A 264136-nucleotide genomic window follows, 5' to 3' on the forward strand; every position below is an offset into this window, starting at 1 on the left:
TGTCTAACATGCAGATAAAAAGAAAATGTGTTGTCAGTGCACAATCATAACACATAGTGTTAGACACTAAAACAATGGAGCCAAACTGAAATTGTTAACATGATGTGGAGCAGTAGTCTGATGGCTGTATTTGGTGTTACCTTCAGATGGACCAGGAAGTGGGTCAGCCTCCTTGTTCCAGTCACAGACCGGCCCATCACCCCGCAGGTCGACCTCCGGAGGGTCCCGGCACCAGTCCCCCCACGTGGCTGTGACCCTGAGGTGAGTCCCTCTGACCCACCTCCAGCACCAGGTAAGCCTGTGGAAGCCGGCCCCTCTAAAGGACCTGTGGCTCCAGGTAAGCCTAAGTCATTGTCGAAGGGCCCCAAGCCAAGGCGGGTAAAAAATCTTTTCAGAATGAGGAAACAGACTGGCAGCCGCTGGCGGAAGAGGACAGCTGAACCTGAAGATGAGTCTTCAGGTAAGCGCTTCCATCCAGAATGATTTTGATTTCAGGTTTTTCCTCATTCTAATGAACTGAGATGATTTTGTTAATCACATTTTTTTTAGATTTAGTTCAATTTATTTGAATTGCATGCTTTTTATTGAAACCTCCATCAACACCGTCTACCAGCAACCTCCATCTACTGCCTCGAAAGTGTCCTGCTCCACCCTACACCACTAGCTCCTTAGATCCACTTTCAGTTTTAAACTCTGCGTTCCAACTGCAGCAGCCATTTGCTGCCTGACCCTCCACCTGCAGGCAGCAAACAGCTGTAGAGAAATGCTCAAACTATGACCTCCACCGGCAATTTCCATCAGCTCCACCATCTCAAAGTCCTAAAGACCAATGTTCCATCTGCACCTCAATCAATCTCCACCTTCAGCTTCTGCCAGGAATATGTAGCTGTTGCCTCCACCTGCATATGGCAGAAAGCCTGGCCAAACCTCCATCTACAGCCTCTGCCAGCAAACTGCAAGTGCCGCCTCCACCTGCAGATTCTGGTAGACAGCTGTGGCCATGCCTCCAACTACCGCCTCTAAGGTGTCCTGCTCCACCGTACAGCAATAACCTCTCACAAGAATTTTACTTTTTAAACTACATTCAAATGCCAGCAGCCGTCTGAAACGTTACAACCTCCACCAGCAATTTCCATCAGGTCCACCATGTCAGAGTGTTGAAGACCAATGTTCCATTCGCACCTCTGTCAACCTCCATCTAAACCTCTGTCAGCAACCTGCAGATGCCGCCTCCACCTGCAGATTCTGATAGACAGCTTGGTGAAACCTCCAACAACAGCCTCTGCCAGAACCCTGCAGCTGCCGCCTCCACCTGTAGCTTCTGGCAGATAGCTGTTGCCAAACCTCAAACTAAGCCTCTGCTAGCAACATTAAGCTGCCGCCTCCACCTGCATGTTCTGGCAGACAGCTTACCTTCTCCATTTACAGCCTCTGTCAGGAACCTGCAGCCGCCGCCTCCACCTACAGATTCTGGCAGACAGCTCAGCTCCTCCATCTACAGCTGGTCTTCAACCTGCAGCTGCTGCCTCCACCTGAAGATTCTGTTAGACAGCTCAACTCCTCCATTTACAGCCTCTGTCAGGAACCTGCAGCCACCACCTCCACCTGCAGATTCTGACAGAAAAGTTTAGCCAAACCTACATCTGCAGCCTCTGCAAGCAACCGTTTTGCCATGTGAAGACCTCAGCTGACCAGGGACCAGAGATGCACCAGGGACCAGAGATGCACCAGGGACCAAAGAGTAGAGATACACTCATAAATATAACCTTTCAGGTAAGATAGACAATCATAGCTGTGTAATAATAGCATACCTGGGCTGATAAATTAAAGCCACCTTTATGTTACATTCAGTTTACGTCATCTTCTTCTTCCTCTAACAGGTATTTCCACACTGGCAGATTGTGGCAGACAGCTCAGCTCCTCCATCTACAGCCTCTGACAGGAACCTGCAACACTGCCTCCACCTGCAGATTGTGACAGACAGCTTGACAAACCTCCAACTAGAGTCTCTGTCAGTAGTCTGCTGTTTTTGCAGGTTTGGCCAATTCTTCATTTACAACATCATCCAGGAATTTACACCGCCTCATCCTATGTTTTTGCCATGTGAAGACCTCAGCTGACCAGGGACCAGAGATGCACCAGGGACCAAAGAGTAGAGATGCATTCATAAATATAACCTTTCAGGTAAGATAGACAATCATAGCTGTGTAATAATAGCATACCTGGGCTGATAAATTAAAGCCACCTTTCTGTTACATTCAGTTTACATCATCTTCTTCCTCTAACAAGTATTTCCACACTGGCAGATTGTGGCAGACAGCTCAACTCCTCCATCTTCAGCCTATGTCAGGAACCTGTAGCACTGCCACCTCCACCTGCAGATTCTGACAGACAACTTAGCCATACATCCAAATTAAGCCTCTGCCAGCAGAATGCAGCTGCAGCCTCCACCTGCCAATTATGGCAAAAGCTTGGTCAAACATACAACTAAAGCCTCCGCCATCAACCTGCAGCCACCGCCCCACCTGCAGATTATGGCAGAAAGCTCAGTTCTTCCATCTACAGCCTCTGCAGCCTGCATCTACAGCCACTGTCACGATCCTGCAGCCGCCGCCTCCAACTGCAGATTCTGACAGACAGCTTGCCAAAACCTACAACTAAGCCTTGGCCAACAACATGCAGCTGCGGCCTCCGCCTGCATATTCTGGCAGAAAGCTGAGCCAAGCCTCCATCTGCAGCCTCTGCTGAATTTTGTCCCCTTGCCATGTGAAGACCTCAGCTGACCAGGGACCAGAGATGCACCAGGGACCAAAGAGCAGAGATGCACTCATAAATATAACCTTTCAGGTAAGATAGACAATCATAGCTGTGTAATAATAGCATACCTGGGCTGATAAATTAAAGCCACCTCTCTGTTACATTCAGTTTACATCATCTTCTTCTTCCTCTAACAGGTATGTCCACACTGGCAGATTGTGGCAGACAGCTCTGCTCCTCCATCTACAGCCTCTGCCATTAACCTGCAGTCCCCCCACCTCCACCTGCAGATTCAGGCAGACAGCTTGACCAAACCTCAAACTAAGCCTCTGCCAGCAGGATGGAGCTGCAGCCTCCACCTGCAAATCCTTGCAAAAACTTGGTCAAATGTCCAACTAGACCAACTTTTTTTTTTTTTTTTTTGATTTGGCTCTTTATCAGTAAATTTGTCTTGAACTGGTTTGAAAATGAAAATCGAAATGAATGAAAACATGATCTCTGTCCAGACCATTTTCCATGATAAAAAAAAAAACATCTGCTGTTTCCAAGATGCTAGTTACCCAAATTAACACTCTTCTCCATAGAAAACCCTTTTCTTGTCCAAGTAAACACAGAAACACAGAATATAAAAAACTTAATAGCAATCTAAATAACATATAATGAGGTTATGATTAAATATTATGACTTAAACAATAAAATGCAAGCATAATTATGCAGTTCAAATACAACATACACAGATGGACTACTGAACGGGCCTACTGCCCACAGGCCCAGGGGCCCAAAGTATCAGGGGGCCCTCCTTGCCTTACATGCAAAAAGACACTTAAATTTACAAGTACAAACTAGGGAATCAAAAGAGAATCAAAATGACCACAATGAGACACAAAAAGACTACAAAGAGATACAAAGGAAGTGTGAAGAGCCACAAAATAACTACAGTAAAGGAGAACAACAAGTGGTGGGGCCTTTCTGTATGTCAGTAGGTGCCCATTCTCTCATAATCCACCTGTGAAAACATGTTTGTTAATTGATGTGGTTTTAAATGCACTTGACAGTTCAGTATGTTTGACATTTGGCTGAATTATTAATGTGGATATTGTCATTCATTAGGACTTTATACTTTTATTTACTTAGGTTGAACCACATGAATACATTGTATTTGGAAAATGATGGGCAAGGATCCATTAAAATTCTATAACACAAGCTTTGTGATATGTAGATGCAACAGTCTTCATGAAGAGCTGATCCCCTTTTTCCTTCACATTTTCACCTGGCAATTGATCTAGATTAAATTTTTCTTGGTCTTATCTGCACATGATGTTTAATTTCAAAACAAGTTTCCTTACTTTTCTACAAACTACAATTTGGCTTATATTTTGCTGAGACATACTTGACTACTAAATTTAAATGTATTCAATTACTTTCCAACTCTGGATCTGCAAACATGGCAATGAATGACATGGCATTACACAAGTATGGTTTATTTTTTAACTTCTTTCAGTCATTAAAGAGTAAAACAACAACATCATCGACATTGTACAAAAAAACTCCAAGCACCATTCGTTTTTGAAATAGATGATTATTTAATGAGCTGCTCTACCTGGGCTTTTAACACATATTCAAGGTCAATTTAAAAACAGAATATGTATCGGAATTCATGGTGTGTACCATGATTTGCATGATATCATTGCTTGTACTAATGAAAACTCTGGAACCCAACATCGTGGTGTCTCGGCCCATTTCTCTCAGCACCCAGCCAAACAGGAAGTTGTTTTCAAGGCACAAATTTTGCCTGTTGGTTGATTGGTAAGCCCAGTAAGATATTTCCAAAAGCTCCTCTATGTTCACCACCAATGATGAAGGAACCTGTATCCGTTCTCCTAAGTGACTGTGTTCAGCCTTTGCCTCAAACAAGGTACAGTACCAAATATTTGCTTTTCTTGTTTGTTTTGTTTGTCGTTTTGTGTTTGCTCTTTTGGAAGCCATGTGAAGAGTTAAAATATACAGGTGGCGTGGTGGTCCAGTGGTTAGCACTGGGGTTCAATCCTGTCGCTTTACTGGGGCCCTTCTGTTTGAGTACACCTGTTCTTCACATTATATTCCCTGTGTCAGCATGGGTTTTCTGCAGGTTTTATGGTTTCCTCCTACAGTCCAAAGGTGACATTAAACTGCCCACAGGTGTTAGCGTGAGTGGTTGTCTGGCTATGTGTTTCAGCCCTTTGACAGTTTGGTGATCTGTCCAAGGTGTACCCTGCCTCTCACCCAGTGTCAGCTGGGATATCTGGCATTGCCTTTAACAAATTGATTATTTGTAATTTATCATTCACATAGCCACTACAGTAGACTCCCTGAAGCTGTACCCTTCAGGAATATGAATGCTAAGATGATGGCAGCTGCTCTGATCCAGCTCTTTTCTAGAATTGCCTCAGGTTCAGTTTGACCCTGGATCTAATTTAACATCTGGATTGTTTTACAAAATTATGCATAAACTAGGGACCAAAGAGATTATGTCCTTTGCATACCATACTCTGTTTCAAGATGCCATTAAGTGCTGCACAGTACCATCAGACCCTCAAGTTAGTGATTAAAGCCCACATTGTGAGGAGACTGGGATGTAGCGTTGCAGTTCTTGTTATTTGCCATCTGGGATTCTGTCAATGAATCAACTGCGTTCAGCCTGTTTGAACTTATTTTTGTGCTTTAAGGGAGAGGGCCTCTTAAGATGGCAAAGGAAAAACTGTTAGAGCTAAATGAACCAAGTGGGGGTTTGGCAGTATGTGGCCACATTCAAAGATGAAAACTACCTGTGAGGTTTTATTTTTTTTCAGGATGCTGCTCTCTGGTTGGTCATCAACACAGGTTATGAGATCTTTTCAGGACAATTTGATAAACAGAATTTAGAGTGTTAAGCATGCTTTGTTGTTTGCAGGCTGCAGTTTGTTCTGCAGCTTTACATTGAATTTTTCCCTCAGAATTTGCTCTATCTCATCATCTCTTATGTTCCTCATGTCAAAGACATCAACACCTTCCTCAGGTTTGTAGGTGACCTCACTGTAGGTCCAGCCAAGAAGGGCTCTGAATCCTGTTGGTGTCTGCAAAGAGCAGATGGACTTCCTGATGAACAGTGAAGCAGGATCTGTCTGGAGTGTGTGGTTTGTCTCCAAGAAATGATCAACCTCACGAGGCACCAAGGTGAAGTAGTAGATCGGCTTTGTTACCAGCCAGTCCACCAGGCTTGATTTTGCAAAGTCTGGATTGAGAATCTCTGGCTTTCTACCAGTTTTCTCCAGCACCCAGATGTCCCCCTTGTCTATGAGGCGAAAGACACCTGCTGCCTGAGGTTGGTCCTTTGCAGAGACAAGCTCCAGGGGCTCCCACATCTGGGAAGTCATCCCAAAGCTTACATCTGCTATATAAGCTTTTCCATCAATGATGACCTTGTTGATGAGATGAGTTTCAGTGGGGTCAAAAGAATTAAGGACATTGTTGAAAACGGTGGAGCTCAGCGTCATAGTGTCGTAGCCCATTTCCTTCAGTACCCAGCCAAAAAGGAAGTTGTTCTCAAAGCACCAACCGCCACGGCTGCTCCTCACTATCTTGTTGAAAATGACCTCAAGGTCCATGGTGATCCTCTCACCACAGTGAATGCTGAGGTTCTCAAAAGGAATTGACATGACGTGCAGTTTGTGAATCAGCTTCAGTGTTGCAAGATCTGGCTTATCAAAAGAGCTATGGAAACCAATTCTTTCCAAGTATTCCTCCAGATTAATTTTGCCTGTAAAATACAGGACAATACAGTTATAGGACCAGTTTACCAGTTAGAGTTGCACTCACAGTTGCAAAGTCATTTCAACTGTCTCAAAGTTAACAATCAGGGACTGACATTAACTTTTTGCTCACCAGCCTATTATTCATGATGTCATTCATAATAGATTATCTTGAGTTTTCTTGTCAGATTTGCTAAAAGTAGACCAGACACCAAAAACTATCGCTGCAGATTGTGAGCCGACCATAGAGCTCAGATAATTAGGAACTTAAAATTTCTCTTGATCAAGTCTGGCATAGACAAAGCTGGTGTTTTGGCTCATTCAGTGCATATCAATCAAGTACAATTGTATGCTTGTTTTAAATTACTTTAAAATGTCATAATCAGATGTCTGAAATATCAAATTCTACATATATACAGTTTGAGACTGAAATTGTGCAAAAGGAAGATGTGCAGCATACCTTTCATGTCGGCTGATTGTGCGAGCAGTTGAAGTCTTCTGAAGACGAAAGGAAAGGCAACTTCTGTTTGTTTTTTTCTGGAGAACATAGATCATTGTTTACCCAGTAAAACCTGTGTGTTTGATGTGCATTAGCCTAAAGTGTCAATATATGACTAACATACGGATCCACTGTTACTTCACTATATGAAGAGTACACAGGGAACAGACATCTTGTATTATGACTTTGTACTGATGCTATCAGAGTTTAAATGCACTTTATTCCCCTGAAGCATGTCTGACGCAGATTAGGCAAGTGAACCTGATGAATGCCACAAGCTGAAGCATATTGGTCTTACAATAAAGTTGTTTTAAATACTACAAGTGTTGGTGGAGTTTCTACACCTTAGGAGCAGATAAGGCACCATTTTACTAGTGGCCATTACCAGAGTTGTGATCTCTGACAGCATGGCCAGATTAACCCCCGAGCAGGGTGTTATAGATCAGTTGGTTTAGATATTTTCTTTAACCAGTATGTCAGAAATTCACTGGTATAAGCTTCTACAATGTGGATATTTGTTAGTTTGCCCTGCTTTTCTATGATATTAAACATATTTTGGGTTTTTGACTGTTGGACAGAGGGAAAAACATGCAATTTCAATATGTTCACTTGGGCCTGAAATAATGATGGGAATTTTTCTGTATTTTCTGACATTTTATCCATTGACTGTAAAAAGAAAACAATTATCAAAAGTACAGGTAATGAAAATAACTCTTGGTTGTGGCCAAATAGTAAATTTGGGGGTTTTAAGGCTCCTGGGGGTCTGGGGCCACCAGGCAGTTGCGTGGTAAACCCAGTCAGCTCATTCTGGTAGCTCCTCTATGTTCGCCACCAATAATGGAGGTACCAGTTTCCAATGTCCTGACTGACTGCGTTCAGTCTTTTTTTAATTTCAAGAATATGTTTATTTCATTTTTCATATAAAACACAGGACATAACCGCTCAGACTTGACATGACAAATAACATAAGTAGCTTAAAAAAAAAAAAAAAAACAGGAGGCATCATATTTATTCCAACCCTCACCACCCCTATAACAACATAGCGGGAGCATCAAACAAATAAATAGGTTATAAAGACAAATAGTAAGGTTAGAGGAAACGTATAGACCAGCTAAGCTGATTTAGGAAACCCCTGAAATACAGAAGACGACAGCTTAGGCCCAATGTATGCTTAGTAAGGGCCCCAAACTTTATAAAAAGCATCTACTGAGGAGTGAAGCATACAAGAGTTACACCAGCCTTGCAGAAGTCCACAATCATCTCTTTGGTTTAACAAATATTGATGATAAAGTTGTCAGCTTTACACCCTGTTACCAGTTCATCCACTTCCTGCGTATGCACTGAGCCATTGGTGTTTGAGATGAGTCCCACCACTGCTGTGTCGTCAGCAAACTTCCCAATGAGGTTGCTTTAATAAAGAGCAGTGCAGCCGTAGGTAAGCAGTGAGTACAGTAGAGGGCTCAGGATGCATCCTTGTGGGGAAACAGTGTTGAGGATGATACTGTAGGATGCGATGCTGTGGATTCTGACAGCCTGATGAACCACACATTAGATGGCGTCAGCAATGGTGCAGTTCTTCCTGTAAGCGTATTGGTGGGGGTCTACTGTCACATCAACTGTCTTTTTAATGCGTGTCATTACCAGCCCCTTAAAGCATGTCATGATTATTGGGGTGAGTGCAGCTGGGTGGTGATCATTAAGGTATGACACTGCGGGACATTTAGGGAGCAAGATGTTGGTGGTAGTCTTAAGGTATATTGGAACAGTGCCTGGGACAGTGAGGTGTTACATATGTCCTTCAGTACCTCTGAGAACTGGTGTGCACAGTCCTTGATCCCCCTGCATGGGATCTTCTCCGGGCCTGCAGTTTTGCGGGGGTTGACGTTCTGCAGGGACTATCTCACATCTGCTGCTGTCACGCTGAGGGGCAGCTCAACTGGTGGTAGGTTGAGCCTCGAGGAGGGGATGGTGTTAGATACCTCAAAGTAAGGATCACAGGAGTTGAGGGCATTAAGCCAGGGTATCTGGTTATGATAGATGGTGATAGTTCTGGTGGTGGTAACATGATCAACATACTTGCTAATGTAGCCAGTGACAGATGACGCATATTGCAGTCCAGGTCCATGTAGTAAGCAGGGAACAGCATGATGGAGATGTGATCGGAGATGAGCAGAGGGTGGCTCTGTATATGTCCCCCCGTCTGTTTGTGTAAACTCTATCAAGTATGTTCTCTCCTCAAGTGGCAATGGTGATGTGCTGCTTGAACTTTGGAAGTGTATCCTGCAGATGAACATGGTTAATGTCACCTGCAATCACATGGAGAGTGTCTGGGTGCTTGTTTTCAAGTGAGCCAATGCGATTGTGATGATCCTCCCAACATTAGCATTAGCACTTGGGAAGATGTAAACAGCGACTACAAACAGAGCTGTAAACTCATGTAGCAGGTAATGTGGATGGCATTTAATAGTCAGGTGTTCAACAGCCTCGGAGCAATGGGCACCAACCAAGGAACTGTTTGTGCACCAAGTTTTGTTGACATCTAGACATACATAGATGAGACTAAGTCTGGAACACTGGAATAACAGGTTACATTATCACAGCCTATAACTTCATAACACATTATTGGAAGTTTAGCAGATGACACTGAAATAACGAAGTAATAAATGCATATAATAATGGCAAACAACAGTGTTTCAATGTTGATTTTCTTGGATTGAATGATTTTCTTTTGTCAGTAATCATTTACTTAAGAACAGCATGTCTGCTCCTTGCAGTTACTCAAGATACTTAACTCTTAGACATATACAAAAAACATAAATTCAAAACATGTTGTCCATTGTTACTTTTCTCAGTCCCAACAATTGCATGATTTTCATTGCAGGAACAATGTAATTCAAAACATTGTTATCATTGTTTTAATCAAGCTGCTCTCTCTGGTTAGTCATGAAATCAGCACAGGTTGTGAGATCTTTACAGGACAATTATAAAAAGAATATGTGCAAGATTTCAGAGCGTGTACCATGCTTTATGGTTAACAGGCTGCAGCTTGTTCTGCAGCTTTACATTGAATTTTTCCCTCAGAATTTGCTCTATCTCATCATCTCTTATGTTCCTCATGTCAAAGACATCAACACCTTCCTCAGGTTTGTAGGTGACCTCACTGTAGGTCCAGCCAAGAAGGGCTCTGAATCCTGTTGGTGTCTGCAAAGAGCAGATGGACTTCCTGATGAACAGTGAAGCAGGATCTGTCTGGAGTGTGTGGTTTGTCTCCAAGAAATGATCAACCTCACGAGGCACCAAGGTGAAGCCATAGATCTGCTTTGTTACCTTCCAGTCCACCAGGCTTGATTTTGCAAAGTCTGGATTGAGAATCTCTGGCTTTCTACCAGTTTTCTCCAGCACCCAGATGTCCCCCTTGTCTATGAGGCGAAAGACACCTGCTGCCTGAGGTTGGTCCTTTGCAGAGACAAGCTCCAGGGGCTCCCACACTTGAGAAGACACCCCAAAGCTTACATCTGCTATATAAGCCTTTCCATCAATGATGATCTTGTTGATTAGATGAGTTTCAGTGGGTAAAAAATCATTGCTGGTACTAGAGAAAATTCTGGAGCCCAGCATTGTGGTGTCGTAGCCCATTTCTCTCAGCACCCAGCCAAACAGGAAGTTGTTCTCAAAGCACCAACCGCCACGGCTGCTCCTCACTATCTTGTTGAAAATGACCTCAAGGTCCATGGTGATCCTCTCACCACAGTGAATGCTGAGGTTCTCAAAAGGAATTGACATGACGTGCAGTTTGTGAATCAGCTTCAGTGTTGCAAGATCCAGCTTATCAAAAGAGCTATGGAAACCAATTCTTTCCAAGTATTCCTCCAAATTCATCTTGCCTGTAAAACATGACATTACATGAATTAATGTCACTTTCTAATAAGCCATACTTAAGACATACATAAAGCCATTAGTTGAAGTATTAAATCCTTAATTAAGTCAAGGCAAAGTCATCTCTATTGTTTTACAGTTTAAAGTGGTTCATAAATGCATCTCAAAAATGCACAGGGTGAAGTCTGGTGATGTGGGCCAGCAGGTAGGCTCTGGGCTTAGGGTCTTTAAATATTAGGAGCAAATCCCCAAACAGTCATTTTGATTGGTCAGGGGTAACAAGGGTGGGCGAAGACTTGAAAGAAAAAACATCAGTTGTTCCTAAACTTGTGAGGTAAGCCATGTGGCATGTTGATTTTCTTTCAAAATGTCTTCACAATATACTTCAGTTTGTATTGAAAAGGTTTTTGAGTTAGTAGCTTACTTAATGCATTCAGGTACAATGGGACAAAAAATGAGCTACAATGGGACATTTTTCTGAAGTGAAACCAGCATGTTTTAGGCTACCAGGTGTCATAAAAACATGACTCATGCTATTGTGTGCCACCCTGTAATATTACAGACATTTATTGTATTTTTGTTACTAAAAAACTTTTTGAAGATGATACAGTGAGTCCATGTCAGTCACAATGGTCCAGAATTAGCAATTATTGTCACACACACACACACACACACACACACACACACACACACAGGCATGCCCATTGTTGACAGTATGGCACCAAGGAAACAGGCACCAAAAGGACAGAGAAAGCACAGCAGAAAAGTAGGCCATTTTTTTTAATGAATAGTTAGGTTACATTGATGATTTAATGACTAAATGACTGATATAATAAATGAATTTAACCATTTGAAAATCAAACAAATAAACAAACACGACTGTCCCATTTTACATGAACATATCATGGAAGGGAGGGAGGGAATGAGGGAGGGGTACTCGATATGTTTCAAAGTCCAAAGTTTCCTAAGTATTTTACCTGGCAACATGTTTTCTTTAAATAAGTGTAGCAGATATGCATAACAAGTTATAAAAGTAGTATCACTTAAGGTAGTCTTCATCATTTTGGTAATATACCAAAATTTGTCTCAGTTCCCTGACTGCTTTCCATTATTGATAGGTTACTAGCAGTAATTAAATAAGTAGAAGCAGTGGGCCGACTTACCTTTCGATGTGTTGGTTGTTCGTGCAAGTATTTGAGCAAAACAATTCAAAGGAAGTGCAACTGTTATCTTGAGACCTGCAAGTCGAATGACTATTTGTTTCCGGAATAGGCTCTTATCGCACATTAAAAAATAAAACTGCAACCTATGCCTTGCCCAGACTGCTTTTGCAGCATTTCATTCAATACTTTACTGTACCTCTTAATTCACTGATCCTACGCTGATCACATATAGAAAGGCGTTTTTGAAAAACTCAGGGTGGGTTTTTGTAATTGCTACTGCAGTAAGACCCTTCGTTGCAGTTGTTAGACTCGCTTATCGCCGCTAGAGGCAACACTTCAGAGTTTATTTACAATATTGTGTTGAAACGTCACTTTTCTTACAGATAACATGTAAATAAAGTACAGCTCAGCGAGTGTGCTTAAACATGTAATGTATGCATTCACATGAGCTGTACAGTGCCTAATGAAATAAAGGTACTGTTGATGGAATATAGTCTTTGCAGTTAAACAAACGACGCATATGATTGTATTTACATTATTTTTCTTTAACTAATTAGCATTAAGAATTAAGTTTGGGGAGTACGTCAATTGAATGCAAATGTTTACAACATTATCTCATTAAAAAAAATCTCGGCTTTTATTCTGAAGGCAGGATGGGCATACCGGAAATGTTACCGTTGCCAGCAAAACGCGTCAAGCTTGCATTTAAGATCTCAACATCCTGTTACAACTTTCAAAATAAAAGCGTCATTGGCGAAAATATCGAGACGACATAATTGATACAATAGGAATTGAAAAACAAAAGGACAAAATCACACGCTTATGTGACAGTTCTATCACTGCATATACAGATTATGATTTTGATATTTGTGGATATTTTGCTAATGAAACCAGCTGCTAATCACTTTATCACTGTGAATGTCACCTTACTTCCTGTGTTATTCTCCCTCTCTGTTTGCACACTTGACGAAGCCTGTCGAGCTCATAGGTCGAGCTCTGCATGGCGGGGCTGTTTTATGGATTGTGCCAAGTTACTGAGAGGTTTTTACGTAACTTAGTCTACGTAACAAAAACATGCACAGTACCGACCAAAGAAGTGCACAACGGTGTTCTCTAACCAGTGCTGTAAGTTAGTAGAGTTTTGGATGTCTGATAGATACTTCCCTCGTGTTTTACCCGTCTTATGTTGAGGTTGGTACCGACAGGGAATCCAAATAGTTCAAGTAGAGGCTGTGGATTGATCATGACTACTGTCTGTGCATGTGACTGCACTGTAACACTACTCTGTAGCATAGTTTGAGGCATGGCAGTCTGAATGAGCTCTTAGAGAAAGTAAGTGTGGTAGATGATGTCAGTGCATTCAGCTTGTTGCATAAAAGGTGTAATTGCTCAAGTGCAAGGTCGGTGAACCAGCCTGCAGACTGCAGGTTAGGTAACGTCAAGTCAGCAGACTTTTCTCATTTATGAGGTTTCATCTGTGTTTACTATTTCTTTATAATGTGCCTAATACTGTATTTTTTTTAACTGACAGATTCACCCTCCTGCAATGGAAAATACACCTACAGACACATTTTTGATAACTGGAGGATGTGGCTATTTTGGTTACCGGTAAGAACAATTTCACTTTGTGTGTTAATCAAGAATATGAAGCACACATTCACAGTCAGTAAACCTTCAGTCATGACTTCAGAGTTGCTCTGTGCTGTCTCACTGCTATACCACAACAAGGTGGCGCTATCGCACCAGTTATGTAAGTTGAGTTGGCTCTGTGACTGCCACAGGAGATTCAAAAGTAGATATACATGCCATCAGATTTACAATTTGAGAACCTCTAGTGAGTTTCATGCAGAGATTAATTCACATTTAATATCTTGTTTTCCTCTGCAGCCTGGCATGCTCCCTGCATAACAAAGGAGCAAAGCTCATTCTGTTCGACACAGTCCCTCCAAAGCAAGAAGTGCCAGAGGACATTGTATTTGTTCAGGGAGATATATGTGAATATGCACAAGTTGAGAAGGCCATCGCTGGTGTGGACTGTGTATTCCACATCGCCTCCTACGGCATGTCTGGCAGGGAGCAGCTGAACCGGCATCTGATCGAGGCGGTGAATGTTCAAGGCACACAGAATGTCCTGAAGGCTTGTGTTGAGCACGGAGTGTCCAGGCTGGTTTACACCAGCACCTTCAATGTGGTGTTCGGAGGCCAAGTGATAGAGAACGGGGATGAAAGCCTACCTTATCTACCTCTCCATCTTCACCCCGATCACTACTCCAGAACCAAGTCGCTGGCTGAGATGGCTGTGCTACAAGCAAACGGTACAGCACTGATGGACGGCTCAGGGGTGCTGAGAAGCTGTGCGCTGCGTCCAGCAGGAATCTACGGGCCTGGTGAGCAGAGGCACCTGCCAAGGATAGTTGGCTACATAGAAAATGGGATCTTCAGGTTTGTTTATGGTAAACCCAGCAGCCTGGTGGAGTTTGTCCATGTGGACAACCTGGTGTCAGCACATGAGCTTGCCGCCAAGGCTCTGACCTCAGAGAAGCAGCACCGCTCTGCTGGCCAGGCCTACTTTATCTCAGATGGCAGGCCTGTCAACAATTTTGAATTCTTCAGACCTTTGGTAGAGGGCTTGGGCTATCCTTTCCCCAAACTGCGCCTTCCTATCTCTCTCATCTACTTTGTTGCCTTTCTCACGGAAATGATTCACCATCTTATCGGGCCCTTCTACAACTTCCAGCCGCTGCTGACACGTACAGAGGTCTATAAGACTGGCGTGACACATTACTTCAGCATGGCAAAAGCTAAGGCAGAGCTCAGCTATGAGCCTCAGGAGCACAACCTGGATGAGGTTGTACAATGGTTCAGAAGCAGAGGCCATGGGAAAAAATCTCACAGCTCTTTCCTCAGTCGATTGCTGCTAGACATCCTGTTTGTTTCTGCCTTTGTTGCTGTGGTTCTCTCTTTTCTTCCATTTGTTGGCAGTTGATGAGCAGCCAAAGCAAAAAATATCAGTCTGACAATTTCCAGAATGCTGTATCAAGACTGGGTTGTTTACATGTCTCAAAATGACGAGGTCTATCAGCACATTTTATTACAAAATCAGTCAGTACTGACAGGTGCTTCACATTCAAAAACACTGTTTTATACTGTAACACCCGTCACATGTGAAAAGAAGCATATCTCTGCTCTTCAGTGTCTTAATTTTACATCCCGGGGCTGTTGTCACTGTTAGAAACTATAAGTCAAATACTAACTCTTTTTTTCATGTTACCTTTTTGAAAGAACATCTCTGGGAGCAAAGATTGATAATCACCTTATACAGACGTGTTTTTAATGCTGTTTTTTTGGAACTGTAATCTGATGAAATGCTGTCATGAATAAATCCTGACATGGAAAATTTGGTTTGCTTGATTTTTTAACATGGATTAAAGGTTTAATGTTAAGGTTATGTTTGTGTTTTACAAAGGTAAACAGTGTTCATGTTTGAAGACCTTGGATAAACAAAGATTTGGTAGCCTTGTCTATAATGACTACAGTATATCTACTCTGGCCTGTTGGCATATCTATATATCACAGTCACACAGTCATAATATACAAAATATGGAGTTATAAAATATAGAGTGGTGTCCATTTGTGATCAACATATAGAAAACCTTTTTTGTTAATTTTTTTTAAATGATTCATACACTTTGCATTCAGTTTATTTCACTTAAAATGAAATATAATATTTTTGTGCAGTCTAATAAAAACTCAGAACAATCATTTAATTTATTTAACCATGTCTTTGAGACTGGATGTATCTTTTTAAATCCTCCTTTGTTGCCATCATCTTAATATCCCTCATATTCCCACAAGAGCATATAGTTAACTATGGTAATTGGACATTATTATCTTAAAAATGAATCATATAAATCTAAGTTAGGAAGACCTGGGACTATCTTCATCTTTATAACATCAGTCTGGAAAAAGGTGAATAAACTTGAGTTGCAAATAGCTTTGCCCTACATAGTACCAACTTACTGCAGCTTATTCCCGGTGTAAAAGGAGTCGGACCAGGTGAGGCGTGCTTTGTGTGGTATTTTAGTCTGCCTGGGATGAATGCAGACGTCCCCTTCTCTCTAAACTATTCTCTTTTCAGAGCCGGCAGCCCCTTGCTGAGTTGGTCGCAATCATTGTTTCTCTGCAGCATTAACCACATTCCAGAGAGGCGCAGCGCATCCCGTCTTCATCCCCGCATTCCTTTTACGCAAACGAGTCCCCTGTGTAAAACGGTGTTTTATGCAGGTTTAACTCCGCTCGGTGAGCTCAGACTTATACACGACGGATATTTATGGCGTATCCGATTATCCAGCCTAGTTTGATTTTTGCACGGTGACCGTAAGCGAAACTAGAGGAAAAACCAACAAGGGGAAATTCCTCCGCGCAGCGCGCCATTGACTGTAAAGACCTTTCAACTTAACAAAAACTGAAGTTGACAAACGTATCCCTGTCGGCTGAAACTGTGAGAAAGAGTTTGTGTTTTCGGCGAAGGGGGCAAAGCAGAAGAAGACGATGCGGCACACGGTGGAGGTTTCTCAGTACGTCGGTGGTTTTCTGTAAATGAGCGACGGCTGTAACGCGGCGTTTTGTTTTGATTTCCATGTGAAATGCAATTAGTGCTCCGCGGTGCTCGCTAGTTTGGCTCGCGGAGCGGAGCACACTCTGAACTTGTTTCTCGCCTCGGGAGCACAACATGGAGCACTACCAGGAAGATTTGGGACTCCGGGCCAGTAAATTGATGGAGGACCTTTCCTTGTATGATGCGTATAAGGACGGGATGTACAACGCGAGGAGAGACTTGGTGATTAACCCTGATTTGGACTTTTCGGCTCCGGCTGTAGCAGAACATAAAAGTAAGCCAATGAATGGTACCTCTGTGCTTCACCAGCAGCATCACACAGTGGAGAATTTCACGACTGGGAATAAAGTGTACAACGCGGCTCCGGTGCGCCCTGTAAACTGCACCCGGACCGTGCCTGTGGATTTTTGTGCCCCTCAAAGAGACGCAGTTTATACCGAGAAGGGCTGTTGCACCAAATCCGAAGTGGCTTTGCCGTGCTACACGGGCGCTTCCGACAGGCACCGGAGATACTCTCTGGAGGTGCAGGGCCACAGGTACAGCACCGGCTCCGCCTTCGATGGCGTGCCCCTGAACAAGCCGGTGGCAGTGCCCGGCAACAGGTGCAACAGTGTCTGCATCACCAGCAGCCACGACGGGAGATATAACGCCACTAGCCCCCGGTCCAGCTTAGCATCTTCCCTGTCCTCTCAGGAGCAGAGCAAGCATGCCAGCCCGAGGTCGAGCATCAGCAGCCCGCGCACTAGTTTAGTGGTACCGGGTCAGGACAGGTACACGAGCCCCAGGTCTAGTTTAGTTCACTGTGAGGGCAACAATGTCCTCAGTCCCAGATCCAGCTATGCAAGCACTGCCAGCGACACGAGTAAACACTCCAGCCCCCGGGCCAGCCTCAACAGCTGTGACTGCTGCAGCAAACCCAGCAGCAACCGCACCAGCGGCATCAGCATGGGCTACGACCAGAGGCACACTAGCCCCAGGTCGAGCACGGCGAGCCAGTACTCCTTCACCACCAGCCCGAGATCCAGTTACTCTGACTCACGGTACGGGCCCGTGGTCAACCATGATCTGGAGGGGGCGATTTTACACGCAGCGCCGCTGGCGAGTCCTCGCTCGAGCATCTGCAGCCAGGACGGGAGCGCGAGACCGGGGACCACCGCAAACTGCGTGGTCAGTCCCCGGTCCAGCATCTCCAGTCACAGCTCCAGAAGTTCCCGCAGCTCCAGGGGGTCTATGAGCACCTACCCGGATCTGCAGCTGCCTTCACCCAGGTCATCGATGCTGGGCAGCAGTTTACACGAGGATACGCTGCTGCAGGAGTTTGGAGACTCCAACGGGATTCCAAATCGCATCCATCTCCAGGGACTCTCGGCTGTGCCAGAGCCCCAGCAGCAGTCAGCCCAGACGGGAGGGTCTGTGGAGATGACCGCGGGGTCGCCATCATCATTTAGTTATGGGATGTCCTCCAAAGCAGTCTCCTCGAGCCAGAGGTTTAAGCTACCTTACCAGGTGACCCCTAACCGGGAGAGTGGACCCAGCCAGGCGGAGAGGCGGCTGGAGGCGCTCACTTTGGAGCTGGAAAAGGAGTTAGAGATGCATATGAAAAAGGAATACTTTGGTAGGTAACATTAATTGGAGTTGTTTTTTTCCCAAAACTTTGCAAGTAGATGGGGGTGGGGAAAAAACAAAAGAGTATGTTTCATATGTTAACATATAAACCACTGGGACTTTTACATACACAACTTTGACCCAATATTAACTCTCTAGAACACAAGCCTACCTTTATCAACACTGCATTTTGTGTAGGAAGAGGTTTTGGTTCTGTGGCCCTTAGTGCACACCTGAGAGTTAGGAAAAACAAAGGTGCATTGAGCATTTTTCCAATGTATTGAACATATGGATAAGGTCTTGCATCAACTAATAAGTGATTTAGGAAAATGGGTGTTTAAACAGTCATTTGAATTGCATTTCTTGTGAACTGTGATTGCTGATTGATGTAGCACATTAGGCCATAAAAGCTCTCCTCAGATGCCATGTATAAGGCACTGAAGCTCTGAACCTGGCTCCTCTCCTATACTGTCCTTGCAGACTGCACACCTCACAGGTATCTGTCAGATCTTTACAGTGTTGCATTCAATGAGAAAAGCTGCTGTAGGTTTTGGTCGTGCAGATAGAGTAAGTTTAAAATCCCAAACAATGGCCCAAAATTAAGGTTTTCAGCCAACAATAGCAGTGTTTTCAGTATTGGTTTGTTTTAATCCACTGCACAGAAAGAAAGATTTCTCCATGGCAACAATTGAACAAACATGTAATAGCACTAGCGTGAAACTTGCTTTGTATTTCAACAAAGATGACTGCCTACTGAAATTTGAATTCAAATAAATAGTGAAGCATTTTTCTGGAGTTTTTCAGTGCAGGAACTTAGGGGTTATTTATAAGTTTGTCATCTTTTCAGAGTATATTTGCAACCTGCTAATGCTACATTACCACCAACAGGTCCGTCTGTGGCAGATAAGAGTGGCATTGAAGGGCAATACTAATTTCTGTCTTGGCAGAGCTAACATTTGCACAGCACTGCACCTCGCTGAATGGAACCTTCTGTTCTGCCAGAGCAGACACCCATCGGTCATTCAGAGCAGTGTGGTCTGGATTTGTTAAAAGTGCAGTCATCCTTTGGAGGATAGATTGTGGTCAATGATTTGGTTTTTGGCTGATTTCAGCAACTGAATATTATGGCGCGTTTTTTGTGATAAGGGACTGTGAGACCAGATACATTTTGTTCGCCAGCACTAACACAGGCACAGAGAGCCTGCTGAGGAAGTTGCTGTCTACCTTTGAATTAGCAGCCAGACAAATGGCTGCAGCCAGAGAACAGTGGCTTGTTTTATGGCCAGTGCACTTGCTCAGAGTGAGGCTGAGACAGCTGTGGATTTGTTCCAGAGAAGCAGGTGAGAGCAGGAGGATGGGAGGCAGAAATGAGGAAGATAGCGAGGGAGAAGAGCAGGAGCGATAATGGAGAAAGAAGAGAGAAAGGAAAAGGAGGGAGAGAGAAGAATGCAGTCAGACACTCCGAGCCCAATAGAGACAGCTCTGTTTCCGTAGCGACAGTGGAGAAATTGATCGTCGCTGGGGCTTTTTTTTGGGGGGGGGGGGGGGCAGCAGTGCCTGCCAGTGTCCCACACTGGCTGGCCCTTGTGTGGCCTGTGTTTGTTGTGGTGGCGAAGGAGCTGTGAATCAACAGCTGGCCCGATACAGGCCTGCAATTGAGGCAGCAGAGGGAGGCCCACCCCACCCCTCATCCCCCACCTCCTCTCCACCACCACCACCACCACCCCGCCCTGACTCCCCCGCGAAGCCCTTCATTAACCAGTCAGTGGGGAGTCAGGCAACACCAGACACTTGGCACACGATCTTGGCTGGCGGGCCAGACATAGTTGGTGGGGGTCAAGTCTGATCACCTGCCCAGAATTATAATGGCAGTAGTCATGCACATGCCTGACACACACACACAGACACACATACATGCTGACTTGTGGGCAACAGCACACTGGACTGCCCTCTGTATGTGCTATATACATGCACAAATTGCAGCTGACACAAGATTAGATGTTTTCCTTTTAAGTCTTACTTTAAGTTTTAAGCCTACATGATCCTCTGATGTGTCAAATGCTCTCAGATTACAAGCGAAGACCTCTTACCTAAAATTATGCTGTATCTCGAGGCTTTGATGCTATAAAGGCTATCTGCTTCCCCTTTTTTCACCGTTCCTTTCATAGATTCACATAGCAGTGTCAGTATTATTTCAGTAAAGGGGTGTGCAACATATCCAATCGTACACCAGCTGTAGAATTCACCAAAAAGTGTCTAGTGTCTAAATTTCAGATGTCATACTGTCTTTTTTTAAAATTTGTGGCCACAGTGAGGTTTCACAGATCCTGGTGCTATTAATTTCATGTTGTGCGCGCTGAGTGTACTGTGATTTATCATACAGGACCGTAATTATGTTGTACAGGGAAGATACATGAGCCTGCTCCATGTGCAGTAACTGAATCACTCCTGTAAGACGTGCAGAGGTTTTAAAGCATTTGGCAGCATTCGGTTCCACAAACTTAAAATCTGCAATTCTTCCCTCTATGAATTCAGCTGCAGTTGTTTGATTGACACTTCACATGTAACCTGCTCATACCTTCGGAGATCAGTTTGATACTTTGCTGTAAGACGTCAAACCACACTGAGCAGTCGTTAAAGTTTCATGAATCAGGCTGTGCTAGCCTTCTTACAACTCGCAGCACGTTCTGTGTTGGTTTCAGTGATGGTAGAATATGAAGTCAAGTGAAACAGTTGCTCAAATGAATTATTATCATCATTATTATATTCCAATTACTTCATATATCACATGTAATGTCACTGTTACATCAGAAAATCTCATTTTTTCCTTTGCTTGGTCCTCCACATTACGTTTTCTTGATGTTCATCAGAAATAACATTAAACATATTTTATAATACACATACTTTACCCATCCCTTGCTTTTATTTTATCAGACTCATCAGTCTTAGTTTTCTCACAAGCATAATAACACACCCACATTGAGCAGCGTGCTACTGCTCTATTTAACAACATTACAGCGTGATCTTAACAACAGTGTTTAGCTCAAAAATGCAGGGATGTATGATGATTTATTTTTAACCCCAGTGAATGCACAACATCCTGTCCTTGCCACATGAACATGTTATGAAATGGGCACATGAGGGATCCAGCATCCTGTTTTAAATGAATAACAAGAGTGCTTCGGAGATTTCCCTACTGCCCTGTAAAACGATAGCCACATCCTCGCTCATAAGACACTTCAAGATTTTTGGCATGTGTGGTAATGAGAACAAATCACATGTTGATTTTTATGACAGATGTTTGCCCAGTGATTTTGTCATGACAAAGAATGTTTCAAATGTCCCCTGTATGTTAACAAATGTTGACAAAAGAAATCTCGACAGTCTTGCCAGCACATGATGTATAGTTTTTAAGAAACTGCAGTGTAGTAGCACCCAGACAGATAAAATAATGAAGGTAAATCGATACTGCTTCATAAATAAATCATACTTTTTTGGTGGGTAGAGAAAATCAAAGTTAAAATGCTGTGTCTGTAATTGCGTTGGCTATAGATTAATTCTGTGGAAAAGACATAAAAATGTAGCCTCTCGAAACAGAGCAGACACATGGTGACATGAGATTTAGGGGTTAAAGAGCACACACACACACGCACACACACACACACACACACACACACACACACACACACACACACACACACACACACACACACACCTGCTGTCTTCGTACAGATGTGTAGTGAGTCAGCTGTGCCTGTTTGGTCCATGGAGGCAACCTTTGTGTTGAGGCTACATTGTGATGCTAGTGTACAAGTGGGACAGGCGGCAGAATAACAGTACATACAGTAGAGAAATCAATACACATACAATACACTATGTTTCACTCCACCCACGCGCAGTTACCGGTAACATAAATAATCTGCTGAGTATTACTTCATCAAAAGAAGCTTGTCATTGTCATCCATTGTTATTGCAAATAAGCGGTAAAGGAAGTACGCTGTCCTGATGCAGTAACAGAAGAGGAACAAACACCCTGGGTGAGCACAGAGGAAGGGGTTGTATCATGATCTGGCCTGTGATCTTTGGGTCCTCACTAGATGTAACACTCACTCAGTTAATTCTGCACGCTTACACAAAAGAGGTAGCATTCATAATTACGAGCCAATCACATGCAACACTACAAAATTAAGAGGGTTTAAAAGTGTGTAAGATAGGGTGAAATTAGGTCATTGCAGTGGCAGAATGAGATTAGCAAAGTACAAGATGAATATATTCACATGGGAGTAGAATGAGAAGCAATAGAAATAGTAGAAATAAAGCAGTGACCAAATACCACAGTATCAGACCATGGATAAGTAGTAGGCTAATTATAAATGGGCTGTCTAGTGTGATTATGGGAAAGAAATGGATAACTGTCATATTGCCCCTGTGTTTCATGCAATACAGAGAACATTATACCTTTTAAAAGTTTGTGCTGTAGAAGTCAAGAAGAAATATAAATTTTATGTAATCAGTTTGGCGGCACGGTGGTGCAGCGTTTAGAGATGTCGCCTCACAGCAGAAGGGTTTCTGTTTCGAACTTGAGGTGGGGTGTTCGAACCCCGGGATGGGGGAGCCCCTCTGTGCGGAGTTTGCATGTTCTCCCCGTGTCAGCGTGGGTTTTCTCCAGGTACTCCAGCTTCCTCCCACAGTCCAAAAACATGCAGGTTAATTGCTGACTAAATTGACCGTAGGTGTGAATGTGAGTGAGAATAGTTGTCTCTCTCTATGTGTCAGCCCTGCGATAGTCTAGCAAGCTGTCAAGGTGTACCTCGCCTCTCGCCCAATGTCTGCTGGGATAGGCTCCAGCCCCCCCCGCGACCCCTAACAGGATAAGTGGTTACAGAAGATAAATGAATATAATATATCTGATCGAAATGCAGCGTGTGTCATTTACTGGGAGCAAATGTGAGTGCGTGGATGCTTTTCTAATTAAGAGGCTACAAGAGGGCGTTTTTATTTACAGTCATGGTCTCCTTGAGTCTATAAAAAGATAGTCTGTTCACAAAGTTGCTTCAAGTTCCTTTGAGCTCCAGTGATGAATAAGAAACCTAAGCTGAACCAAACACAGGAATCAAATCAGAATTTCAAAGAAACAATTTGCAGCAGTAAATGCTTCAACTTCTACCATCTTTGGCTGATAATTCCTATGGGTTTATCAGGATGACCATTTTTAATTTTACCTGCTGTGAGATTTCACTGAGTGGGTTTTTAGTCTTAAAAGAAGAATGCACGGAGGAAAAAAAAGGTTCTAGCACATGCAGGTTCCTGTGTTTTCTCCCACTTTGTTTGGCATCGTGGACTTTTATTTTGGAGATGTTGTTCAACCAATTAAGCTCATTTGAAGTTTGCTTGTTCACTCTTGTTGCCACATTACGTTTGGTTATGTTTGTTGAGTGCAAGAGAGAAGTCACGAGTTCAGGTTGCACCAGGAAATGCCAATATTTGACTTTGATTCCGATTAACTCATTTGTGTAAACACTTAAGGTTTAATAGGAAGACATGTACGCAACCTTTGGGTGCTTTTCTCGTACCCTTGTCCTTTATCTGTTTCTTACAATGTCACAGACAGAGCTGTTATGAAAGAGAAATCATTGCTTCAGATGGCCAGGGAATTCTACGATTACGTCACAGAAAGTGCGTCCTTGCTCTGAATCCTTCTGGACATGTGAATTTATTTTAAAGATAATTCAGTGTAATAATTTGTCAGTGGGAGGAGGGGAGTGGTGTCCAGCTCCCTGTTGGGATCTTGTGTCCTGTAGGCACTGTGACCCTGGACTCACCCCACCGAGGCTCTGACCCTGCACTCCCTGAGGAATGTGACCCCAGTGGAGGTCGTCTTGTGCGTGAGAGTTTGAAGATCGTTAGTCTGCTGCTGATGCGGCCAAATAGTTTTAAGCCACTGTTTCCACCCTCCTATCTCATTTCTTCGCTAAAGGTCATCATGCTCTTTGTACTTGGTTTGTTCAGGCTGATGTGTAGTGCCCATGTACCTGTGGACAGCCGACATTCCCTCCCAGGGCTGGTTTTATGCATCCCAAGGAGGACATCATTTACACACAAATCGCACATGGTGAACTTTTAAAGGCCCCAAAAATCTATTTTCTCAATAAGCTTCTTACAGTTAGCATTGGGAGTCATTCAAGAACACAAAAGTTTTTGCAGAAGTTTGAACAGTTGTGGTTAATTTACATGACGGATTTCTGTACATTTGTCTGTCCTCCCTCATTGCATTGAAATGGGACTGTCCGTCAAATCTGATCAAACACCCACACAGTCCTGATGATGATTTTGAGTGATGGGTTCATGATGAATAATAACATTTTCTGAACTTTAAGGCTACGCTGAGCGCAGGCAAATCAGATTTGTTCCTTAAATCAGATCGTGAAGACATCCTGTCCGCACTGTTACTCGCAAGTGATCAGATCAGATTTGTCTGTCCAGACGTCACCTGACTATCTGCGTGGGTTGCAGTGGAAAAGATGTAGGCATCAGTTACTATGTAGCAAGACTGGTAACACGGCTTTCCAACACAGAAGCCTCAGGAATGGAGGTCCATCATTTTGCCCTCCAAACAATTGTGCTGTCAAGCTGTGTTTAATCATTTCAGTTCATTTTAGTGTTTGTCCACAGACTGCTGTTCCTCATGCTGCCCTCCACAGTGCTCTGCTAGTAGCAGCATGGATTCTGCTCAGCACCTCCATCACTCTGGTTTTGCCGTTGTTGTGTGTCATGTTCAAAGGCACTTTGAAATTCGACAAGAGCGTTCAGTGTGAGTTGCAGTGTAGAAATCTGATTGGAATCGCATTTCAAACAGACTCCAAATGTGGTTTGGATCAGATTTGCAAAAGTTTTTGCTCTGTAGACCTTCTTCAATCAATGTGGATAAAATCAAGATTTGGGTTGGCAGTCTGAACAAGGCCTGACTTGTCTCCCACATAGAAATACTTAAGATAGAAGTTCTCAGTGGGTGAAGGGGATGTGCTAAGGGAATTTGTACTCATGATCACAATATTTCTAAAATCCTGTTAACAACCCAAAACATAATTGCAGAGTAGGGAACAGCACCATCCTCATCTCTGAAGCATCTAAAACAGAGTCTAGTTGTACATGTTGAGTATTGATTTATATACTGTACAGATGTTCTATACTGTAGCTCATTTAAAATGGACTCTCAGACTGCAAACGTACCCCTAAAAGTCAGTTCAGGGGTGCAAAGGTTTCTTACTCTGGTATGATTGATTAGCAGCACATCGTATCAAAAGCTCTAAGTTGTTGGCACACCTTGTTTCTGGCCTGCCCTTCCTGACAATCCCCTCACATCCACTGCATTTCCTGTCAGCATACTTTGAAATAATCATCAGTAGTGTGCCTTCAGACGGTATGATGTAATCCATGGAAATGACAGAAGTTTAGGTGAGACTGATGCTACTGGAATATAAATCATTTTGAGAAATATTATACTTGTAATCACAAACTGAAATTTGGAATGCTCTCATGCGTCTTTAGCCCTCAGTTAAAAGCACAGCTCTGCTCCTGTCAGAGTCTGTTTACTGTTTGGTGTTTGGCACAGTGTGGTTTCAGAGCTTGACATGCTTTGACACCTCAGATTTTCATTGTGATGCTGGTCTTCAAACGCTATCAAAAGCTCCAGAGCCTCTGGAATATAGCAGAGATGACATTTGAAGCAGATTTATCATTTTCTTTTTTTTTTTTTTTAACTGTTGCACACACGGTTTGGCAGAGGTGTTTTTTTGATCAGCTTTCCAGCAAAGCTCCGACAAAGCTGGCAGCATGTCCAGAAATTGTTTGATTCTGATGCGGCACATCGGTGGCAAACACTATCATTATTGAACAGAGCAAGCTTGTTAGCATAGCATTAGCCATAAAGAAGAAGTAAATCAGTGTTCACATGGTGCTTTGCCTTAAGGCCACTCAATGATGTGCATTTCTAACAATGTTAAAAATCTCATGAAGACAAAATGCTTTAAATGATTCACCAGGAGATTTTCTTCCCACTCTGGATGCAGGATGCTCTTATTCTGCCTCTGCATACACAGTAGTTTGCTCAGCCAGGATACATGGCATCTGCTAACTGACCACATGTCTCTAACAGGTATCTGTGTCAAATGTGGGAAAGGTGTGTATGGAGCCAGCCAAGCCTGCCAGGCCATGGGGAATCTGTATCACACAAACTGCTTCACCTGCTGCTCCTGTGGTAAGTAAAAGTGAAATAATAGTAAAAACTGGTTCATCATCCAGCTGAAAATGTGAACGTTACCTTGCCTTAATGTGTCCTTATGTGAGCCTAGCCATGGATATATGGATGACTATCACTGGATTACTTTGATACCGAAGAAAACTTAAAAACGTAATAATTCTCAGGCAATTTCTGGAGTTATAAGGAGCATCTTTTCTCAATGAATTTTAAGTGGATTTATGGACAGTTATTCTGGATGGTGTGTAAGTCTCACTGACTCTAAATATGTGTATCATGTTTTTATGGTCAGATTTGACTGAGATACGACACAGAGGAGTGTTTTGGAGTTTTGACGCAATAATTTGGCGCTAAGTGTTTTAAAGCACCTCAATCGTCTACATGAGCTGTGTGTCATAACAGCTGCTGCAATTTCCCTGACTGTGTGCACAAGCAGGCCGCAAGCTTTCAGAACACCGGCATGCACCTGCCTGTTTCATCTCACACAGTGTCCTTGCCTCAGATCTTTTCCTCCATGCAACCCCCTGCAACTCTCCTGCTCCCCCTGGGGAAGGCTCCCCTCACAGTTTGAAAACCTGTGATTAACACAGAGGCTGTGGAAGCCGTCGCTTTGACCAGATGACTTTTTTTCACCGTGTGAGGAAATATGTTGACTTGGGTCAACTCATGACAGCCTGTATAGCTGTGTCAGTCTCATCCCTGCTCATTGCCCTTTCTGAGGCCATTTTTCTGTCACTACTTCTCTGGTCCCAGGAAAATTATGCCCGCATCCTTGATCTCACCTCCAAAGCTCTGATTGGTTGATTGCTTCAGCCAGGGAAAACAGCACCACACATTATCTGAATCGCTGGAAAACTTCAGAGATGTGGGCAGTGATTGAAGGCCTGGAACCAGGCTAATCAGTTGGTCTAAAGCCAAGCAAAGTTTGCCACTTTATGCTTTAGGACTCTTTAGGTGATTAAAGACAAGTGATGTGTTTAAAATCAATCATTCTGGTGCCTCAAATGTATTTATGCTGTCAAAATATCCCACATCTTACAGACAGCATCAGTGGAAAACAGAAAACTGTGGGGAAAATGTATGCTGATGCTTCTGCTTCCGCTTCCGGGATCCTCACCTTTCTCTCTCTGCAGATTTCTGAATTCTTTCGTACAACCTTGCTATGAGCTTCAGCTGCTGCTGTCTCTGCTGAAGAATCATCATTAGTATCACCAGCTTCCTGTCAGAGGTGGTGTTGTGGTCGGAAATCAAAACATCTGCTGCTTAAAAAAAAGTCCTCAGGCCTGAAGTCGGCTCAGTGGAATAACAGGGCAGCTCAGTTCTCTCTGCTAATAATGCCACAAAGAAATAAAATGCTGACATTATTTGTTCTTCAAGACTGTAATTAAATCTGTTCTCGAGCTCACAGTATAGATCGTGTGTGTGTGTGTGTGTGTGTGTGTGTGTGGATTTTTATTAGACGCCCCTGTCACCCGACTCGAGCCCTCCTCTCCTGTTTCCTGGAGAAACAAGAGGAAGATGTCGGTAGAGAGCTTTTTAGCCAGGTTGCTTCCATTCATATGTGTACTATACATGGATACTGATCCTCCACCCCACCCCCTCCGGCTCTGGAAGAACTGCCTATAATTTACATGTAACCAAAGCCACATACTTTCCAATTTATTGTGTGTGTGAAGAAAGAGGGGCCAGATGCTGAGTGTCCAGTTGCTGGAGTTGTGGGGTTTGCTGTGGAAATGTAGCCTCTGACCTGGTTAAGTGCTGTTTTAATAGTCCTGATTATGATTTGGGGTTTATTTAGGAGTCATTGGCTCCACTCAGAAAGCTGCTTTCAGGGATGCCATGAAGCAAAGACACAGGTCTTTCAAACAAACTTATTTGCGAGACAAGCAGATTATTTCCTCTGAAGGCTAAAAATACTCTCAGAGAATGACTGGATTACTTTTTGGAGGGGGTAATTACATCATAAAACAGCTATGTGGGACCTTACTGCTGTTAGATGAAAACCACAGACAGCTCCTGTGAGAATTATTGTTGAGTTTATTGGAGAAATCACGTCCAGGATGAGTTAACAGGTCGTTTTCTGTGCTCAGCGCAGGTTGTTGTTGATAGCTTCACGGGCCATACCGCCTCTCGAGATGGTTTATTGGTAACGTAAACTCGGTGATGTATCATTTGACCTCATGTGAATGGGAATGTTTTCTTTTAAGCAGTGTTTTGAAGGCCTCTGAGAAGTTTAGTTTCAAAGTGCCTGCTCTTGTCATAACACAATCCAGTGATTTATCAGGAGCTATGTTCTTATGTCCCTGTTTGTTTTGTGGTTCCTGTTTTTTTTTTTTTTTTTTTTTTTCTTCAAGTATGGTCCTCCTGGAGTCTGGAGCTCCAGAGTGAGGCAGAGTTTGCTGAGACATTGCTCGCTGGTAGCCTTGGGCTTTGTTTAACCATGCATAATTGAGCCCTCCTCTTGGCTTACTCCCATGGTTGCACCCTTTTTTTTTCATGAAATGGCCAAGAATGCAAACTACCCCCCTCTACTTCAGCCGGCCTTCCCTGGAGGACCTCAATCAGACATTCACAAAGTGTACCAGACCTGCTTATCAGAGGGGGCAGGCCTGGCACGGTCTCACATTAAACTGCGTGATACATGTGCAGACAAACACACACACACACATAAGTGGACATGGTTTTAGGATTCTTGGGTGAATTCAGTTTGGATTTTCTCCCTTAAGAATTGCATTAAATAGCTTTATTTCTCTTGCACACCAGCCACATTCATCTCAGAGTTAAATAAGTACATCTGCTGGGGTACTTTATATACATAATGATAAAGATTAGCGCTCTCTTCTCTCACAGCTGCTATTTAAGTGCCATTAAACAAGGCATTTGTGCCCATCTGCGGCTTTAATTGTAGCGGGAGGAGTTGCACTTTCCTCAGTTTGCCACCAAATATATTTTCCCTCAGAAATCTGCTTGAACTGGAGTGAATATATGTTTCCATGTGAGTGTGAGGCAGGGTGTTGTTGAAAATAAGCACGCCTTCTCCAGATAAAATAAAAAAAATAAACATGCCATTTTGGGCTGGATGAGCAGACTGTCAGCCGCAAGGCTGATGAGTCATCTCTGTGTTACAGTAATCCAAACGGCCTCTGAAAGCACTGGCAGGAGAAGAGAGCTCAGGGGCTTGGATTTCTCAAATCATTCACCGCCACCAGTTGCACCTGCCAGGCAGCGGAAAGCAGAAAAATAGGGAACGTTCAGTTCTCTGTCTCTTGTTCCTGAAGTCATACTGTATGTTTACCTGCACACCTACTATAGCAGTGTTATTAGAAACACTTTGGCAGTACTCTGACTGTAGAAGCTCTCATGTAAATAAGTACATCTTCAAGATTCAAATATGATTTATAGGTGTAGAATAAATTGATACTAGATACCAGTCTATATATAAAATATATAGTTATACAAGTCAGTAGTTCGTTAGATGCTAACAAGTGTTCTCATTAGCAGGCGGTCAGAGAGCTGACAGCTAACAAGCCTGCAGCAGTGTTGTATTTCTGACACCCTCGATTTAACCTTTGTGGTTTGGTCGAGCTTGTAGCAGTGCAGTTGAGTTCCTCCTCTTCTTTTAATGACTAACAGACGGACTGGATGCTGTGAGACATGTTGCACCAAAGATGTGTGTTGTAATATCGATTTGAGCTGCAGCTAAATATTATTTTCAGTATTAATTAAAAGCAAGAGATTGATTCCCAATTCAATAAAATATCAAATATGAAATCGTGACATTTATTTATCCCTTACCTCCTAACAACAAAACGATCAGAAGTCTCTCTCTGTTGTCTCTTCGTAGAGATGCGTGGGTTGAAGTCAGCCGCAGTGCCTCAGGTCTTTATTCTTGGCATGACAAGTTGACTGTAGATGAACTCGTGCAGCAGTATATCACTCAGCTGTATTTACATTTCAGCTGCTGTATATTTGCACATTCTCACTGTAAACCTCATCATTATACCCATTAGCAGTCTGTGCTATCAGCTACATTACCAGACTATCAGTACATTGTACCATTCAACATAATATGGACACATTTACTAGTTTTAAGGGTTGTCAATTGTTCAAATATTGAAACACATAAAAATACATCAGCAGAATTTTCATAGCTGCTCTGCCTCCAAAGCCCAGAAGCACTATGATCACAGTATGAGAAAATAATGGTGCATCACAGACTAGAGGATATTATGAACTTATAAATAAATGATTTATCCAGCTGAGCTGTGAGAAAAAGCATTTTGTCTCACATACACACTCTCATCCCTCTCCTCTATACCTCTTCTCATATCTGTCTCTTTATGGGTCCACTTCGGTCCATTTTTAAAACATTGTGATGTCACCAATCATGTCTGAAAGTTTGGAAAGTGAAAATCTTTCCTGTAAACCCTTCAGCTGTCCAGATGTTCTGGAACACTGGTATGGACCAAGAGGGCAGAGCACACACTGTCTCTGTGTTGTGGCAAATTAGGGGCAAATCTGCACAGATATCTTGTATTAATGAGAGCATGATATGAGTCAGTGCTGGAATGTCTGTGTGTGTTGGTTTCTGTATTATTTTGGCTGGCTCAAGGGGTGTGGCAGCAATTACTGGTCAAAACAAAGTGAGATGATTCTGATACTAGTGGAGACCTGCATCATTCACGGTGGATAATATGCTCACTGCTGCCTGTGCTGTACCTTCCACGGCTGGTTTCTCACCAAAATTGCTCAAAATCTTGTTGAGACTGCAGGCCTACACACGCTCGCCATGACATGGTATAAAAAATCCTTTTGAAGCTCCTTTTGTGAGCAAATCACCACAGTTACATGTCCTTCTAGCCTGGCCAAAGCTCCTGTTTCTCTGCTAGAGACGGAGAATAGAGAGACTGAGTGATGCATCCAACCAGCAAGAGCAAGAGCAAAACCTCATCTTAGGTTTATTGTTGGTGACAAAATGACGCAGCAATGGAATAAAAAATATTGAGGTGATAAAATACAAATGACAGAGGACATCCTGTTGTTTTTGTCTGCTGATACTCATTTTCCACCTAAATCAGCGCCTGCATGCAGGTTTTTTAAACAAAGGAAAGCTTGCTAAAAATAGGCGACACACTCCTTTCCCATTCACAGTAGACGAGAGCTGTGTATATGGCTTTGCAGCAGATGAGCATTTTTTTACTGGTGTGTCACGTTCGACGTCATGGGCAGGCTGGAAAACAGGTTAGTAAACAGTAGAAAGCAGCTTGTAGGACAGTGAAAATGTTATAATGGTTAATTCTTACTAGACTACTTTGGAATGATGTTTTAGCGCTGCTTTTACAGATGTTATGTTGTGATGGCACGTCATTGCATCTGTTGCTGGCAAAGGGGCTAAAAGGATTTGCACCAGGGTGTTGTATTCACCAGGGTGTTGTATTTCCATCAATGTCAATCTGAGCTGGAGCTGATAAATACCTGTGACTACTGCAGAGTCATTTGATCCAGGTGTGAATGCCAACTGTAACATTTCCCTTTACATACAAAAGCGAGATGTTAGCAGGTGTTAGTTGTTGTTTTTTGTGCAGTGGGAAAGGGGCCTTAGTGTGGAAGCCATAGTTGTAGGAAAAACATGTAAAAACACCCCAACTCAACAATACCTTTTGTTGCAAAGGGAGTCCATGCCCTAAGAGGGATGAAACCTGATGTTGACACGCCTCCATGAGTTCCTTCAGTGAACGCAGCCAGGTCCGGGCTGTGAGTGGAAACATTCTGACTCATAAACCTGATTGAAGAGATCAAAACTCCAGCAACACTTGTGGCATACACATAACTTTATTGTCAGACCAATCAACCTGATTACACAGCCAGAATCAGAGATGTGGTTACATTGAGGTTTTCAGCTGTGGCCAGCGTCTACTGTAAGCCCCTTGTTCGGTCAATCAGGCAGTGCCAGAAATATCATACTTGAATTTTGTTGTGTCCTAACTTCACTTGCAGAGATTCAGTGAGCCTGCCTGCTTTATTTCTCTGTGTTCAGCTCAGGTTTGCTCTGCCAGAGATTACAGTTCTTATAATTAGTTACGAAAACTGTGAAATAATTTCATGACAAGATGAGCACTATTGAAAGTAATTTAACCATGCCATGACAAACACAGGAAAACAGCCGTCACAAAAAGGAATGGTTATCACATGTTTAAGCACAACAGGCATATGACCAACAGGAAGTTGACAAATACTGACCCACTCTTTAAGTAGCATTTGCAGTGTTAGATATTTCAAAGGTAAACACTTATATGCTTGATTAGACTATTTTTGTTGCACGTGTTGTTACACCTTAATCAACTTCACTTTTTAAAAAAGTTCAAACAAATTTGAACTGACGCATCCCGCATGGTGTCATACGATTGTGGTGCCTCTTTTATATTGTGTCTCCAGTTCTATCTTTTTCCTTAGAGCCTTCTACCAGAACAGCAACAGTGTCCTTGCATATAAACTTTGCTTTCTTTTGGTTCTTTTCACAAACTTCTGACAAGGTCCCTAAGGCCTTGTGAGGTGGAAAGTGGGCAGTCAGATGAGGTTGTCCAGTTAGCATTGCTCCTCACATTTCTGCTGCATCATTTGTACGGGTGGGGGGAAAATCGATACAGCATAGTATTGCAATATTTTTGTGTGGCAATATTGTATCATCACACAGACACCAATTATTGATTTTTTTATTTTATGAATTATTAATGTTAACAATACAGATTAAACATTCGGTAACCCACTAGAATAATATAATCAGTTGCTTTTTCAGTTTACTAGATGCATTTTGCTGCAATAAAAATGACTATAGTGAGATGAATCTGCTTATTTTATTTGATAAAACTGTTAAAGGCGCTGTATGTAAGAATGTGACCAAAACGGTTACTGCACTCAAATTCAAAATACTGCCGTGAGTCGTCCCCCCCCCTCCCCTACAGATTCAAGGTTGCTTGACAGCGGCACGCTGGAGACTGATTTGTTTGCCCATGGGCGGCTGCCGTGGCAGGGCCGCGTCGCAGCTTCCTTGATCTTTGGTTTTCCAGCGGACCGTTCGAGCAAGTCTGGCTTCTCTGCTGCTAATGCTGCTGCCGGGATACAGCTGAGGAGGAGCCGGCTGCTAATGCTATGTACCGGGACACTGCTAATGCTGCTTGCCGTGCTGCTGTAGCTCAGTCATAACTGTAACTGATGCTGAGACTCTATTGACTGCGTGACTGGTAGACGGCGGTGGGTGGCGCAACAGGCCAAAACAAAAATTCGAAGCATAAACTTGATTTGCGGACTGTAAAATTTTTTTTAAATGCGAATATTCTGGCTGTACTATTGTTGTCAGTGAGATCAGTATGTTATATGAACATTATTCCTTAGTCTCTGTGACATATTAGGAGGATTTTATGACTATTTGCTTTAGATTTCTTACATATAGCTCCTTTAATATTGAAAAAGTTTTCCTTTTTGAGGGCATAATGTGCCACTGAAAAAAGGTAATGAATCACATTATATTTTATCACAATACTCAGCATATTGCAACACATTTAAAATCGCAATAGTATTGGGTATCGTGATATATGTATTGTGATAATATCATATTGTGGGGCCTCTGGTGATTCCCACCCCTACTCATTTGGGTTACATGTGAGGCAACCCATAGAAGAAGAGGTTTAAACCTTCATCTCAGGTGTCATATAAAGAAATCCTGTCATCTTCACTTAGATTAACAGACTTGAACCCCAACATTGACCCTTACCTTAACATATTTGTATATGTGTATGTAGCCTTAAAGGACAACTTCAGTATTTTTCAACCTGGGCTCTATTTCCCCATGTGTATGTGTGCGTATGATTCATGGGTACAACTCGTTCTAAAATTGGTTCAGTATTGAGGGAGCCAGCAGCCGCGAGGTAGATATGGGGGCAAATGCGTCCCGTATAAGTTTGCGCATTAAAAGTGCTTTTTTTCGCCACTGACCAGTTCAGATCGCCAGTGCTATCTCTGTAAATAGCATACTAGCGTTTCCCTGACCCTTCGCCTCTTTCTGGCCGTGACGTCATTTCGCGAGAGCTTTGCTTGTTGATGGATGTTGACGATATATACGAGGGCAAAGTATGCAACAGTAAATGTGCGTCTTGGAGACAATTCTAGGTATCAGTATTACATGCATAAAGACATATTAGTTATACTTACTCGATGGATAGTTGACCATTTGGTCCCTGTGGTTTTGGCCGCCTCCTCCAATTTATTTTGGGCACATGAAAAAGGTATCTAGCGCTGCCCTGTTGATCACAGGGGGAAATCCTCTAACATAGTTACACAGCGTTTGGTAGTTTCTGTATCATCCCAGGACACATTGAGACCATGAATATTGGGCAACAGGTCCCACTTGTTGCAACACAGACATTCTTCCTCTGTGGGCATGGAGTCACAGCAAGGAGCACCACCAGTCCTCAGAGATTCGCGTTTGTGCAGCCGCTGCTTCACCCTCGTCTGCTCGTTGGCCCTCTCTCTCTATCCTCATCTGCTCTTCAGTTTGTAGGAGCTCGTCGTCCGTATACTCGGGCTCAAATAAGTACGGGCGGCCATCGAAATAAAAGGGCTCATCCTCATTCTCGAAATCGGGTAAATATGCAGCCATGATACAGATGCAGTAAAACTCTCAACTGTACTCCGGGACAACCAGTGCCACTCTCAGCGGCGCTCAGCATGGCTCCTCTGTTTTCTTCCAGCAACAAGCAAAGCTTTCGCAAGATGACGTCACAGCCAGGAGGAGGCGAAGGGTCAGAGAAACGCTTAGTATGCTATTTACAGAGATAACACCGGCAATCTGAACCAGTCAGTGGCGAAAAAAGCACTTTTAATGCGCAAACTTATACGGGACGCATTTGCCCCCGTTACCGTTGTAGCTCGTTTCGCGGCTGCCGGCTGCATCCGCCTCCCTCAATACTGAATCAATTTTAATACGAGTTGTACCTATGAATCATACGCACACATGCACATGGGCCCAGGTTGAAAAATACTGAAGTTATCCTTTAAACATTTGATTGGGAAAACTTGTAGGTGGCAGCTTGGGATGAAGTGATTCCGGGAGCCCTTTGGTCAGGGCAAGTAAGTCCCAGGTTTCTTAATGAATCATGTATGGGAGATGATCATACATTGGTATCTTAGCATCAGGTACAACATGAAAGTCTAATCTAGGCTAAAAGGTATAGAAGAAAAAATATGTACAGTCTTCCATGGCTACTTGTAAATGTTGCTGGGGTTTTTTTTCGTGGAAACAAGTGCATTCCACAAGGAAATTTAGCCGAATAACACCACTGCCATGGTGACACATCAGACCTTTTTCACTGGACAATGCTTATTTCCATGGCAACAGCATTACTCAAAATTAGTGCATTAGTAGAGTGAGCTCTTATTCCCAGATAAACAAAAATCACTAGCAACCAGCTTTAAAAAAGTGCGAAGGTCCGGGTGGTAAAGCCTCAACAGTAGCACTGTGGGCAAAGAGCAAGTGCAGAATGTCAGTCATCAGTACGTCATTAATAATAATGTTGCAGTCAAGTTTACATTTGTAGGGTAAATTACGCTTTTAAATATTGCTTTTACTGTAGTTTTTCTAGAAATAGTGTGTTTTTCAACACAGTTATTCTTGGCCATATAAAACTTGACATAATTTTCTGTTTTTCAAGCAGTTGTAATTCAACATATGCCTTTTTTTTTAATAGTAATATAAGACTCTGATCTGATGTTTATGAGGTTTACACTTGGATCTTATTGTGCAGTAAAGTTTGTATCACATCCAATTCCATTTCATGTTAAAAAGATCTTAAATTTAGAAGTAGCTTGTAAACGGAGCTGCTGCTTCTATCACTTGTAGTGCTGTGAGGAGGTTCGGACTCTCTGCAGCGCTGTCTGGTGACAAAAGGCCAGAGGAGAGAGGGGCAGGCATGGAGCCCTCCCCCTCTTTTTCTCGACGAGGGAAGCGGGCAGAGAGCGGGTGTTGGAGAGGTGTGGGGGGTTGAATGGGACCAGCTAGTGACCTCAGGCAGAAAGAATGTCCCCGTTTGCTCAGTCGGCCCGCTCCCCTAGCAGCGCTCCACACAGTCATCAGCGCTGGGGCCTTTGTGTTCACCTTCCAGACCCCAAACTCCAGAGCAGAGGCCACAGACGAGCACACAGCAACACCTCGCAGCCCCTGCTGCTGCACTGTTCGCTATAATCTCACTGTTTCTACAAGTTTAGCCTCTCCAAAGTCTCAGTTTTGAAGACAGTGTCTCTGAAGAGTTGCTTCACATGGAGTTCTTCCTCAATCCTGCTTTTCTCTTTGCTCCACACTACCAAAATGCTAATTGCTCCTCAGTCTCAAAGTCTTAAAAGTCTCACCTATTGTGTGGACAGCATTCCTCGGCTGCTCCAGCCATTTATGTGGGTGTTAATGTATTGCCATCTCCCAGCATTGTGACACTGTGTTTGTGTGTGAAATACAACGATTGCATAAATTTCAGTGTTAAAAAGAGAGAGGGGTGTGGGTGTGGGTGTGTGTGTGTGTGTGTGTGTGTGTGTGTGGGGGGGGGCATGTCTTTCCCATGCTGGGACACCCATAAAATCAATGGTGGCTCGGGACGACAATTAAATCTGACTAATCCAGCAGATTTATGAGATCCGTGTGCTTCGTCTGCCAGGCTCGGGTGAAGTCATCGCGCTGCCAGAGAGACACCGCTGCTGTTAAATGAATTTGAATGGGCGAGCTGTGAGGGGTGCATGGCAGGGGGCTGCAGAAGCCAGCCCGCAGCAGAATTTCCTTTTAGATTGGATTCAGACTTGGATTCTGATGAATGAAGACTCACCCAGAGGAATTCAGCCTTCACACTTGGAGCTGGAAGCTCAGTATGCTGAACCTGGGCCCGCCATGGTGTGGACATGTTTCTGTGGATGTGTTTTTTCAGGGAGTAGGACTGCAACTATTGATTGTTTTCATGATATTTCAGACAACCAGAGTGATGTCTAAAAGTTGCTTCATCATTCTAACCAGCAGCCAAGAATATCTCACTGTTTATTTGATACTGATGTGGAACACTGAGTGAAGCCAACAGTAGCAGCAAAAGTTTGGTCTTGTATCTTTATGACTGAGCAAAAGTTGTAATGGATAATCAGACTGTTGCGTTTCAATAATGCTGATTGATTAATCATTTCAGCTCTGGTGTTAATACATGTGTCAAAGTTAGGGACATCCTCTGTCCAGCCTGCTGTTGTTGGTCTGTCTGTGAACAGTGCACAATGGCAGGGAAGGGAAGAGGAGAGATTTTGGGGGGAGGTTTGGAAAGCAGCATGCTGTATTGATTGTGTATGGGTTGTGAATGGAATCCTGGTGGGATCAATGGTCGAAGTAATTAAACTGAGGCGCATATGTCCGGCCAGCCATCTGCTCTACACTGACCTGCTGTTGTGGGCATAAAGTAAAGATACAGGAAGAGGTATACAGTATGATGTATTTTTCTTTTTAAGACATTTTTGGGGCTTTTTAGCCTTTAATGTATAGGACAGACAAGCGTAAAGGGGGGAGAGAGAGAGAGGAAGTGACATGCAGCAAAGGGCCACAGGCTGGAGTCGAACCCGGGCCGCTGCGGCAACAGCCCTGCACATGGGGCGCCCGCTCCACCACTAAGCCACCAGCGCCCCCAGTATGATGTATTTTGACTGAGAGTGTCAGAAGTTATTCAAAATTGTGTGCACGTTATTTGGTGAGCTATGTCTGATATCTGTTCATTAATTGGCTGAGTGTGCTTTTAGCATGCTGCTATAACAACCTCTTCGCTTTTGGGAAGGCTGCCTGGCTGTAAGGATTTAGTCTCAATAGGATCCCAAGAGCATTTTAAGATCCGCTCGCACCAAAAACTGGTGAAGGGCAATGAATCTACACGTCTCTGCAAATTGTTTGTGTCTAGAAGCTTGGTGACGGAGCAATTATACTTGCAAGTGAACTGCTGTAGTTGGTGAGCTGACTGCTAACTTGGTAGCTGGTCAGTCACAGTTGCTTCAAGAGCTTCTCTCTTTTATCTCTGTAGTGTTCTCTTTACACCCACATGGCGTTTGGTTTAGCTTTGTACACTATTTCTTGTAATGAAAGTTTTTTGAAGAGGGAAAATAAGCTCTCTGAGCTAGCAAGCCTGCTAAAGATAGGCCAGCCTGGTCGCTAACAAAACAGTAACTTCACTGAGTTTATTCAAAAGATGTGTTTGTACCACTGACTCCTGTCTCATAACTGTCAACTTTGCCATTGCTCTCTTGTGGCACTGTTCCATCTTCACAGAGGAGGTTGTAACATAGCTAATGAAGCTATGATAGCTTCCCTTATTTTGGACCCTCCAACTTTCCATCCCCTCCAAAGTAAGCACCGTCCAGATGGCTTGCTATTGGTCAACAGAACATGATTCTGCAGGTCAAAGTTCATCAAAGCTGAACGCAATGCAAAAAACATTTGCACTGATTATGATTTTAAATGCTGGCTTGACCCAGATGCACATGGGAGAAATTTACCTTCCTGGCAGAAATCTATTCATTTTACCCAAACCATATTTTTTCCTTAACCAAAAACAGACTTTCTGGCAGAGAGCCCTTAAACCTGACAGCAACTGGGATTTGGTGCGTTTGGGCACTCAGGGTGGGTGTTAAGGCCTGGCTCACATTTATCACTCCAGAGCTTTGTGCAGGCCAGTGAAGTTCATTCACACCAAACTGAGAGGACATTTTCTTGATGGACCTGACTTTGTACATTATGGTATTATCAAGTTCAAATAGGGAAGTGCAGCACACAGTTGCCTAAACTATTGCATGCTGCAGCATTAAAACTTGCTTTAAATGGAACCAAGATGTAAAAAATAGCCCTAAACCAAAAATGAATAAAAGGGGCGTCCACATATTTTAGGTCATGTAGTGTATCTGCAGCGGCACATTGACTAAACTCTTCTTCAGTATGGTGATTTCATTGGTTGCCTCTCTTTTCAGGACGGAGGCTGCGAGGGAAGGCGTTCTACAATGTCAACGGGAAGGTCTACTGTGAGGAGGATTTTCTGGTAGGTCACCTGAATGTTCATGATTATGCATTTTGTTCTGTGATGAGCAGATCAGTAGGTAGCACCATATCATCCCCTCACGGTGGGGTGACAGAGGGCTGGGGCGGAGCAGAGAGCGAGGGATTAGGATCTCAGGCTACATTCTGCAGCCCTCCAGAGAAAATGGACATGGCAGCTATAATTAGGAGTTTAGCACCACCCCTCCAATTCACGCTAATTTCCCCCAAATTTCCCCAAGGAGCTCAATTACCCTGACGAGCTGCTCCTCAGCACTTACAATTTAGACCAGGAGGATGGCAGCTGTAGCTTTCAGGTTCCTGGTCCATCTGCTTCAGGTTAAGAAGGCAGACATAGGGCCTGCTCTCACGATGCCTTCGTGCCTTTGATGATATTGTAGACGAAGATGTTAATTGTGCAAATTTAAAGAATTCAATTTCTGATCATTATTGTTTTGTGTACTGTAGCTGATGAAGAACATTTGAATAAAATGTGACAGCCAATTTCCAAACATTGAGGAAGGAGCTCACAAAAGGTTCCTGTAATATAACTGTTGAAAACTGCTTTGTGATCCAAACAACTTCACAATGCATGGCCTCATCTGCTGTCAACACTTCCTGTTTAAAAGCAGCTTCCCCCCCAGGGTTCAACTTGTTGATCTGTTGGGAAATATTTAAATTCCTGTTTCGCACTTCACAATCACTGCCACTTTGTGCTAAACTGATGCTGGAGGTCAGGTGACAGGATGAGACTAATCTTCTTCCGTGTCTCTGATACAGCTAAGACTTGATTAGTCTGGCTTGCCACCCCAGGGGTGTCCCCAGGGTCAGGGGAGGTAGTGGCAGATGGTAGATCTGGAGTGGAGATGTCAGGGCAAGGGACAGCCTGCCCATCACCACCTCCCACCTCCACCTGGTAGCCGTGTCTCCTCTACCAGCACCCCCCACCCCGAGTCATCAGTTCACGACCCTGAGGGGATTGTGAGCTGCAGATGGTCACCTTCATTATCTTCCTACACTCTAGGTTAAAGGGAAAGGAGCTACTGATGTGACACAAGGTGTTTTGTTTCCTGTAAGACACTTCACACCCTGTTGGCCCTGTGGAGATGCTCATCAGCCAGCAGTCACACGGCAAATCCCGAATGTGGGTAGATTTAAGTGTATAAATATGATGGACCTTGCAGAAAAACAGCAGTAAAATAAATATTAAAAACAGCATTAGATTAGGCACCACAGGCTGAAGCTGCCCGATGAGCTTGTCAGCTGAGATTCTGTAAGAAAACATTTTCATGTTCATTTAAAGAGCGCAGCAGCACCCTCTATAGATGAGTCTTGGACTGAAAGAAGTTCATGCATCAGGTGTGAAGCTGCACATGTTCTACTGATTGCATTGCTACTAGAAAATTCATTGCTGAAGATAATAAATCCTGTGTCTTGTTTTTCAGTACTCTGGTTTCCAGCAGACGGCAGAGAAGTGTTTCGTGTGTGGTCACCTCATCATGGAGATGGTAAGAGCTTTATCAAATACAACATGTAAAGCAAAGAATAAACAGATGTGCAATATATCAAATCTTCCATATTCTTGAGACAGTATTTTGTTTATGGTACGTAAAGCAAAGTAACTACTCTCACATTCTTGGGCATTATTTACTCCTGCGCCCTGAATAATAACAACATTGCCAGTGCAGTAGGTACATGTTTCGCATCACACTCACATCGCTCCCAAGTCTTACCGTTATCTTGTGTCTGTTTTTCCTTTTGTGTGTGGGCGTCTAGATTCTCCAGGCACTAGGCAAGTCCTACCATCCTGGCTGTTTCCGCTGTGCGGTGTGTAAAGAAGGTCTAGATGGAGTGCCTTTCACTGTGGACGTTGAAAACAACATATACTGTGTCAAAGATTATCACACGTAAGGAGAACAGCTCTCTGCACACTAATAAAATGTGTTCACTGCATGACAGGATATGGTCTGGGATTTGCAAACAAGCTGTTCAGCACCAAAAGGATAGTTTATCACAAAATGTACGGTACTCACTCTACTCCTGAAACTGCATTTTTTCGGGTTGTCGGAAAACAGTGTCTCAGGAATGCCTAAAGGGAATTTCTTCAAATTTGGCACAAATGTCCACTTTGACTCAACAATGAACTGATTAGTTTTTGGTGGTCAAAGGTCAAGTCTGTGTGACCTCATCTGTCTCATTCATGTGAACGTGATATCTCATCAATACCTTGAGGGAATTTCTTCAATTTTGGCGCAAATGTTCACTTGGACTCGAGAATTAACTGAATAGATGTTGGTGGTCAAAGGTCAAGGTCACTGTGACCATGTCTGTCTCATTTTTGTGAACGTGTTATCTCAAAAACACATTGATGGAATTTCTTTAAATTTGGCACAAATGTCCACTTAGACTCTGTTTTAGACTCTGATTGGATTTCAGTAGTCAGAGGTCAAGGTCAGTGTGACCTTGCATCCGTCTCATTGTCGTGAACACGATATCTTAAGAACACTGAGAGAATTTCCTAAAATTTTACGCAAACGTCAGCTTGGTCTGAAGAATAAACTGATTAGAATCTTGTGGTCAAAGGTCAAGGTCAGTGTGACCTCACAAAATATGTTTTAGGCCATAACTCGAGAATTTATATGCTAATTATGACAAAACTTCACACAAATATCTAATAGGATAAAATAATGAAGTGATGACATTTTGTATCCAAAAGGTCAAAGGTCAGCTTTGACCTTGACATCATAATGTTCTGCATTAAACACTTTTCTGGCCATTATTCAATGTCATATCGTAGGAACAAACGATACTGAATTGGTGACACTCATCTAGGGTGCCCACCTTGAAACTGTGCTGATTGTTTAGATCTTCTGTGTTGTCCGGGGGACAGTGGATGTGAAGCATCCATGTTTCCACAGACATGGATGTAAATTGTAAGAGAAACTTGACCTTTGCGCAGAGGCATACAACCACGGGGCGATAATTCTAGTTTAAACTAGTACTAGTCCTGCTATTTAGTGTGGAGTAAGATGTCAACTGATGAACACCACACAGAGACTCCCTACATTTTCATGTATTTAATTTTTGTTATGTTTTAATTGACAGGGTTTTTGCTCCCAAGTGTGCCTCCTGCAACCAGCCCATTCTCCCAGCCCAGGTAAGGACCTTACCTAATTGCATATCATATCTAACATATCTTACTTATCAGTAAAGTTTGTCATTTCCAAGAAATATACTACTGAATTAACCAACTAAACAGCCAACCCTGCCTAGAAAGAAGCACGATGGTGCTTGATTAACAGGGCTAAAAACTCATAAATCTTAAGTTTAATGACATCATGAAACTAAAATAGATATTAAAGTTTTTATTTATCACGTATGTCTTGCATTGATCCTCACCTGTACATCAGTATCTGGCCCAACAATGACAATCATTCTTAATAGCTTTTTAGAGTTTGCCTACTACATTTCTATTGGCTACCGTGACAAGTCCCTCCCTAGCTTCCTGTTGTTACAGGAAACAAGTAAATATATGGAATCACATCCACTAGCCATTTGAACAGGACTTAAATGACACATTTAATATCACTTTTGCAGACAAGATTGTATAGGTTCAAAGATAAACATTGGATGAGATATTTTTCAAAATGAATGTATAGCATTTTAAAATTTAGACGGCCATCTGAGACAAATGTGCATCAGGTCTTTGATTGTCTTGGTTTCTATTCATGTGTCATGGAGCAAACAAAGAACTAATCCCTGTTTTAATAGCCACTTTTATCGGCGTGCAGCAATGTTATCATAAGATCAAAAAAACATCCCAAACTTTCTCCTTCTGTTAGCCATAAAACCATGTGTATGAATAGAGCAGCCCCGGTCTATCACTCTGTACAGAGAGTGTGGAGCAAGTTGTGTGTGTGTTGCTTCAGGACACATGGCAGCTGCGGGGATCAAACCTGAGACCTGCTGGTTATTGGACCATCACTTTAATGAGACACTAGACTGATGTAATGTGAAGGTCTGAATGTGCGTTTGTCCCACCAGGGCTCTGAGGAAACCATCCGGGTCGTTTCTATGGACAAGGACTACCATGTGGAGTGTTACCACTGTGAGGTGAGATGCGCCTGCTGCCTGTACTCTATCCACACACACAGTCAGACACACGTGGTATGAGTAAGAGCAGTTTACCGTGCATGTGATTTGACTCGAGTCAATTCAGCACCACTCTGTATGATTCAACATTTTCAGGCTGTTGTAAAACACAGAAAATATTTACACACACAGCTCACACTGTTGAACCACACACATACCTGTGCGTGCACAGACGCATTCATGTGCACATGCACTCAGGCCCACAAATACAATGAACCAGGGTAAGAGCTGCAAATCGTGGGACGAAACCAGACTCTGAGCGTGAATCACCACTGCAGTCTGCTGCTGAATGAATGACACACACACACACACACACAGAAAACACACACAGACGGATACCAACTCAAGGTTATAGCTCAACATTGTGACTCATTGACAAACACATTCCAGTGTTGAGCTCTGAACTCAGCTGGGGACTTGTTGCTCAAACCAGACTTGTGAAATCCCAGTCATCCTGCCACTCAGCTCCGTCAGATGGTCTGCAGTTCATGTGTGACAGAAAGGTTAAATGAACAAATCGCACCATCCTGTAGTGATTCAGCATTTTTTTTATCAATTGGAAATACTTAAATGTGAGATATTTCTACTGTCCTCATGAACAGAATAAAACAGTCTAATTTCTATGAATGGCTGACATCCCACTTCACAGAAATGGATCAGATCATTATGTAAGCAGCGGGTAATGATTCAGCTGATGTGTGGAGAGGGGGGCTTGTGGACAGAGGAAGGGTAAAGTCCAGAGCTGAATCATCCGGGAGACTGTAAATTCATTACATATTGAAAAAGAAAAAAAACGTGTTTTTCAGATTCTGTAACACATTTTTTCAAGGAGATGCAACAATACTAAGCTGAAGATGCAGTGTGATTCACACGCACATTCATTTATAATGCAAGAATTTTCAGCCGCTTTATCCAGGTATGAATCGTGATAGCTGCAGAGTGGTTGAGAACCAGTTTATGTAATTCTACTCCCCATGGGGTCTCACCCCTGTCGGATGTGCAGAGAACTCCTCCGCAGCTTCAAGGTTCAATGTATTCATTCATAAATGCATGGAATTTGCAGTGTCAGCCAACACAGATATGTAAAAGAAATACACAAAAAATGCACAAGATAAGACAGGGACCTGTCTGTGAGGCACACAGAACTGGCTCCTTTCATACTCAGAATTCCTTCTGGACATCTGAACTCAGCACCCTTTCACCCTAGGGTCCAGTAAAACAGCCGCATGACTGAAGTAACTATTGCCACATTTCCACTGCATGGTTTACCTCGGCTTGACTCAACTCACTTTTGGTACCAGGTCCTTCTCTCCATTTCATTTTATATTTTTATTGTCAGCTGATGGCAATAGTGACACCCCATGAAACTGCCACAATGTCATCTTCAATGCAGCACTCACTGAACCCTTTCATTGGCGACAAACCTGAGGAACATCTGAGTCGAGTGAATTCGGAAATTGCAGCCGCTCTTGATGGTAGCTTGGCTATTTTAAAATGGCAGGTTTGTGCAGGATGTCTTGTGTTGTACTGGTGATGGTTCTCTCTGACTCACCAGTGGTCTGCAGTGTTTAAACTCCATCTTTTAACCTAACCTAAGCCCAAAGTTGTACCAAAAAAGTACCTTTTAACAGGTAGTATCCAAAATTTATGCTAATAGAAAACCGAAAAAGAGCGAGTTTTGTTGAGTAGAGCCGTGCCAGTGGAAATGCAGTGGAAATGCTGCGTATGTTAGTGCATTAAGTCCACCCTGCCCCTCATTGAGCGCTCACTCACCACCAAAACCCAACAACTCACTCTCAGTGATTACAGTTTTCTTTTAAATACTTATCGTATGAGATGACAATAAAAGTGATAATTCAGCAGATGTGAGCTTAAAAGAATAGTTCAGTTCACTCACATCTGGGTTTAGTTATTGATTGTCTTTGTGGTTTGTTCATGTTTCTGTCTTTATGCCACTCTCTCAGGACTGTTGTCTCCAGCTAAATGACGAAGAGGGCCACCGTTGTTATCCACTGGAAGGCCACCTGCTCTGCCATGGCTGCCACATCCACCGGCTCCAGTCGCAGGTCCCTGCCCACCTGCCCCCCAGCTACCCCCTCCATGTCACTGAGCTGTGAGGGGGAGAGGAGGGTGGGCAGCAACCATGCCCTGCCTCCCAGGTGATCCGAGACACCAGCAGTGGGGGAAAGAAGGCCTGCACCCCCTCCAGCAGTTCCAGGGAAGCCTCTGTGTGGCCATCTGAGCTACTGCCCCTGTCCTCAACTGGACGGCCAGGCTGTGGACTAACACACTCAGCTCCCACCACAAGCCCTGCTGTCATATGACAGGGCTGGGAAAAAGGGTCCCCCTCCTCCTCCATCTGTGGTCCTTTCCTCCCCTTTCCCCTCGGGTGCCTATCCCTGAAAGCCAACACGCCGGCTCACCCAGAGGCCCCCGGTGACGTCACACAGCCTGACCCCTGCACATTCATCAAAGAGAGGGTTTTCGGATTGGAGGGGAGGACGCACACTCGTCTCTCTCCTAGCTTCCCTCTCTTCCTTTCCATGTTTTTCATTCCTGTGCTCTGACTGAAGCGGTTTACCGCAGTGAATTCACCAGTGCTGTCACGTCTGAGAACGCCACTGATGTCGGCGTCAGGGAGGCCAGGGAACGAGCCACTACATTCCAGTGCTGGTTGGACGGGACAGACCCCAGGGTGGGCATGCTGTGCCTTCAGAGCGGGCTCTCTCCATGCAGCTTCTAAACACTGAAATGGAGTCCTGCTAAAGGCTATGCAAAGGACACCCAGCATCATGACACAGGGCTGTGAGAAAAACTCTTAACTCAAGCTCATCGCCCTGCACCAACCCCGAAATAACAGATGCACCGTAGCACCACAAGCCCAGAGGACCGACTGACATTCCACTTAGAAGTCTTAGACGAGACCTCGAGAGATTCACAAGCAGTGTCTTAATTAATGATTATATTATGACAGAAAAAGAAAATTTTAGATGCACATAGAATGTCTTTTATATATGAATATATATTTTGCAGATGTTTTCCACATAAGATCATAGATGTAGATTCTCATTTATTTGTTTTTGCTGCGCTTGCGATAGATTCAGAGGTGAAACACGTTGTCTGTCTTGAAGCCTCTGAAGATTTCAGGTCTGTTGTATCATTTCTCCTCCAGGATGCAGAGCCTCTACATGTCTGTCAGTGGGTCACAGATCCACTGGCTCAAATGGTATTTGCCTTCAGTTATCTTTTCCCACTTTGAGTACCAAATGTTTAGCGCCAAAAGCTTGTTGAAGGCACCAGTCTGTTCCTTTTAACCTACATATCCCAGCTCTCTCTGCTAATAGACATTTCTGCATACCTTAAATTCACCATCTTTGGTTAAACCTAAATCAGTGTATTTATTGTAAATGCAAGTTACTAAAAAAGTAATAGTAAATTGAAAAACTTGACAGATTTTGATCACTGTGTATTTGTGTCACAACTGATGCCAGCACTATCTGTGTTTGAAACATACAAGCTGATCTCGTTAGCCTCTGGCTCTAAACAAGCAGTTAATTTGAAGTTCTGTGTGATTCCTTGTATTTTCATCGTACCTAATTCTCACAAAAATGTAACAAAGCATTTAGGTCCCTTATCTTTAGACTTTTCAGAATTGCACATTCTGACCTTCTGTCAAGGGTGCTACTATTTTGCCAAGTTATCACACAGAGCTTCGAGATTAAGATTAAAGCTTAATCTTAAAATCTAAGAGCTTAGCTAGAAATTGGTCTTTAAATACGGAGATTTAGGCCCCGTGGTTGAGCAGCAAAAGACTGTTGACTAAAAGACATTCAGCAGTGGTCATCACAGAACCAAATGCAAACTGTTGAAGTATATAAGCTAAATAAGTATTAATGAGCTCTGTGGTTTAAACTATGAAAAGGCATTAAGAGACAGAAGAACTCTGATTGGAAAAGATTTGGTTGAACATCTGTATGTTAAATAAACAGAGTGCTTGTAGTCGTGAGACAAATAGACAACATGTTGCATGCAGCTCATCAGAGGGACTGATCTGGACTAAAAATCATTTCATCAATCAACAACATATACCTATTCCACATTTATGCTTATATATCATTTTCCAGTGCTCACAAGCATTTGTTAATGACACAAGTCATCTGGTGACTGTAATGGTTTTCTGAGCACCCATAGCTACGTTCCCCCAGAGAGGAGCCTAATGTCAAAGGTCCCAGGTCATTTGAAAGTAATTTTCTGCCACCGACACCTGTCAGTGTCATCATGCGGCATCTGGCCCATCTGGTACTCAAGAGAAAAAGAAACAGATTAATTTATTTATTTGCAAATACCTTTTTGCCCCAGGTGTGTTCAAGGCACTGTTTCCTGGTATGTTTTTTTCCAGACACTGGTTTTATGTCATATGAGCACTGAGAACACAGTGCGTTTCTACGAGGAACCTCCTCTTGTCCGCATGCCTTAAAGACAGAACAGGTATGTTTGTGTGTCTCGCTCTGGTTTGCCATGCAGTCTGCTGTCATGTCGTGGGGGGACGTCCCTGAAAATGCGGAGCTGCTGGTCTCACCCGTGTTTTTAGGGAGTCCGCTCATGTTTCCCATGCTGGTTGTGTGTGTCTGTTTGTGTGAATGCAAAAACAAAAACTACATGAGACAAAAACACTTGAAACTCTGAGCTGTAGTGGTGCTGGGAAAAAAAGTCTCACCCCTCTGCACTTGGTTACTGTCATCTTTTTTCCCCTCAGATTGGCACTCAGTAGATCATTCCCTGTACATGTCAGATCTTAAGGTATTTTAGGAACCTTCTGTTATTGAGGAAAATTCTGCCTTGCTCTTGCATTGAGCAAAAATCTGGTGTAGCTCGACGGTAACTATGCCTGCTTATTTCAAAGACGAGCAAATTGTGAATGTGTTTGTGTGTGTGTGTGTGTGTGTGTGTGTGTGTACTAGTGGCAGGGCCATGGCACATGCACCTCACTGTGTTTGCAGGGCAGTGCAGCATCCAACACAGTGACCCCTGCTCTCTCTGTTGTAACCCAGTGATGATTTTGATGACTGCGTCCACCCCAACTTCTTCTAGATGTTTGTGTCTAAATCTTAGTGTTTGTTTGAACTTTGGTGTGGTAGCATCATATTGACGGTGTGTTCAAGTAACTAATATATCATCCTCTGACTACCACCTATCTGGTATTCAAACTAGAACAAAACAAGCACCAAGTATTACAGGCAAACACTGGCTCCTATTCATATATTACTGTACACGCAGGTCAGAACAAATACTACTGAATGTGTGATGAAAACAGAGACTGAAGCAGAGACTGAAGGCAGGGGTCACCACAGGCAGGAAGTGCTTTCTAATGTAACCTGATGTGATGAGATTCACTCGAATGTAATGATGGTTAGTGTTGTATATTTGTAAAAGCAGAAAAGGACAGCATATGTGAGACATTCCCCTTGTTATTTGATCAACCTCAATTTTGTATAAGGGTTCTGGTCAAGTAATGTGTGCTATACTTGAAGAAAGAGGCATTTTTTGAACTGCACCATATCAACCCCCCCCCCCCCCAAGAAAAACTTAACAAGATCAGAGTGCTCCCCCTTTAAAGATGTCTTAATTCACCATTTTAAAAGTACTACTTCAGTTTCTATTGCATAGCACACAGCTAGTTACCCTGTACATAAAGAGGATAGTTTTTGTTATTTTATTTTTCTGTCAAAAATCACTTGGAAAGAGAAGACTTCTTCTCCTACTGGTAGTTCCAACAAGCACATCTGTCACACATCTTTTGTAACGCTAAGTGTTTTGATTACCTAGATGGTTCATAAAAAAAGGAAACTAGATCTATTTATCTAAACATGAAAAAAGTCTAAAGTTATTTAATGTATTAAAAATCGGGACGTATCATTTAACTGTAGATGACATAATCTGCTTTTTCAATAAAGTGGTTTTGTAGCTAACTGCAAAAAAGTCTGGTTGTTCCTTATGTGCTGTTTTTGTTTTTCTTTCTGTCATGTTGTATAAATCAAGAACCCCTTCTTTATCACTCTAAAACTGAAATTCCACATATTTTGGGTAAGCAGATATTAAGCTATATGTAGAATAACAACAATTACTCATAATGTACTAAAATGTTTGCGCTTGGCAGGCTGTAATTATCAATGACAGATTATGACACTGAATGAAATTTGTCCTAAATAATACTCTTTAAAAAGAAATGTTTGCAGTCAGATGTATAAATCATAAGAAACTATCTTTCAATGGTCTCTGAGGACAGAATGCAGTAAAATTACAGCTGTGTCATTCAAAGCAGCATTGACATGTCACAGTTGTGACAACATGAACAGTTTTGGACGTGTGTGTTCTCTAAGGCTGCTGTGAGTGACAGGCTCTGTTACAGTAGTTTACATTTGATTTGTCTCAATTTTCACAACGGAGTTTCACTTAGCAAAATGCTTGTTCCATTTTCAGCTCTGGATGCTAAACATGAAGCTGCAAACTGTAACTAGACTGATTCTCATCAAAATAGAGTAAGCAGTGGTCATTTCCTCACAACTTTACAAATAGAAATGAGAAAAAAATGCAATTATTTATCTATTATTTAAGTCTTTACGCTACAGTATGACCAAGATTCATACAAGGCAAAATGATGATTGCAATTGTACTTCAGTGCCTTCATTCATTTGCATCAGTCTATTTTTGCTTTTCTGTATCTGTATGTAATTTACAGTAAGCTATGGTTTTGACTAATCGATTGATTTTATTCATGGATTATCAGACACAGAAACAAAAATCTTAAGGAAAAAGAAAACACTTATTTTTAACATGGTCCTGAGATGTTAGGAGTCAAAAGAAAACACACACACAATTTCTTGTAATTCCATCTTTGTGAGGACCCTCACTGACATAATGCATTCTCTAGCCCCTTACCCTAACCTTAACTATCGCAACTACATGCCTAACCCTAACCTAAACCTAATTCCAACCTGAACCCTAAAACCAGGTCTTAACCTTCAAAAGGCCTTTGAAAATGTGAGGACCAGCCAAAATGTCCTCCCTCTGCAAAAACGTCCTCTCTCTGCTGCTAAAATATGTATTTTGGTCTTCTCTATGTAGCATGTACAAGTTCACAGACACACACGCAAAGAAAACTAAACAAACATATTTCTGAAATCTGAAATCTCATCCCCACAGTTTAAGAAAAGAAAAAATATCCCCTACATCACAAAACAAGAACAGCTGAAATGTCATTGCAAATTTCATTGTAAATATGTTACCTTGTTCCATGGCGAAGCTCAAACCTGACTTCTATTAGCCCCTCTCATATTTAAAGAAGGATGTTTCACAACATGGCACCATTTTAAAAAAGGAACTTCTGGCTACATTATTCAGAAGAGCCATTTCAGCCACATGAATACACGCTGGCCCTGGTTCATAGTCATGCTGAGTATGGACCATTGTTGTCTGAGAGCACAAATACTGAGAAGCATACCCATTGACAGTCTATTGTAATGTTGAAAAGCATTCATTAAACCACAATTTATACCACTGTAACAGATAATTCATTGCAGTGTTTTTACAGTAATTAAAAAAAAGATTGTTGCATTTGTTTTTCTATTATTTTTCCCACTACAGCTATTCATTTAAAATTGATGGTACTGAATCAGTGATCTGGACTCTAGTAGTAATAAGAACTGAAACTTCTTTTACAGAATGAAACTGAGCCAAAGCAATTGCAAAATAATGTCAGAGTTTAGGGAACGGACAGGAACATGTGGAGACGAGTCAAAAATGGTTTGGAGTTGACCATTTACAGTAAGTGGTTTTCCCACGGCCGGGATGGTTTCTAAGTGTTTGGGATGGAGATGAGACTCAGATGTTGTTGCCCAGTGTTTCTACTGGACTGTTAACTCTCTGTTAAAGTCATATTCCCTCTCCTCTCCTCACCCTAATAGCACCCTTCTGTGTCTCTGTCTTAATGTCTTGTGCTGACAAGTGTCTCTAATATGATCATCCAGGGATTACTTGATTATGGTTGGATCACTCAGGCTGTTTTCACTGTGCTCTTTTAATATTGCTCGCCTCTAATGCTGCTGTTTTACGCATTGTATTTTACTCTAGTCAAGATTTTTTTTTATATAGCAGTAAATGACAACTGACAGTCTAAAAAGGCTTCACAACATCCACATTATGAAACTATGAATAAAACTACAGTTACAACTTCACACCCCAAAAAGGAACAACACAAATTCCCACAAAGTGTCATTAGCTACACTGAATATGTGCTGGGGACACTGTTGTCTGCGGTTAGTAAAATACTGCTGTGTAATTACATCCCTGCACGCAACCTTCCAGCCTGTCATGTGGTGGGCTCTCCCTCCTGGGACGCCACTCAGCACTCTGATGGTCAGATAATTTGAAGCCTGGAAAAGCACGCCCACAAATAATCCTTCACCCAGAATGGTTTATAAACTAAGGGAAAAATAGATGAACATGAATTTAAACAGTATGAGAAGAGAGATAAGAAAAACTAACTTTCAAGTTACATTATAAACAATTTATGCTGACAAAACCCCTGATTTTGAGGTGCATAAATGATCAGAAAGAGAATATTTTTTGGAAAAGCCTTCAGATTTGTGCAACTATAACTCAGTTCAGTATTAAGATTGCATCATTAAAACTGCTCTTTACTTGAATAAAGCTGTGCTGTTGAGATGAATGAGGAGACTGCACCCCTGTGGTGTTGTATTGTACAACATTTGGGCTAATTGGAGCATAAAGTAGGTTGATTACAGAAATGTCAAATACGAAAGTGTGAATCTTCCTCTGAACCTTCAAACTACATCACATTCCTACAAAATGTCCTCACATTAGGATTAAGGTTGATAGAGGGGAAAAGCTCCATCAACTTTTTCCTTTACTGTGCATATGTTTTGCTTTATCCATTAGCAGTACTGTAAATAATTGTGATTGCATCTCCATTAGACACCTTTGGTCGTTATGTAACCAGGCAAGTTAATTCAGATCACACTGTGACAGGCAGTAAAACACAGAGATGATAGAAATGCTTCATAAAGCATTTTGGACCTCTGATTTGAAATGAATAAATAACAAGAAGAAAAGAAAAATTTCAACAGAAGAAACCATAACAGGTGGAAAAAGTACCCACCTGTTGAATGTTTAGTTAAAGCATGTCTTGGTTTCTGGACATGGTAATGCATTGCAGTGGCTATAAACCCTCAGGAGGGTTGTACCCCAGTACAGTAGGTCAACAATAAAGAGGCCTGAGGAGCAATGAAAGAAACAGTTACTGTTTTTAACCCCTGCACTCCAACATTTCCACACTGATGTTGGATTTAAACCACCAATAGCCTTTTCTATAGGATTTTATGGCTGCTTTGCATGCACCAAAGTTCTCTTAGACCGTTGGCTTTGCATGTAGACTGTAGTTAAATAGTGTAGTTGAACCTTGGATCTGCATTCATTGATTTTTTTGGCCATTTGGATGAAGTGCAACAAGGTCTAAATCAGGCGGCAACTACCACAACCTAAGGCTGAAGCCAACGCAGTTACCTTAAGATGCAATACCACTGCTGGCCGCTAGATGCTGCCTCCAAAACAACCCCGGCTCCAACTGACCTCTCTTCCAAAAAGATCAGCTTGTATCGAGAAATAATAAGTCAGTTTGTTTTTCCATGAACCATAATGGTCTCACTTGCTGAATTCAGACCTTTGAATAAAGAAATTATTGCTCCATTAATACAGTTTTAAGGCTTAATGCTTTAACGCCCACACTGTCTTGTGGCAACACGCCGTCCCCATCTCCAGGACATATCATCACCTTAAACAGCTGCTATGGCTAAAGTCTTAGCTAGTGGCTTAGTTACACATCCAGCAGATACGGAGAATACCATTCATTAGGAGTTGAGTTTCTGTCCACCTGACGAATGTATGTCCAAAATCACTCTCTTGTTAGCTCTATTTTTAGTCTCCACTAACTCCCACAGTGCATCATTATCTGCATTAAATATGTGTGTGGTTATGTTCTCCACAGTCAGAGAAATACTGATGCATAGCGGTAATATCCTAAAATCAGGACATGAGTTAGCATTTTTGCACTTTAGGTTCCCTTGTCTCAGAGTCAGTGGGTTTTTTAATGGGTTTTTAGTTACATGCAGTGTGCGGACTATACCATGGCTTTCTGGGGAGCTCACTTTTTTTTCCCTGCCTTAAAGAGAGGACCGACCATATAAACCTCCACACCAGTACATAGCATACCTGCATGCCTGCATCTTTATTAAAGTGATTTATCACATGCATGAACCATTCATCAATAAGAGTCTGATATAATGCATGATTGTTGATGATTAAGATACAAAAATTATAATTACATGGTAAAAATAGCATATTGTCAGTATGCTAGACCCCCCCAAAAATGTCATGTTTTTAGGAGAGCTCATGCCTTATGAAAAGAGCTCTGCTCCCCCTGGTTAGATACCTTGAATAAAGTCAGTGGTTAACACAAGCTTAAGAGATTTTCACGTTTTGTTCTGTGACATAAAATATGTAAATTAATACACTACAGGTGAATTTTGAAACTTTTACATGTCTTAAAAAGGCGGTTGCTATCAAGTGGCTATATGGGGCTTCAGAGGATGCCCGGGATATTGAAAGCCATCTAGTCACTCGTCCACCTTTAGTTGTGGTGATGTCGAAATCACCTGACCTTGATGTAGTTGGTTATAGCCTGCCTAACATTAACTTTTTGGTTCTGGTGATTGCATTTATGCTTAAAAATCATAAAAGCGGTGTTTGTGAACATTATCTTGATGAACAAAAAATGAAAGTATCATCAACTTTTGTTTGCCACAGAGCTTATTTTCTGCAGTAATCCAAAATACAATGGGAAAAATCCCATTGGCTGTTTGTGGAGGGATTCAGCGCGATGCTAATTTCCAGGTTGGCTTACATAAAAGTGTAATCCCTGCACCACAATATAGCCTAATAACATCCTGTCTGCAGAATGTCATGTGTTAAACTCTCCCCCCTGGGACACAGCCTGACACTCTGATGGTGCACTTAATATTACTCATGTGAAGCTTTTTTTAACATAAAAAAAAGATAATAACATCTTTAAAAGTTATAAATGATGCCCCTGTGTGAGGTTGGTTGTAATGATATAGGAACATGGCACAAACAGTGTTGCTGTCATCTCTGGAGATCCTGCAGGTGAGTGGGTGGGTTTCAGCAGAAGTCCCATTTTTACTGCTCGCTTGCTAAATTACTTCTGCCTGGCTCAGTCCCCAAAAGGGTGAGAATGAATTCAAGTCATCTTCTCTTTTCAGTTATAGAAAATACTTGGTTGAGAGACAGGCTCACGGATGACTGCATATCTTTTAAAAAGAAAGGAAAAAGGAGAAATGAGGAAAGGGGACCTTCACAGTTCCTGCACCTGCACTGGGGATAAAACTTGAAAAAGAAAATTCAAAACATGCACAACCCCTTCACCCTTTGAGTCTTACATTTCAATTACAGTAGGTACAGCTGTATTTATAAGCCACTGAAACACAGATAGTGTGAGATGTAGCTACATTTTGTGTGGGTGTACATTAAAGCGCAGTCTGCCCTCTGACTGAGCTCTCCTGTTAGCTAAACAGTGGTGTTCAGTGTGAGGAGCTCTCTGGTGTTGGTTGTCAGCTCCATGAGTTGGGGCACAAAGCACCCTTTATGTGTGTGAGGGTTCCACCCTGTGACTCAGGGAGAAGTGTATGTGTGTGTGTGTGTGTGTGTGTGTGTAGAGAGGTAGCGGAGCCCCAGGGGATCCGCTGTGAGGTGAGCTCTGTTACACCGCACAAAAGAACACCTTCCCTCTGGAGCACACAGGTCCCTCCACTGCCAGGAAATGAGTGAAAATATGCTCGCCACAGGATTACCTCATACACTCCGAATCTTTGGTTACTAACACTTTGTCCCCATCCTGTTACCAAAAAAAAATTTCGGCCTCCTGTTTGCTACCTTTTGTCTGATTTTTCCCTCACTATACAGCAGCTGGATGTTTGTTGGTGAGTCAGTCATTTTTAATGGAAAGTTTGCTCTCTTCCACAGAAAGATACGTGATTCAGTGATTGAGTTGATGGAAGCTTTCACACTTGATGCTCCAAACGTACAGTCAGCTCTCTCAGGGAAAAATCCTGAAATAAGGTGATATGATTTATGTGTCAAACTGCAGCAACAGTAGCAATGAACGAATACTTACAGAATCAAACACAGAAAATACACAGAAAAAATTGGATTTGTAGTGAGTCACAAATATTTCATTTCAAATTAATCAAACTGTGTTTAGGATATATTCTTTACAATTGAAATCAAGCAGCTCACCTAAACATATTTTTTCACTTAATCCTTGTGGTATCAAGCCATTCTTGAAAATTGGGGTTGTCTGTGCTATGGTGAGGAGAAATTCAACTATGAACTGTTATCTCAATGTAATGGATACACATTTTTGCTGCTCAAAGTATTAAAAAAATAAATCTGAAAAACTCAACAGCCAATCAGTGAAGAGCGGAACCAAACATGTTGTTTTATATTTCATTTCATGACCCAACCTGGTGCCTATATTGCCCACAATGCAACTTAACCTCCAGCAGTTGGAGATGGGCCTTTCTCACGGCAGGCATTTGGACATGGCATCGTAGTAAAAGCGCATGTGTAGATGATTAAATTGATGATGATTGCATTCTGTTTAGCTGCTTTTATTTCAGGTTTCTGGGGAGCAGTCTAATAGTCTTTTCTGCTAAGTAAGGTACCTAATTGAGTGAAATGACCCAGACATATCTAAGTGGCAGCCATGATGACAGCTGGTCGAATTCTCTGAATGCTAATGAAAGGTGCTTCAGTGCTTCCTTTCGTATCTCTTTCAGCATAGGGTACACTAGACCATCTTTCATCAAAGGAATGGAGATAATGCCGTCCTACAATTCCTTTCAACAGCAACATTTGTTTTTATTCACATGTGGTATTGCCATTAGAAGTGCTACTAGGCAATAGAGCGGGAAGAGAAATGTGATCACCTGTGTCATTTAGTGTCATTACCGGACACTAATAAGGTAGAGTCATCTGTGTAAAGCATCATTTTAGATGTCACTGTTGATGGCGTAGATTAATATAGTAAAATACAAACAACTATGATCCCAAAATGGAGCCCTGTGGTACCCCACATGCAACCTCCATGACTGTGGACAGGGCCTCACCAATCAATCTCACAACTTTATGGAAGTACAATATTAAGTTTCTTGAGTACACAAAGATGCATTTCCTGGGGCGTCGGTGGCTTAGTGGATAGAGCAGGCGCCCCATATACAAGGCTGTTGCAGCAGCGGCCCGGGTTCGACTCCAGCCTGTGGCCCTTTGCTGCATGTCACTCCCCCTCTCTCTCCCCCCTTCACACTTAACTGTCCTATCAATTAAAGGCTAAATGGCCCAAACAAATATCTTAAAAAAAATACAAAAAGATGCATTTCCTTTCATGATTGAAATGCAGCATTGTGTGGTTTGGTTGCTGTATTAATATTAAATTGTTGAATTAAAACCGTGTCTTTAACCCATAGCAAACCATACATGTGTAAGGACTACACCATTTGTCCATTTTGTGTCAAAAGAAACAGTGCTGGTTGCATCACTGAGACAGAGGACTGAATACATTTCTATCGCCCTTGGAGAAAAAAAAACAACTTTTATTTTTTTTAATTAATGCTGAGCTGAGTCACTTGCATAAACAACCTTAAACCACTGTGAAGGTTAAAAGGCTTGATCCTACCTTCACTGCTGGCGACAAAAGAACCAACAGTCATGCCTGCTTTGCACCACATGTGTCATCACCATCAGGAATAGCCTTGGTCTAAAAATGTGAGATACCAAGTGTCACTGTCATTGTGAACATTATGACATACTGTATCTCCAGCAGATCTATAGAGGCTGAAATCAGTGTGGGAGTATTTCTTTTTTCTTTTTTTTCAGTCCCCTCACATTGTGATGCTGAATAAAAGCCAGATGTTGGCCAGTATATGTGTCTGTGGATTCAGGACAGGCAGTGAAGACAAAAAAAACTTACAGTGGATGCACATTATTCATAAGCCTACAAACATAACCAGATAAGCCATCCCAGGAGAGCACATGAGCCCAGTTGTCTGATGGTTTGGCAGAGATGAACCACAAAAAGAAATCTCTGACTGCCCTGTGAGGTCAGATACATCCAAAAGAAATTATTCAGATATGGGGAATGAAAATATTTCCATGCAATATTTATACCAAAATATTACAACACAGTGATTTTCTCACTTGAGAATATTTTGAAAGTAATTTCTCAGAGAGGTGAGAGCTGCACTGCTTCATTTTTTCCTTCACCTTATGGTCACATAGATGTGCGATAACATGAAAACTATAATCTGAGATGATATTGTTCTTGTGCTTTCAAAGGCATAGGGCTCGGCGTATAGTGTTTTCCATGTGGACCCCAACAACAATGCATTTAAAGATGAATCCAGCTAATGGGGATCTGAGGAAACTTATTTAAGGGGGGAGAACATGGAGCCTGAGCAACAAGGGGTCAGCTGGAGCCCCCTGCAGCCTCATGGGACTGCTGCTGGCTTCCTATGCTGCAGCATGACGAGCTCTGCCCACGTACTTAAGTTAATCTTTATATAACTCCAGTAGTCGTGGGAAAAATGAAGCTGGGCTTGACTTGATGGCTATTTCGTTTTGCAGCCTGCAGGGTTTCTGTGTCACTGCTGTCACTGGCAGCCTCAAACTGCAGACTGGGAACAGGATTGGGAGCATTTACTGGGTCGATATTGGAAAATGTAATGTGTGAGTGTGTTCTGTGTTGGGTGGGTGTGCGGGGGGTTAATATGTTTGAATATGTTCCCTGAAGGCCCTCCCTGGGAGGGAGGATGGTCATGCACATGAAAAGCATTCCAGTGAAGTTCAAGTGAGAATTAAAACTGACTGCGGATCTGCAAGCTGCTCTTCTCCCCTGAGGCCAAGTTTCCAAGCTTGTTTACATGCAAGGATGCTGACCCTCTGACTGCTTCCAGCACTGTGGCCCATGATGAATACAAATGATATGAATGCGGGGAGAACATACTTCTCGGAAGACGTTTCAATGAGCTGTATCATTAGTCAGTTCAGAGGAATCCCAAACTCTGCTCCCATCATTCGTCTGTCACCACCATGAACTTGGGACTGCACAGTCGAAAGTGGCAGGGGGTGACGTCCCCATGGCAACCACCGCACTGGGGCAGGTTGGGACCCTGCTCAAGCCAGGGGAGCAGCTCTTTAATGGGCCAGAGAGAAAAAAAAAATGACTGACAGGGCCAACCAATAAAGCATGAAGTGGAATGTGAGGGTATGAAGCGCCATTGTTCAACAAACATCTCAGGAACGCACACAGAACCTTTTTCATGCTTTCATGCTGCTGTTTGATTCTGCTCTCCGATGAACTAAGCCTGAGCCTAATCACTTATTTCCTCATGTTGACTTGCTGCTTGTTTATTTTAACCTATTGCACCTGGCTTCAATAGATTATAATAACTCAGCAGTGGGTTGCAGTTCTTATGAGGAGCTGTAAGTGTGTATCCACCATGAAAGAGCTGACAGCCCTCTATAAATGAGTTGCAAAAATGTGACAAGTTCTCTGCAATACTCAAAGACTGATTAAAAATGCTCGTTTTTTGGACATTAGAAACTGAAAAGTGTTCTATTAACAATTTGCAACATCTTAAAATGACAGTAAGGAGGGTCTTCTATCCCCAGTAAACTCACTTTCTTCTGTATCCTGTTTCAGAGCTGGAGATAAAAAGGACAAGTTAGATTTGAAGTAAAGTATTGTTGCCTGGCAACAGCATTGAAAACCCACTAGTGTCTGGGGGTCTAGGATTTTTTTTTTACTTTCTGTTTGTCCTCATGCACACTCAGTAATTGTACCCAGCAGTGAGTATGAGGAGAAGAAAACGGTGAAATATACTTTATCTTTTTTTAGTGCATTGTGGTTAATAGCACGATCACATGATGTGCTGTGAGAGCTGCTCTCTGTTATAAATACATTATATGTGGTTTGATGCTTATAGGAGAAATTCACCTGCAAATTGTGTGCAGGCTTTTGACTGAAACATTAAGCAAATCGAGTTTAATGATGTTTAAGTGAGGTGCCAGTGAGGAGTGGCTTTCAGTCCAGATGCTGTTTAGTCCAGCTGTTTGTTTTTCTCTCTAAATGGATGCTGTGTCGTCAGGGGATTTGTGGGGAGGAACAGTGCAGATGGACTGACCTTTGACCCTTTGTTCCACTGAATAAATGGTAGATTGCTGGGTGTCTGATATGCGCCCAGTAATATAATCTGGCACTCTGATGCCATCTAGTGACGTGCATGACTTTTCTCACAGCGCTTTGATGCACATTATAACAGTGCTTTGTACACAGGAACAGGATGAACAGCTGTTGAGTTAGTGTGTGTTTATTTTTTACATTAGACCAGGTGTGACTGACACTGAAACTGACATTGTGCAAAGATGTTTATTCCAGAAATTACACTTCTTGGAGAGACAGTGAGAGCACTTCTCACAGTGCCTTCCAGACCTCTAATACAAAAAGCTTTTCCCCTTCACAGTGATGAACGAACGAACATAGAAAAGACAGCACTGTAGACAGTCACGATATTCATAATGAGAGAAAAAACATACAGGGTGCTGCGTGGGAGTGACCAGCTGCCTCTGCAAGTCTCCTGTCCATGCAGCTCATTAAACTCACGCATAATGATGTGGAGTAAAGTGGAAGTTGTCAGGCAGGGATCTGACTCAGGCAAAGTTCTTCTTAAGGAAGTTGATGAGTCCGTTGGTGGAGGAGTCGTGGGAGTGGACCTCTGTGGTGTCCTTGAGCTCAGCCTCGATCTTCTTGGCAAGCTGTTTGCCCAGTTCAACTCTAATAATGTGGAGGGGAGGGAGAGTGGACACAAACAGAGGAGAGATGATGGGTTCAGTGATGTGAAGAAGAACATATGAAGGCTTTTTAGAGATGAGGTCCAAGCTGAGCAGCAGGGGGGGAGTTAGGGTTAGGGTTAGGGGTTGGCGCGGTGAGCACCACAAGCCAAGTGCCATCCATCCAATGCCATTTTATTTGAGAGAAGGTAGACATCTCTACTGCTGATATTTCTAACACTCACAAAAAAACCAACAACAAACATACATGATATACTGTATGTATTTTTCTATTTGGGGGTAAAGTGTCCCTTTAAAATCATCCGATTGCGCATTTTCTGACAATATCACATATATTCTGTCTGTATTTGTTATCTTCATTGAAGCTCTATGATGCTTATACACTGGGTGAAATATTCAAACAGAATTTTTTCACTCTGTCAGAGTCAGGACATATTTTGGTGGCCAGTGGATCATTTAACACACATTTCCCCCAAAAAATAGCCTGACATGTTTAATATTTTTAGAAACTTTGGAAACCATACCAGAACTTTTAAGAGCTCTGTAAGGTTTAACAGATGTTTGCTGAACGGCATGAGTTTGCAATGATGACAGGCCGCTGCTTGTTAACAGGTTACAAAATAAGAGCTGCCCAATACAATCAGTAGTTTATCAACTGCATGTGTATAATGTGTGTGAATAATAAAAACTGTCTCACCCCCACTGGTCAAAACTGTTGATCTCCCACATGACACCCTGGATAAAGATCTTGTGCTCATACATGGCTGTAAAACAAGAAGAAGAGAGAGATGTAACACATGTAAAAGATGTAATTTCAGAGGTAACACAAGGAGCTGTCCATAATATAATATAATATAATATAATATAATATAATATAATATAATATAATATAATATAATATAATATAATAATAACATGTTTTCTATTCAAATACTTTGTAATATTGCACTGTCAGTATGTGTGTATTACTTTAGATTACATGTACATGTACGATTACAGGGCAATCGTTTAAACATATGATGTGTAGGCATGTGCTGTTTAGTAATTCTGACTTTCATGTGGATTCCTAGGAGGCTAGCCTTGAGCTGAAATAGTTTCAAATAAACAAAATAAACAAACAAAACTACCTGTACAACCAGTAGCAACAACAGTACTGCACCATTTCAGTGACAGGCTTCATTTTAGTATTATCAGTGGCTGTAAGTCAGGAGACAATGTTTTGCTCTCACCTATAAGTGCTCCAAGTGTGTATGGGCTCAGTTTCTTGAAGATGATTGAGCTGGTTGGCCTGTTTCCTTGGAATACCTGCGTAAAAAATGAGAAACATTTAATTATACAGACCACTTTTTTATAGCTATGTTTATTTATGGTCACTGGGGGGCACTAGAATGATTTCTTTTGTGTAAGTAACATGATATGACTGCCCCTCTGCTCAAATCTAGGTTTCATGTTTTATTGTCATATTACGAGAGCTGTTGAGCAAATGTTCTATATGAAGTCATTTTCTCTTGATTTGATTTCTCTTACTTTGTGTGGCAGGATTTTCTCCAGAGCTTCCCCACTCAGGCCGCTGGCCTCCAGCTCCTTCTTGGCCTCCTCTGTGGTCTTACCCCTCATCAGTGCTTCTGTCTGCGCCAGGAAGTTAGCCACTAGGATCTAAACCCACATCAAACACACACAACCTCAGATACAGTGTAGTACAATGTGTGTTATACAGTGAGTTGTATTCTGTCAATATTCTGACATATTGACTTTCAGACCTGCCATGGACCGGCTACTATGATACATAGTTTTGGTTGCAAAAACATTTTTATGACCTTTCTAGAGTATTATAAAATGAATTTCCTCATTATTGAGTTCTTCTTGAATCTGTCTAAGAGTATATATTCAGTTACACTGGTATTTGGTTACAGCTCCGGGGAAGTCTGACCTTTAAGGATGATCTCTCAAAAGTATGTATTCATTAGTTTTTCCAGGTAATTAATACACACACAGATTGCACACCACTGCAGTTGTGGCTTAGATCACGATATTGGGTTCAAAATTCCGAAGCGGTCACAAGAAGATAATTTGCCGTCCGTGACATCATTTAGGGAATGTGAAAAACTATATCTTGTCTTATCTTATCTTGTCATAAAACTGTAAAATAAAACATTTGCAGCATCTATAGTTCAGTCTATACTTGATTACACAAACTTCCAAAGGAAACAAAAATCATAATTTCAATGGGTATAATCTAAGGTGAGGAACTTCATCATATCAGCATACATACTCTTGACCGCATTACAGGTCTCTATCCATTCAATGCGCTGCTATAGACAACAATTCCTCTAACACAAGTAATACCTTGTGGTGCAGATTGTCTCTGATGGGATGCTGTGACTGAGCTGGGATCAGGAAGTCACAAGGCACCATGCGTGTTCCTGAGTTGGACACAGTTGGACTGCATTAGTGACAAATAACCCATGGACAAATGGCATGAGGCTAACCAACTAGCAATGTTAGCAGTAAAAAGACAGATGGGCAGGATACTTGGTTGGTGAAATCTGCTCTGACTGGCTGAATCACTCACATGTTGCGGTGACTAAGTGATGATCTCTGGTGTTGTTACCTTGATGGATGAGCTGGTAGAAGGCATGCTGTCCATTGGTTCCTGGCTCCCCCCACACTATTGGCCCAGTGTGGTAGTTTACACGTGCTCCCTGGTTAGTGATGTACTTTCCATTGGACTCCATGTCACCCTAGATAACAAAGACTGGTCAAAATTGTTCTCTTTCTGTGAATTATTAACACAGACAAAGTGTTGCTGTGTCAGTCCGGTGGCAATATCAGTATGCTCACTATCAAAGTCATCTTTGAAATAACTTACATAACAATACAAAATAATACTCAAACTTCTTTTTAACGTTCTTGCAGAAACCTGTGAGGCCTGCGGCATTGTGGGGGCAGACCTGTTGGAAGTAGGCAGTGAAGCGGTGCATGTACTGGTCATAGGGCAGCATGGCGTGGGTCTCAGCATGGAAGAAATTGATGTACCAGATGCCCAGCAAGGCCAGCAGGACAGGAGCGTTCTTATCCAGAGGAGCGGTGCGGAAGTGGTTGTCCTGCAGGAAAGGAAGGGCTGCAAATTTACATCCCTGTGTTCTGTATCTTTTCTCCTGGAAGGCTCATATGAATAGTTTCTCTATAGGTGGAGAAATGAAGGTGTTGGAGAAGTACCTACCATCCAATGAGCTCCTGAAAGAAGCTTTTCATAGTTTTCAAAGCCTGATGGGGAGAGGAGATGTGACAGAAAGGTTTACTGCAGAAACTGTTGATCAAACAGTTGACCTGAGGATGGGCATTACGCTTCCACAATGACACTGTCCCGATATCAGCGATAGCATTTAGCTATCAAGGGGAAACACACTGAGGCGACCATCGCTAATGCCTTTGGTGATCCTTGTGCTTCTGCATTAACATCACCATGAGGCTGACATTTATGGGTTTGTGTTGATTGGCTTGGATGGACTGCCATGAAATTTGGTGCACTCATTTACATCTCTCTCGGGATGAAATGCAGTGACTTTGGTGACCCCTTGTCTTTTTTATCCAGCATCCATTTGGTCCAGTAATGTGATTTACGGCTAAATACCTGCAAATCTAATGGCATTCCCATCACCCTCAGCTCAGCTTACTTTGTGTTTAGTGCTAATTAGCAAATGTTAGCATGCTTACACATTACTAAGATGGTTAACACAGCAGACATTATGACTGGTAAACATTAGCATTTTTGTGAGCATGTTAGAATTCAGATGTTAGCATGTGGCTCAAGAAAATCTCACAGAGCTACTAGCATGACTGTAGATGCTCATTATGTCACAGTAGCATCTTTGAAATTAGAGGGACAATGTGAGCATTATTGCTGCCACTGAGTTTTTTTTCTTGATAATACAAGTCAGAAAATTTTAAAGGTAAACAACACAAATTAAAAAAAAAAAGTTTTTCACTGTACATACCAATGTGCAGGGCAATGGACATTCCAATTGCAGACCACAAGGAGAAACGACCACCAACCCACTAAAAGACAAAAGAAAAACTAAGATATATCCATGCCTTATACAAAAGTCCTTTGCAAAATGTGTATTCTTAATGATAAAGAAATGCTTTGCACACAACAGATGTTGCTGGAAACTGCAAGACAGGCTTTAATGTAATTAATCTTAAGCTACCTGTGCACTAATCAAAAATAATATGTATATATTTAATAAACATTGATATGAGCAGCACAGTTGACTCAGCACTTCATCATTTAGCCTGTGATCTTTTATATAAAGTCCCATTCCACTGGAAAAGTTTTTCTCTCCCTTAGGGACATATACTGTATACTCTGTACACGTAATGAGTGTAAAACCCTGGCAGACATCTTCTATGACATAAAGGCCATATTAAAGCTGTTACCCATTAAATACCAACAATGTAACTAAATGTAGCTACCTGACCTTTGATGCAACCCAGCCTTTACAGTAACCTCTGCAGAGAGAAGGTCGCTACCAATAATAACTGAGTTTGAAGAGAGAAGCTTCTGATTACCCAGCAGCTGCTGGCCAGTGCGCCTATCCCACCTACTTCACAGGTCAAAAGCCCAGCTTATTTATAGCTGCTGCCTACGGCCCCCTTCGCAGTCTGTGGATGAAGACAGGACCTGCTGTACACTGCCTGCTTTATGGCTTAAAAAGAGCACTCACATCCCAGAACTCAAACATGTTCTCTGTGTCGATGCCGAAGTCCTTCACTTTGGGCTGAGGGGGAGAAAAGGAAGAACAGTTAGGATCAGATATCTAGACACAGAGAGAAGGTGTAACCTGTAAAATGGTGTTATTGTGACTTACTCCATTTGTGGAAAGGGCCACAAAGTGCTTGGCAACAGCAGCTTTCTGTTGAAACATAAAGTGGATATGATTGTAGGATATCAGTCGGCCAGCTAACAAAATGCTGCTGTCCGTCTGAGGTCTGTCTGCATACTCACATCTTTGGCATGTTCAAGGAACCATTCTTTGGCCGACTCAGCGTTGGTTATGGTCTCTTGAGTGGTGAATGTCTATAAATGGAGAATTAGATAAACAAAATACATAGATAAGTATTCATATATAATGCATCTAAACATATGGTATAGATCTGCCAGCAAAAGATAAACTAGAGGGTCTCAGGAAAAAATAACACATCAACAGACACAAGAAAAATTAAGAATATCATTTTCTGTACTTTAACATATTTAATTATTACTAAATATACAATAAAATCAACTTCTCAGAATGGATGTGGAGTATTTTGGAATAATTGTAACTTTTAGCTGTTGCTGTTTCTAAAATGAGCAACTCATGGTGTGCAGTACAACCAGACTTATCTGCCAGAGTGGAAACTTAAAGGTCCAGTGTGAGGGATTTAGGGCCATATATTGGCAGCAATGGTATGTAATATTCATAACAATGTTTTCATTATTTCATCATCACCTGAATATATGAATCATTGTGTTTTTGGTACCTTAGAATTAGCTGTTTATATCTACATATGGAGGGAGGCCTCTCCCATGGAGTTGGCCATGTTGTTCTGTAGTAGCCCAGACCAGACAGAGCAAACACTGGCTCTAGACAGTCAGTCATGTTTTATGACAACCATTGTAGTTCTCCATATTCTTGGTACACGAGAAAAGTTTCAGTTTTGCAACCTCACCCCTAGATGCCACTAAATCCCACACCGGACCTTTAAATCACAACTGGTCGATGAAATATTTTGCAGAAGCTATCATGTAAACATGAATATGAATTAGAAGGCTTTTTTCCCTTCTGATATGAGTCCGCTCTGTGTAAACCAGCTACCTTGGATGCAATGATGAAGAGGGTTGTCTCAGCATTCAGATGTGCCAGGGTTTTGGCGATGTGTGTTCCATCAATATTGGACACAAACCACACACGTGGTCCACCCTTGGAGTAAGGTTTCAGAGCCTCAGTCACCATCAGGGGGCCCTGCAAGTCAAATTGATTCAAGTTCATACTCAGATAAGACTGTGGCTGTACGGGGCAGGTTACAGGAGTGTATGTGTGTGACCTTTAAAGTATGGAACAGTAAAAGCCGTCAATCATAGGATGTCTGGTTGACATTTTGCAACAAAACATATGCAAATCTTTCCAGCAATTGCACTCACAAGGTCGGATCCTCCAATGCCGACATTGACAACATCTGTGATGGCCTTTCCTGAGTAGCCCTTCCATTCACCGCTGCGAACTTTCTGCAACAGACAAACACAGTCATCCTAAGCATTAACCAGATTTCTCTACATCAAACAGTCATGAGCAGGATTGCTGAACTCACACTGTGAAATGTGTCAAGTCTGTTGCAAAAAAGCTTTGTGATTTTGCATCTCCTTATTGGTACATTTCACTCACATGACAGAAGCCCTTCATCTTCTCCAGAACCTTGTTCACATCTGGCATCACATCCTTGCCATCAACCATGATGGGAGTGTTGGAACGATTCCTCAGAGCCACATGGAGCACAGCGCGGCCCTTTATATGCACAGCACCAGGAAACAAAACGCTCAGTATTGTGGCTGCTTATACTGTTAGTAATAAAGGAGTTAGAGACTACTGAGCTGTTGCAATCACTGTATTCAATGTTCATTTTCAAATAATCCCAAAACTTATGTGCAGGAGTTGTTGTATCACACAGTGTAAATGCTACATCAGTGGCTGTTTCACCCCACCAGGATAAATGTCAAGAGGTAACTCTGCCATAAGCCAAGTTACAGCTGACATGTGATCAACAATGTGCACCTCAGTGAAGTTTATCTTCTCTCCAGTGAACATCTTCTCTCTGACAGCTTCAATGCCTCTGGACTTGGCCTGAAAAAGACAGTAAATGTTGGTTCATTACTGGGGGGGAGCCATACTGATGTAAACCAACGTAATATAAGGAGCTGAAAAGTCCCTATAGGACAGGTTGGAGGGGTAGTGGATGGGTACAACAAACCATGGGCTTTCGCTTGGGAGCCTGGTGTTAGCTTCCGGTATGAATGTCAAGCCAAACCATGATGTTTTTATTTCTAAACCTAACAGCATGCTTTTTTTGCCTGAACCTAGCCGTGTGCTTTTGGTGACATCCCGGCCATGGTAGCAGTGTCCTGGAATGTCAACAGCAGACGCAGAAGAATACTTACTGCTTTATATATAGATGTCAAAGGCCACTGACAAAGTAGCGATATATGAGGACTTGGGGTGAGAAGGTGTTGGATAAACACCATGTGCATATATTATTATCTGAACGACACAAAGTTGAAATTATTTTTAAAAACTTAAAAGATCTGGGGGGTTTTGAAAAAAATATCTGTAGCTGGGGCCTCAGAAGCCATCCTGCACTCCACCTCTGTTTATTATAGAAGCAGACTAATATCCAAAATGTATGGGATGGCACAATGTGGCTATGATTCAAATTGATGACCAATCATTCCAATCAATTCATATGACATGTGCATAAGAAGACTTTTGTCTCAGGAAGCCTGTATCAGCTAAATGATCCCCGACTTGTAGCTTGCTGCAACCACTGATTGGATTTGCACTTTACAGCCGCCGATACAGTATCAGGCCCTGATCCAGTTGTATCATTAGGAAGCTATTGAGCATAGTTTTAGCATTAAAAAAGAGTCAGATAACTAAGACGGAAACTAATTTACCAGATCAACCAACATCCTCATGACTTCATCAGTGATGAGATTCTTGGAGTAATCCAGAAGAATGTCTCCATCCTCAGTTTTCAAGTTTAGGCTGTCCAAACACAGAAACACAACAGTGACTGGAACAGCAAAAACTGTGACTGAAAAGAAATACAACACTCAAAACCAAACAATGTGGCTCTGTGGTCGAGTGGTGCTTTGACAGCCAGCTTTCAGTATTATGTAATGAAGCTGCACAGTTGTGTTGCAGGAATGCATCAGAGCACTATCATGTGAACTTGACTGCCAACACATTATAGAATGTCATAGTCACACTAATAAAACAGCTTTATTACTTAGATACAAAATCTCTACATTCTGATCACAGGAACGTAGGATGTAGGATGTTCAATAGGATGCATACCTGAGCTTGTTGAATCTCTCCTTGTCAGTCTCAAACATATGCCTCAAGTTGAGGTTCAGGGCATGGGCTGTGTACCAGTCCTGCAGCTTGTGGAAGTTGGGGTCCTGTGTGAGTCCCATGATGTCCGGAGGGGCTTGCTGTGCTCCGCTGTGCTCAACTGGCCTGGCTGAGTGGGACCGAACAGGTCAGAGGGAAAGCTTTTTGAAGGGCGTCTAGACCAGATCCACACATGCCCCTCCTACAAGAGACACTCTATATTCAGGGCTGTACATGCCACACCTCCACACTCTCTTGCAGAGTTACAGTGCATGTGTAGGGGAGTGTCACCAGGACAGCAGCTCAGTGGCATGAATTTCATTTGACAGTATAGACAATATTGCAGTTCATTCTGTTGCACTCATTGTAAAATCATTCTGAAATGCATGCATTAGCTGTCTACATTAAATATAGCCATTGCACAGCAGATTATCACTCACATTACAGACAGCAGTGTATCAAAGTTGCCAAATACTGTGTGACATATGGATACATTTGTCCAAAAGTCATGATGTCAACACCAAGACAAGAAGTAGAGCTGTGCAACTGTATTCATTGACTTGTCCAAAGCTTTTGATACTGTTGACCATCTTATGATGGCCTTATTATCTTATGATCACCTGATACAGAGGTTGACTAGTATTGGTATATCAGATCAGGCAGCGGACTGGTTTGTGAATTACCTCTCAGAAAGGTCTCAGTTTGTTCAGTTTGATTGCCTCACTTCTAACTGGCTCAAAACTTGTAATGGTGTACCCCAGGGTTCTGTGTTAGGTCCCCTGTTGTCTTTGATTTATATTAAAAGTCTGTGTGGTATATTGTACTGGCTCATTCATCACAAAGGCTGTGGCCAAATTGCAGGTTGTCTTCAGTGTTATCCAGATTCAGCTTTCACAACTGAAGCTGGTTTTAAATGCTGATAAAATTAAGGTAATGCATTTCTCAAATGCTAGGGAGAAGCCTGTGAACACTCCTGATGTTATTACTGTTCAGGAAAATAAATTTTATGTAAACCTCAGGCTGAAAATCTTCCTTAAAGGGTGAGGCTGAAGTTAAGGTTTTATTTCAGAAACAAGTCCTTCTTCTCCTTTACGGCCAGAAAAAGATTGGTTGCTGCTATGTCTTTACCAGTTCTGGATAATAGTGATTTGTTGTACATGAATGCATCTACACATTGTTTGCACATGTTAGATACTGCATATCATAGTTCTCTGAGATTTTTTTTTTTTTTTTTTACGAATTATAAAGCCTGTACAATTTATTCCAGGGCTAGTTGGCCATTTTGACCTCTCATAGGCTCAGTCACTGGTATCTGGTAATTTATAAAGCCATACTGGGTAAACTCCCTTCATACATTTGTATTTTGATTGAACAGAGATCTGACTGTAGCTATAGTCTGAGATCTCAAGACTTAGTTTTGTTGTCTGTTCCTAGTGGACAGACTGAAAAAAAAAGATTCCATTCAAATACCCTTTTTGCAGTAAGCACATAGCCGACTGGCACATTTATAGTTATTTATTTATATAGTTACAAATCTATAATTTAAGGAACAGAAGATTGACATCCTGTCTCCTTTTTTTATCTTCAAACTTGTGCTTTTTCCTCATTTATTTAAAAATCCATGTGCTCTTATTTAATGTGTTTGTATGGACCCAAGTTCCTATGTTGTATATAATTCTACTGCACAATGTAATGTCTGTTATGGTTTTGTACTTAATATTGTATCACCATGGAGACCATGGCACATTTTTAGCAAAGAACAAGCCACAGTAACATTAAATTCTCACTTCTGTCACATACCACTAAAAACTCTCAACTGTTTTTTTTTTTTTTTTTTTTTCTTGTATTTACCTAAAGAGTTCAAGCCTTTAATCTGTTGTCTTTGGTTCAGAAAAAAAGTGGTATTTAGTAATTTGGGTTTGCGTTTCATCATAACCTATAGAAAGTTAATCAACATTCATACCATAACGTCTTTTTTCCCCCAATGACTATTATCACCAACCAGTTAGTCTATCACAGTGATCTGGTCAAACACACAAAAAGGAAGAAGAACAATATAGATTCGATTTTTTATGTATGATGCTTTAATACCATATGGACGCCAGTGAAAACAATTAGGCCTACTGTTGTATCCAGCAGTAATTTGTGAACCTCAACGCCTCCAAGTGACCTTTTTGAAAAGTACAGGATGCAGGATGTAATGTTCCTTATCAAACACTAGAGGGAGAGAAAAGCTTAGTCTCTAGCAATTTATTGTCCTTTTAGGCCAGAGTGATAAATTTAAACGACAAGAACAGCAGCAAATTGTTTAATTGATTTGACCATTGATGGACATCACAAAGACATTATCAGGATGGATAATTAAAAATATATTCGTATTTAGACATATGTTGCTAACGTTGGCAGCTGGTCAACATGGGAGGATTTGCAATGAGTGCAATAGTGTAATTCACTTACATTTCAACATCACCTGTTTCCAAATCACCAGTGTGACAAGCAAGATCCAGTAGATACTGTCTGATGACATTATTGAAACATGAAAAGTAGTAGACTTCTAATGACTCATAATTATATTTGGTGACCCACTTTCCTTTGAGTCTTTGTGATTTTTGGAGAGAAGCGTTTGTTCCTGGGGGAAAACTGTGAATAATTCTCACAGCACTTCATAGTGTTTAGATTTGTGTGTGGCGAGGGTGTTATAACCATTTTAATTTCGGGAATGGCTTTTTGATTTCAAAATAAGTATGAAGTGGAAGCATTTAACAAACGCAATTTCCTTAGAAAACATACATTTTGATTGGTTAGGGTGAACGTGATGACAATACCACAAAATGTCTTTATAACACTAAACATTTGGATTGGTGCATCGTTCTGTTACTTGTTAGTTGAAAAAAAATCAGTATTTTGATAAAGACTTAAAATATGTACAGACTGTTTTACCTATGCATTGTATAGTTTTACTTTAGCATTCTTCCTGCCACTTCGCTTTACTGCTTCTACACCAAAGTACACCAAAAATGAAATACAAATACAAGGTTTAATATACTCATGGTTCCACTTCCACTTAAATAAGCATGTTGTTCTGCTTTTGTTAATCCTAAACAAATCTTATTATGGTATATTAGGTCATATTTTGTCGACTCTTAAATAAAATTAAAGGTACATACACCTTAAATCTTGTTTTTCATTGCCTGTAGGCCTTAATTTGGTAATTATATAAAACAAGATGGAAAATGATATTTAGATAGATACAACATAAATTAAAAATAAAAATCCAAATATAAAACCAGGTTTAAAACCCCACCAGATTTGTTCCGGTGGATTTATTCAAACGTATTGGTAATGCTGCACATATTTATCTGTAATGGTTTTATTGTGAAGGTTTGACCGGAAGTGTTCGTTTTCATTGATGTGGTCTTAACGGTGGTCACACAGACAGGGGATTCGCTGTCAAGAGGGTGGATGCCTAGAGCTGGTAAGCGATGTGGTGATTAACTTAACATGTACTAACATTTTCCTTGTGTTTTACTGAAGGTGTTTGGTTTCCTCTTGGTTACGGTGGTGCTGGCTGTTGTTGGCATGTACTGGAGTACCACTGGGCCGCTTACAGTTGCTGGTGCTTTCCACCAGCGCTTACAATCGTGTCGCAGAGAGCTAGCTGGGTAGCTAGCGTTAGCTCGCTTAGCTATGTAGCTAGCCTGCTTCGAACCGATGAAACACTGCTGCGTCCATTATCGGACATGCCTCACTCTAGCGTGCATATTTCTATTTTTTCACCATAATTGAAATCGTTGACCCCCATAAACGTTGGACAGATATTTTGAGAGAGGGCTGCAAATGTATGTGACATTTTTTGTGCGACTATACAGTCATATTTTGGTATACAAACCCAGTTTGATGTCTGCTGGTGTAGCGCATCCGCCTAGGCTAGCGAAGGAGGAGCGATTGGCGGTATCGTGTATTTCTGTTTTCATTGCCACTGGTTTGTGTCTGGGGGCGATGCTTCAGATTTGATCCACGTCTTGACAACGGGTAGCCATAGCGATGACGGTAAGATAGACGAGTAAGTTAATGAGCTTTAGCGTCAGCAGCGACCTGGTTTGACTGCATGTCCGATAACGGACCTGGGCGTTCTTGTATGCAAGTTATGTGCTGCAGTCGGTAATCGCCCTCCGCACAGCACGTAATGTAGGTTAACATCAGACGGAGGGACGACAAAGCCGTGATTTGCAGCTCGTGTGACAATGTAACTTATGTCTGTGGCCGTCGTTAGACTGACAGTATTCATAGGCTTCAGGGAAAGTGCACTAGCTTGCTAGCTAACAAGCGAGTGTTTGGTTCTGTGTAGCCAGTGGGCGAGTGTCAAAGTCGGGACTGCAGCGGACCCGGGGTACCGGGTATCTAACCTGTGTGTTCGCTGTGGCGTTTTCGTGTCACCCGCTTTTCTAACGTTTGGTGTGTTGATGCACTGATGCCGCGGAAGCCTTTCCGGCGACTCCGCATTTAGGGCGTTAAAAGGCCGTATTAATAGCTGCGACATAGTGTTCCCATGACTTGGGCCATATCATCCCGGAGAGTTTCGATGAAACCGGCTAACTGCGCTTGCGGGGATTCTGTTACACCTTCCTGCTAAATAGTGACTTGGGTTTAAAATAATCCCTCAGCAAGTACAAAACCAACCAACTAGTTACTTCTCTGTCTCTGTGGAATGCAATGTTAGGTAGCTAACACTGTTTCACTGTTGCATTAATATCTAATCACCGAGTGTATCCGTGCTGTGCTTGATACCGTGTAAAGAGCAGCTTTAACCACCACAGTGGTGTTGTAATCTTATCAATGCATTTCTCGTAAAAAAAAAAAAAAAAGTGCAGCAATTGTGTTTGAAAGCTTGTGTCATTCAACAGAATATCTAGGAACTAGTTCTTCAGTTGTATAGACTTATTGTGGAGATTATGTGAACACAAGAGCTCTGACAAAACCACAGGGATGTTGGTAGCAGGCTTTATATAGTCTCTGAAGTACAGAAGAGATATCTGGAATTGCATTAATATGTAACGTTGCCCCACTTAGGCATTTACAGTCTAGCAAAGGATCTGTGTTTTGACATCATGTGGAAAGAGTTTCCTGTTTTGGTCATTGGAGTGTAGAAATTAAAGTAGAAGTAACCAGTTGCCCAGATAATTTGATCATAGAACAAGGATTGAATATTATTATTATTATTATTGTTGTTGTTATTATCTAGGGCTGCAAGGGTTGTCAGAAGATGCCAGTCTGCTTGCTGGTGTAATCTGAAAGTCAGCTTCTATTGTCATTATAGGAAAATGCCTGTTATGAATAGAATTGGGAAACCAAATGTTGACAGTGATTGTGTTTGCCTTAATACGCAATTGGATTCTAATATGGTGGAAGAGATGGACTTGTTTTTATAGCCTTTTAAAGCAAATGTTGAGAAATATGATTGCAAAAAGTCATGACATTTTAAACTCTGAATGATATAGAAAGTTGTTTGTGTGGTTTTCAGTCATAAGATCGTACGGATGTTGATGATGTTGAATGTGGGCCCAGTGCAGTTTGTTTGACATTAAAAATTCTAATAAAGTGTCATTTCAGAAGGCGTTCATGTTAAGGTCATTTCCTCCCTTTTGTTGAATTTCACAGGCTCATACAGCTCTCATTGAAACAACCCTGAACCTACATGTTGACATCTGCCACAGCTGTGTCACTACAGAAATACGTGCTTTGCTCTGCAAAATTCCTGTCTGTGTTTAAACTTTTCAATAGCTTATTCAACTGTGTGCCTGAATGGCCATCACAGTTAGTGGACGAGTACTAACGCTCCAGTTGTTTTCTTTCCCTTTTTTTTGTTGTCAGTATTTGTCAACATGTGACATGACTAGGAGTGACACTTTTCCTTAGTCTAACATTGAATCCGGATGCATGTGTGAGGAAGTCGGCATACAGTCACAAGATTACTGTTTGCGCTTGCTGCGGGTGGAGTACAGGCCTGGCTTGTGGTTTATTGGCACTGTCTCCACGGACTTGAATGATATTTCCTTCAACATAGGAGCTTTCTAGTAATTCTCTTGCTGTATAGCTTTAAATTATACAGCTGAGTGTTACAGAGGAGTCTCTGCTGGGGGAAGGGGTGAGTTAACCCAGGACATGGTCTTATTAGGACTTGGGAATTCAAACATTTGTGTATTGATTTTTACTTTCTTCTCTCAGATTGTACCAGATAAATTAATTGAGTTTTTGTTCTTTTTAAAGTATATGTCTTTGGTCCCTGGCTATTTTATCTCAAACGTTTGAGATTTTGACCACGCTGTCTTCCTCCAGATGAAATAAAAGGAACAACAGGTGGCACAAGAAGGAAGCTAAATGTTACTTTTGGTTTGAAGCTTCCTCATGGCACCATCTTACAGAAATATTCTCAGTTATTTGTGGCGTAGTTATGCTAACATTAGTGTAAGTCAGGGATATTTCAACATGTTCATGCTTTGGTACAAACTTTTATGGCAGTGCTTAAACATATCAAGAGTGGTGGTAACTGAAACAAGTGTTTTTTATGGCACTGATGTTTTTTTGCTAAAAGATTTTTGCACTGTGACATTTTAGAACTCACTGGCTTTGAGCCTCTTAAGTCTATGTTATGTGACAACAGTGATAGTCCTGTATACTGATGTTGATAGCCCACAAAGGTATTGTCTATTACAGTACAGTAATTATAAAAAACAAACATATTATTGCCATAAAATTAATTATGAAAATGTAAAGAAGACTAAGTGAAGAAGCATATCAAATAAAAGCAGCAGTGTAGGAGTTTGTTGTACAAAATGGACATCAAACTAGACACCATCCTGCCAGTGGTAATATTTTCTGGAAAATCCAGATACTGTCCATCAGAAATTACAATAATAATGTTCTGTGAAAGTTATGCCATGTTCTTCACCTCTGGCCTAAGAGTTAGAAGCAAAGGGTGGTTTGGACACAGTTCCATCATCGTGTTAGATAATATCCACCTACAACAAGTTTAGCCGGCCCATGCATTAGGGAGATGCAGGCTTGTTTGACTTTGTATTGTGTGACAGGATTTTCATGTGGATGCACAATACTAACAGCACTATTTGCACTGGTGTGTGCAGGGGGTGGGGGTCTGCTTCTTCTTTAACAGAGGATGTTTCAGCTCCACATCTAGTCCACTGCTGTTTCATCTGCTGCTTGGTTTAGCACAGTTTATTGTTTACACTTGGGCCAAATAAGCTATTTTCTTGGCAGAATTGAAGAAGATGCCAATCCTCATCCAGAGGAGAGCAGCTAGCGGCCTTACAGATAAGGGGACAGGGCTTGCAGCATGGGAAATCTCACCCTGGTCTCCTGGGAAACCAGTTTAGACTTAGTTTGCGGTCAGCTATTTGCCCCTCATTCAAATGTTCCCAGTGAGATGCATGAATGCTCATGCACTAGAGATGATCAAATAAAACAAGAACCAAGGCTCTCGTGTAATGTGATACGTATCTTTATTAATCCCTACAGGAAATATTTTGCTTGTGCTTTTCCACGAGGAGGTCGGAAGTCAGGATCAGCTACCAGGCAGCAAATAGTGGAGCTGATAGAGATTTGATATGTTGTTCAAGGGCACTTCAGCAGTGGCTTGAACCAGGGTCCACGGTCTAAAAATGATGGTTCCTTGTTCCACCACTCTGCTATATCCTGTTGTTATCATACCACATTCACACATACGCTGTGTAGGTACTTTTTTCCTCCTCTGTGCAGAGGGTGGTTGGTTTCTGTGACTTATAATTACCTGGAAGTTTTTGCACTTTATTTGGCTTGAATTTTCCGTTGTTAAAATACAGAAACAGTTTTACTGTTTGTGTGACTAAGACTGAATTTCTGACTTATGTGGGACCTCCATATCCTGTCTCATTGTGCCTAAAGTGGAAGAATAAATTCTTATCCTCGTCCTGGCTAAAAATACAGCACCCTGGTGGCTGGCATGCAGCACAACCTGTAACCTCAGTATATAGTCTGCCCAATATAGGCTGAGGGAAGCATTTTCATCCCCACAGGTTGCCACCAGCCTTTCGTGAATGGAACTGACGTCAGGGCCTTTCATCACAGCTCTCACTTGTTGAAACCCACTGGCTAGGCACACTAAACACACTCTATTGTGCTGTTCTGCAGAAGATATCTGAGCTAATTCTGCTGGCTATCAGTCAAACACTGAGAGGCATTCATATTTTGTGCAAAGGCTTGATCAGATCAAATCAGATGGGACTTATTATAATAATTGCTTAATTTATCCATTTAAAAGTCCATTATCTTGAGTCCCCCTGGTGACACTTAAATTAATTAGTAAATGAATAGTTTTTTCCTCAGGGTGTCAGAATTTATTATTATTTGATTAAGGCAAAGGCAAATATTGAAATGTGTGTTTGCGTAGTGGACACAGACCTGTGGGGCCCTCATGTATGTCCTCTGTTAGACTGGCAAGTCTGCTATTTTTATTGGAGCCATAAGCTACTTACAGTGTCTGTTATGACAGTACAGGTTAACCTAATATCATCCAGCCCATTCACCAACTCTATCAGCCCCTTGACTAGTATGAGTCTTAGGTTTTGTCCTAACTTACTCAACAGTAGTTTGCTCTAACAGTAGGAAAAGTTTCACTGCTGCTTTAGAAAGTGTAGAATCAGCCAAAAAACACAATTGGCTATGATTTCACAAAAAAAGTGTATATGCACAGCTTTCTAAGATAATTGAGTATCAGGGAAGATGTATTTTTAGTTCCAAACCCTCAAAACAAAAATGGGACCAAAACAGGATTAGTTGTGGGAACAAAACCAAACATTACCCTCAAACCACTGAAACCTGCAGCTGCCTACAAAATAATTCCAGGAGAAACACTATATTGATGGCAGAAAATCTATTCCTGCAGTTAATATTAAATCATAGCCAAGGCCTTTATTTTTCTCTTCCTCTCACAAAGTCATGCAGCTGCATGTGCAAGAGTGTGTGTTTTTTCTGTGTGCTGGTATGAGGAGACCAGGGCCTGCCACAATACTCTCCTTGTGTTCTGTGGGCAAGAGGAGCCTGGCTCAGCTCCTGTCACACAGTTGCCCACGGCACTTGTCCTGTCATTTGGACTGACCTCTGCGACCTGTCTGCTGATTCTCAGACTTGACTGTAGCTTATCTGCTCCGTGGAATGTCTTCAGTGACGCTCTCCTATCAAATGAACAGTCCTCTTTCCCAAAACTCAGTTCTTATCTATCTATCTATCTATCTATCTATCTATCTATACACATATATGTAGATATGTTAATTTGCTACACAGTGACATGATGTTTTGCAGTGTACTGACGATTTTACTGACCTGCTTTTTTGTGCTCGTTTGAACCCACATTAAGAGGGTTCTCGGGAAATACATTCCTTTGCTTCATTGGCAACAGATGTAGGGGAGAACATTTTTTTCTTTGAGCTGAACCTTTTGGAGTGTCTAAAAACAGTGTGGTGTGGACCGTAGGGCAGCTGTTTTGCCCATGGAGGCTGAAATAGACTTCATGAGAGAGCTAATGTCGGGCCTGTGGCTGGAGCGTCAGAGGGCCCTTGTTTGCCTCACAGTGGCAGATGGATAAGGAGCTGTCAGCATGGGTAACAGCTGCCCCATCCACAGCTATTAAACTACCTAGCCGTGATGTGACAGTCCCACAAATATGGCCGCTGATCCAAAAGTAACTGCTGTTGGTGTAATGAGTAGCAGTATCCCGAAGGTTACCGAAGTGAGCTTGTGACCAGAGGGTTTATTTAGTCAAATCTGTTGGGAAATCTGTGTTTGGGGGAAAGTGGTAAAACGAAAGGCAAATGCTTCTCAACAACTGGTGTGAAGGTGCCTTTGAGCATTGGCACTTGTATGCTCTAGTGGAGCTGCTCAGTGGCCAGTAGTCGAAGGGTGCAGATGCACTGGGCACCATCCCAGGTATAAATACATGTCCCATAATAAAAGCAAGGTAGATTGTTGCAGAAAATGAATGAAGAATGAACACTCACAGCAAAATACCAGTGAGATAACAAATAAAACAGTGAAATAACAAAAAGCAGTTTGGAGCTTGTTGCTAGAATGCTGCCACCGTAAAAATGCCCCGTAGTTGTTGATAGCTGCAGTTGTTTCCTGAGGGGTTTGCACAGACAGGTAAATCATACTTGTGCTGTGATTTACTACATACCCCTACCCAGTGGCATACTTGTTTTGACGTTTTTGTTGCTGGCGACAAGGAGCTCGCTCCAGGAAACCTTAACCCCCTTCCTGTTGAAGCTGAGCAGCTGACATGTACGGTGAGTGGGGAAGTAGAGCTAACATTAGCCCCAAGCAGCCCCTGCTGGAGGAAGGACATTAAAGTGGGCTGGCACAACTCCAGTGCATCCGGAGGGACTCTCCTATCACATGTGTTTGTTTGGGTGCGACTCTAATACAGTGTGCGCTGCAACAGGAGGCTGGCAGCCAATAGAGCTACTCCGAGAAGCCAGCAGGCCTCATTAATATTGATGCCATGTCTGCCCCTCTTGGGATAACCTCTGCTTACGAAGCTTTATAGCCAGGAAGGAAATGTAGACCACTAACACTCTCTAATAACATTACATAGATAAATTATATCCACCTCAAACAACTATGTAACAAAGCAAATAGCCCACAATTTTGTTTTCCCCCAAAAAATCTGACTTTATTGTTCAGGCCGAATGAACTGTGACTCACTGCACTTAATCAGTTCCTACTTTTGTTATTCACTCTGAGGAGTGTGGAGTCATAAACTGCATCAAACCAAGATGAGGTTTTCACTCTCAGAAAAGTCAGAATCCACAGAACTAGCTGAAGCCACATGTTGTAACCCAATACCATACTGCATACCAGTGTGACAGTGTTTGCAGGTCTTCACAGTGTAATGTTTTTACATTCAATATACAAAAAAAATCTAAGTGATTTAGCGCGGTTTGAATGAGATGTAAGTCAGTGGATGTCAAACCGTGACTTTGAAATACTACTGCTAATTAAACCCAACAAAATAGCTAAATGTTTTCTCAAACATTTAGTATTTCACTTTTTGTTTTCCAAATCACTTCCCTAAAACTGTCTCACCACTGTCTCACCACTGTCCACACATTTAGGTTAGTTTTAATTACTCCCAGCTGTGAGCAGGTCGTTCTACGTTGCATGTGAACATAGTGTTTCAAAAACATTCTAAAAAGACAATTGAATAAGTAACTAAATAAATATAGTGCTAATAAATGAATGGAAATAATGATGCAAGTTTGTCTGCTGGTCCGCTGTGACAAATTAAATGATGGATATATGAAATGCACAAATTGAATAAAGGTTGCCTAGTGTGCTTCACTGTGGTGGCCTCACTGGCACGTTTAGTCTTCTTCCAGACAGCTTGATTCTCAGACTGTATTTTTCTGCTTGTCCTTATTATTCAGCCCAACATTGTGAAAGTGTGAGAACTGGAGTGGTTAGCCGCAGGCTAGCTAAGCTCAGGTTCCCTGTTTACCCCGCAGAAACTAATATCCTATTAACTGTGTCAACCAGCAGACATTGTGGGGCACCTGACAGGTTCTCACTGTGGCTATAATCCCTGGGATTTAGAGGTCTGCACCGTCGCACTAGTTAGCTGCTCTCAAACTGCTACCGAGTAAAAAGGTAGATTTGCATGTACAGTTCACCCGGCAGATACCTCTTAATCCTTAAAGAGTTGGCAGTGTACTGTACCTTTTATTTATCTGCTCAGTTTGTAGGTTGATTGTGTATTTCTGTGCAGAACCCCCTTTACTTTTCTTTACTCCTGATTGTAGCCAAAGGGCTGAGAGGCGATGGTGGATTCTGTTTTGGGATATTCTGAGGAGAAATGTACAGCACAGCTATGAGGTTTGGTAGCTTATTAAGTCAGTTGGTAATTGCTCACGTAGGAAAACACACAAGGGGATGGATGAGAGCAATCTGCTGTGACTGAATGTACGTAAGCGATTTCATAATTCTAATTTGATTTGAGACAAAGAACTGTATTTTACGTGGATCTGTCATGTCATGGCTGGTACCTAATCCATTTATCAAGGTCTGTGTCGGTGGTGATACTGATCTGGCATATTGGCCATATATAAAGATCTTGGAAAAGTGTTTACCGCTGTAAGCTGACAGTCAGCTCTGAGGTTATTTATAATTGAAGTAGTTAACACAGCACCTTCTGTTTTGTGAAAATCACCAAGCTTTGTTTAGCGAAACACTGGGGTAAACATAGCCTAGGAACGCTTTGGAAGATGTTAACAGATAACACTGATGGAGTAAGTGTTGTTGCAATATAAAATCCCACTGGCTCTGGTGTAAGTGTGCATGTACGTGTGTTTGTGTGCAACAAATAATAACTTCAATGTTAACAGCTTTCCAATCATGTAAGGGTTAACTAATGCGAAGCACATCTCTGCTGTCCCTGCACGAGGAGGTCACTAGTTTCCCTTGGCTCTGTCTCTTCCCTTTACGGCCAGGGACAGACGAGGATGGGCTGATTGTTGCCGGGCGTCCCCCTCTGTTTGTAAAAGGAAGTGAGGTTTGAAGGTCAGGAGACTGTCGGTGGGGAGGCATAATGGAAGCTATGCATGTAAGGCCATTACGTTGCTGCTTGACAGCAGGCTAGATGTTGTTATCTAGTCGGGGATGGTATTTTTTTTTTCCACAAGTTGCTCTTCCTGACTCATCCCAAAACAGAAGCTTTCAGCATGGTGCTACAAGATAACAGCTAGTCTGAATGTTCCACAGAATGATAGCCCTGCTGTGTAGGGAGCTGTGTATCTCACAGATTAATCTGTCATGTTGATGTTTGGTGTCCCAATTTAATGTAATATCATCAGGAGAGTGTCTGTATCAACTTCAGCGCCACAAGTGCTTTATGTAGCAACGGAATAGGTTTAGTGATGGACTGTTTTCTTTGGAAGCTACACCCACTAGTCTACAGTATAACACATCACAAAAACCAGTGTCCAAAAATGCTTTTCTATAACCTTAGATAATATTTATTACAGTTATTTACAGACTGATGTTTCACCGTTTCTAATATAAGTTTCTTCTGAATGGATGAAAATGGGAAGAAGACAAACAATTAAGCTTTATTGACACAGGCAGGTTTTCTTTAGAGTTTGCTTGTTGTATTTTAGATGAGTGCAGATCAGTACCGGTATTTTTTCCTTGTCAGAAATGTCGCTCATTGTGTTCAGTCTTTAGTAGGTCTCTCTGAAATCTACAGTCACCAGCTGACCTTTGCCTTTCTTTGGGTAAGATTACCCATAGTTAAAAATGTGAGGCCAAATTCCCCTTGATCTTTACAATGTAAAATATTATATTCATAATCAAGCAAAAAGGCCAAAGGGAGAAAGACAAGTCATATAATGCTTGGATATTGAATGAGAGTATTGTGACTCCTACTATGCGCAGCTCAACAGACCCCGCAGTGTCTTCCAACAATGGCTTCTTGCAGGAATTTCTCTCTGCAGCTGTGTTCAGCTAAACCAGACACTGCCAGAGATTCTTTTTCAGAGACGCTCTCTGTGAGGTATGGTGTTAGTAATCGTCTAGAAATGTCCAACTTTAAACCACAGCTTTTTACCAAACTGTAATACAATATTACCACCAAGTTTAGAGAAATGTGGCTAAATGTCATCCTCTTCCAATCAGAGCAGGAAAATAACAGTTTTTAACTGTCACTACATGAGTTGATACATCCCAAAATATTGTGGATGTCATGGTTTATAGTCGGGGTTTGATATTATAACTGTATTAATGTGTTTAAAACAGAACAAAACAAAGTTGTTGTGTAGATTGCACTTTGTAACCAAAGTATGTGTTCACAACAACTGCAGAATGATTAATGTGAACTTTATCACTTATGCTTTCAGTGTGATCAGACAATTAGGTTTTATACTAGAATTGAAATTATTGGTAGTCAAGTAAAATAGCAGTGTAGCTATTGGCCATGTTTTGAGTTGTAAAGGGCAGTCTTATTTTAGGGTGTAACAGTAAAACAGTTGATACGAAACTCATCCTTCCTCTTTGACACGATGTTAACCCCTCTTCTGTGTCTCTGCCCTTTCCTCCCTTAGGAAATGACCTAGAGGCCTTACAGATACATTTGTGCTTTTGTCGCTCTAATCTGCATCCGCGGAGAGCAGCGAGATCTGGAAGCACACTTGTTTCCGCGGTGAGTAATATCTACCTCAGCCAGAATACAGGGGAGAAACCAGGAAGCTGCTGGAGACTTCAGACAGGCAGACGGAGCTATCAGCTGGCCACTCGCTCACTGCCTGCTGAGTCCTGCTTTGTGGAGAGGATTTGAGACGGACTGGATCTGTCTGCCCTTCGCCTCCCACAGCTCCTCTACCAGCTAGTGTACAAGAAACCACATCCTCCGATTCCAGTGCTCACTTACGTGTTTTTTTTTGTTGTTTTTTTTTTTTTATTACTGTCATTTTTCCTCTGTGCTGTTGACCAGTGTCTGATTTTCCTTGGATTCACTTTTCATTTTTGCTTTCAGCTTTTAAAAGGATTTTCTACTTTTATTAGTGCAGACTGGTAAAGGTTATATATATGTACATACATATGTGTGTATACTCTGTATACTGTATGAAGAAGGATTTTTTTTCCCATTCTGAAGGAAAGTTAACGCACTTTAAAACTTGGCTGTAGTATCACTTTAAGTAAGTTAGGTGTTTTTGTCTTTTCCTCCCCTATTATGATAATTTTGTTTGAAGCTGGAAACAGAAAATCTGGAGGTGTGTCTGTGACGGGCCTGACGTATCTGCAGCAGGGCTGCATGTAAGCATTTCACTCAGCCTGCCAGTCTGTCTGATCGCCCTCCGACCTCACCCAAGTCTGTGCTGCCTCTCTACAAAGCACACTGAGATGAGCCTCTGGCAGGTGGAATCCTTGAGCTGTCTTTTTACGTAACTTGAACAGTTTCAGGACTGTGGACTGGGTTTGGTGTTTTTGTAAAGAGGACAAGAGCACGTTGCGGGGGAAAATAAAGTAAAAACAGCAGCTTCCGGTGCTGTTGCACCACTTATGTATTGTTGTAGTGCGCAGGAAAGTAAAATGGACTACAAGCGTCGCTTTTTGCTCGGCGGGTCCAAGCAGAAAGTGCAACAGCACCAGCAGTACCAGATGCCTGAGCTGAGCCGGACCTTGAGCGCCTCCCTGGCCTCCTCTTGCTCGGCTTCTACGCCCATGGGCACTGGGGTGGGCATGCCTGGCAGCTGCCACCCACCTCCTTCTAGCGCCACCACCGCAGTTGCAGACATCCAGCAAGGCATCTCCAAATACTTGGATGCCCTCAACGTGTTCTGCCGGGCCAGCGCCTTCCTCACAGACCTGTTCAGTAGTGTGTTCAGGAACTCTCACTATTCCAAAGCAGCTATGCAACTGAAGGACGTGCAGGAACACGTCATGGAGGCGGCCAGCAGGCTGACTGCAGCAATAAAGCCCGAGATCGCCAAGATGTTGATGGAGCTGAGCGCCGGGGCCGCCAACTTCAAAGACCAGAACGACTTCAGCCTGCAGGATGTTGAGGTAGGCGATCACACAGAAACGCACACCATCTCCACTTGTTAAACTCATTTGTATACTGGAGTATGTCACATTGTGTTGACTTAAGTAGAATGACTCTGTCTCGTGTCTGCAAACTAAACAAAAAAATTACTGACATTCAAGTGTACTGTTTGCTCTCCTGGAATGAATTAGTTAAGCTCACAACCTTAGGCGCCATAGTTAAGCACCACATACTTTATCATTTTCATTTACTCATGACTCGTCTTCAAGCGGTGGTGCTAAGATGCTTAGCCGCACTCTGTCAGAGAGCTAGCTTCATGAATCAGTGTTTCCTGGCTCAAATAGGATTCTCACGCCCAGTGTTAAGCTGGTGTCAAGATCTGAGGGTGAGGTGTGAAAAACACTGAGGATGTGAGAAGGAAAGTCATCTTTTGTCACTGTGAATACCACACAATCTTTCCACGACACTGAATTTGCTGATGTGAAACACTGTAGCTCAGTTGTTTTTCATGGGAGGATTTGGAGAGTGGTGCACTAAATAACCAAAAGGCTCAGCTGTGATATGTGAATCAATTTCTCTCTCTGTCTTGAATTCCTTTCGCGTGTCTGTCTACTTTACGCCCTTGTTTTTCTTCATTTGTCTCTTGTCACACCTGATTAATTGAGATTTTTAGCTTTCCCTTAAAGTCACACAGCGATAAACACACACGCACCTGTGTGTGACCATTAGTGCCAGACCGGTTAATCTGTGGTTGTGGTCGTTCACACAAGAACTGCATCTGTATTGTGTCACATCTTGTATAAATATATTCGCTCAACAGAGTTTAACCTGAACATTATTAAGAGCAGATCTTATGGCTGAGAGAACACAAGTCACTTGAAATAATAGCAGTGTAATAATCCTATAGTTGTTGTAGAATCCCTGCTCACCTTTTTCTGCCAAATCTAGACTGTGTCAGAGCCACTTTAAACTAGGGTCAGGAGGTGCTTGAGGCCTGGTTGGATAATGCATGTCGATGCTGTCAGACCTCAAACGGGTTCATTTCAGGTTACAGTGTCAGTCTGAGATGGGCACCTGCAGAAGATCTGGACAAAATTATTCTAAAATGAAGAGACTCTCTGGTTGACTGCTCTGGCTTTGAGAAGTAACAATAATGAATTGTTAACTGTGATGGAAGATTTAGTTGTAATTGTGCTGCCCGAAGAGACACACTCTCATGTTGTTCCATCAGCACTGAGTAGCTGTATTTTCAGCTGTACACCACACCCAAGCAGCCCCCAGCCTAAACCCCATCTTTCCATATGATTACGACATCTGCTTATTTACCCTTCATTTAATACCCAGTTGTGAGCTTGTGGAACTCCCTGTGTGGCTGATCACCCCTATCCCAGAGATTTGGAGAAGATGTCCTTAACCGTTTTCTTGTGGCAGCATATTGAGACGTGCAGTTAATGAGAATAATCACATTGTGACTTGAGTTCAGTGGTTTCTGGGATTTTAAAGGTATGCTAAACAGGAATTGTCTGTTACTGTTTGTAAACACAACATTCAAGCCTGGCCCTCCTCCCTACACTGCTTGTGTGTAAACAGCAAGGTGCTGTGCCATTGTAGGAACGTCACATTTAACCCAAAGATAATCAGAAAGTATTCACATTTAAAAACCTGGAATCAGAGAATTTTAACTCTTTTTTCCCCCCATTTTTCCATTGGATTTTGGATTATTGCCAAATATATGCTCTGTGGCAAACAAATATTTATGATACTTATGAATTTTGTGCAGCCAGATCCAATCTTATCTACAAAAAAGAAGACTACATGATTATTGAAGCCTAAACGTAATCACCAGAAGTACAAAGCTATAGTAAGGCTGTTTGCTATAAACGAACTACACTACAGTCACATGACCTAACTTAACCACCATAACAAGACTGTAAAGCAGTGTTTGGCGTGGCTTGGCATTAGGGTGTTCTTTAGTTTTCATTTAGCCAATTGATGCAACCCTCTTTTTTTAAGACACACTGACGCTTCTAGGTTCACAAATGACTGATGTGTTTTATGTTGTAGAGCAAAACATTAAAAGTCTCTGAAGCTTGTGTTAAACCACAGACCTTAATTTCAGGCATCTAACAACAAAAAAAACATTAAAAAACCCTGACTTTGAGACAAGAGAACTGTGAGTGGTAAAATGCTAACTCATTTCCTGCTTTTAATACTCATTCTTGGCTCACTCTGTTCCTCTTTGCTATTTCTTTATTTCAAATATATCTCCTAATATTTGCGACATAGAGCAGAAAAGACTTTAGACCAAAAAAGTTCCCTGTTATCTCTGATTCTGTGGCATATGTGGCAAATCTTTACTGAGGCAATGTGCCACTGGTGGCTCTGTATAAGTGAAACACTCCTGTATAAAACAAAAAATAATGGGGGTTATCAGTGTTTCCATAATCCTGTAGCATGGAGTGGGTACATGGCTGCGGCCAAGACACTGGAGGAGTAGCAGGACCTCAGTGGATGTGGCTGAGCCCAAAACAGGAAACACTTTTGCACCGCAGTCAGTAAATCTGACTCTCTGTGGTCTTGGATATGCACAGATGAATATTAGAGGAAGCCCAAGTCTGTGAAAGTTTAGACCGCATTGCTTGGCACTCACACTTGCTGTCTGGCCCTGGGCATAAAGGGTACATTTGTTGAAGCAGAGAAGGAAATGTATTAATACTTCTCTTTATAGTGGCCATATTCGAATATGTTAGTTGTGTTAACCTCTGGGAAAACACTGCAGATACACAGTAGTATCATGTTGGTAGAGTGAAGTATAATGTGCTGGTAATATGTGAATAAAGCAATTTGCATTGAGTTATCTGTGGCGTAGGTTTGTGTTCACTCATGTAGAAGATTGCTTTTGAAAACATATCTGCACTGCTATCTCCATGTTTTGTTTTGGTAAAGTTCTGTGCACGCACAGATTGATCTTGTTTAGACTTAGCTTGGAGTAATTGCTGCTAATTTAGTCTGTCCTTTACGATGTGATGTATTTGTGACTGTAAAAGGGATTTTCCTTTGTCTGCATGAGTCGAGGAATGCTGTTTGGCAGCTAGATGTATTATGAGGTCTTCAAAAAGAAGCAAATGCATTTTTGAGTTTGGGGAGTTGTGGTATGTGAAGCTTTTCCCCCTGTGTTCCCGAGCTCACATCTCCTTCTCCTCTTTCTTTCTTTTGACCCTCTTTTCCTTTTTCCTTCTTTCTTTTTTTTTTTTTTGTTTTACCAAGAACCCCCTAAAAGTTCAGGTCAGTGCAGTCTGCAAAACAAACCACTTTTTTTCCATATCAGAGCCTGGCTCCCTGGCTGCTCAGAGTGACTCCACTGCCAAATATGCATGAAAATGTCACGGTTTGTTTAGAGGCCGTTTGCCGAGCTTGTAAGTTTAAACCACAGAGTGAAGACCAGAGGCAAACAGAGAGGTCCCCACAACCAGAGAGACCTTCATGGCCGCTCTCGTTAGACAACTGCATATGCTCTCCCAGCCATTTCCAGTGCACACTGGAAAAACAACCTTTTAGTCTTCAGCTGTTAAAAACATTTTATTTTTGAATACTGTTGCTGTTTGCTTGATGAAATGTGGTCATATGAGGGCTTCATCTAATTACAGTGAAACATATGATGTATTTATTGTAGGGGTTTTTTTTTTGGCTGTTTTTACTTGTGTGTTGTGAAGGGAGACAAACTTAGGTAGGAAAAAACTGAATAGTTGGATTTAAACTTATGAGGTTTCTACCTGTCTGCTGCTGACCGACATCATGAGCATCTGTATGGCAGCCAGGAAAACATTAAGCAAAGATGAGCTCAAAAATATCTGTACTACATAATGTTAGTTGGAGAAAGGCTAAAACACAAGTGTGATTTGTAATGAAACATAGCGTACCCTGCTGCTCACAGGTTGATGTAACAACATTTCTGGGTGTGCTTCTGTTTTCAGTTCAAATCAAAACAAGTTTAAAAGTACCCCCTGTAGTTTTTGCCAACTCGTAGTGCTTTGGAGCAATGTGATACACATTCCTGCTGATGCTTTAATGCTATTTAAAGGTTTGATGTACCTCGGAAAAACCAAAAAAGTAAGAAATATAGATGGTAATTGGCTGTAACGTGTTCACAAATGCCCAAAAAGGACACTGTAAGCTAGCAAACATGGCTGTAAACAGTGCATAAATTAAAATTTTAAAGTAAGCAACTGCTTTTAACACATTTGTTAGACCTCAAGGATATACACAATGTGTTTGGATAAGAAACAATGAATGTAAACATAACTTGTGTTTGTTCACAAGAAACCCCCGCAGGGCACCTTTTAAAATATGTGTTTTAGCTCAATCATTATGTTCTTTAAAAAATGTCAGAAATGTACACTTGCTCATCAGGCTGATGAGATCATATCTAGGATGACTTTAGAGACCTGCAGTAAAACCAGTTCTAGTTTGTAGAGTACCAACCAACAGATAAGACATTCAGAGGTCAAGACAGTTGTGACCTTCCTGTTTCTCTGGAGTGAATGTGTAAAAGGAGACCCAGAAAAAGACAAAGGTTTGCCACTGACATTAACCAACGTAGGTAGGCTGCTTGTTTTGTTTTTCACATATCAGATAGCATAACAACATGAACATCTGGTTATTATAACAGCCTTGTACTCCCTTTCCCTAGAAGAGGTTTAGATCTCAGGGACACCATTCTTCTAGATTGGATGGACTTATAGTGAAGGTGTTCTCAGAAAATAGAAGTATAAATGTTGATTGGTTCATGATTCGCCTTGTTTGGACCTGAGAGGGGCCCAACATCGGCTTGGCTCTGCTGCACTCTTATTTCTCATATTTTCCATGAGTGTGTAGGATACAGCACAGCCAATCACATGTGTTATCCATTATCTTGTGCTGTAGCCATGGCCTCATTTTTTTCCCTCGCTCGGTGATTGTGGACGACTCTGTAACACTTTAAGTTGCATTTGATCTCATTGTCAGCTTGTGCACATGGTATTTTGTGATATTCCTAAGGATACACTGCAGGTGGTATCAGTTTGCATTATTTTGCTGTGTGTAGTGTCCAAGCGTCATTATCAGGCTATACAGTATATCTCTTGTTATCTGTTATTTGTCGTCTTTGCATACACACTAAATCCCAGCTGACTGATTGAGTTGCTTAATGTCAACAGCAGGAGCAGGAATTTCCCATCTTGTGCACACTGGATCTGGGCCTGTGTTTATTAAGCCTCCCAGAGTCAGCCCGGAGTAGGCGGAGGGATAGGCAGTATGTCGTCTATTTTATACATGGTATGATGGGTTTGAATTTAAGGACACAGACTTGTATTTTACAGCTCTTGTTTTTATTGGCCATGCTAGCCGCACAGCTCTAGTGATGGTAATGTTGGTCGGCCGGCCTGTTTGTCAGGTGGTCAGTCGGTCAGTCAATCACTTTGGTCCAGAATGAAGTATCTTAACTACTTGATGGTTTTCCATGAAATTTTGTATAAACAGTCATGCTCTCTAGAGCAGACGTCTTACTGACTTAGGTGATCCAATGTCTTTACCTATAGCACCACCAGCAGGTTAACATTTTTGGTTTTTATTTAAACATCACATCTATTATTGGATGGATTGCAATGAAATCTGGCACAGACATTAGACATATTTTTTTTAAATTTAGATTTTGATAAATGTGACTAAGTGCAATGGAAAGAGATTCTGGGAATAAAAGATGACATACAGTCATGATGCATAGGCCACTGTGTCACCTCTGGATTTCTTTTAACATGCATATGTATGCACACAGGACTTTTTATCAGAACTCTTTCAAGAGCACATAGTTGCAGTATGAGTCGTTCAAAACTCTCTATTTCCATTGTTCAGTTTGCTCACTGTTTTTATATATCCATTGTTTTCATTCGTTTCAGGCTTGACTGGTGCTCTATTTATCACGTCATCTTGTTGCTCCCTCTGCTGCTGGGGCACCTGACTGGAGAACTATTCACTGCTTACCTCAGTGAACTAACTTCCATTCTCATAACAGCACTAGGTGAAAAAGCACATACATTTGCTTTTGTATTTTGGGATCCCTCAGAATGCATTGTGCTCTCATACAAGGACCATTGTAACTAAAGAAATTCTCAATACCTACAGTAAGTAAAGCAGGCCACAAACCCAACAATTGCTTTTGTGATAGCATTTTTAATCTTTTTATTCGGCATATGAGTCAACAGTAGAGTGGCGACAGGAAATAAATGGAAAAGGAGGGAGAATGACATGCAACAAAGGTCCCTAGCCAAATCAAATCGGGCATGTTGCGATAACAGTATATGGTGCGTGTCTTAATCCTGTGCAGTAGGTCCACCTCACGAAATGACAAAACGGTAAAGCAGCTGTTGAAGCTCCAAAGTCCTGGCTCAGATATTCCAAAAAGGGCAGTGGATTAGCCATCACGCACTGGTTTATAGTTGTGATGAAAACAATAAAGCTTCCAACAAGTGAAGATTTCATGCCTTTTAGGCATTTACACAGTTTAGTTTTGGTCTCCATGTTGAAGAATGAAAGTAGCTGCGTCCTGTTGTTCCTGTCTGCCATCAGAAAGCAGCAGCATATTTCTGTCTTTACAACGTAGCCTCCCCCTTGAGATATTTTCAGCAGGTACCTGAAAGAGAAAACCCTGTGAGCATGGTTAACCCTGTGGTGTCCTGTTTCTCTTATTTTGCTTACTGAACAACAAACAGCCTCTAAGCCCAGACTATTCTCTCACCAAACATGCAATGATTTATGTCACCCCAAAATACTTATTATGCTTGTGTGAATATTTCAGCAGTGTTCTGATAATTGTAATTAAATATTTTCTTTTGTGTGTAATTTTCCTATTTTCCTTGACTAACAAATTACCACTCAATTTAAAGAAAGTTAAGGAATAAACATAGATACTGCGATACGGTAGATAAATGTATGTATGTGGCCCAGTGAGGAATAAAGTTTTCAAGCTGACAAAAAATTAAAATAGGCTAAAACTGCATGACAGTTGTTTTTGCTTTTATGATGATGTTATTTACTTATAACTTAAATCGTATTCTCAAACAATGTAATTTAAGAGTTTTAATTGAAAATCATTTGACAAAACAAAAAAAGTCATGCGGCATAACACTACAGAATTCTCAAAATATTGTAATTTCAAAACATTTTAAATCAATAATACTTAAAAAATATATAGTGAGACAGTTACCAATATTTAGAGCTCCAGAAAATAAAACTTGCACAATCATTTATCTCATTATAATGTGTTTGCTTTAGACATGAAGATATATGTTGAGGTTCTTTACACACACATTTTAATGTTGCACTGTTTGTAAGCTTCAAAATGTCTGAAAATCTTTAACAGCACTTGACATCATGTTGCTATTGTTTATCCCACCTGACTGAAATTGTTACTCTGTACGACACCTTAAGGAGTTTCCACGTGAATCATCATTTAAAAACAACTTAACCATAATTGATGTTCATAAATAATACATGTTTATGTATGCAAAGAGTATGCAAAGAGAATCGCAATGAAAGTTGATTTTTCAAGAAAATCAATTAGGCTACTCTGTGAAGAAATCAACACAGACCCAAAAAATCATTCAGTATTGTTTCTTTCCCGGATTTCGTGTAACAAAATTTTTAACATTTCCCAATATTTTTTATCATTTATATTCCTAAAGGTTCTCTTTACAATATTCAAAGCATTATTGTGGCAGCAAACCACTATTTGCTTTGTAAAGATACAGTGGTAATAGTGTCCTGAGCAGAGTGAAGTCAGAATAAAATGCCTCATGAAATTGCTTCCAAAGGCTTTTTAGTCTAGATGACATTGGCCGACTACCAATTTTGGGACAAAATGCTTCAATGCATAACAATCAACTGGATGTCATTTTTTTGTAATATTTGAATACATTGTTGGCAACATTTATATAATAATACATGCGGCAGAGGTTTTAGGTGTTATTTGATTTTTAACTTTTTTTTTTGTACCTTTTTTGTATTTCACCATGAGGTGTGGACAGTTATCCAGTATGACATTTTGTAAATATAATATCAAATAATTCTTAAAATTTGTAACATCATCAGCACATTTTCATATAAAATAGTAAACATAGATGAATAGAGTCAATAAATGTGTTTTTAGGAACATTTTCCTTATTTTTACTTCATAAAAGGCTTCAAAATTGTGTCGTATACAGAGAAAACTGTGTAAATAGTAGATACAAAAGAAAAAGTGGTGCCAGGGTGAGCATTAAATATTGCTATCCTGGCTGCAATTTTTTAATCTTTAAGCATAAATAGACAAATGTTCCCTCTCACAGAGACAAACACACTGCCATATTCAATATGTTCTCCATCTTTCTTTTGTTTGCAAATACAAATACACATTGTGCTCATTGTCAGATGTTTGGTATCTGTTTACAGCACATGATTTACCACAAATGCAAACACATGCACACATTAAGTTAGATGAAATCTGCCCTGGAAAAGATGTTGTACTTTAAAAGATGTATTCTCTGATGTCTGCTGTATGACACAGCCTTATGGTATTTGTTGTGGCAAATGGTTGGGAAAAGCGGTGGACAAAAAAACCAAACCACATTGTGTTCTAGCAGAGCATTGGTTGGAGCATGACACTCTTCCAGGTGCCCTCATTTTCTTTTTTAAGTTAGTTTTTTATGATTCATTTTAGTGTCGGGACTTTTAGAGTCAGACTTTTAATGGTGGGACATTATTTTATGGAAATATACTGTGTTGTTAAAAAAAGTGTAACATATTTCACCTTATTCCTAAGGAAATATCTTTGCTTAAGCTACACAGTGTACATTTCAATTAGGGCTGGGCGATTAATTTAATCTCAATTACGATTTTGGCTTCCCACAATTACGTAAACAGGATAATTGAAATGAAATGATTATTGTGCTGCATGCCGTGGTGGCGTGTTGCGCTTTGTCTTGTATTGTAAAAGCAGCGTATCATTCCTTCCCCGGCAGCTGTGTGTCTAAACAGTTTCTGTTTCAGCTCATGTTGAGAGGGAATAGGGAGTCACGCGGCACGTTTCTCCAGTGTTTTGAATTTGAAACTACTTGAAGAAGATGACAGAGAAGTAAGGTAAAACTAAGGCGACATGGCGGGATGCTGTTAAGTAACATGTTCGCTGCTGTTTGTGTTAAATTGCGAACTTATTCCACAAATTTGTCAGCGGTTTTGAGCTGGGAGAGCTTTTTACAGCGGTGACGCAGAGCTGCATGCACAAAGCAGACACGCACACACACAGGCAGAAGGAGTAAAATCATCCCACAGAGCATCGCACGAGTCAATCTTTTTAACTTATGTGTAGCAGAAGAAGCAACGGCCCATTTAACCAGGAACACATGAAAAGCTTTGTGCTATAAATCCATGAGGTTATCGGCTCTGTGTGTGATTATAAACAAGCAGAATCACCTGGTGACAGGTGTGCTGTTGTGTTGTGTCACGCCACTTTTAATTCTGCAATGCCAGCACGCGGTGTATAAGGACAAACTGGGACGACTTTGATCAGTGAATAATTGTGTTTAATAATCGTGATTTCAATGCCAGTCAAAATAATCATGATTATTATTTTTGCCATAATCGCCCAGCCCTAATTTCAATAAAACATTTTTAATGTGCATGAAAAAATCTGTGATGTTTCTTACACATTTACAGCTAGGCCTATACCAAACCAACTGCACTTTTCCTGTTAAGTCAATGTTCTCTGTTCTCCAAAGTGTGAAAAAGAAAACAGTAACAAGCTCAAGGTAGTTTTGGAGATTGTAATTTTGTGTTTTCTTTTGGGTTTCATAGTTGCCGAATGTTTTTGGCAGAACAGGCCTGAAAATGTACAAAATATCAGAGCTAGGGAGACCTTGTGGGTGAGGCAGTCAGTATTAGTAAACAGTATTTTGTTGGTAAAGTAGCACAAAAAGTGGGTTATTCAGAGTGATAATTAACCACCGAGGTATGTGGTCATACATGTTAGTTTCCTAGCCTGCAGGCACTCGTGTAGTTTGGTGTCTCATACATCATGATTTAAGCACTCTAACATGTTAATGATGGATGTTCGTCAAAATGAAAGTATGTATGATGTAACAGTACTCTATGTCATCTGTTTCCAGGTGCTGGGTCGGTGCTTCCTCACGGTGATGCAGGTCCATTTCCAGTTTCTATCACAGGCGCTGCAGAAGGTGCAGCCCGTGGCTCAGTCCTGCCTGGCAGAGGCTCTTGCCCAGGCCCAGGAGCGTTGCGCCAATGCCCGCTCCCAAAACTCTGACCTGGGGCCCCTCACAGAGCTGGAGGAAGCCTCACGCTCGTGGAAAGGTGCAGCTCAGGTATGTAGCCACAGGGCGCCCCAGGACTCTTCACAGTCTGAGTCGTGGAAATATGGGGTTTGACTGCGTGAGGTGAAAAGCTGACTTGTTAAACATTCCTGAGAAATGCCAACCGTTCATGATTTCCAACTTCAATTTCCTATTTCCTCTTTTTCGGGCTGCAGTTTGACTGTGAACCTGCAGTGTTATGTTCTGTACCCCTCAACACTCCAACCCATGTAAGGGAGGCAGCTTTGTAAGAGGGACTAACTAATCCCCAGGCTAATCAGTCCCGCTGGCCCATTTTGAGCTTTGTTGTATAAAGTAAGGCAGAGGGGAGAATAGTGGGTTGATTGATCTGTTAAGCCCTGGCATGCAGATTGTAAGCCCTGGAGGGGAATAGGCCTGGATAGACCCTGGTAGAATGTGCTGGGCGGGCATTTTGACAGAGGGAGGCCGCCAGCACTCTTTTTCAGAAGCTGTACACATGCTTTTATCATAAAAAAAAATGAACCTCTCAGTGCTCAACATCTGTTTTGTCAAAAGTGTTATAATTTTTTAAGTTTTGGATTATTCAAAGAAATTTCTCTCTGTCCTTTTTAAAAACACCATTTATTTAAATTTTATTTTAGAAGTCCTTAACACCAATCACATTTTTAAAATGCTGGTCATCTAATTTTGCAATACGATCTCATTCTCAAGTATCGCTTGCATTTCTCTGTGAGAATGTGCCGTAGTGGTGTAGATGTTCTGCTGTCACTCTGACCCAGTACTCTGCTGTGCCCTCAGGCCATGGCGAGGCTGAGAGAGAGGGGCCGGGACGGCTGCCTGGCAGGCATCCAGGTTCAGCAGCTCTTCTGCTCCAACAACACCACCATCCCTGAGCACCAACTGAAGGAGCTCAACATGAAGATTGACAATGCTTTACAGGTATCACCCCAAAGACCAGGGCAGGGAACCACAGCTACTGTTAGTCCAGTAGTTTGTGGCTCTAGAAAGGTCTGGATAAATGTTTAAGAATGACAAAGGCATCCATTTATGCAAGTTATGTTTGTAATGAATATAAATTGATGTAATTGCAATTTTGGTGTAATAAATGGCATCATTGATAAAAAATAATAGACCCTCATGTTTTCTCTCCATATTTAGGCATATAAAGCAGCACTAGAGAGCCTGGGTCATAGCGAGTACGCACTGAAGGCCGGCTTTCATCTGAACCCCAAAGCGGTGGAGGCAGCCTTACAGGTGGGTTCACTCTCAAGAAGTCTGTAAAACTCTTGAATGCTTGATAGAATGATAAGTATTGAGGGATAACCTACAACCATGTAATTGGACAATATAAACTAAGATTTATTGAGTCTTTAAATTTGACTTATGGAAGATGGAAAATGTTGGTTTTCCTTTACTATTTTTTCTTCTTTAATTATAATGTGAAAAAGCAACAATTATTCTTTCATTGCTGTGTCACTGTCATGTGTCAATGTTTTTGTGTGTTTGTTTACATGCTGGTGTGTGTGTGCAGAGCTGCTGCAGTGAGGCGGAGGCCCAGCAGGCGGGCAGGATGCAGACCACCTCCCAGCCCATCCAGTGCGAGCTGCCCACCATCCCTGTACAGATAGGCTCGCATTTCCTCAAAGGAGTGTCCTTTAACGAGTCAGCGGCTGAAAACCTCAAGCTGAAAACGGTACAGTCCCCTGTTCGACTTGCCAGCCTCATAAAACATCTATCGGTTACCCACCTTATTCTCCCAAAAGGTTAAAATAACAAAAAAAAAAGGAGTGAAGTGTGAACCACTTTTCTTTAATGATTGTGTTTTATGTTGCGCTCAAAGTCACCCATGTTGTCAACATCAGCCGACAGTGATGGCGGACTGCTTTGATGATAGCCCATTGTGTTTTGTCTCCTTAGCACACGATGCTGCAGCTCATTAAGGAGGCGCTGGGCCAGAATGGAGTGACCCCCAGGGACGACTCTCCTGTCACTGAGGTCCTCAACCAAGTCTGCCCATCCAGTTGGAGAGGAGCCTGCAAGACAGCTGTCCAGCTGCTGTTTGCCCAGGCTGGTCTGGTGAGTACAAATGTTAAAGACCAGGGTTGCTACTGTAAACCTTTTTGTCTTGATTATTCCTTATAATTAATCAGAGATAGAAACAGTGGTCACGTAACCTGCAATCTCATGATAATGGGGCATTCTCCAGTTTTAGTTCTTATAGAATTACATTTATCTTAAAGGAGCAGTATGTAGGATTTAGTGGCATCCAGGAGCGAGGTTGCAGATTGCAACCAACTGAATACCACTTTGCTCTCCCCTCTCCCCTCCCATTTTCCGAGCGTGTTGTAGGACCTAAGGTGGCCTTCAGGTAAGGTAAAACAGGAATGGCCCCCTCTAGAGCCGATGTTTGGTTCATCCATTATGCGCAACCGTAGCAAGATGGTGGACCTCATGGAAGAGGACATATGTAGATATGAAGGGCTCTTTCTAAGCTAACACAAACACAACTATTCTTAGTTTCAGTTGATTATATTCTGCCAATAAATCCTACACACTGGACCTTTAACTACAGTGCAACACTTTAATAATAGCTGGATATAAATGGATGTTTATATTCATGAAGTACAGTTTACATTTTGGGCATTTAACTAATGCTCTTGACCAGAACAATTTAAGGTGAACCTAACAGTGACATAAGAAACAAACACAAATGGAATCTATTTTTTGTGTGTGTGAACAGTCTCTCCTAAGAGAGTAGTTTTGTGTTCCACGGGTGTGTGGAAATTTCTCTGTTGGATCCTCATTCAGTATTTTGTTCTTGTTAACATCCGTCACCACAGTGTAGTTGATACTACAGAGCAGTGGAAAGTAGGTGACGTGTTGACGTGAACAGGCCTGTTGTACCTCACTGACACCTCTGCTTAAGTTTCTGAATTCTCTCCTTTTGTGTGTCTGTGGGTTTGGCAACTTGCATCCCATTGTTTGTCAGATTTGTAATGGAGATGAGGAGATCTGTCCGCTTGCTTTGAGGCAGCCGAGAGGTGTAAACAAACACCACAGAGACACAAAAGGAACGAAACATTCCTGCAGCATCTGGGTGAAGGATGGGCTCGCCTGGGCGGGTTCGCAAACAAACTCCCCCCGCTCCTACTGAAAAGGAGAGTCATGGGGAGGGAGGGTCAGCGGCAGGACTTTCCACAGAGTAACACCGGTGTGTTTATGCTCCGGTGTTTATTTCCTCTGTGTGGTCTGCCCTGTTTTGTGCGTAAAGCTGAGGGAGTGTTCCCATCCAGCCGTGCCAGCCCCGTGCTGACTGTAAAACAATCCCTGGATGATAGATGAGCGCTTTGCATTAGCTCCTTATCTGATCCTATAGCCACTCAACCCAGAATAGATCACACAGCAGCGTGAACGGACACACACACCGTCCATCACACGCTGTCTTCCCCACACTTTTTAAAACACTTGTATATTGATACTCATACACTCACTGTCGTGCTAGTCATACCTCGCCACACACAGTCTTTCTCATCCCTAAAGCCTTTTACACTCACTCAATACTCACAATCACCAGTTCTGCTCTGCTGTCGCTCCCGGCAACATTATTCACCAGCGACTCCCTTTTTCCTAACAGTCATGGCATTCCGAGTCCAGCAAAGAAGTTGACCTCGTCTGTTTTGCTGCATTTCCTCCTCCTTCCTGCCCCCAATGACCTTGTCATATGTGTTTCAACACCGCTGACAGACTGTTTGCGTGTATGCGTGGCTCTCTCACTTGGGCAGCCCTGGGTTTCCAAGGATACACCTGCCTTTTTAATAACAATAGAAGAACTTCCTGCAATACAGGAAATAGACTCCTCCTACCTTCCCTCCCTCCCTCTTTGTGACCCAGCTGAGTTGGTCTCGAGGAGCCAAGGCCACTTTCAAAGAACTTTCAAATAAATTTGAGTAGCAGCAGGCAGGAAGGCTAGCCTGTTTGTTGCCACTGGCTGATTGAATGCATCGGGCTTCCTTACCTTGAACTGTGTCTCTGCTCGGTGCCAGATGCCATTGAAAAGCCTTTGACTTGCGGCCATGTTTTTCCATGTTACCATGGCTGGTAAAACTGCAAAGTCTGACTGGTTTACATACTGTAGAGGGTAAATTTTTATTTTTAAGACTGTCTGTTTTGTTAAGTTGTATTACACTGGAAAATTAGTCAACAGTATGATATAAACATTTGTGGATTTCTTGCACAAGCAGTACTCACATTAAGAAAATATATGGTTGTGAATGAAGCTTACCTGTCAGGAGATACTGATGTAGGTGTGTTTGTGTGTCCTAACAGGTGGTTGTTGATACAGCTCAGATTGAGAACAAAGAGGCCTATGCTCCCCAGATCACTCTTGAGGGTTCCAAAGTGGTGGTCCAAGTTCCCTCTACATGGTAAGTTCATCAAGGCACTTTGTAAAGATGTTGATGTCAAACTATGAAACATCTTGATTGTTATCAGTCCTAGTTACAAGCACCAATATCCGATTATGTGGTTTTGTGCACACAGCAGAATGTAAGTGTAGAAAAGTAAACGGACAAGTTATACATGTAAATCATATGTATACAGACTAGGGCTGGGTATTGATACTCAATAATACCTTTTAAGGTATTGAAACTTCTCCAGTCAAACAATACCTGCATTCAATCTTTTTTGTACCATGGTTGAGAAGAAAAATGACTATTTGTATGGTTTTGCTTGCAGTCAATCACTCCAAGCATTCTTTAATTCAGTGCGATGTGTGATTGGCCCACTACCTCAGCAGCTATAACCCATACGGGAAGTTGAGCACATTGTATTTGACGGTGTTGGCAGTTAAGTGTGTTGAGATGCCACCAAAACTTTCAACAGTATGGCTGTACTACACGCCTGTGGTACCTGGTGGCATTTTACGCAACTGAATGCGTCTGTTCACATGATTGGTACCAAATGAAGTAGGGAAAAAATGTTTCAAATGAAGTCCTATCCTGGTATCAGTATCACTTTAAGGGTACTGGTATTGGTACTGATAACGTCATTTTTTAGGTGGTACCCAGCCCTAATACAGACAGAGATGTGAGGTAAGAGAGAGCAGACGCTGTCATGATCTAATGTTCATAACACAATGAAGAGGAATGGAGATTCTGGTTAATACACTGGATATACTGGACTGAGTACATAAAGCTGTTCAGCACCCTTTGAAATATTTTGTTAACATATTTGCATTAATCATACGTTGGTAGTATATTTTTAAACCGCAGTGCTGACATTATCACATCTTCACATCAAAATTGTAATGTTTGTAATGTTTTTTCATGTAGTTGTAGCATCGTTCTATATGCTCTGTGCTGAATTTTACAGTCACTGCTCATCAAGACTGTCTGGCAGCTGCAGCAGGAGTGTAAACATCTTGGAATTTAACACTAGAAAATCCAGATGCCTTTGTGGTTTACAATGGTTCTGGAAAATTTAAATTCATCCAGACCTACATTTAGATCTACAGATCATTCACAAATAATACAATACAAATCAGTATAAATACAGTTATGATGTGTTCGTGCCTTAATTATTGCCATATTTATATATAGTTTTATACACACATTCATAGCCGGGCTGGCTACAGTAACTATCTTGGAGCAGTTCTGACAGCAGATCCTGGCAAATCTAACACCAGGGAAAGTCATGTGTTATTTGAGAAAAGTGAAAGCATTTCAACCTCATTCAAGTCATTTGTGGTTTGACAGTGTGAGAAGTTTGAATTAGCATCCAGGTAAAGAGATGTGTTTCTAAGTTGTGGAGATGCAACAGGCCATGATAAATACACTACACCAGTCTGAGCTGAAAGAGGAGCCTGTCGGGGTTTTATTTTACCCTTCTTTTCTTGTTTATGAATGTACAATGTCAAGTGTTCATCTCTTTAGCAAATGCACCTGGGCTTTTGTACGCAAGACATTGTGTGGATTTGTAGGTTCCTGTCTCATCATGTTGTGTGTGTGTGTGTGTGTGTGTGTGTGTGTGTGTTCAGGTGTCTGAAGGAGGACCCAGCCACTATGTCCTTGCTCCAGCGGAGCTTGGATCCGGAGAAGACTCTTGGTCTAGTAGACGTGCTCTACACAGCGGTGTTTGACATCAACAGGTGGAAGGAGAGAAAGTGAGTGAATGCTGAATCGTAATAAATAACCACTTAGTTTTCTAACAAGTAGCTTCATATACAGGTGATGTCTGGTGTGTATACTATCTGATGAGATTTAGAACGCTGTTGCGTTTGTCCAGTCAGTATGGTTCATTTGGGCTAGTGTGAAAGCTGTCAATCAGACCCTGGTGCACACCAAACAACCGGAGAAATGTGTCTTGAAAAGGAGGGTTCCGCCGCTGCTTCCAGGCGGAACTCATGGTGTGGCTTGTTTGGGTTGTGAAAACAAACCAACTACAGTTTTTAGCATGATTTCAAAAGCTTAACCAAATCCATCCGCTGATAGTGAACTGTTCCAGAAGCAATCTTATAAATGATCTGTAAAAGCCATGTATTTATTTATATATATATATATATATATATTTATATATATATATATATATATGTATATATATATATATATATGTGTGTGTGTGTGTATATATATATATATATATATATATATATATATATATATATATATACATATATATATATATATATATATGTATAAAATCTTTGGTAACCATGGTGACATGTATTTGTGTCAGCATGGGAGCGCAAGGAATTCTCCCTGATTAATCTGTCAAAAGCTGTTAAAACTGCTGTGCTGGTATCTTACTCTTTGTGCTTTGACAGCTCATTAAGTCTATTAAAAAGTGTGTGTGACATGTAAGTCCCACATTATTACTGTACAAGATGCCTCTTTCTCATCATGTCTCAACAGCTGGTTGATTTGCTGTCTGAAAATGGTAATAACGCTGATAATGACACCATAAGTGACACCAGATAACGTAAATATACAAATAGAAGCACTGAAGTGCTGCATAAACTTCAGTCAGTCATCGGAGTTTGATTTTTCTATGTGGGTCCTGATGATGCAGGATGACAATCACCAAAAATCAGTGTGAACATGGACCAGCCCAGAACTAAAATGCAAAGATGTTTAATTTTTTCCCCTTGGTCAGGACCAAATGAACCAAACTACAGGTGTGAAAGCACCTTTTAGATAAGTGAATTCAGATTAATGTCATACTTTTAATATTAAATAATTAATTACTTGTCCTCCTTTTCTCTCCAAAAGAGAGCAAGCCTTGCCCACTATTCAGATCCAGCTGCAGCGAGAGATCCCAGACTATGGTGTCCAGGCAGACCTGCCCCCAGGCACCAGCTCCAAGTCCTCCAGTGGATTGCCCAAAACAATATCCAAGCTGACTTCCAAGTTCACCAAGAAAGTCTCATCCAGCTCTAATAGTGGGGGCAGTTACTCCATCCCAAGCACCCCATCTCGCAGCATGCTGACAACCAGTAGCTCTGAGGATAAGGCCAAGAGCCTGGGCCACAGTGACGGGAGGCTACAGAGCATCCTGCAGATGAGCAGCCTGTCCTGCACCCCAGATTCTGCCCAGCAAAGCCTGCTGGCCAATGGCTTAGAGGACCAGGGGATGAACCTGCCGACTGACCAAGAGATGCAGGATGTCATCGACTTTCTCTCAGGATTCAACATGGTAAAATCACAGCAGGCTTCGCCCCTGGTCAAGAGGAGGAACTCTGTGGCGTCTGCAAACCCTGCTGAGCTCAAGCCCCCGAGTGGACCTCCGCCAACTTCCCAATCTATCTCTCACAGTACCCTACAGCCCCAAGCTCAGCCCCAGCCTCAGCCCCAGCCTCCACCATCGGTGCAAAAGCAGCAGCCTCAGCCACAACCACAGCCACCTCCTCCTCCGCAGCAACAGCCCCAGCAGCAGCAGCCCGCTCCTCCACCTCAACAGCCCTCCCCACAAGCTCTGCAGTACTACCAGCACCTCCTGCAACCAATCAGTCAGCAGCAGCCACCTCCTCCTCAGCTTCCTCCCCAGCAGACGCCTCCCCAGGTTCTGCCACAGCAAAGAGTGGCAAGCAAGTGGCTCGGCACCTCTGGGCAACAGCCTCCACCGCAAGGCCCCCCAGCAGGGCTGTCACCCCTGGGTCCAATCGGGCAGTGGGGCTCTCCTGGACTGCCAGATCTGAGCTCGGATCTGTACAGTCTGGGCCTGGTCAGCACCTACATGGACAGCGTCATGTCAGAGATGCTGGGTCAGAAGCCGCAGGGTCCACGCAACAACACCTGGCCCAACAGGGACCAGAGTGAAGGAGTGTTTGGAGTCCTGGGAGACACACTGCCTTTTGACCCAGCAGGTGAGTCCCACCTCCCTTTTATATGTCCACAAGGTGTATCTATGTGGATTTTACACATCACAATAAGACTGATAGTAGTCAGTAGGTTTATTAGAGGTGCATGGAGTAATTCACACAATCACATGTCATTTATGTTGAGGATGACACAGTAAGTTGGCCTTCTTTAAAACTGTCAAGACAGGAGGGGGAGGGCAAATATACATTTTTCAAACCGCTCATTCATTGTAGTTATTATTTAATTATTTTCATATTTCCAACCAGAAATCAGCATCCTCTTCACAGACAATTGCACACTACAAATGTCATGTAAAATTGCTTGTTGCTAATAATGCTAACACAAGGTCATTTCATCGGCTATTAGCAAACAAAATCATCAACTTTGTGGCCTGGCATCCCTTTTGTCATGAAGAGATGTGCAAACAGGAGTGTTGGTGTCGACCTTCCATGCTCCTCAGTCAGACTGTTATGTCAGCAGTGTGAGGGGATGCAGGCCTGGAGCTTTGCTGACAACATTGTTTCATTATTTAAAAAAATCTTCAGAGGAACAGCGTAGCAATGTTTTTATGACTTACAATGCAGTTATTAGTGAGTCATTCATTATACCAGGAGACTAAAGCAGGGGTTGGGTGTCCTGAATTAAATACCCATACAAGCCAGTTGAAATCATTAAGATGCCTGCAGTGTGTATCCAGATGACATATAAAAAGTTACTTATCTAAATTTAGATCTTCATAGTCCCATAAAAGAACCGTTTGTTTGCAGGCATCACTGGTAACAACATAAAGGGACTACTATACAAAGATTATTATCATACACAAACGGCAACATCATTACATCCGAGTGGAGCAGTGTAATAGCAGTGGGGTTGCATGATGTCCCTGAAATAATCAGGGTGGTCACATTAGTGAAGGCCAGACTACTGAAATTATGTTTATTTATTAGGCTTTATTCAGTGCAGTCAGTATGGTGGATATCTTATGAGGAAGTATGTTAAATGTCATTACTATGCAGTACAGGTGTCATGCTGTGGTGCCAGTCAGTGTAGAGTAAAATCTTGTATTTGATACTATTTATATACTATCCCGTAACCACTAAAGGATTTCAGACACTGTTGGACCCTGATCTGAGTAACATAATCAATGTAGGTCAGATAGAGTGAGCAGCTGTTTTCCCCCGAATGTAGCTGCGACTGTAAGTTGACAATTTATGCTGAATTTAGCCTGTGTCAGATGCTATTTTTACAGTGCAGCAGACTCTTTTGATTGCAGTCGAGGCCTATTGTGCAGAGTTGACTTACGGCTATTGTGATTTTTCTGCTATGGTAGACAGTCTGGCTAAACGGATTGAGCTCCAGGGAGCGAAAGAGAAAAGCTGAGGGTGTCAGAAACTCATAGCTGTGTTTATCCTCCCTTTCCACGTGCAGTTGGCTCGGACCCGGAGTTTGCACGTTATGTCGCCGGCGTCAGTCAGGCCATGCAGCAGAAACGGCAGGTGCAGCACATCCGTCGCCCCAGCAACACGCGCAGCAACTGGCCAATGCCTGAAGAGCAACACAGGACCTGGTCCCACCCAGAGTACTACAGTGAAGGGTAGGTATCTGTACACAACATCTTCATTATCACAGATTGTCTGCTGTACATGAAAATAATCCATGTTGTTTAAACAAGATCTTTGATTAGTCAAACTGGCATTTTAACATGGGCATGACTACAAGGAGAATAAGAAAAGATGGAATTAATGTCAAACAGTTGAACACAGCATCGTACTGCCATTGGCAAAACCTAGATGATACCCATGATGTGTTGCGGGTACATCTTGATGCAGGTCTTCCTCTGGTATCACCTTTTTAAATGCAGACAAAACAAATCAATACTGAGTAGTTTATAAGGGCAGATAGTTTTCTACCAATCTCTTCAGCTTTCACTCTTTAAGAGTACCTAAACCCCCAAACCACTTCTTTTTTTTCAGTTGAAAACCAATGTATATGGCTATTTAGTAGTGCTGTTGATAGATTCAGGTCCAAATCTTGACATTTGAGTGCACACCAAACTAGTGGCGATCAAGGCTGACTGTTGCGTCACCTCACGTCGTCAAGCACGTATATTCTGTGCCTGAATAAAAGGAAATAACTCTCCATACCAGCAGGTGACGGTACTCTGTATATATCATTCAAAAAGGAAAGTGGAAGACCCAATGGACGGATTGAAGAATTGGCCACTTAGCACATTAACAACACAACCCAATGTTGAAAGAACAAAGGATATATACCATTCGCCAGCAAACAATAACACAAACAATTACAAAATGTTTCTACTAAAGAGCTCAATGGCTAAAAAAATTTGTCTACCTAATAGAATGAGTTTATTTTGATCTCACGCCCCCTTGATTGGCCACTCATTTCTTTCCTCACATGCTGAATTGACCAAAAACCAGGCAACAATGACCAACTAGTGGCAACAGTGCAGGACACACTGCAAAAACTAAGGTGACAAATCTCACCAAAGGCCTGACATTGACCAATGGCTGACCTTCAACCTGGTGTGTCAAGGCTGTTACACTTGCAGATGTAGCAGTGTCCTCTACAGCAGTGGTTCCCAACTGGTGCAGCCACGGGGTCCAGATTTCTCCTTAGTCATTATTTCAAGCTCCACACAGGTTATATTCAGTGTCATACTTGCGTTTGGCTATGTTGTCGAGCTAGTTTGCTGTCTCTGTCAAGTAGCCATCCATTAGTCACTCACTGTACAGCAGGAAACAGCACTTCAAAATAAAAGCTTTGTGCATGAAATCCACTGTACTTTTAAAATAAAGTGTGACTTTTACAAACTTGACAAGTTGGCAAGTCACTTGCAACCCTCTGTTTGACCACGACCCACCAGTTGGGAACCACTGCTCTACAATATGTCTCTTTCATTCTTGCCTTTCCACATCTGACATGTGTTTTTTCAAAATATGATAAACAAGATAAACAGACACAGAGGCATGTATGAAATCCCTGATGCCATGTTCCAGGATTTGTTTTGGGCAGCAGTTTAGTGCTGAACTGTAGGCAGGGTTATTTAAAGCTCAGTTTCATCATAGTGCGTAATTGTGTTGAGCAATGTCTTGAACAAATTTGTAATGTGTCAGACACTGTCAATATGTGAGGCATTTATCATGTTAATCATGACTGTTATCATTTACTTCAGCCCACAAGTGTGAGACATCACCAGCGTGCTGAGAGATTAAGACGTTAACAGGGAGCGGCATCTTGTAAATCTTGTGCAATAATGTTGTAGTTTATTAAAAGGATTTCACTTTTCAACCACTTCAGAACAGCGCCTGCCATGAAATAGGACCAAGAGAATGTGCTGTATATTGATAAACAGTCATCAAATCAACAGTTAAATATAACCAAGACGTAGATGTCTAGATGTCTTTTAACCCTACAAATCGTCACAACACATAGAAGTATTTAGACATCATCAAATAAATCTGAAGCTGACACAACTAACCCCTTCCTCTGGTTGTGTCCTCAGGGAGGCTGTAAACAGCAGCTGGTCAGCCAATCAGGGGGACTCGGCCAGCTCCAGCGATGAGACGTCTTCAGCCAATGGTGACAGTCTGTTCTCTATGTTTTCTGGGCCGGACCTTGTAGCGGCGGTTAAACAAAGGAGGTAGGTCCCAAACTCACCCACTGGCTTGGGTTTGTCTGGTCACCTTCAGTCAGCCAGCTTTAACTGTCGAAGGCAAAATTCAAGCTGTGCTGATAATTACCATACACTGTGATTAACTGGATTACTGGGGTTGATGTTCCACACTCAAACACAAAACTAAATAGTGATTGGACCCGACTGTATGTGAGAAATAAGTACTAATGAGGTTTACTGTGAATGTCTCTGTTCTCAGAAAACACAGCTGTGGTGAGCCAGAGGTGTGCACCCTGCCCTCGCCACCACTCCATCACATCAGCGATGATAACCAGGTAAAGTATGAGCCACTCAGTATTTAGAGCACTGTGCACAGAGCTGATCTTTTAACTAGTGTTCAAAACATGTTTCTAAATGGTATTATTTTTTTCTGGGAGAAGTTTTTACCAATACCACAAAAAAAATTGAAAATGTACATGCTATTAAAATCCGAATAATATCGCCATATCCCACATATCTTAATCTGAAAATGTTTCATTTATTGATATGGTGTTGGTGAAATCTTGTTATGACTTTTTAATGGGTTATTGACCTGTTCAACTTTGCTGATCACTGTCCGCTCGGTTCCACAGGACAGCAAAACTAAAACCTGGCCTCCTAAAGCGCCATGGCAGCACTCCACCCACACAAACACCATGCCCAATCCCAGCTCTTCCTTGTACCAGATGAACATCCCTCCTTCCTCCCAGTGGAGCGACTCCATGCAGATGCTGCAGTCTCCTGTGTGGTCCACTGCCAGCGACTGCTCCCCCTCCACTGGAATCTCCTCTGGTTTTCCCTTCACCCAGCAGCAGCAGCAACAGCAGCAGCAGCAACAGCAGCAGCAGCAGCAGCAGCAACAACAACACAAACCCATGACCAAGGGCTTTAAATCCTTCCCCCTCAAACACGAGCACAGGCCCTCCTACCTTCACCAGTACTGATCACAGTCTAATGTGGAGCGAGTCCGCGGTGAAGTGCCACCGAGGGCCTGTAGCTCTGTTAGATGAGCCACTGAGTGGGCCGAGCTGCAGCCATTACAGTCCACACCCACTGAATTGGAAGATTTCAAAGCCTCAGAGGCAAAATTAAGTATACACACTGGCTCAACATGTTTTGTATCTATATTTTTCCATGACAAACATCCCCATTTGAAAAGGAGACGTATTTTGAAGTTTTTCGAACTGCCATGTTTTAACTACGACAGGTGCATGTGTCATGCTGGCAGCAGTTAGTCTAGTGGTTGTTTCTCTGTCTGTCGAGCTGACGTCTCCTCAGACAAGAGCTGGAGACGTGCACGGCCGTCACCCACTTGCTTCTGCAGCTGAACGTGTGTGTGTAAATGAGGGGATTACACGGGGGCAGGGGCTGGAAATGCTCTCATTTTGCCCATATTAAATATACTGTGTCTACATAGCTGTAACTGCCAAATCTCACGCAAGATGACTCAGAATACAGCTACCATCTACTGTTTCATAGCTTGTAAAATACTGAAGTTGAAATATAAATATTTAGTTCTTTTTATTAAGAGGCTTTGAGCAGGCTCAGCATAAATATAGTAAGTCACTGCAGAGGTGTAATTTGAGAGAAATACACTACTTTTTCAACAACTGACCAGAGTTAAGAATTATAGCAGTAACTATGTGCCATGTTGGTATTGATAGCACTTGCAGAATATTATTCCCAACCAAAGCGTTGTTCAGAAGATGAATGGTGCTGAAGAGATAAGAGGCGGTCTGAGATTACTGAAAAACAGTGAAGTTACACACCCTATTGGATGAAAGCGTTCGGGAACATCTCCACACCCAGAAGCGCATTCATTTCCTCCTCTCTAATTGGCAGTTGTTTGCCCCAGATTGACACTAACTCCCATACACCTAACTTTTCTTCTGTTTAATAATACAATATTTTTCTTGTACAATTATTGACAGTATTAATCTTATTTTTGTATTTTCTTACATGTTATACCATTACTGTATGTTAGTATTCTTGTAGGCATATTACATAAAAACATTATTTTCCACCTCCCAATATGTGAAAAAGCACATTTTTTCCTACAGAGTTGAACTACACCATCTATCTATAAAGGTTACCAAATATGCCATGCTAAACACTAAAACATTGTGTGATGAGGGTGTTTTCGAGCCCTTGTTTCTTCGGTTTCTATGGCAATGGGCTGTATTTAAAAGCCCAGAATGTTATCTTTTTGTGATGTTTGCGGATGCCAATGTTGCCTGTATTTATGAAATGACACCATGTTTTCAGAAAACTAACATACTTAACATGTTTACAGAGAATTGTTTGCTGTATATACATATAAATATATATCTTTTTATAGTTAATGTGCTTTGCACAATCAAGATATAGGGTTTGTTGCTTTTTGTCTGTGTTATCTCCCTAACTGTTGCAGCCTTTTTTAAAGACATCATTACAGACCTTGGACTGTAACTGTAAGCTTCTCAGCTGTGTCAAATGGTTTACTAGTGGCTTCTACAAAATGGAAAAAAAAAACAAAAAAATTATAATAAAAACATGTTGCCCTGATAGAAGATATGAAGGGGGACTGCTTGGCTTATGTTGCTTATTGTTCTCTTGAGCTGGCAACTGAATCTTTCCAAGTGTACCAGCAATGCAAAAAATGAATAAAAAAAGACTAGCAATTCGAAACCTTGTCGTTGTAGTTTTGTACTGACAAGTCACTCAGTTTTCTGTCCTCAACTCCTGCTGGAAACACTTAATATGTTTGAGCACTCTGTGCACTGATAAAATGTCTCTGAACTGAGTGATTTCAAAAACTGACACAGACAACAGCTTTAATAAATACAAATGTTTAATGTACAACTCTGAATTTTAAAAAAATACATTGTGAATTCACAGTATTGTTCCACATGTACATTCAATATAGCATCAATGATCTAAAACACCGGTGATCCTAGAGTGAGTTACACTGCTGAAACAAATAATTGTTACATTTTCCTGGTAAGTAAAATCATTTTTAACAGCACTGATATCAAATAGTTGACACCCCATTGTCACGTCCTTTCATGTCCATTCACAGCTGGTGTTGAGGCTGATGTTTCATCTGATGTAGACTGGAAACAAACAATAACAGTATTACACACAGCATCATTACAGCAGTATTTATTAGTGAATCGTGCGATGTGTACTTACATTTGAAGAAGAAGGCATGTTGTCTGGGCTGGCATCAGCTATGGTTGCCAAGTAGACGATGTTGCGGTGCAGGATCTGTTGGTATCTGTTGAAGAAAAAAACAGCAGCTGAAGAACCCACTAGAAATGAGACGCGCACCTGTGTACACATAACTCAGCAGTGTGCAGAGACACATGCTGCACTACTGAGCTAACCGCTAACGCTACATAATCATTAAGCATAAACCTAAACGGCTAATTGGCAACAGGTCACTGAGAATAGTTTTGACTTACTGTACACACTCCACTGCTCGTCCCTTCTGCATGTATTCAGTGATGCATCTAATCAATTGGTCGTTTTCATCCAGCAACTACGAGAGATAAAACAGAAGATAAACCAACTGTAAAACACGCGATAACGCTAGCTAATGTGTTGGTTTTAGCAGGCATTAGCCATCATTAGAAACAGCTTGCACGCAGTCTGTTTGGGTGTAACCAGAGTTAATATATTGATAATGTAGTGAAGTTACTAGCTAGCGGCTACATGCTAAAGCTAACGCCGTAGGGTGTTGTACCGGGAAAAGGCTAACAGCTAGTTAGCTGCTTCAATAAATGTTTGTCTCTTGTGTCTCACCCTCTGTATTGTTTCTTGGTTAATTTTCGCCTTTCCTCGTAGTTTCTTAGGCACGAAGACTATAGACATCGTCGTGTAGTCACAGTTTGTTAGTAATTGGTTTTTTTGCGACGAAACGTTTCTTCTTCTACGGTCCTTCCGTCGTCTTCTTCTTCTTCTTCTTCGACTCTATTGATTGACGGTCGTGTCATTTTGTTGTACGAACGCCACCTTGTGGAGCGCTGCAGTCTAGCAACCCTGAACAAAAAAGTAAAGTTATGTTTCCCCAAAGACAAATAAAAGTTAACCTAATTGTACTATTTATCCATCTGATGATGATGAACTGCTGAGATTGAGATTTAATGTTGATCATGAGAACTGCAACTGTTGTGACACTGAAACTGAAACCATTTTGATCCGTTTTTCACTGTATACTCTTAGACACTATGGGAGGATGTGCAGGACTGAGTGTCAAACAAGATCCTACTACTTGCTCCTCTCACAAGATAAAATATTGTGTTTGATATCAATATGAAGGACAGTGAGAGTGACCTGATATTAAACATTCTGATACTTCTCAGTGCTTTAAGACTAATAAAATGACAATAAGAAAAGTCTCTGCAGAGCTTATGAGGAGCATAAATTATTTGAGGATCTCTCGAGTATCTATGGAAGAGTGCATACTACAATTGATTTTAGTTTACTTTTTATTTTTATTTATGTTATCATATTTAATATCATTTAAGTTATCTTTCCATCCTTATGCGCTGTGTATATTATGTGCTTTTTTGTGGTTATGGATTCTGCCTTGTTTGTAAATTAATTTTGTTCAATAAAAGAAAAAATAATGATTCTGTTATGAGATGTGATGGACAACATTTTTTAACAAATAAAATAAAACCTAAAAATGTTTTTAACTTTTCATTATTAAAATCTGTTAAAATCTTTAGAGTTCACCAACTCAGGTGGTGTCTATACAAATTTCACCGTCCTATTGTTGTGTTTTATTACCATATAAAGTCTCAAATTACAAGAGGAAAAAAAAGATGTTCTAAGGTTTCAATGTTTGAGTCATAGGAAGATGTCTCACTACTCTGCCATCCACAATCACACTCACCATCGCCCCCTCCTGGACATCAGGACAGGATAGAAAGGAGGCGGGCAAGCTTCTATCTATGCAGAAAACACAAGTTGCAAAAATATACCCTTTGCAACATTTACTGCATCTGAATATCTTGCAATTAAAAAATGAGCAAGACACACTTTCTGCTGCTGAACATTTATCGACCACCTTCTCATAACACAAACTTCATCCTTTAATTCTCTGAACTATTTTCAAATTGTACTGCATACTTGAATCTTGACAAAAACACCAAATCAGGGGAAGTTATGAAAATATTGCGTTCCTTTGATTTAGCACGCATGGTATTATTTGAAGGACAGACACACATTGTAGATGTAGCATCATTGTGAAAATTCAGGACTGTGGATTAAAAATAAAACATCAGACACACGGATATTGTACAACTCTTTATTTTAAGTAAAAACTCAATTTTGCTGATATTCTCATGAAAACAATTCCTGGTTTACAATTCCAGTGACTGGAAGGAGTAACAAACATATGAAAACATGTCAGTTTGTAATAGTTCAGTAATACTTTTTGTCTCAAATTCAAGCCTGCTGGTTATTGCGAAAGCCCATATGAAGTGATGGTTCCTACGGCTATCATGCAGTGATCAGCAACCTGTGCAAGAGTGTCCAGTCAAACAGCACGTTTTCAACTGGGCTGCTTTGTTTTACACAACCGCAGCTACTGAGAAGGATCTAGTCTCACCCTGTAGTGCTATTAATACTTGTGTCGACCTTTACGTTAAAGGGAGAGCTGTAAGAATTCACCACTCTGAAGGCACTCCCTAAAGTACTAACAAATCAGAGCCAGAAAGAAAAAAAAAAAAATCTCCCCTCCCCCTCCTCCCCCCATCACAATGGCACCACATCCAGGTCACGTCCCTTTGTTCACAAGTCGGTAAATTAAAAAAAAAAAAAAATTCACTCCGGAGAATGATCCCATCGACAACAATGAAACAAGAGGAGCTACAAACTTGTCAGAGGGCTGATACCTACCAGAAACCTTGAACATACATTTTGTGACATCATCCAATCATTGACGACATTTCCCATTTTCAGTAAACAATCCGTACAAAACTGCAGCACAGTTTTGCAGTGGAAACAGCCGACAGTAAAAAACTATGACACAACTGTAAGACGATTCAAAGGACGCTGATTACAAACAGAACATGCGTTAGCAGATGGCTCAGTGTGTGTTGGACATATAAGGTAGATTAGATTAGATAGAACAGGTACTAAACTGAGAAAACATGTACTTTTAGACCGACAATGACCTCATCCCAACCAAGTGCTCACATATTCTTTTTGGCAAAATAGCGGAGCATTTTTTTTTTGTTGAAAAACCCAAATCCAACTTGTTCAAGGTCATTGTGACTACAGAACTGAAAACACTCAAGGCTTTCCTTTCCTAAGAATGTCTAAAGGCAATAATACTAATGGATGTTCCTCTTTCACAGACAAATCACGGGAATGCTCTTTGTTTAGTCAACGATATAAAAACAGACCCGCTCAACAAAACAAATCTAAAGTCGACAAATGCTCTAAAGCTAATGCTGTGAACCCTGTATATCAGTCCAATGGCTGGTTCCTATCTCATTGCCTGCATTAGGCTGCCTGGACAGCTCCAGCCACAAACATAAAGCAGAAACATAACTCATCTGGCGTGGGAGGTTAGGGGAACAAAGTATGATCTACGCAATTCTAAATACTGAACGCACATTGCTAAAAACTACAAATGAGTCTGACTGATGAGCCACATTTTGCAGGGGCACACTAAGTTGAAGATGAGCTAGATATACATTCATAAAAATATTCAGTTCAGATTTTATTTCTTTCAGCTGGCTTCAACTCACTACTTCATTGAGAATGAATGCATGTCCCAAAGAAACAAAAAACAAATCCTGCAAACTGGGTAAAAATACTGAAATACTGAACACATGGCAACCAAACTAAGTGTGAGCAGAGAAAAAACACGGTGTAACGGGCACTGAAGTGGATTTTGGTGCCGACATACATCAAAAGATCAAACACTGAATGAAAATAAAAAATAAAGCTATTGATCACATGAACCGTGATCCACTCACAGTATCAGTGGGCTTTCTGCATACAGCTTTCAATATCAAAGACAACTTCGGTAAGAAATGAACTCGGTTGATGCAAAAATACAGACTTACTCCAAAGCAAGGTATTTACACACGCTCTTGTCCGTCTGGTGACTGTTTGTCAAACTAAATGTCAGGGCCAAAAAACAAAAAGCCTAATTCCCGAAGTGGAGAAAAGGAAGCTGCACTCTCACGCCCCTGATGTAAAGCAGTCAGCCGTGGTGCTGGTGACTGAGAGGATGTCTTCATTCTTTCTGTCAAAATACTGAGACCAAATCATTTCTTCAACAGGAACCCTTTCATAACGAGGGGCGACGACTCTTCAAGGATCTGTCGCAGCAGTACTATGCAGCCACCTTGTTGTCCTTCTGGGGTGAAAAAAAAACAAACAAACAAAAAAACCCACAAAACTTTAGAACAACCATAGATGTTCTCTTTTTTCAACATTCTGAACTTTAACAATACTTCTGTGATATCTGCGGTCACAAAGCTAATGGATTTACCCTGTATTCAAAATCAGAGAAATCCCGGCCTCCTCTGCCACCTCTGAATCCGCCTCTGAAACCAGGCGGAGGACCCCGGGGTGGCCCGAAGGAACCTCTGCTCAGCGGTCGACCTCGGCCTCCGCGGGGTCCCATGAAGCCTCGGCCGCGGAAACCTCCTCTTCCTCGATTGTGTCTCAGAGGGATGCCAAATGTCTCAGAATTCATTCTTCTCTCTTCTGCCCAGGTCGGCCTTCGATCCCTGACACAAACACAAAGCCGCATCAGCACCCATCTTGTTGGCTAACAAACATACCTCAACAAAAATGTGACATTAAGGGAGGCACCACAGGAAACTACGGTAATTTTCGCGCTCAATTTGAGCATATCATGCAGACTGTATCTCAATATTTAGGATAGAAGAATTACAATCAGAAAGCACAAATTGGGTATCACTATGAAAAACCTGGTTCAGTTCTCTCTGCAGTAAAAAGTGTGTCTAATGTTGCAGCTTTATCAACACAGAACTTTTGTTTAACATTCAGTGACATTTTGTTGGTCACTCAACTGACAGCTAACGATGCTCAGTGGCTCTGCGTATGTAGTGTTACGAGTACATAGTGTAGTTTTATAGTTTACACAAACCCCAATCTGTACAGTCGTGTAATCATGTAAAGTCAAAATCCAAAAAGTGTTTGTATTTGTATTCCTGTGCATTTTCACTATAACTTTAATACCTTTGGTCCCGTTCACCTGAGGTGCCTCCCTCAACAGTTAATAAAGTGTGAGACAAACCTTGAAAATCCTCTGTCACCCCCTTTACTGAAAGAGATAAAAACAAAAATCTTTTAGTGTGTTAACAGAGTATAATTTCCATGTTTAAATAAATGCATTAAGACTTAAGTGCGGTGAGTTAAAGAACATTTCACATAGACACTGTTCAGACCGACGGCAACACTGTCCAACAAACCCCCTGAATTGTTATGGTAAAGCTCTCATGGAGACTACGGCAAAAGATTGCAGGGTAATCTGGCAAAAAGTTGATCCTGACTCAACTTTTGTTGCAGTGCAGTCCAATCACACATGCAAACACATGTCCACTTAGGATCATACCTAGTGGCCAATAATGTGCTGATACTACTGTTTAACCTGCAAGCATCAAATCAAGAGATAAATGAGCCTTCAATGAGAGCACCTGGTTTGTATTTCATCTTTTTCAATAGGTAACTGCACCAACATAGATCCTTGCATCTTTGTTTTGAAGCAGTGCTATCAAGTCTGAACGCAGTCTTAAGCATTACGCAGGATTTATACTTACGCTGCACCTACAGCGTAGGTTCTGCATCGACAGAGCCTATGCCATACTATATCCCGTAGCCTGACATGCACCTCCCCAGAAATGTAACTACACGTCGTGGCAATGCAGACCTTCTGTGTAATTTGTGTCAGCTGAAACCATTTCCCTCAGTGGAGACAAAGCTTTTATTTACTTTAACTTCACAGATAAGAAATCAAAAATTGTGAAGACAATAAAGCCTCCACATAAATAGCATATTAAGTCCCGTGTGTGATTTATTCTGGCTTCATATGAGCAGAGGAAATCGCCCTTTGTTGCTACGCTAATTTAGACGACGTAAAATATTTTTTCATGTTTATTATTTATTTATTTCAATGTAAAACGTCATAGGCTTGTGCTAATAACATTAGCATGTTGTATTTTTTTTTTTGGAAAACTTGTTTAGTGTAAGACAGTTCCTTTGTCAGTGAACCTTGTGAGTTGTAATAGAGCCGAATTTTGTAACATTACTATTGTTAAATGTTGCTGTTGTCCCTGGCTTCATATGAGCGGAGGAAAAGTCCTCTAGCCACTAGGCTAATCTATACAATGTAAAATGCCATAGGCTTGTGCTAATAACATTAGCGTGCTGTATTTGTGGGGAAAATGTGTCCAGCAAAAGACAAGTGCTTTGTCTGTGAATGCCGCGAGTTGTAGTAAAGCTGATTTGTATACTTGTGTTTGAAAGTGTTGTTATGAAGCCATGTTTAATGTGTGTTTCTGGGTGCGTTTTGAATCAACTATAAACTTTACAGCACTTGACATAAACCCCGGCGCTTAGTGTTTGAGTGACACAGACACACCACTGCACACATATACATGCTCACGCATCGCAGACTCTGCGTAGAGCTGACGCACAAGTATAACTCCCACTTTAGTAGTTATAATCTGAATTCCTCAGAATATATTTAGCTTAATTGAAAAACAATGTACATACTGACGTACCTTAAATCATCCGAGGACAGGTTATCAAAGAAGGACTTGGACTTGTCATAGTAAGTGTTTATCACAGTCTCCTCCTCCTCATTGGTCCCTTCATTGGCTGGATGTTCTGATTCAGCAGCTTCTTCTCCATTAAGCGCCTTTTCAGGTTTGTCATCTGTGGTCATGTTGGAAGAAATTTTGTAAAACATTGAACACTGTTAAAACACCATCATCTGGGCTGGAAAAGACCTTAAAGTGATGATGGGATTTGTAAAGCAGTATGGCTACAGGCATCTAGACTGAAGATGCCAAAACTCTAGTATATTACTGTGTATCTCAGCACTGTATCCCAAACGTTTTACTTCTACCACAGATTTACTTCTGGTTGCTAAAATGTTTTCTTGGGTTTTGCTGGCAAAAACGGTGATATGATGAACAAAATTCAAACTGTCTTGCTCTTTCGATATACCAATAACTGCACCTGTAACACATGTACTGTCTCAACCAGTGCATCTGTGTTTTACACCATGAGGCCAGTGGAACTTATGATAAATTTTCTGCCCTTGTTTTTCAACTTAAAGCTGGTGTCACTGTCTTATCATGAGAAAATGTCAGGCTGAGCAAATGTACATGATGCAGACAGGCATTTTTCCCTTTAACGTTCTGGCAGGTTTCCTGTGGTTGAAGTGTGTTGAAGCCGTACCTTTCAGTTTCAGCTTGTTCTGGAGCTCTTTGTCAATCTCATCTTTGTTGAACTGGGCATTGGCAGTCTCAAAGTCAAAGTCTTCTTCAAACTTCATGGCGCCATCTCTACGCACATTCACTTTGCCTCTGCTGCGGTTTCCTCTTCCACGGCCACGGCGGGTGGGCTGAGCAGCAGCTGAGAAACAACAGGGGGAAAATGAAATCCAACAATGCCATTTTATTTAACCTCAATGTTTCATCACATTCAATCCAACGTGTTAGACCACAGAGACAGAAAAGTGAAAAAACATATCACTGTCCAAATACATTTTGATTGCACTGTAGATACCTGAGGTTAAAACAACTACTAATAATACAAATAATGAAAGCAAATATTTTAGTACATGTAATTAAATGTGTTACTGGGTATGATTAATTAAAGGTGCAGAGCTACTTACCAGCTTGACGCTTGTTGGGATCGCGATTTTCAAGAGCACCATGTTCAATATCTGGCTGCGAGACCTTCTGGACCTCAGGAGCTGATCAGCAACAAACACAATTCACCATAGATTTAGCAAACTTTTACCTTTGTAGAAATTAACCATTACAAGTCTAGCAGGTATTCTCACCTTTTCTCTGCTCCAGGAGGTCTGGGGGCTTCTGGCTGCCAGCGGCAGTGCTGGTGGGTCTGGGAGCTGCCACCGCCGTCTGACTCCTCTGTCCTACAGGCGCAGGTGGTGCTGGGGCAGCTGATGGTGGGGTCTGCACTGTCTGCTCCAGGGGGGGACTTTTTGTTAAAGAGTCCAGCTGGGGACTGGTGCGCCCTGCAGACAACAACAAAGTGAAATTATGAAATTATATCATTTTCCTAAAAGCCTGGGCAGCGTAGTTTGTCTTGCAGCACCCAACAGGAGCGTGGACAGTTTGGGGGATACACCTGACATTGACAGATACAATATGACATACAATATGGTGAATGCGGCAAAACACCTGGTATTAACTGTAACTCTGACCACACAGGTTCTTCCATTATATTGTCAATGGACGACACTGACACTTAATATTTAATAAATGCAATTTTGGCTCAACGTATTTGCAAAGCAATGTCACAGTATGTCAAAAAAGACAGAAATGGAATTTACATATTTAGTAAGACAATCCATGGCATATGCAGCTGTAAATGTCTCCTCCTTTAAGCACCTTAAAATTTCCAAGATTCAGCAGAACAGTTAATCAGAAATGTGTTGTTTAATCATCTTCACTAATCCCACTTAAGCACACAAGAGATCAAGTGAACAGCAGGATACTGAAAAATGACATGCAGCTGCATTCTATATGCAAATCAGCGGGAGTCGGGTGTTGCTCCAAATATATCTAAGAATCAGATGCTTTGCTTACAGGGCTTGTTTGAAAATTTCTCAATTGATTGAATACTCATTAGATAGTGTTGAAGTAGAAAAGTACAAAAATTGACTTGTCTGCACAGTTATTTGAAACAGGCAATAATCCCCCTTAACAATTTGTTGCCTTTAATTATGTCACAAAAAAATAAAATAAAATAAAATCATATAATCATGTAGAGAGAGGAAACATTTTCACAGCTCTCCATTATAGCGCATCCTGTGAATCCACAAAGTTAGTGTAGTTAGACATTTATTTCCAACAAGAACGACTCCATACCTCCCGCTCCAGCAGATCCAAACTGCTGAGCTGCAAGGGGTGTAACACCAAACTGGCTGTATGGTGGGACAGAGGTCCTGCTGAGTGGAGCATAGCAACTAGCCGACGGGAATGATGGTGCTGCTGCAGCATTGCTGGATCCAAGTGATGACTAGGAAAAAAAAAAACACATAAAATCATGCAAATGAAAAACCATAACAACCCCTGTCAAAAACCACACTATCACACATATTCAAATGTGGTTCATGTAGGATAATTAACATTTATTATCCATTCATGTCATACAACTGAAACAGATAAAGTCATCATCCTCAAGACATCAACGTGTAGTCCTAAAATATAACTGTAATAATAATAAACCTAATGGGAAAAAAAAAAACTTGAAAGACATGACATGAAAGACATTTTGATTGACACCATGAAATCAGAAATGATAGACAAAAGGTATCAGCTGTAAATGGAAGGTTTTGAATTTAAAACATTTTGACACATGGAGATTGAGGTGTTTATTATTGTTATGTTATCATTTGACCACCTTATGGTACTACTTTGGTCTCAGTAGAAGACCAACTTCTCTGTTCAAGGCAAGTGTTCAAGTACTCAGTGTCTGCAAACTTTTTATTTATTTATTTATTATCTATTTAACAATTGTTTGGACCAATAGAATTTAGACTCTGTTGTGGAACTATGTTTTTGTTCAAACTGATGTGTGCAAAGTGAAATTTATATTTACTTTACATGCAGTTTAAGAGCTAAACTGTGACTGGCTATGGTCCAAACGTATTTCTTGTATTGCTTTAATTTTTTATGTACTAATTGTTTCATCATTACATGAAAAGCACAAGTGTATATAATAACATTAATTAATGATAGGTGAATTTTATTTAGGTGAGCCAGTTTCAAAGCCTTGTCTCTAACACGCTGGTTTACTAGTAGACTTTAAGGAGATGAAGCCATAATTGACATCATTAGATACACCTGTGCCTTTCCTGCTCTGACAACTCAAATGTATGCCATTTAAAAAGGTCTCCTTAAGCTTGAGCAGGTGATAATTTAACAATAGTATTTTGACAACATTCTCAAATTGAAATAACATGGATTAGGGTCAAATTTTATGAAAATCAGTAACAGTGTGAGATCTTAACTATGTGACAGCATGTTTTTTGAACAGCAGCCATCTTTCTAACAAAAAAATTACATCTTAGTAATAATAATAATTTACCCATATTGCCCATCTGCATGTTTCTGCACAACTTTTAAAGTTTGATCAATAACACTGAACCTATTTGGGGAAGTTCATGGGCATGGCAAACTGAAAGAACACCCCTTTTACACAGCAGACAATTTGAGTTGTCATCACAGGTGGTACTAATAACTGTAAGTGACGAGCCTCTTTTAACCAAGCGTCCCAGTAAGCCATGACAGAATGACAGTGAGCCAGCATGCACAGTGTATTAACCCCAGAGAAGTTATGTGAAAAATATTTAAGCCTTCCTATGACTTATACAGAAAATATACAGAAAACGTGACAAACTGCTATACATACAGCCATTTTAGTGTACAAGAATGCATATATATAAACTTACTTGAACAATAGCAGGGTCCTGAGGCAGGGAGCTGGCAGCCTTGGGTGGCTCACAAACTGTAAGGTCTTTTATATCACTTCCTCTGAAGATGATGTACTCAAACACTTCTTCCCGAGGTGGAACAGGCCTGTCAGTGGGCCGGTCCTCAGTGCCGAAAGAGCGAACTGTTGGAGAAAATCACAGGATAATTCAAAAGACTCTCCTCTATTAACATATTTACTGAGGCTTGGTAGATATGCTTCCTGTGTAGATCCTTGCACTGGGCAATACTGCCACTTTTAAAGCATATTGTCTAAGTGTACCATTCAGAACTACAAATAAAGATGCACAATTTTATTGTTGAATTATATGATAGGAAGTCACTTAAGTGTTCATAACTTTACTTAGACAAACACTTTACTTACACAGACACACAAAAGGAACTGTGAGTGAGCCAGAGGTAACTTAGAAGTTAACGATGGATTTTTTTCCCCCTCCATTTGGTTTCAATGGCCAAATGGGTACCCAATAATAAAAAGTAACCAAATAATCACACCAAGTGGCTTTTAAAGAATCAACTATTGCTTTAATCAACTATATGACTGGTATTTTTTTTTTTTTTTTTTTAAGTCTGTAGGGTTTCTATACGCTTCACATAATAAGTTACCGTCTGTGTAGGAAAGTGTGGGATCTTTATCTAAATTCACTTCACAGACGTTCAGGATAAAGACGTAATATACAATTTAGATGCTAACTTGTAAATAAAACTTTACCGAGGGATATTTGATAGTAACAAGGGATTAACTTTCGATACGGTATGCTATTTAGGACTCAACAAGAAGGGCTGTATATTTAACGTAAGCCCAAACAAGGTAAACAAAGGACGCAGAGTGTTAACTACAGCACCACTTAGCTATTAGTTGGCTACTAAGCTAGCTAACACAGCTAACTGCGCTGAAATTAATTACCGCTTTCCATCGCTAAACACCTTTGTAAGCTATATTATAACAATTTTGAACTCTGTAGCTTACCTCTTGGTTACTTAACTTACCTTTAGCAAGAGCTACTGTCGAGTTTTCAGTATCAATTGTGTACAAAATTCCTTCATAGCGAATCTCGGCCTTGGAGATTAGGCTAATTTTGCTGCCAATATACGGCGTCCCTCCTCCGCTCATGTTTGTCCTCTTTTTATGATAACGCACTTATTTCCGCGGAATCGGTTTCTGTCAAACGAGAGATCAAGTGTGTTTCTTTCAGAGCTGTAGTTTCAAAACTACATTACATTAGTTGGTAAGTTACGCCGTGAATAAGCTTCGCTCGTCTCAGGAGTGATTTCTACCACGACATGGCCGTTTTCATTTTCCTTCGCCTGCCGCTGAGGATGTTGGGAGAAAGGCTGCGCCTCATTTCTCTGAAGTTACATCCTTTTCCTCCCAATTCTCCGCTTTACAGTAGCAATATAATCAAAACATGTTGCGCTCGGTAAAAGCAAGACCGCACGTGTAGTTTATTTCACTTTTATGATTAATTTTTCGATGACAAAAAATAGTCAATTAATTTTTAATCATAGGGTGCTTAACGGAGGTTTAAGATTCGGCCGTTCTAGCATATCGCGAGATTACACGAGACCGCCTCTCTCCACCCTGCCCCCATATTGCCAGATAATAATACATTTTTAAATGTAGAATATGTATTTTTACCGCACAATTTGCTTTTGACATTAAATTGCACGGTTTTCATTTTAAACCTTGAATCTTATTCATCTCGAAAATATATCATGAATGCCTAATTGCCTACTTGGCGATCGTTACGTAACACAACGGTACTTTTAAAGATTTAGAATGGCTAAATTTTGATTTATGAATATGATACTTTGCTAGAATGAACATCGTTTTTATATATGTAATCCCTTCAGTTTTGTATTAGTGTTATTGAAGATACCAAACAGTACATTTTCCCTTTAAAGAGAAAATTCAAAGTCGATGCTATGAACAATATAATGGGATACATCTTTCCAAAACTGCTAAGTGGAGGGACATTGCCAAAACAGATGCAACATTGCTTCTGGATACATTTCACAAAATGAACAGATAACACAAATATCCTTCTTTAATCTAAGAAGATAATGGCATGCAGGCTAATATGTGTGATTTTGAAGTAGTACTCTTCCCTTACTGTGTTGGTAAGGAGATATTTGTATGAAAGATTCCAAATATTTTTCCAGTTTAAGTTATCAACATATCTAGAAGAATATGGTACAAAAGCAGAAATACTAACAACATCTTTTTGAAATGATGAACATATGTTACTGTTATTATCCCATTACATAAGGTAGAAGTCAGGCAGACTTCACCCACTGAAGTTGCCCTCGGGTTATGTTTTGGTTAACAAAACTGGTCTTTCTGCCTCTCCTAGGATAATCAGAATTCCAGAAGGAATAGCATCCATAACAGTGGCAATCCCCTTTGGGATAACAGGAATGCCAAAAGTATTGAGGAATTCAGAGAAGCTCAAACGGAATTACATTATTGTTAAACAGTTTTTATTAAAAAGGATAAGGATTTATATTTGAACATACTGTGCATATTATTCCAGATAAAACATATTTGGGAGGAGAAATACGAAAAATATACAACTAGGATGCGGGATGCCCCCCCACCCCTCCTCTAATGACGTCAGATTCATTCCCACAATGCCTAGTAACACGCAGGCGCACTGTGAAAAAAAAAATATAAGACAGCTATCTGTGATCAGAGATGGCGGGCGCCTCCGACCCCCTGGAAGATATGCTCTTTTCAGAGGTGGATGAAAAAGCTGTGAGCGACCTAGTGGGCTCATTGGAGTCACAGCTTGCTGGCCAAAGCAACACAGCAGGTAAAGCAGACGAAAACGGAGGCGCTGGCTCAGTGCCCCCCGCTAACCATCACTTAGGAAAAACGCTACCAGCTCCAGTGGGCACCACAACACTAGAACAACAACAACAAGGACGGCGTAATAAACCTGAGATGCGCCAGGAGATCAACTCTAAAGACGTTAGCCTGGATAAAACTGTCACATCTCCGTCTCTGGGCTGTACCCCTGCTTTTGGCGAGCCCTCCACCACTTCGGCAGCCTGTGTGAACACCACTAGCAGCGGCTCGCTATCACATGGAGCATCCATCACAACACTGACTGCATCTGGTGTGTCAACTTTGGCATCTACGCCAGCCAGCATCGGCACCACATCCAGCCGGGGGTCTAAGGTTTGCCCGGGCACAGGTGAGACGTCGACGGAAGCTAACCCACCGAGGAAACGCATAAGCACCCCACGGAGGAGCGCTTCGGCTCGGATAAAGAGTTTGAACGGCGCAGCTGTAACGACGAGAAGGAACAGCAACACAGCGGTGGCTGAAAACGTTAGCTCTGTGGATACCAGTGCAGCCACACCGAACTCTACTCGACCGGTGACCTCCTCTATTAACACTTCGACTTTCACCCTATCAAACGCTAACCTCCCTTTAGGTCAGTCGGCTATTGCTCTCGACCGGGGGACTCCTACCATTGCTTTGCATAGACTCCCGAGTCATATTGTAGCGAGTATAGCCCAGAACGGCAACGGGACCAGTGTGTCGGCCTTGGTCCAGCAGGGCGCTCGCATAGGACCCATCACCTCCTCAGCTCCACAGGGAAACCACAGCAAAACGGTCACAGAAACTGGGGCTTCCAAAACAGACGATTGTCAGTCCAAAATTGTAATGTCAAGCCAGTCTGGTAGTGTCAACTCTGTAATAAACACTGTTTCCTCTGCGCCTTCTGTTGTCACACCACCACCAACAACTACTACAGCAGCAGCTACAACCACCACAACAGTAACCCAGCCTATGAGCTCTGCAACAGCTGCTGCCTGTGTTACAGGGGTGGCAGCAAGTTCAGTATGTGCTACTGGTCAAACTACATCAGTGACCACCACTATTAGCATGGTCAGGCCCACAGCCCCCTCTCCAACTCCTGCTGTGGCCACCTCCGCACAGACTCAACCCCGTCCTGGACTTACAGCACCTCAAAGGATTGTAGCCCCCCAGCTGATTGTCAGACCACCTCAGCAGCAGACGACCATTCAGCTGCCCCCTGGGTTTACCATCCCACCGGGTAAGGTTTGCAGGATGGGGAGGAGAGCAGCAAGAAGATGCTGTTCACACCTGTGTTAAAATACCTGCGTCTCATGGGTTTGGTTGTCAGTGTGATAGAGTGTTTGTGTCACTGTCCTCGGTATGAGGATCCACGTGCATGTGTGGCATCCTCTTGTTGTCCCATGTTTGTCTGTTTGTGTTGGGGAAGCTTTTCAGTTGTCCTGTGTTTGTGTGTGCTATGGGACAGTGCCCGTTCCTAAGGTAAAACCTGCCTTTTCATATATGCTTTTATTCATAGTAGCTGTACTGTGAGTTTTAGCATGGGTGGCCCCATGGGGAATCAAACACTTCACCCAGCCGTGATGTGACAGCTGAGCTGTGCAAAGTACTACATTTACACCAAGCATCCTTAACAGCCCACAACAAATATCACAATTGTGAAATAAACAACAGCGAATAAGACAAAAACTTTGCAAGTTTGCAGTCAAACTGTCAAATGAAATGTATCTGTACATTTTACTAATTTAGGTGATGCGTCTCCACAAGAAAGCAAGCCTGTAAACTCTGTCACGTTTATAGCCTAAGGCAAATAACTTGATGAGCTCACTGTCAGGAAAAGACAGGACTCTTTCCAATGAAATCATATAGAAATCTCACCACCAATGTAGTCACACATGATGTACTGTAAAAATGGTAACAACTCTCATGACTGTCACCAACATTTCAAAGACTTATTTTTCCTAATAGCACTTCCAAGAATAGTAATAAAAAAGAGCTCCTCTGCCACGTGAAAAAAAATCAGATGATTCAAGACAACAGTGTGGTAGAATTACTTTCTATAAAGTGGCTTATGCTTGTAAAACAATGACCCTCCCTTTCAGTGGATTTTACTTTTTGATTATTACTGCTGCCTGAGAAAATGCAGCTCAATAAGTGGAGACCTGTTGCCCTCAATTTTTGTGTTGTTTCAATCGAAGTAAAGTTGGGGATGCACAGGGAAATGTTTTGGGCAACTCAGATGGAGAAGTGGCGCTCTGTGTTTTTTAAATCACTCTGGAGTGTCTTGTTTTGAAACATGAATATAATTTTTGTAAGTGTAAATCACTTTATTTTCTGATACTGGGAGAATTACTGATCTAAATTGTTCCAAGATTATCAAGTGTATCAAAAGTCCTATGTAAAAAATTCAATTAACATACATACAACAACATATATGGTTGCCAAAATAAACTGGCATAAGTGTATGTTTTCCACATTTGCCAGGTAGCCAGCCTTTATAAAGCTGCTCTTCTGTCATAGAGTAAGACTGGCAGGTAATATCTGTGGAGAGTGGTCATGTGGGAAAGTGTGCTCCCCAGCTGTTTTGTCTTGAATGATGCTCTGAGTCATCTCACCTCAGGAATAATGGCTCAGTCAGATAGCCGAGAGAGATATCAGAAAATGCGATCAACCTCTCGATTGACTTCATGTCTTTTTTTACTCTATGGAAATCCTGCAAAGATAAACACATGTGTAATAAAACATTTTATCTTGACCTGACATGGGCTACCTCACAAGCGTGACATTATGCTAACTGCAGTCGTAGCCTTTCAGAAAGAGCAAAGAGTCAGTGTAATTAGCTCATGATCAGAGCTTCAACTCAATTCCTAATCCTTTGACTTTCATGTGTGCCTTAGTCTGATTGCCAGCAGAATCTAGATCTTTCCTTGGAAGGTTGATATGAGGAAGCAGCATTGTAAGTAGTGTTGTAGTGCAATGAAATAAACACTAAAGCATGATGAATTGTCCTGATATATGAAAATAGCAGATGTTATTTCCTATGTCAGGATGCCTTACACTTAAACCATGTCCACTTACCACAGAAGAAGCTCAGCATTTTGTCTGCAGTCAGTTTAACCCATGGTTTGCCGTGTCTCAACCTTGGTAATGTTCGCTTTGTGCAGGTAGCACAAAGCCAAGTACTGTTGCAAAGGTTAAATGCAGTTTAAAATTCCTTATGCTACGTATTCCTCATTTGCTACACCTTTATTTCCATTATTTTCTCAGTCTTAAAGTTGTGTTGAAGTGCCTTTGCCACTTAGAAAACTCTTCCCATTTATCATTATGTAATAAGACTCTAATTGGCAGGTTAAATATTTCATTTACACTGACTGCCTGTGTAGAGTATTTCTTTTAATCACTGTTTAAGCTGCCAGAATTTTAGAATACAAACCTCCCTTTTAGGATGACACTTGCCAGTAGAATCCACAAATCTACCATTCACATCCAGTATATAGTATACATGTATTTAGCTACATAAAAAAAAACATTCAGTGACTGTCATGTTATAGTGTTATTCTAATAACTGTACCCGTGTATCTCCAGGGATGGTGTTGGTACGCACAGAGTTGGGCCAGCTGGTGATGGTTCCTCAGCAGGCTTTGGCTCAAGCTCAGGCTCAAGCTCAGGCTCAAGCCCAGAACAGCATCTCTCCACGACCTGCCACCCCCACAACAGGAGCATCCTTCAGAGTAACAACTCCTCAGGTGAGACTCTGCCACAGATCCGAGGTGGAAGCTGCCACCTAAAGTCTTTCATTAGCATGACCACAGCACAGAGCATTACTGCACCTTATTGATTCTCTTCAGCTTGACAAGAACAAGAAGAGGAGACAGGTTAAAGAGCTGTGCTGTTAAATACACATGGCCTGGTTTTGGAATTTATCAGGAACCACGCCATAACTGTTTTGTTTCTCCTTTGTTTCCAATGGCGGAACAGATAATGGATCACGTGATTTGTCTGTCCACATGTACGGCATACACAATGGGCTTTGCTCATGAAACATTCCTGTGCTGAGATTTAATCTTAAGTGGGTGATTTTTCGATGGGTAAGAACACACAAGTGTTTTGTGCTTGTTAATAAAATTGACAGTAACAGGAGAGTAAGTAGTAGAAGAGAAGGGCTGCCATCTGGATCAACTGTGATCCCATTGCTGCCTGTTGGTAGATATATTGCAACACTTGGCTTGTGTCACTAATAAGCCTGAGGGAAACACCCAAAATTAGCAATTATTTTCCCTTTTACATCTTGCCTGTACTAGTCAATCACTATTAAGTGCATGTATAATGCGACCCAAAAATGGCATTATGTTGCTATTACTTACTATCTTTACTGTGATAAACTCATCAAAAGTATGACTTGCTGTCTTCCTACATTTGTAATGTTACTTTAAAAACAGAAAACACATTCTATATTGTGCTCTTTACTGAAAATGATATATATTAAAGCCAACAGCAAATAGCCTTGCTTTGGTTTTGCTAGGGAAAGTAGGAGGCATTGTGTAGACAATTCCTTGTTTCAGCGTCATGAATCGGCCGTTTGTCAGTTGCTGTGCTTTTAAGGCGAGCAATGGGAATAAATAGAAACACGGCATCTGATAAAAGTTCAGCTCAAAACGGTGCTTGCAGCCAGTTAGGACACCTGTTCCATCTGTTTCAAATCCAAATTGTTGCCATATTTGTGAGACTCACTCCGCCATGTCTCGACTCATCACCCCAAAAAACACACAAACTTTAGAATAAACGAAGACAGTGTGCGCCACTCCTCCCACCTTTGCTGAAAGTTGATCTCTTTCATGTTGCAGAGACCAGCCTGGGCTCTAAAATGCACATGGCCTGTCAGACACTAGTGGTTCTGTTAGTCAGTTTATCAACATAATATTATATTAATCACGTTGTCATAATGCTTATTACCAAGGCAATACGAGCTGGCTTGAGCTCTGTGACACCGTCAGCGCTGGTTGCTGATGTAGGCTATTTTTTGCCAGAACATGTTATAATGACGTGCTTGTTCAGCTAGTTTGTATAAAATCAAACTGGGTTACTCCTGGCAAAAATAGACCAGATATGCAAAGACTGGTTAGTCTGGTGCAACCAGGACAAACAAAGGATCAGAAATGAGTGATGCTCGATGTAGCCAATATGATTTATCTGAAACAAACAAACAAAAAAAAATGCACGGGTCAGCTCAGATTTGAGCCAATAATACATATGCCACCTTTCCTTGTGTAGCCAATAGAATATTTTCTTTAGGAAAAATATCCCCGAATCGTACTATCCATATTCTCCAGTGCATGTTCCTCTGTATGAAGCCAAATATATTTTTGTCTTTGATTTATCTAAGCAGCATAGTGAGTAGCACTTTCCAGTGACGATAAGCTCAGATCAGTTCAGGTCAGGGGTTTTCAGTGGGCATAGAACTTTGTATCGTCAGCATAAGAGCATAAAGGGACTTTATGCTGCTACATAATGTGGCCTCGGGGGAGCATATTGTCGTTGCGTGTGAAAACAGCGTCTCCAAATTTGGTCAAAAAAATATCTATGCTTGGATGAATATCTGAGCTCCATTTTATCATCACATTTCACCACCTAATTGCATCCCTGTGTGTACGGCAATGCACAGAAAGCTAGCATAGTTTCAGCTAACGTAGCTAAATAACACAGTACCACAGCAAGAAAAATAAAAACATACAATAGGCTGATGCTTAACTGTGTCATTGGAGCACTGAAAAAAGGTAGTTCCAGCTCAACCGAATTTGTAGCATGTCATGCTCGTCACGCAGTGACAAGTGTTGGGCAGCAATTTGTAGCTTCGTGTCACCAGCTTCCACTGAAAATGACTTTTAGCCTGTTGCTTTGTCACCGGCAGCCTGAACTCAACATGAGAATGTGTGTCAGGGCAGATCTGGGCATATTTTAAAGGATCCGTTTTGGCTAAAATAAAGCTGAAAAATGCAGATCCCATCTTTACCGTACTCAGCCTGATAGATACTTAATATCACATTTGAGACCAGGGCCAAAAACCTCCATCAGGACATCCTTGTGTATATTACTTGTCATATTTAAAGACGCACTGCATTGTCCGAAAGGTGAAAACAGGGCCATTTTTTTTTACCTCAGGAAAAGCCCCCGTTTTGGAGACATATGGTCGTCAGCGGTCATGGTGAAGATAAATGGAAAGGGCTGAAAAATGATTAACGTGGGACACCATACTTAAGATTTGAAGATGAAGAAGAGTTATTATCCAGGACAACAAAGAAAAGTTTGATCACAGAGACGCTGTATGACTATGGACAGCTCCTGGTGCTGAAATAATAATCTACAGATTAATAACAGGAGACAAAGAAAACCATTTCATTTGAAACAAACCTAATTCATCTGAGATTTGTGTGCCAGAAACACAAGCGATGGTTATACTACTGTACAGTAACAGTTTTGTTGCAAAGAAAATAGTGGCCTGGCATCGGCAAATGTGGGTAAGATACATATATTTGACATATACCACCCAGTTATAAAAATGTAGCTATTTTATTTTAAACCAATTTGAAAAATATATACTTTAACAAAATAATTTAAACCATACATATATTTGTGTTCACTCCACCTGTAAAGCTTTGCTAGTACCCTAAATGAACACTTCCCAACATACACTAAGTGCCATCCCCTGTCCTACACTAATGAAAGGCATATTAGCTGTTAAGTAGTCCTGTCATTGCCCTTAACTAACTAAGGACCTCAGAACTGACATTAGTGCTGCAGAACGGCTGCCCTTGTTAGGAAGTGAGGATGAGTTTAATGCAGAAGATGGTTTTCTATACTGGGATTAGTGAAGTGGAATAAAAATAAATACAAGACAATAATATGTTACAACCTCATGTTCAGTTTTAGGCATTACGTTATAGTATGGGACGCACCAGTTCCCAGTTCTTTTCGTTTTTATTTCACTCAGCGCTAATGACCTCACCCCTCTTTGTGCGAGAACATCCATGACTGAAACTGTGACATTGCACATATTTCCCTTATGTTTCAGTCTCTTGAGCTCTGCATGATTTCTGTCAGTGTTAACGGTACAACCGGTGACCGCTGTCCAAACGAATTCGACTGATTAAATAGTAGAAACTTTGATCTAATTACGTGCGAGTTCATAAAGTTGATATAGGCTGGGCAGCTCCTCATTAAGTGAACAGCTTAGCTCTACACCCTAATTGGGATGTGATTAATATGTTTAACCGTGTAATTATAAGGAATGAATATTCTTGATTATTTTACGTATAGATTAAACTGAGATTAATAGGTGAATTAATGTCTCAAGGCTCCTTAATGACTCCATGGGGTCCTCTCATCAAAATTTAACGAGCCACTGAAACATTAATTGGAATTTGCTTATTATCACCTGTGGATACATCATTCATGCAGAAACCTGAGCTTGTGCTGCTGGGTCCACACCTTTGGAACTTAATTGATTTTAATAATGACATTACGAGATAGTTTGTCTCTCACAGTTTCTCTGTAAATCAAGTAAGACAGGTGAAATACCACTGATAAATATTTCTTCTGATTAGAGCATCTTAACTAACTCTTGTCTCCCTAATTCACCTCAGAACATATGACACCGACATCAGATAGGGCGATTTGTTCACATTGGCGTGCTGTAGTGCTACGCAAGTTTTTAGAAAATTTACAGAAATAAATACACAAAAAAAGATTTTCTTTGACCTAAAAATTATTTTTTCTGCAAGGCGTGAGTTTAATTCCCTTTAGACACATTTCAGCAACATCACAGCTCACCTCAGTGGGGTAGTTGAGGTAATGTCAGGCTGCGCTGCAACAAATGATTATATTTTTTATCAATTGATTTACTGATTATGTTCCTGATAAACTGATCAGTGTTTGGTCAATAAAGTGTCAGAAAAAGACAGTGCTCGTTGCAGTTTTCCAAGATTCAGTCAAACTGCTAGTGGTGCCCGACCAAAAGTCCAAAACCCAAATACTGAGATATTATTCATGCATATTATTATTTATTTGGCTATCACAAGAGATGAAGAAAAACAGATAAGACTCAAATTCCCAGAGCTGGAACCAGTTAATCTTTGGCATTCTTGCTTAATACATTTTTAAATCAGTTAATCATCAGTTAATTCAAGTGTTTTAGCTCTAATATCAGATGACTTTGTCAGAGAACAATCCTCAAATCCCAACACACAGTGTTTTCAAACTCAACTTTGGCCTCGGTTACATTTTTTAGAGCATCAGTGAGGAGGAAATGTGGGCGTTTGTTGGCACTATTTGTCGCTATAATAAAATCAGGTAGCGTGTCCTCTACAGACTCCTGTGATCATCTAATCGGTCTGGCACAGAAAACAGCATTTATCTTGCACTTGAAGTCTTTACATTTAGTTTGCAGACGACTAAAGACATGCCTGACAATTTATTTTAAACTCATCTTAGGGATCAGGAAAAGAATACACACAAGTTTTCTAATAATACAGTGAGTAATGCAATTGAAGTGGCTTTTAAGTAACTCCTGGTTTTAGTCATTCGGTCAGATTATGGATGGCAAAATAAGCGCTTGAGAGAGAAGCCTGTTTTTTCATTTCAAGGCTGAGTGCTCAGTTCTATCTCAAATGTTAAGAATTAATTTTCTTACAACGCACTCTTTGATCTGGCCTCTCAAGGCTGCAGTAAAGAGGCCCTCTAAAGATCTTTGGCGCCTATTCATCATATCACTAACTGCGAGGACAAAAGACTGACACTAGAGGGCGGCATTTCATTGTCTTATTCAGTTCGGCTAAACTTTCATCTTTGGTTCTACTTCTGCATTCACTTAAGAATTAAACGGTTTCCTGCTCCTCTTAACATTTTGTACTCAGGGTCACAGTGAGACATGTGTCATCCTTTTTTACAGTATGAGTACTATAAACGGTATGTCTGAATGCAAAAAGGAAACAGAGATTAAAATGATGTGGCAGTAGTAGTATCAGATCAGACAAGGAAATACAGCCTACAGTACCAAACACCTTTATATATAAAGCAGTATGTCCTGGATTAGTGCAGATATGCCATAGTAGTGTTTGGTGTACCCTTGTCTGGCAGTATTGCTACACTACAGCTTTCAGAGGCCATGTAAGACCTTTCAAAACTGAGATAAAGTTTTTCTTGTTAATAGAAAATTCCACCCTCATGCTTTTGTAGACCAAAAAATTTCATTCTGATGCATCCTACGACAGCTGTAATTTGATAAATGCCAAAATCAGTCCCATCCAGTCTGTAGACTCCACAGCAGCCCACTGGCTTCACAGACAGAAGTCCGCATCGGTTACACAATGACGGCCCCCTCCTGCCTCTCTCCTTGTACCTGGATCCATCCTGATATGAACCCCTCACAAAAGAGAGTCGCAGATTGTCATCGCCTCTCACAGTCACGCTGATGACAAATTAGCGGGCCGCGGCGTTGCCATCTCGACAGGAAAAGCAGTAGCAGGGAAATGAAAGGGAATGGTGTTTATTCCCAGAGCTCAACCCCTCTGTCGGCCTGTCACTCTTCCCATGACCCTGAGGGGAGAAACGGAAGGCATCCTGAGCTTCCTTCCTTCCATACCTGTTAAATCATTCATCATCCAACTGCCTGATTATTTTAAAAAGCTAACAAGGCTTTGGTTCACGAGTGTGTTTGTGTGTGTCTGTCTGTGTGTGTGAGAAGGAGAGAGCGTGAGCAAGAGAGAGGCATAGCTGGCGGTGGGATGCACCCCGTGGCTCTTACCACCCCCGCCATCACCCCCATCCCCTCATCCCTCGTACACCCACTTCCCCCAACTTCTCAGTACAATAGTCTTTTGGATCCTACAAAACTTTTAGTGGAGGGGAAACTCCCTCCTCCTCTTTCTTATCCTACTTCTTCTCCTCTGTGCTCTTTGCCTCTTTCCCTCTGTCCTTGGCACGGTTGTGGGTCTGTTTGTGTGTGTTTTCATTTGTGTGCAAGACAAGTGCAGTTTATCATGTGCTTGAATGTTTGTGTGTTTGCCTGTTCTCTCTGCTGTCTGTGTGTTAGTGCTTGTGAAGTAAGTATGTGTGGGTATGTGTGTGTGTGTGAGTGGTTTGGCCTGCCTGTGAATGGAAGGCTGTGTGCCAGAGGTCGGGGCAGAGGCCCTCTTGGGTTGCCTTGGCCCATAGACAGCATAGCAGCGAGGAAGTGTGTATTTGTGTGTGTGTGTGTGTGTGTGTGTGTGTGTGTGTGTGTGTGTGTGTGTGTGTGTGTGTGTGATGAGCCACTGGGCATCACCAGGGTTTTGTGGCAATTGGCACTCACTGCCAAGCCTTCCCATTTGCTCTTGTGTTTTAAACTCACTAATAAACAAACCTGAGTTATGATCAATTTCAGCATCCACCTAAATAAATCCTTTTTATTAAAAAAAAAACTCTTTGTCTATTTTGTTTCCACTTGCTGTTTATTGTTATTATTGTTTCCACAGTCTTTCATGTCACAGACAACCTTCCATTCTTCATTATGCTCTAAGCTTATTCCACATATTTGCAACCAACCTTTAATACATATGTCATGATTGAGAATATTGTTCCGGTGTTCCACTTGGAAATTTAGCGTGCCTGTTCCACACACTGTATATACTGTATATACACTGTATATACTTTGCATATACTCCATGTGTCTGATTTAATCTGATGTTTCGACCTGATAGTTCACATTTTGGTACACAGGTTGAATGAGATAGCAGACAATGTCAGGCTCCAAATACAAATATTACACCAAGAACAATCTGGGAACCCATAGGCTAGCAGTCTGGCTATGATTTAGCCCCTGGGGGCAACGGCCAGTGTTTCGAGGAGGTGTAGCCAACGAATATCTGGGCCAAGACTATCACTTCCGTACACTGGTCATTGTTTACAGTTCATTTAACAACTTGAGAGAGGTCCATTTAACATTTTGGATCATCTCTATACAGAGATATGGGTATATGAATGCAGACAAATAAAAAAACAGCTAATATAAAGACAAACTGTCGTCAGACAGTAGCTGATGGGTTCCAAGATTGCATTTCAGCCGATGCATACCGCCTCTTTTCTCTTCACACGGACTGTTTACAACTGTAGGCAACCAAAGCCTGCTCACATGTGATTGGTCAGTACTACTACAAACAGAAACCAGAGTGCTGACGTATTGAAATCTTGTCCTGTTGCATACAGATTCTGCATTCATATGTGGGTATCTGTTTATAGAGATTTCATCTAGTGGTAATACTTGACATCTTGCTTATTTTGTGCATTAATTGACAATGAAATGAAACATACCAACTCAAGAAGTATTTTTGCAACCTATTGTCCAATTACTTTTGGTCCTCTGTAACTGGGGGAATGTGTATAAAAAGAACTGTATGTACATATCCTCAAATTAAAGCTTAATGTCAACACTTAAACCTCCCAGTTAATGTTTCAAATCCATTGTGCTAGAGCAAAGTGCCATCACAAAAATACAAAAAAGAATCTGTTCAAATATTTAAAAGCAACACACATGTGCACGGGAATATAGGCAATCTAATTTTGTCATGTATGTTGTGCTTCATCATTTGTAAGCAAGCTTTTATCTCTCTGCCATGTCTTCCATGTGGTGTGTGACTGTGACCATGAGGCAGTGTCATCAAAACAGATTGCTAGACTTGTACGCCACTGTGTACTGTAGTAATTAGTCCCTAATCACGGGGGAGTTCAGATTCAAACATATTTATTTCTTTATTCCTTCATCAGGTAATAATGTTCACTCATTTCTGTACTTTTATCATTCATTTGGTGACCAGTAGTAAAGGAGATTCCCCTGCAAAAAAAGCACTTGAGTGTGAAAGTGTTTATCATTTTGGTTTTGGTTATAATGTCTAAAATTTTGCTGCAATGTTTGGAGTTAATACTGTTGATTTACTGTAACTGATGGGCCGTATCTTCATACTCCTCTATTGCTGTAACATTCAAGTCAGGTCTCTCATCATAGACAGCATCAGGAATAATAGATACACAGGCATGTTTCTCGGAGGAATTGGGTCTTTGTAGATGGCGTCTTATGCTAATTTCTTCAATAGTTGCATTAGTCATACCAATTAGTATGGTGTCTGCAGGTTTCATTAAAACAAATGCCAGTTAGATAAGCTAATTTCTCACTGGACAAATAATGGTTTCCAAGAAACCCCAGCCTCTACAAAATAATCATCTCATGTCTGTATTAAATAGTAAAAGCTTTCAAATGCTGAGACCTTGAATAACTTAAAACATGGGCAATGAAATTAAGACAACGTGGGGCTTTGTCAGTACCTACACAGTACTCATGATTTTTTTTGCCAAAGGCCTCAGGAGTCAGTGAATTAACATTTCTGACAGTTGTGACATTAGAGATTAAAAAATCATGCCTTAATGCTAAATTATGCTAAAATCACGCTTTGAAAATGGCAGTTTATCTGTTGAGTATTATGCTGGGTTAGCAGCAGTATTTAGCCAAAAAAGAAGTGCGTGCAGAGCCAATCAGGCATCTGCTGCTGTTTCCTCTGCCAGACAAACCACCAAATTTCTTATAGACTAGAACCTGCTGGTCCGATTTACACTTACCATCGGGACAGCAAATGACATTCTCCTCTACATTAGGTTCTGTATAGGTAAATGTCATCAGTATTGTGGGTTCTGTGGACACACATGTTCCTCCCTGCCCGCCATGAGACCCCAGTAGTGTGACACCCTGACCCACTGCAACCAATCGCACATGCTCTTCTCTGTTTCAGTCTTCAACACTACCAACATGCTGCCACCTTCTTTATTCCTTCCTGCTGTCATGACCTTTCCTCATCTGTCTGCGAGGCACGCCACTGCTCTTTTCTTCCTCTTCTGTTCTGTTTTTTTTTTTCATGCTGTCCCAGTCTTTTCTCTGCCCTCCATTCCCCTCCTCCTCACTCTTTCTTTCGCCTCTGAAACTGACACATGCTCACCTTTGCTGTTTTTCTTTCTTGGTATCTTTTGAGGTGCCTTGTATTCATTTATCTCCCCCGTTTCCTCTTCCTCACCCATTTTCTTTGATATCTGAATGCTCTCTGTTTCCCCCGTTCTTCTCTCTGGCTCTTTGTCTCGCTCTCTTTCTTTCCCTGCAGTCTCCTGTGACCTCTCAGACCACCAGGCAGTGTCCTTTGACCCCGGCCAAGATGGTACCGTCTCCCTCTCCCACTCCTTCCAGCCCTGCCCTCCAGACCTCTTCCTCTTCCTCTTCTTCCTCCTCCTCCTCCTCCTGTCCTGCACTCCGCCCAGTGAGATAACCCTCCTTTACTTGCCTGTTTTTCAGTCTTCTGCTTTATGTTTTCTTCCTTTAGCATCCCTGATGAATGATAGGTGGAGAACCAGGGTGGGGCTAAAATGAACAAGACCCTTTTTCTGGAGTTTGTGAATGTCACTGCTTAAAAGACGCAATCATAATTCATTACTGTTGAGGTTTTGAAATATCCTTCAAAGTTACTTCAGAATGTGATCATTGAGTTTTTAAAGATACAATGATGTAAACATAATCGTGTTAGCAAGTTATTTGTTTGCAGAGAAAAATGGAAATAATAACTGATTTCCACCAACTGCAACAAGTATAGCTGCGGGGTATTGCTGCTGCCCTGGCTACTCATCATAACATGATGTGCTGCACACTGGCACTGGTGGAGATAATATTTTAAGTTGAACTCTTCCATTCCTAAGGAACTGAGGCTCTGGGGGATCTGATCAGACCCAGTGTTTCCTATCCAAATACTGAGTATCCATATTGCATCTAGGCCCAGCTGAGATGCAGTGCAGATTTAATTTCCCATATTTGAATTAATCTGAGGAGAAGCTGTGATCTTTGACTGAAAACATGTGGTATACTGTACATTTGTGCTCAGAGTACATTGCTGTGGCTGTTTGGTACCTTGTGTAGGCTTCAGGATTAAATACCTTTCCCTCTGTGTTTGGGAGATTTCTCATTAAACAAGCACTAACCAGGCAGCTCTTCAGTGCAGATAGAAATGTATTTTAGCTCACACTACACAAAACTACATCACATATGTGGATGTACGTGTGGCCTTGCCCCCATCCATATGTGGCTTGAGTGATGAGACCCTAATGTGTCCTGTATGCATTTTGGGTGCATTCACACCTGTATTTAGAACTGTCCACTTCCGATTGCATCACATGAGATGTATTTTATTGCCAAGTGTGAACAGGCCCTGAGAGATACCAAAGAGGTGATGAGGGCTTTAGAGTGAGAGACTGCTGATGGCACCTCATCTGTTGAGCAAAATCTGTGTTTAGGATGTGAGATATTTTCTATTCATTCATCCCTTCACATAATATTATGAAGAAGTAGACAATAGGTGGCTAATGTTTGGAATTGCCAGTTACAAATCTTGATAGAAAACTTCCCAGATCAGGTAGGTGACTATTAAGAAAATCTCAGATGGCCTCCTGTCTTTCTCAGCCTCTAGCTTGTCACCACCTCCCCTTCCTCCTCCTTGTCTGTTAAGCGATGTCCACCGAAGTCAGGACACCAGATGTGACAGGAGCGCTGTGGCGCCTGCCTCCTGTTCTCTGTGGCCTTGCTGCAAGCGAGGCGTCACGTCCTGTTTATCTCTCTGTCTCTTTCTTGCTCTTCCAGAAGGGCCCCGTGGCGCCGGCCGTGGCTGTGACGGCTCCACAGCAGACCCCCGTGGTTATGGCCCCCCAGGCCCCGGCTCAGGCTGCCTCCCAGCCAGTGCAGCCTCCGCAGACGGGCATCACCGCGAACCCCGGAGGTCCTGTCGTGTCCCAGGTCCGTTCTCTCTCTGCTGCCCTGCCACCCCCCACCACCCACACTCCACCCTCAAGGGCGCAGGCACTGTCACAGCTGCCAGCAGGCTGGCTGTGTCACAAGCTCAGCCCCGGACCCACAGCCTCACACAGCTGGCCGTACACCAAGAGTCTCACACATGCCCACACACGTTCGCACTCATATATTCACACAAGTCTATACCAACCCAAGGACATACAGAAGCAGACATAAAGGCACATAAATGCCCGTACACATCCAGGAACACATAGACGTACAGATACGGCCATAGATGCAGGCTCACATGCACATAATTAACACAGAGATACAGAATCACGCGCACAGACTCTTCATATATTCAGGCTACAGTTTGTAGCCACTGGCATTTTGAGTGGACAGGTGCCATGTCTCATTTGGCTACAAAGATGACTGGCCAACGAGCAATGTGCTCTGATTTGTGACTGATGCTTGTCAGCCTCTTTATCACTCCAAGTAAATTCATTCTGTAGTATCTCTGTTAAGTATTAATAAAATACATGCAGCTCAAAAACAAGAGCTCTCCCTCTCTACTCAGGATTTGACCCAGCGCCTTTTTTTTTAACATCAAATACCGATCCGAAATTGGCACTTATCCTAGACTAATAACAAAGGAAGGATTATTTCTGTGGAATAAGATCTTTGATCCTAAAATCTCTGAGACAGTGAGCAATTTGTAGCTCGTGCTGCCAGTTGTTTTTTTTTTTCTGATAATTGTTTTCTTGTCTTCCACAGGAAATGCAAGAGAATGTCAAAAAGTGTAAGAATTTCCTGGCCACGCTCATCAAGCTGGCGTCTCACAACTCTCCGTCCCCTGAGACTTCCAAGAACGTCAAGGCTCTGGTTCAGGACCTGTTGGTGAGCTCCAAAAACAGATAACCAAACACTGGGCTTCATTCGCCAATTTCTCCTTAAGTTTTTTCTTAAATTTGTTCTTGAGAAATATCTTAAGAAAGTCTATGTCAGATCATCACTCATAAACCGCAGATTTGTGTGCACCTGTGTTCTTATAATAATGAATCCCCTTGTCCTTGCAAATTGAGAGCTCCTACCTGTTGATCCTAATTAGCATAGGTAAACACCCCATCAATCCCCATAAAAGGGCATGAGACTGCAGGGCTGTGTACACACACAGAAATTGAAAAGATAAGTCAAGAGAATTAGGTCAAGAATGCCCAAACTGAAGTCTAGAGAGGGTGGAGCACTGGACTCCAAACGAAAAAAAAAATCATCATTATCTATGAAGTGGAGATACTTCTGCAGGAAGGGGTTGCCAAACGAGTTGTCATATTTAGTAGTGTCAGTAGTCAGTATAAAATAACACAGAAAAAGATGCATGGAATGCTAGTAAATGCTGTATCTGGAGATGGGCGCACAACTGATAAAGTAAAACAGAAAAAAAGAGGTTCAATCTTGAATCTTAGACCAAAGAATTGCTGCCAAATAAAAAGGAGAGATGCTGACCACTGGTGGGTGACAGACAATAGACTGTATGATAAAGATGGACGACATGACAGCTCCCCAAAAGTGAAGCCAAAACATCTCAATCTCGTCCTGGTGGCTGGCTGCATTATAGGTCATAAACCTCCACTCCATGTTAGCAGATGGGACACAGGCCAAACTCGAAAATCAAAGTACAAGTTAGGTAAATTTTTCCCAAAGATGGTTTCTGTCATTTTAAATAGTTATTTTCATGCTATGTTTAATTGTTCATTTTTTTGATAAGTTTGTTATTAATTAGTTATTTGATGATATAAAAAGGTGGGTTGATGTCAATTGGTTTGCTCGCGATCAGCGGTGTTGCTTATGATTGGTCAGACAGCGTGAACTTGATACTGTGGAGATCCCAGACTTTGGCTCCGGATTTCGTCACCAGCGCAAGATGGAAGCTGCCTCATTAGGGATATTTTGGCTTCATTTCTGTACAGTGGGGTTAAGTGGAGTCATGTCGTCCATCTTTACATACAGTAATTAGGACAGGCTTTCCCCTTGTCACTCTCTGCAAGTAGATCTGCATGATCCTGGTGGAAGCGTCCACTCTTCAGGGCACTATCTCCAACATCTTGCAGCAGCAGTAAATATGCCATTTTGTGAGTAGACCTAGGGGGCAGAAATAGGCCTGTAATGGCATGACCAGTTATTAATTATTGTATGATATGGTGAAAATAATTATTAAACAAAATTATGAATTATAATACTAGCATAGTAATTCACATCCTATAGTGTTACACAGCTTTAGAACTGCGGAAAAAAAACAATAACCAATTGTTTTGCACAAATGTAGATTATGTTGTTACCTAAGAACAAATCTCAAATAAGAAAACATAGGTTAATGTCAGAATCTCTGGGTTTAAGAGGGAAATTTCTTCTTAAGAACAGTTGGTGAATGAAATGTTCTTAGGGCATCATAGAAGTATTGTGCTTTTGTAGTTAAGAAAAGTTTTGGATCCTGTCAGCTCATGTTCATTCACATTTTGCTGCATTTTTCAGCAAAGAAGAAGAGTATTTTAAGAGTCAACCTTGAAGGTCTTGACTTAAAGTTGACTCTTGAATGTATTGTTGCATTGAAAATGTTAAACCTGTAGATGGCAGCAAGAAACCCTCCTTGTTCTGTCAGGAAATTTTATCTTATACACAGTTACACATTCATGAGCTGCGCCCTGAGGTGACAGGATGGGAGCTGAGTAGCTGATCATCAGCCCCGGTGATGGGATGTCGTCTTGTTGTGTCACCATGGTGTGCTCAACTTACTGTTCTGTACTGGGTTCTCTTGTAAACTGGTGTTTGTACTTTACCCTTCATCTGACAGGATGCCAAGATTGAACCAGAGGAGTTCACCAGCCGGCTGCAGACTGAGCTCAAGTCGTCTCCACAGCCTTACCTGGTGCCCTTTCTCAAGGTGCGGTTCTTGCTTGTAAACCTTTATTAAACCTTCTCTGTAAGTTTGCTCCATCAACTTTTAAAACTGCCTTCGTTACTGACTGTGGCAACAGTCAACAAACTTGCCCTGCAGCTGGTTCTCTGAACTGGTGGCTTTAAATGCCCTTTCACTACACTTCTCCAACCCTTATTTCTAAATTTTTCCTAAAACCGGTCTTCTAAATTGTTCTTTTAAACTGGCTACTTAATAATCAATGTGAATATTGCCACATACACCTGCCTCATAAGGTAGTCCTCTTCACTAGGGCCTACATTGACAGAAGACTGGGCCCCTTTGCTCTAAATTGACCCCTAAAATAAAATTGTTTCCTGAGCTGCTCCCTTACCTGCCCCTTAAATCCCCTAGCGTGTCTCCTTAAGCTGGTGCTCTCATGTATTTTCCTAAACTGACCCCCTAAAGTAGTCCTTTCCCTGGCACCAAGGCCAGTGATGACCAGGCTTGACAGTAGAATGATACACACACATACACACACACCCCCCTCTGGCCTGACTTCTGACTGTGTGTGACAGTGGCCCCCGCAGCCGCCCCTGCCAATAGCCAGCAGGTTTCTCCAGCCAACCGTGATGAGCGTCACATCAAGGCGGCCGACCGCCCAACCCGGCCATAAACACATGTTGTCATGCAATGTTAGGTCGCTTGCGTCAAAAAATCTGCCTGAAATAGTCTGAATGGAGCAACATCAGCTCCTCAGGTCGACTTTGACAGTGGGAAGTGGCTAATGGCTATGCTTCATGTACAGCTATACATTTTCATCAAATGAAATTCAGCAGTTTGACTGTAGAAGTAAATGTTCTTTACAACATATATACAGGTATTGTCACATCTCAGCAAGGTGTTTCTTTAGCTGCCATGTGTTGGATAACATTATGCTAAATTAGCCGCTGACCACAGCACTGTTTGTTTGTGCAGCTGTGTGTGGTATTTTCTCATGCATGTCCATTTTGCTCTCTGACTACAAACTCTGGCCTCTCTCTGCCCGTCAACAGAAGAGCCTCCCGGCCCTGAGGCTGTCTTTGCTGAATAGTCAGCAGTCCCTGACCCAGCCTCCGCAGCAGGGAGTCAAACCAGCACCCGGCGGCCCCCCTCCTGCCATCGTGGCCGGGCCAGCTGTCCGCATACGCCACCCTAACAGCGTCAGCATCACTACGGGTGCCAGCGCGCTGCCCGCTGGGACACTCGGACATGCAGCTGGCATGGTATGTATGGAGCAGAGCAGATGGAACAGACTCCAGTGCAGACACATTGTTTACCTTTACAGTTTATATTGAAATTGAACTGAGGTCCAGTGTCACTTTCAACGATGGTGATATATCAGTATGCATACGGTCAATATCTATGCTTATGTAAGGTGTGTGAGGATGGGGGGTTAAGAGCTGCAGAGGTCAGGTAATAAATGTGACAAATATTCACCCACAATATTCCTACATTTAATATACAAGTGCTAATATGTGATGGATGCAGACCTGCAGGGGTTGATGGGTCTTATACAAGGCTGAATTATCAGGCTAGAGAGTGTCACAGTGTCATGGCTGAGAGTCACACAGCCACCAGTGACTTCGAGTCACACCCAGCTCACAGACTCACTGAGGAGTCACACTGAGCAGAAAAAAGGAGAGGTTTTATGTGAGTAGCACGTGGGCTTAGGACAAGATATGCAAAGTGATCTAAACAAGATCAAGTACAATCTAGACAGATAGTAATGCGGACACAGGAAGAACTTTCAAACTCAACACAGAAACATTTTCTTGGACACATATTGTAAACCTGTAAACTATACACACTGTGGAGATGCTCAGTATGACCAAACTGTACCACTGGCTGCTGATCAGAGCAGATGGTGTTCAACCAGGCACCTTGATGATTATTGTTTATTATTATTTTGCCAAGAATTTTACAGCCCATTAGAAGTGTATTGAAGGTGATATATATAAATACAGTAATGTTTATTTATTTGTTATAGGCCAGTAACATTTCTGACTTGCCATTAGTATGATGAAATTATAATACACTAATTATGATCACCAATTTTTATCATTTACGTTAACTGTTATTTTGAAAACAGTGCTTCAATTGTTGAGCTTTTCTAATTCAATAAATTATACTTAATAGTCACATAAAAGTTTCACACATTAGGCCTTTAAGTACACTCTATTAGGATGCTTTCTTAAACAGGTTTAAACCACTATCCTGTGGTTGAAAAACACACTCTGCTTTGGAAGCTTTCATTTCAATGACCCAGGCCTGGATCTGAGTACACATGTCTGCACAGTCCAGTTCATTTAATTTGTGTGAACACTGTGCACCATGGTTCATCGGCCCGTGACCAGGTCCATTTGGAAAGGTGGTCTTGAGTACGGTTCATGTGTACTCGGGTATGGTTCGCATCACATGTGAAAAACAGCTGTACCAAAACATGGAAGTGGAATGCTGTTTAACTTGGATATGGGCACAGCACACACCGATCTCATCCTCTGTACTGCTGATAAAGGAGGAGGGCAGGCAAGAGGGTCGTTTTTGGCATTGTCTCCAAAATATAAACCATAGTAGGCATAATGAGAAGGTCGACTCCTTTACATGGGCTTGGGATCTTGCAATCATCGCTCTCGTCTCATGACAACATAAACAAATGTCACATAGATGATGACACAAGTGTACGTGTGGGTCAATCGTAATCAAGCACAATACCAATCAATTGTATCTAATATGACAACAGCCTTAAAGATGGAGTCAGCAGTTCTGGAGAAAGTTTCTTGATGTTAGAACTCAACACCCAAACAAATACACCTGCCTGTCAGCCTCCCTCTTGCTCCCACTGCCTTTCTCTTTATATATTCATGGCAATTCCTCTGTCCTGTGCACTAACATGAACGCCCGCTGTTGCTGATTGGCTGAAATTGTGTTGTGTAGCTTGGTCCGAGCCACCTTGTTTCCCATCTACAGAGCCAGGGCTGTGTGTAAACACCAGATTTTTTTTCCCAGCACACACACAGAAGAGACAGCGAGCAGATCGTGAGAAGATATTCAATGAATTTGGCAAAAAATGGCTGATAGTGACTCTTACTATAGTTACTTTATTTAATTGATTGATTGATTTGTTTATTTTGTAATCGTGTTTGCTTCACTGTGTTTATATTACTCAGCAGATTGTCACTGAAAATGAAACGCAAGTCAGAAAGAGAAAATTATAGTGACGACACCTTTCAGCCAAGGATGATATGATACTCTATCCCAGTTCAAGATGTTTTTGGCCAGCCTTTCCCCTGGCAACTGGACAAGTAGTACCCAAGGTTGTGAGCAGTTCATCCAGGGATAGTGTGGGGATACAGCTGAAGTAAGGCCAGCTAACCTGCAGGGTCCTGCACTGGACACCAACAGCCTCATTCAACTCACAGCAGTATCAAGTTACCATGGGTGTGTGGGTTTACTGTAAATGTGTGTGTGCACACGCACAGTAAAAACGATGTGTTCACACAGAGGAGAGGCAGTCTACGGATGGGTCAAGCGAGGTCAGACTCAAGAGTGGTCTCATCCAGGCAGAAGGGTGGGCAAGCTAGAGGGTTCTCTCTTTCTTTTATTACATTTTTTCTCTATCTTTCTCTCACTTTTCCTCCTCCTTCCTTCTTTCCAGCTCATCTCACCATTTTCCTCACTAGTTCCCTCTCACTTGCTTTCTCTCTTCTCCTCTTTCCCATCCTCTGCTCCCTCTCCATCTCTTTCCAACAGTTTCTCTCACTGTATCTACCCCCGCATCGCTCTCTCATCTCACTCCCTCCCTCCCTCTACCCGTTAACCGTTGAAGGGTGAAGCGAGGTAACTAGGTCAGCCCCGGGTCAATTTTAAAGCAATGTGGCGGCCGCAGTCTATGTCCAGAACACGCCTCTGGTCTCTCTCCATCTCTCCCGTTCTCTGTCACGCACACACACATGCATAAAACACCAACATAAGCTATCACACAAAACATTAGTAAATGATCGCCCCTGGCACATCAACAGTCTGAAACCAGACAGCTAGTTGAATTAGGCTAAAAAATACTCTGGTACAACAGTAGTACGGGTAACATTTCTTACATGGAAAATTCTGAAATGTAAGTGTAATAAATGACTTGTAAAGTGTAAAAATTGTAACTTAAAGTCTATAGATTTAGTGATATTTTATTTAAGGGTTTTTCATTAATTACACTTACTGCACAAGGGTATCCAAGTATGCATAGTGATTTTCAAAATGTTATTTTATATATCTATATATATATATATATATCTACTGTTACTGTAGATAGCATGACGTGGTATAGATTTATTACGACTTGTTTTTATTGTAAGATAAAACAGTGTTTCTTTAACACATTTAGGGAAGAAGATCCAATTAAAAGGTCAAATTTAAATTTATCTAAAAACTTTTTTACAGCACGAGTCAAATAAACTTGATGGACCTTAAACCACCTCAGGGCAAATGACATATTTGGTGAATGGACTTGGTAAAACTGTGAAGAATGAATAGAGAGTTGCAACTAGGCCACATCTCTACATAGCAGTTTATTCTTCACTGCAACAATGTGTATTGATGTACAAATGTATAGCCTTAGTACACGTTGAGTTATATATAAAGACGCAACAGTTATATTTTCGACCCTGTTCCTCAAGTAACATAACTACCACAACTCTTGGGAAGCCAACAAAGCAACCTCACAGGCTACGATACATGTATGCAGTCATAGATAAGCTGCGGTGTATGCGCTGTTTGTGTGCTAGCATGATTGTTTGTGTTGCAAGTTGCATGAGTCCAATGTGTATGGTCTAAGCACACATACAATTTGAAATATTAGTGGAAATACTTTAAACTAACGCCAATGCAGAGACAATTGGCAGACACATCCCGTCTTTAATTCCATTTTTCTGGATTGAATTTAATGGGACATCTGCGTGATTACTGTACAACCAAACCCGTGCTTTACATGTGTTTTACATATTGTACCATAATGCATATATGTTTACATACTTTTTATTCTTCTATTTTCTATTTTTCTCATAATTTCTGTATGATTTTATATCTAAAAGCAGCTGTAACTTGACCCATTTTGCCTCCAGGGATTAATAAAGTATCTATGATTGAGATTTACACAGAATGAACGTGCTCTTACAGCTAATAAAAGTAGAGTTTTATTGAAGAAGGATTGGGCTTTTTTAGGAATTGTAGCACTAACAAAACCACTAGTATGTGAGAAATGCTAGCAGTCATTTAAAATACACTGTATATAATTTTTCTTATTATGATAACATGTAACATTTAATATAAAATTTTATATTTACTTTGTTTAAAGGTAGACATAAATCATTTTAAAATGAAACATGAGCACTGAGCAGTGAGTTCAGTTTCAGTGTCTTCCCTATTAACCTCTGATTCCCAAACTTTCTACCTGACTTTTTTTTCCTTCCCCTCTTAACTGTGTCGCCGGCTGGCCAGAGGTGTTAGCTATCTGTGCCTGTGCTGAATGTATTTTCCCCCCTCCCCCCCTTCCCTCCCACACTCACAGGCCCCTGCAGTGGATCTCTGGGAAAAATGGCCTCTGTCTTTTTTCACTAGCTTGAACAGTAATATAGCATGTGTCAGGGAATGGAAAACAAGGCTAAAAAATATGCAGCAAGAAGCAAACTGGTAGGAATGGATGGCTGAGCCCGAGGCTGGGCCTGTGGCTGCTACCAAGGAAGGAAGTGACTCTAATAGCCCAGCACACACACCCCACCCCCTGCTCCTTCTTCTTCTACCACCACTACTTCTCCTTCTTCTAAACTACTTTTTCACTGCGGTCTTGACTTCTTATTGCCTTTGTCTTATCTGGAAATGCCAGCAAATGTAGGTCATGTACAGTGACAGAAATCCATCCTCCTTAAGCATTTACATTGATCTCCACATTCTCAGTACAGTGCGTAGGGGTAGTCATTGTAGAATTCATCATCTTGTTTTCTATTCTGCATCTATCCTGCGTTACTACTGCAGATGTGTTTAATATCCGACAGTAGAATAGTAATCAGTAAACAAAACTCAAGTGGCTCTCTGCCAGTTTGACTGTGGGTCATTTCTTGCAACTAAGTAAGTCTGCAAGGGGAGCAAAAGTTGATTTTTCCCCCCCAAAACATCCTCTTGGGGATGCCGTAAAAGTGCAGAAGCAGTTCAGCAGCATGCCTTTTCATACTTTTTAATATCCCCTCTCCTTTAAGAATTGTTTCGTTCTTTGAAATACTACAATAAAGTATATAATCTCTGTTTGTTTTTGGTTTCTTTGCTTCCTCAGGGTATCAAGGCAGCAGGCACTGTCAGTGGCCAGGTCCGGATGCCCGTGGTGATCACACAGTCTGTCAGAGCGCAAGGTACGAACATCTGCAGACCTTCTCCCACCACTTTTAAATGAGTATTCTGAATTCAATCACATGTACAATATCTGCCATTTTTATTTCAATCTTTATGTCTCTCTCAAAAAAGGATATCTTAAAATTGGGCAAGACTAAAATTTAGTCAAGGACAACAAAGACTCAATGAATTTTTGATAGGTTTGAGTTTCAGTTTGCCATCTTTTAAGAAGTCCTCCTCTCAGACACACACTTTTCTTCCGTTTCTGGCCTGCAGTTTTTACTTCTCCCAGTAAGGCTGCGTGCTCGTCCGGGTATTTCAAGATTTTCAAACTCAACTTGACCTTCTGGTTAAATAAAGAGCCAGTGAAACAGGTTAAACAAAGATAACCATTAGTGAAACCCTAAATGTTCTCTCAGTAGGCTGTAAGATGTGTAAACAGGCAGGAGCCACAGAGAGAACAGGTGTTTTTTTTTCCTGTCTGGTTATAAAGCCTTCTCAAACATTTGCGCTGCTTACTCACACTGATTCACAAACACTCTTCCCACAGAAGCCCACAAATATCGCCCCAACACCAACCGGGCGTAACGCTCCCCTAAGAGAGCTGTGTGCTCTCAGGTGGTGTGTGTAATGTGTGTTCGTGTTTGTACCTGTTTTTTGCTCGTGTGTGTGTGTGTGTGCGCGCGCGATTGGAGGTGCATACAAATTTGATCTGCCCCCTTCCCCAAGATTGCCTGCAGTGAAAGATCTGTAGGTTGTTTTATGCCCATAAATTGGAATGCGGGGATAGTTCTAAAAATACTTTTCTGTGCCTCTTGGCTAGGAACATGCCTGTTAAAATCAAGTTTAAATTCACTCTGGCAGTCCTTGTGCCTCTCTGGAAAACGTGTCTCGGAGCAGGATGCGGTTTAGGAGTGTAAGGAGAGCCGGTGAAGCGCAGTGATATTGACAGAGCGACGCTCTCCGCACCAACCTGGGGAGAGCGACAGTACTGCCTCCCCCCTCCTTTCATCTACCCCTAGGATGGTAGAGACAGTTGAAGGTAGTCGTTAGACAGGAGGATATTTGACACAGATAGAAGGGGACATTTCAATGATGACATTACTCCTTTTCCTGTTTTGTTTAGTGTTTTCTTTTTATCCTCCTTTTCTTAACAGGCACAATGGGAAAGGGAGGCATCATCCAAGCAGGCAAAAGTCCCGTGGGCCTGGCTGTTCAGATCTCTGGGAATCAGAAAAACAAGCTCAACGACCCCGGAGGAGGTTCTTTCAGGTACAACTCTTTTGCTAGGAGACCGACTGCAGACTGCCTGTTGTTCCTGGCTCCCGTCACATGGGGGCAGCATTTCACAAAGATGCCTCCCCATGACTACAGGCTACACTCTCAGCTAAGGCTATGAGTGTTTATCCCAGTTGCCTTCCTGGCCACCTGGCCGCCTGCCTGCCTGCCTGCCCCGGCTGCCTGGCTGGTTGATCGGTGGTCCTTTTCTCTCTGTCTGCGCCCACCACATAGCAACGCACTGCCAGCCAATAGATCACCCCTCGCTATCGCCCTCCTTGTGTCAGTGTCACAACTCATCGGCAGAATTACAAATGAGCTACATCTTAATTTAGAAATAAGGTAATTGTGTCCAGATGGTTGGAATTTCTGGATGCGGTTCTGAAAATACCTCTTGGTTAAGTCAAACATACGGTATTTAGCCTGCAGCTTTGCTCTCTCTCTCTCTCTCTTTCTCTCCCTCTCTGGTCTCGTCTCTGCTTCAGCTGGGCTTTTGTCTCAAAACATAAAAGGTTCATCGCCCACATGCTGGCCTTTGTGGTTCATGTTTTGTGTGAGTCTTTGCGTATTTGTGTTTGTCCGTGTGTGTGCAGCATATAGTGTGTGTGTATATGTTTGCATGCTTGCCTCTGTTTCTCTCTGTTTGTTTGTGCTTGTGTCCCTGCTTGGGTGCACATGAACATATGTGTATATCCTAAAGATCTGAGAACATTGTTTATGTGTGTGTATCGAATGTGTGTATGCGTGTATTGACAGGAGCAGGGGGTTTAGGATTGCCCTGGTGTGACCGGGCCGGGGCAAGAAGAGTCTGGGTCACATGGGCCAACGGGTTCATGGTAATGGCTCCCATCTCCTGAGGGGAAAGGCAGCGCCTGAGGCTCTGATTGATAAACCAATAAATCTTTAGCTGCGTTGGTAATTAAGCTGTCAGGCTCGCTTGTTACTGACGACCTTTTTCCCCCTGCGGTGATCACAGTGGCCCTCCACACACAAACGTACTGGTTTCAACATAAGCCCAATAACTTACAGCACCACTGTCACGGAAGATACATGTCACTGACATTTTGTAGCATATTTTCCTTTTATTCAGGTCAGGTGATAATCTGCCTGCTCTGCATTTATGTTAAATAAGCTACACAATGTTGGTTCCCTAAACAGCATTCTTGCTTCCATCCATGTGTTTGTCTCCACATGCAGGTGGTTTGTTTTTTTGCAACAAAGCACTCTTGCTGAACTTCCTTGACTCACATTTTTAAATAAAGTACAAAATGAGGTCACTATCATTATTTTTAGTTTATACTACAAACAGTGTGCTTTAAACTCTTTAGGTTTCAGCTGGACCTTAGTTGGTTGCTGTCATCTAAAACCTCCCAGACTTATTCACTGTTTATTGTTTGCTGTCGTCTTTCTTACCTGAGGATACAACCGTGTTTGGACAGAGGCTGGTGTTACGAGGGGATCCGTCGGACACCGTTGTGTCTTTACACCAGAAACCTGCAACATGGACATAATGACTTGACCTGTGAACAGAGGTGGCCGTTGTGTTTCCTGTAAATCACAGTGGTTAAAACATAGAAGCTAAATTTGCTTTAGAAGTTGTTCAAAGTTACTTAAGATTTTCTTTGGAGTTTGATCAGTTAGTGTACGCAGCGTTCCATTAGCATAATGAGGTCAGCTCAGGTGTGGTTTTTTTTCCTTCATGAAAGTGTATTTGACACGCTAAAATGAAGTGGGAACATTAAAAAAAGTATGAAAGTGAATGCTGAGAAAGAAAAAAAAATCCACTGGGTAAGGCCGGTGTGGTCAGTCAGCATCCCCCAGCCTCTCACCCATCCAGCCTGCACTGTGTTCAGCTGTAGTTGGGGACTGATGTGTGTATGGCTGTCACTCTGAGCCACTGGTCCCAGCGGGCCAGCTGTAGCACAAACACACACATACACACTGCAGGGCTTGTGGGGTTTCCAGTGCAGCTACAGCCTTCTGTGTAAGTGCTTGTGTTGGTGTGTGTGTGTTTGTGTGTGAGTGTGAGTGTGGGTGTGTGTGTGCAGTTTACAGTACAGAGTGAAAGCAGCTGTCTCTGTGCCCCCCTCCTCCCCTCCTCATCTCTCTGTAAACACTCGACATCCGCTGTAATCACAGGCGAGCCAGCCGAGGCCCTCAGCCCTCTGCCAACCTCCGAGCTCAGCCTCAGCCCCTCAAATCCAACCCTGTCCTACACGGTGGACACACATCCGTACGCATAAACACACAAGCACCCGCACTGGAAAAGACGCACACAGATACACATAATGAACAAAAGTTTTTGTTCACCAGTCACTGATGCCAGCGGATTTAAAAGTCCACCAGCCCTTTTCCATCATTTACCCGTAAAGTGAGTTAATTCTGCCTTTGTGGTTACATCCTTTGTTGCTCTGTAAATTGCTATGTGATGTGCCTATTTTGCAAAAAAAAAAAAGCTTTACAAATAAATTTGACTCAATTAGAACTTAAAAGTGACCTCCCAAAAATTGTTGATGCAGAGACTTGGAAACACAGCGGCCACAAGATTAGATTAAGTGCTGTGCCACTATGAAGTTTCTCAAAAAAAAAAAAAAAAAAATCATGGAGAAAATGGTGGAACTCCAAAACACTTTAACATAAATTAGGAAAGTCTGGAATGCTAATTTGTTTTTATTGACACCCACATCAAACCAAGGTATTTTGGCGTTCACCTTCATCAGAACATCATCTTCATTACACTCAGCTGGGTTGCTTGTGAATAATTGCAGCTTGAATGTGGGTGGTCTGTTGAATTAATAACAGTTACTTGTTAAACATCTAGCCGGGTTTATTGGTCTCTCTTGTGCCACCAGTGCTGTCATACACTGGATCATGGAAACGTATCCCATCAGCTGCCCAGTGAAACCCTGGCGGCTCCCAGTAGTCCATGTCTCTCAGTGTGGGCGCAACCAGCCTGCATGGCCTGAATGTTAGTCACAGGGATCAATCAGGGCCCCCCGCCTGAGCACAGGGACCTTTATCCATGGGGGGGGTACGCAGGAAATGTGGATGCACCCCCCATCAAATCCACACACTCAAACACACAACCTCTAAATGGCAACGCAATCCTCTCACCACCACCTATGGCGTGCCCTCTCTGAAACACAAGCTTGATATGGAAACGACATGCATATGTATTCATGTGACCGCAGGCTCCATGTCCTCGAGCCAACCCAAACCAATAACGGAGAGGCTGCTCTTTAGCTTCTGTGGAAGCTAATTACATCTCTGCTTTATTAGCAGCAGAGGTGTAGTCGGGAATATTTTGCATTTCATATCTCATTCCCTCCTTTTAATGTCAGACCTGTCTTTGGCATTCTCATTTGATTTGGACCTGACTGATCCTAAATAGCCAGAATCAGACCATCCAAGAAAAAGACACATAATACACTCAGAATATAACAAGTGTTCTTGGATACCGTTTATGCTTTTTGTACCACCTTAATCACTCTGCCCTGTATTACTGCTGACATTTTCTGAATGCTGCCTAATAGACTGAATGTAGATTTGTGCATCGACACTACTTATTCTTGTACTGTAAATTCTGCCTGGTGGAAATTAAGAATGTCTAATTTCATCTTAGATATTGAGCTAAATTGTAGCACAACAGAGAAAGAAAAAAGAAGACTACTTCTATGGCTTTATGTAGTTTATTCCCTGTTTCACTGGGGTTATTTGTATATGAACCGATCACTAGAGGCCACTGGACAAAATTATAAATTCACTTTAATGTTGTATTATAGGTATACATAAGCATATGATGCTCTCAATTTAAAGCCGATGGCCCACGACTGGTGCCAAGTGTGGCCCGCCGACCATTTGCTAATTCGCATTAAAAAATAAACTGATTCACACTGGGATGGTGTTTTTTTTTTTTAACTTTGAATGTAAATAAGGTGCCACAGTGCATAGAAAAATCATAAAAATAGAGCTCATTTTAAAAAAAGAGCCAGGGAAGGGTCCTCTTTGCTAAATATTTCTATATTAATTATTAATATTTGTTTATTAACTGGCCTCTGGTCTCCTGTTATTTTACTACAGTGGCACCTGGTCAAGGCAAGTTGAGTACCCCTGTGCTAAATAGACTGATAACATATCGCAGCTTGTACAGTATTACCTAAGCCAGTCTGCTGCACTTGTTAATACTCATCATAGTCTCATAAAAAATAAGATATTAAATGTTTTAGCTACCAAGATTGCCGTGCTTCAGATTTCACAACCCCTGAGGTGAATAATCTGTTCAACCAGGTTATATCTGACAGAAAATATGAATAGCAACTTAGATATTTAAACATTATTTTACTGGCATTTTCCCTTTTATTGATAGTACAGATAGACAGGAAAGGTGGAAGAGCAAGGAGGGATGATACGCAGCATAGGGCCTCAGGTCGGAATCGAACCCTGGCCGCTACAGAGGCCTGGGGCGCACTCTCTACCAGGTCAGCTGGAGGTCACCCTGCAACTGAGACATTTACATGTGTATCGATAGTATGCAGATCATGTTTAATTGATGTAAATATGACATGCCCCATTTTACCAAGGTAATCTAATATAATCTGTGTAACCAACCTCAGATTTCTGGGTGCCTTGCTCATAGATTTGTGCAAAAAGAGACAGATTATTGTTTAGCAGATCTATGTTGTAAAGCATTTACATCTATTAGAATTGTGGATTTGTCCACAGTGTGTTTCATTTGTGTTGCTTAAAATCTGAAATGATAATGTCATCTCCTCGACTACTACATGTAACCTGACTGCGCGTATAGTTTTAAGCTCTTGAGATAGTAGCATTTCTTTTTTTTCCCAGAGTGAACATTGCCTCAGGCATGTTTCTATTTAGGACAGGTCAAGTTATCCATGAAGACGTGATAAAGAAAGGTGCACAGACTGAGGTGCAGCAACAGGGTATAATCCTGTGTATCCATGCTTGTGTTGTTGTGTAGATCCTCCCCATGAAGGCATAATTAGACTGAGTGCTGGAGCAGAGGAGGAAGAGAGGAGAGAAGGTAGAGGTGTGCGAGGTTCAAGGAGATGCTCTAATCGTCTTTGTCAACCTCCCGCTGTGGTGTCAAGTTTCATATCGCCTCTCTGTGGCCGCACCAAGGAGCAGGAGGGCCTCGGTGGGGTGGAGTTGGCTGAAGGCATGTGCCCACACTCGGGCACCCGAAAGAACTCAGTGCCCCATGCTGCACACATGCATTCACAAAAGCACAGCAACACAAGCTCTGTCGCAACCAACATCAGTGGCATGAACATAAATGACTGTGGAGGTGAGCCAGTGAGTGGCAAGAGGCCACTCTGTGTGTGTTCTGTGGTTCTTTGTTCCCTCCGTCAAAGCCACTCAGAAAATCCGCTGCTCGCTCTGGGCCAGTCCTGTAAGCACAACACGTCACCGCTCAGCTAATTCAGGCCAGAATCGCAATCATTACTTGCCAAGTACAATAATTGTAGGGGAATTTGTCTTGGTGACAACTCAGAGCAAAAGTTAAAGCCTTTAAAGGATGTAGGGACCTCATTTACTGTCAAAAGCAATGACCCAAACACAAATTCTGCATGTTTACCCTCCTCCATGTCTCTCTTAATACATAATAACGTGTAAACAGTGTGAAGTCAGCATTATGCCTGTGAGAAACGACCAGTGTATCTTGAAAATACAAAGCAAAGTGCGGCAAAGCGGTGTGGAAATAGAGTTTGTTGACATTAGTATATGGCCAGATTCATCACAGCTCAGTGCCAATCCTCAGGAGCATCCTTACCGAGCTAAACTCCGTCCAAACGCTCTTCATCTCCCTGCCTCACAGAGCACCGACACAAATAGACCCTGCAATGGGAATTCTGTGCCATTATGACCAAAGCATAGCCCTCTGTAACAAAACGAATGCATATTGTCATCCAAGGAAATACTCATGAATAAAAGCAGGAATACATTTTGATAATGTTAAGACTTGAATACTGATTTAGGTAAGGGTTTGTGTGCAAGGCTTGTCCTCCATGCCTAAGCTGAATTCTTTTTCTGTAGTGGATCGAGCAGCATTATGCCTCTTCTCTTTTGGATTTTTTGCTTTTTTCGTACATTTTATAATGATCATTTCTCCCAGGAGGAGACAGTGTAGCTAGACCAACCAGTAGGAGTCGCTAATGCTAAATCCCTAAAGACAGCTTCCCAAATGGGCCTTTCCCCTGCGCTTTTCGGGCACCCTAATCAGTGTGTAACCTTCACTGACTTTAGTAACTTTAGTTTAACCTAAAATACCTTGTAACTTTGCTGTGCGTCTATTGTGGAGTGTCTTTTGCACCAAGATGGTAGGCCTATTTTTTTTATTTGGGGGTTTCTAGAATATGTGTTTACTCAATCAGTATCTGCCAAAATCATAAAATCCTCACCACCAGTGCATCACTTAAAGTGACATTTTGTTGATTTCCAACCAGCTTTGTAACATAACAATGTGGGTAGTTTGTGTAAATGAACTGTAGTAGACTTCACTCCAGCTTACCAGCTCCCAGATCTCCCTGCTCACCTCCCAGGTCAAGCCGCAGACTTTTGCTGGCTGTAGGGCTACACGGAGTAGGGCTGTTGCTTGACCTGCAGATTGTACATTTGCATTTTTGTATGCCCGCCACCATGGACAGAAAGAGTATAAAAGCATATCGAGAAACAGAGCTGTCCCCCTCCTTCTCCCGAACTCTGACCAAACTCCAATCAAACTTAACGAGGTGGTGCTTATCAAATATTAACCAAAACTCTGTGACTATATTGCCTATTTCTTGCTAAAATGTCTTTAGAATCATTTTTAGTGCACTGTTTGACTGTAATACAAGAGTATGTGAACAGGAAGTGGGTGCCATACTAAAAAAAGGCTGAAAAAACAGAGATCATACAGTTAAACTAGGCAGTGCTGATCAAATATGAATTAAGATTTTAACTCTAAAATGTTTACAGAAACATATTTTAGCTTATGACTTAGCTGTAGTTCAAGGTCATTTGTTACCACCCGGCTGCCATATTGTTTCCTGTGTCAAAATGGACAAGCTCGCATAAAGCTACCACCAGCGGAAGTGTTTATTTGTCTGGTGCAGTGCAGTGTAGTGCATTGTGGGAGTTGTAGGCTTTCTACCTCATGAGCAAAATGAATTTTCCTTTGTTTTCTCTTCATATGGCACCAAGAAGTATTTGCATCTTTCTACTACATAGACAGCCCAGTTTTATGAAAAGACCATCTTCCCACCAGAAATACTTGTGTAATACGCAGATGAGATCACTTAGTTGGAATGTTGAATTAGAAGTTAATGTTTTCCATTGTATGTACTTTGCTAATCATCCATCTCTCATGTTGCAGGGATGATGATGACATCAATGACGTCGCCTCCATGGCCGGGGTGAACTTGAATGAGGAAAGTGCAAGAATACTCGCCACCAACTCTGAACTAGTGGGAACGCAGATCCGCTCATGTAAAGACGAGGCCTTTCTCCATCCAGGACTGCTTCATCGACGAATTCTGGAAACAGGTAAGATAAGTGCGCCTGGCCCATGTTGCAATGTAGCAATGTTGAGACTCAGACTCTTAGATGTTCATAGCTGCAGTTGGAGAATGCTGGCCTCTCAGATATCAAGTGGTTATAATAGCAGCAGAAAAAATGTACCCCCATCCTTCTCCTCTGAACAACAAACCAAAGCTGAAAACCCAGACTGTAGTGGTGATGAAATCGCTAACTGTTGTCTTTTGTGTTCGGAACATGTTGTTTCTGTATTTATAGTGTCATCACTAAAGACAGTTTTGATTTTCTCTCCTTCAGTGGTTCAGCCTGAGCCTTTTTTTGTTTGGCCTCGGTTTAAATTTGATACACTTAACAATTCTTTCACCTCCTTTAATGAATTCTTCAGTGGCTGTCTGAACTCACTGGACCCCGGGCACACACATAAATACTTTATGGGTTTGTCTTTTGAAGGCTGGCTGTCAGATTGTCCTCTGGACTAAAGGAACAGAGTTTAGAAGAATGAGACTTGGCAGTGAGATTTTGATTCTTTCTCTCTTTTTAGTGGATCTTGACACTCTGAAGGCACACAGTATTGCGTGTGCTAATCAATACAGGCGGAGAGGTCTTGGTTTGTTTGCAGCATCACACAAGAGTGATAGGGTCTTCATTACCTCTTTTTGCTACCGGCAGTCAATTTTATTGCTTGAAATATACTTTAGGCTCTCGCTGCACAGTGAAACCTGTGAAAACGTATAATGAGCGGTATTACTCAAAATAAAACTGTGCCTAGCATCTTGCTCCTGTGCATCAGATCAAAAAACACACAGCATAATTTCACGTGACGGGGAGTCTAGCGCCCTCATCTTGTTTCATCTCAATTAAAGTATCTTTAGTGTAGCACGGAGGCCTGCGGGTCATGTTTCGTTACGTGGACTCTCGGCGTGGTTGTTATCGCGTCACCTCGGGGTAGAAGGCTTGTTTAAAAATATAAATCTTTCCTCAGGGGGGGCACGCAGCATGATACAGGGCAGGAGGCTAGGGCGCCCCCTGCTGGGGAAGTGGCACTTATGCAGCTTTGTTGTGTCAGTGATTGGCCTCTCTGCGCTCTTAGCTGACAGCAGTCCGAGGGAGGCTCCCCCGGCCTGCCAGCTCCACTCAATCATAAAGCCCTGGTTGCACCTCTTTACTGTACAAGCACTGAGTTCGACTCTGCTCAGCCTTCTCATTCACTATGGAGCATCCCGCTAAACTTCACTGTGACTTCTCCTGCCCTCTGGTTGCCCCCATAAAAGGATAGATTCCAACATCTTTCTTTTCTTTACTTTTTTATTTTTCAGTGGAGATGTCCTGATATCCCATTCTTCCCCCCCTTTATTTTTTTTTCTTCTTTTTATGAATACTGATTCCAAGAGAGGATGTTAGTTGCCTCCCTCTATCCCCTTCTTTATTTTCCTCTTTATGTCTCTCCTTGTCTCGTTTCCTCCTCTCTCTTATTTATCCCCTCCAAACAAACACTTGTGCCGCCCTCCTCTCCCCAAACCTCTCTCTCCCTCTCCTCATAACTCTTCAGGCTGGTCCTTGAGGTGGAGGGGGGTGGGGGTTCATTTCTGAAGCTGCAAAACAGCACTCCACCCCCATCTCAGGAACCAGAACACAGGCACAGCTGGAGCTCCCTAGAAAAGCTCCTCAAAGTAATGATAGTCCAGTGATACTTTTAAGGTCCTCACACACACACACACACACACACACACACACAGAGACATGGGCTTATCACATCAACTTACACATGTGGACAGACACAAGAAGACTGATTTGACATTGATACACAGAGCAGATATGCAACACTCACACCATCACACATGACAGGGAATGCAAAGGTTCTCAAATCCACTAAAATGTCTTAATCAAATTCGAAGACCTGAAAATGTATTAAGATACTTTGTGCATGGATTATTGAAAGAGCTGTATGTGACATTCAGATCATTACTATAGCAGTGAACAACCATTTGCTATATAAAAATATAGTGGAGTGATGGCATCCTGAGCAGAGAATGAAGTCATGCTCCCTCTATGTTTGTGTTGAGCCGAGCTCAATCTGAGCCTCTCTGTTTGTTGTTGTGGTAGACGGTCTGGTGGCATGCGCACATTAGTGCATGTGAGTCCCTGTGTGTGTAGCCCACTAGCTAGGTAATTGCCACCGCTCTTCACCGCTGTTTACGCTGACTCTGTCAGCACTGTTACCATTGTTACCAGTGTTAGTGCCATTAGCTGCTTGCTGCTGCCTCAGCCACCTCCATGTTGAGAGCCATGTGCAGACAACCTCTGCACAGACTCTGAATCAAAGATATGCTCTGATTATGGCATTATCATTTAATTCAGTGTCATTCTCAGATATGTTTTGATAGCATAGTCTCATGGCTGAACAGGGATAAGAGCGTTGATAAAGTCAGTGGTTCATTCTGATTGGATTTGACATGTTCTCAAGTGTAATTTCCTGCAACTTGAACATGATTCACTTTCAAAATAAAGGAAGTGCCTCATACTGCGCTCACATCATGTCAGCTTTACCATGTAAGTAGCATGTAACTGGGGAAAACACAGGTCAACACAAACATGTCAGCTCTCTTATTATAAGATTTGGAGTCCAGCCTCTCTCTTGGTATCAAAAATAGCAGAGGGTGTTTAACCATTAAGCAACATGTCTGGTCTCTTGGTTTCTAATTTGTGTATAATCAACTGATATTTTAATTACCAGTACAGCTATTAAACTACAGTGTCTAAATGGAACATCACAGCTGGGGAACGATGCAGTCACTTAAGTCTCAACTTTGCTTGACACTAATGTTAGCTGCTTGAACTTGTCAGGAATATTGCCTTTGCCTCGGCAAAAGGTTGTTGCTTCCTTTTTTAAAAAAGAGGGACTGGAGTCAGAATCACACTGCTCAGGTAAGGCTGTGTCAGGGTCCTTGAAAGGAGATTTAAAAACCTCTGGTTCAACGATCACAGTGTGAAATTCACCACTGATGATAAGGGGTCATTAGAAATTGCTAATAAGGTCTATTTGTGTTTTGTAGATCTTGAATAAGTTTATGAGCCTGTTTAGCACTTCGGCTATGGAAGTATGCTGTCCACTGGTTACCCTTGTGAGCTATTTGTTCCTTGTGTTTTGTATTCTTACTGTTGGCATCAAGTTAAAGATGGGTGTTGACTTTAACAAGATATAACTTGGTGCGATGGCATCTCTTCTGTTTGAGGATGGAGTTGTCCTTGTGGCTTTACTGGACCTTGACTCCTGATGTGCAGTGGAAATGATTTCAGCTGAGTTTATCGTGATCAGGATAAAGATCAGCCTGTGCAAATTTGAGATCAAGGTTCCTTCCCAGAAAAGGTAAATTGATCAATTCGGGTGATGGGGAGCAGCTGCCCCAAGAAGAGCCCATGTATCTCAGGATCTTGGGTTATTTTGGGCAGAGAAAAGAACTAATCACATGGGTGTAGGTGTTATAGACATGAACGAGTATAGTTGGGTCATTCAGGACCTTTTCCATGTTCACTGCTAGCTATTTTTCAGGGGGACCCTTGTTGCTATGGATACCATTCAGTTCTATACTAAATAAATACTCAATTTACCAGGCCTCAATGCAGATTGTGTCTTTCCTTTGGGTTTCTTGATGTTGTCTGTTGTGTTTAAAGTGATGAGCAGACAGCTGCGGCATAAGAATGTGTAATGTTAACAGTTTTGTGTGATGTGAAGAGATCAGCATGACACATAGAAAAAGTAAAAATTACATGATCTATGATGAGCCTCATAATTGACTCTTTACATACCAAATATATCAAAACATTGCAGATACCTGCTAAGAAGTGTTATCTTATCTTGATAAGCTCTGCAACTGCACATGTAAAAAGGAATGTATGCATATGTGGATAGCAGATGGCTATGTAGTGCTCTGTACAACATTGGATGTCAGACTATGTGGACGCGTTCTCCACCTGCACCCATTAAAGAGTCAGAATGCACCGTCTGGGTGGGCTCTTTCCACAAATTTAAGCCATCTTTGTGTCTCTATGCACCTTTAGAGAAGACTATAAAGATTAATATAATCAACATCAGACAGATCTCAAACATACAAAGAGCCACACTAGCAGCTCTGTGAGACCGTATTTAGGCACAGCAGTGCTTTGAGCTAATTGCTAACATCAGCATGCTAACATATTCACAGTGGCAATGCTAACATGCTAATGTTTCCTATCTTAGTTTAGGGGTTCCCGGTTCAAACCCAGGTTAGGGGCCCTTCTGTGTGGAGTTCACATGTTCTCAATATGTTTTCTACGGGCTCTCTGGCTTCCTCCCACAATTTAGAGTCAACCATTAATCTAACCTGCATATCTTTGCTGGTTAGGTTAATGGCTGACTCTAAATTGCCTATGGTTGTGGACATGGTTGTCTGTCCCGGGACAGGACAGAACTAAACAAGGCAGGCTTAATATCACCCCAGTGTGTGATTTTACTTAGCATGCTGCTGTTCCAGAAGCAGAAGAGGCAAGATGGGCGTGACTTGTGACACAACAACGTCAGCTTCTAATTCGACATATAATGCACATGTCAGGCAGTGCTTTATAAACAATAACAATGGCATAACATGGCAATAACAATAATTTATCGTCCCTGTTATATGGCGGCTGATCTTGCCTTCTGCTCAGAGGGTAAGTAGTTCCTGAACCTCATTGTCGCCCTAGTTTGAGAACATTTTGGTTGCTGTTCTTCTGCTTTGACTTAAATCTTCTGGTTGTGGGTTGCACACATTACAAGTCATCAAAATGTCATACCTGCAACATCCTGCCAGCTGTCCCTTTTACACAGACATCGATTCGCAGCTGTTACCATTTCTGCTGCCAGGTTATAGGCAAGACAATGCTTTCCCCACATTCTACGGATGCACCTTTTATACAGTATGGTGGGGCTGAATTACGGTGAGACATTCTCACCTTGAACAGGTGGTGTAAAAGGGGCTTATGTGTCAGCCCTGTGATTGTCTGGCGAACTATACAGGATGCACCCTGCCTCTCGCCCAGCTGGGATCGACCTTATTTTATCCAATATTTCGTGAGATATGTCACTTAAAACCTCAGATGTGAACCTCATGGTGGTGCTTAAAGAAAAGTTAGAGGATTACAAAACTCATCAAGACGCATTGTCTGGAAACTGTGGATATAACATTCCATTCAATAATTGTTCTCGTAGTTTATTCTGGACCAAAGTGCTGGACAGACTGACCCACAGCCATGCCACATGCATGGATAAAAAATGTCCACCCAACTGCAGATGTTACAATCAGGTTATTTCTGTTATCTTTTCTGTCTTGTAAAAATAAGCAAAGTATTAAAACTGTTCAGTTCATTAGTCTGTTTCTAGCTGTGCTATAGGTCCCTTTTTCTTGGTGAATAATAGTGATTTGTATCAGTACAAGTTCAAGAATGTGTTTTTGCCCCAGAGAAATGTGGCTCTCTGGCTAAGTCTCTTAAACTTTCTCTGAAATATTAATGTCCCTGAACGATCTTATTTTTCAGGAAGCAGAAGCCTATTAGTGTTTTTCTTTGACCTTGTGACATTGCCACATGTATTGCCACTGTAATTATAAGGCTAACAGGGCTCCCTCCATCCATTTCAAAGCTTGAGCGGATGAGGAGTATATGTATTGTTCAGCTGATTTAAATAATTGGTGTGGTTTACTTAAAAGGGTGCCAGAGAGAAAATTATGGTAATGGAATAATTTAAAAGGAAGTTGGAAACAGATAGTAACCCTACCAAAGTCTGTCCTCCTCTCTTTTGTTATGACTTCAGATGAGTTTTGCTCCAAGGAAACTAAATTATCCTTTTCATACGAAAAAAGATGGTCAATGTCGTTTACACACTTGAAGGAGCTTAGCTAGTAAAGCCACTCTGGAATTTGCACTAAGACTGTGAAACAAATTAACTTTTCTGTGCAATGAGTCCTATTTCTGGGATTTAATTGCACATACTAATCCAGACAGTTTTTCTGTGTGGATGTGTGTGAGTACAGTAGGTGTGTATAAGTGGACAATGAATGTTGTGATTATCTGCTATATAGTGCTAAATAGTGGCAGAGTGAAGTGATGACACAACCATAACTTTCAACTTATTCATCTCTTCAGTAAATTGAATGAATAAAGGCTATTTTGTAAAACTCCCAGATGGTGATGTAGAGGATCAACATTGTAATTTCAACAGAATCAGTGGGTTGAATGAGAAATCTGGTTTTAATTATGAGATGCTAAAGTACTAACTCTAGCTGTTGTGTGACAAAGAGGTGTTGAATTGATATTAATGCTATACTGGTCACAAAAGTGTCCTAAATGTGTGTATGTATATATCTTTCACAGCTAAGAAGTTTGGAGTCACAGAGGTCCCTATGGAGGCGGTGACATTTATCTCACACGCCACACAGTCACGACTTCGAACTGTGGTAGAAAAGATTTCTACCATCGCACAGCACCGACTGGATTCCTGTAAGGTAGGAAGAACACAAAGACACACACACACACACACACACACACACACACACACACACACACACTATGTAGAGATGTCTACAGCTGTCTGGGATGGGACCATATTTGATTTTAATCAAGCATTGGCATATTTCATATTGAAAGATATGATGCCATGTGAAATAGTTGAAAAGCCTGGCTTTTTAAGATTTTTTGATTTTTTTTTTTTCAATAAAAAGGTTGTTCACAAAAAAGCTGTGTGTCATATCTGTGATGCAATAAAAATATTTGTCTCTTAACAAAATGTAAGGCTAAGTGATTGCAATATGTTTTAGTGCCATTTTAAGAGTTTTAAGCATGTTTTGATGATTATCGAGAAATTTTCATATCATCCGAAGCCCATTGGAGTCATCCAATGCATTTTCTAAGCCTAATTAATTTGCAATTGTTTTTTGATTTTTATTGTAACTCAAATTTCTTCAGATGCGTCAACTTTCACATTCCTGCCACATTTTTTAAAGCTGGTTAGTCTATTAGCTAACATGCAGCTGTCACTGGGGAAATTTAAATATTCAATCTGTATTCATCTGTAAAAATTCAAAGGCAGAGGACAGGTGAGCAGGATAAAGTTGTTTTACAGTTGTTTATACAAATCTCATTGCCCTCATTTAACTCATTGTACTCAATGCAGGCAAGCAGTATCCTTCCTTCTCTGCTGCATGCACTACTTCAGGCGGCTGTGGTTCATTAATTGCAGGGTTGGTGGTTCAATCCTCAACTACTGTCCACATGTTGAAGTGTCCTTGTTTTCTTAAGCAAGATCTGAACCCCAAGTTGCCCCTGATGGGCAGGCCTGCACATTACATGGCAACAAAATGTAAAGCTCTTTGTCTCTTAAGGTAGGAAAGTGCTATAGAGTCCTTTTTACCATTTATTTTGTCATGCATAAAATAAACAAATATAAAAAATCAGTATCACACAATCACTTTTTCCTGAAGAGGAAAGTGAAGTCAGTCCCACCTGTGTCTCAGACTGGCTGCACATTAAGAGCCTCGCCATTCAAAGTCAAGGTCAGTGTACAAAGTTAAGAAGGTAGGGTCAGTTTGCTCATTGAAAAGAATGAGAAGCTAAATCTGGTGACAACAGCTAGAGCGTTTTAAAGGATATGTTGTGTAGGTTGTGTTCAAATCAAGCAGCAACATCTGGGGCTTAAAACTGACACCAACGTGGAAGTGTCAAAAACTGCAGTTTGGTTGCACTTCAATTGCCACTTGAGGCTGGCTCCAGGCAGAAATGCTGAACTCAAGGCTTCACAATGGTAGTTCACAAACCAGTAGATGATGTCATGGTGGCTATGAATATTTATTTTACAGTCAATGGTGCAAATTAATGTGTTAACTTAAGAAAGCAGCACCACCAACATCAGTTAAAACCAAGCGGCAACCTCCAGGACAGAAAGATGAAGCCAACGTGGGAATGGCAAAAACTTCAGTTCATCATATGGCTACTTGAGGCTGGCTCAAGAGGTGAGTCAATCCCCATAGATACCCATGTTAAAATGCCCAACTTTACAGCAGATATAAACATGTTTACAGCTTCCCCTCTTCATGACAGCTACACATGGGCTGAGTTTTTATATAACTCACCCCTTGACATTTTATTAAGGCTGAAAGTAAGAGACAAATTCTGTTCTCGGATTCAGTCAGATCCACCCATTGCTAGTCCATGTTCTCGTCCAAATATGGTCAGTTCTGGCTCCAAAAAACCAAGATGGCGACGGCTGAAATGCCAAACTCAAGGCTCAAAACAAGAGTCCACAAACCAATGGGTGACATCACTGTTGCTATGTGCTTTGTTTTACACACGCTATGATTTAAATTCATGTTTATTTGTGAAAGCACCACCAATATCAGTTGAAAAACTTTCAAATTCTGGAAAATGATTTCTGAAAAAGGCTAGCCTGTTTATTTTGTTGCACAAAATCTCTTGCCACATCATTGTGACGTATCACTAACCGCATCAATAAATGTAAGTATTGTTAGGCAGTAACAGAATCCCAACGATACAATCCCTGGCATGCACTACAGCCCCGGTTATTTAAGCAGTGTCATGAAGCACTGAATGCCATTTTGTTTAAATTACCAAGAGAGGACAATGACATATATGTGCACTGATCTGTGGGACAGAACAAAACATATGATCCAACTGTCTTCATGAACCTCTGTTGATTTCGTTTCATTTACAGTATTAGGATCCCATTAGCTGCAGCCGAAACAGCAGCTATTCTTCCTGGGGTCCACACCAAACACAGTACTACATACATGACAGTACATAATCATGAACCTCTGTTGATGTATACCTTGATGGCATGTATCCGATGTATGTAGGGAAATGTACAGTAAATATTGGATCAGTCGCTCGAGTTGGGAAAGAAACTTCATCAGGACATTAAAGCACACACATTTAAACACACAAACTCAAATATGGGCTCCAACATTAACACACAGACACATAGCAGCATCATGCACACAGAAGCACTTTTATCTGTCTCATGCATGCACTCACAGACAGAAGTGTGAGTGTACCAGCAATATAAACACATAAAAGTTATTATGAGAAGTCTGTCTTTACCTTTAAGTTGATAAACAGGAGAGCTCAGACTTTTCAGTCAGTCAGCCAAAACTTGGGGTATAAAAGAACTTCTAAGTGCTCGTCTGCACACACCTGCATACTTTTCTCGTTATTGGTGACTTTATCTCCCGTAGCCCTTGACTGCAACTATAAAACCACATTTAATTGGTGTACATTAAAGCGCAAATCCATCTCCACTACAAGCCTAAATCTTGGCATTGTTGGGAGAACTGGGGGGAAACTTTGAAAATGTGTTTTTCCCTGACACCAAGAAGGGAGGAAGAGGAGGAGGGAGGAAGAGCATCGCTGCAGCTGTCCCCATCTTGTTTGGTGCTTCTTCTTCTATTCCTTCGTTCTTTTCCTTTTTTGTGGTTTTGTAAATGAGGTGTGTGTGTGAGAGAGAGGCACGGTGCTCTGTGAAGCCACTCTGTTGACATCAGCGGAAAAAAAAAGAAAAGAGAAAAGACCAAAAGACAAAGCGGCCTTAAAGAGCAACCGGGCTTCGGCAGCGGCGGCAGGAGCTACGGCAAGAGTGCAGGCTCAGCGTTGCAACAAAGAGGAGGGAGGCTGGATGAGAAAAAGAGAGAGAGAAGGGGGGAAGGGGTGGGGGGAGGAGGGGTGCTGGCGATGAGCCTCCTCTGATGTGTCTTTGTGCTCTGTGCCACCCAGCGTCTCTCATCCATTCATGAAAACACACACGCAGACCTGACACACACACACAGAGAAGAGAGTGATATAGAAATCAAGTGCAAGAGGAGAACAGAGCAGCGTAGGTGACATACAGACAGACACACACAAACATGTGAAATAAGCAATTATCCTATTAACTTTTGATGACCTACAAAAGTTGTTTTTACACTTGCCTTTGCATTTCCCAAGTGGGAGGTGATGCACCATGTGCAAAGAGAAGCATTGTCTTTGAATAGAAAAAGTTAGTGTGTGTTGGTGTTAAAGAAACGCTGTTTCTTAAAGTTGTTTTAACCAAATGTGCAGTTAATGATGAAGGTACTTTTTATGATCATCAGCAGAGCATGTCTAACTTATTTATTGCAATTGGTGATTGTTATAATATGTCTTTTAATTAATTTGGTATCAGAAAAATGTATTAAAGCTTTACAACAAAAAGAATTATGAACTTCAAGCAGCACATGAAAATAGCAGAAAGCTCATACTTATACCACCTTCTCAGATCTTCTCACATAATATGCAGAATTATTTATTCATTACCACTTTTTCTATGGTAAGACAGTGTTTCCATGTATTGTCAAAACAGAATGTGATACGATTACTTATGTTCACAGAGGAATCAGAGTCATTCGACAGAAAATTGATCTATAATCCATTACTCTTTGTTTGGCGGGGCTCATTTTTCAAGTAAAATGGTCAAGAAATTGCTTCATCATTTTAGATTGAATATCTTTGGGCTTTGGATTGTTTTCAAGGCAAAAGCAGGAATTTGAAGGCATCCCCGTGGGCTCTGCCAGATCTCTTTGTGTGGTATTCACAGTTTTCTGACACATAATACAGTAATGCATTAATCGAACAAAAAATTTAAAGGATTATTCAATAAAGGAAATAATTATTAGTTACAGAGCTGATTATTTATCTGCTGCTCAGCACTATCGTTCATTTATTAATATTGTAAGACCCCCTTAAAGTTCAAACAGACAATTTTTCTCCCCCCTAGTGTTTCCAAGTGGTATTACTGTCAGTGCCGCTGTCACAAATACATCACTTTCTGTTTCCTCAGAGTCCAGAAACTACCACAGTTCCCACATTTACTGCAGTTGTTCCACAGTCCGCCATTTCGGCTACTGGAGAAAGTAACTGCAATGTACTTAGACTGATTCTCTTTTGTGACTGAGGATAGCTAGTAGTAGCTACCTGGGAAAACAAAAGCGCTGTCCTCTTCCTTATTTGGTTGCACAATGGTTGACGCACTTTGTGCCATAAATTGAGCCTTCATTTTGCTGACATCATACCCAGTGACAGACAAATTATTCATCATTTACTTCACAATAATAGTTTCAAGCAATAAACCTGTATATTTCACCTTTAATGTGTGACAATAATTGATATGTTGCAACTAGAAGAGGACTCTAATTGTTTTGCTAAATTGTGAGGAGTTTGGTTCAAGTTTCCTTATTTATTTTATTGGTGTCCGACATTTTACATCATTACTTTGCACACTAGAAACGTATTTACAGTAAAGGATTTTTGGTTTTGAGGTAATTTAGTATGCATGGAGTTGTGAAATGTGTGGCCAAAGCCTCCAAAGCAGCCACTGACTTGGACTCTTAGCCTTTTTCAGCTGTTGCCGTCGCAGTGATTTTCTCTCTATCTCCTTGTCAGGATGATGAGTGCTACGAGCAGTCTGCAGACGTTCGCTCTCAGCTGCGCTTCTTCGAGCAGCTGGAGAGAATGGAAAAGCAGAGGAAGGACGAGCAGGAGAGAGAGATCCTGTTGAAAGCCGCTAAAGTAAGTTATTGTCACCTCACCATCCTTCTGTGAGTGTGTGTGTGAGTGAGTGGGAGAGAGCTGTTATGTCCCTATGCAACAGTGTGTTTTTGTGTACTGCTGTGTGTATGCTCGTGCATGTTGCTCCTGCGCAGACAGATGAATTAGAGTGTGACACCAGTGGATGAAGTGACCTCCCTGCGTCCTCCCAGGCTCCTGGCCCCAGGGCTCCTCTGTCCTGGCTCTTCCTCACCGGACACAGTGAGGAGGGAGGGGGTACCTCGTACACTACGCAACCCCCATGCACCATGCAGCCAGGACACACACACTCACACACTCTCACTCACCCCCATTAACAAACCACAAAACATCCCTCTATCACAAGCCTTGACAGCTCAGGTGAAACAGAGCATCAGTTTTATGAAAAAGGACAGTTTTCTCAGAGTGTCAGAGAAGCCAGCATGTTTTTGTTCTGTCGAGCTATCTTTCAACTTACAATACAGTATATACAGTATTTCAGCACATAAAGTATTGCAGTTTTCAAACAGCAGTAATAGAGTTTTGTTTGGATTAAATTGCATTCATAACCATGAATAGAGTTAGTTTCTTTGTTTAAACCTTTTGAACAAAACAAAAAAGCCTCATAAAACTGGCTGCACTGCATGATACAGAGGTGGTCTTTAGAGACAGTACAAATATACTACAGAAATAACCATTTAGTACCAAAGACCTTGAACACACACACTACTTCTCCTTTTCCAAACTATCTCTGATTACCATGTATCAACATGCATTGTTTGCACAGGTTTTCTTTCTGGCTTTGGCAGGCTAGTGTGCACTAAGTCTTAAAGGGTTACTTTGGTAACCTAAACCTTATTTTCCCATGTTTTTGTGTGTCAGTCACTAATGGCAACAACAACTTTTGAAATTGATCCAATATTGAGAGAGAGTGCTGCAGACAGCAGCAGCGAAACAGGCTGCAATGTAACCACTTGGGGCGTTTGTGTACCGTCAATTTACATTCAGTGTGCTGTCAGTGGCAGGCTCAGCTTAAGTGCCTGACAACATTATGGAGAGGTTCCCTACAGGGGTAAACCTTGTTGTTTAAGAGTAAAATCCTTTTTGTTTTATCAGAAAAAAGCACCAAAACCACTTTTGCCAAACCCACCAGCCTTAATTGAAATCAACAGTAATTTTAGCAAGTATAGACCCAGCGTATTTACACATCTACCGGTAACTGGGTGAATTAAGAGGGGTTTTTTTTTCAAGTTTTGAGTTTTATTTTGTTTCTTTTGACTTGGAATAAAGTGAATTTTAAGATAATAAAATTACTGTTTATTTAAATTGAGTCTGGTGGAAAGTGAAAACAATTTTTGGGGGTGTTTTTTGCTAAACAAAAAGGATCTTACGTGCTAACAAAAAGGTTAACCTCCGTGGACATACATTGATGGTGTGCAGTTGCCCTTTAACGTTACATTGCACCCTGGACCATCTTAAAAAATTGTTGTTCCCATTGGTCACTAGACACAAAACATGGAAAGATAGGGTCCAGGTTTAAAAATACAGAAGTTTCCCTTTCACTGTTTCACTAATCATTTCAAACACAGTCCTAACCAACTGCGATACTTTTCACTGAATCTTGAATAATGATAAAGGTTAATTCATGAACCTGTAATGAGTATAAACAGGAACCTAATAGCCCACCAATATTTCAACAGTTCACAATTGCTAGCACCTACATTACTGCCAAGGCAGAGAATAATTTAAACCACCTGTAATAGAGCAAGACTCATCACCAGTATTAATCAACAAACCTCAGAAAATGTAGTGGCTTTTTTTTCTTGGCTCCATGTCACAAGCATCTTGCTGTCCATTGTTATTTATGCTCATAGCTGATTGTATTAATTTGCAGTTGAGTCCAGTGGTATCTGAGTGTAAGTCGTGTGACATGATATTAGCATTTTGATTAGCTGTGGTATAAGGCTGCAGCCAAGCAAAAATTGTTGCTCATGAAACAGTTAAACATATGAAACAGAAATATCTGCATCAACTTTTTTATGTATTAAAAGTACTTATTTCCTAAAGGGTCCTTGCATTTTTATCAGCCCTCTATTCTCATTTCAGCCCTGTGCATGTAGAGACACTTGTTTATCAGTTAAAAAAAAGGTCTTCAAATTTGGAAAGATCACCACTGACCAAAAAAAGAGAGAATCTTTTCCAAATGAAAATGCCTCGCGGTGCAACATTAGCAGAAAGCTAGGTTAATTTAATTAATTTTGAATGGAGCAAATGTCCCACAGTAAAGATTCTCATTGCAGCACACCTCACCGTCTTAATTGCATTATTACGCTCCGGTCCTGCCATGCAGGATATTAGAAAATCCTCTAGTTGATGAACACTGGCCACCAAACCTCATGACCTGTCTGTTTCTTTCTTTTAGGAGAAACCAGATAGCCTCGCTCCTGGTTGTGAAAAAAGACATTGCCTCAGCAGGAAAACGACACTGTGAAGTGTGTTGTTAAAAAAATGAATAGTGACACTTTTATGTCCTCTGTCAGTGCCCAGTTCTACATGGCTGAACAGTGTAATCTTTACTTTTTTTACACTGTGAAGCATTCTCTTCATTAACAGGATTAGTGAGGAACTTCTGTAAATTTAGCCAAGTTCTCGTTGCAAGGGCGCACCTCGGGGCTGTGTGGATTGCACGAGCATTGTTAGCATAGTTTGACTTCACCTCCGAGCCATGTCGGTGGCTTTTTGGCCCCTGTTGCCATGGTGTTTCAGTTCTAGGAAGTGTTTTGAGAGCCTAATGATTGTGTGATATATTACACCACCACACAGCCTGGTAACATACTAGTATTGTTTCTACTCTTTGTCCATGTTTGCTTTATCATTCATGTTATTGTGTGGACACAAACATATGTATCACCTCTGCTGTATCAGAACACCAGCTCTGATCCCTGCAGTCAATGTGACAGGCTGATTTAAAGGAAACAGGGAAAATCCATCCTAAAACATTTACACACTGTGAAAAGGTGAGTCTTTCTTACTCACAGTGATAACCATCAAACCATAAATGTCATGTTTTGGCATTAGTTCTTGAAAAAAGCTATAAAAAGACAAAAAAAGAGGCTTTTTTTTAGTGTTCTCCAGTTTAGACCGTTATACAAGGATGAATCCATCACTGAATACATCATAAACCTGAAAACTTCATAATGTTATACAGCCAGAAGACATATTGCGTAAGTGGCTCGTCTCATTTTTTCTCTACATACAACACTACTAGCCTCATATTTTAAAAACAGACATAAAGTGAAGCTTGATATTGATTATTGGCTGTTTGGTGGATAATAATGTCTTTCACTGTCAGTCATCTGTAAAGCACATGAGAAAAAAAAAACACATAGATAAATAAATGTTTCAGAGATTACTGCAAGAGCAGTGATAGGAATAGAAGTTTCACCCACTGGACTTAATATTTGGGAGAATATATTGACAGAATATTCACTAACAAGTTAACTTTACTCTTTCCACATACAACCCACAGCTAAATAAAAACAAGTACAACCCTCTGGGGTTTTTCAGAAATCATCTGGGCAACGATAGAAAGACAACCAGCAAAGTAAAAGTAGACAAAACTTGTCGAGGTGGAAAAAAAAATTCATCACAAAATAACTCCTGGAATATGATCAACATCACAGATTGATTATATACTGCAGGACACTGTATTGGTGTAGAGTTTTTGCTTTATTATTTAAGTACAGTACATTCCACTCAGCCAACAGAGCTTGTCAGCATCTACTCCACAGTCCTCTTCTCCCCTTCTCCCCTCCGCTCTCTCCTGTAAGTGGGAAAACCAGGGCAGCTGACAGAGGAGATGTAAAGCATGCCGGTGGCACCGCTGCCCTTTGTAAACAGTCCATCTGTACCGACCCCTCCCACTCCTCTGCCTCTCCGCCACCCACCTCCCCGCCTGCCTGCCTCACTCCTGCTTGAGTGCCCGCTAATTTGACCTCTTGAATAAGAAACCCGCTAAAATAATCCCCCCCACTCCCGTCTTCTCTCCTCCTTCCTTCACAACAAGCCCTGCCCTCCTCTACGCTGTCCATTTAGAATATGACTCAAGTCTTGAGGGATGCTCAGGCTGACCGCAAGCCAAACACATTAGTCTTAGTTGAGATACCGACCAGTACGTGAACTGCCTGATATATTTAAAGCCAATTAGCAGGAAGGTTATGAGGAGTAGCTCTCCAACCATAAGGTAGAGAGGATGAGGAGAGGAAGGGGAGATAGGGGTGTTGGAGGAAGGCCCAGCTCTTACTCTGATTGATTCAGTATTAGAAGGAGAAATTAAGTATAAAACCAAAATAGATATTAATGCTCTATGATCTATAGAGTGTGTCAAGGGACGTTTTACTCTTTTATCCTTGACACTTGCTGACATGATAAACCTTTTGACACTATTTGCCAAAAGACATATTGGACAATAAGAGACAGATATGTTTGCACAAAAATGTAAATGTTTTTTCCTGGGTCTGACCTAATTTTGGCAAATCCTGCAAATATAAAACCACACAGATTATATCCAGTGTAGCAGTAACAACACTCAGTTAGTGTGTAGAACCATAATCTGCCTGTATTGCCTGCAGTGGTCAGCCGTACATGTACATTTGGCTGTGTGGTGAAGGATTCCCAGGGACAAGTACATTCACCCAGATCTTGGCTGCTGATTAAAATAGAAGTGCTGTGTTGTTACGCCAGGGACACACACACACACACACACACACACACACAGCAACGGATAGCCACACTGGCTCACAGTGACACACACACAGCCACTGATACTCACCAACATCCTTTGCCCTGTGTGTGTGTGTGTGTGTGTGTGTGTGTGTGTGTGTGTGTATGTGTGTGAGAGAGAGACTGTGTGTGTGTGTGTGTGTGCTGGCTCCTGCAGAATTTTTAATAACCTCTTTTGATTAGAATCCCCCTCCAGCGGCTTATTTAGGGCTGGATTTGGAGCGGGTTTAAAGGCCACCACCCCCCGGGGGGCGCTCCATTGCACTTCTCTGAATTCAAATACGATGTCCTTGACACCTCTGTATCCTGTTCCCATTTTGCACTATTTTTGCTGCAGCAGCAACAGATGAGTAGTGAGGGGGGGTGTGGGCTCCTTAAACCAGCTGTTAACCTGTGTTTTTCCCCCCCTTTGCTCCACAGAGTCGCTCCAGGCAAGAGGACCCAGAGCAAGCTCGACTGAAACAGAAAGCTAAGGAGGTAAGCTGCTGCGGAGATCATTACCCTTGACATTTCCCCGACTCCAGCGTATTAATTTTTCATGCCTCACTACATATGTAATGCCATTTAAAGTCGGACTTAAAAAAGTTTGAGGAATTATTCGCGCGGATTGATGCCCATGTGTGGAAAATGATTTTCTGCGCACCAAAGACACCCTCCACTTCCTCCACCCCCCCTTCTATTTCTCTTCTTCGTCTATTTCAGCCGCTTCATCTTGCACTGCTTTGAATTTTGACTAACTGCATTTCATTGAGCTCTGCCTTTTTTGGTCAATGGGCTATCAGGGGAAGGATATACATTGGTAACTGTAGTAGCCTTTGTAGGTTTATTCTGCGTTTTCTCATCTCAGTCCTCTTATTATTTAATTTATTAATTCCATTTTGTTGTGTTGTTTGCTTCTCAACCTGTTTTCGACATTATGAGTTAAAAGTGAGCAAAGAAACCTTTTTTTTCCCATGTCCATTCCATGTCAAATTGCATCAGTTGTTCAGTAAGAGCATAAAAAGAAAAGCAAGTGAATGGTGGATGAGGTTTTATACCAATTCATGCTCTACATTAACTTTAACTACTACAAAGGAATAAAGAGTTATTTCCTTCTTCAAGTAATATGCCACAGCACATCATCAGCAAATCGAGAATGTTTTACTGATGTAGTGCACTTTTGTTGGCAGTATGCTGTTATATCCTCTTTATTTTAAGTGCAGGTTTTGTATATCGTAAAATTCCCAGTGGACCCCGGAAAGTAGACCACTCTTCTTTCAGTGGTTGGTTAATGTTGTTTACGCAAACGCAATAGTTCTGTCGCAGCGGAAGTTTGCATTTGTTTTTGACTTTGTTTACTCCAGAATAACTTCACTGGGTGCTTTCAGTCCTTGGTGTGCTAACAAGGATCAAGAGGGTTGTCTTGAGCTTCCATAGAGTAGTCTGAGCATGCAGGCAAGAGGATAAAACAAGCAGCAGTCACCTGTTGTTGTTGTTGTTGTTGATGTAGAACCTAAGCAGCAGACGTGGTTTCTTCTAAGTTGCTCTTTTCAAAAAGCCTTTTATTCATCCGAGTAAAGTTTACTGAGCACGTATGCACTTTTCTCACTAACACCCAAATTTATACTTGCACAGTTCTACAATTTTCCACCTGACATCTCAGTGCGGTCGCTGTCTTTTAATGTTGGCCACTCAGCCATTTACATTTAGGGGTAGCTATAAATGCCCTGCTCAAGGGCAACTCAGTATTGTTTTTGAAGTGTTTAATTTTTAGGATTTTCTTAGCCAGTGTGTGGTGTTGAACTTGTGACCTTGAAGTGACAAGTGGACTTCTCTTACCTCTGGCTACTGGCAGCACTCTGTCTTTTCTCTTCATCTCTCCCGGACATTTCTTTCTAGCAACAGAGAGCCCTGCTGCAGTTTAGAACATTCACACTACATCTCAGCCTACCCATAAGCCCCACATATGCAAATGAAGCAGCGTAATAGGCAGCGCGATAGGTTTGCCCCAGGGGCCATGTGATCAAAGTGGATCTCCTCCCTGTTAAGTGGCAGTCCGCTCGTCATCTGGATACGGCCAGATTAGCGCCTCGTGAGGAGACGCCGTGTGCACGTATGCACATTTTCATTTTCATGTGGAATTTTAAGAAGGTGGTTTGGAAATTGTTACTTTATGTAATGCTTTCTCCCGCAAGATAGAGACGAGGAGGATTCCGGATGCCCCCCCAACTGAACCCCCCCAACAGGCACACACAACACCACCCCTCTCCCAGCCTCCCTCACCTCTTTCTTTTTTGCTTAATGGTCCTCGTTTCTCAGCCCCCGTGCCTCTCCGGTTTTCATCACCTGAGCTGGCTGTTTGTGTCACTGCAGAGTCTGTCGGCAGCTCACACATCTGTGCAAATTTCATCAGGATAATGAGCCCGTGCTACTCTTCCAGGCGACAACGGGCAGAGGAGCCATCCTCTCTTAAAGCCCCTCTCCCTGATCACGCATACACACACACACACACACACTCACCCAAACCAACCACCACCACCAAACTGTCATCATTTTGGAGAGATGGAATTACAGCGTGTTATATACTTGAACCAAGTGTTGGCAGGTAAACTGAACTGGCACATGATAGGTGTAGTGCGTTGTGAAACTACTGTTGCAGGCCTGAGTGTAGTCCAACCACCAGGTTTTAATCCATGACCAACAAACGAGTGGTCTGAAAGGTCACTCTCAGTTTTAATGTCCAGTCAAGTCAAGTCAATTTCATTTACATATCCCAAAATCACAGAATTGCCTCAAAGGGCTTTGCAGTTTGCACAACTTGCAAAATCTCCATCTGTAGACCTTCGATTTAAAGGAAGGAAAAACTCCACATTAAAGGGAGAAACCTCAAGAAGAGCAACAGTGGGGATCTCTTGTCAGATGTGTGTCCATGATCCGTTGTCGTACTCAGGTTTTAACAGGTGAAATAATAAATTTGTCTGATGAAGTGATATCACTTACACCCTGTAGATGCACACAGGCCACATAATAAGTGCTTAAATGGTTTCAGTTAACTCACTAGCAATGTTGTTAGTCTCTCTTTTAGCCAGACAGCATAACAGAATTATTAGTTGTTACCCTTTCACAGTCCATAAATGTTAATATGTTGACAATAAGGAAGGGCTGGATATCATTTGAAAATAATGATACCAGTACCAATACCAGTACCCTTACAGTGAGGCCGATAACAGTAGAGTACTTCATTAGTTAGCTTTTTTTGAATTCTTCATTCAATACCCATCATGTGAATGGAAGCATTCAGCTGTGTATAATAACACTAGACACCATAGGCGTGTAGTATAGCCTAATTTTTTAACATTTTGGTGACATCTCAACATGCTAAAGTTCCAACTCTCAAATATGTGGCGCTTGACTTCACCACACCGCAGATTGCTTGGGCTGTAGCTGCTACAGTAGTGGGCCACATTAGCTGTGAACAGGATCAAATGCAAATACCATTTGACTGGCAAAGTTTCGATTGTACTTGCCACTAGCTTATTTTAGTCAATACCATAATGGGATCAAGTACTGATACCCAGCCCTACAGTAGGGGTAATTTAAGAAAACCCCCCCCCCCCACACACACACACACACACACAAAATAAAGTTTAGACTAGATAACTTGTTTCCTTACAATCTAAAATTTGTTGTTTGGTGGAACTCTGATTCAATATACCCATGGGATCCACCGCCTTTTCTGACCACTACTGGCCAGATTGCCATGAATTCGGTGTTCATATTCCCCAGAAGATGGTAAATAGACTCGTACTTGTATAGCGCCTCTCTATACTTCTGACCAATAAAAGTGCTTTTACTCTACGGAGTCACATTCACCCATACACAGAAGCACACACTGGTGGCCGAGGCTACCATATAGGGTGCTCCCTGCCAATCCGTTTTAAACATTCATACGCACTCAGACAACCATGCAGACTGGAGGAGCCAGGGATTGAACCACTGATCTTCTGATAAGTGGACGACCTGCTCTACCTCCTTTTTTGTCATCCCTTGTTCTTTCTTTTAGTGCAGCTATCAGGCCAAAATATTTACTTGTAAAAAAGAACTATCAGAATCAAAGAGGTAGATTTGCAGTTACATTAATGGGGCACATTCATGCTCCCCAGCAGATGAAACCTTTATATTGTGGAAAATCCGTTAGCTTTCTGCTTATGCCACCCTCATGCAAAGTCTTTAGACACAACAAAACTCATAATACTACAGGCAAATGAATTTGCCATGAAGTTTACAGGGTAGATTTATGATCCCAAGAGGATAAAACCTTTGATTTCCATAGTCTGTCTTTTAGACCTGGTCTGAGAAACTTGATGATGATTTTAGACCCCAAAACACCACAGAGTTTTATGTCCAGTAGCTTTGTATTGAGGGGTAATGAACATTTTAGGCTCTAGGTGTCACTAGCAGGGCTTTAGGATTTTAGTCTTGTATATTTATGTATGTATCTATGGCTCTATTTGTGTTTCTGTGTTTGCAACAGCAACTTAACCCTAAACCTCATCGCCAGTAGCCCAAGCTGTTCAGAGAGATGCTGGCAGAGGTTTTTTGCGTGAGAGAGAGGCAGAGCGGTCTAGCGCCCCTGTTTCCTCCATTCACTACCATTTGGCCGAAAGGTCAGATGGGCTATTTCAAAAATGCCCCCAGTGAAAATCAATGGGCAAATCGTGGAGCTCAGTTCCTGTTTGTTGTTGTTGTTGGTGGTGGTGGTGGTGGTATTGGTGGGTCTGTGTGTTCTGTCTGTTCCATCACTGAGGCGGGAGGCCAGGTAATGTCTAATCGCTGAGAGTGAGAGAATGAGAGAGGGAGAGAGGGAAGGAGACAGAGAGACAGAGACAAAGGGATGGAGAGAAAAGGAGACTTGGTGAGGGGGGGGCCAGAGAGAGATAGAGAGGGAGTTAAGGCCAGTAGAGATACATCACGATGTCAGACACACAGACACACTGCAGCCACAGATTCATCATCGCAACCGCGTCTGCAGGCACAACTGGACACAGGAAACGAGTGAACTGGAGAAGAGGAGTGGAGCAAGGACAGGCGAAGAGAGACGAGGGAAGAGGTGGAAGACAAATTGGCTACTACAGCTGGCCAAAATCTGTCCGAAAGCTGCTGTTAGGGCTCTTTCAGAACACTAATATTTCCATTGTATAGCATAGTTAATATGAGTTGGTTAAGAACTCAACTGTCATAACCTATCGGTGTTTTTCCAGTCTTCTATATTACCATGCCCTTGAAGCAAGACACTTCTAGAGTGATTCCAGGGGAAACCGAAAGCTGTCCAGTAGGAATCTAAAAGGTTTTTGTTAGAATTATTTTCCTTAACTAATTTTCTTCTTCAGGCATTCAGAGATTTATTTTGCCCATTTTGACGTACCAGCATTGCTTGAAATGTCTTGAACTCTCTACCGAATTAATTCCGCCCTAGCTCAACTTTGAACCTTGCATGACTCCAATTAAAAGCCCACAGTTATGCATCCTTATTTGCTGTACGAACATGTATGTTAGAATCTGTGAATCAGATTAGACTTATGTGACATATGCACAACCGTGGTCAAACTGACCATTTTTAGCCTCACAGCTCACATAATAGAGAACTGTTTTTGTCGTGCATCGTATTTAAATCATAACCCTTTGCTCAGCTGGTATGCACCGGGCCTTAATGCGCACATACATGTTTTTTGATTGACCTGGCATCCTCCACAAGTGACCAGGTCATGGAGAGACTGGAATCCACCCACACTGAAAGCCCCGTTAGCCAGAGCCTCACTCTTCTCCAGAGAGGAGAGGCTCTTGTGTATCAGAGGACAATATAGCAGCCCCTTAGTTTTTATTGGGCCAGTTATATCTGTGAGTTCATAGGCTCTCATCCTCTGGCCCTCCACAAACTGCTCTGCTCAAAGAGGCGCTCTCCCCCAACGGGCAGGCCCCAGGGCAAAAGCCTGCTTACCCTCCTCCATGTTCTCTCCCTGTCTGTGCTGACTTTCAAAGAGAATTCCTGCTGTTTTGTGTGTCCCAATTCATAGTTGTTATATTCTTGTCTTCCAGCCTCACAGATATACAATACCTTAATAGGAACAGAGCAGCAGCATTCATGGTCAGCTTGTGGAATTGTTAAGTAGAACAACATTATGCACACGTTCTGCTCAAGTGGAAAGATCATGTGTTTTTAAACCTGTTTCATTTTCACAAACCAGGTTATGCATTTGTTTCGCAGGTGTCCTTTTATGTGACATAATTTCAACTACATTTCTGTGTTTTTTTGTAAAGATCATACAAGGTTGATGTGGATAATTAAATTATCACATAAGAAAGGTCTGTTTTGCAGGTCCTAAAGATGTGCGGGCTACTAAATAGTACACTGTAACCCTATTTTTATTTGTTGCTTTGTTGCCAGTAGTCTCAACTTCAGTTTTCTTCTTCACCTCAAGACATGTTACAAGAAAAAAATAGAAGCAGGCTTTAAAAGTACCTTTGGTGTTCCTGTGTGTTTTCGAATATTACAAAGTGCTGTAATGAGAAGGAAAACAACAAAAAAAGGAGATTTTTTTTTTTTTGCCTCAGAGGGAGATAGCGACTCGTCTCTTCGCTGTACAAGCCTGTAGGTTCACTTTTCTCTTTGTGCGCCAGAGCACTCCTTGGGACTCAAGCGACAGGGGAATTGGGCATGCTGAGCTACGCTGGTGGCGAGGTGCCAGCCTCCTGTGCCTGGGATATAAGTGAGAGGGAGGCAGGAGGCAGGACACGTTTCAATTAGGCAACAAACACCGCACACAGAGGATGGGAGCGAAGGAAAAAAACACCTCACCCTCACTAGCTAACTTCTCCCTTCTGACCTCTCCTAAAAACACACTTCCCTGAACCGCTCTGCTCCACCTTTTCTCTTCCTTTCCATTTAAAATCTGAGGTGTCATTTTTGTGGAACTCACATGGGAAGGACAGTAGCGGGGGTCTTTGTGAGGTGATGCTAAGTGTGCCAGCTCGGCCTGCATGTTTCCATTAGATTGTCATGTTGGCTAATTAGAGAGCGGCAGCATGATTCACCTTGTTAATTAGGAGGACTTGCACACCATGTGCCTGGGGGCGGTGTGGGGAAGAGGAGCCCAGCCTCAGAGCCTGCTAGTCGCCTGCTGCCTATGAAGATTCCCCTTCTCATCTACCTTTCACTCCTTTTTTTTTTTGATTTGGAAATGAATAAATCATTGAGATCGTCCTCTCTCGGAGTGTGAATATCTGAGTTCTCATCTTTTCCTGGATGCAAATTAGGCGTGATCAATAGAAGGTGACGAGCAGCGAATCTAAATGTTAAAAAAAAGAGAGAGACAGGAAAAGAGAAGACTGCTAGACGAAGCACGCCAGCATAGAATGAGACAAAGCGAGAGAACATTTAAAGTCGGAAATTTTCCCTTAGATAAGCAGTATTTTTAATGATCACCACTCTCCCCCCGACACTCTGGTGTAAGGCCGTCAGAATCTGCTTAACACTGATTTCTGGCTTCTTCATTAAATACTGTTCCTTGGCAAAATGTGTAGCACAAATGCTATTATTTATAAAAATAATACTTACTTCAACGGAAAAGCATGGAGTGGTTTAGACACTTTCAATTTATCCATGTATTTCACACAGTCTCCCTCTTCATGGTTTAATTCCTGCAAATAAGTTGCAGATGAAGAGGACCCGTAGGGTCATGATAGTGACACTCACATAATGACCTTACCTCCAGGGATGACTGAGGGCTCTGAATAATTGGTCCTTGGCCCTGGAAACACTTCTGACATACTCAGCTTCAGAGGAAATGGAACACTCTGAGCCAAGACTATTAGCTCATGCATGTATTTTGAATTAATCTACATAGGTAAAATAATAAAATCACAAACAGATTTACCAGAATATTTAAGGAGATTTATGTGAGTTTCTTTTAAGTCTCAGCTGATTTATTATCTGTTATTCAAGGTGATTGGTGTCACCATAATAATGCAAACACAGATTGTTTTAAGTGCTGTGTCTGATAAATATAGTGATCATTACGATAATTGTCAATACTGGTGCATGTGGCATGAAAACAACATACTGCACTAAATGTATGCATATGACTCTAATGTATATATTGCATACCTACAGTAAAGGCAACTAGACATTACAGCTCACGGCACAGCACTTAACCTCACACACACTTACACATACTGTATATTTTCATATTTCAATACAGTATTCTATATTTTTATTGAGGAACACTGCTACGTGTAATTATTGAGTTGTGCTGAAGATGTCATACAAGCCTCTATTCAGTTATAACACAAAGACTTGCCTACATTAGCAGGTCAGGACTGAACTCCACACTTTGTAGTGTCTGAGTGCAGATGGAGTAGTGAAACCTGATTGGTTCCTGCAAATGGCCTTTCTCCCTGCAGCAAACTAACTGCCAGGCACTTCACATGAAGAAAGGCCTCAAGATGCAACTCCCAGATGTTCACGTAATGTCGGCCATGTGGATGTCAGATGAATGAGATCCATGGATTACAGACATGCATAAAACACATACGTGAAACGTCCACACAACCTTATGTGATGTAGAGGGGAGCTCACGCAAGAAAAGGTGTTTTTCAGATATGGGCATTTGAAATTAATATTGCACTTGGGAAAAGAAATATCTTTGCTTTCACCCAACAAGGTCCACTGGGCCTTATTCATGAAAAAATTGTACACACAGATCTGAACTCGTGCTAAAACACAAACTAACAACTTTTTTTAGATGAACCAGTGTTTTTTGTGCAGTTACAACCAGTAATAACCAATGTGCAAACATTTTTTTAGTTTTTGTGTTTTGTGTCAAGGCCTATGTCAGTAAACAGTGAATAAAGAGCAATTAATATGAAAATAAGTATAGTTGATGTCAAGCAAGTAAAATGTTTAACATGTTCACCATCTTAGTTTAGCGTGTTAGCATGCTGACATTTGATAATTAGCACTAAACATAAAATACAGCCGAGGGTGACTGGTGTAGGACAAACTGAAATTTTGACCTGGTGATGGTGCTGCCTGAAAAGTCTGTTGTCATCAAAGTTATTAAATACAGTGCATCCTGAGGGGAACATGACTGTCTGTGTACCAAATTTCATGACAATCCAGTCTTATCTTATCTTATCTTATCTTAATAGTTTTCAAGAGAAGTTTGATTGACCTGACTTGAGACATTTCACTCAAAATCCTAAATGTGAACCTTACTGTGGCATTAAAGGAAAATCAGGACATCACCAGGGTATGTGAGGTTCATCCTCTGGGTACCATGAATAACAGTGCAAAATTCATGGCAAACTATTGAACAGTTGTTGAGATATTTTAGTCTGGACCAAAGTCTGAACAGACCAACATTGCCATTACAAGTACCATGCCCCTATCTTGGCTAAAACTAAGTAAGATATTAATCATTCCCAAAGAGTTACTACTTCAGGTTTTGGTTTTATTCATACATACATTTAAAATGGTTTAAATCATAAAAATATTTCTGTGTCCATTTGCATAGCTCAAGGTCCTGCATGACGTACATTTTTTCATCTGCTCATGTCCTAGCAACCAATCTGCATACTGCCAAAATGTATGTTTTAGATATGAGAAGGTACACGGTTTGAAAATGGGCAGAATTTTGTCTTTATTTGCTCAAGAGGTGATAGCAAATAAGAGAAGACAACATGCCATAAGGTAGCGGGTTGGACTCACACCATTGTTGCTGTGATCACACGAGTCTTACACCGTTAAGCCACCAGGACCAACCAAGATGAACATACTTTACAGTAGGTAACAGAAACAGTTTTGACTGTCCCTTGACATTGATGCTGACTTATGGGGAGCTGTTGGGATGCCAGTGTTCAGTGGCACTAAAACTGTCTGTCCTGTTCAAATGACTCTTATATACCTGACAGCAGACAAACCTTTCAAGGTTTCTGGTTGTTCGTCAAGCCTCTGATTTTTATCTTTCGCATTTGAGGTTTTGAATAGAGTGACTGTTACTGACACTGAATATCATTATTATTGGTGTTATTTTAACACTGTGCTAGTGTGTATATAAACCATACCAGCAGAGTTCATTTGAATAGTTTGCTGTGTATCAAACTACAATCTCAATACAGCTATTATTTAATGAGACTGTTTTGTTTGCAGATGCAAAGTTTTTGGTCTCAGCATTTTCATACAGTACATTTACAGTACATTGCATTATGTCATTGTATTTAATTAATAGCTATCTCCACACCATTATACAAATATATACTCGGTTGGTTAAAATGCAGGAAGTGCAAGGTTTACTTATCCAGTAACCATCTTTTGTGCATTCACTGCACCTTCTAGTACTTTGTATACAATATGTCTCTTGAGGAGCCTCCCCATAACATTGAGCATATCCAGGTTTTCTACCACATACTAAAATCATATTTAATGTATGACTTATTGATGTAGATGCAGCTTCATTTTTGTCAACAAACTCCAATAAACACTTTCACTTTTATGTTATAGATGGACCGATAACAGTGCAATGGTTAGGGCCATGATATGAGATTTGATTGAAGCTGAAGCCTTGTTTTAAATGTATGCACTCTACCAAATCTCTTTGGGGGGAAAAAGCATTCACATAAAAGTGGCATATGTTATGTCTATATACTGAGAGGCTCCCTGCTGTGTGCTGTTGGACCAGAGCTTTCTAGGGGGAGAGGGGGGAAGAGACAGACCAACTCAAAACCCATGGTCTGGCTTTTATGCTGTGGTCTTTGCAGGGCAGAGAGCCCCATAGCTTCCTTCACAGCCCCGTAGCTGCTTATGACGTCAAGCAGAGCGTGTTCTGCTCTACCAAGGACATCTGTCTGTAAGCGTCTGGGGGGCCGCGAGCAGCCCCTCAGGCCAGGAGGCGGGAGGAAAGAAGGGAGGGAGGGAGGATGGAGTGAAAAGCCTTTGTTAAAAACAGCAGAGATGGAGAATGGCAGGTTGGCCATCATGGCTCCTGCAGCTCATCTTCCCTTTTACTCCAAGTGTATCAGACCACTCTAAGGTTTTTGCCATCTTTTGGACATTTTTGCATCATAAGTGAACATACTTTTCGTTCTTTTGTGTACAGAAATAGCCCAGTTACTTCTCATATAGGTTTTGATGGGCATTGTCACCAATTGATTTAGGGTACAGAGCTCAAAGTTATACTCGTAAAAATTCAAGATGTGAGAGACAGATAACTAAAAGAGCAGTAGAAAGATAGCCAAATGGATGCGATCATTTTCAGTTGCTCACTTGTGGTCCAATTCATGCATGTTTTTTTTTTTCAGTTTAAAGTATTTGTTATAATGTGTGGCAATAAAACCAAAAAATACAGTCTGATGTGTCATAGGCTACTATACAATCAAATCACAATTTCATCCAAACTATCAGTTATTATTAGGAGTAGAACAGTCCCTCCAGGATTTCACAGGCTTTTTTGGGGGGGATTGCTGCAGCCTAAAATGCCTGATTTCACAGTAGCTTTTCTAAATAATGACCACTAACCATTCATATTTAACTTGATTCTTCTAGCACATACAGTAGATCTAGGTACAACAGCCTTTGTCTTGGTGATATGTCTTGTCTGTTGTCCAGGCATTTCAGCCATTCTCTGGGTGGTGTCACCCAATGTCATTCTGTGTTCCACGGCAACATTGCACATAATATAACAAGTTTACCCACGCTTTTGTGCAGAGCATCAGGGAACTGCCTTGCACAGTCTTAAGCAGTCATTTTTGCTGGTGAATGTAAAACATTCATGTGGCACGTGTGCGTCTTCACAGAAGAAAGTGAGCTTGGTGACGTTATTCAGAGGACTGCTATGATTGTTGGAACGCAAAATTGCAAGGTCACGCAGACTTCAAGGGGATTGGTTGAATTTGTGTTATATATTGTGATTGCAACAATGCAACATCATGGACAAGCTGGTTGGAGTAGTAGTAGTAATGAAAACATCACTAATGTTGTAAAACATAATTCAACGTTTAGTTTACTTAGCCCAAGCCCAACCTTTTAGCTTGTTATCACCAGCTGTGCTGATTCAGCAACTGCGTATTAAACTTGCAATTACTTGATTAATATTAACATCCACTGCCCTCAAACTAGAGGTCTTAGTCTTATTTAGATATGATTTTGGAAGAATCTTTCAGGACTTAACTCCATATCAAGCACATTTAATTCAGATTCATACTTTAAAAAAAGATATTTTGATAGTGCTTTGTGGGTCTTTTTATTTTTATTTTTTTACTGGCATTAAACATTGGGTGATGTCATTCATCCTAAAAGGAGAGCGTCTACTTCTTGCAGAGTGTGTGTTAATCAAACAGTGTATTTTTAGCTGTAATCAAATTTTCAGTGCAGATTAGGAGTGACTCTGAGAGCCTTGATGAAAACACCCTGATCTGATTAATATCAAATTCTGAGCTTCAGTGTTTGCACTTACATATTGCACCATCATAGTGTTAACTGATACGCACTTAGCAGGGCACCCAAAATCTGTAAAGGAGCTGTGTGCAACTGCGACAAGAGTTTCTCCAGAAGTGTACATATTTCCAGTTTCCCCACACTGAGCACAACTTCATCATCTGACATTTTTGCATCAGGACTGAAACATCTTTCTAACAAAACTGCAGATTGATTCTGTTGTGCATCTTGACAATGTTCTACATCTTGCGACCTTTTCTAATAATTTGACTTTACAAGTTCTAGTTCCCTGCTTTAAAAGGGCACACAAGCAGACTGGAAGCACTGGTATTTAAGTGACTCTGGAACAGCAGATATTAATGCTGTACCATTGATCGGACCTGGCAAATGTATGCACCCTGCCAGTTGGTTATTCTTCCAGTCTGGGATAAATCTCTGTGGTGACCTTTGCAGTTTTTGGCACTGATTGTAACTGTGTTTTAACATTGCCAACATGGTCATCTAGAAGGTAGAGAGAGGTTCTTGTACTTGTATATCAGTTTTAATTTTCTTATCAAAACTGTGAAATCATATACAAGGAGGACCTATTATTTTTAATTTTCAGGACTATACTTGTATTTAAGATTTCTACTAGAACATATTTATGTACTTTTATAGTCAAAAAACACTTTATTTTCCTCATACTGTTTGTGCTAGAACACCTGTATTCACCCGCTATCTGAAATGTTCCATTAACCACCTGTATCTTTAAGCCTCCTCCCGAAAAAGCCCAGTCTGCTGTGATTGGTCAGCGTTTCCGGGTCTTTTGCATCTAGGCATCTCTGCCCCATCATTTGGGCAAAATTAACAACATCGGCAAAACAAGATTACATGTTTCCCTGACGTTAGCATGTAGCTACATGTAGCAGTGTACTTGTAACCAGTAACGACTCGGTATAGCAGCACATCCTCCTGTTAACAATCACCAATAAAAGCTTCTAAAGTCAACCAGACATGTTCCATCAGGAATTGATCCGAAATCGAGGAGGAGAAATTAACAACATCTTTAACCAAGATTACACGTTTCCCTGACGTTAACATGTAGCTTCATGTAGTAGCGAAGGCTACGTATTGAAAACACTTGCAATAGCATGGAGCAGATGACTATATAAAGAAATTCATCTCAATCTCATGTAAATTGGAGCCAAAGTGGAAAGAAATGTTGGCAAACAAAATTTTCAGAGCAGTCTGAAGCCTGAGGTTGTTAGTCACAGGCATTACTTCTACATACGTTTACCCCAGTATTTGAAACTTTGGGCCACATTTAATATGAATATCAAACATTGTAATTCTATATACTGTATGACAGAAAATAAGAAAAAGTAAAATATGTCCCCCCTAATGGCATCAGTTAAGAGGCAGAGTGGTGTCACGCAATCTCACTAAGGGTGCTTTCAGACCTAGAGTTAGCTTGCTTTGGTCTGAATCGGGGACTTACGTTGTTATAAAGTTGCATAATTTCCTAGAGTTGGTTCATAATCTCACGGCAGCATTTACAAGTGGACCAGATAAAATGGCTTGCGCAAAAATTCTGCTCTGAATTTTCCATTCGGGAAAAATCCAGGAAGTAAACAAAACGTTGAAAAAGAGTACACTTGCAGGATATATACGACACTGTGGATGGCCAACTATGCAGGTTGATTTTAGCGCTTGTCATCGTGTACTATATTACTTGCATTATTCACTTTAGACAAACCATACAGTTTGAAAATGAGGCACAGCTCCAAACAAAAAACAATGTATTGATGCATTGGATGCACCGAATGCGCATATTAAGTATATTAAGTACAGGAGGAGGCGCACATTACGAATCATCCGGGATTGTAACATGTTCATGCTTGTTTAACCCCAACGATGCGTAATGAGACTGCAGTTGGTTTGAATCAAGGTCGGAACACGTTCTTACCACAAACGAGCCACACCAGAGTTGGTTTGTAACCGGATCAAGAGCAAATCTTCAAGAAGGTCTTGGTCTGGTTGTTTTGGTGCCCACCCGAGTGTGATTGCTGTGTTCACACCTGCCCAAATGAACTGCACCTCGGGGGGCAAACTGTTTGAGTTCGACTGAACCGAACCAAACAGGGCAAGTGCGAAAGCACCCCAACAAAGATTGATGGCATTCTTAACAGAAGAGTTTCTTAACACTAAAAAACCCCCTAAAATTTACAGATTTAATATTGCCTGTAGAAAGGTACAACACAGTTCCGGACAGTTGATGACAGCAGTCTAAGGACTGAAACTTGTATTGGAGAAAACATGTATCCACATTCCTTTATAGCCACGGCGACTACGTAATAGCATGTGTCCACCTGTGTGTGTCTAAATGACCATACTTTTATGTAAATGTTTGAATTAAATGGTAATCGAAACAGCTCCTAAAGCAAAACAAATATATCAAAGCCTGGCCCAAATCTGGCTTGTATCAGTTGGTAGTCATTATAGGAAGGTAGACTCGGCATAGTGGCACCAGATTGAAATCAGAAATCAGTCTCCTAGTGTCATGGCGGCCGTTTTACTGACGGGAAACGCAGACTGGAGGGTTGCAGATGGTAAAATGAAGTCTTCATTTATCATACAGTCATAAATCTGAAAATGCAGGCAGTTGCTGTGGGCGCTGGGAGCCCATGCCTGGTGCCAACTGCCAGGCAGAGATGCCGGCATCCTGGTGCCATCAGTGAGATAGCGGACCTCTCTCTTTCTCTCCCTCTCACTCTCCCTCTTCTCTCTCTCTCTCTCTCTCTCTCTCTCTCTCTCTCTCGCTATCTCTCTATCTCTATCTCTCTATCGCTCTCTCCCCGCTCACTTTGCAGCGGGATTCTTTAAGGTCAGGCCTGGAGAGATTTGTGTGTTGTTTGTGGCACAGCCTAATAGGGTTAGCATTGATAACATTAATGCTACATTTGCCATGTGGACAGGGGCAATAATCATCTCCACCCACATCCAGCCACGATACGCAGTTTCTGGCTCTGTTATACCCTCTGCCTTCATTTACATAGTGTTGAGAGCCTGATTCCTGACTCAACACTGCCTCATATCACTTCATGGACTCGTCCGTTCTATTGCCACTAATTAGTATTTGTTTTAACTACAATGTATACATTTAAAATTCGACAAATAAATGTGGTTTAGATATTCAGCTGGTTGCTACTACTGCTATTATTTCCCCTACTTTGTGTTGTCAGCGTGTTTGAATCTTTCAACAGTTCCGCCGTGCTAAATGTGAAGTGGCAACACCCTAAAGGGCATGCCTTGCCAGGGGGGTTTTAGGAAAAAATCAGAGGCAACTGCATGCACATTTTAGATCAGACTTTATACACCAAAGCAACCTTTTACAGAGCGCCATCTGAAAGTAACATGAAATTTTCCCCCGATCAGACAACATACGTGCCTCACACAAACACCAGTGCCCAGCGCACACATGCTGAGAGATAACATAAAAGAACATGAAAGACATGAAAGAGCACATTGATTGTCCCTGTTCGCTTCAACCCAGGCCTCTCTCCCCCCAGCGGGCAGGCACGCAGGCAAGCTGGTGGGTAGGCATTCCCTGTGCTGTGGCCAAGATTGATAGGCACGTGTGTGTGTGTGTGTGTGTGTGTGTATGTGTGTGTGTGTATAATGTGTTTGCATGTTGGAGGGAGTGCTGACACCCTCTGTGCCATGGCCCCAGGCCCTCACACATCCACCCAATAGAAAGGGCAGCTCCCAGCGACGTTGGGTTCCCCCTCAGCCCTGTGGCTAGACATGACATTACCTTGGGCAGTGCCTCCCCACAACCTCCCCCGTATATATCACAAACTGCAAAAATCACAATGGGACCATGTGACTGCACACACACACACACACACACACACACACACACACACACTCTCGATCTTTGACAGGAGCTCTGTTAATGGCTGACAACAAGCTTCCATTTTGTTTGGCTCAGGAAAGCTTACACAATACACCGAGTGATAGAAAGTAATAGAGGAATATCTTTCTCCTTTCCTGTATTTGAACTATTGCATTTAATCCTTCTCATGTCTCACATGATCAGATTGATCAAACGTTGTAAATATTGAAATTCACTTATTTAGAGACTGAAGTTGTCAGGTTGGCACTTGGATCAATGGTGTGTATTGACACTTGGTGCATGACGTACTTTCTACCTCAAGCAAATGCATGTGATACTGGGGCAACACTACACCACATATAATGTAGAGGTTATGTTCTAATATTTGTGTTGTCTTCACCAGATGCAACAACAGGAACTGGCACAGATGAGGCAGCGAGATGCCAACCTTACAGCACTAGCCGCCATCGGACCCCGCAAAAAACGTAAAGTGGACTCACCAGGGGCCACCCCATCAGGAACCGAGGTAAGAACGAGACCTACTTAATGGCGATATTGTCAAATTTTTGTCCTTATCCAGTTGCTAGTGTTGACTTGATACCTACCTTCAACAGCACCATTTTCATCAGTAAAGTAACGTTTGTGGTAATCTTTCAGAAAGTTTTTCTGAAGTGCATTTATGATGATGACATATTGGCTTTATCTTCACTTTATCTGACTTGACTCAGCTGCCTTTCCACCCTACTGCTTCCAACTGGGCTTTCTAAAAAGGATACTGTAACCTGAGATAATGTATTTCCAAGTTTTTTTTTTTCTTACAGTGTATTTTTTGTGTAGACAGCTTTCGATGGTAATTTTCATGGCCCTGTCATCCCTGACTGTAGTAAGTTCAAACATAGAGGGTTGCTAGATATGCAAAAAATGAGTCATTGAATATCTATCTCTAAGACAGTGAATAAGAAATAGAAATCCATCACTGCAGGTAAAGCCGTGGTTTCCATTTCCAGCTGCTGGAATGTTGAAGGTTGTAAATTTGTTAGAAGCTTTCGTTTTAATGCAGGATATTTTCCTGGATCTAATTACTGTGCTTTTGTCAGGAGATTTAAGCTGTACATTAGTCCCTTTATACAGATGCTCTAAACATGTCACACGTCTGTAGGTTAAGGGTTGGATTAGTCAGAAAAAGTTTCTGAAATTATTAACATAAGTGCAGTCACCATCATTTCTCATAGGACGTTATTGAATAATCTACAATAGGCTGCGGTATTGTAGTCAGAGGTAAGGTAAAACCACAGTTAGATTTGGTGGCAGGCCATTGTACAGACCATCTCCTTCTTGTTTAGTTGTTCCCAAGTGGCAACCTCCAGGGTTTAAAAATAAAGATAATGTGGAATGGCCAAAAACTGCAGTTCCTCTAATGGCCACTTGAGGCTGGCTCCAGACATGAATCCATCCTTATAGAACCCCCATTTCAAAATGTCCAGCTTTACAGCAGAAATAAACATGTTTACGGCCTGTTACAAAGCTTGGTTTTGGTCTCTGTAGCTTATTTTCTCAACTGTACAGGAGGTGAATTTTTATATAACTCACCTGTATATTTTATTAAGGCTTGAAGGTATGGATAATCCAGGGCATAGCTGCTTTGAGTGACAGCTTGGGTGCCAATCATTGACAAGTCACTACCATGGCAACCATGTTGGTTAGTTAACGGAACCATGGTGTAACCCCAGATTCACAGAGTATAGGCATAGCCATAGGTGTTACTATTTCAGTGTGTTGTCAGGCCATACAAGTGAATTGTATTGTTTTGGTCACCTAAAAAAAGTCTTCAAGCCAACCACCTAGGGTGTGGTTGTACTAAAAGACCCACTAAGGAATCAGATATTTAGTTTTTCCATGATTTTAAGCCTATTTTTTGTTAGTGAAAATTAGCATTAGCACTATCACAGTTATCCAACTGTGAATGATTTGTTCCAATCAAGCTAACAGCTAGCTTTAAGGTTATTTCCACCCTGTCGTCCAAATATGTTCACTTCTGGCTCCAAAAATCCAAGATGGAGACAGACAAAATGTCAAACTCAGGGCTTCAAAACAGGAGTCCACAAACCAATGGTTGATGTCACAGTGGCAACGTCCATTATTTTGTACCGTCTATGATTGTTCTCAGCTGCTCCCTGATAATTTAGTATAAATAAACTAGTATACTATGTTTGCACTCTTGCTTACCTACTCTTGTTTTCTGCCTTGTTTTATACATCTACCAAAAAGCTATTATCATAAATTCTTATTTCTGAGTGTTGCATCAGCACATCTCGTTTCATGTTTACCTGATTCTACAACAATTTTAGTGTTTCAGTGCAGCCAGCTTGGCTTTGTCTTAATGGCAGTTAAGAGAAATACACCTTAAGCTCTATGGGCAAAAGGTAAAGAAAAAAAAAAAAGTCATGGAAAGCAGTAGCAAAGAATTTCAGATTACACTGAAGTGGACATTAGTTGATATGGAATCCTGATGGATTTTATATTAATTTTTATATCAATGATATAAACAAATCCGTGTGACTAAGTTCTTACATTTTTACATGTATCTCAACATAGCAAGTTGGAACATATTCTGCCATATATGAAGAGGGGAGACTCTCTGGAATCTGACAATATAAGAACCATGATGCCGGGTCATTCTGTCACTTCACAGTTGTCCAAAACATGTGGTTTGTGCCAGGCGGACATGTTTGCCAGTATTTCTTCATTATTGCAAGAAATTCCATTGACTCATTCACAAGTCAAAAATGTGTTTTATCTGAAAGAAACATGCAATATTTACATCTAAGATCATAGAAAAATAGTCAACCAAGTGCAATGATGTCCTCCAAGATAATAGTTGCCACTTTGTTTGCAGTAAAAAAAAAAAAAAAATGGGCATTGGGGGGGCGTGTCCCCCTCAATGTATATGGTGACTACGGCCCTGTCATGCATGCATAATTAGGCCTCAGTTTTCTGGGTGCGCAAAAGTGAAGTGGCTGGTCTTGTCATACAAAGTTTGATGGAGTGTCAACTGGACAATATGGAGATATTTGCATCTTGAAAGCCGGACTACAAATGTGGATAGACAGGGAGAAACACACGCAAGCCTAAGACGTGGTACGATACGACTACAGTCACTATATGAAGTGACTGACAACAAGATCTGTATAATGGATTGTAAAGAAATTCGTCAGGTTTTCATTTTGTAGACAATTGATATTTATTTATAGCGTGATGGGATGACAGCACAATGATGTGTGTGGTATCACTGGAAAGCTCTGGTCCTGCACTTTCAAATCATATGTGTGGCATTTCTGTGCAAGCCTGCATTCACGAGTAATCCATCCAAGAGTAATGTGTGTGCAAAGCTTATGAAAGCTCTGTTATACATAATTTTAATGTAACTTTATCTTTTTTTTTCGCTGTGAAAACATTGGACTACTGACAAGTGCTTGGTCTTGTCAGAAAGCTATGGTTCAGCTGTTTCACGTGATATGCGTGGCTTCTTGCTACGATGATCGCGGAGAAAATCGATAGAGAAGAACAGATGTGAATTTGGACGCACTATGCGTCGTTCGGGCCCATAGGTTAAATGCTTTCTCAAGTTAATGTAAATTTACATACAAAAATCCTTTAAACAAACCCAAATTATATTTAGTCACTTGATCAAGTTTTTATAGTGCAGAGCAAAAGCAGGCTTAATGTCTCAGAGTTGAACACATAATGTAAGTGCTTAATTCTTTAAAGAAATGTAATATATTTGAAATGAAGTCAAGATGTCAGAATGTGTAAGATGTAAAAATGGAGATTGGATTTACAAATAAAATCCTTGAGGGAGTCTGACCCTAACTTCTCTCACAGTCTTCTCTTTGGCTAGCTATTCAGTTGTCATATAAAAAACACTGACGGTTTGACATGTTATATACACTCAAGTGTTAACTGAGGTGAACATGAGAGAGGATAAAAATCATGACTGTAACTAAACGATAATGGGTGGTTTTTTCTCTGTACTCCAGCAACAATGGTAAATAGATTCAATATTGGTTATTGGTTGAGCAGAAGAATAGACATGGGTTTAGGGCAATGGATATATTGGGGGGAAATAGTAATATACTGCAATTTAAACACCCCAATACAATATGGAGAAGCAACAGCAGAGATCAGCATAGACAACAAAAAAATTACAGAAAATAGTAGGAAAAAGTGCATAAGCTGCTGCACCTGGAATTACAACAATAAGAGGCCACAGTCCTTATCCACATCCTGCATTACAATATTTTTACTGTCCATGTGACCGAGTGAAATAATTCATATTAATGATCACAACTCAGATGAGATGAAGCAGATGTCTCGCCTCATTTTATGACATAATTATGTGTTCATGTTTATATTTTGCTGAGTGGCCACAGATCACCAGTTCAGTGAGAATTCACTTCCACTTTGGCGTCCTTATTCCCGTAGAATTGAGCTGATCGTGTGCAGCCACCAGGGAGCTGTGAAGTCCACTGGTGGTTTGGGGACACAGTGGGCAGCCCTCTGAACTATTGTTCTCATGTTTATTCATCTACAAAATGGATGAAGATGAACAAATCTGAGATCTCTGATTAGAGTCGTCAGCCAATACCTTTCTGGTGGCACCAGGGCTGGAGTTTGTTTTGTGGACAGGGTTCTTAGTTGGTCTCCCTTCCCCCACAACTTTAGTTTTGAGAACCCTTGTATTTCTAATACCACACATCCTCTTTGTGTTTAACCTTTTAAGCATTAGCCAAGTTTAATAATCTGTCTACTAACAGACTCTCCACCATTTAAGTTGGTGTAGGTGATGAGGAAGGTAGGAAATGTCTCTGTATGGAGCATGGTGACATACTCCCATGTGACTTGCCTAGTCTGTTCTTAATTAAGATGAACAGTGTTTTTTTTTGTTTTTTTTTTTTTATAAAGGAACGTCTCCTGTTTGAGGAAAAGCATTGACTTGAGTATCATAGTTCTCCAGCACAGGGTCATACATGAAGTTGTGCACAGTTGCTGTCATATTTCCTTGAGGCAGAGGGGAAAACATTTAAATTCCACATATTCATCTGTAAATATGATGAATCTAAAATAAGCCTGAATTTTGAATGTCAAGTGGTCATTTTAATAACCTGCTTATCGAGTTGCATCTTCACATCCTTCGCTTAGCAGCAATATGCTGCAGAGGAGCATAGTAATGCACCCGGTAAAAAAGCATAAATAACAAAATAAAAGCATTACTTCTGGTCCTTGAGTGCAGTGCCAACCTCTTTCAGAATGTTTTACCCTGATGGGTATTAGCCCGCGACCTTCTGCTGCTTTCAAAAAAAAGCTGTTTTCTCAAACTGCTTTCCCAAATGCAGTTACACAACATAAACATGAATATACATTATGCTGGCGTTGTTGTCTTTTTTTCCATTTTATCCCTTTTTTTAATGTCCTGTTCGTGTTTAATTAGAGGGGCATAATGAAGTGAAGTCACAGCGTGCCCCTCCTCTGGAGTGATTGCAGAGGGGGCGGAGGAGGAGGAATCTTAACTTATTTTCACTTGGTTTTCACCTCCTCACATTTCTTCATTTCACATGGGCTGGAAGCGCCTGCGGCGTTCTCTTTCCCTTCTCCAGAGCAAAGTGAATGTGACTTTTCTAAGGGGGTCACAGGATGCCTGGAGGCCTGTGGGTGTTACTGGACTGTTGCCTGCTCTTAGCTTCACTGAGGGGCTTGTCATAGATTTCATCTCCACAGAAATGAGCCGGGGGGCCCTGGCCAGGAGCACAAGCAGCAACGTTATGAAGGGCCCATGCTGATTATTTCCCTCTGACATCGCATCCTGAGCTTTCCGCATTAATCCCAGACAAAGGCAGCCCTTCAGTGCTGTGCCAGAGCTCAAATTAGGAGCCAGATAATGGCCTTGTTGAGATCCTGCTCTGTTCACCGAGAAGCAGAGCTCCTGTTGAAATCCTCCTCTTCAATATTCCTTCCCTCCTGCTTGTTCTTTTCCTTATTAGACCACCTTTCCACCATGTTCGGACTGTGACGGAATTCAGGTGACACAATTTCGCTCCATTCCCCCCTCAACCCAACCCCCAGCCCCCATTCTCCCACCTTTAATTTGATGGTGGCTTGGCCGGGCTTGGGCCTGTGCCTGGATGTGGATCGCCATGGGCTGTGAAACTGATAGCCAGTCAAGACTGGAGTGTCTGTCTCCAGCCTGATCTAGTCTGCAGGAGGGAACAAAGGGGGCCTTACAGGGCTCCGCAGGGTGGATTAGTTCCAAGGAGCCAATGGCTGGGGCTGCTGGCTGGCTCGCTGGAAGAGGGCCTGCTGTGGCCCCAGCGGTGGGTCACTGCACAGGCAGGGGCCGCAGAGGCACACACACCCCACACCCCCCTCCAGCTCAATAGTCCTCATCCAACAGCCCAGACCCTCCAATCAGCACACACAGGCTTTTGAAGTTCAGCACAAGAGTCAAGGGTGAGCTATGTCTAAGAAGGTACAGGGATGAAGTGTAGTGACAAAGGGCAGATGAAGGAGGATGGAAATGGGATGCAGACTCAAATACCCTCCAAACATTAGCTTCAAGATGTGGACACTATTACTCTAATGCCTGATTAAAAAGTGTTGAGCTATTGAAAGGGATAACTTAATTCCTGGTGTATGTTTCCTTATTAGGCACCAGAAAGACATACACCTGTTAAGAAAATACACACGAAATGTTCATCGCTGCCAGAAGTTGAATTTTTATTAATTCTCTGGATGCATTTTGCGGTTCAAGTATTAGCATTTATACAGTGCTGCTGCCATTGAACGATACCGGAGGTGGCAACTGCTTATACATATTTAGACTGTATTCTATGTTCAGCTCCATGCTCCTCTATAGCCACATCAGTATTTGTATATTACACAGAGAAGAGATAAAAATGGATTTTAGTTCACTGAATTGGGGATACAGGACAGTCTGTCAAATGGAGCTTTAGTGACAATGATTATTCCATCCCTCTATATTCTGTCCTTTCACACATTTAACATTATTCGAACACTTTACTGTTTCATTTCCCCTCATTGATTTTTGTGTGTTATGATCTCCTCTCTTCCTATTTGGTTCATCGCAACTAAACTGCGTGGCTTCTGTGTTGCTAGCTTATGAAAGACAGATAGAGACTCCTCCAGTACATCTAAGGTTAGCTTTAAAGGTTCTGCGATGTAAAATGTGCCTCGACGCACAATGTCCTGCAGTGTTAAACATGCTCAGAGCTTTGAAACATCCTTGACACATTTATGAGCTCAGAGTTATCATCCCGGCACTCAGGCCATTTATCACATCAAAGGAAGAGCTTTGTTTGTTGACGTAAAAGCAACAATATCAGCTAAATTGCCCCAGTTTGTACAGCCACACTGCCTTTCCTCCTATCTGTCTCGACCAGGCGCAATGCAAGGGACAAAGGTAGGCGAGCGATTTAATAGTGAGCACAGTCTATTTTTCCATTTGAATTCATTTCACCTTCTTTCTTTGAGGCTGTAGATCAGAAAGAAGGAGTGAGGCAATAGAGTGAGAGGCATGGGGAGAGAGGGGGAAAAGCACAAGGAAAACTGATGCCCTTTCCTCCAGCTAAATTAACAGGAATCACGTGGAAAACAATCTGAGTCTCCAATGAAGGAGGGAGGGGGGGGGGGGGGACCATTAAAATTAGCCCCGAGCTATGGACTGCACCCAATATCACTAAAGCTGCACTCACTACAGATGTGGAGGCTGGCTTACAGGCAAACTATGCTCTGTTCTATAGCTACAATTAAAATCAACCTCGCTGCCAAAAAATAGGAGGGGGAAAGAGGGGGTAGAAAGGCAGACATGGAACATCAAAGACAGATTGAAATGTGTAGTCAGTAATAAGAGTGGTCTCCAAGCCCCGAGGTTCTCCACGGTCCCCTTGTTAATGAGAAATTTTGACCTCTGGTTTGTAAGTTAAACTTGTAATCTCGGTTAATGAAGTAAATCAATCCCAACTCGGGAGTGTTCAGTGTCTCTCCCTTTGCCTTCTCCCCGCCAACCTCCCCTCTGTCCTTCTCTCTTGTGCTTTTCTTCTTCTCCTTCTCCTGCGTCCCTCCCAGTGTGCCGCCTGGGAGTAAAAACGGCCAGGTCTTCAACCAGACAAACAGGAAACTCGCAGAGCACGAGGGTTCCGGAGCTAGAGGGGGGGGCGTAAGGACTCAGAGGACTAGGACCAACCAGGCTGTTTGGTTAAGAAAGAGACTGGCCAACTGAACGCTAGTAGAAAGGGACAGCGTGGAGGAAACCACTTGCTCCTCCTCCCTGTCTCTTCTTCCTTTCCATCTCTTTCCACTTTCTGCTCACAAGCTGCTAGAGATAGTATTTGGTTAAAAAGGCATGCCTGCTTGTAGGAGAAGTGGCAGTATAAAGTACTCACAGCGTCCTCCTCCTCCTGTTTTTATCACCACATCATCGCTCTTTCTTACTTTCCTCTTACTCCTCTCCATATCCAAGTGATACACACAGTGGGGAATTTTCAGTGGAAAAGACAGCTAACTTGACCTTCTTTTTTCAGTTTTCATGTTGAGCTCCACTTTTGCTCTAAACAATATGGAGGCTCTTCTTAATTCCACTGGGTGCATTGACATTAACCCCCGATTAGCCGTTGTTTTTTTAAATTTATTTCACCACTACAATAATGCGGGGTGGGATGTGAAGTAAAATGCAGTGACTTTAGCGTGACTTATATCGGACTGTAATGAAGCATACGGATTCCTGTGTGGGTTCCCCTTCTCTACATACTACATAAATATTATTAAAGAGGGCACAGAGAGGCTGCTATTGGTTTCATAATGTCAAGAAGATTGTAATATTAGTTTGACTTTACGTCTCAAGGCAATTCTGTGTTTCCAGCGAGGACACAAAGGAGACGGAGTCGATTCTTCAGAATGGTTACAGGGGGCTCCTTGGCCGGATGCCATGCGTTCTTAGAGCTTTAACACAATGCACTTTGCCAACTTTCCTTTCCCTGCACAATGCAGAGCACAGAAGTACCCACCAGTGGTTACTGCACTATGGTCTGTGGGTTAAAGCATTTAAAATGCAGCTATAGCATTAGCATGAAAAGAAAAATACATTTGTTTTTTTCTTGTGTTAAGTTGAATACAGTTATCCACATTAGGGAAAATACTTACTTCTGTATTGAAAAATATGGAACACACGTGTTATAGATAGAACTACATATGATTTGAAATACCTGAAATTGACTTGATTTCACCTGAACATTATAGTTACAATCAGTGTTGGAAATAAACTTTTCTTCCACCAGCCAAAGTGGCTTTATGTAGGAGGGAGTATGCACCCTTAAAGTTTGCAAAAGTTTGCATTCCACAAATAAACACAAAGAAAAAGAAGAATGCTATCCTGATTGGTCAAGAAGATGCAGATGGGAGATCTAGTTAACTTTTACCTTACTGCAACCTTATAGGCTAGTAAGTAACAACACTGAAAAGGTAGGGCACCTGACCATTGAGTTGATTCTGTTTTGTTGGTGAACCTTGTGAGTTGTTATGGAGCTGAATTTTGTAACATTACCTTTGTTAAATGTTGCTGTTAATCCGGGCCTCATGAGTAGAGGTAAAGTCCACAGGCTGCTAGGCTAATTTATACAATGTAAAATGCCATAGGCTTTTGCTAAAAACATTAGCATGTCTTGTTTGTGAAGAAAATGTGTCATGCAAAAGACAAGTGCTTCGTCTGTGAATCATGCGAGTTATAGTGAAGCTGATTTGTGTAGTTGTGTTTGAAATTGTCTCTCTTAAACAATGTTTAATGTGTGTCTGTAGTGTGTTTTGAATCAACTCAACTTTACAGCACTGCACAGAAACCCCACCACCGACAAGTGTTTTGGAGGTGTAACTGCAGAGTGACACAGACACACCACTGCACAAGTATAAATGCTCACAATGGCGTAGGATATGTGCATTGGCTACGTCGTAGTCTCTGCATAGAGCTGACACACTAGTGCAAATCCAGCTTTGCATGGAACAGTTTAGTTGTTTGTGACATACCCTTTTTTACTTGCCACTGTGGCTGGTAGGTTGATCACGTTCACCAACTGATAGGTGCTGATTTCCATCCCTGATTACAATACATTAAAGTTATATATTGCATGGGGCACCCACTAGCTTCCCTGGTAAAGCAAAGGCTATGTCCTAGCTGCAGGAGCCGCTGGTTCGATTGTAGCGCTTGGCCCTTTGCTGCATGTCATCCATTTTCTCTCTCCTCCTTTCATGCTAGATCTGTCTTGTCCAATAAAAGGCAAATTGCCCCCTAAAAAATCTTAAAAAAAATATATACACATATTGCATTTATTTCATATTATTTTAATTTACTGCAGCTACAACACAAAGTGTGACACATGGTGTTACGACTGTTTATCAATTTAGCCATGAATATGAAGTCGCATTGTGAACAAACTAAGAGTCTACAGCCACACTAGCAGCTCTATGATGCTGTACTCAGGCACAGCAGTGCTTTGAGCTAAATGCTAATGACAGCATACCAGCATGCTCACAATGACAATGTTCATGTTTAGCAAGGTTTGTTGCACCATGTTCACCATCTTAGTTTAGCATGTTAGCATGCTTAAATTTGGTAAATGGGTTAGTCTTGTAGTTTTCAACACATTTCACTCTTAACCCAAAATTTCAACTCCATGGTGACACTAGAACAAGTGAGGAGATCACTATTAGGCTTCATCCTCTGGGTACCTTGAATATTTGTGCCAAAATGTTTGCCTATCTATCCTGTAGATGTTGTGATATTTCACAGGATAAGTGAAAACTTTGACCTGCTGGGGATGCTACAGGAAAAGTTGGGATAACCAAAGTCACTGAAATTCATCCTCTGGGCACCATGAATATCTGTACCAAATTTTATGGCAACCTGTCCATTGGTTGTCAAGATATTTAACCAGAAACTAAATCTCAATCTCAGGGTGGCATAAAAGGGAAAGTAAGTGGAACACCAGAATTATTATGATTCAGCCTATGGGGAGTATGAATGCCTATACAACTTTTCCTCCATCCAGTTGTTGTGGAGATATTTAGTCTGGACCACAGTGGTGGAGAGAATAACTGACCAACTGACATTGCCATCCATAGATCCAAACTGCTGGCATGACTTAAAAGCAAAATATGTCATAAAGATATTGGGCAGCTTAAAAAAACATAGTTCTTTACATCCTAAACATCAATGTTTTTTAATTTGACAGAAAAAATTCAGATGTTTTGTTAACACAACCAGACATTTTCACATTGTTTACAACATAAATTCATTGACATGATGGAATAGGCCCAAGACTTAAACAAATGGAGTTGTGTTTTTGTATTTAACAGAATCTCTGAATAGCCTGTTTGTTCCACTGTCTCTGTTCTCTTAACCAGTCAGTTTATGTGTGTGTGGCTTATACTGATGTTTCTCCACTGTAAAGCGGACGTGAGGCATAAAGAGAATAATTTACTTTCTGACATGTTTGTATCTTGCTCTTTGCACATGAATCGAAATATGTATAGAATGAGAGAGCAGAAGATATACTGTAGCAGCCATGATTGTCTGTTGGGTCTTGGAATATATGGTAACTGTCAGCTTGACTCAGCATCACTGGCTTTAATGTCTTCATTCGTGGAAGGGGCTTAAAGAGTCTCCAAGATCAGTAATACACAGACACACACACACACACACACACACACACACACACACACACACACACACACACAGGCTCTCCACGTTCCACCACTCATTTAGGTTAAATTTTCTAGTTAGTCACACTTAAAGAAATAAGACAGTAATTAAACATTCACAGAGAAAGAGAGAGGATTCCTACATATCAAAGGTAGATTGACCATAAACCAACCACACCCTACAAGAAAATATAGAATTCACTGATTGCATAGATATAATATAGTATTATAGTATCTGTAATACATCAGTGGATATAGATTAACTATATTTAGCTGACAGTGCTTCATGGAAATTAATAAATCAATCTGCACTACAACAATAAATCTCGAGTCCCCCAAAGGAGAGAAAACAGTTCACACTTACACTAAAGCCTCAAACCCAAGACCAGGTTGGGCTCATGGTCCACACTGTTCTATGATTTTAACCTCGAGCTCTGACTAAGAAACAGGCTGAAGATATAAAAGCGTAGTTGAAGCTAAAAACAGTCTGTCAGTCTGTATAAATTTAGAAAATTATTTAAATGTAATTAATGCAACCCAGTTTTAATGATTCATTTTTGAAAGTTCTTAAACGGACCTTGTATTTATACATGTACATAAATGTACACATTAGTGTTAACACTGTAATCTTCCTATTTAGATAAGAGCCTCCTATGTATCCATATTCATGACGAAGTAGTGATCCCCCTCATTTCTGCCTTTAAAACTTTGCCCTGAAATAATGGTTAAATATACAGTTTTGACAACAAAGTTGAGCCCCAGGCACTTAAAAGATACCCATCTTAAAGAAATTAATTACCTCCCTTGTTAATCTTGATATAATTAAATTTCTGAAGAATGAAATTTGCTGCCTTTTTTCCCGTCTCCGCCTCGCTGCTATGGAGGCGAGCCGATAATGGCTGGCTCTCTAGCTAGCCTGCTGGCCAGGGACATGGGGACAGCCTAACATCCTGGGCCCCATGCTGTGCTATACCGCACTGTGCAAACCCACTCTCCTCATCCTACGCCTGCACCACTCACAGGGATAGGCAGAGAAAATGCCTCAATCACTGCTTTGCCATTCTGCGCCTGCTTGTGTTTCCTCCATCCTGGAGGAGATGGAGACTCTGGGCCTCCAAATTCTTAACATGTGATAATGTCGTTGAATGGCTTGAGAGTTTTAGAGCGCGGGCGCTGCTAATGAAGTCATCAACACGGAGCCTCTGAAACTTGCATGGTGGAGCCCTGGAGAGCTCAGAGAGTTTTTTTCTGTTATGGCTCACTTAAGAAACTCCTGTGTCTTTGTGTGACTTACTGTCGTTTTTTATAGGACCTCCTGTGATGCTCCTAGATTTAACCCTGATTGCTTTGTGCAGAACGGCACCGTGGCACTACCAGGGAACACTGCGTTTTCTTGTCGCTATGTATTTAAGTTTGTTTTCCTTTGACTGTAAGTTTTGTGTCAGCTCCATTGTCAGCTGTCAAGGTTTGAGCCTGGGGAAAGAAAGGAGAAAAAGCTGGAAAAGATCTTTCATTAGGTGCTGGCAGGGGGGGCAGAAGAATGCCAAGGAGGGCGAAGGGGGAGGTGGTAATATGTACGGAGTAGGCAAAATACTACAACTGGTTGGCAGAAATGCCAACATAGAGAGTACTTTGAGTTTTCAGAATCTGAATCAGGACTTTTCATTGTGGAGGTGTACATTATGCATCCTGTAAGCAGCAGCTTTCTGCTTAAAACTCAATACTAAACAACAAGGCACCATCCTTAAATTTACTGCATTGTAACTTATCTCTAGTAGTTCTCTAATTTTTTTGTTATTGTTGTCAAAAGCAGGATTGTATGATATACTACACAGTGGTTGATTCTCTTCACTCATAACCTTGATGTCTTTTTAATAATGTATGTGGGGATATCATTGGTGGTGAATTCCTAATATTTCAGTAATACTGCACACCAGCTGACCATGGTATGTTTAAGTGATGCAAAGTGCCATTGCTACATGAAAAAGGCTGCAGTGCCACGGACACCCTTTTAACAAATGCAGTGAGTATTTCAAATGTTCGTTGAATGATGATGCATGAAAGAACAATATTTATTGTGTTTATCAAAAATATATAGCAACTCCACGTAACCTGACAACTTAATTCCTGTATGGCAGGAATTGTAATTGCGAATGTATATTTGTTTAATAAATCATGAGGAGTTTTTGGATTATTAAGGTCAAATTCAAAGTATGAACAGTGAATATATATTTTCGACTGGTTCAGCAGCCGGTGATAACTCAATCAGTGAGTTGATCATTCCCACCCTTAAAACTACTGCTGTTAACTACCCCCTTTATTCCACTTTAAGCTTTTTACTACACCGCCCAGAAGCGCCTGTTTCTCTTAGCCTCCCACTGGGAGAGGCCCTGTTTAAGCTTCCAGTTACACTTGAACTACCCCTCATAACCTGGACCAACCACCAGCTACTTAACTCGACAGAGATGGTCCATGCAAATGAATTGCCCAAATAACACAGTTCTTGTCTGTCCTTTAGTCTAAGGACCATTTATTTAATTGTTTTGTGCTAAAATATTGTTGTGATACAGTGTCCTCTATTTTGTCTTATAACAGAAAAACAGAATGTCTAAAATTAGCTTCAGAAAATGGTGAAAGAGAACAAACAAGGCGATCCATTAGTGAGGATGGGCTATTGGCTGGCTTGCCTCTTCTCATGGCGGCCCATTAAAAGTGGTAATGTCTGCCTGCAGCAGTGCCTGGGGAAGAAGAAGGAGGCCATGGAAGGCATATTTCACATGCATCAGACACTGGAATTAAATAGACCAATGTTCCCTAAAAAGACTGAAGTACATCTCTTTCTGATGTGCGTCCCGGGCAAAAATTCATTGATCTTAGAATGTCCCTTGGCAATTATAAAATATTAAATCCAAGTCGCACTTTTCGGCTCGGCTTAATTTTTTTTTCCTCGCTTTTCACTGCTTTCCATTTGACCAATTTGGAAAAAAAGTTAGAAATGGATGGCCATGAAAAAAAAGGCGCTGATAATAAAGACTGTGCCCACTTTTAGATATCTTTTGTTATGTTTCTGTATTGTTTTTGCAGAACATCTCAGATCATTAAATGGAATGAGGTCCCAGCAAAGCAGAGAGTGCCTGAAACATGTCTTATTACAGCATCAGAGCAGTGTAAACCAGGGCCATATAAATGACTGGGACCGAGGCACACAAGGGAGTGAAATTTGTATGATATCTTTATTCCTGAGCACAAGGTCTTCTGAGGCACTGATGCCTGTCTCAGCACTCTGGGGATGACAAATATTTGTCAGCTGCTTTCCATTAGGTCCGTGGCCCCGGTGCTCGCCTCCCTGGCCCCCTCATGTCCCTCAGAGATTACAGCGAGGTCTACAGTTAATTGCCCAAATCATTAAATTTAACATATATTTCAATAAATATAATCAGCCAGCTGTTTGACAAGGTACACAGTTCATTAAGTCCCCTTGCTTGTTTGTCCTTTCCCTAATTAAGATTTAGAATCGATCATTGAGTGTGTAATGTACGGTGTAGCTCGGCTTGCACGGGGACTCTCTCTGCTCAAACGAAAAGGAATGGCATCCGCTTGCTAAAGCTTTACCATTTAGCACACTGACTGCAATGGGAATTAGACATCCTGTGCTAATTAGGGAGGCCAATTAACTGTGAAATTCAGGCATTTTTGACAAATAATCTCAGCAGAATTCAGACAACACCATGCACATGAATGTTATCAGTCCTGAATGGAGAGAGGATAAAGGCTGTTGGCTCCGGTGCTGTTTTAGATGCTCGCTTGTGTTGCTGAAAATGTGTGTGTGCTCCCAGTGGTGTGCTGTTCATGTCAGTTAGCCTGCAGTTTAAAATAATGTCTCTCAAGTCTGTACATGTCCACTAAAATCCACGTATTTGATGCCTTACTGTGAATTTAGTACAATTAAACAATAGGTTACATTTGACATGACTGCTGTTTAATGTACTAAAGCATTGCATGGATAATAGAGGAAGCAATAGACTCTGAAATACTGCAGTGTAGTCTCAGAGAAAAAGAACTGTAATAAACACAGATTGCTGCCTTTTTTGCAGCAGCAGCGTGTCACCAGGTTCGGGTCTTGTCCGGCCTCTAAGCAGCAGAGCAACCATGTTGCGGTTGCCGATGTTTGGCAGGGCATCTGCCCAGCACTTGACCTCTGTTCGCTTTTCCTGAAACAAAGAATTGGCATCACCAGAGAACCTCAGTGTTTCTGTGTCTCTCATTCCCATTTTGATTCATGATCACATGTATTTTTTAGATTGCATAAATTATGTATTTTTTGGACTAATGAACGCCCTCCACTGATAGAACTTTGGGAGAGTTGTGAATAGCTGGCTATGGCCTCTATCACCCGCATCAGTGTTCTGATTACGTGTCATGGCAGTTCTGAGCAAGATGTGGTTTGGCTGGAAAAAGACCTGCCTGGCCTTTTGGAGCAATTTTTATACAACAAGGTCCAGAGAGCCACAAAATGTAAACATACCTCCTGGGCTGGCCTGTGTCACTACACACTCCTGCTTTGTTGTGTGTTTGTGTATGTGTGTGTATTGAAGTGTGTGCAGTTATGCATGTGTGTGGTCTGACTCGTTGACAACTATAAAACAGGCCCCCGCTGTCTTTATTACCTGTCGGGCCTATCCCAACTGCTTTGTTCCCTGCGATACATAGAAACACATTTCACAGTGCTTGCGTTGGCGCTTTCTGTTCAGTTGGAGTTGTAACAGAAAGGCGCCATTACGCCATGGAAGGCAATGGCTTTGGGTGTATGCTGAAGCTGTTTGGATACCAGGCAGCGCCGGAGGTGTGTTTGCTGGGCGCCGGTGGGCAAGTCCTGCAGCTGCCCGCCTCAGGTGCAGGAAGAACTGAGTACTTCCTTTTACAAAATGTGTAATTATTATGGCAGACAAGGGTGTGGATTTAAACCGAGTCAATATGTAGATAAGCGTTATACACACACACACACATACACACACAGCTGCCTGGAAAATGATGCTGTTGTATGTGGTACAATAAAGCAGGTTGCCAAAATGCTGTGCAGGTAAGAAGGAAGCCTTCTGGGCCTGTGGAAGAGGAACCTGATGGGAGGAATGAAGCCTCCAGGAAAGTGCCAGAAAAACTGTAATGAGGAACTCTTTAGCTGAGTCCAAATTTTGTGATGCTGCCTGCCATTATTACCCTCCCCCTCCTCCCACCCTCATCCCCAAACCACCTAGACTACTAATTGACAGTGTATTATATGACTTTAATATTGACATTGCAGTGCCAAATGTATCATACTGTGGAATCATTAGATTTCTATGTCTTTCTCATATTTATCAGCAGAGCTGCTGCTGGTAGTAGTCATAGTAGTCCTAGTGGTGGTAGTAGTAGTATAAGCAGTATACTATATATTGTTATCTGTTAAAGTTTAATTGACATATCCAAAAGCTGCAAATGGTAAAAGGAAACATTTATTTCTGAGTATCTATAAAAACTCTGTCAGCCTCTCACCCTGGCAGCTTGTTCGATGAAAAACAATGACACTGGGGGTCACAAGTGTTCACAGAGGCACTCTATTTAAAAAATCCTCCAGTAAAGTTTTGGTTCGTCTTTCTGGGCCATCTATATAAAACATGAAGCTCTACTCTTTCCCCAGAAGAGCCTGGATTTTAATCAGACCTGCTCTTCAGACAGCCGTTTTCCTGCCTCTTATACTTAACAGGCGTCACATCAGGTGCATGGGGACCAGAGACAGCGGCGCCGGAACAGAGCCTGTGATGGCTAAATGATATCAAAAATGGCCCCATTTATGTCAATTTGAGATCAAGGGCCAATTCATAGTGCGAACCTCCACTGTAAATGTGCTTTCTAACCTCCTCCATCTGCATATCCACTGTGGCCCCTTGGTGCGTTCCTTTTCTTGTAAGTGAAATGTGTCACTGCTCATATGAGGATTTATGCGAAGACTGACAGTTCGGCTCACAGAACATGTCTGCAGAGCGGCGGGATCCGCAGTGCCGCCTTTTGGTCTCTTATCTCATTCTCAAGTCAGTGTCTGATAATGCTTAGATTCTGTGTTATTTAGTGCTATGCTATTTTGTTAGCCTACTCTTTTCCCTAATTAGGCCATTTGCAGGATGCGTTCCCCTTAGTGTGGTCATTTATGTTCGATACCACTCTGAACTGATATGCTTTTGTTAACTGGTTGTTCCTATTTGGAATGTTTCGCAAAGACATCAAAGGGCGGACCACAAGCCTCATTTGGCAACTTCTCCCAGCTATCCATCGGCTGCAAAACACCCTGGTGCCTTGATTATTAACTCAGTCACCACCCTCTCATTCAACTTGAATTAAAAATTAAAAACCAGCAGAAATGACAGTGCCACACCATTGAAAGTAAAGTGTGCAAAACCAACAAGGGCTCATTAGTGAATAGTTCTGAAGACAAGCATTCTGACTTGAGACTCATTACACTTCTCCTATTTTAACTCTAATTGGGTTCATTTTATATATGAAACGCCTTGAATATTTAATGTTGAAAAAGTTCTACTTCTGATACTTTATGTAGCCAAAGATACTTGGCCTGCGTTAATTGTCCAGGTTATCAGGCAAGCTGTTAGCGATTTCTCAGCTGCTTTTGCTCTCCCTGTAGAAAACCAGAGAGGAAAGACACTGAACATCGTTTGGTGGGTTATTGATTGCATCAGGATCCTCACACAAATAAAGCTGATTTATAAATAACAACATCGACAAAAGCATCATCTGCATTTTTGTTTTATTAGCTGCTGTACTGCTGTTGTATTGTACTGATTGTAGACAACTGGATTTTATGATCATTTATTCATCTAATAGATGATTATAACCAATATGTGAACAAAATGTTATTACCCCACATCCTACATGCTGCTGCCAACCTACACTACAAAGACCCAGCTAGAAAAGCCTTTGTAGTGTTTAACAAGTTGTTCAGCTAGCCAGGCTTAGAGCATTTTAATTAAACAGATTAAAAACAATGTTATGGTTTCTTCATCTGGTTGCCTTCACACAATCTTTTGTTTCTCTCAGGTTGAAAAGAAAGAAAGAGAGGGAGGGAAAAAAAGCCAACATTGTGTTTCCAGGCAGGAAAGTTTGAAGTTCTTTGTTTGGAAGCGAGGTTCCGGGTGCAGCACACTGTTTAGCTTGGTGACCCTGTGACTGTCTTCTGAGGAATTGTATGAGCAGCCCTGCAGAATAGTGCTCCAGGGTCAGCTTTCATCTTAGCAGTAACCTGTGGACTTTGAAACTCAGGGCGATGGAATTGCAGCTTTGTCAGTACACTACTAATTAGAAAATTCCTGACCTCGAGCAAGATGTTTTAATTATGTGTTGTGTCAACGAGTTTGCAGATTTAATCCACCGTTGATACACACTCAAGTGTGCAAACTGTGTCGCACGTTGTAGTAGATCAAGTGGAATGGTGAAGGGGCTTTTTTGCTCCGTCTTTCTCTGCCCCATATAACCTTACACCTCTCCTGCACCATGTTTGTTAAGAGCCATCTCATGCTTAAGTAGCCAAATTAGACGTGGAGTTAATGTGTTAGTTTGTGAAAAAGCTGGTCTGATTTGCCTTGGTTTGTGGGAGGCTGAACAATGTGACAGTATTGTGCTGGGTGTGAGCTCTCTGTTGCAGTGAGTCAGTGTGAGGGAAGGCAGGAAGGGGTTAAACAGAAATTGAGCGGGGATGCTGGGGGCAGCAGTGCTGCAGAACATAGCAGTGTTCGTGCGAAGGCAAGTCATTTCCCGAAACACTGCAGACACATGGCCTGCGGCGCTCTAAAACCTTTGGAGACCAAAATGGCTTGCAGGAGTTAGAAGTAATAAGGTGTTTTTTTGCCTTCTTTCTCCTTGACTGAAATTCTGCACGGTTGCTATGCATTGCCATGGAGCTGTGTAGCTGTTTTTATGGTTTATGTGGGTATTAAGATGCTCTGCAACTGGCCATTTTTGAGATTTGTTGTTCTTTAGCTGTGAAGCAAATGGAAGTTGTTTGTTTTGAAAGTAATTCCCTCATTTTTTTGCCATGATCAGAATGCTAGACCTCACTCTTATCCCTTTGTATTTTTCCCTTTATTCTTTCTGCTGTTCACAAAATGACAAATTAACAGAAGCATGTATGAGACAAGAAAAAACAGATATAGCAAATGTGTTTCACTCTCCTCCTTTTTGAGAAAAAAAAGCACAGTGACAATGGCAGCCTCGTGTTTAGGCTTCGCACAGAAAAGGAACCTGTGATGGGAACAAAGGCCGTCTGTGTCGTTGCATGAACATAAAGCTGTGGTATTAGTCCATCCTGACCTCCCTGATTATCAGTGTGCTGAACCAAAACCCTTTTCATCCTTTCCCCTGGTTCTGTTAATCTTGGCTGCCTTGTTTGCTTCAAAGAGAGGCTCCAGCATATAATCTGGGTATGTACATCTGTGAATTATTATTCTAATTCTTTATACGTTTATTAGAGCTGAATAAACTCCACATCAAATACATCACTCGGGCAATGTCAGAAAGCCTGGGGCAAATCAGCCGACATCTGTTAACTCTTTCAAAATGGCCTCATCCAGCATGTCTGTGGGCGTAGAGGAGCGAGAAAAAGGAGAGGCGAGAGAGGGAGAGAGAAAGTCTCTGTTGCTGATTAATGGCGGCCGTAGGAGAGGCGTTTCAGGCCGAATGTGGAGATGAAGCGGGGCCGCACTCCCACGGCTGGGCTCCACACTGTAAACACTGTGAAGGGACGAGGCGGCGTTCCCCAACTGAAATGCGGCGTGGAGGAGAACATGTGGGAAAGCTTTGCTTCCTGGCACATAGTCAGTCAACCAGTCAGTCAGTCAGTCCCTCAGTCAGTAAATTAGTCAGCCAGTCAGTGAGTCAGTCAGGCCCTCGGCCAGTCAGCCAAACAGCAAGTTCTTCAGTTGGTCCGTCAGTCAGCAAGTCAGCGAGTCCTTCGGTCAGCCGGCATGTAAATTAGTTTGTCAGTCAGTCAGGTACTGCTGGTGAGAGGAGGCCCATCAGGAGCACCTGCAAGCATCTTTAAAGGTTCTACCAGCTAGTTGCACTAACACAACCGGACCACCGAATCACGGCTGGCGACGTGCCACTGTGGCCAGCGTCATACACAGAATTCATCAGTATTTTACTAGTGGTTGCTGCCAATTTCCACACTGGCTTCAACTTTTTAAAAAAAACACCACCTGGTTCAGCTTTTGCTTCACTTCTTTGTTTAGCTTGTCAACAGTCTGTCTCTGTTGTGCTATATATGTCCTCCTTGCCTGGAGCATAGACTTTAGAGTTTAAACGGATTTTTCAGCATCAAAGTAATAACAACAAAAGAGTAATGTTGCATCATGAACAGCTTATCTATTTCTCAACCAACATGGGGCTAGTCTTTATCCTTCAACATGAATGCTGAGCAATGTCCCCCCCTCCCCAGTTTTATTTAACACGGTATGTTAGCCAGGGTGTTGTAACATACCAGTACATACAGTACATGTGTGAGTGTGTAGTCTCTTACCATGCAGCCCGTCTGCAACTTCTGCTGTGAGGAGTGGAGTGCTGAGACAGCAGGTTGGCCTGTGCGGGGCCGAGCAGCTCTGTGTGCCTGGCAAAGTGGGCCATTAACCCACCGCCCTAAGGTGTGACCTGGGCCAAATCCAATATTGGCTCCCGCATCAAGGCACAGGTGCCACTCAGGGTTCAAAGCCACAGATCAGCAAGAACCCCACCACCGCTCCTGCCCCAACCCCCTTTCCCTTCTCAAACAATAAAGGACTGAATGTAAATTCCTCAAGACACCTACAAGCATCGCTGCTGCCACTGCACAATTGGAGACAGGGAGTCAAAAGCAGAGAAAGAGAGTGAAAAAGAGAGAGAGGCAAAAACATACATTATTAATAGAAAGTAAATTTAAGAAAACGGGAATTAATTTTAGTTCTCTCAAGCTTGAGGTGAATGGCGCCGGTCATTGGAGGGCCAAAACATGGTAGTGTGACCTGCTAACTTTGACCCTCAACTAAGAGATTCAGATTTTCCCTGTGACTTAGTATCATAGATGTATTAAACAATGGATGGCCCCCCAGTCATTTCAGTAACAAATGCTCGGCATATGGCTAGGGGTCACTCATCAGGATGGGAAATCAACATTGAAGAAAGGGAGGAGGAGATGGGCGCCAGCTATGAATTCCAACCACATGGACAAGCAACACCATCTCTGCATCCATCTCCCTCCACTGGAGGAGTCACCATGGCAAATGTGGAGAAATTAAACACCAGCTGCAATCTCAGCCACATGGATCCTCTCTGCCAAGCTTCCGTCAAGCCAGTGTGCAAGCTGGTTAGTTGATAAACCGGATAACCTCTATGCCTGCATCAGTTTCAAACGGGATATCAGAATTTGTTATATCTTTTATTTCACTGAAAATTGGCTAAATCCTCAGACACCAGACAGCGCCATTGACCCAGGTGTCTCCTGTTCTATATATTGATCTGACCAAACGGAGGACTCTGGCAAGAAGACAGAGGAGGCATGTGCTTTATGGTGAAAAAAGACTGTTGTGACAGTAGGAATATTGAAATGCTGTCATGTCCCACAGACCCTCTACCACAACGGGAATGGACACTCTGGATCACTGCTACATGCTGTTCATGAGTAGCTGTCTGCTTTCAGAAAGATCGCCCATCTTGCTGAGGTCAAATATGTAAACAAACTAGATTGCCCCCAGTGACATGAGAGGTCAGGCCAATCAGAGGCCGCCCTACAGTCTGTACTACATGATGCAGTCTGTAGCACATTCCAGGACACCGCTGTCTACGTCACCGGTTCCCAACCTGGGGATCCAGACCCCCACTAGAAGTTGCCAAAGCTTCACGGGGGGTCGTGAGGCCTTCTTGATTTTAGGGTTGCAAGAATACTTTTTTAAAGATATAAAATGAAATTGTTATTTTCAAAGTTTAGATCATTATGGAAGATATAAACTTAAAAAAAAATCTCAGATGATAAGGGCATGGTGAAGACCTGAGCACAAACTATATTCACAGAGCTTTCACTGTCTGCTTAACAGCCTCATTCCACATTAGAGAAGTACACAGATCAAACAACCAAAGAGCTAATAGTACAATAGCCAGTCGGGGAGAAGAAAACATTGAATTTGACTAAATAGAAGCCTATTAAGTATGTATGATTGTTAAAAATAAAAATTACATAATACAGACAGAAAGTTGTACACAAAGTTTCCAAAAATATCAGGAAAACTCATCTCTTGTGCAATATTCACAAGAAGTAATCTGCTCAAAATTCTTACAAATCACTCAATTTACACAAACTTCCTGCAGTTATTGTTACAGTTATCAAACAGTTTATCAGGTTTTCTGTACTGTTTTTGTGCTTTTAATATTATATGAAATATCTACAAAATATGTCAGGGGCCGTCAGTCTACTGATAGAAAAGAGGTTTCTTAAGGTAAAAAGGTTGGGAACCACTGCCCTACGTCACAGATGACATCAATGGATTCACTGTCTATGGTGGATTTAATTTGTAAAACAACAGAAGCAAATGTGCCTAAAACTACTGTTTAGTTATTCAACAACCAGGAACCATTTTACCAGAACCAATGCAGGATGCCATAAACACCTTTGCTGCAGCCAGTCTGGAAACATGGACAAGTATAAAGCAGCAGCCTACAATGTAAGAAGAGCCATGAAGGTGGCTAAAGGGGACTAATAGGCAATGCACAAACTGAAGATTACATTTCACTGGAATTGTGCTTCATATAATGCTATGAGACAAAATGTGTATTAATCCCTGGGAGAACAGAGGCCCCATAAATACACTTTTGTTCCTGTTTGAGTACCATTTACTATAAACTACAGTCCCGAGTTGTTTTAAGGTATTTACTTTTTAGGTATTTTGTATTTGTTAGCAGTAGCAGAGTAGCATTTTCAGTAGGAACACATGGGTTTGGTGGTTTTGGAGTCACTACCCTTATCGTTTTTATTCATTTCATTGTGGATAACCTCTCTGAATATTGGCAAGTTGCATCATTTATAAGTAACCCTAATACATTTATTTATATCATGACTCCAATACTCTTGAGTCATGATTGGAGCATTTATTAATATTTACTAATAAATTTGAATTTTAATTAATTATTAGAATATCTGGTGTTTTTTTGTTTGTTTGTTTGTCCAGGTTCCCATGTCAGAGTGGGCATGGGCAAAATTTGGTATGTATTTCTGTTTTTCATTTAGTCTGTCATAGTGCATTTTATTATACTAATTGTCAGCTCCACAACCACACTCAGGCTTCCTCTTCCTGCCCTTGTGTGCATGAACATGTGTGTGTGGGAAACCATGGAAGGGTGAAATAGTGCAAAGTAATGTGTCTGGCCCATTGGCACGTTGTCATGTATGTCAGCAGAACATGGCTGAAGACAAGAGCCAGTAAGAAGGCCTTATTACAAACAAGCCTCCTCTCCTCTCTTCTCCTCTCCTCTCCTCTCCTCTCCTCTCCTCTCCTCAGGTTTTATCCACTGCGCTCTCTCCCTCTCTGTTTTTCTCTCTGTCCCCCGCTCCAAACAAGTCAAATGTCTGAAGAGATGTATCGAAGTATCCCTGCGCGTTCTGTACGATGGATATGTCATATGACATAATGCCTCCAAGCGCCCATCACAGATATAATGACAGATGCTGTTTTTTGCCTCATGGATCTTTCTTGGCCAAGCTGATTTTGAGACTTTCAGTTTCCCTCTCCCCCCTCTCTCTCTCTCTCCCTGTGCCTCTGCTCTCCTGCTTTTTCTCCTCTTCTCACTTTTTCTTTTTATCCACTGTGACCTTACAAAGCCTGCCATTTTGTTTTTCATTGAATTTCAGACACAATTACTGTGTAATTGCTGGCGACAGGGAAAGCGTGGTTGTTGATGTCTCGCTTTCCTTTTTAACTGACACTCAGCCATCTGCTTTGTTTAGCGTTGGTGTTTACCCCTCCCATCCCCACTCCCTCCTCCACAACATGATTTTCTGCGTGTGCTGGCGAGAGGGATTGGTCTCCATAGATACCGACAACAACATACCCGTGTTTGGGTTGCTGGCATGTGGAGGGCATATAAAGACGGAGGGGAGAGGAGAGGAGAGGCTACACTGAGTGAATTCCTGGACGAGCGCTGACCTTTCTGCCTGGATTTGGATCACTTAAGGCCGCCCCTGTCACTGAAGGGAATGAGGCATTCTGGGAGCTGTGGCGCACTACCTGAGCACCGATATCTGGCTATACACACTGTCTGTCTCCTCCCCACCATCAACCACTGCAGGGATGACACCACCCCAGCACTGACTGCCTGTGGCGACCACTGCCCATCCATCCAGGTGGATGGATGGCTTTGATTGGTAAAATCTGTGGCCCTGTCATGAGGCTTACTTGTGAGTGGCAGTAATTGGCATGGCAGTAGGCAGGCCCATCTTTCACATGTGGTCAGCCATGATTGAGCTGATTAGGCTGGGGTCGCTCCCCAAAGTGAGGGTCTGGTGTGCCCAGAGGGGCAAGGAGCCCTGCCCCCCCCCCCCCCCCCCCCCCAAAAACATGTCAGCATTACTGACCAGAGACCCTGGAATCTGATATGAGCCCAGTCCAATCTTGACACATTAACAACACCACATGTACTGTAACATTTATGTTGAAAGTTTTAAAAAAACACAGAATCAAAGAGTAGCTGTGAAATTATGACATGCTGAGGGCATCCCTGCTAGCATGGAAAAACACTAACCACATCCATTGCTTGTGAACATATCTGTGATTTTGTGGCTTTTACATGATTTTCCTGCAGGGGTTTTCTCCTTCCTTTTTGTAGTGTATGGCGCAGATGGTCAGGGGATACTGACTAAACACTACATGCTACAGACAGCGATGAAGAGCTTCTAGTCAGAGCTAGCCGGCCATGAGTAGCTACAGTCAGATTCCCTGTTTCTCCACTAGACAGACAGGGAGTCAGATGGAGCTTTGACAGTCACTAAAAGCATATTTATGACACTTGAGGAAAGTCACTGTCTAGGTACCTGTGTTGTAGCTTGGCTAATGGCTCAGCTATGAGAGGCTCCACTGTGTGTGTGGGTCAGTACATAGCCATAGCCATGTTGTTCATTAAGTAATGTTACTGTTCATAGACTCTAAATATATTTTTAATCTCTGAATACAGTACATTTATCGTCCGACCCGTGTGTTGTGTTTAATGTCACTGCAGTGAAATAAATATGCCCAATCTCGTGTTTTCTGCTGGCACTTGCCACACAGTCTTGCTAATGCTAACCACCGTGACATCACCCATTGGTTTGTGCACTCCCCATTCGAAGCCTCAAGTTTGGCATTTTGGCTGTTGCCATCTTTTGTGTGTAGTTCCTCTTTAACACTGACCCGACACTCTGGGCCAATCAGCCTGTCAGGCAGGGAATTCTCCCGATGCTCCTGAAAGCCAGTCAGGGCCTGTCAGAGATGGTAGATGTGGTTGAGGTAAATTGGCGGGAACAGTGGCCTGGCTACCCTCACTCATCATCCGGCGTCCAGGGGTCAGAGAGTGTACTGAGGGAAATTTGAAACAAAGCACCGTCATACAGTGAACACAAAGACAAGCATATGAGGGGGCGGGTGCTGGAGGGACTTTGGTTTGGTTCTTGTAAATCCATACCCATCATATGTTTGCAATTAAGGCCTGTCTGTACTGTGTGTTTACAGAGTGGTGCAATCAATGTAATTGTGAGAGGGTGTTCCTGACTGAAATGTCTGTCTTATTTCTCTCTGCCTGGGTTCAAGTGGGCACTTGCTGGATTTGTTTCCCCAGTGTTTCTCATTTCCAAATGTAAATGCATCCCTTGATTTGTATCAGCCTCTGTATACACTCCCTTTTTTATCGTTCTCATTTTTCCTGGATCAAATACAAACAACAAGAGCTCCATTTCAGAGTGGGACGTCAGCTCAGATCTGTGTCAGCAGTGTTGTTCATTTAGAGGGAAAATCTTTTCGTATTCATGGCGATTCAAAGAGCCATAGAACACGCTTAACTAAAAATGATAGTTTCCCTTGCTGTCGGAGAACGTCGCCAATGTTTTTTTCTCAGCCTTGTGTTCAGCTAGTTGAGGGAAAAAAAATCTCCAAACACTGCTGCACCTGAATATCTGGACGTTATTAGTGCATCTGTTTGATCTCATTCATGTTCTGCAAGAGGGATTACTTTTCTTAATTGAAGGTGTATACTTGCTCAGAGGCCACAACATTCCTTACTATTGATACCGTCAATGTGTTAGCCATTCAGCAATGATTACTTCTCTGGGAAATGAGAAACATAGTATTGTTTTAATTCTGAACTGTTACTAGGTTTCACCATGGAAACTATCCCTTTGGCTGCGCCACACACACACACACACACACACACACACACACACACATAGATCTTTTACCTCACTGAAGGCAAAGTGGGAACAAATTGCCTGAAAGAGAAAGTGCAAAACACACATCTGTAAAGGAGAAAATAAAGTTAATGAAATACACAGTCATTTGATGTTTCTGATAAAGAGCACAATCATTTCATTTTCAGCTGGCCCTGAAAACTCATAGGCAGAAAAAGCATGACACATAAAAGCACTTCCTCAGTGAAGTCGGCACACTCAAGCAATTGAGTGTAGTTGAATCAATGTGTTGCCGCTGTTGATTAACATCAAGCCCTTTCACAGGTTGAAAGCTCAAAGCTGGAATATATCCCCCTGTCCCCTGATAAGTTTCAGGGTTTCTGCACAGTTTTGGACAAGTGTAATTAGTTCGTGTTTGAAAGAATTTTGGAACTGGACAGGAACAAGGCTATGAGTCAACGTAGCTCTGCGAGACTGTACTCAGGCACAGCAGTGCTTTGAGCTATATGCTAGCATCAGCATGCTAATATGCTCACAGTGAAAGTGCTAACTGGCTGATGCTAAGCAGGTACAGGTGTCCCCATGCTCGCCATCTTTATTTTTCTTGTTAGCATGTTAACACAATATTAAGCACTAAATACAAAGCATAGCAAGCTCTGCAGGTATTTGGTTATAAATCACAATATTGGACAAATTAAAAATTTGACCTGATTATGGCGCTAAATGAAATCTTAACTGATCACCAAACATCAAGGTTCATCCTGAAGGGGACATGAATGACATGAATGTCTGCTTCAAATTTTAGGGTAATCCATCTAACTTGTGTCAACCTCATGTTGGAGCTAGAGGAAAAGTCAGTTGATCACTTAAGTCAATAAAATTCATATGTTGTCCTGACCAACATTCACATCCCTAGAGCCATGCCACTAGTATGTCTGAGTGTTGCTAGGTCCCTTTATGCATGACTAGAAGTGTTGTCATTTTGTTATATTTGTTGATTACATGTAAAATTACACACAGCTGTAGAACTGAACAAGTACCACCTGTAAGCACAGTGAACTACATGAGGCCATTTTTCAAAATTGTATTCAGCAGGAATCTTTGCTGCTGTGTTTCTGCATTTAACTTAATAGTAGTTTCTTGTCAATCAACCAGTTTTATGTCTCCTTTTTTTTTCGGACATTGGACAAGTTTCATTCGTATGCTCCACCTACTTAAAAACATCCCTGTTCACAATGGCTACCTGGTTGTTCTGTTTATTCCAAGCACAGCGCTGGAAACAGACTGAATATTGGTTGAATGACAACTATGGACTTAAATATAAAATGTTAAGGAACCAGTGTGAAGTCCCAGATCTCACCTTCTGACCTCTCCTTTGTTTTCAGGTTTCAGGCAGCACGGCGGGCTCCCTGGCCAGCTCCTCCACCCCGTCCACCTCATCGCGCCAGTACACACGGCAGCGCATCACTCGCGTCAACCTCAGGGACTTAATTTTCTACATGGAGCAGGAGAGAGAGACCGCCCACTCCCTCCTCCTTTACCGTGCCCTGCTCAAGTAGCCTCTGCTCCGCTCAGCGCCCACCTCAACCTCCTCCTCCTTCCCAACCACGTGCCTTCAGATCAGGTCTAAATGTTTCAGCTCTGTGTCTCCATATGTACTGTAGTGACGTTTGATGTAGCTTTTAATAAGAAGAGAGAGAGACAGAGAGAGAGAGAAAAACATACAAAAATAAAACTGTTGTTCCGTTTCTTCTCGGTTTAGATTCACGGTTTGTGGTTAGATCATTAAGTTTAAAGGCCATATCAAAATCTTTGTGTTGACGTTGGATTTTTTTAAAGGAACAAAGTGGTTTTGGTGTCGCTGGACTTGACCCAGAACTTGTTCCATGTATGTCAGGTAGCTGTTTATTTGACATTGTCAGCAGTAGCTTCAATGAACCACCTCAAAGCAAGGATTATTTTGGCAAAGAGAATTATCCCCTTATCACACCTCGATACAGCCTACGATATTCTCCACGAGCTATTTGTTGAACGTAGTTCAATGAATGTACTTTAGCTGAACTCAATAAATCAGAGACTTTACTGGTTTCTATCCCGAGACATCGTTTTGAAACATTAGGATTCCAAATAACAGCATCACATTCAATTTCCTCACTGTATGTGTAAATAGTTCGTATTGAATTATTTTACAGCATGTATATTTTTATCACATGTAAGCTTTGTAAGAAAAAGAATAACCCATGTGTCAATATTATGAAACCTGATGTTTTGTAAAACCATGTGCTTTGAATGAGTCAAAATTAGCCAGTTTATTCTGTTCACCTGTAGAGTATTTGTTATAAGGCAGAGTCCCCATGACCCTTCTGCAAAAGGTCATTAGACAAAATCATGGTCGCACCATGACACTAGTTTCTGATTGGCCACCCAGTGTCAGTGTTTATTTTATTTTTTAACCCACCCCAATGTGAACTTTGATTTTATGACTAGATTTTTGTACATTGTGTACTATCATGCTCACTTCTTCAAAAACCTACCTGGTATAGAAGGTTTTGGTGTTACTGTACTGTAGGTGGGGCCATGATGTGGGAGAGTGAAAACTCGGATCAAAACAGACATTCCTTCATCTTTTCCTCTCACTGTCCTATCTGCACATTATTGATGTTTGAAAAAAATAAGTTTCAAAATCTCAATTGTGCTGGTGAGCCCCTTCAGCGCCAGCCTACATTGGTAATGACTGAATGACAAAAGCACTTATTCGTTTGTATTTTGATTCACGATTAAGAATCACAGCTGTAGAGTCATGTTATAGAATGAAGCAGCCTAAAACTGATTTCTACTTCCTCCCATTTTGTTTTATGTCTTTGTATTACTGACTGAAGAGAGGAATGGGATAAAACGCCTGCTTTTTACATGTCGTACTGCATTGTCGCCTCTTTTTATTTTTTTTGTTTGTTTGTTTTGTTTTTTTACAAATCCTTATTGTATTATGTAATATTGTCCATTATGTATTTTTGTTTGTTTTTTCTATTTAACTAAATATCTTGGCCTCTATGCAGCTTTTCTTGTCATATTGAAATTTATTTAAATATTGGTGACATTTGGAACAATTGTTGTGCATTGTACATTTTGACAGCACTTTTTTTTATATCTATTTTACCTGACAACTGAAAGCTGTCACTGTATTATAGCAAAGAAATGAATCTTTTAAATAGTAAACGGTATTGCCAACTTCTGTCAAAAGACAGTTATTTTTAACAATTAATATATTTTCTTTTCGTTTTTTTTTTTTGTTTTTGTTTTTGTTTTTTTTTTTGGATTGGCTTTTATGCTTAACACATTTTCATAAATTTTATCTCCAAAATACCATGTTTTAAAAACAAGCACAACAATATCGATTGTGGTGATTTCAAATGGTTTTATTAGTGATTTCTATGGTTTCTGGTGGTTTCACAGGAGGACATTTCTATTACTACTACAGCTTTTTAGCCAAAATATTAGGACAATATTACTGATGTAAACAGATGGGGGAAATAACATTTCAATGTAAGGATGATTTGTAAATATTGTTTACAAAACTATGTGTTTATTAGAACCACGTTATTTTTGGTAAACTCTTGTACATATCTTGAAAATTTCCTGTTTGTGTGAAAAAACAATACTTATGTATTTGTACCTATTTTGTAAAGGAATAAATAAGCTGTTTACTAAACTGAGCAGATGCTGACTTTGTGCATTCCTTCTTTTACTCTAACAGTGTACACACATCAGGATGTCGGTAGATACTGTTGAAGATACTGTCAGGAGTAAAGAAAATGTTAATTTTTTTTCTCTGAAATGACTTAATAACTAAGCAATATTCCCCCCTCTCTTCATTCCTTACTCTTTAAAAGGAAAAATAAGCTGTTATGTTGTTGCAAGACAGTTTTACCAAAGTCAACGACTAATTCAGCCTGCTTCATTTCCATTTCTAACATTGCACATGCTAAGTACAAACTGAGTCAAGCGCTGGTGCTCAACTATGAAAAGTCCCCCTAGGTTTCTGCTGCTAATTAAGCAGAAGCATTTTTGAAAAGACCAAACTGTTTAACTCAGTGCAAAATATTGGAGTTTGGGAGCATATTGGTTTTTTCAAGATCTCGGCCTATTCCTCAGTCCCTCTGGAGCTGCAGACTGATCTGGATTCAGCCCTGAAGACGACCTTCCTGCTTTGCAAAAATTAACAGGGAGCTTGCATATGCTTGGGTACAGTAGACTGGAAAGATTTCTTAGAGTTTTATCAGTTCAATTAAAGGACACAGAGGTCGACAAGCTGAGTACAGCAACCACATAAATGCTGCCATCATCTGCAATAAATGCACCTCTAGATCGTGACAGAGGTGACTGCTAAACTAAACCTTATTTTCCTTTATTTAAAAGGGCAGTTTACTCCAAAATCAAAAAGTACATATTTTCTTTGGACCTGTAGTGCTTTTTATCAATGCAAATTTCTGAGTGTTGGAGATATCAGCAGTAGAAATGTCTGCCTTCTTTTGCATATAATGGATCTAGATGGCACTCAGCTTGTGGTAGTCAAAGCGTCAAAAAATGTATTTGAAAAACTCTCTTTTCAGAAATCATGACCCGATAATTCAAGATAATCCACAGACCTTGTTGTGAGCAGTTTCATGAAGTAACTATTTTCTTCCTACCAAACTACACCTGCCAATCGTATCACTGCACAGAAGAAAGCATGCCTTTACTCACGGACAAGAGGCTCGTGCTGGTGATAGTGCGAGATGTAAACATTAATGGCATCATCCTCAGCTGAGCTGTAATGTTAGCTAGATCAGTGGTGCTAGGTGAGCTAGTGGTAGATGCATGCTGTCATCTGTGCAGTGATACTGTTAGTGGGTGTAGTTCAGTTGAAAGAAAATAGTTCCTACATGAAACTGCTCACAACAAGGTCTTTGGATTATCTTGAGTAACCGGGTCATGGTTTTTGGAGAGACATTACTGTTGAGTTTTTCAAATATATATAAATATATATATACATCTCTACTGCCGGTATCTCCAACACTCAGCAACTTACAGCAAAACAATCTAGATTGATAGATAGCACCACAGGTAAGAGGAAAAGTATGTATTTTTGATTTTGGGGTGAACTGTCCCTTTAAGGTCAATAGAAGAACATGAGACACACGTCAGATATACATCAGTACATCTTTTTATTATCGCAAATATGCAAGAAAAGTCAAATGGAGACACTGTAAATGAACACATGCCCTTTAATACCACAGTCTAATTGTTTTAAACACTTTAAATAATATACATTTGCACCTTATTATACCCTTTGAAATGTTTTAATCCATATGTACATAATGTAATGCTTTTAATTCTTTTCATTCTTTTTTGTGAAGAGGACTAAGAGGTCTCATAAAAACACGAGGGTCCCCGTAAAACCCAGAGTCCTGATAATTCAATATACAATAACTGTACAACTGACCCGCCTCAGAGGTGGCGTGAATGCCATGTGAACTGGCTGAAACACTGACCAGCACTTCATCTAAAAGAGTTGCATGTGTGAACATATCTGTGAAGTTTTCAGTCTTGTCAAGTTTGTCTGGCTTTGGAGTTAACCTGTTGAGTCGAAAGGGGCATCTCAGGTTTAGTTATTGCAGATAGAAACCCCAAACTGCAATTTTTGTTTCTTCGTCTCACTGTATGTGCAGGTTTGAATAGCAATTTATGTTTTTATCCTAATGTGCATGACCCCTCAGCTCTTTAAAGCTGATAAAAGCCCATTCTATGATTTCCAAATGCCACATCAGTGAGAAAATATGCCTTCTTTCCTTCCTCCCTGAAAAAAAAGTGAATCTTGCAGATGTGTGGTTTTAGTACAACATTGATTGTTTTTTACCCCTGTTTCCTCAAGAACTGACCCAGAAGAGTTTCCACACCTCGTAACAACTGGATCAAAGATCTGGGAATCAGCAGCAGAGTCAAGTCAGTAAGTTCTGAGTATGCTCAGATTTGACTCATCAGTTTGGTTTGTTGCAGTGTGGTCCAGCAAGCCACAGTGTAGGAGAGGTTTTGAAAAACCAGGGCATGGGGATGACACAGCAGCAGGGGGTGCAACCCGAGTTTCTATTGGCACCACTGAGCTGGGAGCCTTTGGGGAGGCGGAGGGGGGTGAGGAGCGCTGTGAAGAGCCCAACATGCCTTGGCACATGAAAGGCCTGGTTGACCATTCCCTTTGAGGCGACTGGATGCAAAGGCGCAGGCCACTGGCAGGTCAGAACAAAGATGGGCTTGATTGTGAGAGAGACCCCCGGGGTGGAGTGCGCTGGACTGGGAGCTACACTTACACCGAGCTCATCTTTATCCACTCATTGGCCTTGTTTAATCAGCGGCCATCCGGAGAGAGCAGATATTAGGACAACATGGTCAGAAGAACTACCACCCATTTTTAATGAACAACCAGTTTACAAAAACAACCCCAGTTTAACTCAAACAAATGCCAGAGCTCACAAAGATCAGAATGGACTTCTTTTTTTTTATCAGTCTTTTAGAATAGAAGAAACAGCATCTGTAAGTTACACACAAATACAAAGCATGAAAACTTGGCCTTTCTTGTTTCTATCTTTGATCCAGAAATGTTGAGAATAAGACCAAAAGAATGAGAGCAGGATAGAGTAAATGCCGCCCACTCGCCTCTTTGTGAATAAGACGCTGATGCTGGGAGTACAGTTCACTTTGGGTTCTGCCATACATACATGTGAAGAACCATCGAAATAATCTTGGCTTAGAAGTGACAATATTGAAACAAACAGAGACTGTCTCTCAAACTTTGTCTGAAGGTACTGTGAGCTATTCTTAACAAAACTGTGAAGACTGGAGGCCTGGGGAACAAATGTTGGTACCCTTCACACAGTTTTGCATTGCGTCTTTTTTAGCTAGACACTTACAGTGTCTAGCTAAAAAAGACGCAATGATGACGATGATGATGCCTTTTTGTTTGTACAATCAACAACATAGGCACCTTGTCTCCTTTGGTAGCTACGGTATTGGTTCTGTTGTAACTTTTGCTTGTTTTTAATGTTTTAATGTTCTGAAAAGATAAACAGCTTGACTTGGCACTGGTCACTGGGTTCAAACAAGTGTTTGGTGGAAACAAGGCAGGGCAGCTCTGTAGGAGATGTTTAAGTGCAAAGAAACATTAAGCATTTAGAGTACATCTCGTGCTGATCATGAGACATACTGGTAAAGTCCACATTGGTCCTCAAGTCCTTAACATTCTAGCTCATCAAAACTGCAATACACTTGGAGCTTGTGCAAGTCAAACCTGAATTTAAAATTGTCGGACTTTCTTAAACTTCTGCTAAAAAGGAGCAAAGGTTTGTGCCCGGGAGAGAGAATGTGATCACAGACCCGAGATATGTTTTAGAGCTAATAAGCAGAAATTCCAGAGCACTTTTTTATGTGTGCTACACATTTGACTATAAACAATTTTGAAAGATCCAGGTTCTCTTCCATCCTCGTTTGAACAATGGGACTTTTTCCGGCTCTGAATGCATTGCCAGCCAGATCGCTTTAGCCACATAGCCTGCAGACATCTGAGTTTCTGCAGCTACTGCCAAGAAACGCTCCCTCACAAGCTCTCAAAGCCTAATGAATACAACGTTCATACATCCTTCATATTGGAGAAAGGAAAAAAGAGACATTAAAAATAATCCTATTAATAATAATTGTTTACACCATGTCATGATAAGAACAGCAAAAGGAGCAAGAAGAACATACTTTAGAAACAACAATGAAAATTGTAATAAACAATCAGTTTGGCAAACAATGCTGTTTTCAGTGAGGGCCCCCGCTGTCTGTAGCAAGGCCCTGTGGAGTGAGGTGGGATGGGGTTGGAGGGTCGGAGGGTCGCCAGGACTGGGGCCTTTTTGGGGACTCGTGAGATGGGATTATGTCCTCTTCCTGTCATCCTTAACAACGTCCTGTCTGCCAACGTTTTCTTGTCCCACAGCAGGCCAGACATGGGTCCTCATACAGAGACAGAACCGGATGATACACCAATGAAAGAGGGTTAGAAGGGTGTGTGTTTGTGTGTGTGTTTTGGGGAGTGGAATGAATTGGGATTATAGGAGGGGGCAGTTGTACCACTCCAAAAGGGTCAGGACACCTTTTTCATAAGAAGAAGAGGGAGAAATCAACCAGTCACGGTGCTAAAATGGTGCAAGTGAGCTGCTGTTGAGTCTATTTGTCGTCGTCATTGTTGTTTTCATCACAGTCCCAGATTCTTTGGGCGTTATTTAACATAATCAAAAGCTTTTGCTGCTGATGCTTTTTTTCCTTTGTTTGGTACTACATTCCCCTTAGAGTTCTGCAGAGCTGGCAAGGTTAACAAGCCTCTGCTAATACTTAGGTATGTTGGGGGTGGTTGTGGTCCTGTTGGGGCAGGGAGGGGGCAAGGGTAGGCTGGGTGGGGTGGTGTGAGAAGATGACAGGAGTACTGAGGGGGTTCGCTGTCCCTCTTCCCAAAATGCTCTAGTCCAGGGGTTCCTGTTTTATCCTGATGGGCGTGTTGATGGAAAGACTCCGCCGGTCCTCGCGACACAACACGTACTCACTGAACTGGGATGAGTCCACGCCACCTCCGCATGAGGCCGCCACGCTGAAACCTTTCTGGAAAAGACGCTCCAGAACCTGAAGACAGAGGGAAGAGAGAGGAGGAAATTTAAGACAAGGGCATTTATAATATATTTGTCATGTCAATAGAGCTAAATCGAACTGAGATGTATTACTGATAGAGATGCAAGTTTCAGGTTAAAAAAAAAAAGTTCAACATTTCAACACGTTTATTCACTTTCTCTACACTCTTATATATGATTAGTGACCTGTAGGGGAGCTTGTAGGTGGAATCTGATACCTTTGAATGGAGCTGTTTCCCCCCGTTTACAGTCTGTACACTAGCAGCTAACATAAGTTAGCCTGCTGCTATCATTAGCTTCATATTTAATGTACATACATGAGAATGGGCTCAATCTTCGCATCTAACTCTCTGCAAGAAATTAAATGAGCATATTTCCCAAAATGTCGAACTTCCTCTTTAAATGTAAGCAGTAGGCTATATGAAGGGGGACGCCATCCCTCTTGTTAGCAAAATGACCAAAATGCATCCCCACTGTTAACCTGCCATCCCTCTCCTTCCTCCCCAAAGACCCAGTGGCACTCAATCTAGTCCCCGAACAGGTGGACTGCAATCCCAGTCTAGATCTAGACACTATCCTATCCAGACCAAGACCTCTAACTGATAAATTTTTGACAATTATTAAATATTGAGAGAACATTTCATACAGCACAGTATTTCTAGCCTTTACGACACTGGTTTAGCAGCCAATTGCATTAATTGTAAAATACCAATCATAAACTAGCCAATCAAACCTTTGCATTCCAATTAGTGTTGCAGCTCACATCAGTGAGTGAGATACACACACAAACACACACACACACACACACACACACACACACACACACACACACACACATGCACACACACACAGGGGAGAGACAAGATGAGAGACAGCTGGAGAAAAAAGTGAGTCAGAGTAAAGTTTCACACGGTGTATTCTATAGGACAGTGTCTGGCTCTGGTCTCCGACTGCTGTCCGCCTATTAATGACCTCAGGGGAAGAGATGGAGAGGGATGGAACCCAGGATGGCTGCTCTTCTTTGTGGCGTTTGCATGTTCTACTATGGGTTCTAGCAGGTTTTCTCCAGGTTACAGGCTTCCTCCCTCAGTCCAAAGACATGTAGTTGACTTTTAATTTCCCATAGGTGTGAATGTGTTTGCTGTCTGTCTCTACCTGTCAGCCCTCTGATAATATAGCGACCTGTCTGGGGTGTACCCTGTCTCTGACCCATTGTCAGCTAGGATTGGCTTCAGCCCCCCTGCCAACCTTATGAGTATAAGCGTTTACAGAATATAGACAGATGGGTATTCTAAAGAGAGAAAAGTAGACAGGGAAAACAAAGCTTTTAATCAAGAATGGGCAGACTCTTACGTGTTTATTTCTCCCGTGGGTAGTTAAAAGTTTGTAATTTTTATTGCGATAAATGTGTTTCTGCTTGAAATGTGTGCCTTTAAAACAGAATCACACCACAGTCAGATGTTTCCTCCATAAAACTAATGGTGACTTATAGGAAAGTTTAATAATATTTCTTTATTATTTTAAAAGTTTCAGGTGCATTTTCAACGATGGAATATCAGCAGCAAATTTGAGTGAGTCTTGGATAGGTACCACTGCACCATCACCATCCATCCTCACTTCACACTCCGATCTTGATCAGTCACAACATACACCATGTGTCATTAACCTCTCCCTCCTCCAATCACACATAGTGATGGAATAAAACCACAGGGCACTCCGACATCACACCACCTCTGCAATATTCATGGCGCTTGTGCTGGATTGGCTACTGAACCGAGGGCATGAGCTCAAAGGGATGAGGAGAGCAGAGTGTGAGTGAGGTGTGTTAAGGGGCTGAGTGGAGCTCAGCGCAGTGATTACTGGAGCTCCTAATTTGAGTAATGAGGCCGGGTTGAGAGGAGAAGTGAGGTCCGTGAGCGAAGGAGAATGCGACGTGTGGGGAATGAGGATAGGGAGTTATGGGTGATCCGTGTGAGGACAAAGTGTTGGAGCTGCAGGGAGAGAACAGGAGACAGGGATGCATGTTATCCCTCGAGTCTGGGCATTGATACACACACTAGTCCAAATGCAGATTCGCTCAGACACAAACACGTGAACTCCAAAATCACTTTTCTCTCCTCATCTGCTGTAATCCTTGTGGGATGTTTTTTTTTTTTTTTTTTTGGAGGGGGTATATCTAAATCCCAGTGCGAGGAGTGCTGTGTATTTACTTATCCCCCCCGTCCTTTTTAATGGAGTGTGCAGCGCATGGAAATGAAAGGTCTCGCCGAAGGCTAACCCCTCCTGCCAGATACAGAGCCAGAGAAGTTCACACAAGCTTCTTCAGATGCCCAAACACACACACTGACACATACACTCATGGCACAGGGTGACCCCTCTAATTACAGGAGCAAGGGCCCCATCGGAGGGGTAAATTGGGGCATTTAGGCCTCCAGGTCGAGGGGCTGCAGCCTCCCCTGACTGGGGATTAGCACAACAGAAGAGAGCAGATAAATCACAAATGCACAGAGATGATATGTGAGCAAGAACGCAAACTTAAAAATGCAAATTATAACACACATATACACATACAAACTTGTTGAACAGACCTGAACCCCCCCTCCCACTTCCTGATTAAACTAAAATGTGGGCTGACATGCGGCTTGTAAGCAGAAAGGACCACTTGGAAAAGTTACCCCCCCCCCCCTCCTTTTTCGTCCTCTGGCCATACGACGACGACAAACTCTGTAATTTGTGAGACAGAAGGGGCGGCAGACAGCTGATGGTGAGGATGGCTAATTAAGAGACCTGCCCAAGCATCAAACACTCCCAAATCCATGACAGACGACGGAGGAGCCTAACGATTATGGAAATGATATTACATAGCCTTCTTTGATCATTGCATCACATTGCATTTTCCCCCATCATCTCTTAACGCATGTGGGACTGTCATGTTCGGCAATGAATTTGGTCACAGAGGAGAATGGCCTGATCAATAAAGATAGTCTGAAAACACTTTTATCATTAATGCATGGCAACACAAAAGACTTAAGGATATTATTATAGATAGCTAACTGATTCAAGGATACTGTAATGACTATAAGAAGCCATTAAAAATAAAAACTTCACATTGAATTTGACACAGTGAATTAGTGCCACAGGGGAATAAACAATACACTGAATAATTAAGATGTATCCAAGCAAAAGGTTTCGATGTCCACAGGACGATGTCCTGAAATCAATCCCAGCTGACGACAGAGAGTAAAGCACCCTCTTAAAAAGCTAAAACATGTCCTGGTGGTTCAGTTCAGCACAACATACTTGTGACTGCAGGCTCTCAGATCCCAGCTTATGTTGAACTTATGCAGATTTCTCTGCTTACTTTCCTGCCTCACTTGAGCGAAACCATAGCAAAATACTCCAACAGCGAGTTGCGTGTGCACGATCCAATTGGTCGAAGTTTCATTCCGAGCATGATGATTTGGAATTACAGCTAATTATTCCTTTTCATGTGCACTTCTTTGAACTTAGAGAAGACCTTTGGTAGAGTTTTGGTATTGCTGTGACCGTGCTTGAGGTATGTCACTACCTTACTGTTTTCAGAACAGGAAGTACAGCAGATGTGACAATACTTAACCAAAGTTTGCTAGTTCTACTCTGAACTTAAGCACTTCTTCTTGCGTTCTTGTCTTGTGTGTGAACGGAGCAGAGAGCTGAATAAAAGAATCTCTCTTCATCTCCAGTGATCCCTGTACATTTGAGACATAATAAACCATTCTCACTGTTACGAGGTCGACTTGGCTGCACAGGGATCTGCCCCCAAAACACACGCGCACCATTCAGCATATAACCATCTCACTGAGCTGCCACTCAATCTAGGGTCGCAAAGGGATGAGGAGGGGATATATCAGCCTCACTCCTCTAACCTCACAGCACTGTATATAATTCCAACACAGGGAAGATGGCAGGGCAGGAATCAAAGTGGATGAGGGCTGAAAACCGGAGCACGATGCAATATTGATGGCCACCGGAGTGCATATACTCGCATCACCTCTCAGGAGGCGCTGGAAGACATTTGCTCCTCATGGCACAGGGCTCGGTGCTGATTGACACGTATGACACACACACACTGAAGCATGAGATGGGCGCTGCACTCAGGGGGGTCGCTTTTGTTTAACTATGCACCGTCTTTAATATGTGACAAGGAGTGCTAACCGCAGTCTCTGCATCGTATCCTCCACTTATCGCAAGCATCTGGCATAAAACAGCCGAGAAGCTCCAACTCTTTCTAATTCTCCAAGCCATCTGCCAGCTTTTTTAAGGAATCACAAGCGACAAAAACACTTTGACAGTGTAATATATTCTTATAGCATTTGCAGCACATTTATCAAGTAGCTGTGTTTGTGGAGCTGACAGGACTGAGCTCGCCATTACAAATGGACAATTAGATTTAAAGCGCCTTTAAGTAGTGTGAATCCTCACAGTAATTTAATTTGGGTGACCCTCGTGGCAGTGCGACCCCTAACCCTGGCAGTGTAAATACCCACTGAGGCAGATAGGGAACAGAGATATTCAGGGTTAGGTCAGTCCTCTAAGGAACTGCAAGTACAGTTCAGACTAAACTGAGCAGACTAGAGCATGTGAGGATGAAGGATCTCACACTGCCTGACTCATTCAGTAACCTTTTCCTATTCTTTGTGGTCTGTGGTTTCTAGTTTACCAATGGTGGAACGTAACTAAGTACACAGAGTCATCTGTTGTAGTCTGAGGTACTTGTACTTGAGTCTTTCAATTTCACTCTACTTTACATAATAGTTACTGCTGTGCTTTGCACGTTCATATTTTACATACAAAATGAATGATCAGCTTTTAAAATGTGACACAGTTTTATAAATTGAACTACCTTAAAATGTGTGAAGTGTTATTATTTCCACCTTGAACAACTGCAACATTAAAATGCTGCTTACACAGTATTCCATCAGTAATAATAACCAGGTAATATAACATTAAATAACAATCAAGGGACATCCTGAGTTATGAGTCATAATGAATATCTTAGTTTTGATACTTAAAGTACAGTTTTGTTGCTAAAACATTTGTTTTTATTCTCTCTTTCTTTTTATTGGACTGCAAAACCTATTTTATGTGTCATTACTACACATGCATAAAAGTGACAGAGGACGTTTTATGATGCTTCTTTCAATATATTCTTAATTGTGAAATTATGTGGATAAAGGTACTTTTGTATTCTGTATTCTATTTCATATTAAGTATATTTCCTCTGATTAAAGTTCAAGTGTGTAGGATTTAGGGGCATCTATTGAAAAATGGAAAATAATATTCATAACTATGTTTTCAGTAGTTTATAATCACCTGAAAATAGGAATCATTGTGTTTTCATTACCTTACAATGAGCTGTTTATATTTACATAGGGAGAAGGCCCTCTTCCATAGAGTTTACCATGTTGTTCTAGCCCAGAACAGACAAACCAAACACTGGCTCTACATCGGGCCACCATAGTTCTCGTACACACTAGGCACATGGGAGAAGTTTCAGTTTTGCAACCGTAATGGCAGATGCCACTAAATCATACACACTAGACCTTTAACTGTGTAAGAACTCAGGAATCACCTGACTAATTCTCTGACCGCTCATTCTTACTTTTTCCTCCAGGTCTCTTGTATCTCCAGTTGGCTGTTGCCAGGTTCACTCTTAGAAACATCTACTTTCCACTACCTAGCCATGCTGCATTCAACAAAGAACAGTTTTTACAACATTTTTTCTGGCACCAACTGCTGCAGCTGTCAGCAGGCAGCATGGTTCAGTCTTTACCCTCACCATACTGCAGGTTAATCCGCTGCCTGTTGGGCCTGAGTGCCCGATGGTTTGCTCTACCCACTGAGCCGCACAGGCAGTTCAGAGACCCCTAACCACAGCAGTGTTAATGTCTCGATGTGCCACTGAGGAGCACAGCTGAGGTGTTTGTGTGGCCTTGTCTGCTCTGATGAGCTGTGCTTTCTCTTTCCACCCAGCGCAGGATTGATGGAGTGGCAGTGTGACATGTAAGAGAGTGTTGCGACGTGTTGCGTTCCCCGCCTGGGCAGCGGGGGGACAGGGGGCCCTTCTCTACGACTGCCTCCGCTGTCACATTGATGAAGGACGGATTGGCTCTGGTCTGATCTGAGTGCTTCATCATGGTGATGTATGGAGCAGCAGGCCCGGCTCCAGCTCTGGGACGCGTGTGTGTACACCTCTGTGGCTCTTTGGCTAAATGTTTTCCCTCCGTTAAGTGCCTCTGCTGCTCTCTGTTTCTCTCTGCTGGATCTACATCACAGCGCAGGTGGTTTGCATTATTCCCTAAATTCCAGTCATGACTTCATGGAGAATCACTCGCCAAGGTGGAGTTGTTTATTCTCACTCTCTCACATTTGAATACACAAGATGAAGGACCAAAGAAGGGGCTAAATTTGCAGAATACATCGAAGACTTTCCTTCCAAGATATCCTTACTGTAGACTGATACAAACAGTTAGTACTGCTATTTTTCTCACTGTAAATAGAAGATAATATAACGACGCATCAGAAATTGATACTCCTAACAAAAGCCTAAAAAAGAGAGTCCTGGAAATGCTCTAAATAACACTGACTCATTGAATAAGATGTTTCACTCTGACGTATAACTAAATTTACTCACCTTGGGGCTGCTACTTTATCTTTAAGTGAATAAAAACGGAATAATAAACTGCAAAACCGAGGTTGCTGTGCTTAGTGTACAGTAAAGTATTGAGAAATGTCATGTTATCTCATTGTGACCAAAGTATCACAAGGTCTAGCAGGTTTCCAGCCCTGGGCAAGACAGCAACAGTACCCTAACTTCAATAAAATCATTTGGGACTAAAATAAATTCACTGCGCCGGTGACATACAAAAAAAAGAAAAAGAAAATAGAGTAAAACTTGTCACATATCCATCTCTTTCCTGTCAAGACCTCTTCAAAAATCAGTCCAGTCATAAATACTCTGTCCCAGACAGCTCTGCATCTGCCCCATCCCCCCTCCTCCTCCTCCTCCTCCTCCTCCTCCTCCTTTTTCTCTCCTTGGTCTTCCTCTATGGGCAGGGTGTGGTCATGTGTGTGTTCCCCTGGGTTGGGGTCCAGGGCTGAAATCAGATCAGAGGCTTATTGTCTGGCGGGTAAGACGAGGATTATTTTCCTAACCTTCTCATACCTTCACGCAACAATGAGAGAGGACAGAATGAGTAAGTTGTTTAGAAAAATCTCCCCTTACACCGAAAAACACCTCCATCTGCTCCTTGTGTCTTCATCTACATCGACTCAATGAGCCGGGCCCCTCTACTGTGCTTGCATATGTGTGTGTGTGTGTGTGTGTGTGTTTGTGCTTTTTTTGTACAGAATTTTGTGTATCTGTGTGTCTTAAAGGGGCCAGCAAAAGACAAAAAAAAAAAATCAGCCCGTCGCCACATCGAACACCACCTTAACTGAGTGAGGCCATACTGTGAGACAAAAGGGAACATCGCTTACAGGAAACCTTGAAGATCCAGCTCCTCTTTCTGTTAGCAGTTTGTCTGAAAAGAGGATTTTCGGCTCACCTCGCCTTCAGAGGAGCAGCCCAATAAAAACCTAAACAATAAAAACTCCTTTCAGACCATGTTAGTCAGACGCGCTCACATCCCATAACCAGTCTCACTGGTAAACAGAGTGGGAAAATGTTGTGTTAGTTGATGCGGCCAATTAATTATATTGCAAGTCATTTAAAAATCTATAAAAGAAGTATAAACCGGTTTAGGCTGTTTGAGAAATTGTAAGTATGGTATTAAAAAATGCAATACGTGTATTTCAATTGCCTTGAGCGGTGTTATATTGGAGTCTTTTTAAAAAAGGAGCTGTGTCTTAAAAAGGAGTAAAGCGTAAATTATGCATATCATTTCCCCCCCTTTCCATTCCTCTTCTTCATTTTTTCGCAGGAAAACATGGCCGCAGTCCACACGTGCTTTGTCCCGCTCACTCGGCTCTCCTCCCTGGAGGTGGTCTCTCGCACTGGCAGGAGGGAGGTGGAGGTGTCAGAGCGCGCTAGCCTGCCTGGGAGACGCTCCCTCTGGGTGCTGGAGGGGGGAAAAGGCTCCTCTATGTGTTGGCCTGTTCGTGGCTGTGGGCACTGAAGTGTGTTATATCAAGCCTGTGGTGTGAGGCTGTTATGTTTCCCCCCGTTCTCCCTCTCACAGACCTCTCTGGGTAACACAACTGTAAAACTAGTTTTCTGAAGTTGTTTTTAACATCTTACTGCTTTACTACACACACTCAACTCCGCTTTAAAGGGAAAGTACACCCCAAAATCAAAAATACATATTTTTCCTCGTACCCGTAGTGCTATTTATCAGACTCGATTGTTTTGGTGTGAGCTGCCGAGTTTTGGAGATATCGGCTGAAGAGATATCTGCCATCTTTTGAATATAATGGAACTAGATGGCACTCAGCTTGTGGTGCTCAAATCACCAGCAAAATACATTTGAAATACTCAAAATCAATGTCTCTTTGCAGAAATCATGACCCGGTCACTCAAGATAATCCACAGACCTTGTTGTGAGCAGTTTCATGTGGGAACTATTTTCTCTCTAGCAAACTACACCCACCAAGTGTATTTCTGTGCACAAGGAAGCTTGCGTCTATTCAGTGCAGTGCAGGATGTAAACATTAATGGCATCCTCCATGGCGGAGTCGTAATGTTAGCTTGCTTATTGAATTGGTGAGCTAGCAGCAGATGCACTCTTCCTTCTAGGGTTTGCAGGTGTAGTTCAGAAGAAAGAAAATAGTTCCTACATAAAACTGCTCACAACAAGGTCTTTGGATAATCTTGAGGTCACAGTTTCTGGAAAGAGATACTGCTGTTGAGTTTTTTAATTTTTTTTTTTTTTTTTTTTTTTTGATGCTTTCAGCACCACAAGCTGAGTGTCATCTAGTTCCATTATATTCGAGAGAAGCAGACATCTCTGCAGTTGATATGTCCAACACTGGGAAACTCATGCCAAGACAATCTAAGTTGATAAATAGCACTACAGGTGAAAAGAACTTTATTTTTTTTATTTTTTTATTTATTTTTTTTGGCTGAACTATCCCTTTAAACAAGGAGGTCTCAGTCAGACTACCTGTTTGAAAATGGTATAACATACTGTAAAGCAATGAGCACTCACATCGTGCCATAAAAGACATGCCTGGCTCAGATTTCACATCATGCTACAACCACAAGAGCCACTTGGAAGCTGTGTAAGTCCATCTTTAGACAGAATGGAAAAACTACACACACACTCTGCACACCTGCCATTACCTCTGGTAATCTTTTCACAAACTGACTGTAGCTCCATCTGAGCAGCTATTATCTCAGTTAGTGACAATGGCTGTGGCAAAATGCAGCACAGAGGACCACAAATCATGCCAACTGCCTTAAAGCAAACTTTTGAGGTGGAATCCTAGCTTATGGGCAATGAAGGAAAAAATACAAGCCTTTATATTGGCTCGTGACATGAAAATAAAATCTGCAAACTGACACAGAATATCTGGACTGACAGAGTGAACAAGTGACAGTCCCTTAGCAGACGCTATGCTAGGCCTACGCTATGCAGTGCCTAAAGCTCAGTAACACCAGTGGAGCTGTACAGTGGCCATCAATGCTCTGGTTGTACAGTACAAATTCCAGCCAGGTGTTTAAGTGTGTATGAAAGTGTTGAAGGGTGGTGGTGAAAAATGGTTTGCTTGCTCAGCAAAATCCTTTGCTGGATAAATAAAGGTAAAAAAAAGAAGAAGTCTCCACTGTGGCAACATGCAGAGTATACACAAGGCCACTTATCATGTTGACTGACTCATAGAAATGTTTCTCTGTGGAATCTGCGTCCTATGGCTAACCTCAAAGATGGGACCCAAGCCATAAAACACCTGCAGTGTCAAATCAAACTTAAACTGATGCAGAGCTACAATGTCTAGACAAAGAGCACAGAAGGGTTTCATTGCAAAATCATAATAAAACCTGTGTTTTGAATAATTATCTGCACTTCCTGATGCAGAAAAGATGTTATGCTAAAATATATAAGGATCTCAAGGTAAAAATATTTTACATTAGGAAGCCTATCACTGTTCTTCACACTGACTCTGTTAGAGTGAACCTGCCTTGTTTTCAGTTTAATATCAACCCAACAATCCCAAAACACAGTATAGCTCCTTTCTACCTCCAAACTACAGAGAGAACACATACATGAATACATATATACTCCGAAATGGTAACATTGCATGAACTTAAGTTGTTAGTTAAGTTTGAATCTGATATCATGAGGTTTAATCTAAGCTGAATTTAACAACTTAAAGGAATACTTCACCCGCCAAATGATCATTTGTGTATCAATTACTCATCCCATGTTACATTTAATTAATAAAGGAAACGTTTTCTGGCATGCTTCCTGTGAACAAATAATCCAGAAATGGAGAAAATTCATTATAATCAAAATCTCATTTATCCATAAATATTGTCAGTACTCCCCTGATACATGCATTTTTACTATAAATTGAAAACTTATAAATGCTCTCTTCAAAGCCAGACTCCATTGAAAAAATCAGTAATTTTATCTCTCTGAACATGGGAGCTCATCCACTGCTGCCTCAAACAGTGGTTTGTTTGTGTTCATGTGTGACTCTGTTTCATCTGAACTAAGCTTTTAAAACACCCAAATTACACAATAACACAAAGAAAATAATTGATCTAGGCAGCAGCTCCTGTTTCCAGTGAGAAAAAAATATTGTTTTTGTCAATGGAGTCTGGCTCTAAGGAAAGCAATGATAAGTTTCATTGTTGCTTCAGTTTTAAATAGTAAGGTTTTCATGAAAATGTGTGTTTAGGAAGTACTGAGCAAACAACTGCATAAATGAGACTTGGATTGTACTGCATGAGTTGTGATGTTTTGATATAGTTTTGCTGTTGCTACATGTGGACCCCTATTACATCAGTTCATCAAGAATAGTCTCAGTTTTTTGGATGCTTTGTTCACAACGTTTTCATCATAAATTCAACATTACATGGGGTGAGTAATCCATATATAAATGGTCATTTGGTTGGTGAAGTATTCCTTTAATAGCTGTCTCTCTAGTGTTTGGGTTGCATTATACTCTCAGGACTCAAATAAGAAATTTTAGAAATAAACACAAAAAAGCTACATTATGAATATTTTTTTATGCTTTCTATTTGGTTTGCACATTTTTTTTTAATTTCAGACCACTACTTTGATTTATAGTATGGCTATTTCAATCACAGTATAGCATTCTTGTAATATTTCTAAAATGAATGTAGTATCTGGTAGTGGATATCAGGAACACCACACCAACCCAGATTAATGGTATATGGTACTTGCATATCCAACAGGACAACAAAACATTACAATATCCTGTAAAGCACTGTGAAAACACTGTGCTGGGTTGCTGTTATCACTAACAGGACAAAAATATGTGTATTGTTGCCAAAAGAGGTGTCCAGTGTTGTGTTACCTGGACGGAGTTGAGCCTGCAGTAGCCATTGAGGGGAAAGCGGATGACGTGTGTTGGGTCCTGGTTCCAGCCGGCATTGACTGAGTTACACATAACGTCTCCGGTCTCTGGGAAGATCTCCTCGATGAGGACCTTTTCACCGCTCAAGGCGATCCTCTCTCCCAGGTCGGGTGTGACGCGAACCACCAGGCAGTCGCAGGGTTGTGCCATCCGTCGTTGCTCCCGCTCCTGCTTCCAACGCTCCAGCTCCTTGATCATGGGCGTCAGCTGGTAATAGCGCGCCTCCTCATACAGCAGGTGGAAGTCCTGTACAGGCAGATGAGCATGGAGATGAGTTCAGTGAGTTTGCATGTGTGTACGGCCCTCTTGGCTATATGTGTGACTAACACGCTGTGAGTTTCACTGCATTACAGTTCATCACCAAGGTCATCAGGAAAAAATCCTACACATATACAGCATTGTGCAACATTAAGATGGCAGTAGAAGGTATTTACAGGGTATCCTGATACCTTCTCCCCTGCAGCAACTAATGACAAAGTGTCCTTGAGCAAGACACTTAACCACTAATTACTCCAGGAGTGTTGTTCTGGCTGCATCTGCACTTTGACCCTTCTACCTTAGTGAAACACTAACTGTGCAGTACAGGCATGCACGGAGGAACAAATAAGTAACTGCACCGTGATGAATATGCTCAAAATGTCCTGCAATATCTCTGAATATTTTTAGGAAAAGTGTGCATGTCAGACACCATACCACACCAGTGTCCTTTGCACTCACTTTTTGTTAGAAGAAACCGTTACTAAGGAGTGCAAAGGGTCATGTCTTTGACCCTTAAACTCATTACAGAGGCTTCTTGTGGTGCCAACAGTGTAAAAGTTTAAAATTATACTGCTGATGTCATGGCATTATACTGCTGCTGTCATGGCATGTCGTTATGAAATAAAGGATATCTAAATGTGTCGGCAATATAAAAACAGAGCAGTGTTTTAATGTCTCACTTTTTCGATGCAATACATCTCCTGGAAAGAAGAACAATAAACTAAGATCGGGGGATGGCCTCCGACCAGCAGGACAACACTCAATAAACAAAGCATAGCCATGCTGCAGCTCTCCTCCACAGTAGCTCTTGGCAGAGCTCTGCTAGCCTTTAGCATGTTTTAGTGAGCCGACTCCAGAAAGGCCGTCAGTAGGGCTCCAGTGAAGTGGGATGGTGCATTCCTGTGTGCAGACAGTCTGCAGCAGATTGCCTGCCTCTCCCTCCTGGGCAGGGCTTGCTGGGGGCCATTTGCCCCTGCGCTCTTGCCTCTAATTTCCCACAAGACCAGATGGCACTATCATTCACCGCTACCATAGAAAATACAGGGAGGCGGAGGTTCGCTATTGGAAGCAGACGGGAGGTGAGGAAAAAGATATGTGCAAGTGAACATGAGGACAATCATCAGCCAAGGAGCATTTTAATGTATTCCTCACATGGAGGGAGTTTTATGTTAATGAGGCTTGTGGCCCGATGTTAAGCTCCTATTAGAACAAGATTTAATTAGGTTACACCTAAATGCTGCAAATCTCTCTGCTAAACAATTAGTAATTAATAAATCTGTGTTCTGATTAGTGTTTCGCAGTGACAAAGAATGACAGCTTAATTCATTCTTAGTTTATGAACTTCCATCAGTGCCATTCAGAATTTATTCTTACATAATATTCATGTTCCTCAGCTCCTGGCTATAGTTTGTTTTAGTGCGTGGACACTGTAAAACCACAGCAAACAACCCATTTTGCATTTGGTTACATGTTTCATAGATACACATAGGTTGTTCATGTTGGTGCAAAGCTTAAACACCATTAAAAGTGAGACACTGTATGTTAGTATTGCAGAAACAACTATATTTCATTTAGTCTGCATCATTGGTGGCTATGGGTGTTGGGTATTAGGGCTGCCAGGGAGCCCCTGATCTAAAAAGAGTTTTTCCCCTTCCCTTCTCAACACTGCTGGGTATAGAAACAGAGCGTGGCAGCAAACAGCATATTCATTAACCCTGCTGCTTCTGTCAGATTCTTTAGCCTTGAAAATTCTCCCTCGCTGGTTCACCCCATCATCTAAATGGTGCCTTCATCTGAGGCATGTGAACGACACCCATATACAACTCCATCTGGACGAGCGTTGACGCAACACATCTTAAGCTGACGGTCTAATATTTAAGATTTCAGAATGCGAAAGAGGGGAGGAGGGGGTCCTTTTTTCCCTTTCTCTCTCCCTTTTCTCCCTGCCTTTTTCTCTCCTGGCCTTCTTGCTGCAGCTGACAAAACTCATACTGAGACGCTCCCCTTCAGGCAGCTCTCTGTATCAAAGTGTAGCTCCTCATCCTTCACAGGTCTGAAGCCATGGATGGATATGTTTTTAACAGGGGTCTGTCTGCGAGGCACTTTAGTCATCCTGAGCAGCGCAGAAAACAACAGAGTAATCCTAAGCGCTGAGGTGAGGATGAGAGGGAGACAGGGCCAACAGCTCCGTCCTGGCTGCTGGAGCTGCTGCTACTGCTGCCAGCTCTACGAGACAATTCATCCCCCAATCCTGTGTCCAGACAGCCCGTTTGAGCTTCAAAATAATGATCCGACCTGATCGCCCACCGGCAAGGCAACATCTCGGGGAAGGACAGAGGGAGGGAGAGACAGAGAGGGAGGCAGAGAAAGAGAAGAAGAAGAAGAAGAAGAAAAAAATGATGGAAAGTGTCACTATGAGGGAGTCGGAGGACTGATAAAGACCTACTGTAAGTTTTGGACAAAAAATGACTTGAGCCACACAAGTAGAGGTTCACAGGAATAATCCGTCTGATTCTTTCTCATCTAATATACAGCACCCACAAAAAATACATACATATGCTCTTTCCTATTATTTCTTAGCATTTGAAACCGAAAGAAACAAAGCATTATTGATTTAAAGTGCCATACAAAAGAGGAAAAAACCACTAACCCTTAACGGTTTATAACCATGCCCTTAATATGACTGAGCATTGCTTACACACTTGTGATTAATTGTAGTTTGAATAATGAGATGAGGGAGGATATTAATAGTGAATATTTTGTTCCACTGATGTAGGCTGAAAAATTTCTTTTCCTATTCTGCTCAGACTTTCACATTGATTTAGCAAAACACACAGCGCCGTGGCTGCCAGCAGCAGAACAGACCCAGCCCTCGGGCGACGGCAAGCCTGATTGTGTTCAGATAAGGACATGCTCAATTCCGCCTCGCACTATTTGCATTTTTTTTTTCCCCGGCTTCACGCAAATTGAAAGGTATGCAGATCAACACAGGCTTATGCGAGGGGATCATAATGAGTTGAAACAATGAAGTCCAATGCATTCTCCTCAACCGTGGCGCCTGATTGGACTGTCAAGACTTCACAGGAAGGGAGGGAAGAAGCATGAATAAGAAGGGAAAAACTAATCGGTACTGAGTCAGGCCATCATTTGCTGAAAATATGCAGGGCTTTTATGTCATGTTCTGTTGTCTGAGGTTTGGCTCTCGTTCAGACTATCCATGAGGCCTGGAGAGTTTGCCCCTGGCTCTGAATGGCTTGGCCTCGCCTTGTTCCCTTCTAGAGAATGATGAACAAGCGCCAGCCCGGTGGAAAGGTCACGCAAGTTAAGGTGGAGTAGAAGTGAAGAGTAGAATGCACCTAGGAAACAGTATCACTGTATAAAAACCTTGAACAGGAAGGAGCTGCAGGCAGAATATATAATACTTTTGACAAAGCCACATGTGGTTGTGTGGATTCTTGTGGGGTGAGACTAACTTGCCAGTAATGCAACCAGTTGGGTTTAAAGCTGCATTATTTCATATTTTTTTTTATATCAACAACATGTTAAGGGGGTTGCTCATCGGGAAGAACATCCACGGATCATCATTTTGCATCTTTGAGCTCATTGTTTCTCATTTACAGCCCTCGACTTTACTGTTTTGCTTCGCCGCGCTCATCAACCTGATTTTCAGCAGCAGAGGCAGCAGAATAAAAGCACTGATATACAAAATAAACACTAACAAAATGGCAGACTGACTTAAATGACTAGCTGGTGAGCAGTTAGCAGCTAAAGAGCCAGAAAGTTTTCCCATAAAGTGGTGGAGACCAAGCCAGAGATAGATGGAGAGTAAATAATAGACTTACATTTGTCAGACTTCAGTTAAATGCAGCTGCTAGCATTACTAATATTACAATTTTAATCAATTATGTTGAAACAAAGAAAAATACTTTATGATCAACTTGCATAGCTCACATCAAAAATACAATATATGTTTATATTTGTCTCACCAATGAGCTTAAAATACCTTGTATGGATGGAGAGTCGACATGTATGTTCACCAGAGTGTGTGAAGTATTATTTGATAGCAAGACTGGAAGCACTTTTTTGTTGCCATGAAAATCCAATCCAACCGCCAGGATTAATATTAGCACTGTACGTTTCTGCTATGTTCCACATGTTAAATTTGTACGTTTTGTGTGCTGTGGATGTGTTGCAACTTCACGTTTCTTTATGTTTCAATTTTCAGTTTCATGTTGGGATAATGCTGTGGTTCATGTGTGGCTAGGTTGAGGCAACTCAACCACTTGGGTTGGGAAATCATTATGTTTTTGCTTAAAATGCCAAGTTTTGTGGCCACAAATGTGACTAGAAATGTCCTGACGTGCTATTGAAAATACCCAATTTTGTTGTTTGTTGGTCTTGAACAGTGGTGTGTTGGCAGCCGTCACCGCGGTGTCACCATCAACCATCTCCTCCTCCTACCCATGCTTAGAAACTCAGCTCATATACATGTAATCTGAACTACATCTCTTTCGAAATGTTGATATGATACAAATGAAATATACAAGTAACACATCCATGGTTTGCAGAAACATACAACGCTGACATTTTATTCTGCCGGCAGGGCTGAAAATGTGCTTCGTATCACTAAACACTGCACAACAACAGACATAATGTAGTGTACATGCATTCACTTACAACAGAGTTATTTCATGCGAACTCTAAATTTGGAGCCAGGTGTGCAGCCTCAGTAGTCTAACACAGGCCAAAGCACATTCAGTCAAACAGTCACGTGTGTGCACAGATGCATGTATAGATGGTATTAAACTACATCAGCATGCCATAGTTCTCAGCCAGGCCTTGTCTGTCAGTGAGACAGGGAGTTGGTCATCAGAGCGATGGGGAACAGAGGGGCGTACAGGCTATTTCACCTGGGCTCACCTCTATAGAAACCACTCTAAGTGAAAAACAACAGCTCAGGGCTTTGGCACACACATCACCGGGCCATGCTCCAGTTAGCCAGTTAGCATTTTTACCTCTCCACCACTATAAACTCCAACTGAGTGTGTTCCACGTCTCTTTTTTTCCACCCTCAAAAGTTTCCTAATTACTGCTTATGCTTAGACTACAGGTAATTAATGTGTTGAATGGGGGGAAGGTGAGACTCGCTTTGTGAAAACAGAAATGTCGGCTCTGTTGTGGTATCAAGTCTATTTTGAAAACATGCACCCCGTGAGAGGGCAGGTAAACATTATATATATATTTTAACATATTCACATTTATCTTGAGAAAAATCTGGAATTTCGCACCATACTGCTGCATGTCTGGACAGGTGGCTTTACGTACTCAAGATTTTCATGTTGTTATGTTGTTTTAAACTGATGGTGCAGACAAGTACACACAATACAGTATGTTGTGGTGCGGATATGTACCTTGAAGTCATCTGGAAGGAGCAATTTGCTGGTCCTGAGGAAACTGAGAATGTAGCGGAATATCTCGCCGTCCCGATCTATGAAGTAGTGCTGCTTCAAGCTGTCCAACACGATGGGCTCGGTGCCATTGAACAGACGACTGATTCTGAAAATTGAAATACACACACACAAACACGCACGCATGCAGGCAGCCGCACACACAAACACACACACACACATAATGGAATGAGCCAGCTCCCTTCAAATGCATGAAACAATTACCCTCCATTTATTTTTCAATTTTATTAGCACTAAGCTTGAAATGCATTAGCATCCCAGGTTGAAACAAGGGGCTTAAGGCACAGTTCCTCCATTCCAGACTTGTTTGAAGTGTCCCTTCTGCGGAGAGATTACAACAACACACACGCTTGCTGCTTGTACTTACAGAAATTAATAGCATGAATGTAGCATTACAGCTCTATTATTCCATCTGTCAGAGGGCTGGAAATGAAACAGAGGTAAGAAATGGTGGAGGTTCACATACTAATGTGGAGAGGACAGCTGGAAAAAAGATATTTTACTTTAAACAGTTTGACTTTGTTATGAATGTAAGACAAATTTTGCCCCCCTACTGTACGTCAATCTGTCTGTACTTAATATAGAATTAAAATTTGTGATGACATCTATCACATGCTCAGTATTTTGTTTGTATGATCCACAATCTCACTCCATAGTCCTGTTGATTTGCTGATATAAATGCTTGAGGATAAATTAACAACTCTTTTATTGCCCATTTAAAACTATATGTAGTCTCCTATGTAATCTGCAGCACAGCTGTAGCCATGGACATTAAATCTGCCGGGCGGTGGGGGGCACCTGAAAATCTCAACAAAATCATTTTCATTTTCCATTTTACATGCAACACAACATAAATGACTGACACTTTACTCAGAGTTCATGTGGGCTATCTGACAAATATAATGTAACAAAGGCATTAATGTTAGTGGAGTACCCCTGTGAGTCATGTTCTGCTGGGGTTACGGCAACACTGCTTGGACAAAACACGTAGAGCTGCAGTCCACCACAAAACTAGAACCAGTAATAAATAACAGGCAGTTTGTTAAGTTTATTTATGATTTTGATTACATTAGATAATGATTATTTCAACAGTTGTGCATGGTTGCTTGCTGAAGAATAGCATTTTAAAATATTAATTCTTATTTTATTTTTTATCACTATATTATTTAGTGGCATTGTACCACCTTACTGACAATGAAGTCAACAAATATGTTGCATTTTCTTTTTGGTTCTTCTACTATCTGTACAGGTTAGGCTGAATTAGATGGGTTAATATTTAAAGACAAAGAAAGGATTAAAAAACATCTAAAAAGAGAAAGTAAAAGCTGAAATAATTAAACTATCATTACCCAGAATTACATCAATAATGTTTTCCTCTTAAGAAACACAATAGTTAATTAAAAACAGTAATTATACGTATGCGTTTAAGCTTTCACCAAATATTGTCAAGACTGTGGTGTAATAATAAGACACTTGTTGCTGCCTATTAGCGTCCCACTGTTAACCCCTTCCTACTAGTGTACTGCAAGATTAAGGGCTTAGTTGAAGTTGGCTACAGGGGCTCATCAAGGCAAAGAGTGGAAATTGCTGTTATCTTTAAACTTTCATCACACCACATTGGCGCTGTGCCTTGAGATACCCTTGGACAGATATTCATTTCCCCTTGTCTTTGTGTGGTTTTCCTGCCTCTTACCTGCAGGTCCCTCTCTCGCTGGTCTCATAATCTCATCTAGGCAGATCTACTCTGTCTATTTGTTCATTTCCATATGCTAAATATCCCTATTTAATAATTAAAAATAGTTTTTTACCGTCTCTAAAATATTGAGGAGACAGTTTGCACAAGTGCTTTAAAGTGTTTGTAAAACTTTTGTACTCCCAAAGCTTAAATTTATGCACCTCTGAAGTGCAAAAAAATGTGCTTTAATTTTTTGAGTCATTCTGAAACAAAATTTGCATCTCCCCCAGCAGAGAAACCTGGAATGCCTGTGCTGTGTAAATAAGTCGTACTACTGATTTACACAAGAAATCTGTTGCACGTAACCTCCTTAACGGTTTCACTGCACATTTCCATCGTCTGTGTGAGAAACAGCTCTTGGCAGGGCGCTGTGTTGCTGTTATTATCATCATTTTGATGTAATCAGGTCTTTAATCACGGTAACGGCTTCTAGGTCGGCTGACAAAGTTGTGTGATGAGGAAAATCGTAAAAACCTATTTGCAAACCGACCCGTGCACACATACACCCGGCACTGCTTGAGCACTGGCATTGTCAAACTCTATTACAAGACACTGGAAGAAAGCCGCAGTGGGAATGTCAATGAACAAACAGCAGGGCTGGCTTCTCTCACACTTTCACTGAATTTACAATTACAAGCCTCGACTTTGTAAAAGTGTATGAGCTTGTATTTAATGGTTGTATCAGGTTTCTCCTGACCCCGATGTGTCGGCTCAACACACTGAAGCTATCATGTCAAATTCACCCTGTTTCTTTTTCTTTGACTTGACTGTGTGAAGAAGCAGAGCAAAGATGGTTCTCCCTCCCTCTCTCCCCTCCTGCCATCCTTTCTCTCTTTCACTCTCTTTCTTTCCTTCTTTCTTTCTTTCTCTCTCTCCGTCTCCATCCTTCTCCCTTACTCGCTTTCTCTCTGGAAATCGATGCAAAATGCTTTATAAAAAACCAATACTCATCTCCCTGTTTTGCCCGAGGTGTTCCTTTCTCATATGGTCTTGCAATTCTTCCAGCTAGAATTTCACCATACCCCTCCAGGCTAACTCTGTTTTTCATCTCCACTTTTTTAAAAAGCAATTAAAATGCTGCCTGTTTTTCTTTTTCTTTCCCTCTCTTCCACTCCCTTCACTCTCTCTCTCTCTTTCTCTGTTGGTCTCCTCATTTTTTCCCTTTCAGTTAAATCCCTGAATTGGAGGGGGGGTGTTTTTAACAGGTAGGGAAGGGGAAAGGGTGTGTGTGTGTGTATGTGTGTGTGTGTGCGTGTGTAGGGGGTGATACAAAGAGAAATTAAGAGGAAAGACACACAAACAGACAGGCCAAAAGAGAAGCAGACTGACGGGGAGAGAGAAGAGAGGGAAAGATAGGGAGAACTAGACAAAGAAATCAGATGAGGGAAAACACAGCGAACAGAAGGAAAGAGGGAGAGAAGGAAAAGAGGCAGAGAAACAAACAGAATATGAGCGGAAGACACAGAGAGATGGAGAGAGTGGGAGAAGAAAAAAAAGCTATGACAGAACTCCATGGAAATACAGAGAGAAAAAGTCAGAGAGAGGGAGGGAGGTGGTGGGTGTGGGAGGTTATCAAGGACAGGAACAGCTCAGATCTCACCACCCCAGCGGTGCCAAGTGAGGGCAGGCAGCGGGGCAGTAGGTGGGCAATATCTGGCAGGATCCTCGCTGCAGCAGCTACAGCCGCCCAGCTGCCAGAGACGTGTCTGCAGGAGGTGGGAGGGGGGATACAGTGCAGGTACCACTGATTCTACAAGAACTGATGCTTATCTGGGAACTCCAACACTAATGGACGCCTAATAAACACAAGACACCCAGCAGCTTCCTGCAAAGTGAACCAAACAGGTATGAGTGTGTCCAGTCTGACATCAAGGGCTGCCCACAATAGCTTTTGAGTAGGGGGAGTCTGAAGTTAGAAACCAGATCGCTGCTGCGCCTGGCTCTGATTCACTCAGTCCTGCCTAAAGACTCTGTTTAAACCAGTGATTCTCAAAAAGCTCTCAAACAGTATTTGACAAAAGTTTCAAAACATGCATTTATAATTTTGCTGAATATTATGACTTAAAGAGAATATATGGCAATGACTGTTCAAATCAGATGTCAAAATAACTCTCAATACCTTTACTGAGCACATTTCAATATTAAATCAGCAACCAAAAATCCTCTAACATGTTTCTCTTGGAATTAAAGTCATCATGAAGGGCTCTGTTGCCTCATAAAGTGACTATATGAGTGCTTTAACAGTACATCCTCACTCATAGTCACAATATGTGTTGCTAATAATCACAATGTTTATCTGCAGTTCGTGAAAACATTTTATCTCTTATTTTGGAGCTACATAACTTGACTGTTCCCTCGCAAGAGCGACAATTAACTCTCATTATTATTTCATGTAAAGTGATTAAAACTTAAAGTCTTATCAAACAGCTAATTTTACTTTAGATCATGGCGATGTGTTAGTGCCATGAATCCTCTTTAAAACAGCACAAAACACTTGAGGCCTAACAATGAAATAGAATAAAAATGAAGGGAAGTACAGCAAATGCTAACTGTAAATGTTGAGATATTGTTTGCTGTGTTAATTACGGAGATTTCAGCTCCGAGAAAAAAGTTAGACACAGGTGAGCACTGAAAAAGAGCGCGGGGGCCAGCACAGATCTATCGTCTCTTGACCCAGAAGACTCGTCTTCAAAGAGAAAAATGTCCAGTGGTCCTTTCAAAATAGTTTCCTTGTCTCTGGAACATTTCCCCTAATTTCCTCAGCTTCTGTTCAAGTGACTGCTGAGACTGTCCTCTCTGAGAGCTACACAGAGTGTGCATCAATGTTTCATGACCCCTGTCCCTTAATATGGCCCACACAGAAGAAGATGAATAACCACACATTAGTTACTAGACTAACTTTCTCTTGGCATGCTACATTATTTAGAGGCCAATCTATTAAAAGTAATCATCAACTTTAAACTCTTTAACCCGGCTCTGTTAGTCGTCACGTTTTTTTCAGTTTTGCCGGCGTGCCCTACTCGACCGGACACAGCCGAACGCAGCATATGCGGCTATGCCAGTGTAATTGTTTTGCTTTCTGCTGTCAGCCATTATCCTAATTCACACAAAAGGGCCCCTCCTTCCACTGGCTCCAGTGGAAAGTGGAGCCCTGAGGCCAACTGTACACTGAGGAGGCTGGGAGAGAGAAAGAGAGACACACAGTGAGTGTATGCATGTGTGCGTGTGATTCAGAGTGAGAAAGACACAGAAAGAGACACGGAGAGAGAGAAAGAGAGGGAGAGTGAGCAAAGGAGCATGTGTGAAAAAGAAAGAGAGAGAGGAAAGAGCACTCCAACCAACACTCACGCTGGTATCCGGTCTTTACTCTCACTGTAAAAACACTGTTTGGGTGCTCTGACATGACTCTGTGCTACAATTGCACGGTGCCCCGTGTGTCTCCCCCTATGAATAACTTCTTTGTAACGTGTAAAGCTGCACCAGATCATAAAAAAAAAATATAGAAACACAAACACCAAATGAAAATTACAAAGAAAAAACAGTGCTGTGACTATCTACAACTAGCTGCAATGTGTTTAAAGCAAATAAAAATCTCAGTTCACCGTCCAACAGCTTCAGATTTGTCAAGATCAGAATAACATCAGCACATTTGATTTAAAAAAAACAAAACACTCTTGTCTTGTGGCCTTTGGATAAACCCAATATACATAACACCAAAGCAGTGGGCCAAAAAAAGCATCTTAACAAAAACAATCATAAACTCTTGTCTGGGATGAGCTTTATTTTTTACACGTCAGGGATAAAGGGAGAGTTGTCAGGGATTTCCTGTCAGAATGAATATCAAGACTTTATTACCAAGGGATTATGTGGATTGTTTCCTGTAGCCAATTTGGCAGATTTTCTAACAACCTGGTGAATGTTTACCTTGGCCCACATGGGACTCTGTCAGCTGACGCAGAGCTGTATAATGTAATGAATGACACAGTGCATTAGAGGAAGAAGCAAGGGGGCCTAAAACATGCCATAGTTTTAAAGGGCATGAATTCATAGAGTAAGAACAGCAATATTTTAGATTGCTAACTTGGGTTGGTGGTGTCACCTTGCTTGTGGATGAGCTAAAAACGTGAATAAAGTGGGAGGGTGGATTACCAGCAGCTCTACCACAATCTGAATCATCATGACTAAATCTTACAATGGAAAAGCTTAAAAAAATAAAAAATGTTTGCTTTATGAGAGAATCAGATGCCAGAAAGAACAGGAGTTCCTTTCTTTTTCCTGTCCACGCAAATATTCAGTAAGATGTACGACTTGACATTTTAAAGTTTGACTGCAGTGCAAGCTAGGTTGTTTGAAAATTATTTGAAAATTATAAGAATGATTATCTCACAAAATAACCCCTGTTCCTGAACATGAATAATAACTATCGATAAGATGTAAGGGTGGTAAACCCTGGTTGTAAAAAAAGCCAAGAAAATCAACATGTAACACCAATGAGCCAGACCCACATCAGCTGTGATGACAGGAATCCGAACATTTACGTCATTGTTTTTTTCCTGCAAGGATTCCTGTCAGCACCCTGATCTACTGACCACAAAAAAATAAGGAGGTGAAAGGAGGTGTAGTGCACACGGATATGTTTGTGTGCTGTGTTAATTCATACTACATACCCCGAGTCAAATCAGAATTGAAACATGTGAAAGCAACTGCACTTGCCAGCTTGACAGCAGCTGAATTTTCAAACCCAACTACAGTGTGAAAGGAGATGAAAATAAAAGCCTTGCAGGTGTTTAATAAACAATTAAAATAATCACGACTAAAAACAAACAAAAGCAATCAAATTCATCGTTTTAAAGCCACGAGAGTTAAGAAATAATGAAGGGGAGAGAAATACCCCCACTTGGTTTGAAAATATATTAAACTGGTAGCCTCTGAGGGCAATTGTATGGTATGGAAGTTGCAGTGCAGTTGTCCTAATGCCAGGCAGCTAAATGACTTGTTAACAGCATAAATCCAATTAGACTTAATTAAGACAAACACCAGTCAAATAATTTAATATTTGATTTAATGACCAAAATGCAAAATTAAGCTGTTAAATAGAGATATAAGCTGATTGAAATCTACTTGAAGATTTAATTAGGAAAAGATCCCCATTGTAAGGTAGAATGAGAGACTTCAAATTCATAATGGTGTCACATTAAAAACAAAAGCAGCAAGATGCAAATCAGCTCACTCTTCAACATGCCAGTAATGCCTTAATATTGATTTTCTATAAATGAGAAAAATAGTTAATAAACTATCTCCAGCAATGAGGCAAACGCATGTGAGAGAAAAAGCCAGCTTGGTGTCTTACCTTGAGTCTGGGTATTTGGTGAGGGTCGCCAGGCTGCTGGTGTACATGTGTCCCCCGACATCGATGTGCACCGGGGCGTTCGCCTTGGTCAGCTGAGCCGGCAGAGGGATCCCCTGAGCGGCCAGAGGAGAGACCGGGGACCGGGTCAGAGACAGCCGTGACATGCTTCTTCCCTCCTGAAAACAAGTGTACAGAAAAGCCATGGGAGCAGAGGTAAAGCTAAAAAAACAAAACACCACAGTGATCCTACACCGGGAAGCAGATAGTATCCTCTCTGAATGGTATCAGATCACTTCCATGTCTGTCTGGTCGCATATTTAGCCTGGAAATTATTGCCACCGCTCTAATTAAGTATGTTTGCATCTTTTCATGCAGCACCGGAGGCGAGGATAGGAGGATGCTTATTAGAGAACCGGGGTGAGAGAGACAGAGGAAGAGAGAGAGAGAGATGGACAGATAGAAAGACAGAGAGAGGGAGGGAGGAATGCTAGGTGTCAGCCTCCAGGGGAATAAAACAAACTGCTGCTGCAATATTCTAATTAAAGGTCGCCTTATGTGTTAGACGTGATGCGCCCAGACACACCAACCACCAATCTGAGAGCAAGGAAAACACGGAGGGGAGGGAGGGGGGCAACTTTTTTTTCTCGTCGCACACATACATTCAAAACAAAAGATTAATGTGATGGCTTGTCATGTAACTACAGATACGCGTGACTTGTGTTGTTTAAGCTGTATGGCACCGAACATGCGTAAAAGCGCAACGAAAGCATCTCCCCTGCTGTCCACAGTAACAGGCCAAACCACGAAGTACCCCACTCCATATGTGCGATGACTCAAGGTCAGAATAATGTTTTTAAAAAATGTACAAAAGAATAAAAAGCTCACTATCTACGTGCCACTTTATTCAGATGCGGGAGTGCGGAGGCGCAGATTTAGGAGAGCTGACTCCAGAGCAGTCTGGTGCACTCCGGGGTCAGCAGCTGAGTTTGATTGGCTGTTAAAATGTTTGAGGAAAATATTTTTAATTCACTTCGATACGCCGCCGTTTGCTTCTCTCCTGCTTCTGGAGGAGCGGATCTCCAATTTACTGGTGCGTAATTTGTTTGCCAACAGCTGCAGGTAACCCACCTAACCTCAGACTGGCCACACTGTAATGTGACTCTTGTGTGTTAGAAAGTCATAGCACAAATCAAAGATAAATGTAATGACATTTTTTATGTCGTCCATAACGATCACTGACTAAAGGTCACAGTTTGCCCGCTTTATCATTACTCATCTGTTCCCCTGGAGGCTCCGGTTGAAATAAAGACCTCTCCTGACGCAATTTAGAACAAAACTTTACTTGGAGCTCCACAGCACAACTACATTGCTGGGTTTAAACAGATCGAGATAATACCATTTCACCCTCCAGTAGATCAACACAGTTTATCAGTTGTAGTTGTTGCACATATGGGCTGTTTTACTGTCATGGCTGGTAAACTGGAGGCCGTTGTGAAAGGCCAGATCAGGCCCTCGGCTCTGAAAGAAGCGCCTTTGGGCACAAAACGAGACTGGAGCTTTTTATTTTTTTTCTCAGGGTGTTGCCCGGCTCACAGCAGTATCATGTTCGTTTAATACGATTACATGAGGACGGGATTACATTTCAAATCCCAGGAAAAGGAGGAAAAAAAACTTGGAAAGACTTGAGAAGTTTGAGGTACATCCATACCGGCCTGTCCCACCGCCGGTTATACACACACACACACACACACACACACACACACACACACACACACACACACACACACACTCCCTCTCTCTCTGTCAACCAATCAATTAACCAATTAAATTACGATATACGTGAACAAGGAGCAAATGGAAAGAAATAGACCCATGAATCTCACAATCAATCACAATTTCAATCATTTCATCATTCTGTCTCTATTGATTACTCACTCTCTCTATCTCCCCCACACACACTCACACACACACATAGACCACATATGATAAATTCCTCCACAAAATCACGGCAGCTGTAAAGGCATCAACTTTCCCCTCAGAGCTGCTGTGCTTCAGCCTCCCTCCGCCGACACTGCTCAAGCGTCGTGCCCAAATTCGCACTTATGACATCCACATGAACATAATCCTGATAGCCCCCGATTAAAATAACCATAATACAGACACTGAACCGTTGGTAGCGATCCGATACAACATCCCACTCCACACGAACACTACAAGCCTGTGCCCTCTGCCTTTAATTCTACCAAATGCTCAACATGGCGTCTTATTCCTGCTGTACAATTAAAACCATAATCCCGACACGTGTAATTCATCAGCCGCTTGATAAAACCCACACGTGTAAACTATCCAGTGTGTGAGAAAAGAAGGGGAAAACCTCTGTAGGTCAAGCGGTATCCACGTTACTCTTAAGCAACCAGCTCGACTACTATACTCTTGGAAAACTGTACAGACTGAAGCTGCACTGTGCGTAAAAACATTGGATTCTGTAATATTAAATTTTTCACCCTACCGTTTCAAACATTGTAGGGCATCCAGAGGAAATCCGTGCCGGAGGTCAGTCCCAGCTGCTGTCCGCGTAACCCCCAAAATTTTCAAATAATTTCTCCAAATGCCCCCGAGTATGTGGTACAACTACACCGCCATCCAGCTCCAGCACGAACCTATAGTGCCGCACGGAAAAGCCAAGTGTTTGCTCCGTATCCCACACAAAACTGCTTTTTAAAAGACAGTACTAGGCTGTGGTCGGGATGGACTGCTTGCAAAGAGTCTCTGTGGCTTTAAAGGCTCTATTGCAAGGCTGGCTCGACCTGTCCTCACCAAGCTTCTTTGTACCAAAGCGCACAGGAAGCGTCCTTACCTTGAACATAGATGAGATGATCTCCTTCCCCTTCTCTGCTCTTATTTGGATACGCGTAAAAAATGTGCGCTCTTGTTGGAATCCTGCTTCGTATTTCGGCTTCTTGTCTGCTTTTTTGTGCCTAAATGAAACTGCCCCTGTGGTTTGTTATGAGAAGAAGAAAGCCAATAATCCGTCTCTAAATAACAGAGCAGAGCTAAAAAAGAAAATTCTTGCTCCGGGCAGCCCAAGCGCCTCTGGGCCAGGGATTAGGCTACAATTAGCTCAACTCCACTCTCTCGCCCAGGCAATTTTCTCAAGGAAGAAAACGTGATACCCCCCTATTCGCGAAATTATGACTGCACAGATATAATAACTTATCTATTTTTTTCCCGGCTAAAGTAGACCGTTCCCCTTAACGGTGTGAAGTTGTGATTTAGAGGGGGCAGGAAACCTAACAGGCAACTGCCGCTCAATAGATTTAGAACAGCAAAAAGCAGATTTTAATCATTGTCATTTCGTCTGATGTAATAGTTCCCCAGGCAGTTCCAGCTAGTAGGCATTCATTTCCATCTCCATCTCTAGCCTGAATCTAAAGTTTAAAGCCAGGCGAGCTGCCATAGTCCTTCACTCAGGCAACATGCAATAAAGGCGCAGTAACTTGTTGATAAAGTCCCAGTAGAAAAATATGTTGAAAATGAAGAGATATCCTTGAACCAATATCTTTCATGCGGCGATTTTTCCCCGTGTCCCCGCTCTCTCTTTCACTCCCTCTCTCTCTCTCCCTTGCCTTAATGTCTGGAGTTGTAACGCCAAATTTCCTGCAGGCCATTAAAATCAAATGACGTCTATGGACATGCATGCATGCTGCTGCAGAAAGCGCCCTCACAACCTGCCTGCAGCCAAATGCGCCATTTCAATTATAGCGCAGGGCTTAGATGGAGATATCTGCCCAGAACACCCCCCTCTCTTCACTCTCCAATGAAAGCAGGAAGCCTGCAGACTTTTTTGGGGGGGTAAAATAAGATTCTGGATGATTGTTGGTATTATTACAACACATATAAAGACAATGCAGGTGATGAGGCGCTAAAGTAGTGCGCCAATTTTGCACCGAGTGAACGGGAAGGAGAGAGTCAAGCAGGTGCTCACACCAAGGAGACGATTATTTATTTATTTGCATGTTTGTTTATTTGCGGGTAAATAACTGTGAATAATTGATACAACATTGAGCCCAGTAATTACTCTGTACCAGCATCCTGACAGCGGTGTGATGTTCGTTTCTTGATATTTGGCGCCAACCAGTGTAAGAACTTATTATTGGTCCACAGAAAATATAGTCTCACTTTTTGGGAACATTTTCTATTGTGTGTCACCCTGACGACAAAACATAATTTCTTATTGATCATATGGAACTTTAAATTATACTTTTTAAAAAATCTGGCATCTGGTACGCTCCCATAAGATCTCATTTGACTTACAGTGTCTTCCCACAGCTCATCTTTGCATAAAGTAAGTATAAAGTGACAAGTATTTAAAAAAGAAATAAAATAGTTATGCTGGTGATTTGACAGCAGGACTGCTGGGAGAATGCGTCTCCCCTCCAAGCGGGCCAAGTCTTCATAATTAGACAGACCTCAGCGCGCCTCAGAGCGATCCCATCTCCCCCTCTGGCACAGATCTGTTGTTTCCAGAGGTACAAACTGGAGGGGAAACTGGATTTTTTTTCTCATTAAAGGAAACAAGCCCGGAGTTAGTTCAATTACATGAAGTATGCAGGGATGTTGTAAATTTAAAGATTTAAATAGCTTACAAAGTGGCCCCGGGCCCCATCAGTTAATTTCCTTAATTTATGGATTTTAGCGAAGTGTCTATGTCGAAGGGAAGAAGTAGGTCATCTTGAGGATTTGCATGCTGCTTGGAGATTTCACAACAGATCCAAACATTTGCCCTCCTGACCAGCATCAGCAGGTGAAAGGACACTCCGAGCTTTTTATCTCTATTAGTGACACAAACACATCGCCATGAATCCAAAACACATTACCTTTTTTTCTTATTAAGAAAAAAAATGCAGATCTGATTATTATATTTGACCCAAGTAATGAGATTATTGATGTTTGGTGTCCCTGGTGCACCCAGAAACAGAGATAACAGCTCTGTTCTAGTTTTCATTAAAGGATTGTTCCACTAAATTTCCCCACAATTTCCAAATGTTTGCCTTTCTTTAATAAATGTCAAATCTATATATATTTTTAATTTTTGGCGTTGGATGTTTAAGGTACAGTAAGAAAGATTAAACAGCATACATGAAAGGAACAACTGAAAATCAGTCAAAGTCTCCTTCAGACATCATATGTTAATGAAGTGTATGAATTAATGCATGACCCTATACGAATAATAACTTTGCCTGTAGGTTCAAAAGCAGGTGCTATTAGTGGCGTTGCCTACAGTGTCACAGAGGAGGACAATATTGTGCCTTTCCCTCGGAGTTAAGCTTTTTCCTTTAACCAGAGGATATAGCTTTTTAACATATACTGTATGAGTTACTCTTTAGTAACAGCATATAGCAGCATTTAGGATAACTGGTGCTATGTTCTACACGGAAATCCTCAAAAATATTCCTTCACCACGTTTACTGTGACAGATTATGGAGTGATCTTTTGATAAAACACACATTCACAACATTATTTTGCCACATTCATTTATTTTAAACACATTTTAAACCCTTAATGAGGCTTAAAAGCAGTGGTTTGTTGAGCTTAATGTGTTCTTCTGTGTCTGTGTCTTTTGGGAAATACAGGTTGCACAACCAGGTCAGGGCCCCACACTAAGGGATCAATACATTCTGCTTTCTCTATGTGAATATATAATAATGCTGGATCACACCAAGTTGGGACATAGTACCATCTGCTGGTTAGCAACAACACTGTGCATAAACGGTCATACTGGGAGACCACTGTGCTATATATGGATGCACTCATATAATTCATAGGTCAAGGTTGGTAGAAGATTGTTAAGTCTGGGGTTAAAGGGTTGGCTGGATTACTGCGTGGGCATACCAGGCAAAGGCCCAGGGGCCCAACTCAAATGAACACATACTGACCATGAAAATGAAATGACCACAAGAAGATGCACAGGAACTGCAAAGAGACAAAATAACTACAAAAGGGGCAAATTAACCACAAAGAGACACAAAACTACCAAAAAGACACAAAGTTACCCAAATGAGACACAGAATGACCTCAAAGAGACACAAAACTACAAAAAGATGCATAAAGACTACAAAGAGATCAAGGTTAGAAATTGAATTCTTTGTTCACCTACCACTGTCACCAGTGGATTCAAAAATACTCCAGCCACTCATTAGATTACCATTGTTTTTTTTTTGGCTGGTGAGTGAAGCAAATGTAGCGACCACTTAAATATTTTAACAGCATTTGGCTGGTGTCTAGTGCTGATTTCCAAACCTGAATGAGACACAAAATAACAATGAAAAAGAGACAAAATCACCAAAGAGTCTGTGTTTCTTGTTCCTATATAGGAGAGGTAGTGGGGGCTCTTGCATATCTGTGCCCAGGGGCCCACTGTCTGGTAATCCGCCCATGGTTAAAGGTTAAGTTCCCACCTGGGGCCAAATGTTCTTAAAAACATCTCTTTGCTGGTGCTTGTGAGGCCTTTTAGTGGCCCAGAATGGCATCTGTCACCATTCCTGTGCTATCACTAAATAAATAACATACTGCTTTATTGTAATCTTTCTGTGATCATCCTTTCCATAATCATCTTCATGTTTTTCTCTTAAACTCTAAAATTAAGGTGATTTCCATTAAAGCCTTGAGGTCATCTGGCTGATGGATGTCTTCAATGTGATCCACATAACCCAGGTCACCTGCACACTGTACTTACGCACTGAGGTGAAACAGTAGACACAATACAGTCACATCCACCCTTCTAAATGCGGGCATTTGCAAAAATCTCTTTCAAGCATTTCACATCAGATCAACACTCCTGCTTTCCCCACTGGCATGTGGAGAAAGTTTGAAAAGAACATTCAGAACTTGCTTTTAGTAATCTGCATGCCTTGTGGAGCCCGGTTGCTGTCAATCGCTCCGTTCTTCCAGCCATTTGACATTCTGCTTGATGTTGGTGTGTGTCTGAGGTGCAGCAGCGACACTTATTGTTCGTTATTTCAGAGAGAGAGAGAGAAAGAGAGAGAGAGAGAGAGAGAGAGAGAGAGAGAGAGAGAGAGAGAGAGGGGGTAAGAGGGTGTCAGTTTATTAATAGAACGTGTGGGGTTGTGTTGCACACAAACACCTAACAAGCACAGCACAGAATTCCCTCAAGTGCTTAATGCCAGCAATTAAGTTTCCGAAAAAGCTGAGCACAAAGAGAGTATGTTCTTTCTGTGTACTTCTGAGAGTTGCTGTTATGAGCCAATTTGCACTTTTACAGGTAAAACTGTGATGACCCTGATGCTGTCAAGTTATCTCTTTGATTCAATCACATTATCATGCAACTGGTGGAGACATTTAGTACATATTATACAGGCTGAAATAGGCTGATTACCCCTAACAGATGTTCAAAAAAGCAGTAGACCATGTCACAGTTTGCATACCAGAATGCAGTAGTGGAAAGTGACTTCGTACATCTACTCGAGTACTGCAGAAAATTTCAAATTTAAGGTGCTTTACTTAGTATTCCTTACTTAGTACTATAGAGCAGTGGTTCCCAACTGGTCCAGCCATGGGACCCAGATTTCTCCTTAGTCATCAGTCTAAGGTCCACACAGCTTAATATATTCAGTGTCAAACTTGTGTTTTGCCATGTCGTCAAGCTAGTTTTCTGTCTCCGTCAAGGAGCAACGCATTTTCATTCCAACTTCATCACATATTGATGTTTTGGTCATGGACTCTCCACGTCCACATACAATGTGCAAGTGAGTGTGTTGGGTGTTGACGTTCTTGGACACCGTGTCAAGTCCTGCCTGTTACATGCATTGTCGTCTTTCAAAATACACTTCCGTTTTCACAGGAAATAAACGCACTACATCGGTACAACACAACAAATTGACATTTTACCCCTTCAACATCAAACACACATGGTTGGGTTTAGGAGAAAAGAACAGGGTTTGGCTTTAGAATCTTACGGGACACAAACACCACTCTCTGGGTGAAAGTCATGGTTTGTTGGACCCATCCACCACCTCCTGCCTGCCCCACTTGGACTATCGCCACCTTAACTTTCCTCCTTGTCCTGCTGCGTTTCCCCCTTACGCCGCTGGGTGCCGTTAAACTATAAAGGTAACTGGCCACGTATCATGCCGACATTAAAAGATGTCTTAGGAGACTTCGGAGTGAGACCAGGCTCCAAGGAGCTGTCTGTTTGTCACTCACTCTACAGCAAGAAACATCACTTCATATTAACAGCTCTGTGCAAGAAATTCACTGTACTTCAACATAAAGTGTTTTACTTACAAAGTTGAAACATCTGCAAGTCACTTGTGGTCCATTCAGAACGGACCCGTGACACGCTTTTGGACCATGACCCACGAGTTGGGAACCACTGCTATAGAGTAAATACATCTCATGCCAAGCTTTATTTCTATCCATCACATTAGGAAATGCTAATATTACATCACTACATCATTGTAAAATGTGGTCCTGGTGACCAATTGTAGCAGGACTTACTGCAGAGGTGGTTTTGAGTATTTTGTATGGTGTTTATCTGTCTATCTGTCTGTCTGTCTGTCTGTGAGCAGATTTTGTCAGTGCAATATAATCGCAACCACGATTAAAACTAAAACCACTGACTAAAGTGGTTTTACATAACAATTCAGTGTTTATCTTCTGCAGTATGGCATGTCGCAGATGGGCTGCTTGCCCAGCACCTGTGTGCTCACCCTTTTCTCTGATGTCTTAATGTGCGCTCACCTTATTTCTGACGTTAAGGAGTCTTCACATAATTCAGCTCCTTGTAAAAACCTACTGAACAATGAACACTGAAGGAAATCTAACCTGGAAAATTTTGAGCTGATTGAAATCTGCAGCCCTCACCATTATATTCCTATTCTGATGTGAAAATGTGGAAATGTGAATAGCCCCATCTAGGGAAGATGTTTGGTTTGTCCATTCTGGGCTACTGTAGAAACATGGTGGTGCAACATGGCGATCTCCATAGACAAGGACCTGCTCCATATGTAGATATTAATAACTCATTCTTAGGTGATGAAAACACAACAGTTCTTATTTTCAGGTGATTATACACTGATGAAAACATACTTATTATATCATATTTCATTTCTGCCAATATAACTCTTTAGATTCTACACACTGGGTCTTTAAGTAACTTTTCACTGCAGAGCTTTTATGTTCTGTAACGCAGTATTTTTACAATTTAGTTTTACCATTTTAATTTGAATAAAGGCTCTAAATACTTCCTCCACAACTGTTGCTATGTTGAAGTCTAAATTGTGAGCGGTTCAACCAATAAAGAATATTGTAAATAAATAAACCATATGCCTAAGGGTGTAATATAATCAGTATTATTATTTAAGTATTTTTATTAAAAAGAATGAAATATCTAAATAAATAAAATAAAATGAACAGATATTGTGTAGCAGAAATGTTATTCTTTCTTATTCCTTTACTTATCTCACATCCCCTTAAATGAACCTATACCTTTAACTCCTTGATAGATTTTATTCATTTTTGACTCAAACTAGAGTGAACATCTGCTTCAGATTCAGAATAACCATAATAAACTGATCATTACATGACTCTTATGGTCTTACAGAACATCATAATCTGGACCAGTCGTTGAGATTTGGCTAAAGAATTTCTTTTGCTGCCATCATGTGGTCTGAAGCTCTAATCACAGAATATATACAAGCTGTAAGTAACTCTTTGGTATCTGTGAAGAAGGCTTTCACATAATAGAGGCCTTTCTCATGTTTGGATGATGATAGCCACCACATTTCTGTTGACAGAGTTAAATTATGATGTGTGAATGTAAGGATACATTAAGAAAATGTTAAGAAATTAAACATTTTCTCTGTTTAGTCAGGGAGGGAGAGGTGATACAGTGGCTTTATTTTGTGTCTGTTGTATCCTTCACTTATTCTGAGTGCAATAACTCTGTGAAATTCTTACAAAAAAATCCTCTGAAATGTGTTATTGTGCTTCTGGCTCAAACCAGTCTTACACACATGCAGCATCATGCTTTGAGTGTGTGAACAGAGGAAAAATGGTCTTTTGCTTTTGTTGCTGCTACTATTTGGTTAGCAGTAACAACGTGAACAGTGCGATGTCTCCAATCACATCTGGTATGCATCACATACCATTCTCCCCACTCAACGTGCCTTGAGGGGAAGTCCCTGGCACTGCAGAGCACCCACAGTCCTCATTAGAGTGCATGTGTCATGATGGCATCAACCCGCAGCCTTGACTTATGCTTTATATTTACAGTCATCCATCACAACACTGTCAACACGACAGTCAGAAAACACGGATCTCTTCTTGAACGGTTTGAGCTGATCCGGCTCGTGTTTGTAACTCACGATACGTACAGCATCCTCAAGGGCCTTTTTTCCTGTCTGAAGCCATGTTGTTGAGACTAGTAATGGCCTGAGACTGAAACTGGAGTCCCTGTCCTTTTGTTGTGCTGAGCTCCCTAACAGCACAGAGGAGGGACAGGGTTTGATGTGTCTTCTGAAGGCCTGCTGCTTTGTCAACACTGAGGCCTCCGCACTGACACTATGGAAGCAGAGCGCCTCAGGGTGACAGGGAGGGGAGGGAAGGGTGGGTCACTGCACCCTGGTAAAAGAGAGAAAGAGAGACAGACAGAGGAAGAGAGAGAGAGAGAGAGAGAGAGAGAGAGAGAGAGAGGCGACGGGGGGAAGGGTGCCAGCTAGTGTGGCCAGCGCCCAAGGCTAGAGGAGAGTGCTCTGTGCAGCAGACTGCCTGATAGGGACTGAGGCTGCTGGCTGATGACATTTTATGGTCACAACATGCAATCCCACCCAAAATCCAGTTTTCATACACTGAACGGTAGTGTTTTTTTTTTTTTTTGTTACAGCCACACAAAGAATGACGCAGTTTTGCGTGTCATCATGTTCTTTGAGTTTTACTTCTTTTACAGTAAACAGAACAGTGGGTGGTAAAATAATCTCTAAACTCATACCATATGGAAGGATAATAGACTTTTTTTCAGATAGTTGCATAGCTTTTATTTAGCAAAAACAGGAGCTTAAAAATCGCTGTGCATAACTGCACGTATGAGCTTTTATTGGCACTTAATTCTGCAATGTAGACTGTTGTTTTTGATCAATTAAGGCACAAATTGCTGCTTAATAGATATGTTGAATATTTTCACTTAAAATTGTAGCTGGTTACTTTTATTAATATAAGCCTCTGTCATATTTGGTCATACTGTCACTATATCCTGACAGTAGTACATGACACAGATATATCTGTGAAAAGAAAAATCATGTTCCATTGCCTCCTCCCACTGCTTGCAAAGGCATGTGCAATAATCCATCATCCCTTAATGAAAACAACCAACCAGAGCTGAGCAGGTCGGCAGGTGGTGCTTGGTTTCTGTGGCCAGGTCACAAAATTTCTAATTTTACAGCTAAAGAGTACACTAAAATATGTTTCTGAAAACATTTGAGGGGAGAAACAGGCGATGCAGAATCAGAATCTTCTAGTTTAACAGTCTGACTGCCATTCATGAGCAGTGATTGACATGACTGACAGCTGTAGTAGAGACTCCTGGCTCTGACTGGGTGGTTTCATTGAGGTGCAGTAGACTTCTGTATTAGGAGGAGTCAGAGGAACTTTTTTTTCTCATAGATTATCATCAGTTTCATCAAATATGACAAAAAAAGATAAAAGTTACCAGCTGTAGCTATTATGCTACTTTATTCTTTAACTTGACTAAATTTCCCAATTGTACTTTTTATGCCACCACATTCATCTGAAACACATGGTTAACAGATATGTTTTTGACTAAGACTTTACAGAAAAAAACTATACAAAATTCAGCAATATAGCTACATTTATAAAATACAATACACTGTTAAAACTTTCCAACCTGGTTTATGACCTCTTATAAACAGTAGCATATGCAGTTCAACCAAAGAAACTTCATAGGAAGGAAAGATGAAAGACTAGAGCAGTGAATACTCTTCCTTTTTTCTCATTACTTTGCTTTTTCTTCTTTCCTAAAGCATTAATAACAACATGTCAGGATTTACCCAACTGAATTTCAACCAACTACAACAGTAAAATGCTACTTGATGCAACAGTATTGATGATATAAGTATGAAAACATATCAGTAACATTGGCCATTTTTCTACAGAACAAGATCTTTTACTTTTAATTGTTTAATTTTGCTGTTGACACTTTTACTGTCTTTTTCTTTTGTTTAAATACAAGACATTTCCTCGTAATGGTGCACTGATGTTGCTGTATTGACTTAAAGGTGCTGTCAGCAATTCTAATCTAATGCACTTTTTGTCAAATTCAGCAAACATCCTCTCACGATGTTTGTTTGTGCTAAAGAAAATCTGGTGTTCATACAGCCCTGGCTCTGTAAATGGGAAACAAATTAAGAAGTCACACAACATGATTCCAGCCAATCAGCAACAGGAGGCATTTGTGCTCGTGCACAGGACAGGGTAAACGCCATAGATGTAAAAAGAGAAAGACAATAGAGCCAGAGGGAGGCTGACGGACGGGGTATATTTGTTTGGGTGTTGAGTTCAAATAGAAACAATCTTTCCCCAGAATCGCTGACTCCACTTTTAAGTAAAATGTCTGAGTACTTTTTCCATCACTGATGTAATGTATCAGTGGTTGATATGATACAGTACCGCTTCATATGGCATTTATCTGCACCATTTCCGTATAACAACCAGAGCCAACATCTCAGTTTTTATTGCACTTGGTGTAACAGGCCTGTTAACTTATGATAAATCTGTTTCGTGCAGTGAATCAGAGTCTGGATGTGTTTGCCATCCTCCAGAGGGTAAGACAGAGCCGAAGCTGGGGCTTGCCAGAGGCACCGGTCTCTCGTGGGCTGGCCTGATGCTGGCTGAGAAGCCAGAGCCCCAGAGACATCGCGTTCTTTCACCAACACTTTGTGTTAAGTGGCCATAAGTAACACTGGGTTTCCATTGTGCATGAAACCAGATAGTTTATTCTCTCACAGATCATTATGGTGCACTTTTGTGTGTGTGTGTGTCTCAGTGTTGCACTCCCCTCTGTCTCAGCTCTGACCTCATCCTGTCAGTTTATACCTCTGATATGGAGCAGTACTCCTCTTCTGTGAAGCCACTGTGTAGACGACTAGCAAAGTACTGTCAGCCATGAGATAGTTTGGTTTGTCTGGAAGTATAAATTCAAGATTCAAAAGTCAGTTTCCTCTCATTCCTGTGTCTGTCCCCTTTCTTCATCTCTGTTTGAAGTGGAATTTTTTTCGCTGTTCAGTGGTGTGAGTATATCAAACACATATAAACTTTTATCCCAAACATGCCACATGCTATAGTTTCCTTCAATTAAAAATCATAAATGATTCAATAGTTGAGGCTGCATGAATCATAGCCATCTCAAGAGTGGAGAAAATATAGCAGGGTCGCCTGAAGTGACAAAACACTGAGAATTATCACCTGACTCTGCAGTTCCCTTCCAATACGAGGTGTTTTAGTTTCCTACATCTCATTGTTGGGCAAACATACAAGTCACTGAATCCTCCACAACAAGTTCCTGCAAGTGTTTCACAATAAAAGCCTATTTAGAAAATGCAGGGATTTGCTCAACCAAAATGTTAAGGGGCTTTTAATTTGAAAAAGGTACAGAAAGTGCTGAGTTTGAAATGACGGTGCAATGCATTAACTTTATCAAGGCAACGGGAGCGGATAAAAAGTAAAAATATAAAAACACGGAGGGCTTAATAAATAACCGACTGTTTATTATGTAGTCTGTTTCAAATGAAGCTGGTAGCCTCTGCAGTTGTGGTGAGTAAAAGCCACTATTTATTAATTTTCTTATACTGTCCTTCTCCATTATGAAGAAATAACATTGTTTGCTAGCTTGATGCTAATGGCAGTACACAGCAGGATGCTAAAGTGCCTCTGCTGTTTCACACCATCATTTTTCCCTTTTTACTCTGTGTGGTAACATCCCTAGAGGAAATATCAAAAAGGCTGGGCTGTTGTTGACGTACAGTTGTCTACGGCAGCAGATCACCCTGTGCTCCTATTGGTCAAAGTGACGGCTGTGACGGGAGCAATCGTTAACGACAAAAAAAAAATCAAACATGCTAGACTTTCTGTTGGAACGTCGTGAGGTGTCCCAGACGTGGCGTCGACTGTCGTTAACTATGACACGCTACACAAGATGAAACAATGGATTATTGTGCACGACACTCCTTGTCATTTACAATACATGCCGAAACCATACGTCGCTGCGTTGGACTAGAATTGGACTGATATCGTGTAGTGTGTACCAGGGATAAGTCATTAGTTCAAGGTCCACACAGCTTAATACATTAAGCCCCATACTTGCATTTGGCCATGTCGTTGAGCTAGTTTGCTGTCTCTGTCATGTAGCTGTCCTTTAGTCACTTATTCTACAGCAAGAAATGGTAGTTCATGCCATGCTGCATTCCTCCACCTCACAACATATTCAAACAAAAAGCAGAATAGAATAGAGTAGAATAGAATATATCTTTACTGTCCACAATGGGTGGAAATTTGTCTCACCAAACATAAAAGACATTGTAAAAAGCAGACAAATAATCAGTAAGACAAACATATAGAGCCATCACAAAACACTTAAACACATTAAATCAGCTCATTCTCTGTTGTTAAA

At 41.7% G+C, this 264136-nt stretch overlaps 10 protein-coding genes across 19 annotated transcripts; 4 read left to right on the top strand and 6 right to left on the bottom strand.

The window, feature by feature from the left end:
• Positions 1 to 3859: 3859 nt before the first annotated feature.
• On the bottom strand, positions 3860 to 7017 carry LOC117252379 (arylamine N-acetyltransferase, pineal gland isozyme NAT-10-like). The gene is made up of 2 exons (XM_033619208.2): positions 6985 to 7017; positions 3860 to 6532 (listed from the first exon to the last, which is right to left on the bottom strand). The coding sequence occupies exons 1-2, from the start codon at positions 6989 to 6991 to the stop codon at positions 5655 to 5657; spliced, it is 885 nt and encodes a 294-aa protein (XP_033475099.1). The 5' UTR covers positions 6992 to 7017; the 3' UTR covers positions 3860 to 5654.
• A 912-nt stretch (positions 7018 to 7929) lies between these two features.
• On the bottom strand, positions 7930 to 12370 carry LOC117251663 (arylamine N-acetyltransferase, pineal gland isozyme NAT-10-like). Its single transcript, XM_033618160.2, has 2 exons — positions 12063 to 12370; positions 7930 to 10907 (listed from the first exon to the last, which is right to left on the bottom strand). Exons 1-2 carry the CDS (start codon positions 12184 to 12186, stop codon positions 10030 to 10032), a joined length of 1002 nt encoding a protein of 333 aa, XP_033474051.2. The 5' UTR covers positions 12187 to 12370; the 3' UTR covers positions 7930 to 10029.
• On the top strand, positions 11613 to 15459 carry sdr42e1 (short chain dehydrogenase/reductase family 42E, member 1). Of its 4 annotated transcripts, none has more exons than XM_078161405.1 (3): positions 11613 to 11665; positions 13594 to 13670; positions 13950 to 15459. In XM_078161405.1, exons 1-3 carry the CDS (start codon positions 11615 to 11617, stop codon positions 15046 to 15048), a joined length of 1227 nt encoding a protein of 408 aa, XP_078017531.1. In that variant the 5' UTR covers positions 11613 to 11614; the 3' UTR covers positions 15049 to 15459. The 4 variants fall into 4 exon arrangements, with proteins under 4 accessions (XP_078017531.1, XP_033473901.1, XP_033473894.1 ...); XM_033618010.2 differs by lacking the exon at positions 11613 to 11665 and adding an exon at positions 13007 to 13253; XM_033618003.2 differs by lacking the exon at positions 11613 to 11665 and adding an exon at positions 13009 to 13187.
• Positions 15460 to 16255: 796 nt separating this feature from the next.
• wtip (WT1 interacting protein) lies at positions 16256 to 49760 on the top strand. The gene is made up of 8 exons (XM_033628730.2): positions 16256 to 18295; positions 26441 to 26542; positions 39566 to 39633; positions 41075 to 41137; positions 41406 to 41536; positions 42735 to 42786; positions 43674 to 43742; positions 45746 to 49760. The coding sequence occupies exons 1-8, from the start codon at positions 16795 to 16797 to the stop codon at positions 45896 to 45898; spliced, it is 2139 nt and encodes a 712-aa protein (XP_033484621.1). The 5' UTR covers positions 16256 to 16794; the 3' UTR covers positions 45899 to 49760.
• Positions 49761 to 60343: 10583 nt separating this feature from the next.
• gpib (glucose-6-phosphate isomerase b) lies at positions 60344 to 69078 on the bottom strand. Its single transcript, XM_033626800.2, has 18 exons — positions 68891 to 69078; positions 68488 to 68578; positions 67592 to 67660; positions 67205 to 67324; positions 66964 to 67047; positions 66638 to 66784; positions 65788 to 65859; positions 65651 to 65695; positions 65507 to 65560; positions 64778 to 64838; positions 64003 to 64046; positions 63731 to 63883; positions 63391 to 63520; positions 63126 to 63202; positions 62307 to 62435; positions 62009 to 62084; positions 61477 to 61543; positions 60344 to 60762 (listed from the first exon to the last, which is right to left on the bottom strand). Exons 1-18 carry the CDS (start codon positions 69007 to 69009, stop codon positions 60639 to 60641), a joined length of 1662 nt encoding a protein of 553 aa, XP_033482691.1. The 5' UTR covers positions 69010 to 69078; the 3' UTR covers positions 60344 to 60638.
• A 3237-nt stretch (positions 69079 to 72315) lies between these two features.
• On the top strand, positions 72316 to 109561 carry garre1 (granule associated Rac and RHOG effector 1). Of its 3 annotated transcripts, none has more exons than XM_033622924.2 (14): positions 72316 to 72401; positions 83068 to 84529; positions 94685 to 94897; positions 95666 to 95806; positions 96026 to 96121; positions 96399 to 96560; positions 96785 to 96943; positions 99194 to 99291; positions 100902 to 101027; positions 102133 to 103226; positions 104650 to 104815; positions 106745 to 106882; positions 107115 to 107190; positions 107488 to 109561. In XM_033622924.2, exons 2-14 carry the CDS (start codon positions 84026 to 84028, stop codon positions 107836 to 107838), a joined length of 3324 nt encoding a protein of 1107 aa, XP_033478815.1. In that variant the 5' UTR covers positions 72316 to 72401; positions 83068 to 84025; the 3' UTR covers positions 107839 to 109561. The 3 variants fall into 3 exon arrangements, with proteins under 3 accessions (XP_033478815.1, XP_033478823.1, XP_078017575.1); XM_033622932.2 differs by lacking the exon at positions 72316 to 72401 and adding an exon at positions 72911 to 72976; XM_078161449.1 differs by lacking the exon at positions 72316 to 72401 and adding an exon at positions 74924 to 75071.
• A 145-nt stretch (positions 109562 to 109706) lies between these two features.
• On the bottom strand, positions 109707 to 110827 carry ss18l2 (ss18, like 2). The gene is made up of 4 exons (XM_033622946.2): positions 110678 to 110827; positions 110338 to 110414; positions 110066 to 110150; positions 109707 to 109986 (listed from the first exon to the last, which is right to left on the bottom strand). The coding sequence occupies exons 1-4, from the start codon at positions 110744 to 110746 to the stop codon at positions 109927 to 109929; spliced, it is 291 nt and encodes a 96-aa protein (XP_033478837.1). The 5' UTR covers positions 110747 to 110827; the 3' UTR covers positions 109707 to 109926.
• A 1346-nt stretch (positions 110828 to 112173) lies between these two features.
• lsm14ab (LSM14A mRNA processing body assembly factor b) lies at positions 112174 to 121951 on the bottom strand. 2 transcript variants are annotated; one of them, XM_033627599.1, is made up of 10 exons: positions 121609 to 121951; positions 120579 to 120742; positions 118993 to 119143; positions 117942 to 118136; positions 117771 to 117851; positions 117332 to 117508; positions 116650 to 116803; positions 115164 to 115190; positions 114390 to 114630; positions 112174 to 114251 (listed from the first exon to the last, which is right to left on the bottom strand). In XM_033627599.1, the coding sequence occupies exons 1-10, from the start codon at positions 121730 to 121732 to the stop codon at positions 114231 to 114233; spliced, it is 1335 nt and encodes a 444-aa protein (XP_033483490.1). In that variant the 5' UTR covers positions 121733 to 121951; the 3' UTR covers positions 112174 to 114230. The 2 variants fall into 2 exon arrangements, with proteins under 2 accessions (XP_033483490.1, XP_033483482.1); XM_033627591.1 differs by having other exon boundaries at positions 112174 to 114254.
• A 1318-nt stretch (positions 121952 to 123269) lies between these two features.
• On the top strand, positions 123270 to 220059 carry LOC117257912 (transcription initiation factor TFIID subunit 4). 3 transcript variants are annotated; one of them, XR_013488013.1, is made up of 16 exons: positions 123270 to 124685; positions 127031 to 127191; positions 136621 to 136773; positions 138141 to 138293; positions 139062 to 139184; positions 141136 to 141225; positions 142254 to 142463; positions 147557 to 147632; positions 148770 to 148884; positions 156266 to 156435; positions 162811 to 162941; positions 167902 to 168027; positions 173227 to 173283; positions 189553 to 189675; positions 213925 to 214341; positions 217737 to 217875. XR_013488013.1 is itself a non-coding variant. In XM_078161460.1 (15 exons), the coding sequence occupies exons 1-15, from the start codon at positions 123314 to 123316 to the stop codon at positions 217908 to 217910; spliced, it is 3234 nt and encodes a 1077-aa protein (XP_078017586.1). In that variant the 5' UTR covers positions 123271 to 123313; the 3' UTR covers positions 217911 to 220059. The 3 variants fall into 3 exon arrangements, 1 of the variants encoding a protein (XP_078017586.1); XR_013488015.1 differs by lacking the exon at positions 136621 to 136773; XM_078161460.1 differs by lacking the exon at positions 213925 to 214341 and having other exon boundaries at positions 123271 to 124685; positions 217737 to 220059.
• Positions 220060 to 224765: 4706 nt separating this feature from the next.
• On the bottom strand, positions 224766 to 253053 carry kctd15b (potassium channel tetramerization domain containing 15b). 2 transcript variants are annotated; one of them, XM_033626855.2, is made up of 5 exons: positions 252293 to 253053; positions 249436 to 249611; positions 242294 to 242438; positions 236565 to 236870; positions 224766 to 225039 (listed from the first exon to the last, which is right to left on the bottom strand). In XM_033626855.2, exons 1-5 carry the CDS (start codon positions 252299 to 252301, stop codon positions 224881 to 224883), a joined length of 795 nt encoding a protein of 264 aa, XP_033482746.1. In that variant the 5' UTR covers positions 252302 to 253053; the 3' UTR covers positions 224766 to 224880. The 2 variants fall into 2 exon arrangements, with proteins under 2 accessions (XP_033482746.1, XP_033482736.1); XM_033626845.2 differs by lacking the exon at positions 252293 to 253053 and adding an exon at positions 251945 to 252087.
• Between the last annotated feature and the right edge of the window lie 11083 nt (positions 253054 to 264136).

This window comes from Epinephelus lanceolatus, chromosome 2 (assembly GCF_041903045.1).
Source record: "Epinephelus lanceolatus isolate andai-2023 chromosome 2, ASM4190304v1, whole genome shotgun sequence".
In the NCBI taxonomy this organism is placed as follows: Eukaryota; Metazoa; Chordata; class Actinopteri; order Perciformes; family Serranidae; genus Epinephelus; species Epinephelus lanceolatus.

Coding starts and splice junctions, on each gene's coding strand:
- sdr42e1 (XM_078161405.1), top strand. CDS start 11,615: ATGGCACCAAGGAAACAGGCACCAAAAGGACAGAGAAAGCACAGCAGA. Junction 11,666..13,593: donor AGAGAAAGCACAGCAGAAAA/GTAGGCCATTTT, acceptor TTTAACTGACAG/ATTCACCCTCCTGCAATGGA. Junction 13,671..13,949: donor TGTGGCTATTTTGGTTACCG/GTAAGAACAATT, acceptor TTTCCTCTGCAG/CCTGGCATGCTCCCTGCATA.
- LOC117251663 (XM_033618160.2), bottom strand. CDS start 12,186: ATGTGCGATAAGAGCCTATTCCGGAAACAAATAGTCATTCGACTTGCA. Junction 10,908..12,062: donor AACAACCAACACATCGAAAG/GTAAGTCGGCCC, acceptor CATGTTTTACAG/GCAAGATGAATTTGGAGGAA.
- wtip (XM_033628730.2), top strand. CDS start 16,795: ATGGAGCACTACCAGGAAGATTTGGGACTCCGGGCCAGTAAATTGATG. Junction 41,537..42,734: donor TGTGTCAAAGATTATCACAC/GTAAGGAGAACA, acceptor TTTAATTGACAG/GGTTTTTGCTCCCAAGTGTG. Junction 42,787..43,673: donor AGCCCATTCTCCCAGCCCAG/GTAAGGACCTTA, acceptor TTGTCCCACCAG/GGCTCTGAGGAAACCATCCG.
- gpib (XM_033626800.2), bottom strand. CDS start 69,009: ATGGGACTCACACAGGACCCCAACTTCCACAAGCTGCAGGACTGGTAC. Junction 65,696..65,787: donor TCCTTGAACATGCCAAAGAT/GTGAGTATGCAG, acceptor ATGTTTCAACAG/AAAGCTGCTGTTGCCAAGCA. Junction 63,521..63,730: donor TCACTGCCTACTTCCAACAG/GTCTGCCCCCAC, acceptor TTTGTTATCTAG/GGTGACATGGAGTCCAATGG.
- garre1 (XM_033622924.2), top strand. CDS start 84,026: ATGTATTGTTGTAGTGCGCAGGAAAGTAAAATGGACTACAAGCGTCGC. Junction 99,292..100,901: donor GTCCAAGTTCCCTCTACATG/GTAAGTTCATCA, acceptor GTGTGTGTTCAG/GTGTCTGAAGGAGGACCCAG. Junction 101,028..102,132: donor AACAGGTGGAAGGAGAGAAA/GTGAGTGAATGC, acceptor TCTCTCCAAAAG/AGAGCAAGCCTTGCCCACTA.
- ss18l2 (XM_033622946.2), bottom strand. CDS start 110,746: ATGTCTATAGTCTTCGTGCCTAAGAAACTACGAGGAAAGGCGAAAATT. Junction 110,415..110,677: donor ACCAAGAAACAATACAGAGG/GTGAGACACAAG, acceptor TATCTCTCGTAG/TTGCTGGATGAAAACGACCA. Junction 110,151..110,337: donor CGAGCAGTGGAGTGTGTACA/GTAAGTCAAAAC, acceptor TTTCTTCAACAG/ATACCAACAGATCCTGCACC.
- lsm14ab (XM_033627591.1), bottom strand. CDS start 121,732: ATGAGCGGAGGAGGGACGCCGTATATTGGCAGCAAAATTAGCCTAATC. Junction 117,509..117,770: donor TCCCAACAAGCGTCAAGCTG/GTAAGTAGCTCT, acceptor GTTGTTTCTCAG/CTGCTGCTCAGCCCACCCGC. Junction 115,191..116,649: donor CTGTCCTCGGATGATTTAAG/GTACGTCAGTAT, acceptor TATCTCTTTCAG/TAAAGGGGGTGACAGAGGAT.
- LOC117257912 (XM_078161460.1), top strand. CDS start 123,314: ATGGCGGGCGCCTCCGACCCCCTGGAAGATATGCTCTTTTCAGAGGTG. Junction 124,686..127,030: donor TGGGTTTACCATCCCACCGG/GTAAGGTTTGCA, acceptor GTGTATCTCCAG/GGATGGTGTTGGTACGCACA. Junction 147,633..148,769: donor ACAGTCTGTCAGAGCGCAAG/GTACGAACATCT, acceptor TTTTCTTAACAG/GCACAATGGGAAAGGGAGGC.
- kctd15b (XM_033626845.2), bottom strand. Junction 242,439..249,435: donor ACCAAATACCCAGACTCAAG/GTAAGACACCAA, acceptor TTCAATTTTCAG/AATCAGTCGTCTGTTCAATG. Junction 225,040..236,564: donor GCAGGCTCAACTCCGTCCAG/GTAACACAACAC, acceptor CTCTGTCTTCAG/GTTCTGGAGCGTCTTTTCCA.